This window comes from Salvia splendens, chromosome 10, assembly GCF_004379255.2.
Source record: "Salvia splendens isolate huo1 chromosome 10, SspV2, whole genome shotgun sequence".
Lineage (NCBI taxonomy): Eukaryota > Viridiplantae > Streptophyta > Magnoliopsida > Lamiales > Lamiaceae > Salvia > Salvia splendens.
The window spans coordinates 9,855,222-10,129,123 of NC_056041.1; the positions used below are offsets into that span (position 1 = coordinate 9,855,222).

General features: G+C 38.3%; 18 protein-coding genes, 5 long non-coding RNA genes, 2 other non-coding genes and 5 pseudogenes across 58 annotated transcripts; 14 read left to right on the forward strand and 16 right to left on the reverse strand.

The window, feature by feature from the left end:
• Positions 1–6,150: 6,150 nt before the first annotated feature.
• On the reverse strand, positions 6,151–7,543 carry LOC121750828 (LRR receptor-like serine/threonine-protein kinase RPK2). The gene is made up of 2 exons (XM_042145446.1): positions 7,172–7,543; positions 6,151–6,934 (listed from the first exon to the last, which is right to left on the reverse strand). Exon 2 carries the CDS (start codon positions 6,855–6,857, stop codon positions 6,363–6,365), a length of 495 nt encoding a protein of 164 aa, XP_042001380.1. The 5' UTR covers positions 6,858–6,934; positions 7,172–7,543; the 3' UTR covers positions 6,151–6,362.
• Positions 7,544–11,717: 4,174 nt separating this feature from the next.
• LOC121750827 (NAC domain-containing protein 87-like) lies at positions 11,718–13,753 on the forward strand. Its single transcript, XM_042145444.1, has 3 exons — positions 11,718–12,234; positions 12,623–12,903; positions 12,995–13,753. The coding sequence occupies exons 1-3, from the start codon at positions 12,018–12,020 to the stop codon at positions 13,472–13,474; spliced, it is 978 nt and encodes a 325-aa protein (XP_042001378.1). The 5' UTR covers positions 11,718–12,017; the 3' UTR covers positions 13,475–13,753.
• Positions 13,754–26,693: 12,940 nt separating this feature from the next.
• On the reverse strand, positions 26,694–29,295 carry LOC121752518 (transmembrane 9 superfamily member 11-like). The gene is made up of 2 exons (XM_042147638.1): positions 29,151–29,295; positions 26,694–28,952 (listed from the first exon to the last, which is right to left on the reverse strand). The coding sequence occupies exon 2, from the start codon at positions 28,866–28,868 to the stop codon at positions 26,892–26,894; it is 1,977 nt and encodes a 658-aa protein (XP_042003572.1). The 5' UTR covers positions 28,869–28,952; positions 29,151–29,295; the 3' UTR covers positions 26,694–26,891.
• Positions 29,296–36,117: 6,822 nt separating this feature from the next.
• On the reverse strand, positions 36,118–57,265 carry LOC121750453. 9 transcript variants are annotated; one of them, XR_006039867.1, is made up of 9 exons: positions 57,112–57,252; positions 56,962–57,033; positions 56,819–56,889; positions 55,635–55,699; positions 41,957–44,528; positions 38,342–39,233; positions 38,192–38,263; positions 38,049–38,119; positions 36,870–36,929 (listed from the first exon to the last, which is right to left on the reverse strand). XR_006039867.1 is itself a non-coding variant. In XM_042144991.1 (4 exons), the coding sequence occupies exons 1-4, from the start codon at positions 57,263–57,265 to the stop codon at positions 55,073–55,075; spliced, it is 354 nt and encodes a 117-aa protein (XP_042000925.1). In that variant the 3' UTR covers positions 54,888–55,072. The 9 variants fall into 9 exon arrangements, 1 of the variants encoding a protein (XP_042000925.1); XR_006039868.1 differs by lacking the exon at positions 36,870–36,929 and adding an exon at positions 40,869–40,928 and having other exon boundaries at positions 38,047–38,119; XR_006039869.1 differs by lacking the exon at positions 36,870–36,929 and adding an exon at positions 40,829–40,928 and having other exon boundaries at positions 38,047–38,119.
• On the forward strand, positions 37,744–38,754 carry LOC121750455. Of its 3 annotated transcripts, XR_006039880.1 has the most exons (3): positions 37,744–37,877; positions 37,977–38,067; positions 38,198–38,754. It is a non-coding gene; the product is annotated as an uncharacterized LOC121750455 (long non-coding RNA). The 3 variants fall into 3 exon arrangements; XR_006039878.1 differs by lacking the exon at positions 37,744–37,877 and having other exon boundaries at positions 37,927–38,067; XR_006039879.1 differs by lacking the exon at positions 37,744–37,877 and having other exon boundaries at positions 37,928–38,067; positions 38,202–38,754.
• Positions 56,203–57,524, forward strand: LOC121750454. 3 transcript variants are annotated; one of them, XR_006039877.1, is made up of 3 exons: positions 56,203–56,647; positions 56,747–56,837; positions 56,968–57,524. It is a non-coding gene; the product is annotated as an uncharacterized LOC121750454 (long non-coding RNA). The 3 variants fall into 3 exon arrangements; XR_006039875.1 differs by having other exon boundaries at positions 56,203–56,837; XR_006039876.1 differs by having other exon boundaries at positions 56,203–56,837; positions 56,972–57,524.
• A 1,982-nt stretch (positions 57,525–59,506) lies between these two features.
• Positions 59,507–69,152, forward strand: LOC121750324 (annotated as a pseudogene).
• Positions 69,153–74,718: 5,566 nt separating this feature from the next.
• Positions 74,719–78,213, forward strand: LOC121753204 (leucine-rich repeat receptor-like protein kinase TDR). Its single transcript, XM_042148410.1, has 2 exons — positions 74,719–77,506; positions 77,692–78,213. Exons 1-2 carry the CDS (start codon positions 74,935–74,937, stop codon positions 77,991–77,993), a joined length of 2,874 nt encoding a protein of 957 aa, XP_042004344.1. The 5' UTR covers positions 74,719–74,934; the 3' UTR covers positions 77,994–78,213.
• A 738-nt stretch (positions 78,214–78,951) lies between these two features.
• On the forward strand, positions 78,952–116,700 carry LOC121752081 (dicer-like protein 4). 4 transcript variants are annotated; one of them, XM_042146960.1, is made up of 25 exons: positions 78,954–79,202; positions 80,096–80,273; positions 95,420–95,530; positions 96,133–96,273; positions 96,377–96,449; positions 96,927–96,967; positions 97,793–97,933; positions 98,009–98,137; positions 99,201–99,336; positions 99,616–99,712; positions 100,964–101,150; positions 101,408–101,568; positions 101,653–101,859; positions 101,960–102,222; positions 102,304–102,578; positions 102,657–103,084; positions 103,821–103,915; positions 104,693–104,901; positions 105,067–105,276; positions 107,379–107,834; positions 107,937–108,206; positions 114,635–114,961; positions 115,438–115,768; positions 115,842–115,956; positions 116,256–116,700. In XM_042146960.1, exons 1-25 carry the CDS (start codon positions 79,069–79,071, stop codon positions 116,422–116,424), a joined length of 4,884 nt encoding a protein of 1,627 aa, XP_042002894.1. In that variant the 5' UTR covers positions 78,954–79,068; the 3' UTR covers positions 116,425–116,700. The 4 variants fall into 4 exon arrangements, with proteins under 4 accessions (XP_042002897.1, XP_042002896.1, XP_042002894.1 ...); XM_042146961.1 differs by having other exon boundaries at positions 104,696–104,901; XM_042146963.1 differs by lacking the exons at positions 115,438–115,768; positions 115,842–115,956; positions 116,256–116,700 and adding an exon at positions 114,185–114,236 and having other exon boundaries at positions 78,952–79,202; positions 114,635–114,757.
• A 976-nt stretch (positions 116,701–117,676) lies between these two features.
• LOC121753231 (DNA replication licensing factor MCM5-like) lies at positions 117,677–123,166 on the forward strand. Its single transcript, XM_042148442.1, has 18 exons — positions 117,677–118,203; positions 118,585–118,728; positions 118,842–119,021; positions 119,104–119,202; positions 119,288–119,424; positions 119,505–119,610; positions 119,716–119,850; positions 119,933–120,010; positions 120,205–120,309; positions 120,428–120,519; positions 120,615–120,747; positions 120,844–120,939; positions 121,172–121,263; positions 121,347–121,437; positions 122,057–122,166; positions 122,409–122,538; positions 122,613–122,714; positions 122,811–123,166. The coding sequence occupies exons 1-18, from the start codon at positions 117,916–117,918 to the stop codon at positions 122,892–122,894; spliced, it is 2,202 nt and encodes a 733-aa protein (XP_042004376.1). The 5' UTR covers positions 117,677–117,915; the 3' UTR covers positions 122,895–123,166.
• Positions 123,167–123,998: 832 nt separating this feature from the next.
• On the forward strand, positions 123,999–127,361 carry LOC121750365 (putative thiamine biosynthesis oxidoreductase ThiO). 2 transcript variants are annotated; one of them, XM_042144887.1, is made up of 9 exons: positions 123,999–124,163; positions 124,286–124,343; positions 124,787–124,895; positions 124,984–125,140; positions 125,562–125,613; positions 125,897–126,043; positions 126,122–126,233; positions 126,456–126,582; positions 126,706–127,361. In XM_042144887.1, the coding sequence occupies exons 1-9, from the start codon at positions 124,039–124,041 to the stop codon at positions 127,163–127,165; spliced, it is 1,347 nt and encodes a 448-aa protein (XP_042000821.1). In that variant the 5' UTR covers positions 123,999–124,038; the 3' UTR covers positions 127,166–127,361. The 2 variants fall into 2 exon arrangements, with proteins under 2 accessions (XP_042000821.1, XP_042000822.1); XM_042144888.1 differs by having other exon boundaries at positions 124,999–125,140.
• A 279-nt stretch (positions 127,362–127,640) lies between these two features.
• LOC121751559 lies at positions 127,641–131,396 on the reverse strand (annotated as a pseudogene).
• A 10,457-nt stretch (positions 131,397–141,853) lies between these two features.
• LOC121750131 (xylose isomerase-like) lies at positions 141,854–146,087 on the reverse strand. 4 transcript variants are annotated; one of them, XM_042144598.1, is made up of 21 exons: positions 145,976–146,087; positions 145,630–145,719; positions 145,450–145,554; positions 145,279–145,353; positions 145,056–145,185; positions 144,876–144,967; positions 144,647–144,697; positions 144,403–144,479; positions 144,260–144,314; positions 144,052–144,153; positions 143,860–143,911; positions 143,638–143,683; positions 143,507–143,562; positions 143,223–143,274; positions 143,035–143,114; positions 142,864–142,934; positions 142,725–142,765; positions 142,521–142,620; positions 142,364–142,435; positions 142,199–142,276; positions 141,854–142,115 (listed from the first exon to the last, which is right to left on the reverse strand). In XM_042144598.1, exons 2-21 carry the CDS (start codon positions 145,690–145,692, stop codon positions 142,080–142,082), a joined length of 1,434 nt encoding a protein of 477 aa, XP_042000532.1. In that variant the 5' UTR covers positions 145,693–145,719; positions 145,976–146,087; the 3' UTR covers positions 141,854–142,079. The 4 variants fall into 4 exon arrangements, with proteins under 4 accessions (XP_042000532.1, XP_042000534.1, XP_042000533.1 ...); XM_042144600.1 differs by having other exon boundaries at positions 145,911–146,078; XM_042144599.1 differs by having other exon boundaries at positions 145,904–146,078.
• A 7,401-nt stretch (positions 146,088–153,488) lies between these two features.
• LOC121752590 lies at positions 153,489–156,269 on the forward strand (annotated as a pseudogene).
• Positions 156,270–157,593: 1,324 nt separating this feature from the next.
• On the forward strand, positions 157,594–160,442 carry LOC121750703 (two-component response regulator ORR24-like). The gene is made up of 6 exons (XM_042145285.1): positions 157,594–157,862; positions 158,123–158,275; positions 158,343–158,729; positions 158,814–158,890; positions 159,139–160,050; positions 160,187–160,442. Exons 1-6 carry the CDS (start codon positions 157,751–157,753, stop codon positions 160,256–160,258), a joined length of 1,713 nt encoding a protein of 570 aa, XP_042001219.1. The 5' UTR covers positions 157,594–157,750; the 3' UTR covers positions 160,259–160,442.
• An 11-nt stretch (positions 160,443–160,453) lies between these two features.
• On the reverse strand, positions 160,454–163,976 carry LOC121750704. Its single transcript, XM_042145286.1, has 3 exons — positions 163,584–163,976; positions 162,252–162,275; positions 160,454–160,837 (listed from the first exon to the last, which is right to left on the reverse strand). Exons 1-3 carry the CDS (start codon positions 163,789–163,791, stop codon positions 160,542–160,544), a joined length of 528 nt encoding a protein of 175 aa, XP_042001220.1. The 5' UTR covers positions 163,792–163,976; the 3' UTR covers positions 160,454–160,541.
• Positions 163,977–166,571: 2,595 nt separating this feature from the next.
• LOC121751046 (VAMP-like protein YKT61) lies at positions 166,572–170,653 on the forward strand. Its single transcript, XM_042145756.1, has 6 exons — positions 166,572–166,926; positions 167,291–167,388; positions 167,497–167,601; positions 167,715–167,780; positions 168,720–168,806; positions 170,368–170,653. The coding sequence occupies exons 1-6, from the start codon at positions 166,731–166,733 to the stop codon at positions 170,416–170,418; spliced, it is 603 nt and encodes a 200-aa protein (XP_042001690.1). The 5' UTR covers positions 166,572–166,730; the 3' UTR covers positions 170,419–170,653.
• Positions 170,654–171,276: 623 nt separating this feature from the next.
• On the forward strand, positions 171,277–173,058 carry LOC121752591 (annotated as a pseudogene).
• Positions 172,948–174,544, reverse strand: LOC121751085 (temperature-induced lipocalin-1-like). The gene is made up of 2 exons (XM_042145798.1): positions 174,115–174,544; positions 172,948–173,272 (listed from the first exon to the last, which is right to left on the reverse strand). The coding sequence occupies exons 1-2, from the start codon at positions 174,484–174,486 to the stop codon at positions 173,087–173,089; spliced, it is 558 nt and encodes a 185-aa protein (XP_042001732.1). The 5' UTR covers positions 174,487–174,544; the 3' UTR covers positions 172,948–173,086.
• Positions 174,545–176,921: 2,377 nt separating this feature from the next.
• Positions 176,922–179,046, reverse strand: LOC121753350 (APO protein 4, mitochondrial-like). 2 transcript variants are annotated; one of them, XM_042148624.1, is made up of 2 exons: positions 178,683–179,046; positions 176,922–177,869 (listed from the first exon to the last, which is right to left on the reverse strand). In XM_042148624.1, the coding sequence occupies exons 1-2, from the start codon at positions 178,952–178,954 to the stop codon at positions 177,176–177,178; spliced, it is 966 nt and encodes a 321-aa protein (XP_042004558.1). In that variant the 5' UTR covers positions 178,955–179,046; the 3' UTR covers positions 176,922–177,175. The 2 variants fall into 2 exon arrangements, with proteins under 2 accessions (XP_042004558.1, XP_042004559.1); XM_042148625.1 differs by having other exon boundaries at positions 178,697–178,933.
• A 686-nt stretch (positions 179,047–179,732) lies between these two features.
• On the reverse strand, positions 179,733–182,250 carry LOC121752405 (mediator of RNA polymerase II transcription subunit 22b-like). Its single transcript, XM_042147466.1, has 4 exons — positions 181,976–182,250; positions 181,542–181,735; positions 180,478–180,543; positions 179,733–180,136 (listed from the first exon to the last, which is right to left on the reverse strand). Exons 2-4 carry the CDS (start codon positions 181,707–181,709, stop codon positions 179,906–179,908), a joined length of 465 nt encoding a protein of 154 aa, XP_042003400.1. The 5' UTR covers positions 181,710–181,735; positions 181,976–182,250; the 3' UTR covers positions 179,733–179,905.
• Positions 182,079–182,181, reverse strand: LOC121753449. The gene has a single exon (XR_006040426.1). It is a non-coding gene; the product is annotated as a U6 spliceosomal RNA (small nuclear RNA).
• A 1,564-nt stretch (positions 182,251–183,814) lies between the features above and the next one.
• Positions 183,815–186,119, reverse strand: LOC121750533. Its single transcript, XR_006039889.1, has 3 exons — positions 185,763–186,119; positions 184,933–185,021; positions 183,815–184,067 (listed from the first exon to the last, which is right to left on the reverse strand). It is a non-coding gene; the product is annotated as an uncharacterized LOC121750533 (long non-coding RNA).
• A 2,293-nt stretch (positions 186,120–188,412) lies between these two features.
• On the forward strand, positions 188,413–192,179 carry LOC121753064 (bHLH transcription factor RHL1-like). Of its 2 annotated transcripts, XM_042148218.1 has the most exons (7): positions 188,413–188,905; positions 188,993–189,085; positions 189,238–189,363; positions 189,559–189,624; positions 190,182–190,247; positions 190,370–190,438; positions 191,769–192,179. In XM_042148218.1, the coding sequence occupies exons 1-7, from the start codon at positions 188,567–188,569 to the stop codon at positions 191,952–191,954; spliced, it is 945 nt and encodes a 314-aa protein (XP_042004152.1). In that variant the 5' UTR covers positions 188,413–188,566; the 3' UTR covers positions 191,955–192,179. The 2 variants fall into 2 exon arrangements, with proteins under 2 accessions (XP_042004152.1, XP_042004153.1); XM_042148219.1 differs by lacking the exon at positions 190,182–190,247.
• A 1,872-nt stretch (positions 192,180–194,051) lies between these two features.
• LOC121753049 lies at positions 194,052–198,690 on the forward strand. The gene is made up of 4 exons (XR_006040337.1): positions 194,052–195,668; positions 195,806–195,847; positions 197,919–198,190; positions 198,314–198,690. It is a non-coding gene; the product is annotated as an uncharacterized LOC121753049 (long non-coding RNA).
• A 3,151-nt stretch (positions 198,691–201,841) lies between these two features.
• On the reverse strand, positions 201,842–211,288 carry LOC121751445. 13 transcript variants are annotated; one of them, XR_006040084.1, is made up of 5 exons: positions 210,410–211,288; positions 208,304–210,318; positions 208,169–208,212; positions 206,198–206,274; positions 201,842–204,851 (listed from the first exon to the last, which is right to left on the reverse strand). It is a non-coding gene; the product is annotated as an uncharacterized LOC121751445 (long non-coding RNA). The 13 variants fall into 13 exon arrangements; XR_006040083.1 differs by having other exon boundaries at positions 206,198–206,295; XR_006040087.1 differs by having other exon boundaries at positions 201,842–203,625; positions 203,709–203,800; positions 204,703–208,212.
• An 11,567-nt stretch (positions 211,289–222,855) lies between these two features.
• On the reverse strand, positions 222,856–225,608 carry LOC121751694 (bHLH transcription factor RHL1-like). Its single transcript, XM_042146495.1, has 7 exons — positions 225,117–225,608; positions 224,940–225,032; positions 224,679–224,816; positions 224,436–224,501; positions 223,768–223,833; positions 223,453–223,521; positions 222,856–223,287 (listed from the first exon to the last, which is right to left on the reverse strand). Exons 1-7 carry the CDS (start codon positions 225,492–225,494, stop codon positions 222,964–222,966), a joined length of 1,134 nt encoding a protein of 377 aa, XP_042002429.1. The 5' UTR covers positions 225,495–225,608; the 3' UTR covers positions 222,856–222,963.
• A 4,481-nt stretch (positions 225,609–230,089) lies between these two features.
• LOC121751693 (CBL-interacting serine/threonine-protein kinase 6-like) lies at positions 230,090–231,937 on the reverse strand. Its single transcript, XM_042146494.1, has one exon. The coding sequence runs from the start codon at positions 231,592–231,594 to the stop codon at positions 230,299–230,301; it is 1,296 nt and encodes a 431-aa protein (XP_042002428.1). The 5' UTR covers positions 231,595–231,937; the 3' UTR covers positions 230,090–230,298.
• Positions 231,938–247,190: 15,253 nt separating this feature from the next.
• On the reverse strand, positions 247,191–247,297 carry LOC121753464. Its single transcript, XR_006040438.1, has one exon. It is a non-coding gene; the product is annotated as a small nucleolar RNA R71 (small nucleolar RNA).
• An 8,774-nt stretch (positions 247,298–256,071) lies between these two features.
• Positions 256,072–260,666, reverse strand: LOC121751478 (annotated as a pseudogene).
• Positions 260,667–273,902: the final 13,236 nt, after the last annotated feature.

Consider the following 273,902-nt stretch of genomic DNA (forward strand, 5'->3'; position numbering starts at 1 on the left):
ATATTGAAACCGATTTAGAGGCCAAGAAAGGAATACAATATCATGATTTATGTGAGTTCAATACTTTTATCCCCAGTTAGATTTAGTTATACTATAATAAAAAGTTTAGGTCATCTGCAATGGGGCGGACGATGGCACGCCTGATGGCGCGCATCGTCCGCGCCCGCCATCGTCCGCCCCATTGCGGGTGTGTGACATAGGCCGCGGACGATCGTCGCGCCATATACTAAGGGCGCGGAGTATAGAACGGACGATGTCCATCGTCCGCGCCATCGTCCGCCCCATTGCGGCCTACGCGGACGATGGCCGCGGACGATAGGCCATCGGCCGCCCCACTGTGGGCTACGCGGACGATGGTCGCGGACGATGGCACGCGTTTTTTTATTTTCTATTTAAATCTCGTTTCTCATTCATTTGTAAATACGAACATATCGACTATCTATTTAATTCGCATTGTAATGTATTAATTTTTATTAAATGAAATGAAGTTTTTGAAATTCGTCTTTTAATTTATTAGTTTTTTTAAATTCGTATGGATTTTGTAAATATTAAAAAAATTATGATGTGGCACGACATAGGGCGCGCCTTAGGGCGCCCCACTGCAGGTGGGGAGGTAGGAGGATAAAACTGATGACGTGACGCGCCTTAGGACGCCCCACTGCTGATGCCCTTATCTTTCATTGCGTGTTCAAATTCTATTACTCCTCCCTTTCCTAACATCTAAAACATAAAAATAAATTTATAAAACTTACAAAACTACACATGATAATTAAAAGAAATCTCTATATCCCAATAAATTGAACTTCTCTTCTATTCAATTCACAAATTATCAGCATCTGGACAGACCAAAATTCAAATTTATCGATTACTTGTAAGTAATGATTTGGCAATTTGAGTGTTCAAGATAGCAACCCTCAAAGGATAAAGAAAAATGAAAATAATAAAGATGGAAGAATAGAGGATGGAATCTCTTCAAATAATACATGATATCATCAGTGGTCCTGTCTGTGACAAGAGAGCTTTTATTTAATTTTCTCTTGTTTTTGGTGGGAGTAGAGATGTGTGCAATGGAAACAAGTTTGGTAAAATTCATGTGGGGGACCATTTTTTTGGTGCAATGAATTTATTCCTATCTATCCATCCCTTTGTTCATTAACATTTAGCATTTATTTTTCTCCAACTAGATAATCCCTTTTCACCATTTCCACTACAACAAAAGAAGTATGCAACATGCATGTGAAGATGAGTTTATATTAATATGTAGTAAGTATGTTTCAAATTTGTTAATATTAGCTAGCTGTGTCACTAATGAAATTTTATATCTGTCACAATTTCATGAAACATCCCTTTGCTCCGACCATGAGTGTAGTACTACTCCATATGTAGCATTTTTAAATACTACAATTCTTTATTGGTGTTAATAATTTCCAAATTCTTTCTTAATTTAAAATCGCAATTCATTATTAAATTAAATTAACTTCATTTTGGTTGAATTTAACTGAACTGTGATTGTAGTACTAAAATTATTAGAGTGCATTTGATTTTGTTAAGATGTGAATATGGACGAATATATGAGTAGTAAATTGAGTACTTATGAGTAAATGAATATCAGGCAAATTGGTGGATAATTCTAAAAATATTTATAGCTTTCACATAATATTACTAGCTTAAGCATTTTATAAATGCATCGCTTTAATAATAAAATGCCCCATATTGAAAAAGGCTTCAACTCTACATATAATAATCTATAAATTATGTTACAGCTCTATGTACCTATGCCTTATAACATTATTTATTGGCACATCTGAAAACAATTCCTAGCTACAATGGTCCAACACAATTCCTTGCTAGTTGCTAGTTAGGACGTCATATTTTCATACTACAAAACAATTTCATATTAAAATCATAATCTTTGGGCGTTATTGCAAATTCGCCCCTAATTTTGAACTATTGCAACTAAAACCCACTTTTGAATTTGTAGCAAATTAGGCCTATCTATTATATAGCAATATTGGTTTAAACTTAAAGTATTCGAAATTAAGGGGTTGTGCATTGATTTGTATCAAAATTTAAAAGTTCATTAGTAATATTGTTGAAATCTGAAATAAAGAATAAGTCCTAAAAAGTAACTATTGTATGGAGTGCATGTTATGTGAATTAATACATCTTGTGATTACGATATTTTGGAATATAAAACTACCGTAAAACGGATAACTCCTTTAAATGGAATGTGCTGCATTATATCATATGATAAGATAGTCTGATACGACCCTACGTCGTATCCCGTTTTACCGGCGTCCTAACGAAGGATCGGCGGTAGCAAGAACCGGCTGTGCGCGGGAATTCCTCTCCGTCGGGCAGCGCGAGATCTTAGTAAAAGATAATTCTCAACTCGTCGTTGGGCAAAAGATTAATATTGTATTTCCTTGATTGCTTCAAATGATCACATTCTTCCCTATTTATAATACTAAATCCTAACTTATCGAACAAGAAATAAATATACGTAAAGATATGCAAAATCTTAATAAATCTAAACTAATTAAGTGAAGAATCGTATCAACTCTCCCCCGGTTAAAATCCACCTTGTCCTCAAGGTGGAAATTACGAAGCAACAACGGTAGTCGGTAGCAGAAGCTTTGGTGAGGCGTCTCCTCCTGGATCGAACACACGCCAAATAGGCAAACGTCTCCCGACATAGTAATCCTCATCAAAGTCCTGAACATTTGTGAAGACAACTGGTTTTGCCGGCATGTTTAGCCCGATGTTAACTGTCTTTGTGGCTAGCAAGCACTTCATAACTCCTCCATATGGCAGCTCCTTATCATCATCCGACAGCATATTCAAAGCATTCCAAAGAACATTGTCAATGTGCAGCTTCTCATCTTCATCTTCACCAGTCCCAAACTGCGGATCAACATCCCCGGCACCATAATACTCCTCACCAAATGTTTCACCTGGCATGGATTTATCGTTGTTTCCTCTAGACAATCCGGAATCATCACCACCATCCACATTTCCAGAATATGAAGAAATAATGTTCCGAAGTGCATTTTTTGTTATCTTTGCTTTTTCTTCAAAATTTTCACTTTTACTCCCATCCTTGTCAAAGGAATCGGACTCATTAGTAGAATTATCACCATCCACTTTAGGAATTTTTATTGATTCTTCATCATTGCCCTCTGATTCACTACTGCTACCATCATCTTCTTCCTCCAGAGATTTCACAATCTGCTTCCTCAGCTACTCCTGCTCTTGCGAATAACTCTTCAACTTATTATTCTCTCCATCATCCCCACTTCCATTCTCTCCAGCGTAACACAATAAACGTTGTTTGCATACATGACCTATCACCCATTTGTCGGGACAGTAATAGCACAGGCCCATCCGAGCCCGTTCCGCTTTCTCCGCCTGCGAAACCCGAACCATCAGGGGTCTCATCTGAACAGTCGGTCGGCCTGAACCTCCCTGGGTTTGAACCACAGCACCTGATGCCTGGGGCGGCTGCTGCCCGAGGGGGACTCCCGTCGGACCCCTACCGTCCCTGTTCTGCCAGGGGCGACGAGTCGCCGTCGGCTGCGGTGGCTGGTGCCAGCGGTCAGCCTGCGTATCTGCGAGCTCCAGTGCTAGAGCCATAGCAGCTGCCAAGGACGATGGTCTGTGCAGCTGCAGCCGCTCCTGCATGGCGGGTTTAAGGCCCGCGACGAACAATGTAAACAGATCTGATTCCGGCACCCCTTTCACCCGATTCATATATTTTTCGAACGTGTCATGGTACTCCAGTACCGTCCCTGTTTGTGTCAACTTTGCTATCAAGCCGTAGAAATTTCTGAAGCTTTGACAACGATCAAAATGGTGACGTACATCCTCCAGGAATTTCTGCCAAGTTACGAACTCGTTGTTCGCGCAATAATTGAAGACCCATTCAGATGCCGGCGGATCAAATAACATAACTGCATAGTGAAGACGTTGGGCATCGGGCATCATGACGTGATTAAAGTAGTATTGAACCCTGGCAATCCAATTTGTTGCCTCGCTCCCATCGAATCTGGGAGGCTTCATCGAAACCTGGTTCCTGTCAAACCCCGCCGCGGCTGGGTTATATCGTTGGGGGGGGTCCCAACACGACGGCGGCGCGTCTGACCGCTGATGCCACCCACCAAACGCGGGGCGGCCATATCGATTTCCTGGAGGTTCCCAGTCAGCGCTCCCGCTGAACCTGTCGGCGCGACGACCCCTCACGTCAGACTCCAATTCTTGAAAGCCGACACTAGGGTTTCTCGCGCGGTAACCCTTCTCCCCCGATTTCCTCCTTCTGAACTCCTCGTATTCCTCCTCGTCTGCCGCGTCGACCCCTAGAGAAGCTTCTCGCTCTCGCGACGCCACCGGCTCCAAACGATCAAAGCGGCGAGCCGCCGCCTCCTTCCATTGATCAAACCTTTCCATCTTGTCCAATATGCGATCAAGTTTCTCATTCATGGGATCATCGCGATGCGAATCTCCTTGTGGACGGCCCTCCAATTCGCCGTCATCGATCTCCTGGCGCTGGAAGATCTCGTTCCGTCGGATGTTGAAATTCGGCCGACGAGAAGCACCATTAGGGAAAGTATCCGGGCGATTAACGCCCCACACTGATTCACCGTTATTGTGGAAACGGCTCATGAGTTCACGGATGAAAGCACCAGATGATACGACCCTACGTCGTATCCCGTTTTACCGGCGTCCTAACGAAGGATCGGCGGTAGCAAGAACCGGCTGTGCGCGGGAATTCCTCTCCGTCGGGCAGCGCGAGATCTTAGTAAAAGATAATTCTCAACTCGTCGTTGGGCAAAAGATTAATATTGTATTTCCTTGATTGCTTCAAATGATCACATTCTTCCCTATTTATAATACTAAATCCTAACTTATCGAACAAGAAATAAATATACGTAAAGATATGCAAAATCTTAATAAATCTAAACTAATTAAGTGAAGAATCGTATTCATTTTCTTAAAACGTTCTACAATTATGACAAATGATATTATAATTAATCTAGTACGTTTTCTCCAACCTATCAAACTATTTTCACCATTTTCTATAATTAATCATTCATTAAGCCATGTCGGCTAATCTGTTTTTTTTAATAATAAATTTCACTACTCTCGCTGTTGTAAAAAATAAAATGAAATTTATTTTTATGTTGAATTGAATGGATCAAATGTTATTGGGCATACATCATAAATTTCTCTATACTAGGCTACGAAGCGGAGGAAACAAGCCCAAATATGTGTATTGTTCATATTGGAGATTTAATATCCCTTCACCTAATAACCTTCTGTGTTATTCAATAATTTTTATTTAATACTCCATCATTTTGATTCATAGAAAATATTTGCATAAATATAAAGTGATTTCACTATCTACGAAAAAATTGTCTACTGTGAATGGCATGAGTTTTAATAAATGTTTTGTGGACAGATTGAAAAGGACAAAAGAGGAGTAATTTTTTATGGATGGTGGAAGAAATAATTGGATTTAAAATAATAAAATATTTTATTTTATTTTTACAAATTAAGGGTGGAAATATGTCTAACATTATTGTTTAAAATAATAGTAGCCGAGAATTCAATATGTATGTACAGTTGAGAGTTAGTAACGACCCGTTATCAGTACATGAAGAGAATTAACCTAACTTTAAAAAAAATAACTTTATTCTAGAAGGTCTAAGAAATTAAACGAATAAAATAATTCACCTAAGGAGTAATGAAATTCAATGATAATGATAGATCACAGGGAATATCCAGTTTTAAATAGGTTTACATGTGGATAAAAAGGAGGAGGTAAAAGACTATGGGCTCGTTTGTTTTCTATGACGGTGTAACATATGTTACAAGATTGTAAACTCCAATCTCATGTTTAGGGTTGGAGTTAGTAATCACATACATTTGTTTGTTTGTACAGATACATATCCCACGTTTGTAAACACTCTGTTTGGTATGAGGTAGCCAAACTGTAGATACACACATGAATTCACGAATTTATCCTCATTAATTTTTCATAATTCTCAGATTGTCCTCATTCCCCATTATGAACAAATTTGTGTAATCTGAATTAGTCCATCTTAATGAAAAATGAAACATGAAACAAATTTCATCTTAATGAGTGCAGAAACATGAAACAAAGTTCATTTATTGATACACAACAGCAAAACGAGTGCTATATTTGGATTGGATTTGGATCAACACATGTCCATCAAAATCAGCAAGTTGTTCCACCAGTTTATGAATTCTACAAGTAAACTACAACAAATACAATCAATCCCATGAATGACAATATCTTGTGTGGCCTTTGTTTCATCAGGGAGTGTACCCTCGTACAAATTGTACTAATCAACAGGCAATGCCAGCTTCTCCATCGAATAACTACCACCTAAAATCGAAACATTTGGAAGAGGATTCCATGAGTTTGCCAATACAAGGATTGAAAGACTTGTACAGTTACTAATCTGAGGTGGAATCGGGCCCCCAAAATTGTTCCTCGAAACATCCATCACTTGAAGCTGACTCAACTGACCAAGCTCACTAGGAAGAACCTCCTCCAACAGATTAGAGTACAAGAGAAGGGTCTTTAGCCCACTGCATTTAGCAATTTCTCTTGGAATACCACCAGTCAAGTAATTCCCGGAGAGCTCCAAATGCTCCATCTTCCCACAATTATCACCAATCTCAACTGGAATAGATCCACTAAGCAGATTAAACGACAAGTGAAGCCCGCTTAAATCCATAAACCCGCCCACAAACCCCGGAATTGATCCATTCAACTGATTCCCAGCTAAACTCAGAACTTGAAGGCCCGTACAATTTGACAAAGAGCTCGGCATCCCTCCAAAGATTTTATTGAATCCCAAGTTAAGAACTTTCAATTTCCTCAACCCACTAAATTGAGAGGGCAAAGCACCTGAGATCAAATTCCCTTCAAGATCAAGCACTTGAAGCTTTCCCATACCCCAAATTTCAGCAGGAATTTCACCACTCAATTCATTAAAAGGCAGTGATAAAATCTTCAGTTCACTAAGCTTAGCAACAGCAGCAGACAATTTACCCAAAATTTTACGATTTCCACCCAAACAATTCCTCCTAATCACAAACCCATAGAGCGGAAACTGAGCAATTCGAGCACAAGATAAAGAATTACCTCCGCCGGTTATATTCAGCGCAGCGACCCGCGAACCCGGCCCGCACGAAACGCCGGCCCATGAGCAGTGATTCGGATTGTTGGAACCCCAGCTGCTAAGCACTCTGTAGGGGTCTGAAATTGAGGCCTTGAACTCGAGAAGTAAAGTAGATGGAGATGGAGTAAATCAAGGGGTATTCAAGTCAATTGGGTGAAATGCGAAAGCTTCAATGCGTTTCTTCATCCCTATCGCATGTTTCACCAGAGACAGAGTTATCTCTGTTTTGGCATCCCATATCTTCGCGTGAGTCGGGTTCTGGGATGGAAGAACCGGGTCAGGTAGATAGCTAACATGGCAACCAAACAAAGAAATTAGGGTAGATAGGGAGGCCTATCTATGCCTAACATGGGTAACAAACGGGCCCTAAAAGTAATATATTTAATTTGGCGGTTAAAGAGTTGGAGAGCAGTTATAGCTAGTAAGGCCACCCGCAACGCGTCACGTGGGTGGCCCGGAACCCGTGACGGCAGCGCTACGCGTTGCGGCGCCCCGCTCGTTCCCAGCTCGTCACCATCTCGTCACGAAACCCGTTCCGCCGGGACGTAACGCGGGACAGCTCGCCACGCGCCACGGCGATGTGGCGCGCTCCCAGGCAATGCGTGACGCCCACTCGCCGGCCCGCGAGTGGACGTCGTCACGCTAACGCAATAATTAATTTTTTAAAAAAATTGAATTAAATAAAAAAATTTAAAAAGTAAAACGGTAATGTTACCGTTTAAAAGAGCCGTTTTCAATTTTTTTTACTCTATAAATACTCCTAATTCAGCTTCATTTCACACATAACTACACATCTATTCTTCCAAATTCATCTCCATTTCCTCTCCAATTTTCATCTAACATCTAATCACAAAATGTCCGGCGACGGAAACTCCGGCGGTGGCAGCTCCGGAGCGTGGGATCTCAACGCGTTCGATGACTGGGGGAGCATGTACAACACATTGGGTGGTTCCGGTTCGTCGACGCCGGGCACCTAGGGTTCGGGCACGCCGGGGGTATCAACCACCCAATTTTGATGTTGATGCATACGCCCGTCCCTCCGACCCGTGGTATTTGCAGGGATTATCCCAGATTCGGGAGGATTACCCGGTTCAACCCACTCCGAAAGAAGGCCGAGGCGGGGAAGGAGGCTGAGGCGGGGGAGGCTCCAGGGCGGAGGCGGAGGAGGAGGATCTAGGCCGGCATCCGTACGGCCCCAAAGGTCACCAAGGAATCAACAACCTCGGAAGTGCTTCTAGGAAAAGGTCACCAAGGCCTACCACGAGATTAAGCCAAAAAAGACCCGTCGCCGCACATATAAGATGCTCCGCGCTCACTTTGACCGAGTCGACAGAGAGGTCAAACGATTCTGCGGCATCTACAAGAATGAAGCGGCTCAGTACCAAAGCGGAGCCACGGGAGCCGACATTCTGAGGTCGGCTTTGCGAGTCTACTACGAAGACACCGACAAACAATTCAAATATGCCGATGTTTGGGAGGTCGTCAGGGACGAGGAAAGGTGGGCCGGCGGTGTGCGGTCCCGCTCGGGCTCGACCTCGAAGCGCACGAAGCACACGGCGAGTGGCCAATACTCGTCTGGTGAGGGTGGTTCGGGCATCGGGCCACAAGAGTTTGCCTCGCAGGAGGAGGAGACCCCGCCAGACGATGCCGGGAGTTCCTCCCGTGGGCGCCGTCGGCCGCAAGGGAGAAATGCGGCGAAGGCGGCTAGAGGGAGGAGGGATCGAGCCGAATCAAGCCAGGCGGGCTCAGGCTCGGGCTTGGGGGGACCCTCGAACTCCCTTATGTCCATGTACATGACCGCCACAATGGCGGACACTTCCCGCTTTACGCCTACTCAATACGGAGCCTGGCTTAACGGAGTCCTGTTTATGGCGGCACAACTTGGTGTCCCGCCTCCAAGTGGTCTCAGGGCACATCCACCACCTTCGGAGGATGATTCGCCGGCGGAGTAGTTTTTTTTATTTTCTATAAAATTGTATTTTAAATTATGTCATTTTTATTTTTTTAGGATTTTAATTATGTCTTTTTTTATTTTTTTGAATTTTAAGTTGTATTTTTAATTTATGTTGTAATGTTATTTTATTATTAATGAAGTGTGTTTTTTATTAATTGAATTTGGCGGAAAAAAATGAAATTGAATGAATAGTAATTTAATGGACGGTTTAAGGGACGGTTAAGGGACGGATGGTTGCAGGTTCCGTCAACCCTCCGTCCCTTAGTTAAGGGATGGAGTAAAAAAGTACAGTGTGGTCTGCAAATAGTGTTTTAAGGGACGGTACAGTGACAACGTTCCGTCAACCCTCCGTCCCTTGGTTAAGGGATGGCCGCAAACTAGAATGCAAAGTACAATAATCCGTAATACTACTGGGACTTTCTATCGGTAACATCATAGAAATAAATAGTGATAATAATGGATGATATTAATTTTGATATAAAATTAATATAGTAAGATAGAAATAATACAATAAATTGTATTATTAAAATTAAAATAGATTTTTTTTTGGATATATCCAAATATAAAATAAAGAATATAGTTATAATCGAAGATAGTGGTAATTTATTGTATATATACAATAAGATTTAATTATTCATTTAATCATTATCATATATACGAGAGTTTATTTTATTATGTGATCATTTCATTTGATCAGAGTCATTGTTGAAGTATTAAATTAGTTGCCAAATAAGGTGGGATAATAAAACAAGCATGGTTGTAATTCCTTGGTGGAAAAAAAGTTTCAACCAAAACCTATGCAACAGAAACATTAAAATGTACTCATTTATAAAAAAATTGAAAATTCCATTGAATTATTGAAAAACTCTTATCTGGCAATGCCGATGATTCTGACATGTTCCTTGTTCTACTTAGCCAATCTAAACTTTTAAGACAAGCTATAAAAATAATTTTGAAATAAAACTTGATGCATTAAAGTTTTAAAAATCAATTTCTGATTATAAAACTTACAGCTGGGTTGAGTAGGGGTGACGTGTGGTGACGCCATGCGTGCCCCGGTTGAGTTCTAGGAAAACCATGATTGAAGCTTCTACAACTTCCTAAAAAGTCAAAACCTCAACTCATTGATTTGATTTAATATTTTTAATCAATTTATATATTCATTACAAAGTACTCTTAAATTTATATTTTAATATATAATTCTATTAAAAATTTTATATATACACTAATGCAATGCAATATGAGATCTGCAAAAATAATATTTGTCAATTAGCGATTTTGTATCATACAATTCGTCGTTAATTATATATACACTAACATTTTTCAGAACTGCATTCCTTCACCGTCCAAACATTTTTCTGTGTAATTAGATCTTTGTCAACAAACGATTTTGTTTGGTTATGGTTCTTCCCCTTTCATCAAGACTTTTAAAGTCAATGAGAAAATGGAATTTGTTCTTTCCAACGAAGTTGTTGATTTATATATCATCTAAGTACTCATTTTATTCAGAGTTGAAATAATATAATGAGTATCAGTTGATTAATTATTTGTCAGATCTGTTTAATTTGTTCAATTATCGGAATCCCTATATTTCCGTATCTTGAATTTGACTACCCTATTTTTAAAATTATTATACCATGGATAAATCATACTACTTAACTCCGTTCTGATCCGAATAAAATTTAATATGAAGGACTGAAATGTTATGAGTACTCCGTATTATTTAATTAATTCTAAAGGAGGCGAGGAAAATTCATAATTTGAGCATTAATTGCTAAGAATAGTTAATATTGTAAATTACATAGTCATTTCGAGGAAATGGTATGTCAAACAATGCAGTTTTCATTTCTTTGAAATGCAATTAATGAATTCATTGTAACAATGTTTTTATCCTAACAATAAAAAGTCATTTTTACATTAACTTGTAGGATTCGACATGGATTACATACAAAATATGAAATGCATAGCAAAATTTTGAATACCGTTGTACATGTGAATGATTCATGATTCCATCAAATTTCCGATTTATTTAATCAACATATTTATTGACCAAGACACATTCATGAAAAACAAAAATTCCAAGTGCACATACAATTACCAAATCAATATTACGGCCCCTCATAGAAATATGAATTTATTTAGTGCGCATCAAGTATAATGATTGCTGAGTTTATATGAATTCTAGAAAAAATAAAATAAGTAGTAGTAGTAGTAGTAGTATGATTTAGTAGATGCAATTAGCTACTTAATTACAAAATAATGTTGACCGTTATCACTTAAATCACATCCATTCATTTATTTAAATTCAGCATCAACAAATCCAGGCATTTTCCGCATTGCTCCGCGTTGGCGAAACGTGTATCGTCTCCCACACACCCCACCCCACCCCACCCCCTTATCTCGTCACCATCAGCATGATGTCAGCATCACCATCACCATTTACCTCAACTTGAACTACAAAGTCAATTAAAAAATAGTAAATTGAAAGATTCAAGAGTTGGTTATTTAGTAAGCTTAAATGCAAATAAACTTAGAGCAGAATACAATAATTTTGGACACATAATAATTTAATGAAAAGGTATAAACTGGTTTCGTCCTTTATTAGCAATATAATTCCATTCCCACCACTCTTTCGCTCTCATCTTCCTTGAAACTTCAACACCTCCCCTTGCAATCTTCCTCTATAAAACAAGCAGCCTCTATCCATTTCTCCTCTTTCTCATTTGCTACTCATCATTTTCGCCTCCTTTCCATTACAACACATAGTTTGTTGTACTACTTAGCTTCTACCTACTAATATATATAAAAAAATATACTTTTTCTTTTTTTCTTAAAAAAAATAGAGAGAGGCAAAAATGGAACTAGGGTTAGGTGGAGCAGGTCCATCAATGGTGAAGAGCAGTAAGGAAGAAGATGTGGAGTTAGTTGAGCTGCCTCCAGGCTTCAGATTCCACCCCACTGATGAAGAGATCATCACGCACTACCTCTTGCACAAGGTTCTCGACCGCCGCTTCGTCGCCAAGGCCATTGGAGAAGCCGATCTTAACAAGTGTGAACCATGGGATTTACCAAGTAATTCTTTTTTCTCTCTCTCTCTCTCTATATATAATTATTTCATGCATAGATATTTAATGATAATTAATTACCTCTTAATTATATTCTGATAAAATATATAGCTGTGTAGGAGTATTAATTAGATCAAGAAATTAAGCTAAGATGTACTAACAAATTATTTATGATCGATCATCTATTTCAGTGTAATAACCGAGACACGTAGCTTGTAAGAAAGAGATGATTGTAAACATCACGGAATTTGTATTTCGTGTAATATTCTTGTATTCTATCGTGACAAGGAACATTCCGATGTTAATACTCCATTTAATAGATCCAAGATATCTAAGTCACGTTTTCGAAAATTTGTTTTAATTATAATTAATTAGTGGTTTACCGATGATTGCAGAAAAGGCTAAAATGGGAGAAAAGGAATGGTTCTTCTTCTGCCAGCGAGACCGGAAGTATCCGACCGGAATGAGAACGAACCGGGCGACTAAGTCCGGTTACTGGAAGGCGACGGGTAAAGACAAGGAGATTCACCGAGGCAGAAACTGCCTGGTGGGAATGAAGAAAACTCTTGTTTTCTACAAAGGTAGAGCTCCAAAAGGAGAGAAGACTAATTGGGTGATGCACGAGTTTCGCCTCGAGGGCAACTTCTCCACCTACAACTTCTCTAGAGCCGCTAAGGTAGATAACTCATATATCTGACTTTAAAATATACGGTTTTTATCATGTTTTGCCTTATCATGATCTGATGGTTGCTTATGTGATTTGGTAGGAGGAGTTTGTGGTGTGCCGCGTGTTCCACAAGAACAGCGGGATTAGAAGGAGCCCGGGGGTGGAGCTAACGAGGATGGACTCGTTGGTGGATCATCTACTGGCGGCGGAGAGCCCCACGGGGCAGCTTCCGACGCTCACGGAATACAATGAGCAGGCTGATCAAAGGGTATTTTGGGAAAATCACAAGTTTCAGCAGCAATACGAACAGTTTTCAACTGCGCCGCAGTTTTACGCTCCCCAAAATGCCCTTCCAACGCCACCATCTATGCTTGGTTATGGAAATCAACCAAAAATGGAGCATTTCGACGCTTCGGTGATGAGTCGTTCACAGGATACCGGGCTTAGCACCGAAAACGCAGCGAATCACGAGATAACGTCGAAGAATGCAGCAGCGTTTAATGAGGATGATGAACAAGGGCTGGATGCTCTTGCTTTTAGCCCAGATATATCAGATATGGAGAACTTTTGGAGGTACTAGACCCGACCCGACCCGACTCGACCCTTCAACGCCGGTGTTTTAGTCATGCAAGAAGGTGCTTCATCGTGTACATACTTCTACTAGTTTTAATTAATGATCATGTTGTTGTTAGGATTGTTCCTTTTTTCATTTTAGGAAATAATATATTTCTATATACATAGGTAGCTCTGCTGATTATTTGCTATATTGCTAACACAGATTGTGAGCCATGTACAATATTTATATATGTCCTGATCATCATTCTTTTATTTTCAGTAATGAATTAACTCTTTGTTTCGACTTTTGTGTGTCTTCATTCATGCATGTGTGGTTGGGTTCTTTTCACGTTTGATTGCTTTTTGAAACATCAGTCCACAAATTACTACTACTACCATTAGCATTTACTAGAATCTAAATTGAAGGCCAAGTTTGCCAATTAAATTGCTATAGATGGTAAATTTTTTGACAGTCTTACACTTTTTTTAAATCCGAAAATTAAATTGTTAAAGATGAAGACTTCGCAATTATCTCATCTGTCTCATATCTGGCAAAATATGCGATAATAAGAGCATCCTGAGTGGTGCGGATGTCCCGGCGGACATCCCCGCGGACATCCCAAAAACACCTCCTACCACGTCATAAGGACATCCCACTGCACAGTGGCGGACATCCCCAAGGACATCCCGACGGACTTCCCACAATAATAAAAATTCACAAATTCACCAAATTAAACAATTTACGGAATTAAAATTTCGACACAAATACGGAGAAATTGCAACCACTTTATTTTAAAAAAACATACATAGTAAAAAAAAACATACATAATTATTAAAAAAAATTACATAGTTAAAAAAAACCGATGTCTCACTCCTCGGATTCCCCGCCGCCAGTACCCTCGTCGTCCCCGCCTGTAGTCCCCTCGTCGCCACTCTCCGCCATGTCTCCCAACCCCAAATCGCGCCGCATACTGTTGATGATATCCTTCAGCGACGACTTGTAATGGCGATCGATCGATGTCCGCCATTCAACTATTGCACGTAACAGGGTTTCATGTTGCGCGACGCGGGCGAGTGAGGGGAGCTCGGGATCGTTTTGGGTAGGAGCTACCGATTGGGCCTCGGCGGACCCGCTGGCGCTTCCACTTGCCATCCGGGCCGCAGAATTTTGCCCCACCGGGTGACGGCGGCGGGCCGACGATGAAGGTGTCGGGAACTCTGCCTCGGCGGGGGGGTCGTGGGAACCAGCACTGCTACTGTACTCCCCGGAGGAGCTGATCTTCGTCTGCTTCGGCCAGCCAGATTCAACACCCGCAGTAAACTTGGCCGAAGACTGCACCACAAGATACACCTCCCAATATTTGAATTCCCTGAAGCCCGCCGCAGCGTCTATGAACTGATGGTGAGACAGAAGCTTCACATCCTCGGCAGATATGCCGCTGGTTGCCGAGCGGAGATTGTTTGTGTAAATGCCGACAAATCGACTAAGCTGTCTCTTCAGCCGCTCCCACTGTTTCCGGCATTGCTCTCCGTTGTGAGGCTTCCCCCTGGCGGTTTGAATTGGAGGTAGCTTTGGCTAATGCGCCACCACATCCTGTCGATATGCTGGTTAGCCCCGATATATGAATCCTCCACTATACTGATCCACGCCTTCGCAAGCGCGATGCACTCCTCTGTGCTCCAGGAGGTCCTCTTTTTCCCGCTGGATCCCTCCCCCACCTCAGCGACCACCGCCTCACCATCGTACCCTGCCGCAGGCGAGGTAGTGCCCCGTCCCCTGCCCCTCCCCCTCCCCCTCATCCCTGTCGCCGTTGGTGCGTCTGTGGGAGAATCCCGGATCGGAGATAGCCCCAACTCCTCCATCGAGAATGTCTCGATGCCAGTGAACTGAGTCTCGAGAGGAGTACTCGGTGGATTTTCCTCCGACAGTAAATCCATATAGGGGCGATAGACATTGTCCACCGGTGATTGGGGGACCCCCTGCATACTCCCCCCGCAGCGACAGGCGAGACCTGCATCATCCTCGGCATCATCATCTCGGGCATCTGGGGCGGCATCATCTCGGGCATCTAGGGCGGCATCATCCCCGGCATTGGGGTCATTCCGGCACTCACCCCGGGCATTTGGGGCATCATCACATACCAAGGTGGGTACATGTTGTAGGACCCGGGCATCATCCCCACCTTCATTTGGGGTTGGGGCATCATCCCCGCCATTCCGGACATCGTGGCGAACATTGGGGTACTTCTGCCAACGGGAAAGATCAGTCCCTGTGACTCGCTCGTGGCGGGGGAATCACTATCGTGGTGCTCCATTTATCTTCGAAAGAAAAGTATTTAGAGATAGATACTCGTTAATACAAGTGGGGTGAATGAAATGAAATTCAACGAGCCGTATTTATAGAATTTTCAAAAAAAATAATAAAATAATCGGGACGTCCGCGCGGACGTCCGTGGGGTCAACGCAATGGCGGACGTCCGCAAGGATGTCGCCACGGACTTCCCGGGAACGCCGCGGAACTGCGGTGTCCGCAGCGGACGTCCGTATCCGCGTCACCTTTGCACAATGGCGGACGTCCCGCGCGGACGTCCGGCACGCCGGTTGGACGTCCGCCGGGACGGGCACCATTGCGGATGCTCTTAGGCAACTGATTTTACCACGTGGAAGTGTTATAAATATGTTAACTTATTTCTTTAGGGTGATACTAAGTTTATGTGGTACTGGTGTGCTTAAAATTGTCTAACACATCATCCCATATTTCGACTAAAAGGAGACATGAGGGATAATGGTGAAATTTTCATTCTTCATAATTTCATTTTAAAATTTTTAAAAATTGAGATTAACCAGAATTTTATCAATTTTCATGATTTATTTGGCATCTTAGTTTGAACTAAATGTATGTCTTATATATTGTTTCATGCTAGTGAAGAAGACAGTGAACCAAGTTAGAAACTTTCATTATATATATATTGGTCAACAATATTGTTAATCGTAAACAGCTGCCATTGTTTTCAAGGAAGTGGTTAGACATTAATTTCCAACTCTAGACTTTCTAATATAGTTATAAAATCAAATGGATTTAAGGTGGGCGACACATCGATCTATTCACATTTTAACGATGCCCGCAAGAGTTTTTTTTCTATTTCATTTGTACTTATTTAGAAAATTGATTAGTGAGATACTGAAAAAGTATGGTTCTATAAATAATTTTTAAGTCGAGATATTGAGTGTAGTGGTGGGTGGGAGCAGTTCCCATTCACATATATAGATTTTCCCATGCATCCCAAGTTATTTCCAACATTCTCACAATTATAATTTGAGACTTTTGAATTTCTTTCAATTTGAAATATAACTATTCTTACCTCCTACTTCTTACCATGTTTAAGAACTGATCTCATGCACAACACTATGAATTGCCTCTGTTTACTTCTTCTTAGCATAAAACGTACGCAAATTATGATGCTAGTATATTACACTTTAATTTATAGAACCTAATTAAAATTTCGCAAGCGTTAAATCCCTGGTTGGACATAAAGTTTTTCATATTTTAATGATAATTTTGTTGATTGCATTACTGTTTGAAACATAATTAATAAATGTTTTACATTATATAAAATTCAACTAAATTTTTTTATAAATGGAATTAGATATTTAAGATAATTCATTGGTTGCAACTTGCAACAAAGCATCGATGAAAATGAACTAGACTTCGTAATCGAGCCCATATATCACAGTGGCTCCAGGGAGAAAAACTCAAAATAAATGGACTTTTGGGTTTATTTTAAAGATAGGAGAAATTAATTAATTTGAGATATGGATGCCACTTGTCATCTCCAATCTTCTTGAATGTCTCGTTTAATTTACCTTTTTACCCAAAAAATGAATCTCTCATCTCTATGGTAAATCACGGTTTAATCACAATTTATTCTTTGAGGAAGTAATTTTGTACCCAATGCGCATAATGAGTCCCCACAATGGATAAAACTCTCACATTTCTTTTGGCGGGATTCGGACCTAAAACCTTGTACTCAATTACTTCATCAAACCGACGAATCCTCGTGCGAATTCAAAAATATGTAATAATCATTAATTCATTCAACAATCACAATCTACCAACATTATAACAAAAACAAAACCACAGTTTCTCAAAGATTGAGAACCAAAAAAATCACACATGTAAATTGACAAAAGGAATCAAGAAAAGCAACAAGTGATCGAGTAATTAAGAAGTATCTCTAGCTAGCTAGTTGATTAGTTAGATGCATTTGAAATGGATAATAAGGGCAATCAATTAATGCTCAAACATGCCTCAAGAGATTTCAACTGATTAGATTCTTGCGTAGAGTCTAATCATATTTATCTGTCCATCACAAATCAAGGGTGTTATTAGTGTTAATTACACTCTCAATAATCCAGGCTATCAGTAACATGCCATAACTTTATCATCAAACATTTCACAATTATTGGTCTCTGCTAGCACGCACACACTAGACTTTCAAAATTACAACATAATCTAAGAAATTAAATTAGCCAAGTTTAAACACAAAAGTGTGAAAGCGGAAAAGTTTAGCTGTTGGAATATTCCCAGTTTCCTTTATGAATCTGCAACTTAATTAGTTATCCTCTACATTTATGCATGTACGCCACCACAGTTGGACCACTGCTCTTACTAAGACTTTAATTTAGTAATTAAATTTTGTATAACCTTCTTCAAATTAATTCAAGAGAGAGAGAGAGAGCGATTGTATATGTGTATATGAATATATAAAAATGGTTATTAATTAATTAATTAATTAATGTGACATGTTAGAAGATTAATGCAAAGATCACGGAGGATTAATGCGAAGATCACGAGATCAATTACAATGATTCTTCTTCTAATTATAGCTAGGGCAAATCATATGTAAATCTTACCAAATGTAACATATCCTCTGCCTATTTTAGGCGTGTATCTCCCTCTTTGTGAATAGACAAGAATGAATAAGAACTCTCCCATCAACATGGTACCAGAGCAGAGGCTCAGAATATAGATTCATCATAGCCATATACCGTTTCTCGGCCAGAAGGCAGAGGACATCACCGAAACCTGAAAAATGTCAGAAGGAGACGACGTTAAAACCGGCGAACTCAAACTCAAGGCAAGCAAGAATGTTACAATAGCATTCAAGCTAAATGGAAGAAATTATCCACTGTGGTCTCGTCTAATGCGAGTTGCCATTGGAAGCAGACGGGCACTAAGGCACATCACGGGAGTGCCGGAACCCCCGAGACCAACCGATAAGGAGTATCTGGAGTGGGAGGAGACCGATTTAGTGGTCTTCTCCTGGATCGTGGACAATATGGAAGTCGAGATCGTCGGAGATTTCGCACATCATCAGAGTGCTAAGGCGATTTGGGAGAGCTTGGCCGTGACGTACCAAAGCACATCAGATTCGTACATGTTGTACGATTTAGAAGACAAAGCAAGTCGGATTGTTCAAGGAGACATGGATCTGGAAACCTATTGGAGAACCCTGCACGGAGTTTGGATCGAAATTGATCGATGCCAAACCAAAACAATCACCTGCTGTGACAAAGGAATCGGTGAGTACCGGAATATAATCAATACCCGAAGGCTTTACAAATTCTTGGCGGGACTGAATTCCCAATTCGAAGGAACAAGGAGGGATATCCTCAAGGAGAGTCCGATACCACCAGTAGACGTCGCGTACGGGTGGGTGAAACGGGAAGCCACCCGGCTAAAGATCATGCCGGCGACAAACCCGGACCCAACCGGCGCATCGAATGGAGTAGGCCTCGGATTTGGAGCCCGGAACACAAAATTTCCTCCTCAACCGGCGCAGCCCCGCCCCAGTCAGAACCTCGCCGCCACCAACTACCGCCGCGGAGCAGCCAAAACCGACAAGACGAAACTATGGTGCTCAAACTGTGGAATGAACAAGCACACTCGTGAAAACTGCTTCAAACTAATCGGTTTTCCAGAGTGGTGGGACGAAAACCAGAAGGGGAAGGCGAAGTTAGCCATTGGAACGGAGGAAATCAGCGGAACCGAGCCTGTCGCCCGTGGGCGAGTTGCCGACGGAGGAGCCACACGCGACGACGGCGGCAGACGAGGAGAGGAGATGGGGCGAGCGGCGTTCGCCGGTCGGGTCGGAGGAGAGGAAAGCGGCGGAACTACCGAAGGAGGTAATGGGCTAGGGTTTGATGAACCTAGCCCATATCATAACTTAAAACCTCATCCTCCAATTTTTCGTAAATTACAAATTGACCCCCGAATTGTGCAGCCTGTCCCCCATACTTTGATTAATCCCACAATGAACCCCATGCTATGTGATAATTTAGCTATTAGCCCCAATAGTTTTGAAATATTACATAACCTGCCTATTGCATGTGCGGTACAACATAAGTTTAGGACGAAAGATGATAGGTGGATTTTTGATTGTGGGGCAACCGATACTATGACTCATGATAGACAGGATTTTGTGAATTTTTGTGGGACTATGAAAAGTCAGATACAAACCGCAGATGGGGAATTTACGTCAGTAGAGGGGAGTGGAACAATTGAGATATCCCCAACGTTAAGATTGTCAAATTGTCTTTATGTTCCGAAACTGTCACATAAGCTGATGTCTATTAGTCACGTGACGAAGGAATTGAACTGTACATTACTGATGCATCCCAATTTCTGTGTATTACAGGATATCAGGACGAGGAGGATAATTGGGCGTGGCACTGAGCGTCAAGGCCTCTACTATGTTGACGAGATGGCTCACCAAGGCAGTGCCGCAATGCTGGCTCACGGATCTGCAACCCGAGACGCTTGGTTGTGGCACAGACGTTTAGGTCATCCATCTCTTGGTTATTTTAAACTACTTTTTCTGAATTTTTCGCATCTTAAGGATTTTGAGTGTGAATCATGTGTTTTGGCAAAGAGCCACAGACAATCGTTTAAATCTACTGAAACTCGTGTTAAGAGTCTTTTTTCACTAGTGCATGCTGATGTTTGGGGCCCTGCGCCCGTTACTGGTGATCATGGTTTTCGATATTTTTTATTATTTGTGGATGATTGTTCAAGAATGACGTGGGTATATTTTTTGAAAAACAAGTCGGAAGTTTATGAAAAATTTATCCTTTTTTACAAACTAATCGAGACCCAATTTCAGACAACTATAAAGGTCCTTAGGTCTGATAATGGGAGGGAGTTTGTTAATCGAGAAATGTCAAATTTTTTCGTGGATAAAGGGTTAGTTCACCAAACCTCGTGCCCATACACCCCTGAACAAAACGGAGTAGCCGAAAGGAAAAATAGGATCATTATGGAAATAACTCGTGCTTTGTTCTTTGACTCTAATGTTCCTAAATTTTTGTGGCCTGAAGCTGTTGCTACGTCTGTTTATTTGGTGAACCGTCTCCCTACAAAAATCTTAAAAATGAAAACCCCGTTGCAGCTTTTATCCTCTCTAGCCGATGTACCTGACCCTCTTACCCTACCCCTTAAAATTTTTGGGTGCTCGGTGTATGTTCATGTTCCCAAACACGAAAGAACAAAATTTTCCGCGTGCGCTATTAAGTGTGTTTTCTTGGGGTATGGAATAAATCAAAAGGGATATAGGTGCTTTGATCCATCGTCTAGGAAGATTATAACAACCATGAACTGTAATTTCTTGGAGTGTGAGTACTACTACACCAATCTTAGTGGTCAGGGGGAGAGTAGGACTTTTGATAGGACAAGTGGACCCCTAAATTGGTTTGTGTCATCACCAAGCGAATCTGCTGCGGAACCAACAGAGACAGTTAGTACTGCCGCCGAGACCGTCATGTCGCCGGCAGAGCCTCCTCAGTCACCCACACCTGATCATCCTCCTCCAGTGATATCTGAGGTAACCACCGAAACTGAGGTCAATAGTACAGATATTCCTAATGATACTGATGCAGAAGGAACGGAGAGTGCCGCAATTGATGGGGACACTGGACAGTACGTACTCCCAGACAGGAGCACAAGAGGTATTCCACCAAAAAGATACAGTCCCGAGCGTATATCAAAGAAGAGCAGATATTCAGTGGCGAATTTAGCAACGGCAAATCTGACCGAAATGGCAAAGGCCTTCATGGCAGCACTATATGAGGAGGAAGAGCTTCCTAGGACGGCCGAAGAGGCAATAAAAATTCCACATTGGAGAGAAGCAATGCTTGTCGAAATGAAGGCACTAATGAAGAATAAAACGTGGGAAGTGTGTATGAGGCCTGAGGGATCCAGACCAGTGGGGTGCCGCTGGGTATTCACAGTCAAGAGAAAACCCGATGGGTCGATTGATCGCTACAAAGCAAGACTAGTAGCAAAAGGTTATACTCAAACCTATGGAGTTGATTATGCGGAGACCTTCTCACCAGTAGCAAAAATGAACACTATCCGCGTACTATTCTCCATTGCAGCGACGAAGAACTGGCCACTACATCAGTTTGATGTAACTAATGTTTTCTTGCATGGAGAGCTGACTCGGCCAATCTATATGGAGGCCCCACCAGGATTCGATGGGGAATTCAAGGCAGGAGAAGTGTGTAAACTCAAGAAGACACTTTATGGTTTGAAGCAGTCACCAAGGGCATGGTTTGGACGATTCACGGAAGTAATGAAGAAGTATGGATACAAACAGAGTAATTCAGATCATACTTTGTTCCTAAAGAAGAGGAAAGGGAAGATTACCTGCCTAATTATATATGTGGACGATATGATCCTTACTGGGGATGATGAGGAAGAAATCGGGCAGCTAAGGAAGAATCTATTTGCGGAATTTGAGATGAAGGACTTGGGCCTACTGAAATATTTCCTAGGCATTGAAGTAATGCGATCCAAGAAGGGGATATTTATAAGCCAACGGAAGTATGTTTTGGACCTCTTGGCTGAGACAGGAATGCTAGACTGCAAGCCTGCAGAGACCCCAATGATGCAGAACCATGGCCTTCGACTGATTGGAGGAGCCGAACTCACTCACCAAACGAGATATCAATGACTAGTGGGTAAGCTTATCTATCTCTCGCATACTAGACCTGATATTGCGTATGCCGTGGGAGTAGTCAGTCAATTCATGCATAAACCACAAGTTGATCACTGGGAAGCAGCTTTGAGAATCGTACGCTATTTAAAGGGGACGGCAGGGCATGGGATCTTGTTCGAAAATCACGGGAACTTGAAGGTGCATGGGTTCACAGACGCAGATTGGGCAGGGAACCCAAATGATCGAAAATCCACTGCGGGGTATTTTACCTTTGTCGGGGGTAATTTGGTGACTTGGCGAAGCAAGAAGCAGAAGGTGGTAGCTTTATCAAGTGCAGAAGCAGAATTTCGTGGAATCAAAAGCGGAATAACAGAGATTCTATGGCTAAAGAAGCTGATGACAGAACTTGGCCTAATGCCAAAGGAACCGTGCAAGCTCTTTTGTGACAATAAAGCAGCGATCAGTATATCTGAAAATCCGGTGCAACACGATCGTACAAAGCATGTTGAAGTAGACCGACACTTCATCAAAGAGAATATAGAAGCAAAGGTTATAAACCTTCCATTTGTCCGTTCAAAGGACCAGCTGGCAGATATCCTTACGAAGGCTGTAGATGCGAGAAGTTTTAGTGAAGTATTGGGCAAGTTAAGAATGGGAAATCCCCTTACTTAACTTGAGGGGGAGTGTTAGAAGATTAATGCAAAGATCACGGAGGATTAATGCGAAGATCACGAGATCAATTACAATGATTCTTCTTCTAATTATAGCTAGGGCAAATCATATGTAAATCTTACCAAATGTAACATATCCTCTGCCTATTTTAGGCGTGTATCTCCCTCTTGTGAATAGACAAGAATGAATAAGAACTCTCCCATCAACATGACATAAGAGCTTGCTTGTTGAGTATTGAAAGCTAAGGTAGCCTATGGTTCATACTTGCACGCATGGTAACTATTACATGGAAATTGATGCTTCATTCAACCAAAAACATTATCTTTGTAAATGGCATATCCTAATCAAGATTCCCAATTTTTTGCATGGAAATATGGAGATTTAATGAAGTAACTCCTACTCTACCCCTTTATTTGCCTAAAATGCTCAATGCATGACGCTCTATCCTCTCTCTCTCATCACAAACATTTTTTTGTGTGATAAATAAATATTTTATGTATTATAAGTTAGATTGCAAAAAAGACTATAGTACGTAATAGAAACACTAGTTTAAGCCAGATAATGTAATTATAAATATTCGTCGAATTTCAACTTTGAGATTTTTTTTACTTCAAAATTATCCGCGTTACCATTAAATCATCCCAATAAAATTATTTTTTACTACTACTATTGAGAAGTTTCAAGAAATTAAAGTACATTAATGTTTTTATATAGACTGATAATTTGGCATTAAAATCGTATGCTACAGTCCAGTTTTATTTAATAAATTTTAATTCTTTTCATAATTTTCCAAAATTAAAATTCCACCAAAATTGGAATCGGATTTCGGTGAACTTGCAGTTACTAATGCTAGCATAGAAATTATAAACAAAATGATGCACAATGTTCACATTTATGATGGTCAAAAGTTAGATGTTGACGGCGACTTCTTGAATATTCATATTTCACTTTTTAGTACTCCTCCTACTTTATATCTATTTTTTTAGCATTCGTTTAACATTTAATTACCACTTCCTCCTCCTCCGTCCTATAAGAATATGCACTCTTTTCATTTTACTATATCCCACAAGAATATGCACTTTCCAATTTATGAGCTATTTTCTTCTCTAATGAGGTGAGATTTATTTCCCACTAACAATAATTTAATTATATTTTCTCTTCACCTCTCTCTTACTTCACCAATTTTGCATTAAAACTTATGCTAAACTTAAAGTGTATATTTTTTGGGACTGGGAGAGTATATGTTAGCACTGAAAATAATTAAAGTTTGAGAATCCTTCTATACTCTACGGAAAACCCACAATTTCAATTACCCATTTTATATTAAAAAATAAAACCACTATATTCAAACGATGTTAATCTATAAATTCAAACCAACTACTCTTCTGTAGCAGTTGACTTTTCGAATTATTTATGATATGTCATCTGATTTGCATATTTTATAAAATTGTTTTATTTCATTCAAAAAAGATTAAACTAAGATATCTTAAATTTAACTATGTACTATTGTGTAACAATGAGCTACAGTATATTTACATTGAGAATTAGTTCTGCCGACTATATCACAACCCCTCTTTTATATTCACATTTCCTTTGTTCATTTACAATTTTACTAGATCCATTATTAAATTTCCTTTGTTCATTTACAATTTTACTAGATCCATTAATTCGAAACTCGGAACAAGTTCTATCCAATAAAATAAACTCCTACTATGTCGAACTAGAATCAATGTAGGAGTAATATTTATATAGAATTAGTATCTACTAATATTATCTATGTACTAACATGTTAAATTATGTACTAACATGTTAAATGAAGAAACTAGGATCGGTAGTTTGATGAATATGTTTCTTGATTTCATTGTGTGCTAGGGTTACAATTCTTATAGATACAATCAATCATTGTGTGCTAGGGTTACAATTCTTATAGATACAATCAATCCTCCATATGGTAAGGAGATAATCTAGCTATGGTAAGAATCAATTTGTGATCAATTGTCTTAATTACATGATTTCTTTCCAATATGTACAAAGTTATCTTTATGTAACACATTTCATAGCTAAAGAATCAATTTGTGATCAATTGTCTTAATTACATGATTTCTTTCCAATATGTACAAAGTTATCTTTATGTAACACATGAAATATGTTTACATGTATAGTATAATTTTGTACATAAGTGAAGCTTGTGTTAATGTTGTATTGTGAAAACTAACGTCACGAAGAGAAAAATCTTGTGTTATAATATTTGCAAAAGGTTGGATGTGATGTGACCATTTATTTAATTTGGATTTATGTGGTGGTGGTACCACATAGTATATGATACTTGTCGTCAAATTGAACACCAACGACACTTGCTACAGTATCATATGTCCATGCAAATTATGAGTTGCTTCTTCAAACAAATCTTCTAAGCCACAACAACTATCCTTTAAACAAAATTTACTTTGGTTGTTGAAAACTTAATAAAAATCCTAGTATCACTTAATAATAATAACATACTCCTGCATTAGGAATTTTGAGATTACTGTAATGGATCGGAGCACTAAATATGCTACCTATTAATTAAATAAACCTTGCATATATGTAGAAACTCGAGTTTAGAATTGTCTCAAATTTGTCCTTTTACACTTTGAGCTGATTCTTGTTTATATGATACCAGCAGATGTGAGGTAAAGCATGGTTGTCTTTTAATCAGTAAAAAAAAGAGACTTGTATTATAGGCCTTAAAACATGCAGTTTCATCTATTGTATACTAAGATTAGTATACATGGGGACTGATCACAATGCAGAAAAGCTGTGCACTTCTAACACTCCAACAATCAAGGAATGAGAAGTTTGGAAAATTGAATGAGACAGTCAACATAAGGTACGATTTATCGGAACTGTTAATGTCTAATTAAGACACGAGCTTTAGGATCTAGTCGAATCATGAATGTAACAAGTTGAAAAGAGAGAACAGAATGTGATATGGAAAACAAACATCTGCTCCCAAATTCTCTTTTTGGAAATGCCACATTGTGCTCTGTTGTGAACCAGAGTGCATTATGAAGATTGACCATGAAACTGCCCATGTCTTGTCTTAATACAACAGATCTCTAATCTCTAATAGTGAAGTTGATTTTGAGGTATTTTCCAATGTTATGTGCCTAACTTTGTTACAAATTTTGTCATAACCTCTAAAGTGAATACTGCTCAACTTGACTTATATTTGGCAGAAACCAGTACAAAAAAGTGTCCCATAATGGCGTTTGGTTTCAAATCTCCTCTTAAACTTAAAAGGGGTAACTCCGTCTTTTGAGTCAAAATGGTATCGAAAACTCACATTGGGCTAAAAAACTTACCAGTACTATATATCTATGAAATGGATATTTTCACACATTTTATTCTAAAAGGTATTGGGGGAATTTAAATTTGATGAGACTAAAAACAGTATAGAAAAACATTGTGTTGTGAGATTTTAAGCACAGAACAGCATAATAATATCATAAAAAAACATCTATTCTCGAATTGTGACGAAGACAAATGAGGCATAGATCAATAATCCACACAGCCACAGAAATTGACAAGAAAACATATCAAAAGGCGAAAATTATACGTGTATAAAGGATAAAAAAAACTGCAAAGAGTAGTATAGTGGAGTATCTAATACCAAAAAATACCAAACTTCGTGGTGTTATTTTTGTGGATCAACATTCTCTACTTCATCAGAAAACAAGAAACTATAAGATAAACTTCAAAAGTTGTTTCCTGTTCACGAACACTCATCGCACCTCAGTCCAGCTTCACAGACGAAAACAGGTAATGCACGAACCAGAACGAGGAGAGGAAGCCGACTGTGCCCGTTGCAAGCATGATTGCAAACACCATGAAGAGTGAATAGCCCAGGTAGAGCGTTGCAGAGACGGGCCCGCTCAAACTCTTGAGGTCGAATATCAAATAGTTGATGGAGTAAAGGAAGATGTATATAGCGACTGAACCAGATGCAAAGAAAGATTTCCACCACCATTTCCAGTCCTCCACACAAAGATGCATGTAAGTAAGAACAAGCGACACCTCAGCACAAACCACCACCAAAAGCATGAGCACGACAAAGAGGAATCCGAAAACATAGTACACACGGCCCATCCAGAGGCTCGACATGATAAAGAAGAGCTCGATGAAGAGTGTGCCAAAGGGAAGGGTCCCGGCCCCAAGAACCAACAGCCATGATGGATACTTCTGTTGTGGGATTTCTCGAGGGATTTGGTTTGTTCGAACAGGGAATTCTATATGAGGCGCCTTTGCACCAAAGTAGCCGCCAACAAGGGTGAGGGGAACAGAGATACAGAACCACAGCAATATGAGGATGACATACAAAGAGAAAGGAATTGCTCCTGTGCTGTTACTACCCCACAATAAGAAATTCAAGAGGGTGAAAATCAGGAATGAAATGCCAGGGAAGAAACAGGAAACCTTCCACGAGACACCAATCCATCCCTTGTTATCCCCACAGAAGATCGTCCTCCATAAACGAACAGCTACGTACCCTGCTGCAATTCCAAGAACCATGTAGAAAAACAGCATGCCTGTAATGAGAGTCCCACGTGACGCTGGGGACATAAATCCGAGGGCAGCGAATAAAATTGTCACCGCAGCCATTCCAAGAATCTGGACCCCATTACCGACCATCACACACAGGAGAGCCGGATTAGAAGGGGCACGGAAGACATCAGCAACAACGAGCTTCCAACCCGACAACTCCTCATTCATCTGAGCTTGAGCTTCCTTGTCAAGCTCCTCATACTGGGTAAGATCCCGCCTAACAGTCCTCAAGAAGATCACAAGCACAATGCCGGCTAAGAAAGTGATCACCATGAGCGAATTCAGAATCGAAAACCAATGCACTTTAGCACCCTCCATCTTCAAATACGCATCCCACCTTGAAGGCCACTTGATGTCCTTCTCCACAAAAGAGACCTCATACGAAAAAGCAAGAGGCTCATTCTCCTTAATAGGCATGGCCACCGTGTTTGGATCACAGCTAATTGAAGCTGGGTACTTGTTATACATTTTCAAGTTCTTCACCGATTCCCCCTTATGCTGGAAACTACAAGCCACCACCTCAAACCCAACAACCATGTACCCTGGTGTGGCCGATCCCTGGTTACTCTCAGGCGGGATCATCTCAGCAGCATCCCCAGTGCCCATTACACGAGCCATATTATTCTCTTCGAACTTATGGACAAGTACTGTAAACTTCAGATGATTGAAGATATAGTACCCATCATCGACCTTAGCACCCACCGGGTAACCCGTCCACTTCAATACATACCCATCCTTGTTAGTGTACCTAATTGCTGGCAAGTTATCAAGAATCACATTGACCTGATACATCTCATCAATCCTCTTTTTCAAAAGCTTGAACTCGTGACCCGACAAAGGCTTTGTTTGGCAGAGGAAAATCTCGGTCTCATTAGTGTACATCTTGAACCTATAGGGCGAATTCTCAATCCTATCCCCCATGAGAAGCTCACCGAGATTCTCTGCACTATCCTTAATGCCCTCTTTGGGTTGACAGAATGGCAAACTATAATAGCTAAAGGGCATTTCAGTGTCAATTGAAGTCAAAGAATTCACTTTCACATTCAAGGAATCACCGACTTCATATTTGTGAGGGTAACTACCGGGTAGATAAAACCCTTCGCTCAACTGAGAAATCACTAACACGATAAGCAAGACAGACACCTTCAAACTGTGAAAAGATCCCATCTTTACCGTCACTGTCGTAGATCTGGACGGCCCAGATCAGGAAATCGACGATGATTTCCAAGAAAACACAGTATATTTCAAGATCTGCCGCAAGAATTCACAAATTTTAAGAGGTCTTATACAGAGAGAGTATTTCAGATCAAAATGAGTTCAAAAAAATTGCACAGAAGATAACCCAACTTGGAATTTTGAAACAGAACTTGTGACGGAAACATTCAAGAAAACATTTGAAATGAAGACAGACATGTATTTGAATATGAAATGATAGAGATCTAAACTGACCTTGGAGTAGAATCGGGATTGAAAACAGCTACATGAACATCGGCAGAGAACGTGTAGATGCCGAAATTTAGAGAAATAAGTTGACTGATGGAAAGCACGACTATCTATATATGTGCTGTGTTTTATTTAAGCGTCGGTGGCTGACGTCACATGCCATTTATGTGAGAGAGAGAGAGATGACAAATCGCAATTTTAATTGTTTCTTAATTATCAAGATTTAGGGAAGCCTAGGCGTTTGGCCAAAATTTGACTCCACAAAAATTTATCAATACTTTTAGTTCGACTCGTCTTGTTGAATAGATTGAAATTAATATAAGCATACGTAACATGAATTTTATAACTTTTTTAATAATTACATTGAAATTAAATTTTGGAATTTTCGCGGTCTTTTACTCTTATTTTAGATTAAAAATGTAAATTTCAAATGATTTATTTTCTTAAAAATATATGCTGCAATTATATTAGATTTTATAAAATTTTCTACATTGAATAATGATTGGTTTACTGTCTCAAAAAGATTTACCAATATTTTAATAAAATGTGAATCAATGGAGTATGTATTTTAATAAAATTTTAAATTTGATGATATTACTTATTTATATCCTATGGAGGTTCAAACATTTATATGGTTAGCAATGTGGTACATATCTTTTTGTGGCAAATCGACATTTACGTAAAGAATTTTCAGTTTGGGAGGAATGTCGTCATTTTCCCTCAAAAAATGTAAATGCAATCGTTTAATAGTAGAAAGTGAAGTTGGACGAATCCTGATTGATTTTATTATTAACTAATGCGATATTACATTAAGTTGGACCAAAAGAGTATATTTTAATAATTTTGATCTCTTTTTCGTGTAAGTCTCTCAGTTTTTCAGATTTTTCTTTGTAACGTTTCAACATTTTTCAATAAAGTCATATTGTCCTTGTAAGTGAAAATTTGTTCACTAATTAAGAATATAATAACTATTTTATCCTCGTAATCAAGCTGTATTTCATATACGAGCTCATTTTGTAGAATGTAAAACATAATTGTTTGATAGGATGTATTAATTGGTTTATATAGTTCTATAATTTAAATTCCTAAAACATTCTTATAATTTAGGTTGGTTTAAGTTGATGTGATTATAGTTAATTAATTAATTTACTATCATAAAACATTAATAAATACTAGATCATTATAATTTATGAGTATGATCTATCCTACCAAAGAATAGTTTGCAAAATCTCATCGATCAGTATAATATATATCGAGACGCTATAGAGTATATCTTTGGAACAAATAAGAATATTACACTCTAATGATGTAGCAACCAAATCGTGTAATGTAATGAAGTCAAAAGTTATTGTATGAAAAAATACCAAATAGTACATAGAAATAGAAAAATACCAACCAGTTTGTAATTAACTACAGACTATATAAGTTAGGAGAAGAAACATTTATGTATGTTAGAAGCAAGTGAAAAAGAAAGTTGACAATTGACATGTAATAGTAGTTTTATGTCAAAAATGTAGATTGTCTTTTAATCTAAACCAATTTATCGCTTTAGAAAAAGGACTGATACTGTTGGAATCGTGTTTGGTCTAATGACTTTGACTAATAATAAATGTTACAAGACATTTAATGTTGTAAAATTAAATGCAATAGCGTCGATCTACGTTCCGAGTAGATGACCGTAGTATATTCATTTTCTCAAATCCAATTCCCGGTGAGTGAGAAATAATATATTAAAGATGGTCACAATAAAACTAGAAATGAGTTATGAGAAAAACTAAGAGATTAATTAACTGAGTGTTAATTATCCCACGGGGATGATAAACTTCTTTGATAAAGTATTTAATAAGATGAATTATTATGTGCAATAATTATCGTGGAATAAGATGGGTGACAGAGCCCACATGCGCGCACACGCGCGAGCCGCGAGCCGTGCACCAGGCGCTGGCTGCCGTGTACCTTGTGCCTTGGATCTTGGCAATTGGTCTTTGGGTTGTGGTGCGGGTGGCTTTGGCGTTCTCGCGTGAGTGGATCAAGCTATATGGAGGATAATTGAACCGGATGGATCAGTTAGCAAATGTCGTTGCCACTTGATCAAGGCGATCTCGCTCTCGCCAGCCAACCAATGTAATTTATATAACTCTCGATTTGCACTACTTTAACAGTAAAGCGGTAAGTTCGGGGTCGATCCCACAGAGAAGCGAGTGTATCGAGTGTGTGCGTGGTGAATAGGGTTCGGCTGCTGCCACGCTTTAATTTTGGGAGTTTTAACTATTGAGTTTACACTAGGCACAAAGTAAATTATCTACTAGATCAAGTAAACGTCAGACTGAAAATAAGAACTCAACTAACTAATCATTCTACGGAAAACATGAAACACCTTGTCACTCAACATGATTAAACACTTGGTCAAAGATTAAAAAGCTGAACTGAACTTGAAAACAGTAAACACGAGAATGAAAACAAAACAACTCGATTTTATACTAAAAACTCATAACAGTACAGGGAACATGCGGAATGTAAAAAGATCGAAACTTTAGCTACAATGCGAGATTTAAACTAAGCTAACTCTTCGGAGAATAAAGCAAGTAAATTAATTGGAACTTCACACAATCCTCTATTTATAGGCACTTCACACAATCTCCAGCTGGATAACGATCTTGGCAGAGGATATTCGCTCACGCTGACTCAGTGATTGCTACGTGGAGTTCAACGAGCCGTATTTATAGAATTTTCGAAAAAAAATAAAATATGTGGAACGTCCGTGGAGTCAACGCAATGGCGGACGTCCGCAAGGACGTCGTGACGGACGTCCCGGGAACGCCGCGGAACTCCGGTGTCCGCAGCGTCCGTATCCGCATCACCGCTGCACAATAGCGGACATCCCGCGCGGAACTCCGGCACGCCGGCCGGACGTCAGCCGGGACGGGCGCCATTGTGGATCCTCTAACACCACTCTATAATAAGATACGTATACGTGGCAAAATTCAGACGATTAATTTAACATATTATTATTTTTTCTATTCTTTTATCATATGGTAGAGAACATTAACATATTTCCAGCCAACACACATTGACCGAGAATATTTTTAGTTTACTCATGACAATTATTGAAAAAGCGGAATTTACTATTCAGTACTCCTTCCGTCCGTGAATAGGAGTCTCGTTTTTTCATTTTAGTTCGTTCGTGAATATGAGTTTTTGTTCACTTTTACCATTAATGATAATATGGTCTTACATTCCACTAACTTATTTCCACTCACATTTCATTTAAAACTAGTATACACAAGTGAGACTCATATTCCACTAATTTTTTTTTACCAACTTTTTTAACATTTCTTAAAATCACCACGGAGGGAGTATTAGTCTTTCTTTTTAAGTCCATTCCATAAAAGTATGCACTTCTAAGTTGACATTAACGTCCAAATAATAACTCTTATCCTTTATTCTTTCGCCGAGTAATATTCACAGTTTTACTTATTTTTTGTTCAAAATATGTTAAATGAGTGTATAAATTAGTATGCATTTAGAGCATCTCCAGTGGGCGGACATCCCACTAGGACATCCACTAGGACATCCCAAAAACACCTCATGCCACGTCATTAGGACTTCCCATCCCACTGCCACGTCACTAGGACATCCCCTGCACAATCCGCCATTCCCATCGCCCTTCCCACTAGGACATCCCGCAATTAAAAAAAATCATACATTTACAAATAAAACAATTAACATTTACGGAAATAAAATTTGACCGAGAATACGAACGGGAAAAATTAACAACTTCATCGGAAATAAAATTCAACGAGCCGTATATATAGAGTTTTAAAAAAAAAATTTAAAAACGGGACGTCCGACTGGACGCCACAATGGCGGACGTCCACCCGCCCGTCGCGCCGACGTCCGAGGACACCCGACGTCCTCACGGGACATCCGTATCCGACCCTAAACGCCACAATGGCGGACGTCCCGGTCGCCCGTCGCGACGTCCGACCGGATGTCCGACCGGACGTCCGCCATTGGAGATGCTCTTATAGCTGTCAAGTTGAGGACGCCACGTCGACATATTCATAAGCATCAGCAGTGGCGCAGAATTCCCCGCATAATTCCCAAAAACATCTTCTGTCACGTCATACGGACTTTCCACTCACTGCCACGTCATAAGGACTTTCCACTGCACAGTGACGGACATTCCCAAGGACTTCCCACAATAAAAAAAAACCACAAATTCACAAATTAAACAATTTTCGGAATTAAACAATTTGCGGAATTAAAATTTCGACACAAATAAGAGAAAAAGATTCAATTTAAAAAAAGTACATTTCACTAAATTTAAAAAAAACATTTCAATAATTAAAAACTACATCAACGACCACCCCTCCGCTGTCATACTTCTTTAATAATATCGTTCTGGAGCCGAACATGGGCTTGTCTTTAGCGCATGTCGGCAAATGCACGGACTCGATCGACATCGTCATGGGGTATCCCCATGCGTACATTACTAGTGGCCACGCCGTGGCTTGGACCCGCAGCACCAACATCATCATTGGTCCAATCAGTCAGTGCTGGACCTTCATCTTCGATAATCATGTTGTGCATGATAATACATGCGTACATGATGTCGGCGATGCTGTCAACATACCACAGCCGTGTTGGACCCTTCACTGTCGCCCATCGAGCCTGGAGCACACCAAATGCCCGCTCCACATCTTTGCGCGCTGCCTCCTGGTGACCCGCGAAATATATCTTCTTTTCATCTGCTGGGCATCTGATCGTCTTCACACAGACGGCCCACTTGGGGTGTATATTTATTTGATTATTTCTGGTTATTAATTAATATATACTTGACAAACCGATAGAAATTGGTGACTTTTGCAAAGTTTTGGCACTATCCCCATTGAATCTTAAATGCTGTCAATTATACATCAGGACTTTCTGCCATTTACATTTTAAATATCCATGAAATTTTGATTATTTGATTGTGGCCATACATTGATAGATTAGTCAATTAATGTTGCTTCAATTGGCTCATTTAGTCCTCTAGTCACTAGAAAAAAAATTAATTGCTTTTGGAGGCCCAAATTGTGGACTCGGTACCAATATCATTCGATTCGATTCGATTCGATTCAAAGTTGGGAGGAGTCGTGCTCATTTCTATGTATTTATAAGTCCTAGAGTACCCTTCAAATATCAGATAATGGATAGATTGCCTGGCAATTCCAACTACACAAACAGTATCTAGTCTAGCAGAAACAATATCTAGTACCCTCCAATAATGTGTCATCTTTGTCTAACTATATAACGTGTTCATAATGCTCACCACTACTATTACTACTAAGTCTATCAGCTATTCCGGATATATAAAAGAAAATGTAGAGAGAAACTTGTTAAAACAAGTGGTGCGAATGAAATGCAGTTCGACGAGCCGTATATATAGAAAAATTTTAAAAAAATTTAATGCAATAAACGGGAATTTCGCGCGTACGTCCGTGGGAGTCAACGCAATGACGGACGTCCGCACGCCCGTCGCGACGGAATTCCGCTTAACGCCGCGGAACTGCGGTGTCCTCAGCGGAATTCCGTATCCGTGCATACCATGCACAATGGCGGACGTCCGCCGTGGAATTCCGGCACACCGGTCGGAATTCAGTCGGGATGGGCGTCATTGCTGATGCTCTAACGACAGCAATAACAGCTATTCGTCTGAAAACAATTACGCGTTTAGGACGTGTTTGATGGAATGGAAGAGAGAATAATGTAATGATTTTCTGGGTTTATTCCCATGTTTGATACTACAGCTTATTTCCCAAATAAATTTGAGTTTATTAAATTTAATAGAAAAAAATTAGAACAATCTTGTACAATAATTTGATTAGGGCATCCGCAGTGGTGCGAATGTTTCAGCGGAATTCCCCGCGGAATTCCCACTGCCACGTCATAAGGACTTCCCACTGTTCTGCCACGTCATAAGAACTTTCCACTGCTCTGCCACGTCATAAGAACTTCTCACTGCTCTGCCACGTCATAAGGACTTCCCACTGTACAGTGGCGGAATTCCCTTGCGGAATTTTCACATTAAAAAAATTCACAAATTCACAAATTAACCAATTTCCGGAAGTAAATAATTTACGGAATTAAAATTTCGACGCGAATACGGAGAAAACGAACACACTTTATTTTTAAAGAAAATATTGTGGTGCTCCATTGATGATTCAAAAGAAATGTATTTAGAGAGATAAATACTCGTTAAAACAAGTGGTGCGAATGAAATGAAGTTCAACGAGAAGTCTTTATAGAAAATAAAAAAAAAATTAAATGCAAAAATCGGAATCCCGTACGGAATTCCGTGACAGTCCACGCAATAGCGGACGTCAGGACGGAATTTCGTGCGGAATTCCGCGGAAGGGCGCGGACCTGCGACGGCCTAATGGCGGATGTCCGCCACGGAATTCCGCCAAATCCGTGGGAATTCCGCGTCGAAGTCCGCCATTGCGGATGCTCTTATACAAAAATTACATATGGTTGGATTATTCTTTTATTTATTAGATAGTTTACCAAAGCAGATTACGAAGATCCAACTTAGCGTCAAGCATATATCGCAATCGATTTTAAATTCTCTCAATTTTAATTTTATTTCGTTTGAGATACACATTAATTTTGATTTTATGTAGAAGAATTGAGATACATTAATCTTGTATTAATATATAAATTTTATCACGTAATTTTCTGACATTAGTTAAGATTTCATTTATTGACGATTGCGCGTGATTAAGATTTTGATTATCGAGATTAACTAAATTTGCGTGGAAATATATATCTTGGACTCCAAATCTTGACTTAAAATTACATGGTCCATATTTTCCTTGACATTTAGTGTCACGACCGCCCTTTAGTGTTAATAAATACGGGCGATCGTGATTAAAAGAATTAAATAGAAGGACGAAAAGAATTAGTGTTTCAACACAAGATGGACCAACAATTAATATCCAAATAAATAAGCAAGAGTTTAATATTATCCAACGAAATCTCAAGTATTCAATATCCAACAAATTTAAGTTTGCAAGCCCAATAAAGAATAAGTGCAATCAATATCACAGCGGAAACGACCAAGAGAAAGAATGACGTCATGTGTGAAGACACAACGACACTCAAGGTTCAAAGACATCAATTATATATTAAATTCACTTGCTCAATACCACCACATCCTCGTCGCCGCTCAACCTGCACATAGAGAAAACACATGCAGGGCTGAGTACTATAAGAATACTCAATTGGCTCATGCCGAAAACATTTTCAATAAAATTTGTAAATTTATCATGCCATACTTAAGTAACCGTCGGGGTTTAGCTTTAGAAAGGCCCGAGGCACTAAAATCATTTCCCATAGTAAAATTCGACTGATCAGTCATTTTCCCATAGACGTTCGCCATATCTGCCAATACATGACTTGGAATGTGGCCACAAACCAAGCCACTAGACCGGCCAGCCCGTAGCTAGCACACGATCTACCATAGGTGTACACTAGTCCAGGTAGGGTTTGCGGCCCCACGTGGACCCGAATTCGATTTATATAACAACGGCACATAGCCATACCAGATAGGCACGTAAAACACAAATCACGGCATGATAAAATCATTTTAAACCACCCTTATCTCTCCACGGTCATACGTAAAAGAGTTTAGTAAAATAAAAACCCACACATAGGGTAGGGTAGAAAAGAAGCCCACCTCGAGTGCTTATTCCAAAACTATTTTCTTTCCTTTGCGATCACGATTCCCTTGCGAGATATCACCTTTAGAATTAAAATAACACATAAATCAACACACTTTCAAATTAAGTAAATAAAATGCATGCACCCTAGTTTAAATCTTTTATCTCGTTTTCTCGAATTTTCGTTTATTCGGCGGCCGCCCAAGGCGTCGCGTGCAACGCCGGTCGGCCGCTTACGTCAATAATCGCTCCGATTGCTCCTCGTAATTTTCTTCAAAATGCAGATATTAATCCCAATATTTATTTAAGCTCGTAAAACTATTTATTTCGAACATAGGATAAAAATTATTAAACTTCCACATTATCCGGAAATTAGTTAAATAATTCCCCATAAGTAATTTATCGGCCCAAAACTTGATTCGTTCCCACCTTATGTCTTTAATTTAATTAATCAATACCCCACTAAAGAAGGCCCAAACCATTTAATTAAAATTCCAAGATTTAATTATTTCCTCCACTTTATCTTCAATTACAATTTTAAGCCCAACAATTAAACATTCTACCCACTTCTAATTAATGAGGCCCAAACTTAAAGAAAACAAAAGCCCAAGAATCCAAACTCCTTCCTTCACTCACGTAACACCCTCTCTCTCTCTCTACCCCCTTCTTCTTTCTCGACGGAAATCGCAGCAGATCGCCGCCTTGACCGCCTCCGCCGTCGGCCGCTGCTCTCGGCACGCCGTTCGCTCTGAGCCATCTCCAGCCGCTGCACCCGACGCCGTCGCTGCTGTTTCGCGCCGCTGCCGCTCGTCGCCGGAGTCCGCCGCTGCTGTCTCGCCGTCCAGCCGCCAGCCACTGCGGTCGTCGCTCCCGGCGTTCAGTCATCGCACATCCAACTCCGCTGGAGCCGTCGGGAGAGCGACGCCGCTGCTGTCAGCGACGCGTGCGTCGGTAATTTCCGCCATCCGTTGCTCCGATTCACCCCGAATCAGACCCGACGCCCCCAACACTCACTCGATTCTCCCCGCAAGTTAAGTTTCTCAAATTCGATTCCAGTTCATTAAAGTTCGCTCCTTTTATATTTTTTTCCAGTTCTCTTTGATTAATCGTTTAAGAGGTAAATTCACAGATTTATCGATGATAGCGTTTGACGTAAAGATGCAGCAGTTTCAAATCGAGATTGGTTGGAGGGGGTGTATACCTTCACTAATCTGAGACGGGTAAGCTGTAAATAATAGAGATTGTGACTTCTATCTTCCTTTCTCTTGGTTTCTGCTAGAAATATGTTCATATGTCAAAAAGGATTTATTTTGGAAGAGGATGATGGATTTTCTCTGAAATTACCTCTAGTCAGATTGGTAATGGAGACTAGCAGTGGATGGAAAAGAGTGTGTGGCTTGATTCTCTTTCTCGGTCCTGTTCAAGAAGTTCAATGCGTTTGGCGATTTGATTTAGAAGTAAAAACGTGTACAGTGATAGAGTTCGCAAGAATACCTTGAGTAGGAATTTGAAGAGAAGTTCTGTTTTGCTGCAGGGATGGGAAGAAAGAAACGAAGAGTGAAATCTGTATTATAGAGGAGTAGTAGATTTGGTGGAGAGATTGGAGAGATTTGGGGAGAGATTCATGAGAGAGAGACGGTTGCAGCATCGTGTGTTGGGGAGTGGGAGTTTCGGTTTCTTTCCTTTTTTTTCTCTTTCTGATTTACTTGAATTTATCTGGTATTTTATTTATAGGTTACGGGGAGGAACAATTCCATCACGGAGCAGGAAAATCTACGTAAAATCTTTAATTAAATCTTGAATTAAAGATATTTTATTTTAGTTGGTTTAGATTAATTCACAGCCCGTTGTATTTTATTTTAAATTGTGCAGTCCATTTATTTATCACGGACTGGACCTTTATTTAATTATTTATTTAATTTATCGAATCCAACACGGAATTGAATCCAATAATTATTCCTCACGGACAGGAATTATCTAAATTCGCATAATCGTTTATTTCACAAATCCCCAATTAACAACAATTAATTACCAACAATCAATTCACGGACTTCGCAGAGTTAATACCATTAAAACAAGTAATTTAGGTTCACAAATTAAGTTTAGAAAACGGGGCGTTGTAACACCCCTTACCCGGTAGGTAAACCCACTGAATAAGTGATGTCACGTTTCAGTATCGAAAAACCGTGCTAAAATTTTCCTTTTTCTTTTTAGCTTATAAACACAATTAAAATCTATTACATTTAAAAACTTAACATTTATCCAGCAGAAGGTTAAAGATTAAACTATTACACAACATGCCACAACTACTAAACCAAGTTGACCACCAGTGACTCACCAAAGATGCAAAGCTGCGTAACACCACTGACATAGTATCGACTCTAACCTGCAGGGGGGAAAAGAGGGGGAGTGAGCTCGAAAGCCCAGTAGCAATATCCAAACTACAGAATCCAACCCTCTCAGTTAAGACAAAAGTAACTATAATAACTACATTATTTCCTTTTTAATCTTTTGCTTGTTTTCATTTGAATTTCACAGATTTCCAAAATTACTTACAATCTCCTTATATCAAACTTATCTAATCTTTTGCTTGTTTTCATTTGAATTTCACGGATTTCCAAAATTACTTACAATCTCCTTATATCAAACTTATCTGTATTTTCGTCATACAATTTTTTTCATATATTCTTACTTATGTCTCTTCAGAGATTTCACAGATCATCATATATTAATTATTCTAACTTATGTCTCTTCAGAGATTTCACAGATTATCATATATTATTTCGTATCACATTTTTCTCCTTTTACCATTTATTTTCATATACAATTTTTCCGTGTTAATTACCCCGAGCGGGGACCGTTCAACATAATATATCATTTCCTCCGCGTGAAGACCAATCAACAATCATATCATATATCATATATCATATTTCACAAATCACATATCACATATCACAGATCATTGTTCCCAAGTCATCAGATATTATTATATATATCACCGATCACAGATCCTTATTCACAAGTTATCAGATATTATTTTATATATCACAGATCACAGATCCTTATTCAGAAGTCATTAGATATTATTTTATATATCACAGATTACATATTCTTATTCATAAGTCATCGGATATTATTTTATAATATCATATAGCACAGATTACATATTATAGATCCTTTTATTCAGAAGTCATCAGATATTATTTTATCTTATCATATATCACAGATTACAGATTACTGATCCTTTTATTCAGAAGTCATCAGATATTATTTTATCTTATCATATAGCCCCGATATCTGCTTGGTTTCAGGCAGGGTACACGGACCAGATCAGAAACAGAATCAGATACAGACGCGGATTTTGCCCTCGAGAGGACTCCGCACAGACCACCCATAGGGTGCATATCAGATAATCAGACCACCCATGAGGGTGCAGGCAGATAATCAGACCACCCATTAGGGTGCAGACAGATAATCAGACCACCCATTAGGGTGCAGATCAGACAGATCAGATAGGGGCCCATCAGATAACAGACGATCATCGCTTCCGTTATCCAGAAGACGAGTGATCACAGAGAATGCAGCGCTGCTGTCCTATGGCATGCCAATTGTACCCAACACACATGACCAAGCAAACGGGACGTTTTATTTCATATTTTTCTTTCAAATCTCTTTTTCACATTTATTACATTTCCAAATATCCCTTTAGATAATCATTCGTATCGAATTCATCATTTAGTATATACTTTTATAACCTTACATATTATTCTTTTGTGTTCATTTTATTCAAGGTCTACCTATCAGATAACTTCTTTTTCATATACATTCAGATATCTTTTCATAATCTATTCAGACATATTTCACATATCAAATCATAAGCATATATAAACACATTATTTAATTAACATCTCACATATAATCACATTATATCACACATCATCTCAACCGAGGGAATCAAAAACCATAGAGAGGATACGCTACCTCGCAGGCTTATGAATATAAGCCTAATTCACCTTCCTACCTTTCGCTATCTTCTAGGTCTATTCCTTTTGTGTCCAAAACGCACTATAGGCTCCTTCGCCTTTATGCATAGTATAAATAGCATATCAATTATTAACTCATATTTACTCATGATCATGTTTTCATCATTAAATCATCTAAATAAATTCATTTGATATATTAACTTAATATCCCCTTATTCTTTAACTTTCTAATATAACAACTGCACTTGTCTGATTCGTCATAAAACTTCTATATTCATTCGGAAGGATTTAGAGGTTTAATATAACATTTTTAAATACCCCATGAAGTCTAGTGTACAATGAAACAAGATTCACTCAAAAATTCTTAATGGTTTGAGAGATATCACCATTTCCCCACAGACTACCAAAATCTGACAATTTCTGGCAGCATTTTCTAAACAATTTTTATAAATGGTATTTGTACTCTTTAATTCATCACAAAATTCAGAGAACAACTAGATACCTTATAGTTAATACAGAAACTATTAAATCAAGTTTTCATCGACATTAAATGTCCTGAATATTTCGGATAATACATACTAAAATATGGCAATTTACCACAATTTTGACAGTTTCTGGCGGTATTGTCTTAACAATTTATACATACTGTAAATGAACTCCTAAAATCTCCATACAAATCAGGGGACCTCAAGACTCAATAGAGTTATTTTTAAAATTGTCAAACCAGAGTTTTCACCTTTCTAATAATGCTCAAGAATTAGGAACATGGGACTGAAAAACAGATGGCTTAATCCTCTTCATACTTTTATATCAAATTCTATTTCCATTCTTGTTTAATCATCTCACTAACCATATATCTTGTCTAGCTTAAACATTTAATCACCAAAACCATAACATCTAATGAGTATTTCTCACTCCTCAAGAAATCATTATGCTAGAGTTCAAGAGATTCCAAATAGTTTATCAAAGCATGTTTATCGACATCTAAACGTAACGTATCCGGCAAATTATCAAACATAAATTCACATACTAAATTATCCCCATTTTAACCAAAAATTTCAGATTTTATAACTTCATAAATACTAAATTTCAACATGTAAAAATAGTATAGATAGATAGGGCTTACTCGATTTATTAGGTTTTACGCTATCGGATCGACGTTTCGACGGAAAATTAGAGATGTTCTCACTTGGGACCTCACGGTTTCTCCTTCCCCATGGTGGACGTTTTTTTACTTAGAAAAATATGAGGAAGAAGAAGATAATTTTTATATTTAATGTAGTCTTCATCAATTATTTTATTATATGGAAATGGTTTTGCCATTTGGCACCTTTTTATTAAGCCACTTGTTATATAATTTGTCTAGAATTCTCTTTATATTTTCCCACTTAAAAAAATGAAGTCATCTCATGCCTAATACACTTAAAAAAAACGTCACTTTTAGTATAGGACATTTAATTAGTTTAATTCATTTAGAAAGACCATGTTGCCCTTCTATCACGTTTCCTATACGAGCACCGATTTAATTCTAATTTCTTGCTCAATCTTACTCACATTACACTTATTTTGATCTCTAGATTCCATATACATTATTTTTCAATGGAAATTCCTAATATTTCTCGGCAATTTCGCCGAAAAACTCTAATCGGCGACTTTTCTAAAAAAACGTACTAAAACTCATTAAAACTCAATTCTTTGCTCACATATCCTTTCTAACACTTATTTAAAACTTATATTTCAGTATTCCATGATTTATGGAATTATCAGAATTTATTTTGTTATTTGTTTTGAATTATTCGTCGGAAACCCTAATTTCGGCGATTTACAGCACCGGAAATTCACTTTTCCGTCTAAGGTGAGTTTTAGGGCATTACAATTCAACCCCCCTAAAAAGAATTTCGTCCTCGAAATTCCATCGGATTTGCTTACTCCTAGAAGCGTCATGGTTTCTCTTATGCCATTTCATGTCATTACGTCATTTCCTATTCGTAGCGTATCCTCATTTTTCCACATCAAGTCACAAAATTGCACTTATAATCACATAATCCAACTTTCACATATAATGCCACATAAGTTCATATTAAGATTATTGGTTCCATCATGTGACAGATTCATTAATACACATAAGCATACTTATCAAAACTATATCGCATACGTATTTAAATTTTATTATCCGACAGATTTTCGCATAAGTTCCATTAGTTTCTAACAAAAATTGGGCAGCATTTCCCTTAAAATGGAGCATGCTCAAAAACCAACATGATTCAAATTCAAACACAAATCATCCAGACAAATTAATCATCCACTGCAAAATTCCAATATCTCCCAAATAATCAACAACGATTCACATAAATGTCAAATACCACCTTCATTTTCAAATTCCATGTATTGGTCATCAATACATTTCACATTCTGCCAAACACACATATGATTCACTGGATTCCATACTTTCAAGCATAATACCCCTTTTTCCTCATATAGTTCAATTTCAAACTCATATATTTATTTCATTTAAAACTCACATTTTTAGACATATCATTTCATATATATTATAGCTCACTTAGAGCACCCATTTTCATTTTCCATTTCATATCTAAATCCTAATTTAAATTTCCATATTCACTTAGCTCGTCTTCGAGCGCACACATAATTCTTACGGAGTTCACATTTCTAATCAGATCACATTTTTTTATATCATGTACACTTACTTAGATTATATCTCTATCACATCACATCACATCATATTTCCTATTGCACAATTCCGAGCACACATATAATCCATACAGAATTCATACTTCCATTCACATCACATAGCTCGATATCGAGCACACATATAACCCATTCAAGGGCACACAAATTCAAATCATATCATTTATTTCTTATTCGTATAGTGCCCTATAGTTTCATACATTTTCATTTCAATGTTTATCATCGTATGCTTTCATATCATTCAATGTTTCCACATAATAGAACTTTCATTCCATATCTTATTGATATTATCGATTCGTATCATTATGTATTCACATTTGTCTTATCCTTTCAACTATTTCCATATAATCGTTACTAACATACTTATTTCGACATATTATCAAATAATATAATTGAGGCTAATCTCATTCTTTCATTAGGACACACTTTTTATAATTTTTTTTTTTCAGACACACCCTCCCTGCACTTTTTAAGTCTTTTACACACACTGACGCTACCGAGATTCGAGCTATATGGGGTGGCCAGTCCCATATAACATCTTTCTCGGTCACACGGGAAACTATGTCCCGTACTTTGTTAACTTCATTCCACTTCAGACCTAGGCAGCGGCATCGAGTCACCGGTACTAACAGACATTTATTCCTATGTGGCATGTTTCTACACACTTTATTAACTCACTTTTATACAGAACCACCTAAACCTAGGCTCTGATACCAAAACTTGTAACACCCCTTACCCGGTAGGTAAACCCACTGAATAAGTGATGTCACGTTTCAGTATCGAAAAACCGTGCTAAAATTTTCCTTTTTCTTTTTAGCTTATAAACACAATTAAAATCTATTACATTTAAAAACTTAACATTTATCCAGCAGAAGGTTAAAGATTAAACTATTACACAACATGCCACAACTACTAAACCAAGTTGACCACCAGTGACTCACCAAAGATGCAAAGCTGCGTAACACCACTGACATAGTATCGACTCTAACCTGCAGGGGGGAAAAGAGGGGGAGTGAGCTCGAAAGCCCAGTAGCAATATCCAAACTACAGAATCCAACCCTCTCAGTTAAGACAAAAGTAACTATAATAACTACATTATTTCCTTTTTAATCTTTTGCTTGTTTTCATTTGAATTTCACGGATTTCCAAAATTACTTACAATCTCCTTATATCAAACTTATCTAATCTTTTGCTTGTTTTCATTTGAATTTCACGGATTTCCAAAATTACTTACAATCTCCTTATATCAAACTTATCTGTATTTTCGTCATACAATTTTTTTCATATATTCTTACTTATGTCTCTTCAGAGATTTCACAGATCATCATATATTAATTATTCTAACTTATGTCTCTTCAGAGATTTCACAGATTATCATATATTATTTCGTATCACATTTTTCTCCTTTTACCATTTATTTTCATATACAATTTTTCCGTGTTAATTACCCCGAGCGGGGACCGTTCAACATAATATATCATTTCCTCCGCGTGAAGACCAATCAACAATCATATCATATATCATATATCATATTTCACAAATCACATATCACATATCACAGATCATTGTTCCCAAGTCATCAGATATTATTATATATATCACCGATCACAGATCCTTATTCACAAGTTATCAGATATTATTTTATATATCACAGATCACAGATCCTTATTCAGAAGTCATTAGATATTATTTTATATATCACAGATTACATATTCTTATTCATAAGTCATCGGATATTATTTTATAATATCATATAGCACAGATTACATATTATAGATCCTTTTATTCAGAAGTCATCAGATATTATTTTATCTTATCATATATCACAGATTACAGATTACTGATCCTTTTATTCAGAAGTCATCAGATATTATTTTATCTTATCATATAGCCCCGATATCTGCTTGGTTTCAGGCAGGGTACACGGACCAGATCAGAAACAGAATCAGATACAGACGCGGATTTTGCCCTCGAGAGGACTCCGCACAGACCACCCATAGGGTGCATATCAGATAATCAGACCACCCATGAGGGTGCAGGCAGATAATCAGACCACCCATTAGGGTGCAGACAGATAATCAGACCACCCATTAGGGTGCAGATCAGACAGATCAGATAGGGGCCCATCAGATAACAGACGATCATCGCTTCCGTTATCCAGAAGACGAGTGATCACAGAGAATGCAGCGCTGCTGTCCTATGGCATGCCAATTGTACCCAACACACATGACCAAGCAAACGGGACGTTTTATTTCATATTTTTCTTTCAAATCTCTTTTTCACATTTATTACATTTCCAAATATCCCTTTAGATAATCATTCGTATCGAATTCATCATTTAGTATATACTTTTATAACCTTACATATTATTCTTTTGTGTTCATTTTATTCAAGGTCTACCTATCAGATAACTTCTTTTTCATATACATTCAGATATCTTTTCATAATCTATTCAGACATATTTCACATATCAAATCATAAGCATATATAAACACATTATTTAATTAACATCTCACATATAATCACATTATATCACACATCATCTCAACCGAGGGAATCAAAAACCATAGAGAGGATACGCTACCTCGCAGGCTTATGAATATAAGCCTAATTCACCTTCCTACCTTTCGCTATCTTCTAGGTCTATTCCTTTTGTGTCCAAAACGCACTATAGGCTCCTTCGCCTTTATGCATAGTATAAATAGCATATCAATTATTAACTCATATTTACTCATGATCATGTTTTCATCATTAAATCATCTAAATAAATTCATTTGATATATTAACTTAATATCCCCTTATTCTTTAACTTTCTAATATAACAACTGCACTTGTCTGATTCGTCATAAAACTTCTATATTCATTCGGAAGGATTTAGAGGTTTAATATAACATTTTTAAATACCCCATGAAGTCTAGTGTACAATGAAACAAGATTCACTCAAAAATTCTTAATGGTTTGAGAGATATCACCATTTCCCCACAGACTACCAAAATCTGACAATTTCTGGCAGCATTTTCTAAACAATTTTTATAAATGGTATTTGTACTCTTTAATTCATCACAAAATTCAGAGAACAACTAGATACCTTATAGTTAATACAGAAACTATTAAATCAAGTTTTCATCGACATTAAATGTCCTGAATATTTCGGATAATACATACTAAAATATGGCAATTTACCACAATTTTGACAGTTTCTGGCGGTATTGTCTTAACAATTTATACATACTGTAAATGAACTCCTAAAATCTCCATACAAATCAGGGGACCTCAAGACTCAATAGAGTTATTTTTAAAATTGTCAAACCAGAGTTTTCACCTTTCTAATAATGCTCAAGAATTAGGAACATGGGACTGAAAAACAGATGGCTTAATCCTCTTCATACTTTTATATCAAATTCTATTTCCATTCTTGTTTAATCATCTCACTAACCATATATCTTGTCTAGCTTAAACATTTAATCACCAAAACCATAACATCTAATGAGTATTTCTCACTCCTCAAGAAATCATTATGCTAGAGTTCAAGAGATTCCAAATAGTTTATCAAAGCATGTTTATCGACATCTAAACGTAACGTATCCGGCAAATTATCAAACATAAATTCACATACTAAATTATCCCCATTTTAACCAAAAATTTCAGATTTTATAACTTCATAAATACTAAATTTCAACATGTAAAAATAGTATAGATAGATAGGGCTTACTCGATTTATTAGGTTTTACGCTATCGGATCGACGTTTCGACGGAAAATTAGAGATGTTCTCACTTGGGACCTCACGGTTTCTCCTTCCCCATGGTGGACGTTTTTTTACTTAGAAAAATATGAGGAAGAAGAAGATAATTTTTATATTTAATGTAGTCTTCATCAATTATTTTATTATATGGAAATGGTTTTGCCATTTGGCACCTTTTTATTAAGCCACTTGTTATATAATTTGTCTAGAATTCTCTTTATATTTTCCCACTTAAAAAAATGAAGTCATCTCATGCCTAATACACTTAAAAAAAACGTCACTTTTAGTATAGGACATTTAATTAGTTTAATTCATTTAGAAAGACCATGTTGCCCTTCTATCACGTTTCCTATACGAGCACCGATTTAATTCTAATTTCTTGCTCAATCTTACTCACATTACACTTATTTTGATCTCTAGATTCCATATACATTATTTTTCAATGGAAATTCCTAATATTTCTCGGCAATTTCGCCGAAAAACTCTAATCGGCGACTTTTCTAAAAAAACGTACTAAAACTCATTAAAACTCAATTCTTTGCTCACATATCCTTTCTAACACTTATTTAAAACTTATATTTCAGTATTCCATGATTTATGGAATTATCAGAATTTATTTTGTTATTTGTTTTGAATTATTCGTCGGAAACCCTAATTTCGGCGATTTACAGCACCGGAAATTCACTTTTCCGTCTAAGGTGAGTTTTAGGGCATTACAGGCGTTACATCCTATCAACCTTAGCAAAAATTTCGTCCCGAAATTTGTTACTCTCAAGTAAAGAGTTCGGGGTACAATTCTCTCATTTTATCCTCATTCTCCCACGTGGCTTCTTCAGGCCCATGATTTTCCCATAGTACTTTCACACAAGCGACATTTTTATTTCTCACAATTTGGATCTTTCGGTCCAAAATAGATTGGGGTCTCTCTTCGTAACTTAAGTCCGGATTCAACGCGACTTCCTCAAAACGGATCACGTGCTTCGGGTCGAACACGTATTTTCGTAACTGCGACACATGGAAAACGTTGTGAACATTTCCAAGGTTTGGTGGTAGCGCCAAACGGTATGCAACGGGGCCTACTCCTTCAAGAATTTCATAAGGCCCAATAAATCGCGGCTTCAGTTTGCCCTTGACGCCGAATCGTGTTATCCCTTTTGATGGGGATACCTTCAGGAAAACCTTGTCGCCAGCTTGGAATTGTAAATCTGTGCGTCGGACGTCCGCGTATGATTTTTGTCTATCTTGAGCTTCTTTTATCCTTTCCCGAATTTGCCGCACGATTCCCACCATCTCTTCAACTGCGTCAGGTCCAAGTATTCTTCTTTCGCCAACCTCGTCCCAGTAGAGCGGTGATCTACACTTTCTTCCGTATAATGCCTCATACGGCGCCATGTTTATCGTTGCCTGGAAGCTATTGTTGTAGGCGAACTCGATCAATGGTAGTGCTGCCTCCCAACTTCCTCCTCGGTCGAGTACCACGGCTCTCAACATATCTTCGAGAGTTTGGATCGTTCTTTCGGACTGTCCATCGGTTTGAGGGTGAAATGCTGTGCTGAAGTTCAATTTGGTTCCAAGCTCCTTCTGTAGACTTATCCAAAATCTTGAGGTGAATTTCGGGTCACGGTCGGACGTGATAGTCACTGGGACTCCATGCAATCGAACTATCTCCCTTATGTAAATTTGAGCCAGTTTATTGGACCCATAGCTTATGAGAATTGGTATGAAATGCGCACTCTTGGTAAGTCGATCTATAACTACCCAAATGGCGGTGTTCCCCCTTAAAGTCCTTGGCAAACCTGTCACGAAATCCATGGCGATGTGCTCCCATTTCCACTCGGGGATCTCTAGTGGTTGTAACTTCCCATACGATCGTTGATGTAGAATCTTCACTTGCTGACAGACTAAACATCTCTCGACGAATGACGCTATGTCCCTCTTCATACCATTCCACCAAAAGGACTTCTTCAGATCTTGATACATTTTCGTACTTCCCGGGTGAGCGGTGTAAGGTGTCTCATGAGCTTCACTCATCACCTCGTTTTTGAGCTCCTCATTATCCGGCATGCATAATCTTCCTTCGAAAGTAAGGGCATTGTCACCTTCTTCACTAAAGTTCCCAGACTCGCCAGTTCGCACCTCAATACGAATTTCCTCCAATTTCGCATCCATCCGTTGTGCTTCAATAATCCTCGACCTTAGATCCGGTTCAACAGTTAGGGTGGCAATTCGTGCATCCACTGTTTCAGGTGCCCTCACTACCTCCAGACGCATCTTGCCAAATTCGCGAATCAGACTTTCCTCTTTGGTGAGAAAAGTGGCCAGCTGGGAATGGTCCTTCCGGCTCAATGCATCTGCTACTACATTGGCTTTGCCTGGGTGATAATTGATGCCACAATCGTAGTCTTTCACCAACTCGAGCCATCTTCGTTGCCGCATGTTCAAATCCTTCTGCTCGAAGAAGTACTTCAAGCTTTTGTGATCCGTGAAGATCTCACATCGGACTCCGTAGAGATGATGTCTCCAAATCTTTAAAGCGTGCACTACCGCTGCTAGCTCCAAGTCGTGGGTTGGATAGTTCAACTCGTGTGGCCTCAATTGTCGTGACGCGTAGGCAATCACCTTGTTGTTTTGCATCAATACGCATCCAAGTCCCACCTTCGATGCGTCAGTGTATACCACGTAGTTCACTCCAGGCTCTGGCACCGCTAGAATCGGTGCACTAGTTAGCTTTTCCTTCAACAGCTGGAAACTTGCTTCACACTCTGGGGTCCAGTTGACTTTGACCCCCTTCTTGAGTTGTTGGGTCATGGGTCTCGCTATCTTCGAGAATCCCTCTATGAACCTTCGGTAGTATCCTGCTAGGCCTAGGAAACTCCGAATCTCGTTTGGTGTCGAGGGTGCTTTCCATTGCTGTACCGCCTCAACCTTGGCGGGGTCCACTCGGATTCCCTCTGCTGACACAATGTGACCAAGGAAGTTCACTTCCTTGAGCCAAAACTCGCACTTGCTGAATTTGGCATACAACTTCTCACTCCTCAACGTCTCCAAAGCGATTCGCAAGTGCTCCTCGTGTTCTTTCTCATTCCTCGAATAGACGAGTACATCATCTATGAATACCAAAACGAATTTATCCAAGTATGGGTGAAATACTCGGTTCATCAAATCCATGAACACTGCAGGTGCATTCGTCAATCCAAACGGCATCACCACAAACTCATAGTGGCCATATCTCGTGCGAAATGCAGTCTTTGGTATATCTTCTCGTCGAACTCTCAACTGATGGTATCCGGACCTTAAATCCATCTTCGAGAACACACCAGCTCCCCGAAGTTGATCAAATAGGTCATCTATTCTCGGCAGTGGATACTTGTTCTTAAGAGTCATCTTGTTCAATTCCCTGTAATCGATACACATTCTCATCGATCCATCCTTCTTCTTGACAAACAGCACAGGCGCGCCCCACGGTGAAACACTAGGTCTAATGAAACCCAATTCCATGAGCTCTTGCAGTTGTATCTTGAGTTCTTCCAACTCCTTTGGCGCCATTCGATATGGGGCCTTGGATACTGGTGCCGACCCTGGCTCTAGGTCGATAGTGAACTCCAATTGTCGATCTGGCGGTGGACCAGGTAACGCTTCAGGAAAGACATCGGGAAATTCTCGTACCACCGCGACATCCTCCACTTTCCTTTCCTCCTTCTCATCTCCTTGTAGGTAGACCAGATAGGCAGAACGCCCTTTTCTCAACATCCTTGTGGCTTGAAGTGCGGAGATGATAGACGTTTTTCGGTTCATCGTGATTCCGTGACACACGATTGGATCCTTTCCAGGGGCTTGTAACGATATTTGCCTCTCCTTACATCGAATCGTAGCAAAATTCGTAGTCAACCAGTCCATTCCTAAGATTACGTCGACATCCTTCATGGCCATGACTTGTAAGTCGTGCGCGACTAGCCTAAGTTCTCCCATAACAATTTCTACGTTCGAGCAAAACCGTGAAATCTCCACTACCCCTCCTACTGGTGAGGTCACCATCATCTTATGTTCAGAAGTAGTAACTGGCAAACTTAATGTGTCCACACATAGTTCTGATATGAAAGAATGCGATGCACCCGTATCAAACAACACAACAATAGGTGTATCGAGGAGTTTGCCCATACCTGCCAAATTCCCGTTCTCGTGACTCCCTTGCTCATTCTTGGGTTGTTTATAACTCAGCGCATACGCTCTGGCCTGGGAGGGAAGTCTTGGACGGTGAGGTTGTTGTGGTCGTGCAGGTTGATCTCGATTCATCCTTGGTTCCGCCAGTGGTGCCCTGGACTGCGGACGAAACCCCTGGTTGTTCTGCCTTGAACCCATGCCCACGTTCTTGCTCGGACACTCTCTAGAGAAGTGGCCATTTCCACCACAGTTGAAGCACTTGGTGGTATTCAGCATTCTGCACTCTCCGTGATGGTACTTGGAGCACACATTACATTGTGGGGGTCTAGGTCGAAAGTCGCTCCTCTGGCTAGTGAAATTCTGTCTACCTCCATACTGCGGTCGGCTTTGAGCCGGCTGGTACCTCTTGTTTTCATAGTGGGTCCTGTTCCCATCCCACTTTCTCTTCTCCCGGGAGTGGTGTGAGGGAGGTAAAGCCAGCGTAGCATTCTCCGTCACTCTCTCCTTGGGCATAGCTGCCTCAACGTCTAGTGCCAGGGACAATGCTTCCGCATATGTAAGTCTCCCACGGCTAGCTAATGCCATTCTTATCTCATGTCTCAACCCCTCACGGAACTTATCGGCCAGTTTCTCGTCTGTGTCAACCTGATCCGGCGCATACTGGGTCATATCGCAGAGTGTTCGATCATACTCAGTCACTGTCATGCGTCCTTGGGTTAAGTTGTAAAACTCAGTCGCCTTCGCCTTTCGGTAGCTCTTTGGCACGTACTTGTTGTAGATCGCTTCCTTGAAGTTCTCCCAGGTCATTCCATTCACTTGATCTCGTGGCGTGGTCTTCATCTTGGTATCCCACCAGAAGTCAGCTGACCCAGTCAACTGATAGGTCACACAAGCCATTCGCTCGGCATCGTTGCACATCAGAATTGTAAAAATGCGCTCCAATGCGCGTATCCAGCTCTCAGCCTTTTCCGGCTCTCCCATTCCATCGAAGACAGGTGGTTTCTGTTTCAAGAACAACTTCACAATTTCTCGGTCCACTTGAGGTGGAGGTGGTGGTGGTGGAGGTTGTGGGGTTGGTTGTGCCACACTCTCGACTTCCGTCGCCTGAGGTGTAGGCGGCCGGTTCGCATTCCTTATATTGCGTCTTGGCGGCATTCTGATTCATTACCAAACAAACGGGTTATTGTCACACTCTACTCAAATCTATCAATAGTCATGTTGAATAGTTGGAAAGATCATGTAATATTTCGCAAGTAGGGATCAAGGGACAATTGTACCACAAGACCAAAGATAGTTGTGTCATGGATAGAATAGGACCATTGGATCATGACGTGGCAAAATATTCGCACAACAGGATAGCAATAGACATTTTCACAATAGGATAACGAGAAACAATTTGCATCATGGCTAGCAAAGATGTTCGCACAACAGGATTGCGAAAGACATTTGTGCGATAGATTAAGGAGAACAATTGCATCATGAATTAGCAAAAGATTTTCGCACAATGGGATAATAAAAGACGTTTGCACAATAGAAATAAGGGAAACAATTGTATCTTGGATTAGCGAATGATGTTCCGTGAACGAGATAGCAAAAGGTGTCTGCACAACAGAATAACAAGGATGATTACATAGTAGGATATCAAGAACAATTGCACAATAGGTTATCAAAAGATAATGGCCCAACAAGGTAGCAAAAGTAGAAATTTCCATAATAAAATGTTGCCTCCAGGAGGTCTTAGTATCAATCATAACTAAAGAATGAAGAGCCCAAAAACATGGAAATAAGATGAATAATAGTCTAGCAAAACAATATGATATCAAAACATGAGTGAAACAAAACAATCTATCACATGACTATTGTTCCTAAATCTTTCCCTCCTCCTTCTCCTCTTCAGTTCCACCACTAATCTCCATATCCGGATTTTCCTCTTCCTCGAGGCGTTCCTCCTCTTCTTCAACGCGTACTGGTGAAGGGATCGTCGCGATTAGCTCCTCGACCTCCCTTTCTATTCTTGAAGGGGCTGAGGTACGCATCCCGAGCCTTGTCCTTTTTGGCACGCGCGAGACATGCGGCTCACTATCAGACCGAAACTTCCTTGCGTGTGCTTGCTCCGGCGAATGAATTTGTGGTGGTGGAGAACGTGGTGGTCCGTCAGCTGCCCTTATTAAGGCCGGAAACAGTACCTCCAGAAGGCCAGGTAAATCCCCTCGTGGTGTGTATTCGGGCAGGTTATACCACGTAAATGATTCCGCTGCCTGAGCGACCCACTGGCTCCAAGAGGGCGGTAGGGTATGAATGAGCTTTGTAATACCAGCATGGTGGGTGGCTCCCCCGAACGCATAGGCGTCCATCCATAAGTCCCAAAATTCAGCGACGTAACCCATGAGATCGCTTTTTCCATCCCATTCGTGTTCTCGGTACCTCTCAACGGGAAGGTTCCTATTCCTGGCATAACGATTTCGCATTTGGCAAAGTACGATCCGGCCATCTACATAGAAGGAAACCTCAACATCAAGTCAAAGATAGAAAAGAATATGAAAGATATATGGCTCAAAATGATGCTGAGAGTAGTAAGGAGATTCATATGGATGTGTATAAGATAGGGGTATGATGGTAGTAACACTCCAAGAACAAACTTATGCTCTTCAAGGTAAATGGTTCGCACTTTTGTATATCATCGTATTGTAGTCCATCGACTTCTATTTCGCATAGGCTACTCGTCTCGTATTTCGTACTTCTACGTTTATTTTCATCACAAAGTTATCTAGTACGTATTCTATAGGTACATTTGGTTACACGCAAGTAATTCATCGTCATAGGCATTGTATCTCATATTCTACGTCTTTGTGTCTTTCAAAATCAACATGTATCATACCCGACGTTTCACAACTCCCAAGACCACGTAAATCCCACCATATATTGATAAAATAATAATTGCCCCAAACAATCATAAAAGTTCGACAACCTTCGCATACTTTTTCATAACAACGATACAATTTCTCATGCTTGCCAATATTCACCATATTATGCTTCACAATCAAATAAGAGCAATCATATATCTCATTCCACCCTTTTTTTTGTATGTAAAATTTTCAAAATCACCGTATCGACTTCAATCTCCAAAATCATAATTTTCCATTGAAACCCTCAATATTCAATAATCCACTCCCATAGTCACCAAAATACTTTTACCTCTTTCTTCGCGGTTGGGCGTGACGAGTCGTGGTGTTGAGCCTTCAATGTTCATACCTTAGTCAATTAATACAAAGATAAATTTTTGACTCAAAAAGACTCTTGGGTCCAGAGCGGAAAGAAACTGAGGCTCTGATACCAAACTGTCACGACCGCCCTTTAGGGTTAATAAATACGGGCGATCGTGATTAAAAGAATTAAATAGAAGGACGAAAAGAATTAGTGTTTCAACACAAGATGGACCAACAATTAATATCCAAATAAATAAGCAAGAGTTTAATATTATCCAACGAAATCTCAAGTATTCAATATCCAACAAATTTAAGTTTGCAAGCCCAATAAAGAATAAGTGCAATCAATATCACAGCGGAAACGACCAAGAGAAAGAATGACGTCATGTGTGAAGACACAACGACACTCAAGGTTCAAAGACATCAATTATATATTAAATTCACTTGCTCAACACCACCACATCCTCGTCGCCGCTCAACCTGCACATAGAGAAAACACATGCAGGGCTGAGTACTATAAGAATACTCAATGGGCTCATGCCGAAAACATTTTCAATAAAATTTGTAAATTTATCATGCCATACTTAAGTAACCGTCGGGGTTTAGCTTTAGAAAGGCCCGAGGCACTAAAATCATTTCCCATAGTAAAATTCGACTGATCAGTCATTTTCCCATAGACGTTCGCCATATCTGCCAATACATGACTTGGAATGTGGCCACAAACCAAGCCACTAGACCGGCCAGCCCGTAGCTAGCACACGATCTACCATAGGTGTACACTAGTCCAGGTAGGGTTTGCGGCCCCACGTGGACCCGAATTCGATTTATATAACAACGGCACATAGCCATACCAGATAGGCACGTAAAACACAAATCACGGCATGATAAAATCATTTTAAACCACCCTTATCTCTCCACGGTCATACGTAAAAGAGTTTAGTAAAATAAAAACCCACACATAGGGTAGGGTAGAAAAGAAGCCCACCTCGAGTGCTTATTCCAAAACTATTTTCTTTCCTTTGCGATCACGATTCCCTTGCGAGATATCACCTTTAGAATTAAAATAACACATAAATCAACACACTTTCAAATTAAGTAAATAAAATGCATGCACCCTAGTTTAAATCTTTTATCTCGTTTTCTCGAATTTTCGTTTATTCGGCGGCCGCCCAAGGCGTCGCGTGCAACGCCGGTCGGCCGCTTACGTCAATAATCGCTCCGATTGCTCCTCGTAATTTTCTTCAAAATGCAGATATTAATCCCAATATTTATTTAAGCTCGTAAAACTATTTATTTCGAACATAGGATAAAAATTATTAAACTTCCACATTATCCGGAAATTAGTTAAATAATTCCCCATAAGTAATTTATCGGCCCAAAACTTGATTCGTTCCCACCTTATATCTTTAATTTAATTAATCAATACCCCACTAAAGAAGGCCCAAACCATTTAATTAAAAGTCCAAGATTTAATTATTTCCTCCACTTTATCTTCAATTACAATTTTAAGCCCAACAATTACACATTCTACCCACTTCTAATTAATGAGGCCCAAACTTAAAGAAAACAAAAGCCCAAGAATCCAAACTCCTTCCTTCACTCACGTAACACCCTCTCTCTCTCTCTACCCCCTTCTTCTTTCTCGACGGAAATCGCAGCAGATCGCCGCCTTGACCGCCTCCGCCGTCGGCCGCTGCTCTCGGCACGCCGTTCGCTCTGAGCCATCTCCAGCCGCTGCACCCGACGCCGTCGCTGCTGTTTCGCGCCGCTGCCGCTCGTCGCCGGAGTCCGCCGCTGCTGTCTCGCCGTCCAGCCGCCAGCCACTGCGGTCGTCGCTCCCGGCGTTCAGTCATCGCACATCCAACTCCGCTGGAGCCGTCGGGAGAGCGACGCCGCTGCTGTCAGCGACGCGTGCGTCGGTAATTTCCGCCATCCGTTGCTCCGATTCACCCCGAATCAGACCCGACGCCCCCAACACTCACTCGATTCTCCCCGCAAGTTAAGTTTCTCAGATTCGATTCCAGTTCATTAAAGTTCGCTCCTTTTATATTTTTTTCCAGTTCTCTTTGATTAATCGTTTAAGAGGTAAATTCACAGATTTATCGATGATAGCGTTTGACGTAAAGATGCAGCAGTTTCAAATCGAGATTGGTTGGAGGGGGTGTATACCTTCACTAATCTGAGACGGGTAAGCTGTAAATAATAGAGATTGTGACTTCTATCTTCCTTTCTCTTGGTTTCTGCTAGAAATATGTTCATATGTCAAAAAGGATTTATTTTGGAAGAGGATGATGGATTTTCTCTGAAATTACCTCTAGTCAGATTGGTAATGGAGACTAGCAGTGGATGGAAAAGAGTGTGTGGCTTGATTCTCTTTCTCGGTCCTGTTCAAGAAGTTCAATGCGTTTGGCGATTTGATTTAGAAGTAAAAACGTGTACAGTGATAGAGTTCGCAAGAATACCTTGAGTAGGAATTTGAAGAGAAGTTCTGTTTTGCTGCAGGGATGGGAAGAAAGAAACGAAGAGTGAAATCTGTATTATAGAGGAGTAGTAGATTTGGTGGAGAGATTGGAGAGATTTGGGGAGAGATTCATGAGAGAGAGACGGTTGCAGCATCGTGTGTTGGGGAGTGGGAGTTTCGGTTTCTTTCCTTTTTTTTCTCTTTCTGATTTACTTGAATTTATCTGGTATTTTATTTATAGGTTACGGGGAGGAACAATTCCATCACGGAGCAGGAAAATCTACGTAAAATCTTTAATTAAATCTTGAATTAAAGATATTTTATTTTAGTTGGTTTAGATTAATTCACAGCCCGTTGTATTTTATTTTAAATTGTGCAGTCCATTTATTTATCACGGACTGGACCTTTATTTAATTATTTATTTAATTTATCGAATCCAACACGGAATTGAATCCAATAATTATTCCTCACGGACAGGAATTATCTAAATTCGCATAATCGTTTATTTCACAAATCCCCAATTAACAACAATTAATTACCAACAATCAATTCACGGACTTCGCAGAGTTAATACCATTAAAACAAGTAATTTAGGTTCACAAATTAAGTTTAGAAAACGGGGCGTTACATTTAGGCTATCCACAATGGCGCCTAGCGCACCGCCTAGCCGAGCACCGGCGCTAGGCGGTCGCTAGGCGAACCATTGCAGCCTCCGAAAACCGCCGAGCGGTTTTTCGGAATTAAAAATCGCCTAGCGCTAGGCGGTCTCCGGGCGCTGGGCGATGCGCTGGGCGATCCGCTCGGCGCCATTGCAGCGTCGGGATCGCCCAGCGGTTCCCGGCGGTGCCGGGTTTGGGATCCAATATGCAGATGATGCCGGGGTGGGCACCCAATATGCAGATGATGTCCGGGGGAGTACCGGCGACGCAGGGGACGCCGGGGGAGTACCTGCGATGCAGGGGACGCCGGGGGGAGTACCGGCGACGCAGGTGACGCGGGGGAACGTCTATCGCCCCAGTTTTGATTTCAGCACTGCTTCGTCGCACACATCGACCCCAACGGATGCGCAGTTCACGCCGAACGGTTTTGATGAATTTTCGTTGGCGGATTTGGGGTTTGATAGTCTCGGAGTTCCGGAAACTCCCGTTCAAACGGGGGGAGCAGTGCAGGGTAGTGGCGCCCCAAAGAAGAAGGGCAAGGGAAAGAAGGTCGGGGAGTCGTCGCAGTCGGGTGGGGATGACCCCACGGCACGGAGAAGGTGGACGGACGAGGAGAACGTTGCCCTGTCAAGGGCGTGGGTGAGTGTTTGCGACGATCCTCTTGTTTCTAATAACCAGAGGATCGTCGACATGTGGGGCAAGGTAGTAGCAGCCTACCAGCGATTTTGCCCGGAGGGGAGGCCACACAACGGGGAGGATTGCCGGAAGGCGTGGAACTGAATCAGGGCTGCCGTCTCCCGATTTTCGGGTTTGTACGCCAACGCCCTCCGCATGCAGAGTAGTGGCCAAACGGAGGACGACTGCAGGAGGATAGCGGAGAAAGCCTTCCCCCAGCCCGGGTTGTATAAGGACTTCACATATTGGAACTGCTATCTTGTGCTGAACGACTCTGAGAAGTTCCGAGTAGGTGTCGATGCTGGCTGGCCGAAACGGCAACGATTGAACTATACCGGGGATTTCAGCGGCAGCAGCGGTGGTTCCCACGACCTCCCCGAGACGGACCAGGTGCTCCCCACCCCTCGTTCGTTCGGACGCCGACCTCGCCCTGTTGGGCAAAAGCGGGCGCAACGGGCGGCGAGAGGGGCCGCCGGGGGTTCCCAGGAAGTCCAGTCGGCATCCCCCTTTGACCGCCAGTCTACAGAGGATCTCAAGTACTTCCCTCGTCAACAAACGCGCCAGATGATGGTGAAGACGTTAGCCGAATGGCGAGCGGCGACGGACCCCCAGGAGAAGAGATTTCTCTTCACATTGCTCGAGAGCATAAATGACGATCTGCGTGGAGGCGGCAGCGGCGGTGGCAGCGGAGGCGGCGGTGACAGTGGCGACGGATCCGGCGGTGACGGTGGCGACGGCGACGGCGACGACGGAATCGAGGGAGCCACCGAGTGATTTTTTTTAAGTAATGTACTTTTTTAATGTAATTTTTATTATTAATGTACTTTTTTAAAATTTTAGTACTTTTTTTAATTTATTGTACTTTTTAAATTTTTTATATTTTTTTTAAAGTGAAATAGTATTATTTTTTCCCGTATATGTCTCGTAAATTAAAATTCCGTATATTGTGTTATTTAGTGATGTGGCTATTGATGTGGCTGGGCTATTTATGATATGGCTGGGCTATGGCTGGGCTATTTCTGATGTGACAGGAGGATTTTTAATATTGATGACGTGGTAGGAGGAGTTTGTGGCTGGGCTATTGCTGGGCTATTGCCACTGTGGATACCCTTATTAATCGTTACACCACGTCGGCAATTTCAATTCAGCAGGCAGCTCCATTGTCATTCTCTCTCTCTACAGTCTTCACAGCTACGACCCCTGCGGATCTCGATTCTCGGCAATGGCCTCAAGCCCAGCACTCGACAAGGTCGGAGGAGACGCTAGTGTGGCGGCGGAGTCAGGCTCCGAGGAGAAATCTCCACCGGCTAAAAATTCCGTGAAGCAGAACGGCTACGACACCACTATCAGAAGCCACAGCTCCGGCAGCGGCGACAGGTTTGAGTATTCCGGCTGGGTTTTTCATCTCGGTGTGAATAAAGTTGGGCGCGAGTATTGCCACTTCCGCTTTCTCACAATACGCGGCAAGTACTTGGAGATGTACAAACGCGATCCTCATGAGAATCCCGGCACTGTATGTTCCTCTCTCCGCGTTTCAGTTTCCGTGTGGTTTTTGAGGCGTTTTATTGAAATTTATGTTTTATTTTGAGCTGTGAGTATGATAGTATGGATGATCAATTGATCACTGAATTCTAGAGTTACGTTTTCTTAATTGAGTGTCACATACTTAGATTGGACTATGGGGTAGGCTTCCTTCTTCTCATCTTTGTAGTAATGATTGGTTTAATGGTTACGCTGGGTGTGTGTTGTCGATACTGATCTTGGAGTCACGCATCAATTGGTTACTGTTTTTTAAACGTTTTGATCAATATTATTTTCTGTTCGGTTATGCTTTTCGGTTTCTAGTTTATTCAATTGAGTTACTAAATTGTCTAAAGAAAAAGAGAGGCATGTCGTAGTATGAAGACGCCACTCTTAAATCTTTCATGCACTTCTTAGCATTGAGTGTGCTTATAGTTAGCCACTCTTTGATTAAGTGTGCTATAATTGGCACTCGTAAATCTTTCATGCACTTCTTAGCATTGAGCATGTTTTGTAATATTGGCCAAACTAGTTAACTAGGGGAGGGGGGAATGAAGATGCTCGTTTTTTCCCAAAAAATGGAATCACAAAAAGAGTACTAACTTAACTCAACTCGAGTTAGTCCACCTCATATTTGGATTGGAGCCATATATTTTCTTATCCCACATTGATCTAGGTGGACTTTCTCCAAAACTGAATCTACAAAGGATGAAATCCTTGCATATTCTTGTGTTGATAATTCTTAAATACCACTCCTTATTACGATGTATGCATCATGTCTCTGATGATTCACCCACAACTTATATGGAATAGATGAAATTAATTTCTGGAAGAAAAGTAATTTGATATCCAACAACTATGCCTATACATTTGTGTCAGAAACCTATTCGAAGGGGTGTCATAGGCCACACACTTATGGTAGAGGAATTGGGTCGACGGAAGGTGAACAATGTTGTAAGTCCTCTGCAATTTTCTTTCAATCTTCTTACATTTCAATTATAATTCTCAGAATTTTATATTTTGACTGTCTTGTGTCCTCGCATTTTATTATCCTTGTATTAGCGTATTATTCAAGTTACCCGTAACTTATATTGCTTAACAAAGATAAAGTTTGGTTTCTCTCTGAAATTTTTTTGCTCATTTTGTAGGATATGTATGCGCTAAGGTTCTACAATCGTTTGGACGAAGCCAAAAAGGGTGAAGTAAGTGATAAAATCATTATATGTGATCTTCTGATAGACTGTCCTTGTATGTGATTTCACTTGCGTTCAATTTTGATGTAATGCTATCTTGATTTCTAATCGTATATTCAAGTCAAGGTAACTAACCTATCTATTACTCTCAGTTAACAATGCACTTAACAACTGTGTGAAATTGTAGTTTCTGTATCTATTTTATATTCATCTCTGAATATAATTAATGCGTTTTTATAAAAACCTGAACAATGTCTCTTACATAGCAAAAAGTTGTTCTGGCTTTTCCTCTGTTTGATATGACATTTCGTTATGATTGAAGTTACCCAAGTTGATTCTTTTTTGCTGCAGATTGCTTGTACTACAGCTGGTGATGCCCGAAAATGGATGGAAGCATTTGATCACGCTAAACAAGTGGTATAAGAGAATGTGACAAAATATGACATTTATTATTTGGTTTTCCAAATAAAATATGTTTTGAATTTTCTTTTCTTCATTTGTCATTGATAACCAGATTGGGTTAGTACTTTATGGTTACATTTGTTCAGATAAGAACCTTATGTTCTTTGTATTTGGCTGGAAGTGTGTATAAAGTTCTGTTGTTCTGATAAGAACCAGATTGGGTTAGTACTTTATGGTTACATTTGAGGTTCTGGTTTTTGTAAGTTGATCTCATAGTTGCATTTTGTGCATGTGACAGCCTTCGGCTCATTATTCAATAGTTACATTCTTTTTCTCTTCTATTGATGTTTGATTCTGCAAAGAAAAAAGAATGTAGAAAAAAGAATGTATCTCTTTGCTCCTTCCTTATGGTTATATTTTTTTTTCTGCTAATTGAAGGTGGCAGTCAAAGAGGGACTTTGTCTTTTCAAGGCAATGGTTTCGCGGACAAGATGGAAAATACAGTAAGTATCTGTAATCTGTATTCTGCTTCCCTTTGCCAATATTAAGAATTTTAAATCATTCAGTTTCTCATGTGTCTGTACATTAATAATCCATTTTGTGTCTTGGACAAAATACATATTTCTTAATGCTGATGTTTTGAGGATTTTTAGAATGTTGTAGATGTTCCTTCCTGAGAAAAGAGTTAATAATTTTGTCAAAATTACTAAATTATAATGTAGTAGTATATCAAATTGATTATTGTGAAATTCTTGATTTGGCATTTGAGTGGTGTGATTGTTAATCCTTTTATTATTTGATGGCATGCAATTCTCCTGTATTTGTATAGGGCTCACTGTTACATCATTTTAACAGAAAATATAATACCCGTGTCCCCAGCCCTTTGAGCTTTTCGTCTGTCCATTTATGCTAGATAGCTGAAACAGACTATATGTGTGTTTTCTTCTGCTTTACTGTTTGTGTTTGTGTAGTTTAAGATTTAGTAGTTCTGTTAAAATAAAATATTGTGGATTAGTAATTTTCTGATTGTGAAGCCTATAAAATGAATTGTTTCCTGATACAAATAGTAAGGTAAACATTCAGATCAAGTTTCTAGAATGAGGTCTAAAACTGACGGTTCTTGTGATTGACAATATGATGTACATTTATTGGTGCAGCAATCCTGCAGTTTCCTTCTATACACAAGAACCGGCCTCCAAGATCTGGCTACGAGCGCACAAAAATTAACCGTAAGAAAAATTTTCTGCTGAACAGAAGCATTTTGTTTGAATTTGCATTTCCCACGTTGACTTGAAGTACAATGTTAAGAAGTTCGTAAAGCGTCAATAGTTTTTTTGGGTCTGAAAAAATTACAGTAACATTATTTTAAAAAAAATTGCTATTAATTTTTTATTAAAAGTTTCTCTTGAGGAGATATTCTGTACGTTTAAATCCAATTTACTCTCACCATCGTATAATCTGCCTTTACAAGCACATTCATTGGCCTAAATCCTTTCTTGGCTTATCCTCATGGGTTTTAGCATACATGAATTACATATTCTATTATTAGTTTATGTATTTCGTACATTCTCATTGTTCTTCTTGGCATAATGCTGTTCAAGTATTTTGTTGCTCACCGGTATTTTATATTTTAAGTTTTTAAAACGTAGATAATTCTTGACTCTTTTCTCTTGCCTTTTTCCATGTAGCTTCCACATGGGAGATGAGTGATTTAAGCACATCTTCCTCGGCAAATGGTGCGAGATGTCTCATCACACAAACACTAGAAATAAACCCCAAAGGTTGGTTCAAGTGGAGGAATAAGCACTGTCCGAAGTTTGAAAAGACTGTTCCTTATGCGTTACTAAGTCAAGTATCAGGTTTGTAATACTTTGAAGTCTAATCTACAAAGCTAGGAAGTATCTATTTGCCAAATGGGCAAGAAACAATGTGCTTAAACATTAATGAAGCATTCCTTTTATTCATAATAGTGCATAAACAAAAAATCGTGATATCTAACTATCAAAGTTTAAATTTATTAATCAATTGACGTCGTTTAGTGTCTATCTTTGATTCTTTATAGGGTTTTTTCTTTTTTTGTTCTAGAATAGAACTTAGATTCCGGGTTTGTGCTGACTTTTTTTTATTCCGCCTTTGGGAGAGACGCATGAGGGACATGCGTCGTTAATTTTTTATTTTTTTTCTTTATTTTTTTTGAAAGACGCATAAGCGTCATGCGTCACAGGCAAAGACACATAAGCGTCATGCGTCATGCGTCTTTCATTTTTTATTTTTATTTTTATTTTATTTTACTATTAAAAATAAATAAAATAAAAAAAATAAAAAAATGAAAGACGCATGACGCTTATGCGTCTTTGCCTTATGCGTCTCTCAAAAAAAATAAAGAAAAAAAATAAAAAAATTAACGACGCATGTCCCTCATGCGTCTCTATGAAAGACGCATCTCCGTCATGCGTTTCATTAAAAGGAGACGCATGAGGGTCATGCGTCTCTCCCAAAGGCGGAATAAAAAAAAAGTCCAGTACACTCGAGGAATGTTATCTGTGGTCTAGAACAAAAAAAGAAAAAACCCATTCTTTATATGCTTATTTTGGGAAAAACTATTGCTTTCCCTTAATTATGAAAACTTTGATCAGTTGTATTTTTTATTTCTAGCTCTATGATGTTATCCTAAACAAGTAAGCATAAATTCACATGCTATTAACATAATGATATATGGAGAAGTTTCCTTCAGTGAAATTCGATCAGAGTAAGAAATTAACCTGTCTAGATTTTTCATGAGAAATAGCATTATCATTATAATAGAACCTTTTCACTTGAACTTTAATGTATTTACTCTTTTTTTTAAGAATTCTTAGTTAGCTTATTTGAGGCTTCAGAATTCGTTTTAATTATAGCATTGTTTCTGCTAGGTATTATTACTCTTATTTTTTTATCTACTTAGAAGCTATGTTTCTTTGCTTCTGTGCTTCATGTTACTTCACTTAGGGTATGACATGACTGATAGTGACAGATGCAACACTGCTCAGCTGCTATTCACTTGATTTTTATAGATTGTACTCCCTCCGTCCCACAAGAGTATGCACTCTTTCCTTTTTAGTCCGTCCCACAAGAGTATGCACTTTCTAATTTTGGAAACTCTTTTCTCTCTAATGAGGTGGGACCCATTCTCACTTACAATACTTTAATTACTTTCTACCTCTCCCTTACTTTACCAATTGTGCATTAAAGTGCTCAATCAAAAGTGCATACTCTTATAGGACGGAGGGAGTATAACAGTTAACAGTTTGCCTTTTTGTCGTCATAAAATGTACTAATGGTCTCCAAACTGCTGAATAGAGCCTTGTACTTAACTGTGGCAGGCTATTGTTTTCTAAGCACATAATATGCGTATTCATGTTTCTTTTTCCTTTTCCTCAAGTGATTTGGGTGTCAAGTAATTCCTTTTTCTGTAATGTTATCATGATTTGTTTAGGTCTAAAGGAATATATTGGTGCAAACCCAGCACTTGGATCAGTGTTCTCCACCACAATAGTTCATTCCAAATCATCTGATCTTTCTGGATCCAACAGTGAATTTGAGGATGCAGAAGGAGCGGATGAGTTCTATGATGCAACTGATGATTCATCCTCTGATGACGACGACAATGAGAACGACAACAAAGAAGAAGTCAATAAGGTTTAGTTTGTTCAAAGGCAGTAAAAACTCGATGTCGCTCTCATAAACTTCACAAATTCTTTGTTTTTTTTGTTTTATGTCAGGACATGAAGACTAAACTGAGGAACATATCCTGGGCCATAGCAGGTCTATCAGCAAAAAGGGCTTCAGGTGTTTTTTCTACACGAAATCTCATTGGCGATCTACTACTTTTATCTAATATGTTACCACCATTAATAGGTTATTATGTAATAGTCATTCACATTATTCCGCAAACTATTAATTTGATCATCTGGTACAGTGCAAGAATCAAGTGTGTTGAATACACATGTATCTCCGATTAATCTCGATTCAGATGAGTTTCATGGGACCATGAGGAGAGAGAAGGATGAACTTGACAAGAATTGCTGGTCATCTCCTGATGGTTCTGGATTCATGATCAGGGGGAAGGCATACTTGAAAGATGGCATGAAGGTAGACACTTATTACAAGGACAGCTTCTGGTAGCGTTTTCCTTTTCCACAGTTTAAACCTAATATCTGTTTCATGGTTATTTTTTTTATCCATACTCGTTCAATAATGATGGCCGTTTCATTTTTCAAATGTTTTTGTTGCCCTGACGCCCTTCAGGTGAAAGGGGGAGAACCTCTTCTCAAGCTAGTAGCAGTTGACTGGTTCAAGGTGGAAAATTGTGCCTCAAAAGTTGCATTGCATCCTAAAAGCCTGGCTCTGGTAATGCTTAGCGTATGAGGTCACAAAAGCCTCAAAATGTGTCGATTCATAGTTAAATGTAACACTTTCCAGTAAATCTTTGTTGTCTATATGAATATTGTGTCAAGTCAGCTATTTCCCATTTGAAGAAGCTGTTAGTCCTAAAGATGAGTGCTGTGTATTGAAACTATGGGGTTTAAGTAACATGATCTGATAAACACAATCCTCTGAATCAACCCTGGTGAGAAATCTTATGAGAGAGAGAGACAGATGGAGGGTATAATCATCTGTTCCAAAAAAGTACATTCTATGAGAAAGAGATTTTCTGATTCTTCAACTGTTCAAAAAAAAGTTTTATTATTCTATTTATTAGAAATGAGCCACTCACCCCTTAAAAGCCATTATAAGGGGAGGGTTATCCATACTTATATAGATGAGCTAGGATCATCATCAAGTCGATATGGGACAAGATTTAAAAGTTTTAACACGCCACCTCACGTGTGGGCCGGAATGACACATCGGACTTCCATCACGTGGGTAGGCAAGAGAAGAGATAAAGAGATAAAATCCATCATCGACTTGGGCCCGCTCTGATACCATATTAGAAATGGGCCACTCACCCCTTAAAAGGCCTTTATAAGGGGGAGGGTTATCCATACTTATAGATGAGCTAGGATCATCACCAAGTCGATGTGAGACAAGATTTTAAGAGTTTTAACACTATTAATAATAATGAGAGCACTTCTTCATCTGGCACACTAATAGCATGCCATAGTTAAATTCTCAAAGCATGTAGGATCTTAATAGTTATAAGTTATAACACATGAATTTTAAAATGTAAGAGATAATTTCTGCCCCCCCCCCCTCTTCCGAGACGTCTAAAAGTGGACCGTTTCTCAATTTGAATATTTTTCCCTAAATACCCCTGTTAAAACCTATAAAGTTTTGTGTAATAACGTCACTGTCCGGTGTATTTAAAGGTTATAGCATGAAAGTAAACATAACTTTCACAAAAGTGTGTTAGGACAAACTAGAATAAGAGGGTTCAGGTCCACTGTGGCACGGCCTTTAAAAAATTTATGTTTATTTGCCCATTAAAAAGAGGGTTTAGGAATAATGATGTCCATTTTATGGTTTTCTTTTGTTGTATCTGTACTCTCTTATCATATCACAGTGCCAATATTGGAGTCTTTGCCAGGAAGTTACTGGTTTAATGAAGTGCTATGTTTCTCTCTATTTGGTCTGATGTCATGGTGGAGTGTTATTCTTCTCTCTGTTTGCTCTGATGTCATGAAGTCTTGTCGTTTCTTTCAGTTTGCTCTTCCAGTGATCATAATATTGCTTTATGTCCCTTAGTATAACATTTTTCTTCTTTTTTTACAAAAAAATAAATTTGTCTGATGTCATTACTAATTGCAGAGTGCGGCAGGGAAAAAGCTTCCATTCATCTTCATTATCAATCTTGAGGTGTGTCTATCTGGCTACTGTAGCCTCCCCTTTCAAAGTTCTCCGTATTAGTTTTTTAGTTGTATATTCATCTGGGAGGTTATACGTAATGTTCTCAACAAGTTTTTCTTTTTCTTTTTTTTTTTACTTTGTTTTGGTTTTAATGTCTAGAAACAAGAATTCATATGCTTAAAAAGGGCCAACTTACCAAGAGAACGACTATTTTTTGCATAAAGTTTAAATATGAAGTGATTTAACTTGATGGAAATCAGACAAAGTTATGTTTGACTACCTGATTAAATAATCAGCTCTGAAACGTGTGTATTTAGAGTTGAAGAAAGCATAAATATCTTTTTGTTCTTGGAATATTTAGTCCAGAGCTTTCAGACCAGGAAACTTTATAATGGTCTAACTTGGAGTATATTTTATTCTATCTTCCTTTTTCTAGGAATATTTGAATTCAGAGCATTTCAAATGAGAAATTTATGTTTTAACTGTATCAGGTGCCAGCTAGACCGAACTATAGTCTTGTTCTCTATTATGCTGCAGACAGGCCTGTAATCAAGAGCTCACTCTTGGGAAAAATTTATTGATGGCACTGACATTTATCGTGATTCAAGATTCAAACTTATTCCAAGCATTACTGAGGTAGCAATCTTTTCGTCTCTCAACTATAGGTAACTTCTATAGCTCTAAGCTCACAATTCTTATTGCTGTTAACCACAGGGGTACTGGATGGTAAAACGTGCTGTCGGAACAAAAGCTTGCATTCTTGGAAAAGCAGTCACGTGCAATTACCTTAGGCAAGACAACTTTCTCGAGGTTAGATCCTAGTTTTAATTGTTCCGCGAACAATTTGGCGTGTGGATCTCTTTGTAGATTTCTCTGCTTACGTTTTCTGTGTGGGTTCGCAATGAGTACTTCATTGAGAATGAATGCTTAAAATAATGCCTAAGGGGTGTAAACACATGGCATGCCTGTTGGAAAATAAACGTTTCCACTTTGATTTGTCTGACGTCAGTCTAGCATCCATGCACATTTATTCTTTTTAACTTCCCTTAGTATAGCTGGTGTAGATCTTTGGCTCTCTCACGGATTGGAGTATGAATTTATACTTTTTTGCTGCAGATTGATGTGGATATTGGTTCGTCGTCTGTAGCCAGGGGCGTAATCAGTCTCGTTCTTGGATATGTTACAAGCATTGTCGTTGATCTTGCCATAGTTATTGAGGTGTGTATACTTTTTCTTCACCTTATCCTGATGCTTTACCATTTCTACTAAATTAATATGCAGTTCAGTCAATAACAATGTTAGATGGTGTTCCTTCTGAGAAATGCAATCTAACTTCTAATCTCTAATCACCATAGTTTTTTTTCTTCTTCTGTACATTGAAGAGCTTTTGTCTGATAAATTTAGACATTGGGATTTTATTTATAACTGGCATATTATCCCCAGTTATTGCTTTTCTATTGAGAACATGCATATTAATTGTGACGTTTTCCCTATCATTCCAGGCAAAAGAAGAGGCAGAACTGCCCGAATTCATTCTTGGAACTGTTAGGCTAAACCGTGTACAGCTTGATACTGCTGTCGACTTAGATCAGTGATCGCTTAATGAATCCAATCTTTGTTGCCAACATGGTTCACTTGTTACAGCAGGACTGCTTATGAATGTATAGAGACAACCTCCAAAGTTTACATATTTTTTCATGAGACAGCACCATCTCTGTCTACTTTGATTTCAAACATTTGGTGCATAGTGCACATTTTATTTGGTATACGAGGTAATGTGAAGCTGATTTTGGTGTTCTTCTTCAAAGGTTTATTCATTAGTAGTATGCCAAGTCAGCGTGCGTGCACACACAGAGCAGGTCGATTTCACAATGATGTGGTCCATAAAGAAATTTTCTTTGATGGGCCAATGATTTGTAAAGAAAAGTGATTAGGTATTGTTTGATACTAATATAGAATTACAATCGAGGTTGCTTTTGAATTTGAATGGCATTGGAGTGTGGTTAGATTTGCATAATTTTTTATTTTTATTTAGGTGGGGGAAGATTGAATCCAGATTCATAACCTTGTCATTCACTCTTACAAAGACACCAAGTTTATTCTTAACAAGTATGTTTAACAATCGCAGCCAGTAGTATTCAAATAATCTTAACAATATTAAATAATATATTCGAATGATCATGTAAAATCTATTAATTAATATACATCTGTTAACCGTTAATTCGGGATTTATGGACCATTTTTCTGCCAGATAAACAGGATAACTTCAGTAGAATCCAATAATATTTGTTTTCATTAATAAATATTATCATACCAATCAAAATGAATTGGCTACATCGCAAACGATCTTCTTTTTCTGTTCTTTTTGACCAATTTGATTTGATCTAGAGACTATTTGTTCAATTATACTAGTACTTGTTTATTAATTTTAATGGAGTATATGTTAGTGGAGCAAGTAAAAAGTACATTTTGAGGTAATAATTGCATTAAAGAATTTAAATATTGCACTTAATTTGTCTACTATTTTGCTCTTTTTCCCTCGTCATTATTTCCACTAGCAATACTTTGGGTACTATTATTACCATTATCATACTATTGTTATTAAGGAAGATTATCAATTAATCTATGATTGACTGTTGATTTTCTTGCTTCATGATTGAGTATATGTCTCATTTGTTTCTGTGCCATTACTAAATTTCCTATATTAGCGGCACCTGTAAAGACCAATTTGCCCCACTATGTCTCCAATTTGGCAACTCTTATCTTCAACGGCACTCTACATTGTTGTATGGTTTATTTTTATTATTTTTTAATGTTATTTTCTTAAAAACACTTCATTTTTTTTTACTGTTTTAGATTTTTTAAATAATAAATCAATTGATTCAGTTTCACGCACGAACCTGATAATAATGGAACGACTACTATTTCTAAAATAAGATGAAACATAGAAATTCAGTTTCTTTGTTCCTTTGTCTATCGACATGAACATAAATAGTAGTGTTGGGTAATGGGTTGGGTACTTGGGTTGTTTTTTGTTTCTATTTTCTAACGTTACTAATTAATGAAGAAATGGAGCACAATGATTTAAACTATATGATGATTAATCAAAACGGATATGTTTATGGTATTACCCTTTTGACAGTAGTCAATAAAAAGGACTATTAACTCTTGCTTTTGGTTCGTTAAAAGTCGTGTCATCACTCCTTATTTGCGAGTGGATTTCGTTTTCAATTTTACAAATCCCGAATGCATGCACTGTAAAGTTTAATCTAAGTTTTCTACTACAGTTACCAGTGGCAGATACAGATGGGGAGCTTAAGAGCATCCACAACCGTGCTCTTGCCAGCGGCACGGTTGTGGGTCCGGTCCCACTTTTTCTGCCTGCTCTCTGACAAGAGCACAACACCCACAGCTATGCTCTTCCGCAAGGACGAACACAATTCAATTTAAAATTCAATTAAACAAAAACATTTCCATAATATGAAAATTCATTAAAAAAACCGAAATAACATTACAAATTATAAATATTTAAAAAGACATAATTAAAAGCCTAAAATTAAAAATTACATAATTAAAATCCTAAAAATTAAAAAAACCATTACTCGTTGCCGAATAATATTACAAATTATAAAAATAATAAAAATTACATAATTAAACTTCTAAAAAATAAAAATTACATAATTAGACTCCTAAAAATTTAAAATTACATAATTAAAATCCTAAAATTTGAGATTGAGAAAGTTGTTTGGTATAGTGTCATTTTTTTGTGTTTGAAATGAGAGTATTTATAGATGAAAGTATGAATTTTGGGGTAAAAATAATGAAAAAAATAAATTAAAAGTGTGCAAAAATTGGATATATTTTATTAGAAAGTGGGAAAATATTTTTTTTTATTAATTTTGAATTTTTCAGAATTTTTCGATTTTTTTAAAAAAATAATAAAAAATGATAAATCAACGGGCCAATCAGAGCATGCCACGTCGCCGCCCCGTGCTCTTGCCGCTGGCACGGCCATGCTCTTAGCTAAGAGCACGTTCGTGCCAGCGGCAAGAGCGCAGCGGCGGCGGAGCGCGTCCTTGCCAGCGGCACGGACGGACGAGCACACTCCCTCCACCGTTGGGAATGCTCTAAGCCCCCTCCCAAGAAGATTTTTTTTTTTTTATTACTTCATAATATTTGTAAATTTCCGAAACGCTATCTTCAGCCCTTCCCTTCCCAAATGAATGTTAATACAGTCTAGATTATCGAAAGTTGACTGATAAAAAGAGCTGAATTGATCTGAAAAAAATTTGCAGACGAAATACGAAAGCAATGGCTGCCGTGGCCGTGGGGTACTTGGGAAGAAGAAGAAGAAGACTCACTTATAAGGAGTATACTAATAATATAGAAGCTTTTCTAAAAGTTGAACTTTGAAAAATGTGCTACCAAATAAATTGCTACTAACTCTATCTCACGTTATTAGGAGTCCCATTTAATATAAATACGAGTTTTATGAAATATGAATAAAAAGTTGAAATGAGTTGAATAAGTTAGTTAACTATGAATACCACTTATATATATTAGTTTTATTATAAAATGTGAGAAATGTGAGTGGAATAAGTTGGTGGAATGTGAGACCTATTTTTTATTTATGGTAAAAAAGAAATGTGACTATTATTATGGGACAGACCAAAATAGCAAAATGTAACTCTTATCGTGGGACGAAGATAATAATTCAATAAACAAATATCCATTAATGATAAATAAATTTAACAATTCATTGCAACATCGTTTGAAATTACACTATAACGCCCAATTTTTTAAAATTTTATTTTATCAAACAATTTGATTTTTATTCATTTTTCATCTATAAATACAATTTTAAACAATCACAATTTGTTACCACAAGGTGAGCCGCTCAATTTGGAGAAGTTCTAAATTGGCACGCTTATGTTCGTGAATAACAATCTCATGGTCATCTCCTACAACATCTCATCAAATAAATTTAGTCATATATAGCTCATCCAAAGTATTTTAATTTCAAGTTAATATTATCTCTATTAATGTTATTTTAAACATTTAAATTACGATTTTCAAGATTTAATTAATATAAATTTATTTATTTATTTTCGCCTAATAGAAATATTCAATCGAAAAACATTTAAAACGAAGAAATAAAAATAAGTACCAGTATGAGTTTAAAGTTGTTGAGATATGTTTAGTGATTTAATATTTAAAAAAAAAATTAACTTCATATATCCTATATGAAGTAGGAAATTATAAAATATACAATTGATGTTAAGAGGAGTAGGAAATTATAAATAAACTCTTATAGCAAGGAGGAAATTACAGCTGAATAAACTCCTATAGCAAGGAGGAGATGTTAAGAGGAAATTACAACTGATGTTAAGAGGAGTAGGAAATTAAAATTACAACTGATGTTAAGAATACTCGAACTCGGCACCTCATATAATAATGTTTAAGATCCTTGTCTAGTAGGACAAAGGCTTTGGACTTGTTTTTAGTGATTTAATATTGAAATCGAATTGATTGCTAAGTAACATCTAGTTTTTCTCGTGATTACTACATTGAGAAATTTAATAACCAACTTTAGAAAAGCTGCATTTATTTCGGAAAAAGCTGGTGTGCTGATTTGGGATTAGATTAATGCAACAACTCTGACATCTTTTATAAAGAAAACTTTGTCATTACTAGCTCCATTATTTTCTAGATGTTTTGAGGTTTGAGATTTCATGGAGTTTTCCCCAGAATTAACGTGGGATTTTGGCAGCTTCTCTAAATTGTCCTTTTTATAATCATAAAAAAACATTAGAAGACGCAAGTTCGATTACATTTAAATGAAAATTTAGTTGGGATTTAATATCTAGGCTTCTGGCAAGTGGTTATCATTTTCATTGCAAGAATTCAAAGTATGGAAATTTTATGAATTAAGTACTATGTAAATCCCAAGACAAAATAATTTTAGTAGAAATTATCCCAAAAATAAAGATGGGGACAATAAAACAAATAATTTACTGGGTGCAGTTCACGGGGGTACGACTGGGAAACCTTGTGAACAAATTTATTGTCTAATAAATATTTGCAGAAGCTTTCTTAAATTGCTTCTGAAATCTGAACAAACTTGTCTTGATGTATTCCATGCCATACCCGCACCTATTTATTATGTCATGCACATTCAACAACAAACTAGGAAAAAAGAATTTTTTTTAAAAAAAATTTGCTTGATTTTTTTTTATGTTAGACCAAATTGCATATAGGATTGTAATTATATAAACATATAATACATATATCATTAATAATTTATGAACGGCATATTTTTATTCTAGGACGACACACTATAACGGAAAGAAAAGCGAGTGTCGAAATAAATATTGATTGTGACAATGCAATTGAATTAAAGAAGCAAATGTCCACATCTTAAAAAAATCCAACATTCAACACAAATACAATAAAAACTAAACTTACAATTAGTAACTAGACATTTTGAGATTACTTCGTACTTTGCCCATTTGACTAAATACAGTTTAACGACATTGATTTTGAAAAGATAAACTATACCAAAATCGAGGTTTAAATTTCATCATGCTCATTGAGTTTTGGAAAATTAAATTACGTTATTGACTTTAAAGTTTCTGAAAATTAAAACGCGGTCCCTGAATTTGTAACTCTTTATCGCTAATATCCGTAATAATGAGAAACCTTTTGTGTTTTTTTTCCTTCGGTGCTAATAGTATAAAAATGGAAAAGAATCAATATATAAAAGTAAGAAACTTGAAATGACAAAAGAGGAGTGAAAAATAAAGTGGGATGAGGTTATAGATTATACTAATATATGAAATTGTGTGAAAATAATAGTTTAGTTTTGGTGAAGATCATTGCATGTATGTATGGTAGCCATTATTGAAATTGTATTTTCTCAAGGCTTCAAAGGCACAAAAGCTATAAAGCAACTAGAAAGATTACTTCTTTTTATCATTATACTCTTCTTTTTTTACCCATCCACTGCTGCTTTCTTTCAATTTGATCACCAGAGTCCCTAATCCCACCGTTTTCTACTAATTATAAGGCTTTTTCATTGGCCTTTGATGCTATAATCAAGAAAATTGAGGGGTTGATTGTCAAATAAATCACCACTTTTGACCATTCTACAATTTCAGAAATCACAAGATTATGATTGGAATTTTTTCCCACTGTTAAAAATAAATAAAAAATGACAAGAAAAGAAAAGGAGATGCCACTGAGATAAGAAGAATGCTTATTCATTCTTTGTTTGATAATGCCAAACATGGATCTGATTAATTAACATCACCCTCTGGCCCCTCTTGCTCCATAAAGCAATCCAATTATCTTTCCATTTCAACTAATCAATCTTACTGTGTTTGTTTCTCTCTCTCACTCCCTCTCCATCAATCCTTCTTTCTTGTTTCTCCAGTCCCCATGCACCTGCATTCTCACACACACTCTCATGATATAAGGTGACACACCCAACAATCCCTCTCTCTCTAGCTCACTCACTCACCACTACCATCTTTCTTCTGCAAATGAGAGATGCAAGTTCCAATGGAGATTCTCCACCTAATTCTGCTTACTCCATTGATGTTGTTGTTGATGCAGCCACTTCTTGCAGAAGATGATCCTCTCTCCTACGCCCTCTTAAACTTGAAATACGAAATTCTTGATCACTCCAACGCCTTGAGTGACTGGTCTCTGCCCTCTCAACCCCACCCCTCCCCCCAAATCCACGCCTGCTCATGGACTGGGATCAAATGCAACCACAACTCCACCAAAATCACAGCTTTAGACCTCTCGATGAAGAATCTAGGCGGCTCTCTCTCCGGGAAGCAGTTCAATCTCTTCGTCGATCTCGTCGATCTCAACCTCAGCCACAACTCATTCTCGGGCAAACTCCCACCTGGGATCTTCGACCTCAAAGGCCTCACTTCGTTAGACATAAGCAGGAACAATTTCTCTGGTGTTTTCCCACCTGGGATTTCTAATCTTACCAATCTTGTTGTTCTTGATGCCTTCAGCAACAGCTTCTCTGGGGCCCTCCCCCGAGATGTTGCAAGCCTTGATTCCCTCGAAATCTTGAATTTTGCAGGGAGTTATTTCAGTGGGCCGATACCATCAGAGTATGGCTCCTTCAAATCGATCCAATTCATTCATTTAGCTGGGAATTTTCTAAATGGAAACATACCTCCTGAGCTGGGGAAGCTCAAGACGGTTTCACATATGGAGATTGGTTACAATTTATATGAAGGTGGGATTCCATGGCAGTTTGGGAATATGAGTGAGCTCACCTATCTTGACATTGCAGATTGCAAACTCTCAGGCCCCATCCCATCCCAACTCAGCAACCTCACCAAGCTTGAATCCCTTTTCCTTTTTAGGAATACGCTGAGTGGTAAGATTGCATGGGAGCTCAGCAGAATCTGGAACCTCAAAAGCTTGGATCTTTCAGACAATCTGCTTTCTGGGCCGATCCCAGACAGTTTTTCTGAGCTGAAAAACCTCAAATTGCTGAGCTTGATGTATAATGAGCTGTCTGGCTCTGTCTCTGATGGCATTGCTAAGCTTCCACAGCTTGATACTCTCCTAATATGGAGCAATTACTTCACTGGCTCACTGCCTGAGGATTTAGGCAGGTTTTCAAAGCTGCAACATGTCGATGTTTCGACTAATTTGTTTGTGGGAAACATTCCTGCTGGTATCTGTGCTGGAGGGGAGCTGGCGAAGCTGATTCTGTTTACGAATAATTTCACCGGAGGGTTGTCTCCTTCTCTCACAAATTGTTCGTCCCTAGTTCGCCTTCGACTTGAAGACAACCGGTTTTCAGGTGAAATCTCTCTGCACTTTGGGAATTTTCCTGATGTTTCATATGTGGACTTGTCAAGGAATATGTTTGTAGGAGGTCTTCCATCTGATATTGATCAAGCTTTAAAGCTTGAGTATTTCAATGTGTCTGGTAATCCACATCTAGGAGGCGTAGTTCCGATGAATTTATGGTCCTTGCCTAATTTGCAGAACTTTTCCATGGTTTCCTGTGGTGTGTCTGGGAATATCCCTCCATTTGAAGGGTGTAAATCTGTTGTTGTCATTGAATTGGGAATGAATAATTTATCTGGAAATGTTCAAGAAAGTGTGTCTAATTGTAAGCAGCTCGTGGTTATGGATTTAGCTAGCAATAATTTGAGTGGCTCAATAGCTATGGAGCTTGCTAATCTCCCTGCTCTCACCATATTAGACCTATCACACAATGCTTTAACTGGCTCAATCCCAGCCAAATTTGGGGTATCTTCGAGTTTACGGCTTCTTAACGTGTCCTATAATGATATCTCGGGTGCAATCCCTTCCAATAAGACGTTCAAGATGATGGATGAGAGCGCGTTTGTTGGCAATCTGAAGCTCTGTGGGGCGCCCCTGAGACCGTGCCCTAGTGGGAATGGGATCTCGAACGGGCTCCAGCTTGGGAGCAGGAGAGCTCAGAAGCTGGCTTGGGTTCTCATATTATGTGCAGTGACGGCTTTGTTCATCATGGCTGCAGTTTTCGGGATAGTTTACTTGAGAAGAGGGAGTAAAGGGCAGTGGAAAGTGGTTGCTTTTGATGGGCTTCCTCAGTTCACAGCAAGTGATGTTTTGAGGAGCTTTAACTGCGTTGAAGCCACGGCTTTGCCAGACTCAATCTGCAAAGTGGTTCTGCCCACGGGGATCACTGTCTCAGCTAAGAAGATTGAGTGGGAGGCGAAGGAGATGAAGGAGATGTTGCAGTTTTTTACTAGGATTGGTGATACAAGGCATGCGAGTTTGACAAGATTGCTTGGGATCTGCTACAACAATCAGCTTGCTTATTTGTTGTATGACTATATGCCTAATGGAAACCTAGCCGAGAAGATTGGGATGAGCAGAGATTGGGAGGCCAAGTGCAGGATTATTCATGGAGTTGCAAAGGCTTTATGCTTCCTTCATCACGACTGCTTTCCTGCTATCCCGCATGGGAATCTAAAGGCGAGGAACGTGCTTCTTGATGAAAACATGGAGCCCCGTTTGTCCGAGTTTGGACTCAGTTCAATAGTTGAATCAGTAGAAAATCCCCTACCAGCAAAGATTAGAAAAGAGACAGGTATATATATTGCTTTTTTCTGCAATAAAATGCAGCATTTCAAATGCACTTTATTTGCTTATATAGTTCCACTTTTGCTGGTGGTTTATTTATTTCATATCTGTTTCAATGTTCATTGACATTGAACAAAGCATATCTGCTTATTGTTAATACTTTGAGTGTGTAAAAACATGTTTGCAATGCAGGTGGTTTCATAACATCGATAAGGGACGAACTGGACATGGATGTGTACAACTTTGGGGAGCTGATTCTCGAGGTCTTAACAAATGGGAAAGTGGGGAATGCATCACAGAGCCTTCAAAGGGAGGATCTGATGAGGCGAGTTGGAGATGACAACGGCATTGTTCCCTCCTCATCGTTGCACGAGGCAATGAAGTCGGTCGTTGAAGTTGCGCTTCTCTGCACGAGGAGTATCCCATCTCATAGGCCTACTATGCAAGATGCAATCAAGCTCTTGCCAGGGTCAAACACCAGAGGGCGTCACTAGGTTTCGCCATTTTCAGTCTTCGACTTGTAAATAGAGTTGATTTCTGCTGTTTTTGGCTGTGTTGATAATTGCTGCTTCTGGTTGTGTCAAGAACATATTGCTGTTGTAATGTAGAGAGTCTAAGGGTTTTCTTTTCACTTTGTAAAATTTTTGGCTGTTTTTTGGTGTTCGATTTTTAATGGATTGTCTCATGTGAGATGAGGAATGATGGTTTTCTGCAGTGTCTTGATGCCGCATAATTAGATCTAAATTGTGTGATATATGTGACATGCATATGCAACTCTTAAGTTCATACAGTGAAATTATTCACAATTGATATTAAAAATATTTTCACTTCTTTTCAATTTTTCGTTCGGTTTCTTGAACTTTGTCATGTAGTGAAAATTCACATTCGATTTTCTTCATTGTGAGAAATAATTTTATGTGATATTTAGCCAAATGTTTCACTCAATATTGTTTAACGACAATTGTTTTCTTTTGCAAAACAATAAATAAAAAAAGTATGATTCTGTTGATTTGAGCTTATGGTTTTGAAGATGTTATGGTTGTGCACATCATGCGAAAAAAATATTTTTGGGATAGAAAAAACGTACGAAAAATACAAAAAAAAGTGACATATTTGTGCGGATGGCACGAGTGAAAATTAAAAAAAAATGTGAATGATTGGAGAATAATAGAGAGAGAAGGGTGATTAGTGAAAACTGAAAAAGGATAGACAGAAGAAATAGTACCGCAAAGTGACAGTGGTATTAAAGTGTACGTGAGAATCAATTTGAGTATATTGTTTGTTGCAGCATGTGACCCAACCATACAATAATTGATTCAAATTACTGAATTTACACTTACCTTTTGAGTTTTGAGTATAATATAAGGATTACACAAAAGTGGATATCTGAATTATTTTTCCAATAAAATAAAAGGAAAATAATATTGCTTAATATCGAAATTAACTTCGAATGAAAGGAAAGTACTTATTGGGCAGGAAAGTAGAAGACGACTGACACAGGTCTTCAAAGCGCCAACGCTTGCTTTTCTGTAAATTTCTTCTCTCGCCTGTCACCCGCAGGTCAATTTCATGGACGCCGGCGATTCCTTCTCCGCTGAGGTGAACGGGATATCGGAGCGGCTTATGTCTCTACCGATCGACGGCGACGAGGAACAACAGATTCCAGTGAAGTCGGAGAAAGACCCGAGAAAGATCGCTAGGAAGTGTGTCTTCTCATTTTACTTTTCAGCTTCTGTTTTGCTGATCGGCGCGGTTTTTTTAATCATGCAACTGCATTTTGTTTTTGTTTATGTTTTTCTGTAATTTCACTTCATTGCTTGTTTAGGTGATGAATATTTGCTATTTTGCGGTGAGTTAAATGTTTTATTGTTTCGATTGTGACACTTGGTTGAGTTGCATTGTGAATATGAATTGTATCGTATGCGAGAGTTCAAAGCTCTTCAGGAATGAATTTCTTCGCTGAAGGCAATTACGACTCTAATGACTTCTTCATATCTACTTTCCTGCATCAGTTCATTTTCTTAAAACCTCACTATTTCAACCAACACTTGTTTAGTTAAGCACTGTATAAGAAAACCCTGCCTAAAGAGAGCTTGCTTTTATATCTTCATTATGTTGTTCTGTAATTTTACTGGTTGTACAGGTGATAATTTTTGTTATTTTCTGGTGAATGAATTTTTTTATCTGTTTCGATTGGGGAACTTGTTTAAGTTACATTGGGAATGGAGATGCGCACAACCCCTGGATACCGCTTTAAAATCTGGTTGATATGAAATAGGCTTAACTATCACATATGCTAGCTCTCCGAGAATGAATGACTTCCTAGAACTCAACTATGACTTTTTTGAATTCTGCATATCTACATTCCTGCATCATTTCATGTTCTCATAACATTCATGATTTTAACCAACTTTTGTTTTGTTAAGAATGTAGTAATAAAATGCTGCCTGTATGGAGCTTGCTACTGTATCTTGGATTATGTTTATTTTTTAAATGTCCATTCTGTTTTATCACTGATCTCCTGATAGTTTATAATTCTGATGAATTTGTGACCCTAAATATTTAGCATATTACTAACTTCACTATTTTCTCTCAGGTACCAGTTAGACCTCTGTAAAAAGGCATTGGAGGAGAATGTAGTAATATATCTGGAAACAGGTTGTGGGAAAACTCATATTGCGGTTCTACTTATATATGAGATGGGACACCTTATTAAGAAACCTCAGAAGAACATATGCATTTTTCTTGCTCCTACAGTTGCTTTGGTTCAGCAGGTTCCTTCTCTTTCCGACTTTTCTTTGCCTTGTTTTCTACTTTTTGTCCCTTTTTTGAAAGCACAAGAACTGCGACAAAACTACTGGTATCAACTAATGTGCCCAGTGATACAATTTTAATCTATTGTAGAGCCTGCTGATGTGTATTTTTCGAGCTTTTATATCAATGGATTAATATCACACAAGTTAATTAAATTAGCTCTAAAATTACAACTTTCTGCAAGAGTACAGATGTAGTTGTAGTAAAAGAGTGTCGAACCACATGGAGGCGTAGGTTATTTAATTTGAGAAAGATAAAATAAAGAGATGATAAAACAAACAAAGATAAATAAAATACTAAACTAGAAAAATAGGATAAGAAGAAATCATTGCTCCTATATGTCTTGGGCATACGAATTGGGATACTTCGATGGATTACTACGATCAAGACTATGCTTAAGAGGACGAAGTTTGTTTTACGCTCCCTATCCGCTGAACACTTCAAGGGAATTGTATACCTAGGATAAGCTGAACACGTCTCCAAGGTTCTACTCACTAACCTATCACCCCTGCTAGGTCGCGCAGTAGGCTTTAGTTTAGCTTCTATAAATGTCAAACACGATAATTAGCTCATTTTAACTTAATGCCCACGCGGAAGCGCAGCAGACACTAAACCAAATTTATAGATGAAAACTATCGATCCACTCGAGATTATCTCCCTGAACAAGAATTAAATCTCGAGTTCCCTGCATATGAGTACGACCAAAATCTATGCTAAAGAGGCAATAGAATAATGGCTACAAAGTTCTACCTATCTAGACGTCTCAAGATTAGTAGAAAAATTAAACAATTCATAAACAAGAATCACACGTAAATCAAACCATAATAATCATCAAAGTATCCAACAATTCACCCTACAACATATTCGGAGCAACGAAGGAAATCTAGCCAAACATACTAAAATGAATTACACCAAAAGAACCGTGAACCGTGAACTCCGTGGTGTTCTCCAACTCTAGATGATGGATGATCTCCTCCGGGATGGAGTATGGATCCTCCCTTCCTCTTCTTCCTTCTCCTCTTTTCTTCCTCAGCAGTCGTCCCCCCTTTTCTCCCGTCCTCTTCCTTATTTAATTGCTCAAAACTCCCGAGAGAAAACTGCCAAAATGCAGTTACAGCACCAAACGCCCGACCGGGCAGAATTAAAAGAGAAATTCGCCCGACCGGGCGAATAATCTGTACTCCTCATGCGTAATGACAATTGCCCGACCGGGCGTTTTTGAATCTTGGAATCGCCCGACCGAGCGAAGAATCTGACCTCCGCATGCATGCCTTCCTTCTTCTTCCTTCATTCTTTTCACCATCCGAGCTTCGTTCCTACACCATAAACATACTTTTGCGAGCATCAAACTATATAAATCATGTAAAGTTAGGGGAATAAAAATGTATAATTTGATTCACATCAAATACCCCCAAACTTATTTGCTTGCTCGTCCTCGGGCAAGATCATATAAAACACAACACTTTGAAGCTCAACTCACAAAAGTTTTTTTTCAAAAGTTTTCAAAAGAGTGAATCACGTAGAGACATGAATGACACAGTCTAAACCCCCAACAATTCCAATCAAGATTTCCCACTCTCATGAACCATCACTCATCAACTTAGAACTTCAAGTCAAGGTGCATTTCAAAGTAAGTCCAAACATGTGATCATACAACTCAAACCGTCATCATTGACTCGTCAAGCATTACTTACCACATAGACTCGCGGATTTCAAATCAAACTTCACTAACTCTACTAAGTTATTTACAAAGCATCCACAAGCATCAACAATAAGGTTCAAGGTCTTAATTCAAGGTTGTAATGGGGCTAAGGATGAGGTAGGATAAATATGGATAGTGAGCTCAAAGGCTACACATTTGAGTGCCAAATTCTTCCCTCCTACAACTCCCTTCCAAAGATCGAACAACAAGATTTTACAACCAAACTCACTCCCCCAAACTTGAGATCTATTCCAGACGAGATTACACAAACAAACATAGAAGCTCTATCTTTATTTCATCAAACTTTTTCTTTTTTTTTAGATAAGACCTCGACTTTTGCAAATTTGGAGGTCGTCTTTTTCTTCTTTTTTTCTAAGAACTTCATTCTTTTCACATTACATCAAGTCTAAATATGTCTACTCTTTACATTTCACCACCCAACACTCAAAACTCAACCAACAAAGCTCAAACATGTTTTTAGCACCCAAATAGTAGCAAGGTCTATTGATGAGGCTAAAATGAGGCTTATTTAAGTAGCTAAGTGATTGGCTAAGTGTTTACACAAATGATAGGAAATTAAGCTCAAAGTGGCTTCTAGGGGATCATGTATAGGACTAGGCATGTGATCATTTGGCCATGGAGTTCATCCTAGTGCCTTATCCTCCCGTATCATTGACACAAATGAATACAAGCGGTTCACTCGATAAAGCAAATCAATCCAAGATAATCTCCACAAGACATGTAATTTTCATACTCTCCTCAACTCAAGAAATCGATTATAATCACAACATGCTCTTTCAAATAAATCATGCACAAATTCCATCCATCCTAAGCTTCAAAGATCAAGTAAAATCAAGCAAGATTTCCCAACCAGAAAGCCGAAGATCTAGCATGCACCCGTCAATTACATGATTCAAAACACTTTAGCATATAATACACCTAATAAACATGCATCATGCATAAAAAATCAGTCAACTTCAAACAACCCCCCAAACTTGAATGCTTCATTGTCCTCAATGCAAGCAAGGAAGAACATAAAAAGTAAAGGGAAAGAATACTCCCCCAAACTTGGCATGATATCCATAGTGCATTCGGGTGGGAGGGCGGGTGTATTTTCCTTTGTAGGTGTGCTTCCTCATAAGCTCGAATGTGAATCCTTTCTCCACGTTGCTCCTACAAAAAGAAAAATTAAAACAACAAAAAGAAAACAAAATACTCAATTCATAAAAATACATTGAAGGAAAGAATTGAGCGAACAAAACCCTCGATTTATTAAGAGAAAATAAAGAAAACTAAAAACTCATTGGGTTGCCTCCCAACTAGCGCCTTTGTTTAAAGTCGTTGGCTCGACTTAGCCTTCTAGCTACAACTCTGAAACAAAAAATAAAATGTTAGAAAACTATACAAAAATAAAAAAAACAAAAAGAATCCTAATTAAATAACCAGTTGCCTCCCCGGCAACGACGCCAAAACCTAATGTGTATTTTTCGAGCTTTTATATCAATGGATTAATATCACACAAGTTAATTAAATTAGCTCTAAAATTACAACTTTCTGCAAGAGTACAGATGTAGTTGTAGTAAAAGAGTGTCGAACCACAGGGAGGCGTAGGTTATTTAATTTGAGAAAGATAAAATAAAGAGATGATAAAACAAACAAAGATAAATAAAATACTAAACTAGAAAAATAGGATAAGAAGAAATCATTGCTCCTATATGTCTTGGGCATACGAATTGGGATACTTCGATGGATTACTACGATCAAGACTATGCTTAAGAGGATGAAGTTTGTTTTACGCTCCCTATCCGCTGAACACTTCAAGGGAATTGTATACCTAGGATAAGCTGAACACGTCTCCAAGGTTCTACTCACTAACCTATCACCCCTGCTAGGTCGCGCAGTAGGCTTTAGTTTAGCTTCTATAAATGTCAAACACGATAATTAGCTCATTTTAACTTAATGCCCACGCGGAAGCGCAGCAGACACTAAACCAAATTTATAGATGAAAACTATCGATCCACTCGAGATTATCTCCCTGAACAAGAATCAAATCTCGAGTTCCCTGCATATGAGTACGACCAAAATCTATGCTAAAGAGGCAATAGAATAATGGCTACAAAGTTCTACCTATCTAGACGTCTCAAGATTAGTAGAAAAATTAAACAATTCATAAACAAGAATCACACGTAAATCAAACCATAATAATCATCAAAGTATCCAACAATTCACCCTACAACATATTCTGAGCAACGAAGGAAATCTAGCCAAACATACTAAAATGAATTACACCAAAAGAACCGTGAACCGTGAACTCCGTGGTGTTCTCCAACTCTAGATGATGGATGATCTCCTCCGGGATGGAGTATGGATCCTCCCTTCCTCTTCTTCCTTCTCCTCTTTTCTTCCTCAGCAGTCGTCCCCCCTTTTCTCCCGTCCTCTTCCTTATTTAATTGCTCAAAACTCCCGAGAGAAAACTGCCAAAATGCAGTTACAGCACCAAACGCCCGACCGGGCAGAATTAAAAGAGAAATTCGCCCGACCGGGCGAATAATCTGTACTCCTCATGCGTAATGACAATTGCCCGACCGGGCGTTTTTGAATCTTGGAATCGCCCGACCGAGCGAAGAATCTGACCTCCGCATGCATGCCTTCCTTCTTCTTCCTTCATTCTTTTCACCATCCGAGCTTCGTTCCTACACCATAAACATACTTTTGCGAGCATCAAACTATATAAATCATGTAAAGTTAGGGGAATAAAAATGTATAATTTGATTCACATCAAATACCCCCAAACTTATTTGCTTGCTCGTCCTCGGGCAAGATCATATAAAACACAACACTTTGAAGCTCAACTCACAAAAGTTTTTTTTCAAAAGTTTTCAAAAGAGTGAATCACGTAGAGACATGAATGACACAGTCTAAACCCCCAACAATTCCAATCAAGATTTCCCACTCTCATGAACCATCACTCATCAACTTAGAACTTCAAGTCAAGGTGCATTTCAAAGTAAGTCCAAACATGTGATCATACAACTCAAACCGTCATCATTGACTCGTCAAGCATTACTTACCACATAGACTCGCGGATTTCAAATCAAACTTCACTAACTCTACTAAGTTATTTACAAAGCATCCACAAGCATCAACAATAAGGTTCAAGGTCTTAATTCAAGGTTGTAATGGGGCTAAGGATGAGGTAGGATAAATATGGATAGTGAGCTCAAAGGCTACACATTTGAGTGCCAAATTCTTCCCTCCTACAACTCCCTTCCAAAGATCGAACAACAAGATTTTACAACCAAACTCACTCCCCCAAACTTGAGATCTATTCCAGACGAGATTACACAAACAAACATAGAAGCTCTATCTTTATTTCATCAAACTTTTTCTTTTTTTTTTAGATAAGACCTCGACTTTTGCAAATTTGGAGGTCGTCTTTTTCTTCTTTTTTTCTAAGAACTTCATTCTTTTCACATTACATCAAGTCTAAATATGTCTACTCTTTACATTTCACCACCCAACACTCAAAACTCAACCAACAAAGCTCAAACATGTTTTTAGCACCCAAATAGTAGCAAGGTCTATTGATGAGGCTAAAATGAGGCTTATTTAAGTAGCTAAGTGATTGGCTAAGTGTTTACACAAATGATAGGAAATTAAGCTCAAAGTGGCTTCTAGGGGATCATGTATAGGACTAGGCATGTGATCATTTGGCCATGGAGTTCATCCTAGTGCCTTATCCTCCCGTATCATTGACACAAATGAATACAAGCGGTTCACTCGATAAAGCAAATCAATCCAAGATAATCTCCACAAGACATGTAATTTTCATACTCTCCTCAACTCAAGAAATCGATTATAATCACAACATGCTCTTTCAAATAAATCATGCACAAATTCCATCCATCCTAAGCTTCAAAGATCAAGTAAAATCAAGCAAGATTTCCCAACCAGAAAGCCGAAGATCTAGCATGCACCCGTCAATTACATGATTCAAAACACTTTAGCATATAATACACCTAATAAACATGCATCATGCATAAAAAATCAGTCAACTTCAAACAACCCCCCAAACTTGAATGCTTCATTGTCCTCAATGCAAGCAAGGAAGAACATAAAAAGTAAAGGGAAAGAATACTCCCCCAAACTTGGCATGATATCCATAGTGCATTCGGGTGGGAGGGCGGGTGTATTTTCCTTTGTAGGTGTGCTTCCTCATAAGCTCGAATGTGAATCCTTTCTCCACGTTGCTCCTACAAAAAGAAAAATTAAAACAACAAAAAGAAAACAAAATACTCAATTCATAAAAATACATTGAAGGAAAGAATTGAGCGAACAAAACCCTCGATTTATTAAGAGAAAATAAAGAAAACTAAAAACTCATTGGGTTGCCTCCCAACTAGCGCCTTTGTTTAAAGTCGTTGGCTCGACTTAGCCTTCTAGCTACAACTCTGAAACAAAAAAATAAAATGTTAGAAAACTATACAAAAATAAAAAAAACAAAAAGAATCCTAATTAAATAACCAGTTGCCTCCCCGGCAACGACGCCAAAACCTAATGTGTATTTTCGAGCTTTTATATCAATGGATTAATATCACACAAGTTAATTAAATTAGCTCTAAAATTACAACTTTCTGCAAGAGTACAGATGTAGTTGTAGTAAAAGAGTGTCGAACCACAGGGAGGCGTAGGTTATTTAATTTGAGAAAGATAAAATAAAGAGATGATAAAACAAACAAAGATAAATAAAATACTAAACTAGAAAAATAGGATAAGAAGAAATCATTGCTCCTATATGTCTTGGGCATACGAATTGGGATACTTCGATGGATTACTACGATCAAGACTATGCTTAAGAGGATGAAGTTTGTTTTACGCTCCCTATCCGCTGAACACTTCAAGGGAATTGTATACCTAGGATAAGCTGAACACGTCTCCAAGGTTCTACTCACTAACCTATCACCCCTGCTAGGTCGCGCAGTAGGCTTTAGTTTAGCTTCTATAAATGTCAAACACGATAATTAGCTCATTTTAACTTAATGCCCACGCGGAAGCGCAGCAGACACTAAACCAAATTTATAGATGAAAACTATCGATCCACTCGAGATTATCTCCCTGAACAAGAATCAAATCTCGAGTTCCCTGCATATGAGTACGACCAAAATCTATGCTAAAGAGGCAATAGAATAATGGCTACAAAGTTCTACCTATCTAGACGTCTCAAGATTAGTAGAAAAATTAAACAATTCATAAACAAGAATCACACGTAAATCAAACCATAATAATCATCAAAGTATCCAACAATTCACCCTACAACATATTCGGAGCAACGAAGGAAATCTAGCCAAACATACTAAAATGAATTACACCAAAAGAACCGTGAACCGTGAACTCCGTGGTGTTCTCCAACTCTAGATGATGGATGATCTCCTCCGGGATGGAGTATGGATCCTCCCTTCCTCTTCTTCCTTCTCCTCTTTTCTTCCTCAGCAGTCGTCCCCCCTTTTCTCCCGTCCTCTTCCTTATTTAATTGCTCAAAACTCCCGAGAGAAAACTGCCAAAATGCAGTTACAGCACCAAACGCCCGACCGGGCAGAATTAAAAGAGAAATTCGCCCGACCGGGCGAATAATCTGTACTCCTCATGCGTAATGACAATTGCCCGACCGGGCGTTTTTGAATCTTGGAATCGCCCGACCGAGCGAAGAATCTGACCTCCGCATGCATGCCTTCCTTCTTCTTCCTTCATTCTTTTCACCATCCGAGCTTCGTTCCTACACCATAAACATACTTTTGCGAGCATCAAACTATATAAATCATGTAAAGTTAGGGGAATAAAAATGTATAATTTGATTCACATCAAATACCCCCAAACTTATTTGCTTGCTCGTCCTCGGGCAAGATCATATAAAACACAACACTTTGAAGCTCAACTCACAAAAGTTTTTTTTCAAAAGTTTTCAAAAGAGTGAATCACGTAGAGACATGAATGACACAGTCTAAACCCCCAACAATTCCAATCAAGATTTCCCACTCTCATGAACCATCACTCATCAACTTAGAACTTCAAGTCAAGGTGCATTTCAAAGTAAGTCCAAACATGTGATCATACAACTCAAACCGTCATCATTGACTCGTCAAGCATTACTTACCACATAGACTCGCGGATTTCAAATCAAACTTCACTAACTCTACTAAGTTATTTACAAAGCATCCACAAGCATCAACAATAAGGTTCAAGGTCTTAATTCAAGGTTGTAATGGGGCTAAGGATGAGGTAGGATAAATATGGATAGTGAGCTCAAAGGCTACACATTTGAGTGCCAAATTCTTCCCTCCTACAACTCCCTTCCAAAGATCGAACAACAAGATTTTACAACCAAACTCACTCCCCCAAACTTGAGATCTATTCCAGACGAGATTACACAAACAAACATAGAAGCTCTATCTTTATTTCATCAAACTTTTTCTTTTTTTTTAGATAAGACCTCGACTTTTGCAAATTTGGAGGTCGTCTTTTTCTTCTTTTTTTCTAAGAACTTCATTCTTTTCACATTACATCAAGTCTAAATATGTCTACTCTTTACATTTCACCACCCAACACTCAAAACTCAACCAACAAAGCTCAAACATGTTTTTAGCACCCAAATAGTAGCAAGGTCTATTGATGAGGCTAAAATGAGGCTTATTTAAGTAGCTAAGTGATTGGCTAAGTGTTTACACAAATGATAGGAAATTAAGCTCAAAGTGGCTTCTAGGGGATCATGTATAGGACTAGGCATGTGATCATTTGGCCATGGAGTTCATCCTAGTGCCTTATCCTCCCGTATCATTGACACAAATGAATACAAGCGGTTCACTCGATAAAGCAAATCAATCCAAGATAATCTCCACAAGACATGTAATTTTCATACTCTCCTCAACTCAAGAAATCGATTATAATCACAACATGCTCTTTCAAATAAATCATGCACAAATTCCATCCATCCTAAGCTTCAAAGATCAAGTAAAATCAAGCAAGATTTCCCAACCAGAAAGCCGAAGATCTAGCATGCACCCGTCAATTACATGATTCAAAACACTTTAGCATATAATACACCTAATAAACATGCATCATGCATAAAAAATCAGTCAACTTCAAACAACCCCCCAAACTTGAATGCTTCATTGTCCTCAATGCAAGCAAGGAAGAACATAAAAAGTAAAGGGAAAGAATACTCCCCCAAACTTGGCATGATATCCATAGTGCATTCGGGTGGGAGGGCGGGTGTATTTTCCTTTGTAGGTGTGCTTCCTCATAAGCTCGAATGTGAATCCTTTCTCCACGTTGCTCCTACAAAAAGAAAAATTAAAACAACAAAAAGAAAACAAAATACTCAATTCATAAAAATACATTGAAGGAAAGAATTGAGCGAACAAAACCCTCGATTTATTAAGAGAAAATAAAGAAAACTAAAAACTCATTGGGTTGCCTCCCAACTAGCGCCTTTGTTTAAAGTCGTTGGCTCGACTTAGCCTTCTAGCTACAACTCTGAAACAAAAAAATAAAATGTTAGAAAACTATACAAAAATAAAAAAAAACAAAAAGAATCCTAATTAAATAACCAGTTGCCTCCCCGGCAACGACGCCAAAACCTAATGTGTATTTTTCGAGCTTTTATATCAATGGATTAATATCACACAAGTTAATTAAATTAGCTCTAAAATTACAACTTTCTGCAAGAGTACAGATGTAGTTGTAGTAAAAGAGTGTCGAACCACAGGGAGGCGTAGGTTATTTAATTTGAGAAAGATAAAATAAAGAGATGATAAAACAAACAAAGATAAATAAAATACTAAACTAGAAAAATAGGATAAGAAGAAATCATTGCTCCTATATGTCTTGGGCATACGAATTGGGATACTTCGATGGATTACTACGATCAAGACTATGCTTAAGAGGATGAAGTTTGTTTTACGCTCCCTATCCGCTGAACACTTCAAGGGAATTGTATACCTAGGATAAGCTGAACACGTCTCCAAGGTTCTACTCACTAACCTATCACCCCTGCTAGGTCGCGCAGTAGGCTTTAGTTTAGCTTCTATAAATGTCAAACACGATAATTAGCTCATTTTAACTTAATGCCCACGCGGAAGCGCAGCAGACACTAAACCAAATTTATAGATGAAAACTATCGATCCACTCGAGATTATCTCCCTGAACAAGAATCAAATCTCGAGTTCCCTGCATATGAGTACGACCAAAATCTATGCTAAAGAGGCAATAGAATAATGGCTACAAAGTTCTACCTATCTAGACGTCTCAAGATTAGTAGAAAAATTAAACAATTCATAAACAAGAATCACACGTAAATCAAACCATAATAATCATCAAAGTATCCAACAATTCACCCTACAACATATTCGGAGCAACGAAGGAAATCTAGCCAAACATACTAAAATGAATTACACCAAAAGAACCGTGAACCGTGAACTCCGTGGTGTTCTCCAACTCTAGATGATGGATGATCTCCTCCGGGATGGAGTATGGATCCTCCCTTCCTCTTCTTCCTTCTCCTCTTTTCTTCCTCAGCAGTCGTCCCCCCTTTTCTCCCGTCCTCTTCCTTATTTAATTGCTCAAAACTCCCGAGAGAAAACTGCCAAAATGCAGTTACAGCACCAAACGCCCGACCGGGCAGAATTAAAAGAGAAATTCGCCCGACCGGGCGAATAATCTGTACTCCTCATGCGTAATGACAATTGCCCGACCGGGCGTTTTTGAATCTTGGAATCGCCCGACCGAGCGAAGAATCTGACCTCCGCATGCATGCCTTCCTTCTTCTTCCTTCATTCTTTTCACCATCCGAGCTTCGTTCCTACACCATAAACATACTTTTGCGAGCATCAAACTATATAAATCATGTAAAGTTAGGGGAATAAAAATGTATAATTTGATTCACATCAAATACCCCCAAACTTATTTGCTTGCTCGTCCTCGGGCAAGATCATATAAAACACAACACTTTGAAGCTCAACTCACAAAAGTTTTTTTTCAAAAGTTTTCAAAAGAGTGAATCACGTAGAGACATGAATGACACAGTCTAAACCCCCAACAATTCCAATCAAGATTTCCCACTCTCATGAACCATCACTCATCAACTTAGAACTTCAAGTCAAGGTGCATTTCAAAGTAAGTCCAAACATGTGATCATACAACTCAAACCGTCATCATTGACTCGTCAAGCATTACTTACCACATAGACTCGCGGATTTCAAATCAAACTTCACTAACTCTACTAAGTTATTTACAAAGCATCCACAAGCATCAACAATAAGGTTCAAGGTCTTAATTCAAGGTTGTAATGGGGCTAAGGATGAGGTAGGATAAATATGGATAGTGAGCTCAAAGGCTACACATTTGAGTGCCAAATTCTTCCCTCCTACAACTCCCTTCCAAAGATCGAACAACAAGATTTTACAACCAAACTCACTCCCCCAAACTTGAGATCTATTCCAGACGAGATTACACAAACAAACATAGAAGCTCTATCTTTATTTCATCAAACTTTTTCTTTTTTTTAGATAAGACCTCGACTTTTGCAAATTTGGAGGTCGTCTTTTTCTTCTTTTTTTCTAAGAACTTCATTCTTTTCACATTACATCAAGTCTAAATATGTCTACTCTTTACATTTCACCACCCAACACTCAAAACTCAACCAACAAAGCTCAAACATGTTTTTAGCACCCAAATAGTAGCAAGGTCTATTGATGAGGCTAAAATGAGGCTTATTTAAGTAGCTAAGTGATTGGCTAAGTGTTTACACAAATGATAGGAAATTAAGCTCAAAGTGGCTTCTAGGGGATCATGTATAGGACTAGGCATGTGATCATTTGGCCATGGAGTTCATCCTAGTGCCTTATCCTCCCGTATCATTGACACAAATGAATACAAGCGGTTCACTCGATAAAGCAAATCAATCCAAGATAATCTCCACAAGACATGTAATTTTCATACTCTCCTCAACTCAAGAAATCGATTATAATCACAACATGCTCTTTCAAATAAATCATGCACAAATTCCATCCATCCTAAGCTTCAAAGATCAAGTAAAATCAAGCAAGATTTCCCAACCAGAAAGCCGAAGATCTAGCATGCACCCGTCAATTACATGATTCAAAACACTTTAGCATATAATACACCTAATAAACATGCATCATGCATAAAAAATCAGTCAACTTCAAACAACCCCCCAAACTTGAATGCTTCATTGTCCTCAATGCAAGCAAGGAAGAACATAAAAAGTAAAGGGAAAGAATACTCCCCCAAACTTGGCATGATATCCATAGTGCATTCGGGTGGGAGGGCGGGTGTATTTTCCTTTGTAGGTGTGCTTCCTCATAAGCTCGAATGTGAATCCTTTCTCCACGTTGCTCCTACAAAAAGAAAAATTAAAACAACAAAAAGAAAACAAAATACTCAATTCATAAAAATACATTGAAGGAAAGAATTGAGCGAACAAAACCCTCGATTTATTAAGAGAAAATAAAGAAAACTAAAAACTCATTGGGTTGCCTCCCAACTAGCGCCTTTGTTTAAAGTCGTTGGCTCGACTTAGCCTTCTAGCTACAACTCTGAAACAAAAAAATAAAATGTTAGAAAACTATACAAAAATAAAAAAAAACAAAAAGAATCCTAATTAAATAACCAGTTGCCTCCCCGGCAACGACGCCAAAACCTAATGTGTATTTTTCGAGCTTTTATATCAATGGATTAATATCACACAAGTTAATTAAATTAGCTCTAAAATTACAACTTTCTGCAAGAGTACAGATGTAGTTGTAGTAAAAGAGTGTCGAACCACAGGGAGGCGTAGGTTATTTAATTTGAGAAAGATAAAATAAAGAGATGATAAAACAAACAAAGATAAATAAAATACTAAACTAGAAAAATAGGATAAGAAGAAATCATTGCTCCTATATGTCTTGGGCATACGAATTGGGATACTTCGATGGATTACTACGATCAAGACTATGCTTAAGAGGATGAAGTTTGTTTTACGCTCCCTATCCGCTGAACACTTCAAGGGAATTGTATACCTAGGATAAGCTGAACACGTCTCCAAGGTTCTACTCACTAACCTATCACCCCTGCTAGGTCGCGCAGTAGGCTTTAGTTTAGCTTCTATAAATGTCAAACACGATAATTAGCTCATTTTAACTTAATGCCCACGCGGAAGCGCAGCAGACACTAAACCAAATTTATAGATGAAAACTATCGATCCACTCGAGATTATCTCCCTGAACAAGAATCAAATCTCGAGTTCCCTGCATATGAGTACGACCAAAATCTATGCTAAAGAGGCAATAGAATAATGGCTACAAAGTTCTACCTATCTAGACGTCTCAAGATTAGTAGAAAAATTAAACAATTCATAAACAAGAATCACACGTAAATCAAACCATAATAATCATCAAAGTATCCAACAATTCACCCTACAACATATTCGGAGCAACGAAGGAAATCTAGCCAAACATACTAAAATGAATTACACCAAAAGAATCGTGAACCGTGAACTCCGTGGTGTTCTCCAACTCTAGATGATGGATGATCTCCTCCGGGATGGAGTATGGATCCTCCCTTCCTCTTCTTCCTTCTCCTCTTTTCTTCCTCAGCAGTCGTCCCCCCTTTTCTCCCGTCCTCTTCCTTATTTAATTGCTCAAAACTCCCGAGAGAAAACTGCCAAAATGCAGTTACAGCACCAAACGCCCGACCGGGCAGAATTAAAAGAGAAATTCGCCCGACCGGGCGAATAATCTGTACTCCTCATGCGTAATGACAATTGCCCGACCGGGCGTTTTTGAATCTTGGAATCGCCCGACCGAGCGAAGAATCTGACCTCCGCATGCATGCCTTCCTTCTTCTTCCTTCATTCTTTTCACCATCCGAGCTTCGTTCCTACACCATAAACATACTTTTGCGAGCATCAAACTATATAAATCATGTAAAGTTAGGGGAATAAAAATGTATAATTTGATTCACATCACCTGCCCGTTCAAAATCTGTAAATAACTCTTTTTACCTAAGCCTTTCAGGAAAATGTTGTCCTTCTCCCATGTAAGCTTGAGACACCTTAGAATCCAATATACTTCTTTCATGTTTTCCTAGTATGGTTGTTTGTGAACTGACTTGACACATTTACTGCAAACAATGTTAAATCTTGTATTGGAGAAGGTAGCATGGTTTTCTTACTAGCCTTTGATAACAAATTTCATCTACAAGCCTACTGATCCTTTTTGTACCGTGCTTTACTGCTAATTCCACTGGAGTTTCAACACATTTATACCGTAGTATTCCAGTTGATTTGAGAGATCCACCGCTTATTTTCTTTGAGAGACAATGATGCCTTCGCTTTTCAGGGATAACCAGTAAATATATAGGATTCCGTATTGTTTTTTTTTTTTGCTGCAAAATCCTTAGCTTTGAGTTGCATCAATTAATAATCTCCACAGTGAGTTACCTTATAAATGAATGTTGCCTGCTTGCACATGTTTTACAAGAGGGATACTTATTGAAAGAGAGTCCAATTTGCCTGGAATTGATTATATTTGTATTTCTTTATAATTCAGGAAACTAAACCAAATATTTCAATCCATATAAGGACTGAAGTTTGCTGACCTTTTTAGTCTTTGTTGGGGATTCAGTTTTGGGGTGAATAACTATGTTGGTATAACCCATAAGATCACTATTGAAATGTGCTTTTATGACATTTAACTGGTAAAGAGACGAATCCAGGTTAGATGTTAACGGACACGAACAATGTCGAGCTTTACTCTAATGCAAATGTTTCTTTGTAATCAATCCTATACACTTCAGTAAACCCCTTAGTCATGCGACAAGCTTTATCCCTTCCCTCTCTTCCATTTGCTTTGTGTTCGCCCACAAGGATCCATTTACAACCAGCAACTTGTTTTCGATACGACTATGAGCTCCCTTGCCTTACTCTTGTCTAGCGAACTAATTTCTTCCAGAATGGCTACCTTGCATTTTAAGTATTATCATAGCTTCTTGAGAATGAACCTGAATCTGGTCAAGATTATTGATCAAAGCCTTATTTGGTGAGAGCCTCTATAGGGAACACCGTTACACATTTTTCAATCAACAAACTTATTCAGATTATTAATATTAAAAAAGTTAGAGGTTTAAATATCCCTCTTTTATATTGAATATATTGTAATAACCTCGTAGAACAGTTAAGTACTGGACCTGCATTCATGTTTGCATTTAGCATGTCAGAATAAAGTCATTACTGTACTATTTCTTTCCTTTATTAAATATTACAATTATTATTATTATTATTATTATTATTATTATTATTATTTTCATGCTAGTTAGAATTACATTTGGTTTCTCCTGTGGATCTAACAGCAAGCAAAGGTCATTGCAAATTCTATTGACTTCAAAGTTGGGATCTATTGTGGAAGCTCAGCTCAGGTAAAGAGTCCCCATTACTGGAAGAAGGAAGTTGAGGAGAATGAGGTTGGTGTAAATTTTTATTATGAAGTTTTAAGAACAGAGAGCATTATTTCTCAGATTGGCGCACATCAGTCTTCTATTTGAACTATATCAGTGTTTACATTAGTATTAAAGAAATTTGTTTCTTATAAAGGGTGACGATATTTCTCAGTTAACATTTACTGAAGTTCAATTTTCTTTTGATTCCCCTTAATAGTACGTTCTCGTGATTTGACAACTGTGTAATTAGATAGTATTTTTTAACCTATCTGAAATTTCAAACTCTAGATATCTCATCTCTCCAGTAGGTGGTGAATGTACAGTGATCTTGTTTTAATGGGAGTGGATTGCTTGCATAATATTTTAGGAATGATCCGAAATGTAGTTAATGTCTCACTATTGGCATCCAAGACCAGTGAATTAAGGGATTTCTTTGTCAGTAGCATCATAGAGCTGGAGTCCTATCCACTGCATTTGTTTTTCCTTGTGAAAACTTGTCCGTTTGATGTAGTTATGCTGATTTACTACTAATATATCCACTGGCTGTTTAGTGCTGTTGAGCAGGGTTGCTAGCTGTAGGGAACTCCAATGATATCTTAGTTTATACCGATTTTTCTACCATGCAGGTCCTAGTTATGACCCCACAGATACTTCTGCACAATTTGTCTCACTGCTTTATCAAGATTGAGGTGATTGCTCTTCTAATATTTGATGAGTGCCATTATGCGCAACTTGATAGCAATCATCCTTATTCTGAAATTATGAAGGTACTATATTGAATTCACAAATTATTCTGGACTTCAGTACACATAGTGTCGAATTATATATTGCCTGATTCTTGAATTGAGGGTTTTCATGAAAATGCTGTAGATCTTCTACAAAACAGATGTCGTGAAACTTCCTCGTATTTGTGGCATGACTGCATCTCCAAAATCAGGAAAAGGTAACTGAATTGTGTCATTAATACATCTTCATTGCATATTATTTTCCACATGTTCTGCGGACTACATGCAATCCTGGTGATTCACATTTTTATCATTATCTTCTTGAGAAACGGGGATGCAAACCAAATGGAATGATACTGTAATTTCGGTTACCTTTTCAAACCATCCCTGAAGAAAACATATCTGGTTAATACATTTTTTTCTCAACTGATTCTTCTTTGTTTTGTTCCTTTTGTTCTGTTGTCACTTCGTCCTTCTGAATCTGGTTTGATGAACAACTCATAGCAGCCATTTATATTTTCTATCATGACCCACTGGGTTTGAATCTCCGTGTAATACCTTTGTTTCCAAATGAAGTATTTGTTCATGACAAACTGCTGAATTTTTTATGGCTTTTTTCACCTGGAGGAGTTTGTTTATACTCTTAATTGACTCATTAATGTTTTGAGTTTTGACATGAATTCATGCTCTTTTAGGTGGCTCAATAGATGGTCTTGAGGCATTGCTGCGAGCAAAGGTGTGTTTTTTAGGATAAAAATGTTCATATTCAATACTTCTTAGTTTAATTTTACTAAAACGTTTGTTACAAATAGTACAATTACACAAGGCAAATAATTAGAGGAGACTTCAAACTACCCTTTAAAAATTACTCTCTCCGTCCCATAAAAATATGGGCTTTTGATATGGCACGGGAATTAAGACAAAATTGGTAAAGTAAGACAGAGGAGGAGAAGGGTAGTTAAAGTAGTGTTAGTGGGATCCCCACCATTATTAGTGTTTTAAATTTTAATGGTGGTAATATGGGTAGTAAATTGGGATAACTTTCCATGAATGGAAATGCCCATATTTTTATGGGACGGACGAAAATGGAAAGTGCACATTTATTTATGGGACAAAGGGAGTATAATTTTTTTCCTTTTGAGTATGGCCTTGCCCCACTATTGATGTGGTAAATTCACACGGGTAAAAATTGGTTATCTCACAATTATGTTAAACTTTATCTGGTTCCAGTATCTAATTTTGTCCATCCGTAATCCGTTTCTGTTAGAGTCAAGGAACCATAATAGAATGACAGAAAAGTAAATGGCTCAGGTGGTTCTGTCGGAATGAGTCAAATAAGGTTCTACATAAAGTAAGCTAATAACATGATTTTAAGTGTTTTTGGATTTAGGCTTTTGGGGATTCAAGAAAGGGTATAAAACTATAAATTGGAAAATTTTGTAGTTTGCTCTCAAGCTTTGCACAAATATTACAATTCCAGTGTCCCCACTCAAACCAGCAAAAAATCGGAAGAACATCCTCTCTCAAATATTGATCACCTATCCTTTTCTTTGTTTCTTAGGTTTATACTGTTGAAGACAAGGATGAGCTGGAAAAATTTGTCACATCCCCCAAAGTGAATGTGTATTATTATAGTTCGGAGGATGGCATGTCTTTGCCTCACATTATTTACGCTAGGAAACTTGAGGAGATAAAGAATCAGGTATTGCAAGGTAACAATGTAGTTTGTAAAATTTATTCCATAAGACTATTAAACTAATATTATTTGTCATAACAGTCTATGTCAGCACTTCGAATAAATTCACTTGATCAGAGTACTCTGATGAGCACCAAAAAGCAGCTTCAAAAGCTGCATTGCAATTTGATCTTTTGTCTAGAAAACCTTGGACTTTGGGGAGCATTACAGGTAAAGATCACAATTTTAATCACCCGGTACCTTTTAAACAGTCATATATGGTGCTTGGATTTGATTTATTAAATAGTAATCCCTCCGTCCCAGCCTAAGCGAGATGTTTCATTTTCGCACGTGGTTTGGAAAAACGATAATAAATATTTAAAGTGGAGAGAAAGTAAAGGAAGAGAGCTCTCTTACTATCTCTCCACTTTCACTATTTATTATCATTTTTCCAAAACACTTGAGAAAATGAAATGTCTCGCTTAGGCTAGGACAGAGGGAGTAGTGCTGATATGCCCATTTAGGTAACTGCTGAATGATGATATGATTTTCCTAATTAATACATTTGAGTTACATTCATACTGTACTTTGAAGTCTGAACAGTCTGCTGGCCCCTCCATCAAATTCTCATAGAGCAAATGGTCGTCATGGAGAGAACTCATACATTCACACATATTTTCACTATTTCAGTCAGTCTGGCTTTTGTGACATTGAAGATTGTCAGTTAGGTTTTGGTGCACGAGTATTTTTATTTTCATTTTCTTTCTTTTTACGTACCTGTAAAATTTATCAATACACTGGGATTCACGCTTGGGTTGCCATATTTTAATCCTTAGCTCTCATGTGAGGACTCATTATTTGATGACAATACATATTTGTCTTACGCCACTGCTTTCTAGACTGCACCTCATATTTCGCTGCACGAATTAAATTTCACACCGACTTTCGGCGGAAGTCTACTTTTTGACTTCCGAAGGATTACTTTGCAAAATAACGAAAAAATATGTTTATCTAACGAATGCACCCCAGTGAGGGAAGTGGTTTGTAGTTGGTCTATACATCTCAAACAATGTCTGCATCAGTTCTTTTTTTTTTGTAGTTCTAATATGTTATTTGAGGGCTTGGGTTGTTGTAAACCCCAACATATCTTAGGACTTAAGTTCTAGAACAATGGATACTGCAATCCACCTTGTTTTTCTTACTTCTTCAGCCTGAGACCCCTACTTCAAGGGTGTTACTTAGAGTTTCCATTGAGAGGTTGCTCATCTCTAATTTACTCCTGCATTTGTCAAAGGCCAGCCATATTTTCCTGAAGGGTGATCATTTTGAGAACACCGAGGTTGTGGAAGAAGAGAGTTCAAGTGAAAGTAACTTGTGCAATAAATATTTGCATCAGGTTGTATCAGTTCTTGCTTCTGATTGCACTGGAGGTATATCAATATTCCAAAATATTATTATTGATTCCATTAATTATGTTTTATGTCTGCTCCTCTAAGTTGACAGATGTATATGCAGTTGTTCCCTTTTCCCTAATGACTTACCAGTATAAATTGTTTACCTTATATTATATGGTTTGCATTATCTGGTTATGTATTTGCTTCACTAGGAAGGCAGATTAATATACTCCCTTTTATTACTCCTCCTATTTAGTTCCCTTTTGTGATTTGTTTACTTTGAATGCCAGAAATAATATCCTATTATGCATGCAGATGGTAAGGAAGCTGATCTGTCCACTGTTGAAGTTTTGAAAGAGCCTTACTTCTCAAAAAAGCTCTTACGGCTTATTGGAATATTATCCAGCTTTAGGTTGGTATTTGCTTGCTCTTATGTTTTTAGACAATCATTTTCAACCAGATTTTTTTCTTTGGAAATGCATTTGACTTATTTAAATGGTAGATGTCTCATTGTTATTATCGTGGAACTTGATAATGTCTATCAGGAGGCCTACCCTTTAAGACAAAGTTGGCACTTGACAACTGACGTATAGCCGTGAAGTAATTGCTTCGAATCTCTTTTCATGGCTTCTCTGTAATTTAGTATGCAAAGCACAAAGGATTTGTGTCATCTCCTGGTAAAACAGGCTCCATGAGTAATAATGACCCCAATAATCTTTATAATTGCATATTTCCATGAAAGTCGCACTATAATGCCATATCACCACTTGTCGTTAAAATGCTTCTCCTAGAATGTCTACGATTCTCCATGTAATTTGAGCCTTAAACTTGTGTTTGTTTCCTAATATAAAAACAGCCAGACCAATTAATTGTTTATGTTCTTTTTGGAAGCTTAGTTTTTTGGTCTCATCTTCTATCAATATTGAGGTATAGGGCTTTAAATAATGGAGTGATCCTTTTTGTTTCAAGAGTTACTAGGCCAGCTTTGATGTTTATGTATGCCTTTCATAGTACACCTATGTTTACTGTCATAATAAACTGTTATTAAAGAAATTATGCAGACACCTTATCACAAATTTGTAGTCTTGAAATATTTTGAGATAATATGTTCTTAAGTTTTGCGACGTGCTTTGGGTATTATTACACAATTTTCATAGTACATGTTATTGCAGTATGAGTAATTTGATAATTTAACCTGTCTAATGAGTTAATATGGATGAAAACGTATTGTCTAGGACCATAAGCTAACACACTTAATGTGTAGGACCAAATAAGTTTTTTATGCACATGTACAGGACCAATTTTTGACTTTAAAATGTGGTTGATTGTTATTTTTTGACGGAATTGTTAAATATGGACCAAAACATATTGTTTATGACCAGGAGCTAACACACTTAATGTGTAGGACCAAAAAGAGCAAATGTACGGGACCAATTTTGGACTTTAGTCTATTTCTTAATGAGTTCAACTGCAGTATCAATCTTTCTGACTTTTCTCTGTCTTCCTGATTCCTAGTTCCTGCCATCTTTTTTCTCTGGACTTTAAAGTAACACGATACTCTGTTTTTTTATGTTGGTAATTGCAACATTGAATTCAAGGACCACACCATGGTGGACTTGAATGTGACGCCATAGATATGACAAAGCCTGTTTTTTCTTAACAGGTTGCAGCCCAATATGAAATGCATTATATTTGTTAATAGAATTGTTACTGCAAGATCCCTCTCACATATTCTTCGAAACTTGAAGTTCTTATCAGCTTGGAAGTGTGGTTTCCTTGTGGGAGTGCACGTTGGACTTGTATCACGTAAAAACACAAATATCATTCTTGATAAGTTCCGATCTGGAGAGGTACTTATGATTATAATGACATGCCCCTCTCTTTTGCTTTTTGTATCTTCTGTGTGTAATATTTTGTATCTTCCTTTAGTAATGGGATCATGGGGTTATAAAGATTGAAATGACTGTTTGCTTGTCTTCTGCCTGTATTTCCCTCTTCAGTATATTGTGATCTAGTTTCTATAACTCTTTATTCCTTGTTCTTATAGCCAAACTTTGGTTGAAGCTGTAATAACATAATAGTTCTTGTTATTAAATTATATTGGCAGCTAAATCTATTAGTTGCAACAAAAGTGGGCGAAGAGGGACTTGATATACAGACATGTTGCCTTGTAATACGTTTTGATCTTCCAGAAACAGTTGCAAGTTTTATCCAGTCTAGAGGTCGTGCACGTATGCCCCAGTCTGAATATGCATTTTTGGTGGACAGGTGCTTCTTTTAGAGCTTGATTAAGACACATTTTAGTTTTATTCAGTGAGTAAAATCAAATTTCTAAAACTCTCCACTATGCAGGGGCAACCTGAAGGAACTCGGGTTGATCGAACACTTTAAAAAGGATGAAGCACTGATGAATGAAGAAATTTCATTGAGAAAATCTAGTAATCTGATAACTAGTTTTGAAGAGAGAACCTATAAAGTGGATACTACTGGGGCAACGATTAGTTCTATAATGAGCATCTCATTGCTGCACCACTATTGTTCAAAACTGCCTCATGATGAGTATGATCTTACTCTCTTGTTATTTTGTCTACCATCTGAACAGAAGTCATAGCTATTATCCCTTATTTCCAAATTTTTTTGCTGATGATATCTGTATTAGGTACTTTCAACCAAAACCCCAGTTTTTCTACTTTGATGATATAGATGGAATGGTTTGCACCATAATTCTCCCAGCCAATGCTCCAATTCATCAAATTGTAAGTTCACCTCAATCTTCCACGGATGCAGCTAAGAAAGATGCCTGTTTGAGAGCATGCAAGGCTCTACATGAAATTGGAGCACTGACTGATTACCTCTTGCCTGAGCAAGATGATAAACATGAGGAATTGACTGAAGACTTATCTGATTCTGGTGGCAGCAGTGGTTGGTGGATTATATACAAATAAGTTTCAGATTCCTTATACCAACTATAAGGTTCATATTTAGTTTTTTCATTTACTGCAGAAGAGGATTCACGAGCCGAATTACATGAGATGCTTGTTCCAGCTGCCCTTAGGAAACCATGGACAGAACCTCAGAGCTCAACTTGCTTTAGTTGTTACTACATTGATATTTGTCCTACCCCAGCAGATAGAGATTACAGAAGGTTTGGTCTTTTCATGAAGGATCCCCTCCCAGAAGGGGCTGGACAAATGAAGGTTGAACTTTGTTTGGCTCGTGGTAGAATGGTGAGGTCACAGCTTATTCCATACGGAGTTACTAGATTTCATAAAGATGAGGTAGTCTTCTTTCTTTATATACAAATAAGTGATGATATTGAGTAGTTCATGCCGGGCTAAATTATTTGTATTATACAGATTGCCGCAGCTGAAATGGTGCAGAAAATGTTTCTCCAAATTATTCTTGACAGGCATAAATTTGTGTCTGAATATGTGTCACTAAAAAATGATGATGTCTATAACTCAAGCTCGGCAACATTCTACCTATTGCTTCCTCTTGAACCGATAAAACATGGCAGCATCTCTGTGGACTGGGCACTAATTAAGAGATGTTTGTCATCTCCAATTTTCAAACTTTCACGTCTTGATGTGGGTGATCAAACTTCTCAAAGTAGCAAGTACTTGCATCTTTCCAATGGTCACTTTAGCTCAGACGATGTTGTGAATAGTTTGGTGTATGTCCCATGCAATCGTAAATTTTTCTTTATTTCTGCTGTTTACTGGGAGAAGAATGGATATAGCTTACATGGTGCATCAAAGGACCATGTGCAGCACTATAAGGAGAAGTAAGTTATTTCCTGTCTTGTTTCCGATTAGTTACAGTAATTTCTCCTAGTTTGTTTATGAAGACTTGGTGTCAGGTAAATGCTAGTATCTTGTTTGATTAAAATTCCAGTTGCACCCAAATTCTAGCTTATATATCAGACTGAGAAAAATAATGATTAGTCCAAACTCAATTTTGTTCTACATAGTTCACCATATCAACAGTAGGAATGTGACCCCTTTAGATCCTTCTAGAGGTGATTGTCTTTAACTTATTCAATTACATTTCAGTGTATCCAACTTTAAAAAACATCATCTATTTTATTTCTTCGTAAATGGTTTAAGAAATTGTGCAAAAATCTCATCGCAAGTGTATTTTAGTAACTTAGTGGCAGGCAGCTATAGTCATCTGTAAATAATTTCCATTTACTATGTCAACTTTCGTCACAACTGGGTGATCAAATATAGAGTAGAGGCTTGAGATTGATGAATTACTATGAAACCATATTCTATTAATTAGGACTCTGTCGAGGGTTTGCATGCACACATTCTCATGCTATCCATAGATTGATTTCCACATGCTTGAAGATAACTGAGCATAGTTAGATGATTTTTTCCTGGTCATCTCAATGCTTTTTCTTGTTTGTGATTCTAGATCTCTATTTTGGGACGTAACATGGTTGAACTGTTGCATGATCTATGTGCTCTGAGTGTTCTTTAATTTTCTGATAATGTAACTGGTCAACTTTTACTTTATAGGTTTGATATTCATCTTGCATACCCCGATCAACCTGTTTTGAAAGCCAAACAACTTTTTCTCTTGGAGAATTTATTGAGAAAGAAAAAACTTACAGGTATATTTCATTTATATATATCTAATTCATTGTTATGTACCCTGAATTGAGTTAAGCCCCATTAAGAAATAAAATATATTTGCATTTTAGTTGTGTTGGCATGTTTTCCTGAGTTTGAATATGTTAGTTGACTTATGACTGTTACTGGGTGGGAGTACATCAAATTTTTGTGTTCTTTCATTGTATTATATTTTTCTTCTCTAGGGTCAATATGTTTATGGTATTGTGGGGAGTTCTAAAGTGTATATAGTATACTGACAAAAGCAGAAGAGTCTTAGAAGCCAAAAGGTGGGAAAGTTAACTTGCATTCCTGCTTGTCTGAGTAGCTTTCTACAGCATGTGATTTCTCATGCTTGTTCTGATTATGATTCAATCTCATATCATAGCCTTAAGGATCGGTGAATTGCGTAACTGTATGGTTTGATTTCTGTACTGAAGGACATTTATGATAGCTTGACTTAGAGCTTTGTTTGATTTCTGTACTAGAAGTAGAACTAGGCTGTGCTGGTAGCTTTCTTATATATGTAAATATATCTCTATACAAATAAGCTACATCACTATTATATGTTAAGAAGATACATCCTTAAGAGATGATCAATCTGCTAAAGCTTTGGTAAAAAGTATACGACAGTCATGTGTGCGCCTCATTTATATGTTTCCATTAATTGTTGATGTTTTTTCATTCACATTTCTGCATTGACTTCTTTGTTTTTTGCCTCTTTACCTTTGTCTACTTATATATTGAACATGTTGAATCATTTGCTCACTTAATTTCAGAAGAATGGCGAGAAAAGGAGGAACACTCTTTTGAATTGCCTCCTGAGATTTGTCAGTTGAAAGTTATTGGTTTCTCTAAAGATATTGGGAGTTCATTGTCTCTGTTACCATCAATCATGCACCGGCTTGAAAGCTTACTTGTGGCCATTGAGTTGAAGGAAAAATTAGCTGAATCTTTCCCAGAGGGAGCTGAAGTTACCACTGCTCGTGTAAGGATTCACAGGATTAATTAATTGTATCATTGAACCATGTTGACCGTGTATTTACATTCTTACCCTTATACAGTTAAATTTATTTTCATGCATCACATCCAGTTTCCCTGAAACACATACTTATATTTCAGATGTGCTAATAATTCTTTAAAACTGGTTCAGGTTCTTGAAGCACTCACAACAGAGAAATGCTCTGAAAGCTTTTCTCTTGAAAGACTTGAAGTGCTTGGAGATGCATTTCTTAAGTTTGCGGTTGGCAGATGTCTATTCCTTAAGCATGATGCTTTAGATGAAGGGCAACTAACTAGAAGACGTTCCAACATCGTGAACAATTCTAATCTACTCAAGCTTGCAACGGCGAAGAAGTTACAGGTAACTGATATAGAAGAGTATCCATTTTAAGCTCGCACAATTATTGGCCAGTCAAATTAATCAATATTACTGAATCTGCAAGTTAACAAAAAATAACCAGTCAAAGCCATCATAGTAGGAAGAACTAGTGAGAACTGGCGAAAACCAAGATTTGGCAGAACCGCTTTAATCATTTAGAAAATCGGAAGACTCATGCATGAAATCTGTAAAACTCCTGTACTTGAAGAACCACCAATGAAATATTATAGAAGAGGTGGTGGGATACAATCTACTTGTTTATGCTTTTGTGTTCCAGAGCAATTCAAATTAAAAGATGTTGCTGGAGTTGGTGTGCTGTATGGTGGGGGCAGACTGAGGGAGTGGGGTTGAAGAAGGGGAGGAAAGGAGGTGTTTCTGTGTGGTGAACTTAAAAAGAGCTTTCAGGGTGAAAATCACTAATATGTAAATAATATGAAAAATAGCATCCTGAAACATACCTAAAATGCTGAAATTTGCGTTGGGTTTGTGAATTTTTTTTAGATGAAATACAAAATATAAAATGATAGGAAGAGATGATGCTATGTGTTTCAAGGCATGGAGAGATGCGAGTTACAAACACGTCTTTCCTAAAGTGCACGCACGGTCCATGCGCTTCACGGCAAGGGTCATGCGTCGCGTCTGAATTTTTGGCAGCAAAGCTTGGCTAGATACGTGAGTCCAATTCGCGTCTTACGCTAAGACACGACTAAGGCTCACGTCTTCACTCTAGATGCGAGTTACAAACTCGTCTACCCAGATTTAAAAAGAAGTCCGATTTTGGGTACCTTTTTCTACTTCTACCCATATTGAGAAGGAAAAAAAAACTGTTGTTACTGTGGGTACAAGGACTTGCCGAGAAATCCTAAATCATATAAGATGAATCTGGAAGTAGAAACAGTTGAACTTGGAGAGTATGGTTTTTCTGAAGTTATTTATTGGTTTTTGGATATTTATCTGCCTTAGTGTGTTAGTATGTTAAGCTCAAACAGGTCTGTGAGCCTAAGCAATAAAGTCATTCGTTTAGTTAGGTTTCATGCATAACCTTAGGTTAATAGCTAAGGCATGTGTAGTATGACTGACCATGTCATATTTCTTTCCTTGAGTTTCTGATTAAAGCGTGCATGATTGATATGCTAGTCTATATGAAACATGAAAAATGGTGATGACTGATATAATTGAAGTAAAAAAAGGTAAATCAAAGAGTTATTTCCGTCACTTGTGTAATCCTACAGTCACTACTGTAATCCTACAGTGGTTTATTCCCTGAAAAAACCATATAGTACTAGATACCAATACACCCAGACAACAAGATAAAACAATAGGTCGTGTTGACTAAGGATATAGAGTTCTTTTATATGATTAACGTATATATGTATGGTTAATTGGAAGAATAAGGAAAGATCAGAAAATCACGTATGGAAACACCCAATTTTCAAATCATGGCACAAAACACTGAGAACTACCCCGTCTGTCCGAGAGAAAGTTTCCCTTTGGTGGCACTGGTTTTTGGAATTGTTAGATGAGTTTTAATTATTATTTAGTGGCTTTTCATGAAAGTATTATGTTCTTCAAAGTAGCAGTTTCTGATATTGAAAGAAATATTATAGTTTAATACTCCCTCCTTCTCAATCTAGTTGATGCATTTCTTTTGGGCACTGGATTTTGAAATTGATGTTTAAAGGATAAATTAAGAGAGAATAAAGTATGAAAGGGAATAAAGTAAGAGAGAATAAAGGAAACGAAGAGAGATGATAAAGTTTTTGCCAAAAAAGGAAATGAAGCAAGTACCTTGGAACAACCCAAAATGGAATATGTATCAAGTAGCTTGGGATGGAGGGAGTATAAAGTATTTTTGTTGGGAATCATTTGATAAAACCCAAAACTCTTTGGTGAGTAGCCTGTATGACATTGTTGAATGACCTTCAAAGTGTTAATACTTTGACTGTTAAAAGGGGTTAATTGTTTTAAGTAGCCATCACAATTTCATTAATGTGTCCTGATCATGTTCAAATTACAATTTCAATAAATTTTCAAGAATTTTCTTTATGCTGAATACATTTTTGCATTTTAAAATACAACTCCAGGTCTACATTCGAGATCAATCATTTGAGCCCGACAAATTCTATGCATTTGGTCGTCCGTGCCCTTTAAATTGCACAAAGGAAACTCAGGAGCACATTCACTCAGATTATAGCAAGAACAATGACAAAAATTCTGGAGTTAGATGCAACAAATGTCATCACTGGTTATACAACAAGACAATTGCTGATGCTCTTGAGGCACTTACAGGAGCTTTTATAGTAGATAGTGGGTTTAAATCAGCAACTGCATTTCTTAAGTGGGTTGGTGTAGAAGTAGATTTTACTCTCCCAAAAATTGATAATATCTGCTCTGCCAGTGAGTCATTTCTTCCTCTTTCGAGTGAGATTGATGTTAAAGCCCTTGAAAATCTGGTAGGTTACAAATTTTCCCATAAGGGTTTGCTCATTCAGGCATTTGTTCATCCATCTTTCAACAATCTTTTGGGAGGTTGCTACCAGGTACTACCGATGTCCACTCCACTGTCAATGCCAGTAAAGTGTTAATGTTTCATTTATGTTTCAATCTTTGGTGCTAATACATATTGCATTTACTTCAACCAGAGACTTGAGTTCCTTGGAGATGCCGTCTTGGATTATTTGATCACTTCCTATCTGTATTCTGTCTATCCAAGCTTAAAACCTGGCCATTTAACAGATTTGAGATCAGCATGCGTGAACAACACTTCATTTGCTGATGTAGCTGGAAAATGGTCCTTTCACAAATATATGATTTGTGATTCTAGTGTTCTCCGAGAAGCAATAGACAAATACGTTAACACTGGTAAATCAGGAACGGAGAAAGAGCATATAGAAGAGAAAGCATGTCCAAAGGTGTACATTCCTTCTGTTTGTGGTTTTTTTTTATCCTTATGCCTGCAGAATAAGAAACTATTATAGCTTTATGTTGGGATTCAATACGCACAAGACTTTCACACACTCAGGTGAATCACACACACACTCACAGTTGTATGATAACTCACAATGCAGAAGAACACACACTCACACTTAGAGTATCGAAGATGGTAATCTTGGAGAGAAAACTTGAAAACTCTTTATTGATTTTCACTACTAACTACGTACATGGTTTTGAGCTATTTAAAGCTCTACAATCAAGTAGCAACTGCTACTAACTAACTACAAGAAGAATCAAGAAAGCAAGAAGAATAACTGCTACATCTCGGCTAACTAACTGCTGCACCAACGGCTAGTTTCTCTAGGCCGAACTTCCTTCTCGGTTCAAGACCGAACTGTTGCTTCTTCTTTTTCGGCTCAAGACGAACTCTATTCTTGACTCAAGACCGAACTTTCTTTTCGGCTCACAACCGAGCACTCTCTTCGGCTCACAACCGAGCTCCCTTCTCGGTTCACAAACCGAACTCCTTTGCTTCTCGGCTCAAGACCAACTGTCTTCTCGGCTCAAAGCCGAACTCAAAGCCGAGCTTCCTTCTTCTTCTGCTAGTTCTTCCAAGCTAGTTCCAGCTCGGTAAGCCGAGCTTACCGAACTCCTTTCTGGCCGAGCTTCTTCCAACTGAAATGAGCACTCCATTATTACAATTCTCCACCTGAGGGCTCATCTCAGTTCTTGCACAAACATTGATCAACTTCTTGCAATGATCAAACTTGTCTCTACTTAGAGATTTAGTTAGCATATCTGCCGGATTGTGCAAGGTGTTAATCTTAACCACCTTCACCCTTCCCCTTTCAATCTCATCTCTAATAAAGTGCAACTTTATGTCTATATGCTTGCTCCTTTCATGGAAACCCGGATGTTTAGCCAAGCATATAGCTGAGCTGCTGTCACAATGAATCACCATTGTTTCTTGGTCAAAACCAAAATCAGAAATTACTCCCTGGATCCAAAAGCTCTCCTGTACAGCTGCAGTGAGAGCTATATACTCTGATTCTGTAGTTGAGAGAGCAACTACACTCTGCAGACCTGATTTCCAACTGATCACAGTTCCAAACATGGTGAACAAATAACCTGTTTGAGACTTTCTGGTGTCCAGATTTGCAGCATAGTCTGCATCACAATACCCCTGCACAACCTCCTCAGATCCACCTTCCCAGCCATTGAACACAATCCCCCAGTCCTTAGTTGACTTCATGTACCTCAATATCCATTTAAGAGCATTCCAATGCTCCTTCCCCGGGTCTGCCATGTATCTGCTAGTCACTGAGATAGCATGAGCAAGATCTGGTCTTGTACAAATCATAGTGTACATGATACTCCCAACAACACTAGCATAAGGGATAGCCTCCATCTCATCAGCCTCTTGCTTAGTTTTAGGAGCTTGTTCCTTTGATAATCTGAAACTCTGGGACAAGGGTGTTGAGGCAGGTTTAGCATTCTCCATTCTGAATCTCTGCATAACTTTGTCAATATAATCAGTTTGCAGCATCCACAGCTTCTTGCAGCCTCTATCTCTCTGAATATGTATGCCTAGGATCTTCCTTGACTCTCCTAGATCCTTCATTTCAAAGCTCGACTTCAGATCTTGTTTAACTTTCTGAATTTCTGTCATAGAAGGACCTGCAAGTAGCATATCATCCACATAGAGTAATAGGTAGGCAATGGGAGTCCTGCCTGCCTTCTTGATGTAAATACAATCATCATATTCTGACTTGGAGAAGCCAATCTTCTTCATCTGTGCATCAAACTTCTTATTCCACTGTCTAGGACTTTGCTTAAGTCCATAAAGACTTTTCTGTAGCAAGCACACCTTGCCTTCTTCTCCAGTCTTCACATAGCCCTCTGGCTGTTCCATAAAGATAGTCTCCTCTAGATCCCCATTGAGGAAGGCTGTCTTCACATCAAGCTGTTGTAGCTCCCAGTCTAGCTGGTTCACAACTGCCAACAAGATCCTAATCGAAGTGTGCTTAACAACTGGAGCAAATACTTCATTGAAATCAATTCCTTCTTGCTGTGTGAAGCCCCTAGCCACCAGCCTTGCCTTGAATCTGATTCTATCTTTATCAGTGGTCTCAATCTTTTTCTTAAACAACCACTTACAACTGATCAGCCTCCTTTCTTTTCCATCTGTAGTCAGTCTGGATTTATCCACCAAAATCCATGTTTTGTTCTTGAGTAAAGATTCCATTTCCTCATTCATGGCTTCAATCCACCTTTCTCTGTCTTTACTCTTCATGGCTTCTTTATATGTGAGAGGATCTGCAATATCAATGCCCTCAGCAGCACAAAGTGCATAGTAGACCACATCAGAAAACCTTTCAGGTGGTCTTGTATTTCTTCTGCCTCTATCTCTTGCTATCTGGTACTCTCTGGCAGAATCTGCTGTAGGCTCATCAATTTTTCTACCTCGAGCTAGAGCACCATCATCCTCTGGTTCAGACTCACTTTCTGAGTCAGAGGCTTCACCTGCTCCTTGGCAAAGTCCCACTGGCTCCACCTTGAGGAAATCACTCTCAACTTCATTGGAGTCCAGCTTCCTTTTTAAGTATGGCATCTGATCCTCCAAGAACACAACATCCCTACTCACCACCACCTTCTGCCTACCAGGCTCAATGCACCAGAGCCTATACTCCTTAACACCCCTCTGATACCCCAGCAATATGCATTTTAGAGCCCTAGCCTCAAGCTTACTTTGCCTAGCATGAGCATAGGCTGCACACCCAAACACCTTGTATTTTGAGTAGTCACTATGGGCTCCATACCACATGTAATCAGGAGTCTCAGACTTAAGGGCAGTAGATGGACACTTATTTATGAGATAGGCTGCTGTATACACAGCCTCTCCCCAAAATCTGTTGCTCAGACCAGAACTGAGTAACAAGCACCTTACTCTCTCTAGGATAGTCCTATTCATCCTCTCCACAACACCATTTTGCTGGGGGTTACCAGGAACAGTGCGGTGCCTCTTCATACCCTTCTCTTTGCAAAACAGATCAAACTCAGTAGACAAGAATTCCAAGCCATTGTCAGTTCTTAGGCATTTAACACTCCTTCCCTTCTCTAGCTCCACCTCTTTACACCATATCTTGAATTTTGTGAATGTCTCTGATTTTTCTTTCAGTATATACACCCACAGTTTCCTAGTGTAGTCATCAATAATAGCAAGGTAGTATTTCCCACCACCAATTGAGCTTACAGGTGAAGGGCCCCAGAGATCACTATGTATGTAGTCTAATGGGGCTGTAGAAGAGTGAATACCTGTAGGATAGGGTGCCTTCTTTGCTTTTCCAAGTATACACTGCTCACAGGGGTCCATCTTGTTGAAATCTCCAGAGATCAGGCCCTTCTTGATGAGTTCTTTCAAGCTTCCTTCTGCTGGATGGCCCAATCTCTTGTGCCATAGCATTATGGAATCATCTGACACTGCATTGCTTTCTCCATCAACAGCCTTAGCCTTCAGATAATAGAGAATGTGCTCTCTGTCAGCCTCCATCATCACTGCATTCCCAGATTTCACAAGCATCTTTCCCTGACTCATCAATATGGTGAACCCTTTCTCCTCCAGCATTCCCAATGAGATGAGATTTCTTTTCACTTCCGGAATATACCTCACCCCAGTTAGGATCTTTATAGAGCCATCTTGCAAACTTAGCTTCACTTTCCCTATCCCTTTGATCTGACACACATGGTTATTTCCAAGAACTACAGTCCCTGATGCTTCCTGAAGATCATGAAACCAAGATTTGTTGGGGCACATATGGAAGCTGCACCCTGAGTCCATTATCCACCTGTGACTGATCCCATTATCACTTACATTCATGAGTTGAGCAGGGGGATCAGTACTCTCTACACAATCAGAAGTGTTGTGGCCCTCAGAGGCTAGTTTTCTCTTCCAGGCATGGCAGTCCTTCTTCAAGTGCCCTGGTTTCTTGCACCAAAAACATGCTCTGGTTTCCTTCTGAGCATCAGAACTTGAGGGTTTAGAGCCCTCAAACTTTTTCTTGAAGTTCTGCTTTTTGAACTTCTTCACATTCAAGGCCTCTGCAGCTTGAACATTGGAGCTTGCAGAGCTTCTGCTGGTAGTCTTCTGGAGTTCCTTAGCCATCAAGGCCGAGTAGACTTCTGCATAGGTGATAGGCTTATCTCTGCCATAGATAATTGCATCACTCAACTGGTCATACGAGCTAGGCAAGGCATTCAATGTAAGAATGGCCTTGTCTTCATCTGAAATTTTAACATCCACAGAGCCCAGATCATCAATGATCTTATTGAACTCCTCCAACTGCTCTATGATAGATTTTTCACCAGAAAAACTATAGGCATAGAGCCTCTTCTTGAGATACAGCCGGTTAGCCAAAGATTTTGCCAGGTAAACTTCATCTAACCTGTTCAAGATCTCCACCGCAGTCTTGGCTTCTTGAACTTCCCTCAAGACCTTATCCCCAAGGCACAGAATCACTGCAGAATGTGCCTTGAGCTGCATCTCCTCCATCTTTGCCTGAGCTTTATCATCAAGCATTGGAGCCTTTCCTTTCTCTTCTGTATTTGCAAGAACTGCGGCCAAGCCTTGTTGAATCAAGACCGCCTTCATCTTCATCTTCCACAGGCTATAATCATTCTTGCCTGTGAACTTTTCTGCATCAAGCCTTGCTGCCATCTCTGAAACCGTTTGATCCTCTGCAAATCAGCTTCAATATCCCCTTCCCACAGACGGCGCCACTTGTTGGGATTCAATACGCACAAGACTTTCACACACTCAGGTGAATCACACACACACTCACAGTTGTATGATAACTCACAATGCAGAAGAACACACACTCACACTTAGAGTATCGAAGATGGTAATCTTGGAGAGAAAACTTGAAAACTCTTTATTGATTTTCACTACTAACTACGTACATGGTTTTGAGCTATTTAAAGCTCTACAATCAAGTAGCAACTGCTACTAACTAACTACAAGAAGAATCAAGAAAGCAAGAAGAATAACTGCTACATCTCGGCTAACTAACTGCTGCACCAACGGCTAGTTTCTCTAGGCCGAACTTCCTTCTCGGTTCAAGACCGAACTGTTGCTTCTTCTTTTTCGGCTCAAGACGAACTCTATTCTTGACTCAAGACCGAACTTTCTTTTCGGCTCACAACCGAGCACTCTCTTCGGCTCACAACCGAGCTCCCTTCTCGGTTCACAAACCGAACTCCTTTGCTTCTCGGCTCAAGACCAACTGTCTTCTCGGCTCAAAGCCGAACTCAAAGCCGAGCTTCCTTCTTCTTCTGCTAGTTCTTCCAAGCTAGTTCCAGCTCGGTAAGCCGAGCTTACCGAACTCCTTTCTGGCCGAGCTTCTTCCAACTGAAATGAGCACTCCATTATTACACTTTATGCATGCTTTCCACTATTCTGTAATCCTCTTGTTCCTTAGCTGTGTCTGAATAGCTGTTGTTCATTCTTAATAGATCTGTAGTTCCTTGGAGAAAAGCTGTAATCATGAGTATCTGTAAGATAAGGTGAAAGATGATGGGCTAAAGTATGCAGATAAACATTTTTCTATATTAATATGGAGCTGGGTATATAATGCGTACTACAATGTTCAATCACCGATCTATTTCTCTCTAATCAGGGGAGCTTAGTTAGCAAATAAGACAGTATTGCCACTGACTAGTGAGCTGAGTAGGTCTTTCTGGATTGGAAGAAATAGAAGAATCATTAAGCATAGGTAGGAATGTTTAGAAATTGTCTGGGGTAAGGTTAATTTGGGGTTAGCATTGTGGGTTTTCAAAACAGAGTCTAACTTGACTTTGAGGGTTTTGCTTCTATCTGTTGTTCCTTAGCAGTGCCTCATATGCTGAGAGTCACTTGTTCAATATTTTAATCAGTTACTTTACTTGTTACCATTCATAAAAGGGCCGTATCTTCTACGAGTTGTGTTGAAAAGCTCCATGACATCATCTGGATGGTAATTCTCAAACTGTTATTTTCTCAAATTTGTAGCATGCATATCTGTAAGAAATTTCTTAAGTATAAGTCTCACAATGTGTGATGTATGTGAAATGGTGTGACACCCTCTCACATTACTTTGTGAACTGAGCCAATAAGTAGCATGGTGAGAAATTGAGAATCTCCAAACTTTAGATTGTGGAATCATTTGCAACGTATGGAAAACTACTGAAATAGCTGCTACTTAAACGAAGAAGAAAAAAAATTGTTATATTATCTTTCTATACCATAATCTTCAATATTATTTTATGGATTCAATTGGTATAGTGGTTGTTTTCTTATGAAACTTTACATATCCTTGTATTTATTGAAGAAACAAAAACTGATTTGGTTGTGCCTTAATTGGTAATTCTTCAGGCCCTTGGCGACTTAGTGGAGTCTTTTACAGGTGCCCTATTTCTTGACACAGGGTTCAATTTGGAACTCGTCTGGAAGACGATGCTCTTCTTGCTGGACCCTATTGTTAGTATTTCGAAGCTGGAATGCAATCCTCTGAGAGAAATTTATGAACTTTCCCAATCCTATAACTGGGACCTGCAGTTTTCTTCATCAAAGAAAGACAACAAATTTAGAGTTGAAGCTAAAGTGGATGATAAAAATGTTTCTGCCTCAGCTTTGGCTATCAACATCAGTGGAAAAGCTGCCAAAAGAGTGGCTGCAAGACAGTTATTTGAATCTTTGAAGGTAATCAATCTTTTTGATTTTTTTTTAAAACAAATCTAGTTGCTTTTTCTTCTGCTTTCCCTTAATACGTGATTTGTTTCTGTAATACTATGTTATATGGAGTATTTTCCAAGGACTAAGGGATGGCATTATAGGCCTCACTTTTAGGCTTTAGCAGATCTAAAATGAGAAATTAGCTGTGCACAAATCGGACTGGCTGAAATCTCTGATTATATGGTAATGTCTTTTAGACCAGCACAGAGCTGTGACCGTAAGCTGATATCAGATAAATGGCAGTATGATATGTCTACAGTTATTCATCTTAGATGACAGGATGATAGTTCAATAGTTATGCATCTTAGGAGATTCAGATCTTCGATGACTTCAACTTGTGTACCTCGGATAAAAGTAGATTTCAAAAATTCATTCTACACAAGGTGTAACAATATAACGTTCTGATTATTGCCCCTTTATTCTTTCCTGTTTTTATCTTGCAGGCTCAAGGTTACAAGACAAAGTCACCATCACTGAAGGAAGTTCTTACGAAGAGTGAGGTGAGGGCAGCCAAATTGATTGGATATGATGAGACACCCTCTACTGGAACTGCTAAATCTGGTGGCGTAGAAGATTTTGGTAGTGATGATGTTGCACAAGATTATGAAGTTAGGAATATATCAACTCTGAAGCCCAAGCCCATTTCCAGACCTATAGAGCTTCTTTCGCATTGCAAGTCTCCAGAAGTCTGTGTTACACAACCCCCAAGCAGTAGTTTCCGAAGTGATCTCCCTGCTGCCAAACTAAGTAATGGCTCAAACTCGAATGGAAAAGGTACCAACATGTGAGATTTATGAAGTTCTATTTCTGATCATGTCACGTTCTTACTCAAAATTAATTCTGTTAGGTGCTCCCACCAATGTATGTGCAAAATCACGTCTATATGAATTATGTACTGCTAACTGCTGGAGACCACCTGTCTTTGAGTGCTGCCAAGACATCGGACCAAGTCCCTTGAAGGAGTAAGTTGTTACAATGTTCTGTCTCTGTACTTAAAACTATTAACTTCCTTTTTGTGTGAAAGATGCTATCCCATATTAGATTATTTGTTCGATTGTGTTATTAAAAAGATGGGTGTGAATCACTAATATACAACTTTTAGCCTTTTCTACTGCTTCTCTGTGTTGTGTTTGAGGCATCCTTCAACTGCAACTATCGTTTGTTTCAAATGAACTCCATTACTTCACGTTTGTAGTGTGTTCAACCTCACCTCCTTTCTGTTGCTTCGAAGAGTATCTCAGCATATTCTCAATTTTTGCAGATTCTGTTTCAAGGTCATGTTGGAAATCGAAGAGTTGCCAAATGAGTCATTCGAGTTCTATGGGGAACTCCAGGCCAGGAAGAAGGATGCGGCCGAGACAGCAGCAGATGCTGCACTGTGGTACTTGGAAAATGAAGGGTATACATGGGGTAGAAATCGTGACAAGTGAAACGGGAAACATGAATAATGTAGTTTCCAAACTATCTTGAGGTTGCATCCATATATAGATGTATAAATGTACATACGTACATATTAGGATGCACACATTATCTACCCAAGCAATGAACATGCTATGCATTACATAATTCATTGTTTTGGTTAACAGTTCAGCTTTGTTGCTGCACTTGATTAAACCTACAGCTTTATTTCTAGGAAAATTGCATTCGACTGGAATGGTGTTACAATTTTTTACTGATCCCTGAAATGTGAATTTCAGTTTCTGATATATGGAGTCGACTTCTGCTATAATTTTATGAAATACTATGAATGAAAAATTGCATTTGACAGCATTTGAATTGCAAAATTGGAATGGCCTAGGATTCAGATGTGATTACTATTACATATTGATTGTAATTTATATAATCAAATATCCATTTACGAATAAACTTAGATCTGTTAGTAATGATGGGTACTACAGATGAAAAAATTTCAGTAAACACAATCAAAATTTAGCAGTATGATAAAAGCATGCAAACGAATAACAGCAAATTCATGAATGAACCAAACTCGTCATTAATGTTAGGCACTATACGAAATGGCAGAAAATAAGAACTAATATCATAGGCACTGCTGTCAATTCGGAAGCCAAACTAGAGAAAGAAAACAGAGATAATCCAAAATTTCAAACTTGTTATCTTAATAAAAAACACTATTGTCTCGGGAGATAGGTTTCAGTTTACAAATGAAGCAAAAAAACCTAAAACCCATTAACACAAAGCATCCAAAAAAAAATTCCCAAGCAGCATCTCAGAACCCTAGCTTGGTACGGCGCCAATGCCTGCGCTTCGCGTTGTACCTACAAAAAACAAGATCACTCTGAATTCCCCCAAAAAATAATTTATTCTAAAAGTAACTGAAAAGTAGCAAAAGCAAAATACCTGATGGTGTTGTCCGTGCGCATACGGATCCAGTAAGGAATTGGCCTATTTTGCCTCTGCTTCTTCGCCAGCTTCTTCTTAATCATGAACGTCTTGTGCGACGGCTGTTCACAATTTCGTTCGGTTATTTACACATGATGGAAAAAAGATCAACAGAATATCGCACAAAAAATACAAACACACAGAAATCATGGGCGAGAAACAGAGAGGGGTTACCATTTTCGTTAGCTGTGGAAAAAGCTAAGCCTCTGGCTTTAGATGTTTAAAAACCCTAGAGAGAAATGAGGGATTTTGTTTAAATATTATAGTTGTGGGCTATTAAATTATAGCCCATTGAACTAAGACCTATTGAGTTGAGGAACTGTGGGCTTTTCTTTGTGGCCCATTTAACCTTAGCTTTGCACCACACGTTGTCGTCACATGTTCCATTCTTTCCCGCCATTTCATTCCCGCCAAAAAATACCCATCTTCCCACCCTCAAACCCTCGCCTTCTGCTCACAACCGCGCATTCTCCCAGTTAGTAGAGAGAGAGAGTGAAAGTGAGAGAGAGAGAGAGAGTGAGATGTCTGGTTGGGACGAGGGTGGAGTATACTACAGCGATCAAGCGCAATTTCCCCATGGCGGCGGCGACCAGGCGGACACCGCCAACCGCCACCAAGCGCTCCAGAAATTCAAGGAATTCATAAGAAATTTCCAGCACAAGAGCCAGCCCAACGTCTTCCCATACAGAGAGGCCCTCTTGTCCAACCCCAAATTCCTGCTTGTCGATCTCGCCGACCTCATCTCCTACGATCCCGACCAAATCCTTCCCCAATTGCTTCGACAGAATCCCGCCGACTATCTCCCACTGGTAAGCACATTTATGCTATTCGTCCTCTTCTTCTTCCACCTAATCCTTGGATTCTGATATCCCTTTTAATTTCAACTAATATGCACGTATGAATAGCATCGGCATTTTGCCTCCCTAAGGCAGTATTTCAAGCATACGTTTATGCATACAAGGCATTTCCCATTTTAATCTACTTAAATGACATTGAGTTTCAGTATGTCTCAATTAAACATTCAATAAACTGGATAACAATTTGCATCAATCAAAGAGAAATGTGAAACTTTGATTCCTCTTATTGCATGATAGCATCAACTTTAAAATTCGGACAATGCATCTGCATATAAACTTAGATATGTGGACTGACTTATTCAACTCTCTTTTGCTATTTGGAAAACAAACCAGTTTGAAAATGCAGCAGCAGAGGTTCTGGCAGGTCTCAGAGCTAGGGTTCAAGGAGATACTGGAGAAATGGAGGAGCCGGTGCCAGGGGAAGTTCAAGTGCTCTTGAAGTCAGAACAGGATCCTGTATCAATGCGATCGTTGGGGGTTAGTTAATCACCTCACGCCACCTTTATGTTTTATGTTGCATTCACATTCATGCTACCTTGTTTAGAGTGTGCATTGTACTGATTCTTTTATCCTGGCGAAAATGTGTGCAGGCACAGTATATTTCAAAACTAGTAAAGATTTCTGGGATTGTTATAGCTGCCTCAAGGACTAAGGCAAAGGCTACATATGTGACACTATTATGTAAGAATTGCAAGAATGTGAAGCTTGTTCCATGTCGTCCAGGGCTTGGTGGAGCAATTGTCCCGCGGTCTTGTGATCATGCCCCTCAGGTATTTCTCCAACATTTTCTGGGTGTTAGTCTTTGGATTAGTAACATTGTAATTGCATTCTAATGCCTTCCACTTTTTTTAGGCTGGAGAAGAGCCATGCCCAATTGATCCTTGGCTCGTGGTTCCTGATAAAAGCAAGTATGTAGATCAACAGACGCTAAAGTTGCAGGAGAATCCTGAGGTGAATAATTACTTCAGGGACTAATAAGATGTTTCCAAAAGTTTTATTCCTGTGGTACTCACGTCTTCTACTCTTGAAATTTAAGGATGTCCCCACTGGAGAATTACCAAGGAACATGCTTCTATCTGTAGATCGCCATCTTGTGCAAACAATTGTTCCTGGAACAAGACTAACGATCATGGGGATATACAGTGTCTTTCAAGCTGCCAACTCATCAGCTTCGTAAGAATTCACTAATATGATTTGAGAATTTAAGTAACCTGGTCGACTGTTAATCAATGTATTTTGAATTGTTTGAGCAGTCATAAAGGAGCAGTAGCAGTTAGGCAGCCCTATATTCGTGTTGTTGGATTAGAGGAAACTTCTGAGGCTAATTCTCGAGGGCCTACCAACTTCACCAGAGATGAGGTAATTGCCTGGGGTTTTCATCTATAAGATACTAAATCTCAACCTTGAATGTAAACTTGTTTCAACATTGACAATGGTATGGTGTCATGCTAACTCTTTCTTCAGATTGAAGAATTCAAAAAATTTGCATCAGAATCTAATGCATATGAAGAAATATGCTCCAAGATTGCCCCGTCAATATTTGGCCATGCAGACGTGAAAAAGGCAGTTGCCTGCCTTTTGTTTGGAGGTTCAAGAAAGGTATATTAGCTTGTTTTTATTTCTCCTATTAGTTTTAGTTTATTTGTTTAATTACTATTAAAGACTACCTTTGAAAATGCAGACTTTGCCTGATGGTGTAAGATTAAGAGGTGATATTAATGTGCTGCTCTTAGGAGATCCATCCACAGCCAAGTCACAGGTTGGTCTAGATTCCTTATAGTGAGAAATGTACTATGTTACAATTGCATGTTGTGCTTGATCATTAGCCCTGTGCAAACTTACCTATTTCTGTTTTGAATAATGTTGAGATCTAAAAGATAAAAAAAAGTATCTTCGTTGCTTCAAATAAAGCGGTATAAAATGTTTTCGGAGTTTTGTCGTATCCCATTGTAGTTTCTCAAGTTTGTTGAGAAGACTGCTCCAATAGCTGTTTATACTTCTGGAAAAGGCTCATCTGCTGCTGGTCTGACTGCTTCTGTAATTCGAGATAATAGCACAGTGAGTTTTGAGCTCCTAATCATTATGCAGAGCATAGCTATATTTCCTCTTTACTGTTTTTTTAAAAATTATCATGCAATTTGAAGCATTTTGTCATGGTTCTGCCTCTTTAATACAGAGGGAGTTTTATCTAGAAGGAGGTGCCATGGTCCTAGCAGATGGAGGAGTTGTTTGCATAGATGAATTTGATAAAATGAGATCAGAAGACAGGTGATTGCACTGTGATTTGGTTGACCTTAGAATCAGATACTTGTTCCGTGGTTCCACTTACCAGTAGAGAGCTCAAACTATTGATATCTGTTTAGGGTTGCTATTCATGAAGCTATGGAACAGCAAACTATATCCATTGCTAAAGCAGGAATAACAACAGTACTCAACTCAAGGACCTCTGTGCTTGCTGCGGCCAATCCTCCGTCTGGGCGTTACGATGACCTTAAAGTTAGTTTGTGTGGATTGTTCGTTTATTCTTTCATCATTTCCATTTTAGTTCTTGTGATGTAATTGGTGAAACTAACAGATTTCCTTATTTTTCAGACTGCTCAAGACAACATTGATTTGCAGACAACAATTCTATCAAGATTTGATTTAATTTTTATTGTTAAAGATATCAGAATGTATGCACAGGACAAGGTACAAAATTGCTGATCAACTTAGTCAGCATTCAACTTGAAAAAATTTATCATGCATGGATATATATGCTCATACATGTGATTTCTGAAATATATAAAGAAAACGCAAGGAACTTACAGATATATTTACTGAATATCAAGGTGGATTGTTACTAAGAATGTTAAACCAAAGGTCAGTCTGATAAAGGCAAATGAAATAATGCTATGCTTTAACGGATGTTATACCTTTGCAGAATATTGCCAGCCACATCATCAAAATTCATGCATCAGCTGATGGAACCACTAGCGACACAAGGACTATCAAAGAAGACAACTGGCTGAAAAGGTTTTAATCAAGATCCTTTATATCTAGCTTGACGTTTTCTTTTGTGATATTCATCATCTGAAGTTTCTAAATTTCTTATGCAGGTATATAAACTATTGTCGGACTGAATGCCGTCCTCGCCTTTCAGAGTCTGCAGCATCCAGATTGCAGGAGAGCTACGTAAAAATCAGACAGGTAGGTGACATACTGGTCTTAAATCTTAAAGATGCAAACATATTCTATTATTAGCCATTGTAATAATATTATTTTAGGAAATAGGAAGAGTACGAAATCTATGTACTTTAATAGGTTCACAACATTAATGAAAATGATATATCGGATATTAAGTTTTGATACCATGCTGATCCCAACCTACTCATACAAATTTGAGATATGGCCTTAGTTGAATTAAATCTATGATGGTGGGACACCATTAAACTCTTGGTGTTTGTTGCAAAACCATAATCATGTCTAGGGCTAATTCTGTTTCTTATTAGATCACTGATAATCTTGTCAAGTGTGTTCATTGGTTTTTCCTAAACAACTTTTTTGGTCTGACAATCAGCTTATGTGTTCCTTTTAAATTTGGTGATATTTAACTTCTATTAAAAAATGTCTACCTCAAGATTCTTCTTCCTTTTTGTTCCTTTTCCCTATAGTACAACTGTTCCATTAGGTTTCACTGTTTCTGCAAATCTATTAATGACTCATGATTGGTTTTCGGCCTGTTTTAGGTACTTTGATGGCTATGCAAAATTGCAAATAGTTCAAACAATGTTGTATAAATTTCTCTTGCTGTACGTTTTCATTGCAGGATATGAGAAAGCAAGCAAATGAAACTGGTGAGGCTACTGTGATACCAATTACAGTAAGGCAGTTGGAGGCTATAGTGAGGTTAAGTGAAGCACTTGCAAAAATGACTCTGTAAGTTGACGCTCTACTTCATGCTTCACGTTGTTCTGCATAATCATAATCTGTAGTTGCAATTGGTAATTATATATTGCTACAACATTCAGCATATACCAAGTATACAAAGATGATAAATCAATGTTTGCTATAGATGTATTTGGTGTTATTGCAACTGTAACATAGTATTATTATTATATGAATGTATACAATAGAGTAGAATTAAAACAGCTGTTGCTGAATCTTCTCTGTGACGCTAGGTCTCACGTTGCGAATGATAACCACGTCCTAGAAGCCATCAGGCTATTCAACAACTCTACAATGGATGCTGCACGTTCTGGGTTAAATCAACATATAAACCTTACTCCTGAGATGGCAAATGAGATAAAGGTAAGATACAATTTGCCTTGCCCTAATCTTATCCATCTTCAACACCACCTTGCTAAACTCTTTTGAAATGGCAGCAAGCGGAAACCCAGATCAAGAGACGGATGGGGATTGGAAGCCATATTTCAGAGAGGCGGCTCATCGACGAGCTTTCTAGAATGGGATTGAATGAATCCATTGTAGGGTCAAGAGCCATTATACTAACTACAATAAGTTTAGTAAATGGCATATGATATATCTGACATCTTCTTGAACATGGTGTGTGCTTGTTACAGGTTAGAAGAGCGTTACTGATTATGCATCAAAGAGAAGAAGTGGAATACAAACGAGAAAGACGAGTAATTGTCAGAAAAGCTTGAAGTCATAGCAAGGTAGAACTGAACTCCTGCAGCTCAATCTTGCATTGTAGAAGAATGTTTGTTGTAAGATGCAGAGAATGAATGTCTCACCATGAGATTTGTCTTATCAATTTATTTGAGCTCTGTATCTCTTCAACGAAGGGTATAAATCGATATGGTTTACTACTTTCGCAAGGACATAAAACTTAGCGAGTTCGATCTCTAAATGTTATGAATATATCAGACTCTATTCATGATACAATATCATGTGCCTATTAATATGTGGAGTCAAATTCGATTTTTTTGGCATTTTCCAATATTTTAAAAATTAATTAATTCGTTTGAATTGAAATTGTATTGCAAATCTATCACAGACCACGGTGAGTGCAAATTAATGTATCCACGATCAACAATACCACATGAAAAGAGAGAATTAATCATAACTAACTTGTATAAAATTACCATTTATATTACCTTCATTACTGAAAATTGATATATTTAGTTAAGTTACCGTATATAATTATTGAGAAATGTTAATCAAATTCACAATACCTGCAATAATCAATCTTTAAAAAAATTAACCAGTAAACACATTCAAGAACTCAAAACCATTAATTTTCAATTAAATTCACGTCCATAGACAAACAATGACGCGCTTCCCATTTCATTGTGGCACAAATTAACATTGTGAATGTGACAATACCTCATTTAAAATAAATGAATAATTTAATTATAATTACCATCTTCATTAAATATAAATTTATTGTATTTAGTGATGGTAGTACTAATTAACTTAACAATACTACCAATAATAATCTATCTAAAAATTTTCTATTTAAAGATCATACCAATCCTCGTTGACGTATCGAACATCCTTTGAATACGAGCATGACTGTTTTAAGGGCTGTCCGAACTTGCACATTTCTCTAATTGTAATAGATTAGGACTTTGATAAATTTGTATAATAGTATTTTAGTGGATTTCGGAGATGTGCCGAACATTAAAAAAAAACTATTCTAAAAAAACAAATTTATTAAAGAAAAAATATACGAGTATAATGAGAAATGTTGGCGGTTGTGGCCAGACCCATTAAGGAAGGGCGGATCCGGATCACCTTCGTTTTAGTAGAGTTGAGTATTGATATTTAATAGCCTAACCAGCGAAGATGGGAGCGCAAAACCAAGGTATTTTGTCCTTCAATTGGAAATGGCGGAAAACAACAGTAATTTCAACACCCATCACTTCATTGTATGTGCGTTGCTCTTCGACTGTATCCCCACGACCCCTCAGGTGAACCCCTCCCCCCACTTTCTCTCTGTATGAGTATTAAAAATAGGTCCTTTGTTTGTTCATTAAGTTTGCCGAGTGAGGTCTCTTTTCCTAATCTGCTGTTGTTTTTGGTTAATCTGCAGATACGCAGTTCTTGGCGCTGGCTTTGCTGGCTTATCCGTGGCTTGGAATTTGCTTCGAGTACTCTCTCTCTTTTGAATTTTTGTATACTTTATCTGGTGGTGTTGCTTGTCATTCAAATGAAATTTTTTTCTCAAAGTTCAAAATTTGAATTTGTATTGGAACTTCAAGTCTTCAAGACTAAGTGCTAGAAGAAAAGGAGGGATCTTGGAAGAGTAAATTAAAGAGAATAAAGAATGAAGTGTTTAATCATGATTTCAACAACCTTTTTTTTTCTTATGAAATGCTATATGGGGCAAATTTAGCTTGAGGATATCACTAGGACTAGGATTATAGGAGATAAAATGAAGCACTACAATTAGAACTAGAACAAAAGATAACCATTTCCTCTGTGTTATCTTAGATTTCAAACGCTTGTTATTTGCTGCAATGCTTTGCATGTGGTATTAAAGATTTTAAAATTCTTTGTTAATGCATTAATTGCTGGAAGTGTGTATTTGCAGCATGGTTCCAAGGACTCCCATCTTTCTGTTGATATTTATGATGAAGCTGGCGTTGGCGGAGGTGCATCTGGGATTGCTGGTGGGCTTCTTCATCCATACTCGCCTAAAGGTCCATATTTTCTTTGAGTCAGTCTTCGGTTCTTTACTGTATTGGCACCTAAATGGTTAAATGCTTTAAATGTTATTTTGCTGAGCAGTTCACCGTTTTGCAGTCAAGCTTCTTTGGCACGGTGCAGAGTGCTGGGAAGAAAGTTTGAGTCTCTTAAATATTGCTGAACAAGCACTTCTTAATCTAGTAAATCAGGGAAAAGGTGAAATTGTGGAAGATGGCGACTCTGTTATAGTTAGGAGAAGGTTTGTTCCTTGTCATGTGTTTTCTTTCATGTTTAAATAAGTAATTTGGAGCATGTTGGTGATCTTTTGTGTTAGATATCATTCAATGTTTATAACTATTACAGTGTAGACCTAAGTTGGAAGGTATAGTTACTAGTTTATATTCCAACATGTTAACCATTTTCAGCAATCCTCTCGTAGGTCAGGTTTTTTTGGTGTTTAATCATGGTTTTCTTCTTCTGGTAATTTTGTTTTGTAAAGTTTTGTTCTTTCTTTTCATATTTCTCCCTCTTCTTATACCTTGTGATTGCATGTTCTAGATCTATAGTGGTGCATGTGGTTGTTCTACTTTAAGACTTTTCACTACATTGTACACCATTGCCATTTAGTTTACATTAAGAATTGCTTTGCTCTCGAACTGACACTCACCTGTGTGGTGTAGGGGGATCTTGAGGCCAGCTGTCAATATAAAGAGCATGAATATAATGTCAGAGGTAAGACTTTTGCCAAATCGAATGGGTGTCTGGCTAGGCGTATTTAAAACTATAAACTCCTATATTATTGAAGAAGCTAATGGAGTTTATATGATGTTTGAACCTATCATAGCCTTCAGATTAATTAGAGTACTGAGATTAGTACATCATCAATGACAATTTTGTAATATTGTATCATCTTTAGCGTGTTTTCAAACTTATAAGCTCAGCTAAACACCTTCTAACTGTGAAACGTTTAGTTTGATTTCTCTCTGATGCATATTTATTTTGTTTTCATGAGTAGAATGCTCAGAACTATCTTGCCAATTGCAGACTAGAACTCATCCATGAGGATGCTGCTCAAAAGCTTGTCCCAAATTTATCGCTACCACTGGGCGTGGCGTTTTACATGCCTGAAGCTCTGAATGTTGACTCTCAACGTTACCTCACGGTTAGAAAAAAAGAGCAAAAGTGAAGTGTTTGGATTCTGTTCAACATGGTTTTTAAGACTCGTATCTTTCATCTCTAGGGTCTTTACCTAGCATGTGAAAATCTCGCTAATGGTGTGTCAACCTTGGGCGATATGAACAAAGAATTAAATTTTTACCAGAAATCCATCCCATCTCTGCTCGAACTTTCTGGTAAATATTTCTATATTTTCTCTCATAACTTCATGAATTATTATCTAACAACGTTGCTTATTATTTTCTTGCTAATGAATGTATGGAATAATCTCATAACTACATACACTAAGATTATAAGCTTTTGAGTGACTGAGTTAATGGTGTTTCTTGAAGTCTTTTTCGCTTGTATTGATCCGGTTGACCCTCAATAGTAATAAGATCTGATTGCATATTATTCAGGGGACTACGATGCAGTGATTATCTGCTTTGGAGCCCGGGCAGCATTTCTTCCGGAGCTTTCTGGAAAACTGCCTCTGAGAGCCTGTAGAGGCATCATTGCTAAGCTGCAACTTCCTGATGATATGAGGTACGTTTAATGCTACCCATTCGTTGGCTTATTTCAAGAATAAACTTGGATGAAAGCTTCAGGCATTAATAATATTTTAAACTTCATAAATCCGTATTAAAACTAATGGCCTGTTCATTGCAGGGAAGAGTATCCACAGCACAGTCCCTCAATTCTGTCAGATGCCTGGCTTGCTGTCCATGGAGCTCGACACATGGATTTGGGATCGACATGGGACTGGGAATCAAGGAATTACTCGAGGGGTGTTACAGCTGATGAAGCTTCTGAGGCAGTTAAATTGCTTCTCCCAAAAGCATGTTCGGTGTATCCAGCCATAAAAAAGTGGGACGTAACTGGAACTGTTGGAGGGCTGAGGGGGATGCCACCTGTCACTGCCAACGGATCACTTCCTCTTCTGGGTTGCATAGATAAGTACATTGATAGAAGCCGTTCCTGCAAATACTGGTTGTTTACTGGCCTTGGAGCGAGGGGTCTGCTCTACCATGGTTGGCTTGGAAAACTGTTGGTTCGAGCCGTGCTTTCCTGCAACGAGGATTTGCTTCCTTTGGAGTTAACCTCATGGAAGCACAAAATGCACCAATAACAATGTATGAAGAAGGATCGATGAAAATACTGAGAGGGTGTTCCCACAAAATCAAGAACTGGACCAAGTAGACTAGCTAGTGTTATGGAGATGTCTTTCCATTAACTTGTTGTAGTATTATTTTTTGTTCATTCCAGTGTTTATTTCTTGTTGTAATAATATATTTTGAGTTATAATAGTAATTGATTTAATATCATACATGCTTTTTGTGTTGACGTCTACTCTACTGGTGTCGTTTAGAGATGTTTTTCCAGTAGTGTTTGTAGAAGATTGAATTAATTTTACTTTTTGGTTCAATCCAGTGTTTATTTTTGTTGTAACAATCTATTCTCAAATTTAATACTAATATTAAGGATCGTGACAAAAACACATGTGAATGATGGAGAAAACTTACATACAAACAGATTCCAAAATAAAAATGTTCTATATAGCAATTATCATCTGGTCTTTGAGAATCACATTTTCCTCTAAACTACAACCATCATCGACATCATCCAAAACTTAAACCTTTTGTCATTGAAAAAGTATGGTTTTCTTACCAGTTGTTGAATATCCAAATGGACAGTCCATTCCATCGCATCATCGGCAATTCAAAATTAGGTTTCATCTCCCAATACATTGGTTTGGGGGGGCAGCAAATCGAGAGGGAAATTTTTGGGTTTGGGTATCAACCTTGTGATCAAATACAGAGCGAATGATGAATTTGAGTATGTCAAGAGGGAAATAGGTGACAATGCTGTACACCCAAATAGCTCCGCCCCATCCCCATCCCCATCCTATCCCTTTCATCCTTGCAAACTCCCAATTCGCATATACCGCCACCCACCTAGCCAACTGATCACAATCCACCTATTTTATTTAATCTCAAAATATTTTACAATCCACAAACTAAAATGTGAGTGCTCACCAACGCGGTCATGAGCAGGAGCCCAGGTCGTTCCATGAACGACCAGCTTCGCGATCTGGTGACGAAGATGAGAGCCTGACTAACAATGCTCACTTGCAAGTAGAGCGCAGCAGCCGTCAGCTCCTCCCTCTGATCGACCTAACACCGAAAATATCCTACAAAACACCACCACACATTCAGACCATCAATAACTTCTTCTGGCTTGGCCCCTGCAATGCACATACTCTTGGTTGCAAACTCATCCCACATTAGAGAATGAGATAAAGCAGACTTTGTCCAAAGTAGACAATATCAGACTAATGTATCCTATCAAATACCGAGAAGAAGTTAGTGTGAGCAGCAAGGTGGAAGAAGAGGACGGACATGGCAGCCATATACGTCACGCCGGTCGCGAAGATCTCATTCAGCTTCCACGAGTCCGGCACGGGCGAAGGCTTCACTCTGTCTTTGGAGATGGTCATGATGGTGCCGTCGTTTAAGAGGGCGATGATGAGGACCATTAACGGAGAGAAGTCGAATTTCCAGATGAGAGCAATGAGCACGAATCCAAGGACGATGCGGATTGTGATCGACACCGCATAGATGGTGTAGTTTTTCATCCTCTGGAAAATGGCGCGGCTTGTCAGCACGGCGCTCACGATCACGCTCAGCCCCGGCTCCGTCAACACGATGTCGGACGCGCCGCGCGCAGCGTCCGCTACGGCGATGCCTATATCCGCCTTCTTCAGCGCCGGCGCGTCGTTCACGCCGTCTCCGGTCATGCCGCATATGTGATTTCTCTCTTGCAGCCTCTTCACGATCTCGTACTTGTGCTCTACATGTACAAATATGGATTTTAATATTCCAAAAGATGGTGTTAATTGAAGAATTGAAATACCGGGAAAGACTCCGGCAAAACCGTCTGCTTTTTCAATGAGCTCGTCAACGGACATTGAGGAGTCGCCTTGGGTTTGACCAAGTAGGGAAGAAGAAGGATACATGCTGGTGCCCATGCCAAGGCGACGGCCTGTCTCCTTGCCGATGGCTAGCTGATCGCCGGTTATCATCTTCACGCTGACGCCAAGTTGAATAGCTCTTTTGATCGTCTCCAAGCTCCACCCTTGCCCTCTTTCGTCTTTTCCGGCACACACTGAAAATCACTCAATTTATTACATATATGGTGTGATGCAAACCACGTCCCATATCGGAAAATAGGTAAAATTGCAAGCAATATTGAATACTCCCAAACTCAAGTAGTATAAGGCCTTTTGGAAGATGTCATACTAATATGAGTTTGGATATGCATCAATGGACCCTCACAACATATAACCATATCAATAGCTCACCTGCCGTGCAACCGCGATTCGCAAAATTTTCGATGATCGTTTGAGCCATGTTCAACTCTTCTCCATTGAGTCCACATAATTCAATAATCTAGTAATAATTTCAATATAAGCAATTTGTCTTTACAAAAAAAATGAGTTAAAAATATAAATATACACTACATGTCATGAAATTGAGGATTAGTTGGTGTTTACTTGGTCGGGAGCACCTTTGGTAGAGCGTTGCCAATTCCCATTGGAATCATAATAGGTGATGGTTGTCCGTTTCTCCACAGGGTTGAAAGGCAAGAAATGCACCTCCGTGATCCCCGCCCTCGCCTCTTTGGGATCTTTGAGCATGTTAACAATGGAGGCATCACCAAGTCGGCTGGAAAGACCTCGATCAGATTTTTATCAACGGTGAGCTTGTTGAGAGTGAGAGTTCCCGTTTTGTCGCTGCAGAGCACGTCCATTCCGGCCATCTCCTCGATCGCAGTCATCCTTTTCGTGATGGCCCCCTGCTCAGAGAGCCGGTGGGATCCGATTGCCATCGTCACTGATAAAACGGTTGGCATGGCGATGGGAATCCCACCGATCAAGAGCACCAACAGATTGTCGATTCCTTGCCTATACGCTCTCTTTTGAATAGGGTACATCACTATGATCTCGATCAGCATTCCCACGGCAATCGACCAGATGCAGAAGTTTCCAATCGAAGTCAACACCTTTGAAGCTTTGTTATGAAGTAGTAGTGGTGCTGCACCAAAGGCATTCTCCCATGCTCCTTTTATAGGCAAAATGGTTGAAGAGAAAGTCCACAATGTGTGCTCCAAAAATATCACGTACACACTCACAAATCTCCACATATATGACTTGCATTATTTCAGCAAGAAATAAGGAGCCATAATCTTCAGAAGACAAAGCTGCTATGCCCAAGTCAAAGAGGTAAGGCTAAGCATTTAAGGCATAGCAACCCTACACTGTTGGAAATGTCCCACATTGTTGGTGTTGTCAACGAGATGTGCTGCTTTTCCGAAGAAGGAGTTGATGCCGGTGGCGATAACGACGGCATCGATTTCGCCTTGCTTGCAGGTGGACCCGGAGTAGACCTGATCCCTGGGATTTTTGGTGACGGGCATGGATTCACCGGTGAGAGCTGACTGATCAATCTTGAGAGGGTCGCCTTCCAAGAGACGGGCGTCGGCCGGGATGATATCGCCAAGCTTGACACAGATCAAGTCTCTCGGAACTATGAATGGATGCCTCCTCCTCACTCCATTTTCCATCTCTTAAAACCTTTTTAATCACCATAAATTATGCAATATAAATATTTTTGTCCTGTCATGTAAAATTATGCATTATACTCATGTTTTACTAATTTTGTATTAAAGCTTGTGTTATTTAAAAGTTTCTGTTTTAAAGGACCGAGGGATGTTAAGTGATGCAACAAAATAGTGTCCTGTACCTTGGTTTTTGGAGCAAGGGCAGCTGCAGCGTATCCGGCGTTATTTTCTTCGATGAAACTAATGGTCGAGTTGATAATTAGCAGCACCGTGATGCCGACGAAATCCTGCCAATCTGGAGGTTTGCCCTGTAGAGATTATTCATCCAGTTTCAAATAAATTAGCAAGCAAATGAGCAATAATCTAATAGTATTATAAAAGCATACTCCAAAAAAGATAGTAGTAATTTGTTTGGATTGATTACCCCTCCATGTGCCAACATAAGCACACTCCATAACCCATGAAAGAGGATTCCACATAAATCCCAAAAACTTGAGAAGTTTGCTTTCATTCTTCTCCTCGAGTTTATTGGCGCCAAAAGCTTCAAGCCTCTTTGCAGCTTCTGCCGACGTTAAACCCTCCCTCGAACATTTTAAATGCGCGAAAACTTCTTCAACGGGGATTTTCTCCTGTTTTTGATGTCACGAGTTGAAATCTTATTTTAAATTAAATAAATTATAAGTGTGGAGATTGCTTACAAGGTCCACATCTTTAATCTTAATGGCGTCCATGGATATTAATTCCAAATAATTTGTAGATTATTCTTGAAGGAAACAAGGAGAACGTCGGCGGTCGGGGAAGAAAGATCAAGAGCATTCAAACTCTTCTCTCTTGTCTTCCCTGCAAAAGGTAAAGGTTGTGATCACACGAAGGGATTAATGATGTATGTGTATGTCCCTGCCTCCCATGCAAAATATAACCTCAAGAGAGAGGAACAAATTATAGATGAGAGGGAGACTCTAGCGCTACTTCCCTCTTTGCTTCTCACATCTTCTTTTATATATGCCTTCTTTCAACTCTTGGTTTATCTCCGCTCCTTCCAACCAAAGAGATCCCACCATTTTCATCTAATTTTAATACACAACTTTTGGCATTTACTAAAGTGTCCTTTTATTCAATTGTTAATATATGAAATAATTAGCTTTTGTGAGACAGTATTAGTATTCGGATCCATTTGCATATTTATAATTTGGACAACATATATAGCTCATGGATATTGTTACTTCGGGTTATTTAGGTGATTAATGAAAAAATTGTTTCAAAAAAATGTCAACAATTTTAGATGCGAAGATCCAACAGTAGTAGTACTAGTAGTATATTATAGTGTTATCTATATTGGGCTGTTTTCTCCCCCTTTTTCATTAAACTTCAACTCTCAATCATTTTTAACGGCCCATAGTAAAGTGGGCCAAAAGTACTCAGCCCATAAGTATAGTGTGCTTACATATTTAGACGAAATCCCTATTTCAAATCTAGGGTTCTATTCCATCTCAAACCAGAGACTTTCGTCCAGTGTTGAACATCGTCAGGCGAAAATGGTGACCACTCTCTCTCGTCCATATGTGTTTTGTATAGAGTAGATAGTTTGTTGATCTATTTTCGATTATATGAAAATAACTGAACGAAATTGTGAACAGCCGTCGCACAAGACGTTCATGATTAAGAAGAAGCTGGCGAAGAAGCAGAGGCAAAATAGGCCAATTCCTTACTGGATCCGTATGCGCACGGACAACACCATCAGGTATTTTGCTTTTGCTACTTTTCAGTTACTTTTAGAATGAATTATTTTTTGGGGAAATTCAGAGTGATCTTGTTTTCTGTAGGTACAACGCGAAGCGCAGGCATTGGCGCCGTACCAAGCTAGGGTTTTGAGATGCTGCTTGGGAATTTTTTTTGGATGCTTTGTATTAATGGGTTTTAGTTTTTTTTTGCTTCAGTTGTAGACTGAAACCTATCTCCCGAGACAATAGTGTTTTTATTTTATTAAGATAATAAGTTTGAAATTTTGGATTATCTCTGTTTTCTCTATCTATTTTGGCTTTCCTATTGATGGGCAATGTTTGTGGTATTAATTGTTGTTTTGTGCTATCAATGTTGTGTTTTTTCCTTGTCTCACAAATCTGCAAGAGATGCAGAAAATGGTGTATCCTGCATTGTATGAATTGATAAAGTACTAGGCTGGTACACACGCACCATAGAAAAACTAATTAGAGAATTTGTTGAATGATATGCTCTTTATGATTTGCATGTTCATCGTTTTTAACATAGTGCGTTTGTTACTACTAATTATTTTGGTTGTAAAATTTAAGATAGACCATCACTAGGCATGCATAAACCGACCCGGCCCGCCGGTTAACCGCTGGTTCGGGCCCGCCGGTTCATGAACCGGAACCGGGCCCGAAACCGGCGGTTTGAACCGGCAGGCGGGTTGAAGGGTCGAAAGGGCCGGTTCAGGTTCGTGAATATCTCGACCCTTGAACCGGCGGTTCAAAACTGGCGGTTCGGCGGTTCGAACCGCCGGTTCAAAGGGTCGAACAGTGTTTCGTAGGTTAGGGGTTCGTAGGGGTTGAGGATAGCCGTTGGAATCGGCGGTTTGCGGGGTAAACCGCCGGTTTGTCGGGGTAAACCGGCGGTTCGGGAGCCGGTTTCCGCCGGTTCCGGCCACTTTTCAGAGGCTAGATCGTAGGGTCAGTGATTAGGCCTGCAAAACCGGTCGTAAACCGCCGGTTTTCGGTCAGAAACCGGCGGTTTACGGCAGATTTCAAAATTTCAAATTTTTTTTTCATCCAATTTTACTCCAATTTTACTCCTATAAATACTCCCACTTCTCCTTCATTATTCCTTGCCTCATTCCTTGAATTTTCGAAATTTCATTCTCAATCTCCATTTCTCTATTCTCTCCTCATTCTCTCTAATTGCGCAAGTTTAATTCTACACTTTCTACTCACTAGTCACTACTATATTTGTTGTGCTCATAATTTACCACTTCTTTTATACGTCTTAATACATATTTCATTCCAAGTCCATATTACTTTTCATTTATCAATATATTCAATATGTCTTCTTCTCGTGATGATCGGGGCAAGGGAATAGCCCAAGATCAAAGCACTACGCGTCCCTCAAAATCTCGACGACCTAGTCGTCGAGATGTTATGGAAGAGGTTTCCCGATTGGCAGCCGAACGCATGCAAGTAAGTAATGAAAAATTTGTTTTCCAATTCACATGCACAAAATTTCATTAAATTTTTTTTGCGTTCATACTTTTAACTTCTACGTACATAATATTTGTAGATGGTTAAGAGTATATATATAATACACTTATACGTTTAAGAACTTCAACGTCGTTTCTTGTCATTTGTAATTAGTTCTTCACTAGTAGTCTCATTTGTATTTAAATTTTGTTTAACACTTCAAGACCGCCATATGTTTTCAATTTGTAATTGTTGTAACTTGTAACGTGTAATTTGTAAACATGCAATTTCAATAAAATTGCAACTTTAGCCGTATTTTTTTCAATTTTATTTACTCACATTGCATACAAAAATAAACTTGAAAAGTGTAATGTAATTTGATTAAAATTGAAAAGTTGAGAAATGCAAAAAAAAAAAAATCGTGGAACCGGCGAACCGGCCCGGAACCGGCTGTTCAAGCCGAAAACCGGCGGTTTTGAACCGCCGGGTAACCCGCCGGTTTTTTGAACCTGAACCGGAACCGTCCGAAGCTAGGCGGGCCGGTTCAGGTTCGTGAATATCTCGACCCTTGAACCGCCGGTTCGGGCCCGGAACCGGCGGTTTACGACCCTTGTGCATGCCTAGACCATCACTCATGGTATCGATCATCGACTCTGTTTTTTATTTTTAGGCTGATTTGCCTCTCCAGGATATGTGCTAAATCTCTATTTTACATACTTGTTTTTTTTTGTTTGAGGCGTAGAATCCAATTTGTTTCTTTCTTCAAATATCTACCAATATAATCAGTAGTAAGGACTAAGGAGTGTACTTTTACTAGTGAGTGAAAAGGCAAAATATAAACCATGGAAGAAAAATAACTGGAAACGATACCATGTTTATGTTATTCCAACTTTAGTATACACGAATTTAGTAGCTTAAAATAATTACCTGGTAAATATTGTTTTGCTTCTTTCAAGAATTTCCCTTTCATCAAACAGGCTTCATAATCATGACATTAATTTTGTATCAAATTGGTTGTACTATACTAGTAATACATTACATGAATGTGTAATTTAAAATGTCTCATTTTCCTTCTATTTTGTGTGCCATATGTGTAGAAATTTTTGTCAAAATTTATTGTCCCACATCGGTGGGCATTAGGGAGTTTGGGGGAGTGGCTGCCTATAAAAGGAGCTCACCCCCCATTTTGTAAAATATCCCAAATTGTACTCTTCTCCATTTAAATATATAAGTGGGCTCTGCAGAGGGTGCTCGGAGACGTAGGCAATTTGGCCGAACTCCGTTATCAAAGTTCCGGGTGTGTTCTTTCTTTATTATCTATTTTGTTCCGCATTTATTTCTGGGTTTATTTTCTGTAGTAGTATTGTATTCAATATTATTTGCGGGTTTGGTAGTAGTGTTTTGTACGGTTCTTTTGTGTGTTTTTATATTGTGATAAATACACCGTCTGATAAATTCTGTTAGGAATCTGGTATTTAAGAGGGACAGTGTCCTCACCAGTCTTTCCAAAGAATTTATTTGGAGAAGTAATTTTATCGAGTAGACCCCATTGGGTTAACTCTGAAATTACTGAATCGGTTCATTTCACTATTTGAGAGAAAATTACCCGGTTTTCTCAACAAGTGGTATCAGAGCCAAGGTTCGTCCTTGGTTCTATTTGTTTGTAATATTGAATACTTTATTTTGAGTCTGTAATGGCGGGTAATGATCAAGAAAACAAGGCTAGTTCTTCGTCATCGTGGTCGAGGTTTCCACTGTCAAATATGAAATTGACGGTGGAGATATTTGACGGTACTGGCCATTTTGGTATGTGGCAGGGGGAGGTTCTAGACTCTCTTTTCCAGCAGGGTCTTGACATTGCCATTGAAGAAAAGAAACCAGAAGATATAGATGATAAAGATTGGAGTACCATAAATCGGTTAGCTTGTGGAACAATTCGGTCGTGTCTGTCCAGGGAGCAGAAGTATGCTGTCAAGAATGAGACTTCTGCATATAGATTGTGGAAGACACTGGAGGACAAATTTCTGAAGAAGAGTGGTCAGAATAAGCTCCTTATGAAGAAAAGGTTGTTCCGATTTGAATACCGATCAGGTACCACTATGAATGAACACATTACTTTGTTTAACCAATTAGTAGCAGACCTGCTAAATTTAGATGTGAAATTTGAGGATGAGGATCTGGCATTGATGTTGTTGTCGTCTCTACCTAATGAATTTGAACATCTGGAGACCACATTACTCCACGGTAAAGAGAATGTGTCTTTAGATACTGTATGTTCTGCTTTGTATAGTCATGAATTGCGAAAGGCAGATAAAATGAAAGGCAAAGCAGTTACATATGAAGCATTAGTGGCAAGAGGTCGTCAACAAGGCCGATCAAAGGAGAGAAGAGGAAGGTCCAAATCGAAAAGGCGAGTTGCCAAAGATGAGTGTGCTTTCTGTTATGAGAAAGGACATTGGAAGAAAGACTGCCCAAAGTTGAAGAAGAAAGAAAAGGCTTCGCAAGATGCAAATGTTGCTGAATGCAAAAATGATGCGGAGTCAGATTGTTCTTTGACAGTTTCACCTTCAACATCGCATCCAGACGAGTGGATATTGGATTCAGGTTGCACCTATCATATGTGTCCCATCAGGGAGTGGTTCTTTGATTTCGAAGAACTCAATGGCGGACTTGTTTACATGGGGAATGACAGTCCATGTAAGACAGCCGGGATAGGCTCAATCAAGCTACGGAATCAGGATGGATCCACCAGAATTTTGAAGGATGTGCGGTACGTGCCCCAGTTGAAGAAGAATCTCATCTCATTGGGGGCCTTAGAATCTAAAGGCCTAGTTGTGATGATGCGAGATGGAATTCTTAAAGCAACTTCAGGAGCATTGGTGATGTTGAAAGGCGTGAGAAAGAACAATTTGTATTACTACCAAGGTAGTACAGTTGTTGGGACAGTAGCAACTGCAACTTCGAGTAATAAGAAGGATGCAGAGGCGACGAAGCTTTGGCATTTGCGATTGGGACATGCTGGTGAGAGATCATTGCAAATTCTCGCTAAGCAAGGATTATTGAAAGGTACGAAGTCTTGCAAATTAGAGTTTTGCGAGCATTGTGTTCTGGGAAAACAGCGAAGAGTGAAATTTGGCACTGCAATCCATAATACGAAGGGAATTCTGGATTACGTGCACTCAGATGTGTGGGGACCTGCCAAGACTCCGTCACTTGGAGGTAGACACTATTTTGTCACTTTTGTAGATGATTTTTCCAGGAGAGTTTGTGTAACGACCCGGAAAATCGTTACCTACACGAAAGAATAAACCACGTATCAAATACACTTTCGACAACAAATCGAGACGAAAAGTTGGATAAGAACCGCGTCACATCAGGCACGTTTTCCAAGTGGATAAGAACCACGTCGCATCAGACACGTTTTTCAACACCGCATTAATTACGCGTCACATCGAAACGAAAAGACGTGATTTTTTGTCTTTTATGAAAATTTTTCTATAAATACAACGTCCCTCCATTTCATTTCTTTTACTTCTACGAACGAATCGAGAATCCGAGAGAGAGAAGAGAGAGGGAGAATCCGAGAGAGAGAGAGAGCGCCGCCGGAGGCGGCGACGGTGGACGGCGGCGCTGAGGATGGCTGGAGGCGGCGACGGTGGACGGCGGCGCTGAGGATGGCTGGACGGCGACAGCAGCGTCCTCCCGGCTTCGCGTCTCCCGGCTGCGAAAGCAGCGGCGCTGCGTTTTGATCGAGGTGGGCTTTCTAGTTACCGTACAGTTTTTACGAGAAGTTTTTACGTGGGCTTTCTAGTTACCGTACAGTTTTTTTAACGAGAAGTTTTTACGTGGGCTTTCGAAGCATCATGTTATATGTGATCAAAGTGAAAGTGATGTTACGTGAAATATGTGTTGATATATCGAGTGATTTGTGATTTGCTCGACTTGTTTATGTGATATGAGATGATGCTCGATCTTGACTGAGAAAAATGATTTATGTCTCAAAAAAACGTTTTGAGGAAAATAAAGTTGAAAAGGTTATGTCAAGCCATATTTTGTTTTGGAACTATGCCTATCTGACTGCAACGATGAATGAAATAGATTGATGGGAGACCGTGGGAGGTAACCACTTCCCAGGCACTTGAATGTTAAGATATGATGAATGATGAAAGGAAAGATGAATGATGAATGGATTGATGAATGAACAAGAGATAGTGAAATCGGGTTTCTCAGATACGGCATATGTTCCAGGAAAATAGATCGAAAGATCGCTTTTGAAAAAGGAAAAGAAAAATGTTTAGTGTTCTCGGACTTTTCCTAAAATCCCGAGTTCACTCAAAGAGTGGCTTGACAAAATCTATTTTTATAAAATATATTTTGGCACGTGTCCACTGAGTACACCAAGTACTCAGCCCTGCATGTTTTCTCTATGTGCAGGTTGAGCGGTGACGAGCGCGGTGGGTGTTGAGCATGAAAGTGAAGAAGATTGTAAATAAAACTTTCTGAATATATTATGTCTTCATACATAATAGTATTCTACTCTCGAATGCTTCCGCCAAGTAATGTTGAGATAATTTTATCTCGAGTTGCTGATTGTTGAAAAGACACTATGATTTTATTCGAGCTTTTCCCATTTGTTTGGAGCTAAAGTCGAGTTTGCACTCTGTGTATCATACACTCTGATATATATTATTCTTTTAAGCTAATTGAGTCTTTCTTATGAACTGTTATCCTTAAATGTTATTCTTAAATGTTTGTCCCTTGGTCACGATCGCCTCGTTTGTAACACCCCTGGGGTGGGCGGGCGTGACAGTTTGGGTGTACACTATGAAGAGCAAAAATGAAGTCCTTGGGATTTTTCTGAAATGGAAAGCTCAAGTTGAAAATCAGATGGGGAGAAAGATCAAGGTTCTCCGATCAGACAACGGTGGAGAATACAAGAGTGATCCTTTCCAAGATGTATGCCAGGAGTGTGGCATAGTTCGGCACTTCACAGTGAGAAATACACCACAACAGAATGGAGTGTCAGAGCGTATGAATCGAACACTAGTGGAGAAAGTTCGTTGTATGCTGTCTAATGTTGGGCTAGACAGAAAATTTTGGGCTGAGGCCATCACATATGCTCAACACATTGTCAATCGTTTGCCATGTTCTGCCATTGATGGCAAGACTCCTTTAGAGGTATGGTCCGGTAAACCAGCAACTGATTATGATTCTTTGCGTATTTTTGGTTCTATTGCATATTATCATGTGACTGAATCAAAGTTGGATCCACGTGCAAAGAAGGCTTTGTTTATGGGTTTCAGTGCTGGTGTTAAAGGATATCGGTTATGGTGTTTGGAGTCTAAGAAGACGATTGTAAGTAGGGATGTTACCTTTGATGAATCTTCCATGTTGAATAAGGTAAATCCAAATAGTAGTGATACTTCGCAGCAGGTGGAGTATACACCTAAGCAGGTGGAGTTCGAAGAAGCAGTTGTGATCCCAACTACGAACACCACAAATGACTCTCCTATGGAAGAAGAAGAGTCAGATGATGAAGAGGTTCCACCCCAAGAACCTTCGCAGCAATCAGAGCCAATTGCAGTCAGGCGAACGAGGCGGGAAAATAAGAAACCTGCTCGATTTGCGGATATGGTAGCATATGCGCTTCCAGTTGTTGATGATGTTCCATGTATCTTTTCGAAAGCTATTGAAAGTTCAGAAAGCGGTGGTTGGAAAGGTGCTTTGGAAGAAGAGATGCAATCTCTTCAGAAGAACAAGACATGGAAGCTGATGCCATTGCCGGAAGGCAGGAAGGCAATTGGATGTAAATGGGTTTTTGCAAAGAAAGAGGGATTTCCTGACAGAAATGATGTTCGCTACAAAGCAAGATTGGTAGCTAAAGGCTACGCCCAGAAGGAGGGAATTGATTACAATGAGGTATTTTCTCCTGTTGTTAAACATTCCTCCATTAGAATTTTGTAAGCTTTGGTAGCGCAGTTGAATTTGGAGCTAGCTCAACTTGATGTGAAGACCGCGTTTTTACACGGTGATCTGAAGGAGGAAATCTATATGACCCAACCGGAGGGATTCAAGGTTGCTGGTAAAGAAAATTGGGTTTGCAAGTTGAACAAATCGTTGTACGGATTGAAGCAGTCTTCAAGACAGTGGTACAAACGGTTTGACAAGTTTATGAAGGATCAGATGTACACAAGAAGCAAATACGACCACTGTGTGTATTTGCGCAGACTTCAAGATGGTTCCTACATCTACCTACTCTTATACGTTGATGATATGCTGATAGCATCAAAGAGCCAAGTTGAAATTGACAGATTGAAGGCTCAGTTGAGTCAAGAGTTCGAGATGAAGGATTTGAGGAAAGCCAAGAAGATTCTCGGTATGGAGATTACAAGGGATAGAGAGGGAGGCAAGCTTTGGCTGACACAGAAGCAGTATTTGACCAAAGTACTACAGCGTTTTGGTATAAATGATGATTCCAAACCTGTAAGTACCCCACTTGCTCCTCATTTGAAACTTAGTTCTCAGTTATCTCCAAATACGGAAGATGAGCGAGAATATATGGCGAAGGTTCCCTATGCTAACGCAGTTGGAAGCTTGATGTATGCAATGGTGTGTACAAGACCAGACATTTCACAGGCCGTTGGTACTGTGAGCAGATACATGCATGATCCAGGCAAGGGTCATTGGCAAGCTGTGAAATGGATTCTGCGGTATATCAAAGATACTGTAGATATTGGTTTGTTGTTTGAGCAGGATAAATCACTTGGTCATTTTGCAGTTGGATATTGTGATTCCGACTATGCTGGTGATTTGGATAAGCGAAGATCTACTACTGGCTATTTGTTCACTTTAGCGAGTGCGCCAGTTAGTTGGAAGTCTACCTTGCAGTCAACGGTAGCTTTGTCTACGACAGAGGCAGAGTACATGGCCATTACTGAAGCTGTGAAGGAGGCGATTTGGCTTCATGGGTTGCTGAAAGAATTGGGTGTTGGTCAGAAACAACTTGAAGTATATTCTGACAGCCAGAGTGCTATTCATTTAGCAAAGAATCAGGTCTTTCATGCAAGGACGAAGCACATTGATGTTCGCTATCATTTTGTGCGGGAAATTCTCGAAGAAGAGGAAATTATCATCCGAAAGGTTCCGACTTTGGAGAATCCTGCAGATATGTTGACCAAGGTGGTGACGAGGGCCAAGTTTGAACATTGTTTGGACTTGGTTAATATTCTGCGATTTGGAGCTGGCGCTTGACTGCGCCAATATGAAAGCACCGCGAGTCGTCTGTTTGGGTGGAGAAGATTTGTGTTTGGTGGGATTTGAAATTTTGCCAAGGTGGAGATTTGTAGAAAATTTTGTCAAAATTTCTTGTCCCACATCGGTGGGCATTAGGGAGTTTGGGGGAGTGGCTGCCTATAAAAGGAGCTCACCCCCCATTTTGTAAAATATCCCAAATTGTACTCTTCTCCATTTAAATATATAAGTGGGCTCTGCAGAGGGTGCTCGGAGACGTAGGCAATTTGGCCGAACTCCGTTATCAAAGTTCCGGGTGTGTTCTTTCTTTATTATCTATTTTGTTCCGCATTTATTTCTGGGTTTATTTTCTGTAGTAGTATTGTATTCAATATTATTTGCGGGTTTGGTAGTAGTGTTTTGTACGGTTCTTTTGGGTGTTTTTATATTGTGATAAACACACCGACTGATAAATTCTGTTAGGAATCTGGTATTTAAGAGGGACAGTGTCCTCACCAGTCTTTCCAAAGAACTTATTTGGAGAAGTAATTTTATCGAGTAGACCCCATTGGGTTAACTCTGAAATTACTGAATCGGTTCATTTCACTATTTGAGAGAAAATTACCCGGTTTTCTCAACAATATGCTATTTCTGACTATACACATGCGACAGAATGTCACTGTATAACTAAATAACTTTCTCCTTAGTAACCATGTCAAAAAGGCATTTAAAATAGAAAGAAAGATGTAAAAGTATTTAGGTTTAACAATAGAAAATACTGTTAGAGATTGTTGAAATTAATTTTAATTCAAAGGATAAGCGTAATGCTATTGTGTCATCGTTGCTCTCATCGTATGTTGTGCGTTTCTAAAATCATGGAGTGCTAATGTACTTGAGTTCATTAAAGCGATTTTACCATTGAGTTACATCAAATCCAAACGAATATAACATTAAAAATCTGAACTTCAAATCCAAACGAAATATCGCGAGAAATGGTCGACCCTATATTGCAGACTGGAATATCATCTCCGCCAACTCCTGCAACCACCATTCCCAAACATATCTTTAGAAACTTAACAAAATGCATTCCACAAATGGAATTAATGTACAATTGCAGTTACCTGCTTAGCAGAACCAACTTTGGGCTCTCCCCATTGTATAGTCTTCTTCTCAAGTAAATCAAAATCAGCCTTTCCAGCCTGTTTGCATTATTCAATCATCCACCATAGGATGGAAAAATACCAAAAATAGACGAAAAAAGAGTAGTTTGGGACAGTGAAACTTGCCTCGATCTGGGCTCCCAATTCTGTGTCAAAACTTTCATACCTCTTGCGAACTAGTTCCTCTAACAAACCACCCTGCACGAGTACATGGACAGGGCATTTTTTGACGTGAGAATGAAGGCTTGGAGAAAGAAGCTATGTAGAATGAAGAGATCACTACCTCAATTAGCTTGGCAGCATTTCGAAGCCCACGTGCAATGGTATCCATACCCGCGATATGAGCAATGAAGATATCCTCGACATCTGTGCTCTCTCTCCGCCTATAAATACATCAACATAATACAGATCAATATAGTTTTCTTTTTTGAAGATATATTGGATTTTCAATCTGCAACCAAATGTAGGCAAAGAAAAGAAAACTTACAATTTTGCATCAAAATTAAACCCACCAGGTGCCAACCCTCCCTGTGATGCATAAATAAAACAAAAAAACATTGTTTATTAGATTTATATACTTCTAATACTTCTTTCATTGTGCATGAAAAACTACTTAATACACATACATTTTTAATAACGGAGAGCATAACTAGTGTTGCTTCTCCAACATCCATCATAAACTGGTCGGTATCCCAACCTGCACAACACGGCCTCACTCATATTATTAACTGATGACATAGAACAAAATGCATCAACATCAGTGTGGTAGACTTAGCAGAAAAGTCTAATAAACATACCAACTTGGGGGTCACCGGAGTTTGCATCAATATTACCCAATATGCCATTGATTCGAGCAGTCTCAATCTCATGATGGCAGCTGCAGTGTACAAGTTGGTGTCAGGTATACTAAATTCACTCATGTCTGAATGGTGACAAAACAATTTATGTCATCAAAATACGAGTTCTGAAACAGAACACAGCATACCTGTGACCTGAGAGAGTTGCGTGGTTGCACTCAATGTTCAGCTTAAATTCACCTGCATAGAATTTAAGGAAAATAATAAATGCAAAGGACATGTTTTGCTGGATCAGAACAATGCCACAATAAATCCATTTAACTCCACTCAACTAAAAACTTTGCTTTCTAATGTCAATCTTGTTAAAACCCATTTTTATTTCTGCGAAACCCTGAAGATAGAAGATAGTTTTGGTATACATACCCCATAAAAGACATGCATATATTTAAACAGCATAAAGGACAACTTTTACCTATCAATCCATATTTACGGAGGAAGTTAGCTGATGTTGCAGCATCCCAATCATACCTGGCAAGATTGAGATATGTCATATAAGCTGAATAGTGTTATGTATATAGTATGTACCCGTTGACAGAAACATACTGGTGTTTTGTAGGCTCCTGGGGTTTAGGCTCAATGAGTAACGTTCCTAAAAATGATTGTCAACAACAGCAATCAGATTAGTGTTGCAGTTAATGGTTCGATTTTTCTGGTAAAGCACAAGTTAAGAATGAGGTCAAGTTGGAGCTACCATTAACAAGTCATATTAATGTTGCAACTCAGAAATAAATGTCAGTGTTTACACAAAGTAACATATAAAAATACCATTGAATCCAATTTTCTTCTTGTAGGCAACAGCTGCTTCAAAAAAACGTGCCTGCAATAAAATGACAACTGGGTGATTAATAACCTTGGCAAAAAAAATTAAAAGCAAAACAGCGAAGGCACACAAATAGAAATCTACGTGAAATGATTCAGATATAGGAATGAAAAGATAACATAGCATAATAATCACACCATGTGATTGAGCTCTCTTTCCATATCTGTGTTCAAAAGAGATTGATAGCCTTCACGACCACCCCAGAAGACATAATTTTCTCCACCTAGATAATGTGTAACCTATAGGCACAAAATGGAATGTCAAACATAATGCTAAATAAGGGATCTCGAGCATAACTCTATATTATGTATTAATTGGTTGTGACCAAGTGATTCAACCACCAACCTCGATTGCCTTTTTGACCTGTGCTGCCGAGTATGCATATACTCCAAGTTCAGGACTGCATAACCAAAAGGTCAGAATATTAGGCAGGCAGTGAACATTCAATAATGAGTCATCAAATAGAACAAACATATACAGTCGTGTACCTAGTTGCAGCTCCATGCATGTATCTTGGATGGAAGAACAACTGAGCTGTACCCCACAAAGGACGAATCCTTGTGCCCTAGTGTTTACAGAGAGCAATGTTGGAAGAAAGTATCTATGAGCCACTTAACAAAGTTTGTACTCAATAAAAAGCTTCAAATGGTTTAGAGAGAAAATTGTGATGATCTCAAACGCTATTGCTTTGTTATTATCTTTTGAAGGGCAGTACCAGTAACGTAAAGCTACCTGAAGTTCTTTGGCAAGAGAAACCACTTCATCCAAGTTAGCATTAGATTCCTACAAGATCACAAACAAATATAAGCAAGCTCAAATATTTGAAATTTTAAGTTTGCATCAGATTAATGAAATAACTTTCAAACAAAAGAGCTATGATTTTCTACTCTATTTTATTGTCTTCAAAGGGAGAAAGATATCAGTGTATCAGATTAACTGAATTTATGCACCAACAACTAACCTCAATCGTTTTACCCTCTGGGGCGATATCCCTGTCGTGGAAGCACCATCTATCAAGTCCAAGCTTATCAAGGAACTCGAAGTTTGCCCTCACTGAACAATCAAATTCCAACAACATCATATTTAAATAAATTAATTAAAAATCAAAATAAGAATTAAATATTTGCAGCTTAAACCATACTTCTTCTCTTTGCCATTGCCAAAGAATTAGTTCCATCTTCCCAAGGCCACATCTTTGTGGGTGCACCAAACGGATCACCACCTGTCCCACGAAACGTATGCCAAAATGCAATGCTGAACCTCAACCAATCCTAGGTCAAATTAAGAATTTTAGGTTCCAAAACAAATCCTCTACAAACAAGATTGCTGAAAAGCATTTAACATAACCACAATGTAACTCTCACCTTCATCTTTTTCCCAAGAATTTCCTCTTCGACATTATACCATTTGTAGGCGAGAGGATTCTTACTGGTAGGACCCTACATTAGCAAAGGATAACCATGATCACCATATTCATCACATGACCATTTACCAAATTCCAGTAACTATTATTGGGAAAAGAAACAAATTTTTACCTCGTACTTAATTTTTGTGATGCCTGGGAAGAAGTCCCCTTCCCATTCACCAGAACCACAATCACTTGAAACATCAGCAGGGCAAGTCGGCGGCGGCGCAGCCGTCTGCACTCATATTCATTCATTTCGTAACTAATCGTATTGGAAAATTGTTACAGACTGTAAAAAGACAAACTTTACCGCTGTATAAGAGACCACCACAATTAGGGACAATAGCAACAACAAGAACTTGACGCTCTTCATTTTCAATTCGCATAAAACAGAATAATACTGCAATCAACAGAATCGGAATTAGAAAAAATTGAAAACAAAGAAACATGCAATTATTTTAGTGACAAAAGATTAGTTCTTGATTGTTAAGATGAATTTGTAAAGCCCCCAAATCTTCCGAAATCCCTTTGACTCAACAATCTTTTCAGCTTCTAATCAAAACCAAAACAGACCTTTCACCTACAGCTTACTTTTACAGATCCCAAAACAAACACATGCACTGAGACAGAAAGAGAAGACACTCTAGCTCTTTGACCTGGGTTACCGATAACACAGAAAATTGAGGAAATACTTAAGGATAATCTGGGTTGTTGAGTTTGGGTAGCAGAGCGATTTTATAGTAGGATGAGTGAATTCTTTGGGTTAGTTTTGCCCCTAAATTTAAGACTGATTTTGCTGCATTTGGAGAATGATTACAGGGGTGTATTAGTAATTGACAGGCATTATTAAAACCTTTCCTTGTACATTCGTGCATATTCAGATGGATTTAAATCATATGACTAATTATCTAATCATTGCCTTATCCGTTATAATACACTTCATTTTTTATAATCTTTGATTTGATCTATTTTTATAGTCAGTTATGATTTGAGTTGGTTTATTCAAATATCTTTCTAAATACCATATGATATTATAAATATATGTAAAATGTTTTATTAGAGTAAAAAATGAAGAATTAGTAGTAATATTATCTTATTTAATGTTTTTCACAAGAGTGAAAAACCAATTTTTTAAGGGGTGTTCGGTTGACAAGATTAAATCTCAAGATTAAATATGTAGGGGAAATTACATCATACATACAAAAAGTTTCCTCAATGTTTCAATTTTGTACAAAAAAATTTTAAGTTAACATAAATCATACAAAATGTTTGACAAAGTTTCAGTTTAATATATTCTGTTACATTCTCATTAACACCGTTAAATTTTCTCAATACTATCGTCCTACTGCATTCTATTCTATATGCTCAGCCGCTCTCCCCCTCCAGGCCACCACCTGCAATTTCCATAAAAACATGAGGTATTATTCAAGGAAAAGTTAGCATACATCAATTTTCTATGGCTATTTCTCTATACTCAGTCTCTCTCCACCACATCTCCGCCGTCGATTCCCCTGCTGCAGACCCCTTCAAGAGTCAAATTTCATCCACAATGCGTCAAGAGCCCCCACCATCAAGAATCACCACTTCCAGTATTCCTCCTCCCGCAATCCCTCACGACCCAGACGAAATCAAGCTCCGCAGCGTCGAGGCCAAATGCAATCTTCTCCAGCTGAGCCGTACTAAACTTGGTCGTGCTCCCAAAACACACATACACCACAGAACTTCGTCATTCTTTCTTCCTCTCTCTCACCATCAACATTATAATGCAGAGCAAAAGAAGGCTTATGTTCCTAGCCATTCTCCCTCCTGTAATGATCAGCCTAGTCGGGCTCGAGTTCGCAGATGCTTTCACCACGACGCAGTAGCTTCTCACATCCGCCTCCATCATTTCCTGCATCCTCTTGTGGAAATCGTCGGCATCCTCGTTTCTGCCAAAATTTCTGTTCCACATATGAAAAGAAAATGCCTTGCCTTCTGAATATTTTTAATATCATTTACTATCATATGAATAAACAAGCTTGTGTGATATAAAATGGAGTATAAAGTAGGATGATAGATTTGAAAAAAAAAATTAGAAAAAAATGTAACTATGATAATGAGAATGTAACATAATGTATTAAATTGAAACTTTGTCAAACATTTTGTATGATTTATGTTAACTTAAAACTTTTTGTACTAAATTGAAACATTGCGAATTTTTTTTGTATGCATTGTGTAATTTTCCCTAAATATGTATCATATTTGGTTCATAAGATTGAACCCTATAACTTAATTCTACCTAGATGAATAGTCTCACGATAATTAGTCATAGCCTCTCTCCTCCAATTAAAATAATCATAAACTTAATCCTAAATAGATAATCTCATGATATTAGTACACCCGAACACGGCACCTTTAGTTTTATTTACTCTCTCTCCAAAGTATTTCTTCGAATTAAGTATCAGAGTCTTTTGCCGACATATGACAGTCTCATGATATTTGCTCCGAGTTAATAGAAATTGGACTGCAAATCGGCCATTATTTGAGTATTAATTGACTGATATCTTGTACAGGCATGATCTTCAATATTCAACCACAAAAATTGAAGAGATTTTGACCGATCCTTTGTTGAGCTGAATATTCTTGTCAAACAAATTAAACTACCAAACCAAAACAGCAGATTAACAAGTTGAAGAACTTTGCCTTAAACAAGAATCTATTCAGAGTAAGACGCACACACCTTTTGTTGAAAAAACCGGGTAATTTTCTCTCAAATAGTGAAATGAACCGATTCAGTAATTTCAGAGTTAACCCAATTGGGTCTACTCGATAAAATTACTTCTCCAAATAAATTCTTTGGAAAGACTGGCGAGGACACTGTCCCTCTTAAATACCAGATTCCTAACAGAATTTATCAGTCGGTGTATTTATCACAATATAAAACACCCAAAAGAACCGTACAAAACACTACTACCAAACCCGCAAATAATATTGAATACAATATCCCAACAAAAAATAAAGCCAGAAATAAATGCGGAACAAAATAAATAATAAAGAAAGAACACACCCGAAACTTTGATAACGGAGTTCGGCCAAATTGCCTACGTCTCCGAGCACCCTCTGCAGAGCCCGCTTATATATAGACGGAGAAGAGAATACAAATTTGGGATAGATTACAAAATGGGGGTGAGCTCCTTTTATAGGAAGCCACACCCCCAAACTATCTACTCCCCACCGATGTGGGATGGCAATAATTTTGCCAAATTTCAACAATTCTCCACCTTGGCAAAATTTCAAGTTCCACCGAACACGAATCTTCTCCATCTAAACAAACGACTCACGGTGCCTCCATATTGGCGCAGTCAAGCGCCAGCTCCAAATCGCAGAATATTGACCAAGTCTAAACAATGTTCAAACTTGGCTCTTGTCACCACCTTGATCAACATATCTGCAGGATTCTCCAAAGTCGGAACCTTTCTGATGACAATTTCCTCTTCTTCGAGAATTTCCCGCACAAAATGATAGCGAACATCAATGTGCTTCGTCCTTGCATGAAAGACCTGATTCTTTGCTAAATGAATAGCACTCTGGCTGTCAGAATATAATTCAAGTTGTTTCTGACCAACACCCAATTCTTTCAGCAACCCGTGAAGCCAAATCGCATCCTTCACAGCTTCAGTAATGGCCATGTACTCTGCCTCTGTCGTAGACAAAGCTACCGTTGACTGCAAGGTAGACTTCCAACTAATTGGCGCACTCGCTAAAGTGAACAAATAGCCCGTAGTAGATCTTCGCTTATCCAAATCACCAGCATAGTCGGAATCACAATATCCAACTGCAAAATGACCAAGTGATTTATCCTGCTCAAACAACAAACCAATATCTACAGTATCTTTGATATACCGCAGGATCCATTTCACAGCTTGCCAATGACCCCTGCCTGGATCATGCATGTATCTGCTCACAGTACCAACGGCCTGTGAAATGTCTGGTCTTGTACACACCATTGCATACATCAAGCTTCCAACTGCGTTAGCATAGGGAACATTCGCCATATATTCTCGCTCATCTTCCGTATTTGGAGATAACTGAGAACTAAGTTTCAAATGAGGAGCAAGTGGAGTACTTACAGATTTGGAATCATCATTCACCCCAAAACGCTGTAGTACTTTGGTCAAATACTGCTTCTGTGTCAGCCAAAGCTTGCCTCCTTCTCTATCTCTTGTTATCTCCATGCCGAGAATCTTCTTGGCTTCCCCCAAATCCTTCATCTCGAACTCTTTACTCAACTGAGCCTTCAATCTGTCAATTTCAACTTGGCTCTTTGATGCTATCAGCATATCATCAACGTATAAGAGTAGGTAGATGTAGGAACCATCTTGAAGTCTGCGCAAATACACACAGTGGTCGTATTTGCTTCTTGTGTACATCTGATCCTTCATAAATTTGTCAAACCGTTTGTACCACTGTCTTGAAGACTGCTTCAATCCGTACAACGATTTGTTCAACTTGCAAACCCAATTTTCTTTACCAGCAACCTTGAATCCCTCCGGTTGGGTCATATAGATTTCCTCCTTAAGATCACCGTGTAAAAACGCGGTCTTCACATCAAGTTGAGCTAGCTCCAAATTCAACTGCGCTACCAAAGCCAACAAAATTCTAATGGAGGAATGTTTAACAACAGGAGAAAATACCTCATTGTAATCAATTCCCTCATTCTGGGCGTAGCCTTTAGCTACCAATCTTGTTTTGTAGCGAACATCATCTTTGTCAGGAAATCCCTCTTTCTTTGCAAAAACCCATTTACATCCAATTGCCTTCCTGCCTTTCGGCAATGGCATCAGCTTCCACGTCTTGTTCTTCTGAAGAGATTGCATCTCTTCTTCCAAAGCACCTTTCCAACCATCGCTTTCTGAACATTCAATAGCTTTCGAAAAGATACATGGAACATCATCAACAACTGGAAGCGCATATGCTACCATATCCGCAAATCGAGCAGGTATCTTATTTTCCCGCCTCGTTCGCTTGACTGCAATTGGCTCTGATTGCTGCGAAGGTTCTTGGGGTGGAACCTCTTCATCATCTGACTCTTCTTCTTCCGTAGGAGAGTCATTTGTGGTGTTCGTAGTTGGGATCACAACTGCTTCTTCGAACTCCACCGGCTTCGGTGTATACTCCACTTGCTGCGAAGTATCACTACTATTTGGATTTACCTTATTCAACAGGGAAGATTCATCTAAGGTAACATCCCTACTTACAATCGTCTTCTTAGACTCCAAACACCATAACCGATATCCTTTAACACCAGCACTGAAACCCATAAACAAAGCCTTCTTTGCACGTGGATCCAACTTTGATTTAGTCACATGATAATATGCAATAGAACCAAAAATATGCAAAGAATCATAATTAGTTGCAGGTTTACCGGACCATACCTCTAAAGGAGTCTTGCCATCAATGGCAGAACATGGCAAACGATTGACAATGTGTTGAGCGTATGTGATGGCCTCAGCCCAAAATTTTCTGTCTAGCCCAGCATTAGACAGCATACAACGAACTTTCTCCACTAGTGTTCGATTCATACGCTCTGACACTCCATTCTGCTGTGGTGTATTTCTCACTGTGAAGTGCCGAACTATGCCACACTCCTGGCATACATCTTGAAAAGGATCACTCTTGTATTCTCCACCGTTGTCTGATCGGAGAACCTTGATCTTCCTCCCCATCTGATTTTCAACTTGAGCTTTCCATTTCAGAAAAATCCCAAGGACTTCATTTTTGCTCTTCATAGTGTACACCCAAACTCTCCTGGAAAAATCATCAACAAAAGTGACAAAATAGTGTCTACCTCCAAGTGACGGAGTCTTGGCAGGTCCCCACACATCTGAGTGCATGTAATCCAGAATTCCCTTCGTATTATGGATTGCAGTGCCAAATTTCACTCTTCGATGTTTTCCCAGAACACAATGCTCGCAAAACTCTAATTTGCAAGACTTCGTACCTTTCAATAATCCTTGCTTGGCGAGAATTTGCAATGATCTCTCACCAGCATGTCCCAATCGCAAATGCCAAAGCTTCGTCGCCTCTGCATCCTTCTTATTACTCGAAGTTGCAGTTGCTACTGTCCCAACAACTGTACTACCTTGGTAGTAATACAAATTGTTCTTCCTCACACCTTTCAACATCACCAATGCTCCTGAAGTTGCTTTAAGAATTCCATCTCGCATCATCACAACTAGGCCTTTAGATTCTAGGGCCCCCAATGAGATGAGATTCTTCTTCAACTGGGGCACATACCGCACATCCTTCAAAATTCTAGTGGATCCATCCTGATTCCGTAGCTTGATTGAGCCTATCCCGGCTGTCTTACATGGACTGTCATTCCCCATGTAAACAAGTCCGCCATTGAGTTCTTCGAAATCAAAGAACCACTCCCTGATGGGACACATATGATAGGTGCAACCTGAATCCAATATCCACTCGTCTGGATGTGATGTTGAAGGTGAAACCGTCAAAGAACAATCTGACTCCGCATCATTTTTGCATTCAGCAACATTTGCATCTTGCGAAGCCTTTTCTTTCTTCTTCAACTTTGGGCAGTCTTTCTTCCAATGTCCTTTCTCATAACAGAAAGCACACTCATCTTTGGCAACTCGCCTTTTTGATTTGGACCTTCCTCTTCTCTCCTTTGATCGGCCTTGTTGACGACCTCTTGCCACTAATGCTTCATCTGTAACTGCTTTGCCTTTCATTTTATCTGCCTTTCGCAATTCATGACTATACAAAGCAGAACATACAGTATCTAAAGACACATTCTCTTTACCGTGGAGTAATGTGGTCTCCAGATGTTCAAATTCATCAGGTAGAGACGACAACAACATCAATGCCAGATCCTCATCCTCAAATTTCACATCTAAATTTAACAGGTCTGCTACTAATTGGTTAAATAAAGTAATGTGTTCATTCATAGTGGTACCTGATCGGTATTCAAATCGAAACAACCTTTTCTTCATAAGGAGCTTATTCTGACCACTCTTCTTCAGAAATTTGTCCTCCAGTGTCTTCCACAATCTATGTGCAGAAGTCTCATTCTTGACAGCATACTTCTGCTCCCTGGATAGACACGACCGAATTTTTCCACAAGCTAACCGATTTATGGTACTCCAATCTTTATCATCTATATCTTCTGGTTTCTTTTCTTCAATGGCAATGTCAAGACCTTGCTGGAAAAGAGAGTCTAGAACCTCCCCCTGCCACATACCAAAATGGCCAGTACCGTCAAATATCTCCACCGTCAATTTCATATTTGACAGTGGAAACCTCGACCACGATGACGAAGAACTAGCCTTGTTTTCTTGATCATTACCCACCATTACAGACTCAAAATAAAGTATTCAATATTACAAACAAATAGAACCAAGGACGAACCTTGGGTCTGATACCACTTGTTGAGAAAACCGGGTAATTTTCTCTCAAATAGTGAAATGAACCGATTCAGTAATTTCAGAGTTAACCCAATTGGGTCTACTCGATAAAATTACTTCTCCAAATAAATTCTTTGGAAAGACTGGCGAGGACACTGTCCCTCTTAAATACCAGATTCCTAACAGAATTTATCAGTCGGTGTATTTATAACAATATAAAACACCCAAAAGAACCGTACAAAACACTACTACCAAACCCGCAAATAATATTGAATACAATATCCCAACAGAAAATAAAGCCAGAAATAAATGCGGAACAAAATAAATAATAAAGAAAGAACACACCCGAAACTTTGATAACGGAGTTCGGCCAAATTGCCTACGTCTCCGAGCACCTCTGCAGAGCCCGCTTATATATAGACGGAGAAGAGAATACAAATTTGGGATAGATTACAAAATGGGGGGTGAGCTCCTTTTATAGGAAGCCACACCCCCAAACTATCTACTCCCCACCGATGTGGGATGGCAATAATTTTGCCAAATTTCAACACCTTTGTGTTCTTGTGAATGTCCTCACAGACATAAAAAATATAAACATACATCAATCATGCTAAGAATCAACGTACCGTTTACACTACAGAATCTCTATATATACAACCATAGTTACTTACTTCCTGTGGTATTGGTATCATAGTTCCAACAACACAAACTAGAATATGGCTTATCAGAAAATTCTCACTTCTCATCATCACATCTTCGCCTATGGATGGACGCCTTCACCTCCAACGACGATCAATGGATGGACGCCTTCACCTCCACCCCTAAATCCAAGGCCATCCTCTCCATAGGCGGAGCAGGGGCCGACCCCACCACCTTCTCCGCCATGGCCAGCTCCTCCGCCTTCATCCAGTCCTCCATCACCGCCGCACGCCACCACGGCTTTGACTGCCTCGACCTCCACTGGGAATTCCCCACCAACTCCCTAGACATGTCGAACCTCGCACTCCTCCTCAAAGATTGGCGATCCGTTCTAAACCAAGAGTCCCTCGCCACGGCCCAGCCGAGGCTACTACTCTCCTGACCTGTCGTACCCCGGGCCACGCGCCTATCCCGGGGATGCCATCAGGATGAAACAGAGATATTACTACCTCCAATGCCCCATTAGAATTCTCGTATTGCCATTTTCGTCCAATCCTTCTTAGAAGTCATATTTTATATTCTACTACTATTTTTGGTGAGTGATCACGTATGCCACTGACATTTTTCTAATCCTTTCATTTAATCGAACAATTTCTTAAAACTCGCGCCAATTAAAAATAGGAGAAATAGACATTTCTCATTTTCTCCTCTCTCAAAATCACCAGCTTTCTTTCCTCCTGCTTTCTCTATTCTAATAATTTCTTTGATACAGTATATAATAATCCCAAATTAATACGTTTCTAAGGTATGTGGACATTTTAAGTCCAACGTGCTTGGACTACCACGGCGGGTGGGAGCCAAATGCGACGGCGGCGCACGCGCTGCTGTATGATAATAAAAGCAACGTGAGCACTAGCTACGGCGTTGGCGGCGTGGAAGAGGGGCGGGGTGGGATCGAAGCAGATAGTGATGGGGATGCCGGCGTATGGGCGGACGTGGATGCTAAAGGATCCGGATCAGCACGGGATCAGGGCGCCGGCCGTCGGAGCGGGCCAGGGCGGCGGGGTGTTGGCAGTTGCGGATCCAGGATTTGTCATCTGGGGATACGAGTAGTATGATAAATAATTACATAATACTAAAAAAATAGTAGAAAATAGTAGTAAAATAATATTTGAAATATTATTCAATTTTGAAATCGTGTATTTTAAAATAAAAAACCAAAAACTATACATAACATCTAATTTATTTTTCTACGAGTCTTCATTTCCTCAAAGCGATTGGCTCTATCATCATCAGAGACTTGTAGAAACATTTCTTTCTCAATGAAAGTCACCAAACAATCATCAGGTTGATCACCATTTCTATTTCACAACTTATTCTTGCAAACGTCATTTCAGAAAATACTCTCTCTACACTTGCAGTAGCAACCTGAATCAAAATCAACTTGATAAGCAAAAAGACAAAGGGGTAAGCCACATCCCTCTTTGTTTCAACAAGCTTCGTTGAAAGAGCACTAAAATCTTGCAAATTTTGAAAGTCATTATCTCTTCTCGTATCCTCCATAAATATATCAAGTTGGCAATCAAGAGACCTCAAATCAATGCTTGAAAAATTGGAAGGATAAAAAGTTGCAAGTTTGAGTACACTTTCTTTGTCAAAAGAAGAGAAGCTCATCTCTAGGACTGAAGCAAGCTTATATTCTGATTTATTTCCTTAAATGATTCTTCCTTCAATATTCATAACTATCTTTTAGAAATTTTTGTAAAATACATTACTAATAAAATTATATATAATAATAATAGTAGTAAAAATGAAAAAAAATTGGGGGTACCATTGTCCCCCCTTGTTTTGAATTCCCTCCGCCACTGAGTGTTGGTTTATTCGGCGGTCGTGGAGTTCAATGCTGAGAATAATGTGACGGTGGTTTTTGACAACGCGACTGTGTCTACGTATTCATATGCTGGAACGAATTGGGTTGGATACGATGATGCTACTTCGATAGCGGCTAAGAGCATCCACAGCGGTGAGCAGGGTTCGTCCGTCCGTGCCACTGGCAAGGACACCCCTGTCCGCCGCTGCGCTCTTGCCGCTGGCACGAACATGTTCTTAGCTAAGAGCACGTCCGTGCCAGCGAGCAGGGCGACGTGGCACATTTCTATTGACCGCTGACATTTTCTTTTTCTTTTTTATTTTTTAAAAATCGAAAAATAATACCAAAAATTTTAAAAAAATATTTTCGGATTCCCAAAAATATACAGATTTTATTACCATTTTTATGAATTTTTTTTTGAAATTTTTAAAAAAAATTTAATCCCAAAATCATCTATAAATACACACATTCATCATCCATTTGGGTGAAATTCGGCCACGAGTAGTGGGTTTTTTTTAATTTTAAGACTTTAATTATGTAATTTTTAATTTTTAGGGTTTAAATTATGTAAATTTTAATTTTTAAGACTTTAATTGTGAAATTTTTAATTTTTAGGATTTTAATTATGTAATTTTTAATTTTTTAGTAATTAGTAATAGTATTTTGGTTATTTTTAATGCATTTTAATATTGTGAAAATGTTTTTATTTAAATTGAATAATAGAATGGTGGGACCCTTGAGCATGTCCTTGCGGAAGAGCACAGATGTGGGTGTTGTGCTCTTGCCTAAGAGCAGGGAGTAAAAGTGGGTCCGGGCCCACATCCGTGCTCGTTGGCAAGAGCACGGATGTGGATGCTCTAAGGTCAAGTTTGCTAAGGCTCAGAGACTTGGAGGCTATTTCTTTTGGGCACTTGGTGATGATAGCAACTGGACTCTTGCTAAGACATGTATAATGGTTTATCAGATTTTTAATTTAAATCATGTTTGGAGTAATGGTCGTAATGCTAGAAATTGTTTTCTGTATTGCAGCTTCCATGACATGGGACAATGGAAATTGAAGTTTTTTTTTTGTTTTTCATGTGTGTATCTGTATTTTCGAGTTGTACACTTTCATTATTTCTTCTTCATGTAATATAGCAGTGTGTTTAGTTATGAGTTGTAGTATAAAAATTTGATGGTCCTTTTGCAAACCATTGTGATTTGCTTATGTTGTTTGTTGGAGTGAGAGCTATGAGTTGAATAAGAAGTGAACATATATATCTAATTTTTCATCGCGATTACATAAATACAGTAAATAAAACAAACTTAAAATCGTTTAATGCTATACTAGTATCAAACTTAAAATCGTTTAATGCTATACTAGTATAAAATTGGAGCTAAAAAGTAAAAAAGTACGAAAGTTTATACATATGCATAGTTATATTTGATATATTAATCACCAAAATGGTAATAAAGCACAAACATGGTCAATTTTTTTTCCTGTTCTGAATTATCAAATTTTAATGCTATTAAAATATATTTTAATCATCACATGGTAACAAGGCGAAAATAATTCTAGTGTTTCAATTTATGTTAGTATGGGAACAAAAAAAAGTTCTATTACAAAATAAAATAATATAGCCATTGAAATAAAGTGGCTGAAAAATGAAAACAAATCAGTACTCTGCATAGTGAAAATGAGCCACGTTATAAAAAATTTAGATTTTAATTTTTCGATAAGAAAATTCACATGTTTACAATTGTGAATGATTTCACAGTAGTACCTTTTTGAATCTTAAAATCAGTTAGTAGAAACAATATTAGTGTCAGTGAGTCTTGAATTCATCATACCCTTCCAACTGAAATATAAAAAAGAAGATTAAGAGATTTTGTTTTAAATTTGGTTATAGATATCATTATTAATAACCTTTCCTTTTTCAAAATAGGGTAGTTTTGCAGTGCTGAAAGATGCCAATGATTTTCAGAAAAGGAAAACGGGTAATATAATAAGCATTCAAGTTACAAAAAAAATTTAAAGATTCAGAATAACTAGATGGAGGCACCCACCCTCAATTGGAAAAAACCATAAATAGCCGTAACAAATTACCATATGTCATAAACAACCATTTTTAGGTGCAGTCGTGCAGGGAAGAAATATGACTAAGGAAACCATTAAATTACGAAAAAGAGCAAAATTTTGCCTAATTTAACTTTGAGACCCAGGCCCATGAACACATACGCAAATCCAACGGTCAAGATCTTAAGTCGTATATCTCCGCTATAAATACTCGTTAGAGTGTGTATCAATATTCTCTAACAAATCACTGAGTTGAGAGACAGAGAGGAGACAGGATTTAAGAGAGACAAATTCTCTACACACGGACAGGCACACGCTGTGTAATTCGAAGTCAATGCTTCACATGACATTAAAAGAAGCTCTTTTTCCTATTGGATTTTGCCGGGAGTTTTAAAGCAACTAACTTTGTGTGTTGAAGATTTGATTTACAGACTCTGATTTGAAATTGTTGAGTTGTGCAAAAATGACTGTTATTGACGAGAACTTCCCGGCGGGGATGCGTGTTCTTGCTGTTGATGATGACCCAACTTGCTTGAAGCTATTGGATACTTTACTCAAAAAATGCGGCTATAATGGTTTGTTTTTCTTGAAAAGTTTGAATTCTGATTTGTTACTTGATTGCCTATGGGTATTTGGTTTGCGAATTCACGTTTTCAGTTATGTTGTTTTGTCAGTGTTCCTGAATTCTGTTGTTTGATGAATTCTTTTTTCTAAGATAAAATTAGTCATAGCAACCAAACGGCCCCTTAATATTTTGATTCTTTTGGTTCATGTGCATGTCAGCTTTTATGAATTACTACTAACTGCTGAATCCACTGTTTTCATGAATCCACAGTGACTACAGCGAGCCAGGCGAGGGTTGCGTGGGAGATGATCAGTGAAAACAACGACAGATTCGACTTGGTGATTAGTGATGTGTACATGCCCGACATGGATGGCTTTAAGCTTTTGGAACTTGTTGGTCTTAAATTGGATATACCGGTTATCAGTAAGTGCACCTCAAGCATATTCTGTTAGTTCAGCTTGTAACTTGTTCTGATGCTATGTCGTTGCAGTGTTGTCGGCAGATGGTGATCCCGAGCTCGTACTTAAAGGGGTTAACAATGGCGCTTGTGACTATTTGGTGAAACCTATTCGGATTGAAGAGCTGAGTAACATTTGGCAGCATGTAGTACGGAGAATGAAGTGCAACCCTAAGAACCTGAATGATCAAACCAGAGCTCATCAGGCAATTGGAGAAGGTCATGGTTCATCATCGGCAGGAAATACTGACCAAAATGAAAAATGTAATAGAATGAAAAAGGATGATGAAGATGTGTACGATGGTGATGGTAATGATGATGAAGACGAAGACAATGTGCCACGCAAGAAACGCCGTGTTACCTGGACTAAAGAGCTTCACATGAAGTTTCTCCAAACAATTAGTGTGTTGGGAATTGAAAGTGAGATCTTCTAACTTACTTTCTGGTATCCACAAATTTCTCCTTTTGATATTGCACTTCCTAACGTCTAATTTGTCATTGCAGGGGCCGTTCCCAAAAAAATACTGAACTTGATGAACGTCGAAGGCATTACCCGCGAAAATGTGGCGAGCCATCTCCAGGTAATAATCTTTCTCGACATATGTTTTCGTTTGCCTATGAAAGTATTTGTATTCTTGAAAATTACATTTAACTATTCAGGCTGTTAGTGGGCTCATCAACTATGGAATAGCCTCCTATTTTAGACAATTCATTTGCTCTATCTTATGCATTTTAAAGTTTCCAAAATCATACCAGTGATAGATGCAAAGAAAATTATATTCTCTTTTAATAGTAATTCTTGTTAATTTTATTACATATTGTCCTGCAGAAGTATAGGCATTACCTGAAAAAAATTAATAATCCTGCAACCGAACAAGTCGTCATGAATATGGGTTCATTGGATGGTTTTGGAGATTTTCAAAGTTTTAGTGGAGCAAGACCAACTAATGTTGCATTATCACATTGCGCGGGTGGCATGCTCGGTCGAGTAAACAGTCCTGGTAATGTGAATATTCATAACTTTACTCCTTCCACTCTAGTCCAGCCAAGTCAAGCTCAAAACGTGAGCAACTCCATCGATTCAGTTGTTGCAACACAGCAAGGGCAATGGAGTTCAGCTGTAACGGCTGTAAGCAGCTTGGTGAGTGGTCCCATGAATAATCCGCAGATGCTGCATGGAAACGCACAGCAACCTCTGAGTAGTGGAGGGTTTATTCATCAGTCGGCTTCCTTCAATAGTGGTGTTTCTTATCCCACTGGTGTGAATTGGCAGAAAAGAGTCGAGGCATCTGAAATGCAGCACCCAAATCCTCTGCTTTCTGCTGAGCCTTTTCACAGTCAGTTGCCTCTTAATGTTTTCAGTGATAATAACTCTTCAGGGACTTATGTACAGAACAACCCTATTGCTCTTTCTTCTGGCTTGGGCTTACCGCCCTTTGAAGTTTCGAGAGAAATGCAGTGTCAGGTAGGGTCGATGGGCGATGTGCAGAATGTGGCCCAATGTTGGGCAGAACAAGGGCAGGGTAGCGGGGTCTTGAACCAGAAGATGGATATGTATACTGGTGGCGGATCAAGTGTTGGTGCTTCAGCTCTTGTGCAGCAGAATGGAAATCTGGCAACAGAATCCACATCAAGTTCTAACGAGGACTTGCTCTTCTCCGAGCAGCCAAAGTTACTGCCAGGATATACTCCTCAAGGCTATGATCCGCTGGACGAACTGGTGAATGTTATGCTCAAGCCGGTAGACAATCATGAATGATTTGCTTAATTTTTTGTATCACACTTCCTAGTGATGGGATCTGCACTATCATAGGTTATCATTAGTTTGTGCTATACATATATGTTACTAATATATATCATGTTTTCTTGATTTGTAGCAACAAGATGAAGCTGTGCCAGATGATGAGCTTGCGTTTGCTAATCACTCGTTTGGGGCAGGCACACAGTAGGAGCTCTCTTCAAGGCTTTATCTATATTCAAAATTATCATTTTTCTGATCGATCTCCCTTTTAGCGAAGCTTTACTGTTAGATTTTTTTTTCTTGCAACTCGCAAGTTACAATGAGCTTGGAGAAACTTGGATTTTGTTTAGTTTAGAATTTTTGATTAAAAGTTTCAAAATTTTGTTGTTAGACACTTGAAATCTTAGCTGCAGCAGAATTTTGAGATTTCTGCAAACTTTAAAACATTGTACAGTACCTAAACAATTCATTACAGAGCATCATTGCTACAGTTATTCCCAACCAAGAAGTTTAGCTCTTCGTTCCCACAAGGCTGTTATCTTCTTCTCCCGAGTAAGTAGCAGGGCAGCTCGTTCGCGGGCTCCCTCACAGGTTTCTGTGGCAACATTGCATTTCTCAGCTTCCTTGCGATATTCAGAAGCCGACTTCCTTGCTTCTCTCAAAGTGATGTTCATGTGTTGCGATTGTTGTTTGCCTACAGCATCATGCAATCTTAGCTCCTCGGATAATAAGTCCACATATTGCTTCTCCATCTCTTCCTTGAGATCAGGATCATCTTTTCCACAATCTGCCAAACCACCATGATATCTTCATGCTAACTAAATTCACAAAAAAATGTTCACTAAGGCTGCGTTTGGAACACAGAATTGGAATTCAAATTCTATGAAATTGAATTGGATGGATTCTAATTCAATTCCAAATCTTATGTTTGGTAAATGAAGTAATTGATATGGAATTGAATTTGAAGAATTTATGCATACACACTATATACAAAATACACTCTCACTCACATTACACAAAATACACACACTACACAAATTACGCACACTTCACACACTACACGCATTTCACACATTTCACACACTACACACATTTCACACACTTCACGCACTACACACACTTCACACACTACGCATTTCCCACATAACACACATTTCTCACACTTCAACATTTCACATATTTCAAGCATCCAATTTTTGAATTTTTTTAGTTTTTAGATTTTTTTTATCCGAACGAACCGTATCGAAAAATTAAAATTTTCAAAAAGTACACACACTGCACACACACCATACACACAATTCACACTCTACACAAAATACACACACTACACGCTTTGCATACACTATAAACAAAATACACATTGTTCACGCACTATACCAAAAAAAAATACTTCACACATTGCCCACTCTACACACATTCTACGCATAAAATAAACATACTACATGCACTATACATAAAGTATACATACTACACTCATTACACACAAAACACACACTACACACATTTTACACAAAACATACACACACTATATATAAAATAACACACTATACACGCACACTATTCACAAACTGAAATTCAAATTTGGTTCAGTTTTTTAGGTATTTGGTTAGTTCAGTTTAATTTTTTGAAAATTTTAATTTTTTGAGTTGGTTCGGTTCGGATCGAAAAAAATCCAAAAACAAAAAAAATCCAAAAATTGAATGCTTGAAATGCGTGTAGTGTGTAGTGTGTGAAATGTGTGTAGTGTGTGAAGTGTGTGTAGTGTGAAATGTGTGTAGTGTGTGTATGCGTGTAGTGTGTGAAATGTGCAGTGCATGAAATATGTGAAATGTGTGTAGTGTGTGAAGTGTGTGTAGTGCGCGAAATGTGTGTAGTGCGCGAAGTGTGTGAAGTGCGTGAAGTGTGTGAAATGTGTGTAGTGTGTGAAATGTGTGTTGTGGATATATAGTGAATTTATCTAATTTTATGACTATTTGGAATTCAAAATTTCTACTTCTGATATGGAATTCAAATGGTGGAATTGGAAGATTTGGAATTGAATTATTTTTGTGGTGCCAAATATTGGATTTGGAATTGAAGGCTCCAATCCCAATTCCAATTCCATTTCCATTTCCATTTCCATTTCCATTTCCATTTCCATTTCCATTTCCATTTCCATGGTCCCAAACACACCCTAAGGGAAATTTAGTCCAATACTTTACCTTTAACAAAGAGGTGAGCCAAGCCTGCAAAGACCACAAAAAACGCACAAGTTAATAAAAATTCAAAAAAAGGGTCAGTAAAAGTGAGTTTCTAAGCTACAAATGTTTGTGACTCTACGTTTTAAGAGTCAAGCATACATAATCTAGGAATATGAAGATGAAGAGAAATCTAAAGTACCCAAAAGAACAAATAACTTGTACTAGTTAATAACGGAAGAAATAGCTTGTTGGTAAAGATCGCCTAACTCAACGCTTCATTTTCATCTTCCTTCACTAGTGTATTTCATTCTCGTGTGCCACTTCTCTCTTCCCTCTTGTTGATATGACAAGGGAAAGGGAAGACATGCTCAAGGGAAGTCAGGAGGCAATAAGAAATACACAATTAGAACAAAACAAATGCCACTAAAAATTGGTGTACACTTGATAGCAATATTGCAGACAAATATCACCTGGGATTTTCCTCTTAAAATTATCCGTCAAAAACTACGAATTATCATTACAAGAGAATAAAACACTGAGAAAATAAGTTGTAAAGGCCTTAGGAGCAATTGGAAAGGTGGAAGCAACCTAGGATCTTGTCCCCCTCATTGTATCCCGGCATCTAACACAATATATTTTCACTCTTCCCTCATAGTTTGTAGTATTTGTACTATACTACATTATGGCTTGGAAAAGTTACTGTATAGGTAGCTCAGGCAGCAACTCGGTTCAGGAATAAGAATGTCTTAAACATGCTCCAAAATGCAAAATTACTAAATAATCTTATTTCTAGAGAAAAGAGCTTCACAGTTTGTCAATTGGCATAACCTCTTAACTTCATGGAGCCATACACTAACACACAACTTGGAGTAAAATACAATGACAGCAAGCACATGTACACGCACACTGTGCAATGGAATTTAGCACGACAGGAGATTAGTCTGGTCCATCTTGATTGTTATGGAGTAATACTTATAGGAATAAGAAAGCAGATGTAATTTAGATAAACATAAACATAATCTCGTGTACATTGAGACCAAATACAGTGCTTCAAAATTTTCCATTGGCATTATATGCTTACATTTTTCCCAATAGGATCAGTAGTTGCAATCGAAAGGAGTATCAACTTAACCTTTATTCCATTTCTATAAAAAAAACAGCTTTGAGTAAACAGAGCTCAAGATGAAAAAGGGGGAAAAAAACAAAGAGGCAAATAATGCTGAAACACGCAGAGCTGAATTCATAGTAAAAAGCAGTAGAAACATTATCAAGACTTCAATTTTATCAAATCGCAGAAAAGACTAATGAAATGGAGAGACTTTAAAAAAGAAGCAGAAGGAAAGAATGGCGAACCAGGAGAAATCTGTGAGAGCGATTGAGGTGGGGAGCAACGGCAAATGCATTCAGCGCAAGAAGCTGAAATCCCCTTGGAGTTGAAACCCTTCTTCACTTTGAAAAAGAGAGGTGGCCCACAAACGAAGAGCGATAACACCACAGCAAGAATCACCAAAGTCCATTTCACTGTTCTCCCTCCACCCATCTCTCCCTCTCTCAAGCACATACACTCTTCCAGCTCTTTACTCTTTCTTTAATATGGTGATGCAGTCGGGTAGTTGATGATAGTTGCTACCGTCTGATGCGGAATTAAACGATGAATCAATCTTCTTTTATTTTGCCATTTTTTTAATTTTAATTATGCAGTGAAATAAAGCAAGAAGTGATGCCAGCCCAACAATGTATGTCTGAATGTCAGCGACTGTCCTCTTTTCAATGTTGCTTCTTCTTTTTTTTTCTTAATTTCATGTTTTTAATTCCACTCGATCCCAATTATTTTACGCTTCACGTGCTCTACTTACCCCTTCCGCCCTTTCCTCTTTAGTCTTCAGAGCACCCACAACGGTGCTCTTGCCAGCTAGCACGGTTGTGGACACAGCTTCACTTTTTCTACATACTCTTCGGTAAGAGCACAACACCCACAGCGGTGCTCTTCCGCAAAGACGATCACAATTCAATTTAAAATTCAATTTAAAATTCAATTAAATAAAAACATTTCCATAATATTAAAATTCATTAAATGACCGAAATAATATTACAAATTACAAATAAAATAAAAAAGACATTATTAAAATCCTAAAAATTAAAAATTACATAATCAAAATCCTAAAAATTAAAAATTACATAATTAAATTAGTAAAATTTAAAAAAACCACTACTCGTTGCCGAATTTCGCCCACATGTGTTTGATTAAGTCTTCTTGTAGCTCAATGTGGGTTCGGGTATCGCGCATTGTGTGCCTTGTTTCGAGCCTCTCCCCCACCGTCGTATGCCGACCTCGGCGTGGAGGAGACCTCGCGGTTAAGCTTCCGGCTTAATCCTCGTCGTAGAAGCTAGCCACCTTCGGTCCTTCGTCGGCTATAATCATGTTGTGTAAGATAATACACGTGTACATGATGTCGGCGCTATTATTCACGTACCAGAGCCGAGCCGGGGCCTTCACAATGTTGAATCGGGCTTGAAGGACCCCAAAGGCTCTTTCGACGTCTTTCCGAGCGGACTCTTGACGCTGCGCAAAAAGAACTCGTCTCGGGTCTTGCGGGTTGCTGAGCGTCTTCACGAAAGTCGACCACCTTGGGTAGATACCATCGGCGAGATATTAACCCATGTGGTATGTATTTCCGTTAATGGTGAAGTCGATCGTCGGTGCTACATCATTCATCACATCATTGAAGAGTGGTGAAGAATAGAGCACGTTCAAATCGTTGTTGGATCCGGCAACGCCGAAATATGCATGCCAAATCCATAGGCGGTAGTCGGCGACCGCCTCAAGGATAAGTGTTGGGCCGCTGCCTTTGTGACCGCTTAAGTGTTGCCCCCTCCAAGCAGTCGGGCAATTCTTCCATCTCCAATGCATGCAGTCAATGCTGCCAAGCATTCCGGGAAAGCCATGGACTGATTCGTGAAGACGAAGCAACCGTTGACAATTATCGGTGGTGGGTACCCGAAGGAATTCATCACTGAAAGTTGTACGAACGCCTTCGCAAAAAATTTTTAGACAAATGATTCCAGTGGACTCACCGACATGCAAATACTCGTCGAAGAGGTCGGCCGTTTGCCCAGTAGCGAGTTGTCGGATGGCACACGTACACTTCTGCAACGGCGTGATACTTTGCCGGCCGGCTGCATCTGGACTTGTTTGGAAGAATTCAACACGTGCGGACAATGTGTTGACAATTCGCATAAACAAGCGCTTTGACATGCGAAAACGACGTCTGAAGTAATCTGCTGGAAACCGTGGCTAGTCGGCAACGAGCCTTTCGTGGGCTCCCTCCCGGTCACGATGGATGTAGCGGCGAGTTGATCTAGTTCGTTGAGGAGGAGGAGCGGGGGTATTCGCCGCGACATATGCTTCATAAGCGGCACGATGTTATTCGTAGTATTTTTGTTCTTCGCGCTCCGCTTCCGCCATAAGATGGGTGAAATCCATTTGAGGTTTTGAGTGAGAGATGAAGGTGAAGATAAGTTGTATGAAAATTATGAATGAGAGATGATTTGATGTGATAAATGGATGATGAATGTGTGTATTTATAGATGATTTTGGGGGGGGGAAATCAAAAAAATCAAGAAAAACGGGCAAAAAACGGCCGTATTTTTGGGATTTGAAAAATATTTTTTTTATCAGTTTTTATAATTAAATACCGAATTTTTAAAAAATAAAAAATAAAAATATTCAAAGGCAACGGCTATGCCGTTGCCCAATCGTAGCACGTCACGTCAGCTGCTCGTTGGCACGGACGTGCTCGATGCATGAAGCAGCGCTGTGCCAGCGGCGCGAGCGCAGCAGCGGACGACCTCTTCCGTGCCGCTGGCACGGACGGACGACATTCGTCCATCGTTGTAAATGCTCTCACTGGTATTCAATCATACTTTTCCAGAATTAATGGCTCAGATTGTCTGAATTATAAAATATTAGTCCATTTTAGAATAGGAGTCTTGACTAACAGATTTTAAAAATATAAGGAAAGAGAGCGACAAAATTAATGAAATATTAGTCTTATACTAGTACTATGACTATTAAAGTTTATTTTGCTAAACTTTTTAGTTATATGAGTATGTCATTTTGATAATTAAATTTACAGTCTTTAATATTAAGAAAAATTAAATTGCGCTGTAAAAATATAAAATATTTTAAAGTGGAGAAAAAGTATGTGTAACAGAAATTTTACATCTTTTTCTTTTTAATATTTCTAGAATATAATTTATTTCAATTAAGGAATACTATTGTGAAATCAATAATAGTAGTAGTAGTAGTTGTAATTACTACTATAAAGCATTAGTAGAAAATAGAAATGCAATGTGAAGAGCATCAGATCCCCCATCAAAACTTCTTTAATTCCAAGCGATAACAGAATAAAGAATTTTAAATTTTTATTAGACCAAATTTGGGTTTCTCGCCTTCCTTAACGAGTAACGTAGTGTGTCGCAGAGAGAGAGGGAGAGAGAATGGTGAAGATTACGGCGCTGATGGTACTGAAATGCACCCCGGAGGGTGCGGATCCGATTATATTGGTAAACGCCACGGATCTAAGCAGCTTCGGATTTTTCCAACGCCACAGCGTGAAGGAGTTCATTATTTTTGTGGGTCGGACCGTAGCTAAACGGACGCCGCCCGGACAACGCCAATCGGTGCAGCATGAAGGTCGGTCTCAAGCGATTCTTGAGGTTTTATCATCAATTTGTTGATTTGTTAGTTTTTGGTTCGATTTGTCTAGGGATTATGCGGGTTTTGGTGATTTGAGGGGCTTTGCGCTTTGTTTAGATTATACTATTATTTTGGTGTGTATTGTTTCCGCTGGTTTTATTGGTTATTATTCCCTGACGTTTGTTTTCGAATTGCTGGTTTATGTTTTTGTCTCTCTCTGTTGTTGATTACTGATAAATTAATTTGATGTGTATGCTGTGCGCTGAACATTTAGTTGCTTGTTTATTCAATTTGTTATGCAAGGTAGTCTATGAATAGCCAAAAACAATTACTAACATCTTCTTTAATTGTTATTTATCAGAATACAAGGTTCATTCTTATAATCGAAACGGCTTGTGTGTATTGGGGTTTATGGATGACCACTATCCGGTCCGAAGTGCTTTTTCACTGCTCAACCAGGTATCCATAATCTACTTGGCTCATGCTACAGTGAAAATGTTTTGAATTTGCAAGGAAAAAGACCTTTTGCATAGTATGAAGTTGAATGAACTTTTGATTATTTGGCAGGTCTTCGATGAATATCTAAAGAACTTCGGTGATTCATGGCAAACTGTTCAAGCGGATAACAGTCAAGAATGGCCTTATCTAAGCGAGGCACTTACCAAATTTCAGGTATGCTAGTCTTTGATGGAAATCAACAGTTGCAATTTTTCTCAGTGAACATTGTTTTCTTTTTCTCTCCATGTATTGCAGTTTACTAATTTAGTACCCCTGTGACTGTTCAGGATCCTGCTGAGGCGGACAAGCTGTTAAGAATCCAGCGGGAGTTGGATGAAACTAAAATTATTCTTGTAAGTAATCTCTTATAACTTTTTTTTGAGTTACAACTTACAACTCACACACACCACGCTTACAATGCATTGGTTAGAGGGGAAGCATCTGTTAGGAGTAAAGGCTGAATTCCAACTCAATCAATAGAACACTGATTAAGGAAATAAGATCTCAATTTATTGATAAAAAGGACAGAAAGAAAGAAGCAAATAGAATAACAATCCTCACGAAGGAGGCCACGATAATCCTCCGCAGAGGCCTACGGCTACCGCCGTCCTATTTCTGATCTCTCCAAAAGATACGCTGCTCTCATTCTTAAGTTCTATTTATAATAATCTATAACCCTAAAATATTAAACCAGATCCTAACTAATTAAATAAATCTAATCAAATCCTAACTAATTAATAATTAAGAGTAAAGCGTTAATCTCCTTCTCTATCATTCTGCCGCTGCTTTCTCTAACCCGTTAATCTCATTCTCTATCATTCTGACGCTGCCCACCAAATCCTCCACATCAGCTGGCCCAGCTACTTCCCTATTTCCACTCCTCCAATCCGTATCAGCATCTTTCCAACTGAGCTGCTATTTGTCATCAATCTCTTCTAACTCTGCTAACTTCTCAAAATTCTAACTACGTAGGTGTGTTTTTTCTCACACTTGTTTTTTCATTTATGCTCCTCATCATTTGAGGTTTTAAATTTACATTTCTCATTATCGTGTGATATATTGAAGATTAGAAGATTTTACTATGTAGTTACTTGAAGCCTGTGCGGGGACTACACTGCACGGGCTACTCTAGCATGTGTCTAAAAGAATTGCAGCAAACAATGTACTAAGAATTTTCGTAATGCTAGACACTGTTGGTTTAATTAAGCTTCCAAACTCTTTGTAGTATTTTCACCTGATCCTTTATCTTAACCTTTTTATAATGATATAATTGTATTTGGCTTTTGTCTCAGCACAAAACTATTGATAGTGTGCTAGAACGAGGTGAGAAGCTCGATAGCTTGGTTGAGAAGAGTTCAGATCTCAGTGCAGCTTCTCAGGTTTGTTTTTTGTTTGATAATTTAGTGCCTCTAAAATAAATCTCCAAGAGCAAATGGTCTCTTATTTCCCTGACATACTCGAATCATGAACCATAAATCTGTTGTATGTGTTCTACAGTGCATATGATTCCACACAATCTACACTGAGAGCACCCTTTCATCCTTATTTGATTTCTTAGGAAATATTTTAATAAATTGAAAAAAGAAAAAACATTTATCTTTCCCCCCTGAAGAAATCGATATCGTGAGTACTTTTATTTGATTAATGAGTGTAGTTGCATGTTTTATTATTGTTATATTGTATCCTTGGCTTTAGGGATGACAATGGGGAGGTCTGGGTTGGGATTGGATTTTCCCAAGAACCACTCAGCCAGGGAAACATGTGGGCCAGCTCAGCAGCTCCCGTCTTGCATTGATGATAGTGGAAGAAAATTGAGAAAACAAAACATTAATATGTCCATATATTTAGTGACTTTAAAGTGGGAAGAAGAGGAATATGTAGGGGAACAAAACCAATGGCAAGGATGAGGAGGGCTCACAGTGTCTGTTACTAGCATCTGGAGTGGTGGGTGTGTCCATGGGTGAAAGTGCAGAATTTGGGCAGACATAGCTGCTGAGACTCTCAGAAAATGTAATGACAGAAGAGTCACAGTGAAATGTATCATGTATAGACATTAGAGAAGTGGTGACATGATGAAGGGAAGGGAAGTGGTTGGATCGTGTCTAGAATGGATAATATATGTATTAAAAAGATTAAAATATGTGGAATAATAAGTCTACTAAAATTCACTAACCCCAGATCTGTTTTGTACCCGTTTGACTAGAGTCATACCCTTCTAGGGACCTGTCTGACCGAGTTGAGACTCTAGACCCACCTCGACCTCGGCCTTTTTCTGGTTTTTATTTTTAATCCGTCCCATTGACATCCCACCTGACTTATCTTTGATCTCAAATGGTATTGAAAATTCTATTAGTTGCACTGTATCAAATATCGAATAAGTTTAGCAGTGGTTGAATTTTTTCCTATGATGTTGTCATCATGGTTACTGGTGATGAGCATAAGCATGAATACTCTTAGTGGGTACTTTTCATGATTATTAAAGATAGATTGGGTATTTTTATCCTCATTAGTGAATTTCTCCAATTCTACATTTTCACTGAGATATGAATCAAACAAAATAAACTCAATTGATTGAAATTATCAAGATCCCTTGGGATATCCCCAAAACTCCAATCCTTCAAAGTTTAAAGTAAACTAGGGATTAGTTTATCCAAATTTATATACCTAAGGTAATCTTCAAAAGTACATGACCCCTTAAAAGCCCAAATGAAGTTAAGCTGGTTTTGCTCCTCCGGCTTTCACTTTCTTAGAGTTTAAAATTTTTGACTAAATCAGTTACGTTTTTATTCTTTGGTATAGATGTGGTAGATGATTGTGGTTTTCCTTAATGATATGCTTAATGTAGTTAGAAGTTATTTTCTTGGACTTGTTGTGTCAAGAATTGATAAATGTGAAGTTCTTTTTTTGCTGATCATTCTGATGCAACTTATTTTGAAACAGATGTTTTATAAGCAAGCGAAGAAGACCAATCAATGTTGTACTGTACTGTAAATGCATCAGAAAGAAGGGGATTGATGATCTCATGCTACGTGGCTAAGTTGTGTTGATGAATTGATAAAATGTGGAAGTGTCAGTGTTTATATTGCTTGTATACTGTTGTGAGCCTCAAATCTTTGGTTGCTCCTCTCTGTTATCACGTTATTTAAAGGTTATAATCAGTGTACGTAATATCACAATGCGACATTGGTGTTCATTTATATAGCTATAATCATCTTACTTTTGTTAATTGATATTGCAGTGGATATGGTATATAAAAAAGTTAATTGCTATGAGTTGGAGGGTACTTATGTTACCAGTAATCAATTGCATATATGTTAATTGTTTTTTGAAGCGCATGTGTCCTTGTTTAAAGTCTCACGTGGGCACATGATACTGCTCCCGAAAATTCCCCATTTTGCCCTTGATGGCAACTGCATTTTAAAATGCCCCAAACAAACAATTGGAAGAGTTGAGCTTGTGAATTTCATATAGAGTCGCAATGAAATTGTTTCGGTTGAGTGCACGAGGTAGTTAATGCACTCTTAAGTTGTATTCTTATACATTGGTATGTTGACTATAGAGTTTGTTAAGAATTTTACATTCAGTTATATTTTCAACTATGAAAATATAAAAGTTACCTAATTCGATTATCATAGTACAACTAGCATTGTAGTATTTATGTTGGTAGTCGGTGGTGATAACCAATCACAATTTGTCAATCGCAAAATACTTTTTAAATGTAAACTCGTACAAATCTTGTCTTGCTCCTCTTCCTTCTCCTACTACAAATACTGGCTAATCAGATTTCACATGTTCAAACCATCTCCTTCATTCAATTCTTGTGTAATTAAGTCGTGTGGGTGGCAAGAAATGCATACACACGTGCTAGTATTCCCATTCCCTGCGCAGGGCCACATGATACCGCTCAACTCGCCAGCTCCGGCGTCACCGTCACCGTCACCGTCGTCGCCCACCCCATCTCCATCTCCGCCCTCTCCCTTCCCTTCCCGCCGCACCCCGCCGGAGTCGAGAATCTCTTCCAACTCCCTCCCGACTGTTAAAATTCATAATTCTTGTCCCACATCGACTTGGTAACGATCCTAGCTCACCTATATAAGTGTGGATAACCCTCTCCCTTATGAGGCCTTTTAAGGGGTGAGTGGCCCATTTCTAATATGGTATCAGAGCGGGCCCAAGTCGATGATGGATTATATCTCTTTATCTCTTCTCTTGCCTACCCACGTGATGGAAGTCCGATGTGTCATTCCGGCCCACACGTGAGGGGGCGTGTTAAAATTCATAATTCTTGTCCCACATCGACTTGGTAACGATCCTAGCTCACCTATATAAGTGTGGATAACCCTCCCCCTTATGAGGCCTTTTAAGGGGTGAGTGGCCCATTTCTAATACCGACGCCTTCCGCTTCATGCTCCACGCGCTCGGCGAGCTCCACGATCCTCTCCTCCGCTGGTTCCGCAGCCACCCCTCCCCGCCCACTGCCATCATCTCCGACCTCTTTCTCGGGTGGACCCACCACCTCGCCTCCCAGCTCAGCATCCTCCGCTACGTCTTCTCCCCCTGCGGCGCTCTCGCCATTTCCATCATCAATTCACTTTGGTGTGAGATGCCAACGAGGAGAAACCGCGACGACGACGAAGACGAAATCATTCAGTTTCCGAAGATTACAAATTCCTCGTTTTACCCTTGGTGGCAGCTGAGCCCTCTTTATCAGAGCTACGTGGAGGGAGACCTAGTTTTGGAATTCATTAAAGATTCCTTCCGCGCTAATACCCGTTAGTGATGGACTGATTTTGAATACGTTTAGCGAGTTGGAGGGTGTTTATTTGGACTATTTGGCTAAGGAGTTGGGCCACAATCGGATATGGCCCATTGGGCCACTTTTGCCTCCGATTGAGATTGGGGCAGTCGGCCGGGGCGGGTCGAGTTCGGTACCCATTTCTAAAATTTCCGCATGGCTCGACACGTGTCAAGATCGAACAGTTGTGTTCATATGTTTGAAGCCAAACTTTATTGAGTAACAAGCAATTGGAGGAGTTATGCTTGGAGTTAAGAGAAAAGTGGTGTGAAATTTATACTAGTGGTCAAGGATAAAATAGAGTGTGATTATGGAGTGCTTCCTTCCTACAGGATTTGAGGACCGAGTTGTGGGGAGAGGGGTTGTGATCAGGGGATGGGCTCTACAGGTTGTGATATTGAGACACGAAGCCATGGGTGCCTACTTCACGCAACGTGGGTGGAACTCGACACTGGAAAGTATCACTGCTAGAGTGCCGATGATGGCATGGCCTATGGGAGCCGACCAATTTGTCAACGCGACATTAATAGAGAACGAACTCAACATTGGGGTTCGGGTCTTTGAAGGCGACAGAGCCATGCTTGGTGCCGATGAGCTAGCACAACATCTACTCGAAGCTACATCGCACAAGTGGACAGAGAGAAGGGCTCGAAGCTACAGCTGCACAAGATGCCACCACTAGTGGTGGAAGTTCATTCAACAATTTGGATCATTTTGTAAGCCACTTATCAAAATAACATTGTACTATGTCACATAAAAACTCTTAGCAAGTACTTACATTATGCACAAGGGGAAGGGGGAAATAACAAGAGATAATAATAATATGAATACATAGTCTTCCTGTTCAACATACTATCTTATATCCTATTTCCCAAAGATGGATTTAATCCACCAGAAGCCTTTAGTGTCTTGAGGCGCATTCTCAGCTTCCGGTGGGTTATCAGAGTGAGTAGTTTTGTGGAGCTTGCTCACATCGTATCCTTCCCCTTTAGCCTTCTCCACCAGCATATTGTATGTCTCCTCATCAATATGAGCCTTCCTGCTCAGAATCTGCAACACACCCACCATTCATTATTCACTAATCTTTTACTCAAACATCAATCCCCACACTACTAATTTTTAGGAATATTGGTCTAGAAAAACATAAAATTTAGGTAAATATTTTTCATGAGCTTTTAATGCGCACTTACAACTTTTTATAAGTGTGCAATTTTTCCCAACCCAATCCAAATAGAACTTTTTTTCAACAAATTACTACTACGTGGCTAGCGGTGAAATTTACTCGGCTCTAGTCTGAATTATACATGAAACAACATAGCTTCAACACCCTTTAATCTTGAATTCATGGTTAACCATAGCCTAATAGGATAATCTATGCCTAGTAAATCTGTCAAATTTTGAAGAATGCCCGCGGCAAGAAATTAGCATTAATCTTAAAGTTTGCGAGTTTTAGACCACTTACAGAGTATGTGAGCAATAAGTTTATAGATTTTAAGGCCAATATCGCTATATTACAACTTCTCTTCTTCCACAACAAAAATTGATCTCAATCCAGTACAAAATTATAAATTGAACAAGTCGAGGAACTCACTAATGATCCAATCGCATATTTTGTTACAAACTGTCTTGTATATTTCCAAGAGACCCAAATTCCAAATCCATCTTATTAGACAATTACTCCTATAACCTAAGTAGTATTATTTTATTCTATACCCAATCCTTAATAGCTAGGAATATTCCTAGCTTTTAATCCATCCAACGATTAATAAACAAGACCAACAAATTTTGCATTGTGTTGCTTCACACCAGATTCCATCCACACACGAGCACAATATGATTAAACAGAAACAAAAATTCACAGAAAAATCAAAGATAAAGAGAAGAAGAAATACCCATAAATAACTCCGGGAGGGCTGGCCAACGACAGCATACTGATAATCAGGATCGATGTAAAGCACCCAATAATCACCAGTGACGGGAATGATAGGCAGAAAGGGGGGGATGTAGAATTTGACTTTGAGCTTAGCCTCATCGCTGTTGGAATCGGCTTTATAGGCGGTGCCTTCGATGTAGCCCCTCTTCCCACCCGTCCACGTCTCGTTGAGCACGTGAACCGTGCCGTCGGAGTTGAGGGTGTAGGTGGCGCGTGTGTCGACGCCGCTTTTCGGCTGGAATCTCGACGGGAACGATGCGATCTCGTACCATCTCCCCATGTATTTCTCGATGTCCAGCCCCTTCACTACTTGCATCTCTTTCGTCGCCATTGTTGCTGATATTTGTTTGGAGTGAGTGTATTTTGCTTGTGTGTGTATGGGTTTTGTGATTTTGGGGAAGGAGTATATATTTTGTTGATAGGGTTTTTGGAAGAGGACGTGGAGCGTTGAGAGCCTTGTGATTATACTCAATGAAGATTCTTGAATAATTGAGAACCTACTCAAATATTTTCCTGATAATGTGAATTAAATTTCTTTGATTTGAAAGGAATTTGAATTTAAGGAATGTCTTGTGGACAAAGTCTTCAATCTCTTCGCTCATAAGCATTGCACAATCAATTCAAATTTGGATAATGGTCCAAAAAATATAACACCAATTTTGAAAGGGACTGGAAAAATATGTAAAATTTTAGTGTGTAGTAGTAGTTATTTCTTATAAAATTGAATTTTGCTGAAATCGTAATTAGGGTGGCGAAATATGGTCTAAGGTGGCATGTCGGGATGATGATTAAATCAAAACAAGTACTAGTATCATTTAGTTAAAAAATAATCTAAAAGTTTCAAATTATACATGAAAATCATGTCGGGATGATGATTAAATCAAAACAAGTACTAGTATCATTTAGTTAAAAAACAATCTAAAAGTTTCAAATTATACATGAAAATAATTGATGTGTATTAATAGAGCTTTTAAGTCAATGGAAATTTGACACTCAAGTTTAAAATAATAACTCTAAAACTACAACTTAATTGCAAGAATACAACTGTAGTTGTAATACTTAGGGTGTCGAACCACAGGGAGGCGTACAGTTATCTAATTCGAAAGCAAGTAAATTTTGAAATTTTTGGATTGAGAAACTAAATTGAAGCAAAAACAAGTTAAGAAATAAAACGATAGCACAAAATCAAGAGATTGAGAACATTGCTCCTAATATGCTCCAGATGTGAATTAACTTAATGGATCAGTTAATCTATGGATTAAAGATTAATCTAATGAAAGTTGTAATAAAATCGTTCATTCTACTCACAATGAACATGTTCATAGATGCTTGAATTTAACCTTGCTGAACACTAAGATCAAATTCGTACTCCTCGGATTATCACTCCAATGGAAGCATGCTAAGCTCTAACCCAACTAAGTTCCAACGTACATGATTCATTTACAAAATTAATTGAATATTCCTACGGAAGCGTGGTAAATATCCAACAGTTATTGTAACGACATGTAAATTAACTTATCCAAGATTCATATGCTGAACACGATACAAATCCCAAACTCTTTATCTACGTTTCCACCTTTTAACCAAGTTAAAGAGATATTGGCTAAAAGACATGATTGAATAATAAATCAGGCTGGAATTATAATTCAATGTAAAAAGCACCGTTGAAAAAGATCATATATTAATATTAATCCATAGAATTCACAAGTAATTCACATCTTTCACAAATTAGAGCAACGTAAGAGTTTTGTTACACATCCACAAACAATAAAGAAGAACAATAGAACCCATGAAATTGATGTGTAGATGGTAGCAAATCTCCTCGGGATGATGGAAGTTGAGTGATTGGACCTCCAATCTTCTTCCCCACTTCCTCCTCTTTCTCTGGTAATTTTTCTAGTTCAAGGGTGTCTCAATATGCCCCCAAAACCACTCCAAAACCTATTTGAAAACTGAAATTCGGCAATTTCCGAGAAAAACCCCCGACCCGGCCGAAAACGGTGCCAAACCGGGCGTACAAAAACGCCCGGGTCGGGCGTTTCCGTCGAGTTCGCACTGCTGCGCAACCTTCATCAAATGGCAATAACTTCTTCATCCGTGCTCCGATTGAGGCGTAAAAGGTACCTACGCGAAGATATTTCAAAGACGAAGATAATGGTGGTAAGATAAAAGAATTTAGACATCATCTTGATAGGCAAAGGACAGTTTGAATCAGACCCCAGGTTTGTCTCATGTCTTCACTCCACATGTACATCTATATATCTATCAAGTAATAAATAATCATCAAACTTTAATGATTAATTAATAGGTTATTTTAATATAAAAAAAATATTAGAAATCTTGGAGTAGAATTAGCATTATTTGATTTACATCAATAATTAATGATCAAAATGATATTACTGATTTAAATTAGTACTAGTAATATAATTGGCTACGGCATAAATGATTTAAATTTGCCATAGTAATTGATTAAAGAAATGGCTACGCACTAAAAATTCTTGTAGGTAATTTTTAACACATTCAAAATGGATGGTAAAGTCCTAAATTAATTTAATTGTGTATTTTTTTTATCAGCCCTTTTGAAAATAATAAGCATTTGAAATTAATTATTTACGACATTTAATTCCATTTTTATAGCTGATCAATTTGTTCGAATAAATTATTTGATGCAAGAAAAATGGAGGATCAGAGGGTGTTTCATGTTTTGTGTTGTAGACTTGTAGCTAATCTTCTTTGTGGGGAAATGGGTTTTAAATACAACAGGTATATAGAAATTTTTGTATTACTGTATACAAAATCTGTTGTTGATTTCAACGCAAGCACTCTTGATGTTTTGCAGAAAATCGCTGGATTTAACAGAGAGGATAAACCAACTACCATTGGGGTAAAAAAATCCTAATTTCTACTCTAAACCCTCATTCTTCTCTTCTAAGTTCTAACCCTTGAATCAACAAACTGTTTGAAATCACACCAATCAATCAACCACCATATCAGAGAGGCCACGGTAGTTGAATATAAGATCACAAAGACGATTCACGGGGAGCAGTAAATCCATGAACTTTCATCATGCAGAAGTATTTAGATGGGACCAATGCACCGGCCTTACTGCACAGATCAACAACAGCAGGCGCGTGACCATAATACTTGCGACCCTGATCAACGAGCACACGTGTATCCTGGTGGCGCCTAGACCAAACCACGTTAGACGGAACTAAGTCCTCCACCAACGCCCTCTTCCAGCAATGAGAACTCTCGTCCTTCAACACCCCACATGCTCGAGCTCTGTGCCACGATGGCCCAACCTGCACTTCCTTACAGAACTTGCACACTCTCGCCGGATGCACACACAGCAACTTGTGGACTCCAGACCGAAGCTCCTCCCATGCAGTCATGGTTTGTCGGGCTATCAGTTTCAGGCCATAATCTGGAAATGGTGGAGTAATCAGACTAGATGAAGTACTTCGGTCGTTGACATCCACTCCAACCTGCAGGCAGAGCTCCACAACTGCAGGAATGTATTGATGATCAAATCTTTCATGGTGTTTGTTGACATCTGGGAATATCTTCTGCAGATGGAGAACCTCTACAGGGACTATAACATCGTTTATGCTTGCTTTTACCCATTCGTGTAACTTATTATTTGAACGATGCCGGTAGCCATGACATGTTCGAATCAAATGACCACTTTCGCCAATATAAACTTCCGGGCAATATCTGCCACAAGAAAATATAAGAATGAACAACCTCTAAGACGAATTATACTGCATTGGAGAAGTAAATTGATTTTAACACAGATTCAATAGAAACAATTTCTTCCACTGCTCGTCAATCAATCTCTATGTTCAATACTAAAACAATATACCAGAAGAACATGGCTTGACATGAGCTGAAAAATGTATTCTTGTTCAACAAATAGAAGTTTAGAGCTAAACCTTCACATGTCAAATTATGCAACCGATTCTCCAACAAGTAGAAACACAAACAAACTGAACTCAACACACTGATTAGAATCCATCCTTAGACTAATTGGTTTTAAAATATTGTGCTCTAGGGAGCAATGCGAAATGCTATAAATGCAATTAATCCACAACGTTTGTTCATTCGCATCAATACAAGTAACAGAGACAGCAAAATATGGCAGCAGATGCATGTAACCGGACAACACCAAACAAGTTCATTTTCAAAGTAAGCTTAAGGATCAGTTTATCTTAACTAGAAAAACAACAATTTAGTCATAAAAATCATTTTATGCACTTTGCTGTCATCCAACATAATCAATCTAATCTTATTTGTCAATAGAAATATTGAAAGAGATAGCTTACAGCTGCAGAATTTTAGCATATTTTATCCATCTAGAATGACCAATTTGATTCATCAATAATCAGAAGTCACAATTAAATCTCCCAAAAGACCAATTAAAGTTGGCGCATAAACCAAGAATGAAGGAGAAAAGACGCGCAAAAATGTTCCTCAACGAGCTGCAAATTCACTTGTATTTTAATAAAAGAAGATGGGTGATATAAGTACTTGCAAACCCAGACCGGAATGTGGCGAATGAGGATTGATACGCCGTCGTAAAGAGCGTTTCGTGCTCGGAGGACTTCACGCGCCTCCAGAAGCGTGGGTTTGACTTTGAGGCGATCATCCTTGGCTTGCGCGATTCGCTTCATTATCAAAGGCCGCAGTTTCTCCAGATTCACGCCCACACGCGATTTTGAGCTGTAATTTCTAAGCCCTTTTACAATTTCTTGGAGAATTAGGGCTTTATATCGCCATAGTCTAAGATTGCCGTAGCTCATCTCAATCCCAGAATCACAAATTGGACATACGGTCTCAAACTCTCAATGATCAACTACCCCCCGCCTTCGATTCAATTCTGCAAATAATTCATAGAAAACCACATAGATTTTCAGAAAAATTTAGGATGTAAGCATATATAGTCGTGCTCAAACCGGGCCAACCCACTCGAAATGGGTGTGAAATTAAGGCCCAAATCAGAGTCCGGTCCATATTTTAGTTGCAAATTTTAAAAATTCCTTGTTTGTATTGAAATTGAAGAAATAGTATGTGGATTTTGTAGAAAATGATTGTAAATAAATTGTGATAGAAATAGTATTAGTATCATAATTTGTGGTTGAGTGATGTGATTGCTAGAAGGATTAAAAATGCTCTTATTCTTTGGGGTGAATGGTAAAAAAATTTGTTCATTCTTTAATAGATCGAAAGGAAGTGGCTGGGTTTATTCTATTGGAATTGATAGAATCACACATAACCTAACTGTGAGACATTTGACGATATTTATGCAATGCATTGTTTGCCCAAGGACCAGTGTTGAAGCATGCTTGAATAGTTGAATATATGGGAAGTGAAACGAGGCGATTTCACGTAACAACTTAGTTTGCATCCTACAACCAAGTGGTTTAATAGTTTGAGCTTTGTATAGCATAAGTTTGATTGCATAATCTTTCAATTCCTTGGGTTGTATATTCAGCCATGCATTGGTATTTCTCCATGTATTGAAAAGAATGTTCATATGATTATAAGAACTTTTAGTAGAAAATATATTTTAGAATGAAATTCGGCCAATCAATTATACAATGCTTGAATATACGGGAATGCAAATCTTACATGTAGAAGAAGTTACTGACAAATATCAGATCACTTGCACCAAAAATAAAGCTAGGATTCATTGTATACAATAAAAGTGCTACAACCAAATTCTCATACAACTAACAATTCGAGTACTTGTTTCAAGGTTGAGGCGTTCTAATCGTGGAAGAATAGTAATGGTGCTCGAGCTCCTTCAGGCTAGCAGCTGTCTCTTCTCCAATTCTAGTCAATGTGCTATTTGTATCTTCCGTCAGCTTATTGAACTCATCAGTTCTTTGGTCAACGTGATCGTTAAGAGACGCAAATCCGGAGAAAACTGCTGTCTGTTTCAGCTCGGACACCAGCTTCAGCAGAGAATCAGCAGCTTGAACCTGACATTTGTGTCCCCAATTAGTCAAGCATAGAGCAATCGGAAGAGAGAATAAAGGGTGAGGAATTGATAGCGATATTCAATATGGCACTGTATACTCAATGACGTTTCATGGAAGAACTAAAAAATGACCGAATAGATATACTGTAAAAGACTATCAGTGCCTGGAAGATCTTGTTCATTTGGGTTTTGGTATGTAGCTACGTATCACTGCACTACAGTTACAGCATTTCTTAAAAATTTCAGTTCACAAAGAGACATGGTGCTCATACCAGTTGGCATGCTCTAGCATTTTAGTAGAAGAGCAATGGAAAGAAGAAAGAATCTAACAATATCCCTTACCATTCTGGCAGCGCGCATCTCCATCATGAAAGATTCTTGGGAGTTTCGCACTGGTGGATCATTAACCTGAAGTGTATGTATTTCCATCACATGTGCATTCATCGCAAAAGCTAATTTGTAGCCAAATCAAATTCTCAAACTTCAAATGTAGGAGTATTCGAGAAAGAGGGATGGCAAAAATCTAAAAAGACTTATAAAAGGGATAACGTTATGGAGTTAGTCGTCTACATAACCTCTTTTTAAAGTGTATGTAAGGAACTTAATAAGTGTTAACAAAACTATATTTCCATTTTCTTTAAACAGAATCAAAGGTTCTTAAATTTTTAAATTATTTTCTTTCCAGGACTGAACTATAACTTCACCCTTTTTTTGCCTATTTACTGGTTCATCAACACACTAAACTCGATTTTTTATTTAAGTGGTAAAATGAAAAACAAATGATTCATCATAAACTAGATATGTGTTCCAGAAGATCTACCAACTTTACCAATCCATTTATGTTGATACTCCATAGTAAATTGGTTATCTATATTGATAAGAAGAAAACACTAATAGACGTAAGAACCTGAGTTCACAAGAATCTGCAGCACAGTGAAATGCACCCACCTAGTAGACCAGCTAAATTGGCAGTGATACACCGGTAAATGATCATACTGTTTATCCAAATATCTAGGCGGTGCATTAAGTTTACCAGACACGAAATCTTCAACACCAATAACAATAATAACAAGAATCAACTCTGCAGCGATACACCAGTCAATTATCATACTGTCCATCTGGTTAACAAAATACTTTAGGATCATCACCGTTTTGAATGGAAAGCAAATTAATCTAAATCTAGCATCTAGAATCAAATTTCTGCTCACTGTTTCACTACTTAACTGATCCCAACTCTCTACAAAGGGAAATACTCCTATTGGAAACATTAAGCTGCAAAAGCTTAGAAGGATAAACATACAAAACGAATTAGAATTCAAAGTTGAAATATGCTATTTTCCTATGACAAAGAGAAAAGCATACAAACACAGACATATCCATGAGTAGAGATATTAGAGGAAGCATACCCGAGCTACATTAACCAGGAATCCAAAATTATCGACGAGACCTCCAACGTCTGTATCCACCCTTTGCAAAAGGGTTTTCTGCTTCTGCGCCGCTGCAGCTGCGGCAGCAGCAGTCGGCCCAGCAGCGCCGCCAGCTCCACCTCCCATCCCCCCTCCTCCTTTGTTCATTTTCAACAACTAAAAACGCAATTAACCTGTACAAGCAAAGCAGAATCACAAAATTGGATGCATAAACGATTCAATAGCCAAGTAGTAGTCCAACACCGCATCAAATTTTCATAAAAGCACAAAAATACAAAACCCAAATCTTCACACTGGGGCTGGATTCAAGCATTAAAAGAATATAATTCGTCGCTTACGTAACACACAAAATATTACATGTTCGAAGAAACACAAAATTGAAAGCCCGTTAAGAAATTGGAGTGAGCAAATACCGTTAGGGTTTCAAAAATTTGGGGAGATGTTGAATCGCTGCGAGTGATCGTTTCTTCCAGATTTTGATGTTAGGGCAAAAAATAAATCCGAAAATAATAAAAAAAAAATTTGGACCATTTCTCGATTTATGCGTGTCATCCTTGCGCAGGGGCCATGCTAATCTTCTCTGTATCGTTCCAATTTTATCGGATGTCCCCGAAAGGACGACTCCTCCTGCTGCTTTTCCACCTATAAAACTCAACTGAAGCTTGTGAGAGGTCGATGTGGGAAGAATGGATGTTATGCTGTGTACAGTGTTGGGCTTTGAGCTAACTCTTGGCCCATCAAATTTAATTCTACACCAAAAATTTAAAATTGTATGCTGTCCACATAAATATTGCTCTATTTCAGCTCAACTTATAAACGTAATTCTTTTAAATTCAATATTCTTGAGTATACTCCCTCCGTCAATGAAATATTGTCTAGTTTTACCATTTCAGTCCGTCCGTAAAATATTGTCCACTTTACTTTTTTTTTCCACTTTTGGTAAATGGACACGATTTCCACTAACTCATTACACTCACCTTCTATTATAAAAAAACTAATATATAAATGTGAGCCTACATTCCACTAACTTTTTTCACTCACTTTTCTTTACATTTCTTTAAATCCGTGTCGAGCAACATTTTGTGTACGGAGGGAGTACATTATAAACTAGTTTACAGCCACCTAATGTTGTGGTTGATTCATCTACTTTGGTGTTCGTGTTTGTAAATACTCCATCCGTCCCAGTTTAAGAATCACATTTTGCCATTTAAGTCCATTCCAGTTTAAGAGTCACATTTAGAATCTACCATATTTGGACATAAAATTTAACCTCATTATTCATCAAATGTACACTCAAATGTCATTATTTCCATAAAAATAAAACAAAACAAAATTCTAAACATACAAAAAGTCAAAAGTGTCTCACTTTCCACTACTTCACTTCAATTATTACACACTCCAACAATCAATACCTCACTTCATTTATTACACACTCCACTAATTTCTTAAAATCCATGTCATAACTAAATCTTACTCTTAAATTGGGACGGAGGGAGTATATTGTATGTAATGATACTTTTCAAAAAAAAGATATACTTACAATTTTTTTCATTATTTATGACAGTGTTTTTAAATTTTTTTCATTATTTACTCGTGAATTAGTGTTCTTAGTATTTTAATAAGTTCTAGATAATAACTGATCATATTGTACTTGTTTATTGATGAACGAATTTAAATACAGTATATGTTTTATCACTTCATGAAATTAATTAAATTTTGCTATATCAATTCACGAGTAACCCAGATTTGCGGAAAATTGCATTCCATCAAACCAAAAGGTATTTGAAATTGAAGACTCTAATTTTAATTCTACACTTTGAATTCCATGTACCAATTATAGAAAATGAGAAAAAAATGGGAATTAATAAACAGTTTAAGAGTTTTTATAACGATTTGAATTCCAACGGGTGGGAATTGGAAATGAAGTTATAGTACGTATGAAAGTAACTGTTATGCTACATCCCTCATTTCATTTTGACGCACGTTTAATAATTTTTATTTTGATTTATATATTTAGTTTGATTCTAAGTAAAAATTATTATTAAAAAATGTAATTTTACAAAATTCATAAAAATCAAAGCTACTACCTCCGTCCCATAACAAGAGTTATATTTTGCCATTTTGATCTGTAACACCCCTTACTCGGTTAGTTTTAACCGAATAAGTGACGTTACCTTTCGGTACGATAGATAAACAAAACCTGGTTTTTTTTTTCTCTCTTTTCTGCAACCACTCAACATACAACACTATCATAAAAGAAACTAAACCTGATAACACAACTGTTTACTACTGTACATAACAAAACAACATTAACCTGTTTCGATAGATATTTATACAACTTCACTAGCAAAAAGAAGGTTATAACCTTACATTTCCAACTAACTACAAACAACCAAAAATTAGCCTAAGCATGCCACGTGAGAACTCCAACTTTACCAGCAAAAAGGGAGGGTAGTGACTTGACACGTGCTGCTGCCAACTAGCGAGCTCACTCGCTTCTATACTCTGCAAGAGGGAGAAGAAAGGGGGGGTGAGCTTCGAAAAGCTCGTAGTGTAATCGCATTCCAGAATAAAATCTCTAAAACTTCAATCCATATCACTATCTCAAGTAAACACTTATTACCTGGAATGTCGTACAACTCATATTCAATTTACATCGGCATCAATATACAAATTCAACACAATATTACCAAATATTATCCTTACTAAAAGTTTGAATCAGTTAAGATCACATATATCACTTGCAAATAATCAACACATTCATCATGTACAACAACATGATATAAACAAAGGATCCTGTCAGCAGTCACTTTCCTTCGTCAACATAATTATACTATAAGAAACATAACTATTTAAAGAATTCAAAGCACAACCATATTATTTCAAAAATAGAAAGTCACATTCAGCCCCCAAGTTATGCTTAGTGATGGACACGGGTACACGGACACTATCTGTAGCCCTATGAGGGCGTCTATCATGTAAGTCCGTATCGGACACTGTAATCTTCCAAATGGCCTATGCAAGACAACTGTCATATATTACCCATATAGGGTACATTTCAACAATCGATATATCATATAGATCATCGCTTCGGTTGTCCAGAAGACGAGTGATCAACATGTGTGCAGTACTGCTGTCCTATGGCATGCCAACTATACCCTGTGATTCACTCAAGCAATGGGGCATAACGCAACTATTTCACATCAACTTTCACATTATTCAACACATATAGCTATTTACATCACTTGGAAGTATACAAAATCCACACAATCATTTTTAAGTTCTATGGCATAAGCATACGAATCACACAACCAAATAGTAACATTTATCGAAGTTAAAGGAATTAAATTCTAGAACACGCGTACACTACCTGTACACGTCAAAAAAAACGCTATTACTGGCTTAGTCAACCAGGGAGGTGCTCCTTTCCCTTATTGCTTGTGCTTGCACCGTGTTCACCTAGGTTTAAAATAGCCACATATACACTTCATAAATAAACACTTAAAGCACAAATATGTAAGCCAAAATATCACATCTATCTATCTCCCTTTTAGCATAAAAACCTTTATTCTCAACTTTTAAAGCTTTAGAAAAATATTGACTGCATTACATCAACTTCATATAATAAACTGACTTAGCTCGGAGATAACTAGGGGTCGAGCCCTACACCAAAATAAACCTCTAGATGTCTATTTTAATTACAAAAAAGGTTTTCCTCAAAATTCCAAGGAATTAGGGAGTTATGAACGTTTTACTACAACCTGCCAGTTTGTGACAGATTCTGGCGACGGTTTAGCATGAATTTTTAAAAATATCAAACGTTGACGAAACGATCTGAAATTTTGCAGAAATCATCCCAAGACCTGATAGTATGCATAAAAAATTTTAGAACATAAATTCTAACATGTTAAAGGGGCCGAAACTGATCAGTACAGTAGCCTCAGAACAGTCTACAAACAAGCTATTTCTCCAACAAAAGAACTCCCAAAACAAATCAGATTTTTCCTATCACTTTCATGCTTAAATATTATATCCTACTTCCAATTGCATAGTTCAATAGCCAAATTACACCAAAGCATCAAACAACAAAATTCCCAAATCTATGAACCCTAATTTTCGACCAAACAACAAGATTCACATCAAAATAACATCACTACTATACTTAGAAATATGATTGAAGAGGTTATGGAGGAAGCTAACCTCTAAATTCAACAATTTTTCAAAGATTAGTGGAAGTGGGTTTGCAACCTAAGCTCCAAAATTGAGGGGAAGAATGGGGAATTGAGAGCTTGGACTGATGGAGTGTATTACATGTTTCACGGTGGAGCGGCCGGAGGATTCGCGGTAGCTGATCGGAGGGAGTAGAGGGCTATTGAAAATTTACACAGAGATGAAGTTGGCATGGGCAGATGGAGAACGAAAAAAAAGAGAGAGAGAAGAAAGAAGAGGATGGGTATTATTTTTCCTATTTTCCTTTCCTTATTTTTTTCCTAATTCTCCACATGACACGTTTTTTTCCTACTAACTTACTCATCAACTTCATATTCTTTTTCTTTCTTCTTTTTCTTTATTTCATTCTTTTTCCTAAATTTTCAAAAAAAATCCTATATTTATCTCTTCTATTTCTAACAAAAACATATGCAAATAAAACCACTAACTAAACTATAAATTCTAATCTCTAATTCCTAATTCTTCTAAGGTTGGGATATTACATGATCCGTCCCACAATAAGACTTCACTTTTACTAAGGATGTCTCATATTCCACCGACTTATTTCACTCACACTTTATTATAAAACTAATACATATATGTGTGACCTTATTCCACTAACTTATTCAATCCACTTTTCTTTACATATTTTAAAACCCGTACCATAACTAAATAGGACTTCTATTGCGGGATGGAAGAATATTTTACAAATTAATTGATTTATTATTTTCAGAGAGATATTATAAATTGTGATAAATGAATATATAAAATTAATTAATTGGCCAACAAGTAAACGGGCCGTGAATATACTCTATAAAACTTGTTAGGCCCACTTTGATTCCAAATCAGGCCACCTAACTCAAGTTCGTAAGAGCATCCCCATCTGTATTATTGCCAAAGAGTATGGATGTGGGTCCGGACCTACTTTTATAATTTTTTACTCTCTGCTATTAGGCAAGAGCACAACACCTACATCCATGCTCTTCCGCAAGGACATGCTCAAGGGTCCCACTATTCTATTATTCAATTTAAATAAAAACATTTTCACAATATTAAAATGCATTAAAAATACTCGGAATACTATTACAAATTACAAAAAATAAAAAATTACATAATTAAAATCCTAAACAATAAAAAATACATAATTAAAGGCTAAAAAATATCCCCGTGGAAGACTATTCCTCTGGCCCTATCCCCAATTTTCTTCGGAGACCCCGTATCATTGCCAAATGTGAATCAAGTTGCTCGGGGGTCATATTTGACCTATCGACCAAATTGGGTTGGGCCAAAAAAGTCCACAACGAGTTGGTGGGGGGTTGAGGTGACACAAAGGGAGCGGGGGCGGATGGAGTCGCGGCGCAATGGTGGTTGGCCGTCGCCTTCTTCCTTCCTTGCGGCAGGTGTTGGAAACTGCTCGGGATGCCGTCGGGGCTATCCAAGTTAGCTCCGGCAAGCTGGCTAGCCACCTCATCCTCGCCGGCGTCGAATAGGGATACCGACCTCGACCATTTGCTGGAGGAGCTGGAGGAGGATGATAGCCTCCCCTATACTTCGGATGCACACACACCTCCTGCCAAGCGCTGAGGTACTTGAACGGTTTGTAATTTAGGGATTGGTAGGTCGCCAAGGCGGCACTGATGATGTCGAGTTCACTCCTGTCGCTCCCTGCCGACCGCTCTTCCTGGAGGTAATACCCCTTGAACTTTTGGATTTCTTCGTTGGCTTTGAATATGACATTACACACCATACTCTCATTGCGCTCGATGGTTCCAGCCGGGCCGTTTTCATTGTACCGGCGAAAGAGGCGCCACCAAAACCTATCCCCGCTTTGGTTCGTGCCTATCTCCGGATCTTCGGAGATAATCAAATAGGCTTTGAATAAGTGATCCATCTCCGCCGGAGTGTAGGGGTGCGGACACCACGAGGGGTGGGAGTAGGATTAGGAGTAGGAAGAGGAGGAGTTTGAGAGCCGCCACTCCCTCCCGATCTAGGTTCGGGTGCCCACCCGTATCACCCATCGAGGGCATCTTGGTCGTCCACCGGATAAGGCCGGTAGCCACCCGGAACTTGAGAACCTTGGGTTTGAGGAGGGGCCGAAAATTGCTTTTCCGGACTAGGGAATGGTTGTTAGCCGAATCATTTGTGGTTTCAACAGCAGGAGTCGAAGGGGTGATCGCTGGAGCCGGACATTTTTTTTGTAAGAGTGAAAGATTGAGAATTGATAAGAGAATATGACATAATTTAGATGAGAATTGTGTAGTGTGGAATGAAATTTTTGGTGTGAAAGTGAAGGTATTTATAGATGAAAATGTGAATTTTGGTGGAAAAAATTGAAAAATAAGTTAAAAGTTGAGAGAAAATGGATATAATTTATTAGAAAGTGGGAAAATATTTTTATTTATTTAAAATTAATTTTTTAAATTAAATTCGTTTTTTTTTAAAATAAAAAATGTCAACGGCTTTACCATTGGCCAATCAGAACGCGCCACGTCAGCCTGCTCAGCGGCACGAACATGCTCGATGCATCAAGCTGCGCCGTGCTAGCGGCAAGAGCACAAGGCGAGCAGCACATGGCCGCCCTAGCGGCACGGACACCGTCCGTCCGGATGAGCTGCGTTGCGGATGCTTTAAGGGTGATGTATCTCATATTTGCACAAAACAAAACATTCCCGAATTCCCAAACCCAAACTTGATACTCTGCTCCTTGTCTCCACTCTCGCTGACTTCTCTCTCACTAACTACAATCCCCACTGAGATTCCGCCGATTGACTTCCTACACCGGCGAATTCTCCGCCATGAACAACCTTAACTCACTCTTGAACCAGCAGCAAATGTCATCTCTCCACGACGACTCCCAATTCGATCCGCCCCCGTCGCACGACGACTTCCTCCAGCAAATGCTATCCATGAATACCCCCGCCGCCGCCTTCCCCTGGGCCGACGACCAGCATCACCAGATCAGCGGCGCCGCCGCTAGAGCGATGATGCTCCAGCAGCAGTTACTCCTCTCCCGCAGCCTCACCGACGCCAACGATCTCCGCTCCCCCACGGAAGCCGGCAACGGCTTCTTCCCCCTTCCACGAGGCGATCGCGACGACGTCGTTGACGACCACTCCTTCAAGACTGATATCGCGGTCGGCTTTATGTTTTTTTTTTAATTATTTATGAAATATACGCGTCGTTGACAAAATTGATGCTGATTAATTTATTAATTGATGCAGGAAAATGATGCCTCCATTCAAGCTCTCTTCAATGGCTTCACTGGCTCCCTAGGTCAAACTACAAATCAGGATCAGCATTTCACTCACTCTCAGGTTTGGCCTACAATTTCCTTTTGCAGTCTCCTCTTCCTAATAATTATGCAAAATTGGCAACTGATCTAATCCAATTTTATCATTTTCTCAGATCCTATTTCCCCCCTTAATTAATACTACTAATATAAATTACTAACGTGGAGTAATTACAGGCTGATAGTTTTGGTGCCTCGGCGTCTGCGGCGGCGCCAAGCCAACCGTCGGCGACTGGGCAGCCTCGGCAGCGGGTGAGGGCCAGGCGAGGGCAGGCCACCGACCCTCACAGTATAGCCGAAAGGGTGAGTGTTTGTTGTAGGTACTTTTTTTAAAAAATTCATTTTCTTTTGGATTATTATTGTTGTCGTTATTATAATAAAAAAAATAGTACTATAATCAATGGTGATTATTATTATTATTAAATGTGTTCTGGTATTTGTTGAGCGAATATTTGGTTTTGATTTTTCCTGCTTTCCGGTGAAACCAAATATGGGCAGTTGAGGAGGGAGCGAATTGCGGAGAGAATGAAGGCTTTACAGGAGCTTGTACCCAATGCTAACCGGGTAATACTTTCTACACACCTCATTTTTCTTTTTTATTTGAAACCAAATATTTATCTTGCACGACTCAATTTTCGAATTCCATTTCATTATAGGGACTTAGATCGACTAAGCAACATATATAAATGTAAAAGTAAATAAATATTTTACTTCATACCAATGTATGTGGAAGAAACTTCGTGTGGCGAGCGATAGCTTTTAACAAGAACCCTTTATTTTTTTAATTTTCAAAAATTCTTTTTACTCTCAAGAAGACTCTAATCTGGTTAAATCAATCCAGCGGCACGTGCTGTTTTGTGAATGATTAGCACAGAAGTCACATGTGGCACGTGTCGATTGAAGAAAGTGTTTAGGGTTTAGAGTTGTTAATAATTAATCACTTTTATAATGATGGGGCTTATGATTTAATAAGCCTCGGGATATGGGAGGAAGGAATTATTAATTGGATAAATAATTCTTTGGAATATTGGGTAGGAAGATTTTTGAATAATTTATGAGATGATAATCTTTGGTACACTGAAAGATTAGCTTTATTAATACTCCACATTATTGGTTGACAGACGGACAAAGCCTCAATGTTGGATGAGATCATCGACTATGTCAAATTTTTACGCCTCCAAGTCAAAGTCATCTCCTCTCTCTCTCAATCTACAAATTACTTTTTTTGATTATGAGTATAAATTTTTAATTTCAAGACTTATTTTATTAATGAATATAGATGTATTTAACCGAGTGTAATTACGTGTAGGTACTGAGTACGAGCAGATTAGGCGGTGTTGGAGCTGTCGCCCCATTAATTGGTGATGCATCCTCTCAGGTAATGTAAAATACATTTATTTGGCTATTGCATTTTTTAGTTAAACGCAATATACTATACAAATTAGAGATAAACATGAATTAGTTGAAACGAAAAGTGATTAGGTAATGGTCTTATTCTGGAGAATATGGCGAAAGGGCTATTTAATAAAAGTATATACTCCTACTTATTTAAATAGTTATGTCGTCATATAGGCTAAAAGTTTATCATGAGTTGGACGAATTAAATGAAATTGCGTTATTGTAATTAGTAACTATGACAATAAAAGAAGTTGCGTGTCTTAGGCTAGAAGTTGTAATCTTTTGAAAATGGAAAAGAGCATTATATAAAGCAAAAAAAGCAGATGTAGCCATAGAAAATCTGAAAATCCCCATCTTCCAAAATTATGAAGTGAAAACCCCACGTGTTAAGAAAAATTCCGCACACAATCTCATTAATAAATGATTAATATTTTTATGTTTTTCTTACACTTGATTAGTTGAACAAAAGGTGAACTTTTGAGATTGTTTTTCACTCCTTTTGTTGTAAATTATGACAAGCTTAGTATAAAATCATTACATTTCTTAAAAGCTAGTACTAGGTTTTATAATTCATGGAAAACTTTATTACCATTCTACTTATATTTTAGTTTAGAAATGTCAATTTCATTACAAGTGAGTGTTATTTTGGAGGTGTTTCTACTTACCTTTAAGCTATACTTTCTCTTGCATTGTCATCTTACTAATTTACCTTTCAAAAAAATGAAGAAACCCAACCCCACGAGTGGTTGTTGTCCGAACCGTACGTATAAAAATTAATTTCAATTATATCCATATCCATATCTATATCTTCAACCAGAAAACAACAAAACCAAAAGGAAGCACGCGTGCCACTTTTCAGATACCACCTCATATTCTCACCCCCCTTTAAACGCCTTTTTTATTCATACCAAAACCCCTTTCTCCCCACTTTGGAGTCACAAATCTGACCCAATTTTATCTTCAAATATTACTCCCTATTTTTGCTCACTTAACTATTTACATCCTGAATTTGCACGAAACCTCATATGAATTCCACCAAATATTAGGTCCACTTGTTGAACTTCCTGATTTTATTTTCTTTAATTTTTACAAGGAATCCAACACATAATCATTACCCCATCAACATACATTCATTTTACAATAGATGTTCGTAATTTGGAAATAGACCTGTATATATATATATATAGATGAAAGTTGCCTTGAGATTTAAGCTACATATGTCAATAAGCATAACCTAATAGGAGTAATAGATATTAAAGTACTTGCCTAGAAAGATGCACACGCTAAAAGTTTGGTGGTGATGACTGCAGGGAAAGAAGGATAACGGAGGCGACATTGCTGAAAAGGAAGGAATGGCGACGGCAGAGCAGAAGGTGGCGAAGCTTCTAGAGGAGGACATGGGTTCTGCCATGCAGTATCTTCAAGGAAAGGGTCTTTGCCTCATGCCCATTTCTCTCGCCACCTCCATTTCCTCCTCCACCCAAACCTCTACTTAACCATTCTGCCCTCATTTGTGGAGGAGAACCTGCCTCAAATATGCTACTTTCCTTTCCAAATCGTAATTGAGTTGTCGTATTTTTATTTCTTCGATTACTTACCTTTTGAAGCCTAACTTCATTAAAGATTAGTTAGTAGTTCCGAATATGTTTTGGGTTGGACTAAATTTCATAATCTGCTAACGAACCGTGACATTTTAACTCAAATATAATTTCTTTACTATATGTAGAAATTGTTTGAAGTAGTATTATCCTTCTTTGAAATAGCTACTCGAGTGGGCCTGTCTGTAATTCACAGTACAGAGTGGGATGGCCCATTTTCATAGACGGAACGTGGTGGCTGCCTACATTATATAAAAATCTATCCATCACGTGTCTTTCAATCTCATTGACTTTCCTAATTTCTAGTAACATTTTTTTGTTTATTTTTGGCTAATAATTCCATCTTGTGCAACTCACATGATCACATCGACTATAAAAAATCATCAAACCGCAGTGGAACGAAATGAAATCCCACGGTCCATTATAACTTCTTTTTTTTTGTGCTTCACATCTTGTAACATAGTATTTCTAACTTGAAAATACATAAAATGCGTTAAATTTTCAGCGTTTTTTTATAAAATGTTTCGCTACATAAATTCAATGACTGAAAGCTGATTTATCACACCAAACTACCAGAGATTTGAGGTGAACTTTTTAGTAAAAAAGAGATTGATAGTGCTGTATGTCTCCATTTTTAGCGTAGTCCAGAAAATGCCCCTAATTTTAGCACATCACAACTTTTAATTTTATTAATATAAAATCTCCAACTTTCAAACTTTCTCATAACATGTCTCTCTAATAATTCTAATGACGATAGGCTTATTTATTGTTGTTGGAGTCTAAGGTGAAATTTTTGTGAAAATGGAGTGTGTTTTTCACCAAAACTGTTTCTTAAAAAAATGTGAACAGGTGGTTGTTTATCTTTTCCAAGTGCTGGATATTGTTGAATCAATGAAAAAAAAATAGTACAATCCTGCTATAATTTATTTCTACATCTGCCACTATTTCCAAGTTGAAATTTTTTTTTTATTGTTTTCTTTAGTTTTAAATTATAAAATCTTTTACTTTAAACTAGGGGAAGAAAACAAATACTAATAGCTATATGCACTGGTGCTAATTTTCACGTGTTTGTGATTGGAGTCATTTATGATTATGATTTACTCCATATTTTATGCAACATGATTTTAACTAGGGTCAGATACATGGTGGGATTACGTCGTGCGGCCCAGTTAGCCCGAGACCCTAATGGCAAATTTGCCTCGTTGAATTCCAATCGATTTTAAATTAGATGTCGCCTACATCAAAAGATGGGCATTAAAATAAATTTTACTCCACTACTATCCATCAACAATGTACAACTTAGTTAAATTGCACATAACTAATTGAAATCACTTTACCATTACATGAATTTGAAATATAAATTAATGTACACAATAAGAATTTATATAATGGATATGACATAAAAAAAATAAAAATCGTATAAATTACTTATAACACAATTTGATATATATGAGACATAGAAAAACAATCACAATTTAACATGTTATAATGTTTTAAAAAATCAAAACATTAGACTCATATTCATATAACATAACGTAAAAAAATCATCTCTAAATTAAGGATAATTTAACTTAATCTTTTGAATTTTTAGGACGCTTTCATTTGCTTCCTCTTATTTTAGTTAAAACACAAATTAGCATCCTTAAAAAATGTATTTAATAGTTTTTTTCGTTGTAGTGTTAACACCATCATTTTCCGTCAAACTCATCAGAGTGACATTCTTGTTATTTTTAATTTTTTTACAACTATCGTTTTATAATTATGTATATATTCATTAGTCCAAATTTGTTTTTATTTGTCATAAAAAAGTGGTAGTAGTAGTTGAAATAGCAATTGTTAGAGAAAATGTATATTTCCTGATTAGAGCAAAGCAAGGCCAAGCGTGTCAGAGGTGTCCGAATTTTGGTGCGCTACAATTCATCGACCTGAAAATATCGACACGCAACTACAAAAACAATCAAGTGGTGGGGATGCAAAGTCACATGCCCTCGTCACTCTCTCCCTCTCTCACCCACACATTGCCTCAAACTCAACGACCATAAATATGTTAACAGCTCTCAATTCACAGAGCATGCAAAGACAAACCAGAGAGAGAAGAGATCTATCGTGATGATAGCCGTAAATATTACATTTCTGAAAAGTTGAAAGTACATTGTGTATGATTGTTGACTATCCAATCACCTCCACCCTCCACAAAACCCTAATAATAATTGTTTCCGACATTATTGTTTTTCTCAGATCTATATGCTCGTGAGTTCAAAATTGGTGTGTGTGGTGCAGTGAGGAGATTGGGGAAGGAGATTGCAGAGTCATGACAGAAGAGAGTGAGCACACGCAGGCATTTCTATAATCAGTTTATATGTTTGTTTAGCCGTGTGCTCACTTCTCTTTCTGTCATATAACTTTCCACCTCCCACCTTTTTCCATCATTACTACTTTCACTGCACCCTCTATTTCAAGATTGCTCTCTCTGTCTGTGCTTATTCATAAATCAAAGAGATAATTATTAAGGGAAATAGGCACCTCATCAAGTGAGATTTTTCATTTTTTGTTATTTTTAGAAGAACATTTAATTTTCGCTAATTGAATATGAAAGTTTGAATCTTGAAACCCTCTTAGCTCTATCTCATGTAAATTGTCTTCTCAAGTTATCTTTTTTTTGTATAATTCATGTGGAAGCAAATTTCATTGATGTAGTTGTGACTTAGATTACAAATTGAAAGTAAAAGTTTGAATCTTGATGAAGCCCTCTTAGGTCTATCTAGTGTATACCGTTTCTTCAAATTATCTTTTCACAGTTGTTTAGTTCTCTCTTTTATGTTGGAGGAAATTTCTTATCATATGTATCAGATCACTAAATGAAAATAAATTGTAAATCTTGAAACCCTTTTAGATCCCTCTATGACTCTATGTATATGTTTCTTCAAATTATCTTTTATGACAAATTATTTTTGTATGTTTATGTGGAAGAAAATGAAATTAAAAGCATGAATGTTCCTTTTTTATTATTATTAGGAAGGTCTTGCATCTTAATACAAGTAGCAGTATATAATTATAGTAGGATAGAGGTTATGCAGTGATTAGATTGCTATTTCATTTAAAAAAAAAGTTCTACTCAGAGGCGTGACTTTTGATGTTGTCATTGTTGGAGTTGAAGATTTGGTAAGGTACGCCTGGCCACTGTTCTGAAATAACGGCAAAGTATTTGTTGGTTTCATTTGAGCCATACTCTTTATCCTCAATAAAATACTATTATCAACAAAAAAATTAACATTTATACCATACCCAAATTCAAATGAATTCTTGAAAGCAAAATCTGGACTTTTTTCGCTTTTAGATTAAAAAAAATTGATTCTTTTGTATCTTTGCCTCTAAAGAAAATATTGGATTTGTGATTACATTACCATATTTTATGTGATTTGTTCGTTCCAACCAAATTGGTTTTCTGGGTTTGTTTCTCTCTTGTAATTGGTTATGGTAACCTCTCTTTTCCTATGAAGCTTGGATGCAGCTCAGAAAAATAAGAGGTTTTTTTTTGTGTTTCATATGTGAAGCTGATGCGCATAGAATTATATATGGGTGTCATCAAGAATGAAAATTTTCCATATACAGGTTAGGAATATTGGATCTTTTTATTATATTCTGTTTATTTATTTTGTTTCCTTTCTGGAAGAATCCCCTCTAATAGATTTGGTTAGTTCCGTTTCCATATTTTTCACTTACTTTCTTGCAATCAATTTCTTGGACAGCCCTTGCTACTTGTTGCGGGAGGCTGAAACTTGATTTCCCAGGTATTCTATTTTCATGTTAATTTTATTGCTATTTGTCACAGACTATTCGAGATTTGTAGGAAGCAAGTGATGCTGCTGAAAAAAGAAACTCTCGAATGTTAATTGCTAAGTTTGAGTTTGTTTTATGTAAACTAATCTGATTTTAAAGCTCTACTTTGGGTGTGTTACTGAATTTTACTTGTGTTACTGAACTATCTTTTTGTCTTTATTATTCTGGTATTTTAGTGCATGTTCTTTAATGATAGATTTGGAACACAATTATGTTTGTTGTAGATATGCTTAATCGTTATATAAAGATATCTATGTATAGGTTGAATTGTGGTTCAGAACCTATTGAGAGAAACTGCTGATGGATAATGTTTCTTATGGATATATATTCAAATTTTATACACTATTAGGATGCATTGATCAATTTTTGTGTTGCTAGATAAGTTCCCTTATTTAAAGAATTGAAAAAAAAAGAGATTACCTAATGTTGGCTTTTGTTGTAACTGGAACGTCCTTGATAAAGGCTTCCATGAATTTGTGTATGTGTGTGGAGGATACCTAAAGATATACTGTGTCATAAATCAAATCTTGATGGCCATTGTTTATTACAACATCTTTCTTTTTCAGCATCTAATTTTGTTGATGTTTTCACGGCCGTATTTTATAACATATGAAGAATTTTTGCTTGTCACGAGTTTTGGAAAAATTGTTTTCAAAGGTTGGCATAGTTCTCTGAACTATGTATTTAAGAGCGAATCACATTATCACTCTTGGTCTTCTTATTATCCACCAGCTATCAGGTTTCATCAATATGCATCACCTCCAAGATATACTCTTTTATAAGCAGAAAAGAACATATCAACTGAATAAACGAGTATGTAACAATTGTACATGGCACTCATATTTACAGTAGCTTTCTGTCGAAAACTTGGTGTGTGCCTTGTTGCCGTCACTGGCTCACTTAACTTAAGTATTGTTATTCTTCTTCTTTCTCTTTGCATGAGCTAGTGTTAAGAAGGTAATACAATCTCTTAACTTATGTACTGTCACTTATATTATCATTTGATCTACGGAATTATGGATGCGTCATGCATCTAAGGAAAAGATTGAAGTAGTACGAGTATAAATTTTCTTTTAAGACTGTTAGGCTTATTATTGTTGCAGTCTCGGGCAGGTCTCACTGAGTTATTTTGACTTTCTTTCAGTTCTTTACGGAGTTAGGGAAGGGCGCGGAGTTGGAGTTGACGGGGCTTGTTGTGAGGGGTGTTTTATTGTTTTTGTTGGAAGTATGATTCTAGAAAAATCTCTTGCTTGGGAAAATTAAAGCATTCTAGCATCTTGTGTTTCCTTAAGTATCTTTGAACTGCATAGAACCCAAATTCAATATGCTAATAATTGACCGATGTTTTGAATGGATTGAACCTGAACCTGTTTCCATATCTCTTCTTTTTGTCTATCCTCTTTGAACTATATATGTTTGAATTTAAAAACTATAATTATCCATATTCGTTTAGCATTTATTAGGAGATGTTCAACGGTCCACTAAGACCACGCTCTATGTTAAGAGGCCTAGTCGGCATACATTTTTGATGGACTAATTAATGGAGTATTTTTGTTCATCGATATCCAAGCTAGGCATGATTTTGGGTTTCGTTTAGTGGGAGGCCCTCATCATCTTTTCTCTACTTTACATATAAGGATAACACTATTACTAGTACATAATGTCTTACTATGTTTTATGTCTGATTTCATTTGCCTTTAATTTCATCAAGTTAACAAAATAATGTAACAAAAGATTCTCCAGTTTGAAATATGCTGCATTTTGATGTCTCACTTATTACTTCCATACTTGATCTCTCAACTTGTTTACATTTTATCATCTAATTTGGGTTAATTATTCTCTCACCTCCACATAGGTTTCTCATGCTTGGCTTATTTAGTGGATCCATTTTTTTTTTAAATTGATTGACTCCTTGTACAATGCCAAATACTGTTATTTATATATATGAAAGGAAAATTGTGGTTGATTGACTCTCTGCCTTTGGTGTTATGATCATCTTATTGATTCTAATATCAAGTTCAGTGTGAGGCTTTACTGAATAGATTATGATGGAAGAAGCAAGCGGTCGGTGCTACCAAAAATCTGTTTGGTGAAATCTCTGATTCCACCCGCAGCAGTGTTTCAAAAAGGAATCAGTAATCGGTGTGGCATCCTTGCACGACCCAATGGCCTCTAGGTTCAAGTTTCTCTTCGAGAAGGAGCTCACGCCTAGCGACGTTGGCAAGCTCAATTGGCTTGTCATTCCCAAGAAGTTTGCTGTGAAGTAGTACTTCCCTAAAATCCTTCCATGTCAGGTAGGGAAATCTATAACGTTCATGATATCGAGCTTCTTTTCTTAGATCGTTCTATGCAATCTTGGAAGATTCGATATTGTTATTAGCCAAAGCTTTGTGTTAAGAAAGGGTTAATTGGAACAGGTTTGCGATCAAGGGATGGGATTATTTATCTTCTTACGAAGAGAAATATTGTACTCGGTATACTAGAAGCAGTGTACGAGCGGGGCGGGCTCGTCGTTGATGGAGATGAAGGCAGTAGATGTCATTGAGAGAATGGATACTGACAATGTACAAGTGAAGAAAAATGTGCCTTCTCTTTGGTGTAAGGGTAAGGGCCTTGAACTATTCGGCGTCGAAATTGTGTAGTCGACAGCAAAGTTGGTTAAGTTGCCTTTTTCATTCTTATTATTTTCCTAATTGCAATTATGCAGCATGCGTTATATATTTTCATTTAGAAGAAAGGCTTGATTGTAAGACTCCATTGGTCAACGAAAAGTTTAATTATGAAAACAATGAAATCATTGTTTTCATCGCTTGATTTGGGGAAATTTTTCAATGCAATTAAGAATGTTAATTTGTAGTATTTGTAAATATATGATCTAACGCTTTAAAAAAAAAGTTTTATTGTTACTGTCTCCATTAAAATTAGAGAATATAAATAGAAGCTTCTTAAAAAGTAAAAGATTAATTAGTCCTAAATTTTAATTATTTTTTAAAAATATTCAAGGCAAATCTATATTTTTTATCATTCAAAGATTAAACAAACTTAAAATTATTCAAAATCTTCGACCAAGGAGGAAACCCTGAAGTTTAAGACAACTCAAAGATAAGTTGAAGTCAAGAATTAGCAAGCTCACGAGACCGTATGGAAAATTACCGAATACAAAATCCAAAAAATTAATTCCGACGATCATTTGAATTTAAAATATTTTAAAAAATAAAACAATCAATTCACATTTTGGGTGTATATCTTCGTGAACATCAACATATTCATGTAGTACGTTAAAGGTTAGTTTACACTTAACATAGTCAATTTGCGAAATCGAAGATGTCGATTACCTAATTTGTGTGATTAGGTCAACTCCTGCATCATAGTAGTATTATGCAGTTAATATTCTGGTTTTTGAAGTAAGAGTTGTAAGGCGATGAACTTTCAGAATGGTTTGGTTTTTCCCGTAAACTTTAAATGTTGCATGAAAAGTCATGAACTTTATCGGAATGTGTAAATTTCCCATCTGACCCGACCCGGGAGATTTCCGACACAAACTTATCCTACGTGGCGCGCCGGAGGCGTGGCTTGGCAAATGACAAATTTAGGGTTCAATTCAAATTGTGGAATACTACTTTTATGCTAAATTCGATTTGTATGTTGAATTCAATTTGTATGTTTTCATTTGTGCTACTTGTATGTTTGTGATAAGTCCATGTCAAAGATTGCACAGATAGAAGATAATAATCAGAATTATTGCCAAAACACGCAACCGGCGCGCCACGTAGGATAAGTAATTACGTCGGAGATCTATCGGGTCGGGTCGGGTCGGATTGGAAATTTACACAGTCTGATAAAGTTCATGACTTTTCATGCAACATTTAAAGTTCACGAGAAAAACCAAACTATATTGAAAGTTTACGACTTTACAAGCAATTTGCCCCTGAAGTAAATCAAAACTCAGTGGCGAATTACAAAGATAAATCAATTACTTGAATCATAAATATTTTACAAGAACGTAAATAACTATATATGGTTTAAGTGAAGGGGCTCTTTGAACTCTATGGAAACGAAATTTTAAAACGAAAGATGCAGTTAAAACAAACCACTGTGACCAAATTATAATTTTATACTACCATAAATGAAATGGGATTAAATGATTAAATCATATAAAAGCTCAAGTCAACCTATTAATAAAAGTTCAAGGACCTAATATTATAAAAACACATTAGGTCAATAAGCCTTCATTTAACCCGGTATAGGTTAGGCCACAGGCCAATAGATTTTATGTCCGACCAAAATGATAAAAACCCATCCGATCCGACAGAATGTCTCAGGCTTGGTTGGGCTTCATTTTTCCAACCCGATTTCAAGTAAAAGCCTCGCTAGAAACTGATAGCCGATAAGCCTGGTACCAGACAGTCGTAGCCAGTCATTCGCCACCATTGGTATATGGACAATTTGTGGTGACATCCCATATATTGTATGATCTGGTAGATGGTCCATGTAATAGAAACAATTGAGAGAAACCAATACCAAACAACTAAAGAGATGTAGAAACTAACAAGACATAACTAATCAACACATAAATAATCCAACCAAGCTGCTCTAGTGGCTTGGGAGTTGATATCAGGGAGCTTTCACTTCCTAGGAGGTCGCAGGTTCGAATCCTAGGAAGTGCAGATTTGGGGATTAATTTCTCCTTGGGCCTGTGGGCCCAGAATGACAACGAAGCGCACCTACGGGGTAAGACGCTTCACCTCCAACTGTTAGGTCGGGGGTCCGAGTCACATCGGAGGGTAGATGGGGAACCATCGTCGATCCTCCTTAAAAAAGAAAAAAAAAAAAAAAAAAAACTAATCAACACATAGATAAGCAAAAAAAACTCAATTCATAAATATATGGAAGAAGTTTACAGATCGTAGCGTATAAAGCAGAATTGTTCTCTTAAGCAAAACATTGGTTCTGAGTAACCATGGATGAGGAAAATATGAAGGTATCTTCTTTAACATTTTTGTCACAAACCTTTTAGTTGTTGCACCTCGTTGCATGATACACATCTCCCAGTGGGCTTTTTTTAGACTAAGTTAAATTGGTCAGATACTATCATATGTCAATATGTATCATAAGAGAATTACTAAAATTGCAATTTTTGCATTGATTTGTAAATGTAACTAATTTTCTGAATCTTCAGCAAAGAACCAAAAAAGATTCATATTAAAAACATTCCTCATAATGTTGCAATACATTTCAGAAAAACTTGCAGTTCACTGAAGTTGTTACACATATCAAATGTATATCAAACGTCTAATCAGTTAGACCAATGGTTACTTTCTTATTTAATTTGGTCACTCTATCATTAAGTCGAGAATGCTCACATTAAGGACGCGCCCTTGTCATGAGACAGTCATTCTTGACTTAGTAAGAATATCACTCGCACTCTTGTCAAAACATAATGTCATTATTTGAATCATGCCATTTGATAGTCATTCTTCACATCAAATTTTCTCTATCATCTTCTTCACAACCACTTCCTGCTTCCATCTCTAATCACTAACTTGTGTTATAATAATCTAGTTTATTTATAGCTATAATTATTTTTCTCTTTTATTCACTCGTCTTTATATTGGTTATAAATCTAAGAGTTATGTGGCCAACATACAGTGCAACACATGTATTCATAGCTCCAACTTAGATTTTGGTTATAAGAAGCAAATCTACATCCAATTCCACTAAGCCACGCATTCTTGTGGCATAACATCACATACTTGTTGGATCAGTATAGCTTCAGTGTTATATGGACACATGTTTGCGCATCCTGTATGTTTTACAACGATGTCATAATCGACCATAGAACAATATACAGAGTACATAGTATTATTTGCATTACAGATTGCAACAATTGCATCCCCAATAGAACTTGTTAAAAGAACTACTCAAAAGAACTTAAGTACACTAAGTATGAGAATGAATCTTTGGACAACATTAATATATCTTGTTAAAAGAAACTTAAGTACTGTACTACAAATAGATACATAGGATTACAACTACTCAAAACAAAACTTCTAATGAACAAAGATTGCAACAATTGCATCCCCAATAGATTCATAACATTTCAAGTTTGCTACAAGTATAGTCGTGACTCAACTTGATACATGCATGAAGTTCATAGTAATGGAGAGTAGAGAGCTATGTAGCTAAAGGCAAGGTATGAAAGAAATTCACTACATTATGCCGTTGTTGGCGGCCATGTCCAGCCAAACAAACTGAAATAACTAGGAACATGCTTATGACAGTTGAGGAATTATTCCTGTGAACATAAACTTGCCTTGTATCACAGATGTAAGCTTCGACATGTGAATGTAATTCTAGATATGGTTCTGATTTCTTGTATATTATGCACATATCAAAACAAAGAACCCTTGTTCAAATATTCAAAACAAAAGCCATGCACTTTGAAACAAGACAACTCGTGAATGATTTTGGAATTTATATGGACAAAAACCAAACCAAATAAGCATATTAGTTAGAACGGGTAGAGCTTTCCTATACTGTAATAAAACAACATTAGTAAGAACGGGTAGAGCTTTCCTATACTTAATAAAACAACATCGACTATATGATCTTTACACAACTATCGCCCAAGAGAAAAATGAAGTTTAAAGAAGATTTCATCATGTAATGCCAGGTGTATATGAATATAAACCAAGATACAAAAATGTCCTCAAATTATTTGTTTACAATTGAAACATTTCATCGCCAAATAACGTTCTTGGAACAAGGGATTGCCACCCTTGATTAGAAAACCCTACCTCAAAGTCTCAAATTCAAAACCATGCATATTATTCACAAGATGGGCAGGGTTATATTGATTAGAATCATGGTTAACTGAGTTTCTACAACAGACCGAAAACGGACATCCTCTATTACCTTTCAATACAAACCATGAAGGGGGAAAGCATAAGGTAGGCAAGCAATTCAATACATGCCATTAGGCTTAGAATTCCATTCTTATTATGTCTCCTGTAACCCATATGTAAGGTGAATCCACAAGTAAAATATAAAAATAAATAAAGACATCCAATCTAATAAACTAGAGCATAACTTGCATAAAGGATAAATAATTTGAACTTTCAATAGCCACTAAGTCAGTCTCCATTTGCTAGGTGTTATATCAGCTACGTAGCACTAGCAAGTTCCAGACAAGCAACTTTCCCCGAATAACTGGCAACTTTCCCCGAATAACTAGCTGACATTCCCTCCTTCACATTTGTAACTTGGGCTTTTGTAACAAAAGCAACCAGGTGTTTTGTTGTCACATAATTTTTTAATCGAGTTTTCTTTAAAACTTATACCAGTAGATTATACAAATAAGTCACAATGTTCAAATGAACTAAGACTGCATCAACTTCCCAAAAATAAAGTGTAATATCTTATTGAGTATGTATTTTTATCTTAAGAAGATAATTAATAAGCTCCTTGCATCTGTTTTTGAGAGTTCAAAACTTATTTTCTAAAGCATGGAACTTTTAAGGTTATAACAACTTAAACATCTTATAGAATAATTTAAGGTGCTAATGAATTTGCAGATACCTTTTAATTCAGTACATTGTGATCATCATTGTTCCCAATCATGGATGATTTCTTACGGAGTATAGTTTTGACGTTTGAGTAATAGAAATTATATTTCTCAATACTCTACTTCTTTCCAATGTATAAATCAAGTCCCAGTGAAGTTTATAACCTGAAAAATAACATCTATTCAAATGAAATTATATATTAGTTCACATAAAATGTCAATCACAATCATCCACAGGGAATACTCACGTGTGAACAAGGTCTCAAGCCTATTCTGAGACAAGTTTCAACTTTTTTCCCTAGATTAGTTATACAATCATTGCATGAGACTAGAAGTGCACCTACATAAGGAAAGAATAGCATAGGGTACAATGTTAGAGAGTTAGAGGGTCTATCAAAATTCATTCAAAGACATGTGGAATTGAAATGTGCAATTTTTGATTTAAAAGGAGTCTTATTGTACCCTAAATAAATTCTACTTGTAAGGTCATGCAAAATGTTGTCACTAATATTGTTCCTTCCCACAACACTTTTTTTACCCCATTTCATATTTAAGAAACAACACCCACAACCCATCATCATCATCATCAATTTCTTTAACTACTCATGGCCTGGGTACCATCTTTTTTATTTTATATCCATTACTTATTTCAATTTATTATGTTATCTAATTAAATTAATTTTTCAATTTAAATAAAATATGATATTCATTAAAAAAATAAAAATTACATAACTAAAATTCTAATTAAGCTGAAAATTACATAATTAAAATCCTAATAAAGCCAAAAAATTACTACTTAAACTTAATCTATATGGAGTACATTTGCATCAAAGAAAATAAAACAAACTTCAATTCTGATCCCAATTAATTAAAAGGAAATGAAAAATGATTTAATGAAATAAAAAATAAGAAAAAGGTGAAGAAAACAACAAAAAACTTAATCTATATGGAGTACATTTGCATCAAAGAAAATAAAACAATCTTCAATTCTGATACCAATTAATTAAAAGGAAATGAAAAATGATTTAATGAAATAAAAAATAAGAAAAAGGTGAAGCAAACAACAAAAAAATAAAAAGAAAACCAAAATAAAACAAAAAAATTAAGCAGAATTAAGAAATGAGGGTGGCGACTTCAACACCATAAAGCCACTCCCACCACTAGGCCAACCATTAAATTTGTGATTTTAAATGTCGAAAATCTAATAAAGATATCAGAAATCAATGGGCGCTGTCACTTAACTTTTTGCTTGAAAGAGTAACGCCAGTCTTGCCAACCCACCCGAGTGGGTTCCTTCCCCATCTCGTCCCGCGTGGACATGATAAACATCCACCTTTGTGGATACTCTAAGCCACGTGCCAAAGTTACAGAGGGATAGCATCTATGTCTAACTGAGACCAGTTTACCAAACGAAAAGCAACATAAGAATTTTAATTTCGTAGTAATAATGTGGGCAGTAGGATGCTGATAAGTTATAAAGTCAGGGCAGCTAACCTTCTTTAGTTAACAAACTTTATTGGTACACATAATTCTCAGTTAATATTGCTTTTTCCTGTATATTTGTAGCCCCATCTACAGTACCGTTTTAACTATCCCCCTTAAGAAACCTAGATTCAACTCTTTCTCCACCTTTTGTTCTACATCAACACTCAAAATGACAAATACATGTATAAACTTGTTTATCTTTCTTAACTAAACCTGGTTTTCACTATCTCTCTTAAGAACTAGTTTCAGGTTTCTGTTATAAATTCATAAGAAAAAAGTTTTATTAACATTGGAGAGTATATACGAGGCAACAAAGTTCTTGCTATTGCAAGAATAATTATGTGATGCCAAAGCCGGACTAGACATTAATTTTCTCTCCTGTTTTCCTGTTTTTTACTTGTTCTTTATGAACCTCAATATAAAGTTTCACCAGAAATTGTTATCCTGACAATAAAACTAAATACATCTAACTTATGATGAACTTCTTAAGTCCATTTCGAAGGACATCATGGGTTAAACTGATCCTTTTCGATTCATAAAAGTATAAAGATCTCAAAAAGATCCGCTCCAAGAAAAGTGAAGTCCATTTCATAGGACACCATGGGTTAATTTCACATTGTTTAGAACTAAGTTCAATTGATACCTACTTGAAAAGATGAGCAACTGAGAAAGTTTATCTCTAGAATTTAACATAGACAGTCATAAAACACTGGCCATTTAAGAATAATATTAGAGGGTAATACTCAATAAGTAAGGATGACGAAAAAATGGGATGAAATGGAAAGCTCATATTGGTTTCTAACAAAACATCTTATGGTAAATGGAAAGCTCATATTGAAATCATTGCAACGTCCATGACCGCATATACACTAATCAAGTGCACAATGCAATGAATGTTGTAGGATCTTTCCATCTTTTATACAGAATATTTCATGATCACCTTAATTCAACATCTAGGAAGACTTCAAGTAATTAGAGGGCTTGAAAGGGCATTTCGACACATTCCTTGTTTCATGGTTAACAATTGTGTTAGCATTTAGCCAGGGCAATAAATTGTTCTCGTCAGTAAATCTACCGAAACAAATAATATTCGTAAATTATGAATCTACCAGGTGCAGCTAGCATGCTCATCACATCAGATACAGTTATGTGTCAGGATATCCACAGAGTAGGTCTACGGTGCATGGATACTTCTCATATTGAAAAAGGAATGCACTTGAATTTGAATATTAAGAAACACACATACATATACCTCACTCATCCATCTTTTCCAGTCCATAACCTGATATGAGATCTTCATCGGCCTTAGGCAGTTCGTGGATGAGATCCCTTACAAATCAAGGAGAAAAGCTAATATGATGTTAGGGGAAAACTGAAACTTGTAACAATACCAAAGTTACTTATAATGATAATAGCAGGTTCCAGGCCAGAAAATTAGATAATAGTCAAGGCTCACCAACATATGGTCTATCGAATCAGTGCGAACTAAACACATATAACATGTTGCACACAGAGTATTAAATAAAAAATTTTAAACTGATAGTGGAGCCTATATTCTTGTCAATTGTTAAACTCGAATCTATATTATACAAATTTATTGCCTGAAGTCATGATGATATAATGGATTTGAATATTATCACCCCCATTTTGAAATATATTTGCAAGGGCTTTTACCAGAACAATCAACTTAATATGAAGTCATTGGACTGCTCAACCATCACACATATGGCATATGGTATCATTCAGTTGATAATAAACTAAGAGATCGTCATCACACATGGGCTTTCAAGATTTCATCAAGCCTTCAAAACCTAAATTAGCTGTTATTACTGGTAAATATCATGAGCAGTCACCATATCAAAAACAAGTTTGAATACTTTTCATCAATTAGATTCAATAGTCATCTGCAAGTTTTGAGAGACTGACTATTATCTATGACCATGCTTTGGTAGACAAATAAAACCAAAAAGATACAAATCCTGTTTTAGTGGCAATATCAAGGCAAGACTAGAGCTAGCACACAATTTCAACATCACATTCGAGCAAATTTTGTATGAATAAAATCCCTAAACAGTACTATTTCTTCCTTATTTCTTCAACGAATCTAATTTTATTTTTCAGTAAGGAAACCCTTTATAAGTAGTTACCATGTTTACATATATTAATATTAATAAGAGTAAAACCAAAGAATTGCAGAAATAATATTACACTAATCAATAGGATGGTGCATACCTATTTCTCCATTTTAATGAACATACATAACAATTGATATAATACAAACTTTTGAGTAGGACAATGTTTTGAAATTTGCTATCACTAAAGCAATATCATAGACAGTATCCTTAATAGTCGTCTAGTCCCCCCCCCCCAATCTTTTCTTTTTGGAAAGCACCGTAGCGAAGTGGAACTACTTACTACCCCCCTGTCCCAAGTTACTTGAGTCGTATTCCATTTTGGGTTATCTCAAGTTATTTGAGCCATTTCTCTTTTTAGCTAAAAACAAAAATCTAATCACACTTACTTTATTCATTCCTTTACTTCACACTCTCTTCCCTCTCTTACTTATTTAACTCACTAAACACAACTTTTTTAAATCTCGTGACGAAAAGAAATGCCTCAAGTAACGTGGGACGGAGGGAATACTTAAATACTAACTAGAATAGTTTTAATGGTTAAAGTTGGCATTGCACTCAAATTTCTACAATTGAGTTGAGCCAACAAAGTATTGATTGAAGTTCCTAAGAGTTGGAGTTTCATTTGTATTTTGGAAAACATTCATGTTATATTAGTTTACTAATCTCATAAGTTCATCTCATTTCTAGATGGTTGTACAAACAAAGGCACAGTCATCGAATGCTATGTCTATGTCCAAATTGAGAAATTCATTTTTGAGGCAATCAGGATGGTTTTGACTGTCATGCTTAAAGTTTTCAGAACTATATTAATGAATACATCAATCTCTTCTGATGTCAATTCAAGAAGAGAACGAGAATTCAAATAGTAAGAAGTAAAGATCTCCAATTTAAGTTTTTTAAGGCATAGATTTTAAGTATTTGACATAGCTTAGCCACTATCAAAGATTAACAGCAAACAAGGTCGACTATATGCTCAGAAACTCACAAGCTAATGGACACAATCCCAGAGCTAACCCATAGTAACAAAATATCTCAAGTCGAGTTCCAATAAATCATATATAAAAAAGTGATATCAAGAAACTACATACCTGAGGATCCGGAACTAATCACGAGAATCAATTAACACATAGGCCTATAGCAACGCAAATTGTGAGTTGACTTAATTGTGATGTATGATTGAGTAAAGCTTTGGTAAAAAATAAAACATTATTTTCGATTCATACCTAAATCTGAAAACATAATTAAGGACAACGAACTCCATGATTCTCACTCTTATCACAGCCAAATCCAACAAAGAAACACAAACAAGATGGTTAATCACATAAAATATAACCGAATTAATATCTTTATTCCAGCAAGAACAAGATAGAAACAAACGATCCTCGCACTCAAAAGTGGATTTGAATCAGGAAATCACTGTTTAACTATGATAAATACTGAGAAAAGCGCAATAAAAACCAATACTTATCTATATGACCCTATAGATTAAATATACCGAAACAGAAAAAAAGAAATTAAACCATATAATCACAACTCCCGAAAAAGAAGATGAGCACAAACTGGGGTTCGTCATTTTGATGATGTACATTGATCGCAAAGGGTGATGTGTCTTGGGCAGGTGTATAAGATAGGGCAAATGATGTGTGTGTGAAGGGTGGAAGAAGGGGGAGAGAGAGGCGGTGGAGAGAGAAGCTGACAGAATAGAAGTGAGCACAAGTTGATAATAAACTAAGAGATCGTCATCACACATGGGCTTTCAAGATTTCATCAAGCCTTCAAAACCTAAATTAGCTGTTATTACTGGTAAATATCATGAGCAGTCACCATATCAAAAACAAGTTTGAATACTTTTCATCAATTAGATTCAATAGTCATCTGCAAGTTTTGAGAGACTGACTATTATCTATGACCATGCTTTGGTAGACAAATAAAACCAAAAAGATACAAATCCTGTTTTAGTGGCAATATCAAGGCAAGACTAGAGCTAGCACACAATTTCAACATCACATTCGAGCAAATTTTGTATGAATAAAATCCCTAAACAGTACTATTTCTTCCTTATTTCTTCAACGAATCTAATTTTATTTTTCAGTAAGGAAACCCTTTATAAGTAGTTACCATGTTTACATATATTAATATTAATAAGAGTAAAACCAAAGAATTGCAGAAATAATATTACACTAATCAATAGGATGGTGCATACCTATTTCTCCATTTTAATGAACATACATAACAATTGATATAATACAAACTTTTGAGTAGGACAATGTTTTGAAATTTGCTATCACTAAAGCAATATCATAGACAGTATCCTTAATAGTCGTCTAGTCCCCCCCCCCCAATCTTTTCTTTTTGGAAAGCACCGTAGCGAAGTGGAACTACTTACTACCCCCCTGTCCCAAGTTACTTGAGTCGTATTCCATTTTGGGTTATCTCAAGTTATTTGAGCCATTTCTCTTTTTAGCTAAAAACAAAAATCTAATCACACTTACTTTATTCATTCCTTTACTTCACACTCTCTTCCCTCTCTTACTTATTTAACTCACTAAACACAACTTTTTTAAATATCGTGACGAAAAGAAATGCCTCAAGTAACGTGGGACGGAGGGAATACTTAAATACTAACTAGAATAGTTTTAATGGTTAAAGTTGGCATTGCACTCAAATTTCTACAATTGAGTTGAGCCAACAAAGTATTGATTGAAGTTCCTAAGAGTTGGAGTTTCATTTGTATTTTGGAAAACATTCATGTTATATTAGTTTACTAATCTCATAAGTTCATCTCATTTCTAGATGGTTGTACAAACAAAGGCACAGTCATCGAATGCTATGTCTATGTCCAAATTGAGAAATTCATTTTTGAGGCAATCAGGATGGTTTTGACTGTCATGCTTAAAGTTTTCAGAACTATATTAATGAATACATCAATCTCTTCTGATGTCAATTCAAGAAGAGAACGAGAATTCAAATAGTAAGAAGTAAAGATCTCCAATTTAAGTTTTTTAAGGCATAGATTTTAAGTATTTGACATAGCTTAGCCACTATCAAAGATTAACAGCAAACAAGGTCGACTATATGCTCAGAAACTCACAAGCTAATGGACACAATCCCAGAGCTAACCCATAGTAACAAAATATCTCAAGTCGAGTTCCAATAAATCATATATAAAAAAGTGATATCAAGAAACTACATACCTGAGGATCCGGAACTAATCACGAGAATCAATTAACACATAGGCCTATAGCAACGCAAATTGTGAGTTGACTTAATTGTGATGTATGATTGAGTAAAGCTTTGGTAAAAAATAAAACATTATTTTCGATTCATACCTAAATCTGAAAACATAATTAAGGACAACGAACTCCATGATTCTCACTCTTATCACAGCCAAATCCAACAAAGAAACACAAACAAGATGGTTAATCACATAAAATATAACCGAATTAATATCTTTATTCCAGCAAGAACAAGATAGAAACAAACGATCCTCGCACTCAAAAGTGGATTTGAATCAGGAAATCACTGTTTAACTATGATAAATACTGAGAAAAGCGCAATAAAAACCAATACTTATCTATATGACCCTATAGATTAAATATACCGAAACAGAAAAAAAGAAATTAAACCATATAATCACAACTCCCGAAAAAGAAGATGAGCACAAACTGGGGTTCGTCATTTTGATGATGTACATTGATCGCAAAGGGTGATGTGTCTTGGGCAGGTGTATAAGATAGGGCAAATGATGTGTGTGTGAAGGGTGGAAGAAGGGGGAGAGAGAGGCGGTGGAGAGAGAAGCTGACAGAATAGAAGTGAGCACACGCATCGACAAAGGTATAACTCTCTATACAATTGCCTGCGTGTGCCCGCTCTCTTCTGTCAAATAGTCCATTCTCTTCCCCCCCTCTTTCGCCCCAAAACACACATAATTTTTTCCGATCAAGATCAGACCTGAAAACCAGCTGCTGCAGAGGTCAATTAGGGTTTCCTCGATTTTTTCCAGTGAGTGAATTCCCAACAGAGCCAGCCCCTCCTACTTATAGTAACACCTTTGGTTTCATTCATGCAATACATCAAACAGTTGCTGCCCGTACCAACACTCCTACACGCCACCGTGCCAATCTCCATACAAAAGAGGAAACAATAAACATCAAAATTGTGCAAATTTGTGCGACGCCCCACCACTAGTGCTAACTTCTTCCTCACAGTCAATTGAATTCAACCAATGCTATCGAAAAAGACACTGTTGAGAGGACTTTTCTTTGTTTCGGTGTGGTGACGTGGCTGAATAAGGAGCGTTGGTTTTAGTAGTAATGGCGGGTCATTTCTGTCCTTTGAGGATAATAAACTTTGGGAGTTGTTCCACTCATTAAAGTACCATCTACTTTTGGGATTAATCCATCCATATTAGTACGTTCCCAGACATAAAACTAAATTCAAAATCTACTTAATTAGAAAATACTAAAATCATGGAGTACTACTAAAAATAAATGAATTGTTTGATAATCCAATTGTACTTACTATCGATGAGATGTAATATCTCCAGACACAACTAAATTCAAAATCTACTTGATTAGAAAAGACTAAAATCATAGTACTAATAAAAATAAATGAATTGTTTGATAATCCAGTTGTACTTATTATCTATGAGATGTAATATGACTATCTTGTCCTAATTTATAAAGACCACTAATTTAATACTTACATTAATTATAATTTCAATTAAATTAATTTACATGTGAAGATATATTTAAATTGATGACGACTCAATTTGGTGCTTCTATTTGAGAACTGTGTCACTATGATATGGTTATAGACTTATAGGGCCACATAATTTCTCATAAGAGCATCTTTTGTTGACGAGGCTCAAATCGAAGTGGGACGACGGGTTGTTGGAAATTTACGGAGCATGCAATGCAGTTGCGCTCATGGAGACTATCCAGGGCGGCAGCATTGCGATAACCTATAAGACTGACTGAAGAATGATCCTTGGTTTTTGGGCTTTAGTTTTTATCGATGTATACCATAAGGATAAGGGGTCGTTGGATAGCTATGTTACGTCTAGATAAAAGGAGTAATCAGGGTTTATTTGTGTATTTGGTAGCTGTTGGAATCGTGTTTGGTCAATGGACTTTGACCAATAATAAATGTGACGAGACATTTAATTTTATAAAATTAAATGCAATAGCGACGATCTACTTTCGGAGTAGATGACCGTGATATATTCATTTTCTCCAAACCGATTCCCGGTGAGTGAGAAATTATAAATTAAAGTTTGTCACAATTGTGAGCTATAAAGGAGTTATGAGATAAAACCAAGGGATTAATTAAAAGAGTTAATTATCCCACATTGATGGAGAGAACCTTATTAAACATGTATTAAATAAGATGAATTATTATGTGTAATAATTATAGTGGACTAAGATGGGCAATAGAGTCCACGCGTGCACGCTACCCCGTCACGATCCGCGAGCCGTACTCAGTGCACCGTGTCCCGTGACCCATGCCTGGTGCCCCGTCTGTCGGGTGCCATGTGTCAAACGGTCCACGATAGACCCCGACGCATAGCGCATGCCAAAAGGTCCACGACGGATCCCGACGTATAGCGGGTCCCAAACCGTCCACGATGGACCCCGACGCATAGCGGGTGACAAAAGGTCCCCGATGGACCCCGACGGATCGTGTGCCAAAAGGACTACGATGAATCTCGTCGTGTAGCGTGTCTAGATGCATCATGTCTCTCCAGCTCCCCTAACGACTTGTAACCTCCGGCAGTTACAGTCAATCCATTATGACACACATAATAGCTGTTGACTCCATCAATGCCCAATGGGTGGACTTGGCCTATAAATAGGTAGTCCCTCCATGCATTGCATACGACACACAACCACAAGCAAACTTAGCATATCATTTGCATAGTTCTCTCTCTCTTTGCATAGTCTTCCGTCGAAGCTCTGCCTTTGCCATCATCTAGTTCAAGCAAACTTAGCATATCATTTGCATAGCTCTCTCTCTCTCTGCATAGTCTTCCGTCGAAGCTCTGCCCTCGCCATCATCTAGTTCGTCGGAGCTTGTTCTGTTTGCGGTGCTGCAACGAACAAGATGAAGCCGTTTTATCTTTGGGGAAGACACGCCAATCTGAGAGAACTACCGGGGTATATCTCATCTTGCGGAAAGAGGACTCCTCGACTCGGCTTACATCTTTACGGTTTATTGTTTCGAATTCTTCTTTGTAATTTTAATTCAGTTTATTTCTGTTTAATTTCTCCATTCTTCATTGGGTTGTTGATGTGAATCAAATTGTACATTTTTATTCCCCTAACTTTACATGATTTATATAGTTTGATGCTTGCAAAAGTATGTTTTGTGGTGTAGGAAGAGGAATAAATGGTGAAACAAGGAATGAAGCTCGGATGGTGAAAAAGTTGTGTAAAATTTTCAAGTTGACAGACCGGGCAGAAAGTGCTCAAAATGAGGCACCCGGCCGGGTGTATTTTATGCCTAATAATTCCACCCGGCCGGGTATGATGTTCAACCTACGAAAATTCCAGCAACTCCTAAAAAATGGCCACCCGGCCGGGTGAATTTTATGCCTAATAATTATACCCGGCCGGGTGAGGCGTTTTCAACTGCATTTTAGCAGTTCTCGGCAGTTTTGAAAAAAGGGAAAAGGTAGAGAAGAAAAGGGGAAGAGACAGAGAGAGTTGACGGAAGTGACGTGAAGGATTGGGAAAAAGAAAAGAAAGAGGAGAGAGGTGGCAGAGTAGGTGACGTGAATTGAGCATTAATTATTCAACAAAGAATTGAGGAAAAGTGGTTGACTTGGGCGGCTAATTCAAAGAAGTTTCTGCCATTATTCCGACGCTCCGTCTCCGAATCCCAATTCCACTCAACGAGAGCATGCTCCCTACGGTTTTTATTGCAAATTTCACCATGTTTCTAGGTTAAGCTCTCTATGTTGCTCCGAGTTGTAATCTAGGCTTTGTATGGATGTTTTTACACCCATGAACTCACATGTTTGTGTCCAACAATGTGCTTAATATTTTTCACTATGTTTTTGGCTAATAACGTAGTGATGTTAATTCCTCTGCTATTGTCTCTTTAACATAGTTTAGGAATGATTGATTGTTGGATTGCTATCGAATTAGAATTGTTCAGAGGATAATTTGATAGTGGATTAAGTAGGAGATTATAGTAGAGGATCTTTTACTCCCGCGCTTCCGCAGGAGTTTAATATCTTGGAAAATTAATTCATGGAACAAGTGTTCAGCTGACTGTGAATTATACGTCACAAACATGTTCAGTGTACGTGATTAGGTTGATGTTTTAATCCCTTCTTATGTTTCATTATTAAAGGTGTAGAACAATACAAGCCCAGTGAGCAACTTGGAGTGGCATATTTTCCCGTTCGAATAGTCTTCCTTTAGTTAACTTGTAGCTTTATTTTGTCGATAACTTTTGGAAATCAAAATCTTCAAAACAAAATACTTTCTTTTATGTGTTTTCTTAATTTTGTAGTTAACTAATCTTTACCTTCCCTGTGGATCGACACTCGAAGTATTACAATCGACAATGTATTCTTGCAGTATTGCTGTAATATTAGAGTTTATTAAATAGACTTGTGTGATAATACACTTGATAATTGAACTCGAAAATTACACATCAGTTGTATTACGTCCGGTTAGTCTATCTTTGTATCACAGTCAATCTAAAACCAACAGTAGCTACGTTAACAATCTGCGTAGCCAGTGTTTGGTATCCGGCCCGCACAAAGCCCACTGAAAAATCTATACTTCAGTCACATTTGTAACTACCCATTTACCCATGTTACATATCTATTATACCTAGTTAATTTTAGTAAAATACATTTTTACCCATCCATTTTTAGTTAAATATAATAGTATTTATAAAATTACAAATAAAATTATTGGTATAATTAGAAGTTAAACATAAGCGTACTTAAAATAATAAAAAACGATTAAAACAATTTACATAACATATCACAAATTTTAAAAAAAAATATTTTAAAATATTAAAATTTCTATATTAGTCTAAACAATATATTATATAAAGTTGGGTGACGTGTTTTTTTACCATGCCTTATAAAAGATAATAGAATATTAAATTGTAATATATGTAATAATTATTTATATTGCACTATAAATATTTTTAATTATATTTTCGATCGCACGAGTTCGGCTTTTTGGATATGTTATTGGAGAGAGTGTGCCATAGAAGAGAGAGCAATTATTCTTCAAGGATAGTCTTAGAAGACACACTAGGCTGCATTTTGTGTGAGAGAAGTGATATCTTTAAGATTTGTGTTCAATACGTAGTCCTACTAAATTTTAATTCATCAGTCTCATTAAGTGTCTACTTTCTTTTTGGCATGAGTTCAAATAATTATAAATGAGAATGGGTTGAAAAAGTTAGTTAAATATAACTATATAAGTACATCTTTAGTAATAAAATGTGTTTGGAAGGAGTTAGTGTAATGTTAGATCTAATTATCATTTACAGTAAAATTGAAAGTGGATATTTAGTGGGGGAAGAACAGAAATGACAAAAGTAAACACTTAATAGGGACGGGGGAGTATTGTTTATTATATTTGAGAAGTCTGTATCGGAAAAGAAGGAGATATGTTAATGTTTTTACTTTTTTAGTAAATCTAATGGATTTATGAAGTAGTGATGTTTTTTGGAGGATTCGAATAGGTTGGATTCACCTAATTGTTGGATATTTTAGTGTAATTGGATTAACTTGATTGATCAATATGGTCATAATAAGATATCAAATAAGTTGGAAGTACGGAGTGCACACTTATTTGAATTCGTTATGATTAGACGGGGGTTCGGGGGCAGCGCCCCCGAGTAGCGGGGTCCAAGGGGCGGCAGCCCCTGGCTGGGGTTGAGCTGTTAAAAACAATTGTGATATTGAAAGGATGCAACGTTTCACTTTCAAACTCCTTTTATTGATCATCTTCTGGTTCGAAAATGGAATCATAGAATCAACATACGATATACTTCAAAACCTGAATTGTATCCGATCAAATATTGGTAGAACTGCCAATTTGATTTGATCTGAAATTGTTTTCACGCCTTTCAGGATATCCAAATTGTTCACGTTTGATAATATCTCACTAACATTAATTTCGACGTATATAGTCATCATGCCAATGTCTCAATATATATACCCAGAAAAATTCGGTTTTAACATAAAAATCCAAACTGAACTGAAATTACTAGTTTGATTCGATGTTCGAGTGTGGTTGATTTTGCACATCTTTAATTACAACAAATAATTCGCAAGGAGATGGATTGTGAAAGATGAAGTATGAAGATAAGTATTCATGCGTGAGATGGAAAGGATGTGAAACTTTGGCTAGCATGAAGTGTGAAGATGCAGACTCAACATCTAGCTGGCAGAGTAACTAGGTATCTAGTCAGCATTGAGTGTGATTAAGTTAGTCAGGAATTAGTTAGGTGTGGAGCCTGCTTCACTAAATATCTTGTTATGTTAGGCGATTGTATAAATAGGGATCTTAGGTGACTTTGTATTTTGATTGAAGTTTTATCAATAAAATTCCCTTTTCTTATCTCTCAATCCTGATTGTTGAATGGATCGTATGAATCCTATTTTGAGATTTTCTACATGGTATCAGTAGAAGATTGATCATCTATTGCTTCCGCTTGTTTCCTTCTTCATTTTCGCGATGAATTGCAACGGTCGTGGTGGTAATGCGGCTCCAATTCCTCCGATGGAAGATAGTTCGAGTCCATATTATCTTTATCCAAGCGATAATCCAAGTTCTCAGCTGGTTCCTCATGTTCTAACTGGCTCCAATTACATAAATTGGAGTAGATCGATCACCACAGCTCTTTTGGCGAAGAATAAACTCGCGTTCGTCAACGGTGTTCTTCTTCGGCCGGCCGATGATGATCTATTGTTTCCGGCGTGGCTTTGATGCAATAATATGGTGGTATCGTGGCTTCGGAACTCAATTTCAGCTCAGATCTGCTCGAGTATCATGTATATCGACAACGCACATGAGATCTGGTCCGATCTACGCGATTGTTTTTCTCAGCTTGACACAGCTCGAGCCTATCAGTTGCGACAGAGAATTATGTCTCTCTCGCAGGGGCAGGATGATATTAACACCTATTTCACCAATATGAGGATACTTTGGGATGAGTATAGGCACTCTCAGCCAATTGCTTGGTGTGTTTGTGGCACATGTCGATGTAACAGTACCTCTAAGCGGCATACCTACCAGGAAGAGGAGTGTAGCATGCAATTTTTGATCGGCCTCAACTCGAGTTTATCTCAGATCCGGTCAAGCATTTTGTCTATGATTCCTACACCTCATTTATCCAAGGTTTTCTCTCTTGTTTTGCAGGAAGAAAGACAACGCACAATTGATGGCAATGCATCCACTGCATCTCTTATTACTCCTTCAATGAGTGAGCAGTTGTATTATGCTAATGCTGCTCAATCATACAATAGAAACAGGTTGTGTTCTCATTATGGCAAGACTAATTATACTTGGCTAAATGTTTTGCACTTCATGGATTCCCCTCGAGTTTTGGCAAGGGAAAAGGAAAATTTAATGCTAAGGATAACAATTTTTTCAAATCTGTGAATTTTGTGGAGGATAGCTTTGATGATTCATGTGATAAGACTGCTCTCTCCCCTGGTGTTGTTGTGCCATCTCCTGAGCAGTGCCAACAACTTATTCACCTTCTGCAGACTCAACTTGCTTCTACTGCCACTCTCTCTTCACCAACAACTCCTGTATCTCCATCAAACTTTTCTGCCCCACTAAATATTTCTCCATCCACAAACTGTACTTTCTTCACAGGTACTATCTCTTTTATTCCTTTTGTGGTTCAGTGACTGCATCAAATCCTTTTTTGCTTCTAGACACAGGAGCCACTCAACATGTTTGTTGTGATTTATCCATGTTCAACACCTATTCAGCCATTAAAAATGCTTTTGTACATTTTCCCAATGGTGCAACTGCCTCAGTTACACACATTGGATCTATCACCTTAAACTCTTCTATAACTCTCATATGTGTTCCCAGCTTGCTTCACTTTTAATCTCATCTCCATCAGTTCCCTAACTTCCTCACTTCCATGTACTGTGGTTTTCACTCATAATCTTTTGAAATTCAGGGAGTTTCTCAGGCAACTGTGATTGGGAGGGGTAGCTGAATAGGCAATCTATACACCCCTGAGATTTCTGATCCAGAAGAGAATAAAGGTTCTGCTATTCCTTCTTCTTTTACAGCTTCTTATGTAATTCCTTGTGCTAATCTTGTTACTAGTATTGATGTATGGCACAAAAGGTTAGGACATTTATCCTATAACAAATTGAAATCCATGTGAGATGTTCTTCATTTCACAAATAAAACCACTTCTCTGTGTGAGATTTGCCCGCTTGCAAAGCAGAAACACTTGTCTTTCCTAAGATCAGATAGATCTTGTCCACTGTGACACCTGGGGACCTTTCACTCCTTCCACTAATTAAGGTTTCAAATATTTCCTCACCATAGTGGATGACTGCTCTAGATTTGTTTGGACCTTTTTGATGCAAAACAAATCTGATGCTGGGGTAATTCTTTCTCAAATTTTTAACACATTTCTTACTCAGTTTGGGAAGAAAATTAAAGCCATTCAATGTGATAATGCTCCTGAGTTCAATATCCCTTCCCTATATGCTTCTTTTGGTACTGTCATACAACACTCATGTGTTTAGACTCCTCAACAAAATGCCCGGGTAGAAAGAAAACACCAACACCTATTAAATGTTGCTAGGAGTCTGTTGTTTCAATCTTTCTTGCCTATCCATTTTTGGGGGGGACTGCATTTTTAGTGCCTCTTATCTCATAAACAGAATTCCTTCATCTGTTCTACCAAACAACTCAACTCTTTTTCAAGTTCTTTTCCAGAAAGCACCATCATACTCATATTTAAAAATGATAGGATGCCTTTGTTATGCCTCAACTTTACAAAGAGGCATAGACAAATTTTCTCCTAGAGCAACTAAGTGCATTCTGTTGGGATATCCCTCAGATTTCAAGGGGTATAAGCTACTGGATTTGCAGACTACTGTGATATTTCATGAATATGTTTTCCTTCTCTCACACTTAACTCTATCTCGTTTCCCAAATTCTCCAGAAATACCAGACACACAGCCCAATCTGTCATTTTCACCTACTGATGTTTCATTATACAATAATAGCTCCCATTCATCCACATCCAGCTCAGAAAATAATAACTCTGCCCCCATCACTTCTAGAACTGGAAGAACCATAAAACCACCATCTCATCTCACTGATTTCATTTGCAATTCTGTGAGTTCTACTTCTCTTTCCTACTTTAACCTATCCAAAATCTCTCATGAATATCTCAAATATATAGTTCTAATGTCTGCCATCTATGAGCCTGCCACATGCAACCAAGCCTCACAATATCCTGAGTGGCAGCAAGCAATGCAAGATGAGCTATCTGCTTTTTCCAGAATTGAAACTTGGTTTGTCACTGTCTTGCCCCTGGAAAAAATACCTATTGATTGTAAATGGGTCTACAAAGTGAAATATAACCCTGATGCATCAGTTGATAGGTATAAAGCAAGGCTTGTGGCCAAGGGCATCACTCAGTTGGAAGGTGTAGATTTTCTAGACACGTTTTCTCCTGTTGCTAAGCTAACTACATTTAAGCTTTTGTTAGCTCTTGCTGCAATAAAGGAATGGTCATTATCTCACCTTGATATCAATAACGTCTTCCTTTATGGAGATTTGGATGAGGATATATATATGACTCTTCCACCAGGTTACAAAGTTGACTGGCAGACTGTTGAAGGGGCAACTTCTTAATCAACACTGGTTTGTAAATTAAAGAAGTCTCTCTCTGACTTAAAACAAGCATCTAGGCAATGATACTTAAAGTTTTCAAAAGTCTTGAAAGGATTTGATCTGCAACAGTTTGCATCAGATCATTTATTCTTTTTCAAGAATGATCACACTGGATTCTTTGGTATCGTTGTGTATTTGATGACATCCTGGTGGCCACAACTGATCCAGAAATGACAGAGAACTTCAAGATTTTTCTATTTCGGCACTTCAAATTCAAAGATTTGGGAGTTCCTAAGTATTTTCTTGGAGTTGAAATAGCAAGAAATAAGAAAGGAATCTTAATCTCTCAAAGGAAGTATATCATAGATTTGTTGAGAGATACTGGAATGTTAGGGTGCAAGCCTTCTGCAGTGCCTATGGATCCTCTAAAGAAGTTGAGAATAGATTCATGAAAACCTATGGAGGATGCATCAAAATACAGTAGATTAATTGACAGACTGCTATACTTGTGCATCACCAAACCTGATGTAACCTTTGTTGTTCATAAATTGAGTCAATATGTGGCTAATCCTACTGATGAACATTGGGAAGCTGCAGAAAGGATTTTGAGATACTTAAAAGGATCTCCAGGCCACGACTTATTTTACTCGAGCAGTTGTAAACTCAATCTTAGCATCTTTTCTGATGCAGATTGGGCATCATGTCAAGACACAAGAAAATCAATGACAGGCTATTGTTTATACCTTGGGAGTTCTTTGATATCTTGGAAGGCCAAAAAGCAGAACACCATATTTGGATCATCAGCAGAGGCTGAGTATAGGGCAATGGCACAAGCTACCTGTGAAGTAGTGTGGTCAGTGGCCCTTCTTGCTGATTTCAGAATCAAAGTAGAGAAAGTTGTACCCCTATATTGTGATAATCAGTCAGCCATATACATCTGCTACAATCCAGTTTTCCATGAAAGGACTAAACTTATTGAGATAGATTGCGACACTGTGAGAGAAAGGTTCTTGGAGGGGGTGATCAAGCCTTTGCATATCAGAAATATTCTACAAGTGGTTGACATCTTTACTAAGCCCTTAGGACCAATGGCTTTTCATTCTATACTCAGCAAGATGAATTTTGAGAGCCTATACAATCCATCTTGAAAGGGCATGTGGAAGATGAAGAATGAAGATAAGTATTTATGCGTGAGATGGAAAGGATGTGAAGCTTTGGCTAGCATGAAGTGTGAAGATGCTGACTCAACATCCAGCCCGCAGAGTGACTAGGTATCTAGTTAGCATTGAGTGTGATCAAGTTAGTCAGGAACTAGTTAGGTGTGGAGCTTGCTTCACTAAATATCTTGTTATGTTAGGCGATTGTATAAATAGGGATCTTAGGTGACTTTGTATTTTGATTGAAGTTTTATCAATTTCCCTTTTCTTCTCACTCAATCCTAATTGTTGAATGTATCGTATGAATCCTACTTTGAGATTTTCCACATGGATATAATTGATCGTTAGATGTAGAGCTTACGTATTATATATTCTCGTTTCCTATTTTCTTTGATGTCTCGTCTCATATATAGAATCGATTAATTTAAAATATTTAATTTCACCAAATGGTTGAATAAATCATGCTACCAACTTGTGATTCTACGTTGACACAAAAGATAATGCCACTGTAACAAATAACACCTATATAATGAAGAGTCTTGAATTTTATTTTCTAGGTTCCATAAAATATTTCTCCCAAACATTCTTTTACGAGTGTTTGGTGTCTGTCTATGGTTGAATTTGTCTACTAGACGTGCCTCCAAGTACCAAGTTGGAGGATCCGAATTTTCTAAAACTTTTGACTTCTTACTTTTATTTCTTTTGAAATTTGAGGATTGAGCGTCATTTTGTTCAAGGAATAAAAGTTGTTAGATCATAACTTATTGATGTGTATTATATACGCCAATTTTATATTATACACATGATATGCAAGTATAAGAAAATGCATATATAAAATGATGTATAAACACTATAACAAATCCATTTATAAAGATACAAAAATAGAGATGCAATTACTTGAGTTGAAAATTTTAAAAATTTACTAAAATTTATGGTACAAAAGAATATCCTTAAGTTGAGAATACAATTGTCAATTATATTTTAATAAGTATACCATTTTTGTGGACGCTTCACACTAAGAATGAGAATATTTTTTTGAAGCTAATTAGGTGAGGTATTTACCATTTTTTAGTGAGAACAGAATCAATTTGGCAATGTAAATTTACATGGAAATAGGCAAACTAAGTGACTTTTCTAAAGAGGTAAATTTAAAATTAACTAATAAGAAATAGGAAAATGGCGCCCGATTTTAAAAATGGGATGTACATTGTGTCTGTTTGGATAAAGAATTTAAAGTCGGATATCATTATTCTTAATTTATACTCCATATGTTGTACCTTCGTGACTTGGGCAAGGATCCTTGTACATAGCAGGGTTGTGCTTTATGCATACACACAATAATTTTTAAAAAAAAGAATAAAAGAATAATAAAAAAACAATACCTGTGTTTGGTTCTTTGAAAGATGCATTTCAAGGCACAACGCAAAGCAGGGGATCCTGGCCTTGTGAGTTACTATATGATTCGGGTTTTTTTTCACTTTTCACTTTTTTTCTTTTTTTATTTGTTTAAGATGTCATTCATTCAGAGACTGGTCGTTGACGCGCGTATTTAATGTGTCACTAAACCCACAATCTTGATTTTCCAATTTTAAAATTTGTAATTTTTGCTATTCATTTATAAATTCACTATAATATGTTAGAGATAAAGAGGCGAGACAAGATGGACAAACACTAAAACAACGTAAGTACCATATTATTTCGGAATTTCCACAATTCATTCGAAACTAATAGTACTACAAATTTGGGAAAAACAAAATGCGGTTGAAAGGGAAAAAAAAGATTATTTCATTAGTTAGAACATGCAAACTTGGTTTACATTTTAAAAGTTACGCAGTTACAACAAATACTTAAATCCACATGCATTGATCATCACTCCAACTTAGGAGCAGCAATGGCTTCCTGAAGGGACATCTTTCTGCCGATGGTAGTAGCTGATGATTGGACGGTCATAACCGAAGTGCTAGGCGATGAAGGCCCGCCTCCACCAGCCTCTCCGTTGTGCGGGGGGTTACGGGAGTGTGACGTGGCAGTGGAAATGGCAGTGGCAAGCGAAATCGGCATTAGGCACAGCCCCTTGCCTTGAAGGTATTGCATGGCGGAGCCCATGTCCTCTTCCAGCAGCTTCGCCACCTGCTGTTCCGTCGCCGCCATCCCCTCCTTATTGCTGTTGTTTGAAGCCGCCGGCTGCCTCCCCTGCGCGCACACACACATAAATACAACTTTTATGAATTAAATCTTCTATTTTGATCAACATTAAACCTCATTTATAAAATGATAATGCCATGTGACAAGAAAATAGTACTACATATTGAAAATATAATCTTGAAAAATAAAATACGAAGAAGGCATGATTATTACCTCTGGTGACTTGTCTGGGGCTAAAGGAGCCACAGCTGCAGCACCCCCTAATCTGCTCATGCTAAGAACCTGTACATTTCCACATAATTAAATATGAATAATAATAACTTTTGATTGAATAATAAGAGATTTTTTTTAAAAAAAAATTACTCCATGCTACAGCTCATACTACTGTCTTATTAATATACTACAACCCATACAATTTGTCAACCCAAAACAGATTTAATTAATATATTTAACAAACAAATCTAGATGTGTGAAAGTATATATTAATGAATTACATATATCTATTTATAGAGGGAGAGAAAGAGATACTTTGACTTGGAGCTGGAGGAATTTGACATAATCAATTATCTCATCCAGCATTGAGGCCTTGTCTGTCTGTCATTCAAAGAAGCACCAAATCATTAGCTTAATCTCTCCAAATCTCATATGATTACCTTTCAAACCCTAATATTTTATAAATAATTATCAATCCAACTAGCATCATTATAATTTAATCAACAGTACTAGTATTATACCAAACAGGAGTAGATTGTAATATATACCAAACAAATAATCTTATAGTTAATTATTAACCAATAATTTTAGATGGTATATACATTGTATAATTACAGATGTGTAAAATCTATACAAATAAAATTACATGCAAATCAGTATACATTCTACATTTGAACACGTTCCGCAAGATATTCACTTTGATTTATATTCCAAAGGTTCATTAAATAGCACGTGGCTCTGCAATTTGATTACCAAAAATGCAAAAAATTCCTCTTTGTTATTAACAAGAATTTAAAATATATTCGTGATTTAAGGAGCTCAAGACGAAGCTTCATCGATTCTGCATGAGAAATGAGTGCTACTACTTCCCTTTCCTCTAAATTATTAACAGTGATTAACATGATCAGTTAATTAGCTTAATTATCATATAATTACATAATTAAGGATTGACGTTATTAGAAATCATAAAGTCAGGGTATCACCTTATTAGCATTGGGTACAAGCTCCTGCAAAGACTTCATCCTCTCCGCAATTCTCTCTCTTCTTAACTGCATATTAACCATTTCACCCACGTAAGGAAAAAAAATACTAAATAAATATAAATTAAATATTCTCCCAACAATGAGAAGAAAACAAAGGCAAAGAAATGACATCACAATGAAATCAATATGGAGAAGAGACAAAAAAGAAGCTGCTTCTGTAGTGTATAGTAAAATGATTCGTACTCTTTCAGCGATGCTGTGAGGATCGGTAGCCTGTCCTCTCCTTGCTCTGACCTTCTGCTTCGACCGCCCCGCCGCCCCGTCTCCACTCGTCGCTGCCGCGGCCCCACTGAGACTCTGAGACTGTTGCAAACCTCCTCCCTTCGGAAATATTAAAAAAAAAACAATCAGTATTCTTTTCAAAATTCGTTCCGGAGAAGTTCTAATTTCATGAGCAAACAATTTATTAGTGATTTATGAATAGGCATGAAATTGGGGGAAAACCTGAAGGTGGTGAAATTGCTGAGATTGATTGGAATTTTGACCAGGCAATCCAGTGAAGACGTTGAATAGGCCTTTAATTGATGCATCATTTGCCTGAATTTATTTCACATTGATTCGAATTAAATTATTGGCACAAAAAAAGTGAAATTAAAAAAGGAAAAAGGAGAAACGGCAGACCGGATTAGCGGAATTGGGAGACGAGGAGTCAACGACGTCGTTGTGGTCATGCATCGGCGCGGAGAAGCCTCTGGAGAGCAGCAACTGCTGCTGGAGCATCAATGCCTTGGCGGCGGCGCCGCTGATCTGCTGGTGCCTCATCCGCATCGCCGCCGAATGATCCTCGGAATTCCCCGGCGGCGGGTGGTCGTCGGCCCAAGGGAAGGAGGAAGGGGTGGGAGGCACGGAGGAGAGCATCTGTTCGAGAAAGTCCTCGTGCGACGAGGTCGGCTCGAAATTGAAAGGCTGCAGCATTTCGTGGAGGAATAGGTGCTGATTCATCACTGAGTTGATGCTGTTCAACCCAGGGGATTCTGGTTCTCTGCTGGGTTCCCTCATCGCAGGTTGATTTTGCAGTTGAAAGGAAACTGCAATTGAAAGTGAGTTGCAGAGGCGAGATCTTTATGGAGCAGTCGTTTTCTGAATTGAGGAGAAATATATTAAGCCACGGGAAATGAGTATTAATCATATGAATAATCTTTCTCGAATAACATCTATATATAGAAATACAGCCAGCTACACCAAACTTTTGTTTAATACTCCTACTAGAATATCTATAAATTAATTTGTTGATATTTAATTTATCTAAATTTTAATTTTATAAAATTAAATCTAAAATTATATATGAGCGTATTATAATGCAACATTCGCAACGATGTGATTGTGGATGTTTTAAGCACGTCGTTGTAGATCACCACGTGACACCCAAATCCATTGTATGTTTAAGCATGTTTGTTGTGAAGACAATCAATTGTAACCGCAACATAGTAATTTTTATTCTTGTTTTTTAGAATGAACTAATATAACATAGTCCCTACACAATTGAGATCTCACATTTGAAATACTTACATTCTGTTTTCATATGTTTTTACTACTTTTCCATTCGTTTATGTTGTTTCTCGTTTCTAACCGCTAGCAGTCCCGTCGAATTGAGACATCAGCTAAACAACAAGAAATATGTCAAAAAATGCATTGTGATGTTTAAATGTGTACTCTATCTATTTCGAATAAACATATATACTCGTGTAAACTTATCAAATCTTGGTATATGGTAGGTTAATAATTCAATTTAAAATATGGATCACTAAGAAACTTTAAAATAAGACATTGTTGTATGGTGCGTTTGATATTTTGGAATTAAGGGTATACGGAGTATATGAATTGGAAAGAGCATTCAAATTTAAATTTATCGTTCATTTGTTCATTTTGTTTGATACAATTGAATTTGGAATTGAATTATATAGTTAGAGTAAATATTTGGATTTTGAAGAATTCAGGAATTAGACTATGGTCGGTATTATGAAGTATTCAACACGCGATTTGCTTAAATATATTACTCCTATGTAGAGTGTTAGTTAGATAAATACGTATTTGTCAATAAATTATCATTAATATAGTACCATGGTTGATTTGATTAAAGTACACATCGAGTTGGCAAGCGTGAATTTGTGACTTATTTGCAAGTTCGAATTTTACAACCCTACTTACTTATTGTCAAGTAGTGTGATTTTCATGAGAACCTATAACGCATGTGTGAATGTTCACTTCACTATTTTCCCTTTTTCTGTAATTAACTTATTCGAAGGAAATGACTACATACTGATTTTTAAACCTACTTATTTCTTTATACCAATGCCTCAAATTAAATAAGAGATTAAGTTACTACATAGGTTAGTCCTAGAAAACGACATTTATATTGTTGTTTAGTCCTCAAACCTAATGGATTGAGCTAATTTTAATGGGCCTAACCTGTGGCCCAATCTACAAAGTTGTGAAAGTGACGTCTGGAATCTTAATTATATAATGTCATGTTAATATAATCTTAATTAAGGAGTTCGCTCCAAATAAAAGTATAAAACTATTGGGTTACGACTTACGAATCTTTTGAGAAATAATGATTTTAATATTGTGAACTGGGCCTTCGCTCTAGGCCCAATGCATTAGCGCCGTTAACCTTTTCTTGTATTCCAGTTTTGATACTAATAAATTTGTACATTGGGATATACTAAAGTAAAGTATTTAGATTCATTGTAGTACCTCTTTATAAAAAATAAAAATAAAAATTGGGGAACATGCAAAATACATTGTTTAATGAAGGTTGTCCTTTTGAAGAATATCATCATCGTCAACCTTTTTCTTTTATCGAAGGAATTTTGTGTCAACATGTTTGTCTCATTTACGTCAGATAATATAATAGTATTATTTTATTTTATTTAAAAGGAATAAAGCCTTGATAACATCATTTTCTGTACTTGACCATCTTAATTACAATGTTTTAATGCAATAATTGAGATGTGTCGACCATCCACCGTTCCCTATTATATTTTGTAAAATATAATGTTTTTTTTTTGTCAATTGTATACTGAAGTTGTCATAGCGGTTGATATCGACATGACAATTATTTTAACTACTCCTTTTTCATGCATATCTATAACTAAAATATATATAACTAAACTAACAAATAAACTATATGCATATCTATAATCGTTGTACATTCAAATTTAATCCAAATTAATCACCTCTATTAATCCGTAAGAAATTGACATCAAAATTGTTGTTAAGCACATTTATTCAAATTGACATCAAATTGACAAAATTGTTGTTAATGGATACGAATTATGCATTAGAGTATATGTACAGTATGTCAAATAACAAAATTAACTCTTCCTTCTCCAAATTGAAAAAGAAAAAGAGACTAGAAATAATTATCTTCGATAATTACCCGTCAACAATAATTATCTTCTCGACATGTCCTAGAAATAACACTTTATTACTTAAAATGAGACTTTTATCCAAAATAATCAATATGCCTACTTTCGCTTTATTACTTAAACTGAGACTTTAATCCAAGATCACCCATAATTTCGTTATAAGTTCTCATCACTTGTTACTTATGAAGGATCAATTTGACAATATACGAACCTATTGTCTCAAACTTATAGATCAAAGTATGAGTTGTAAAGCACTAAGATGTTTTACTTCTTTTGATAAGGATGTGTTATATGTTAGGAAGTTCAAACTATTTCCCAATACAATCATATACTCCCTCCGTCTTATCACAAGTGATAAATTTTTTTTGGGCACGAGATTTAAGAAAATGATATGTGTTGAGTTAAAGTAGAGAGAATAAAGTATGAGAGGGGAAAAAGTAAGAGAGATAAAGAGAGGATAAAGTATGAAAGAGATAATAAAGTAAAAGAGAAGGAATAAAGTATGAGAGTGTTAATGTTTTGTTTTTTTGTTAAAAAGGAAAATTGATCACTTGTAATGGAACACCCCAAAATGAAAAGTTGATCATATGTGGTGTTATGGAGGGAGTATCTTTATCATCATTAATAATAGATATGAGGTGTCTCAATGTTATTCATTTTCAACTCACAATGAATAAAAAAGGTATGCCCCAACCTCTCCTTTCTGATTGATGTTTATGTTGTCAAGTTTAGGAGAAACAATTTCATTAAATATTGCGTTTGTTTTGAGTGACTTATAGTAAATTTATGAAAGGGGAAAACATGGGACTTGAGAAACATAACTACCACGGATACAGAAATTATATAATGCTATAAAATAATCATCCATATAAAGTATATGTGTTACTTCTACTAAATCAAATACTATGATTTTTAACAAAAAGGCGCAATTACGCAATCATCCAAAAACTAAGAAAAATATTACTAAGTGTTTGCATACGATACGCCGGTGTGAGAGCTCTAGCAAACAATATAGGAGTACAATACCAATAGAGAATTTAGTCAAGAATTTAGAAAACTAAAATATATTTCAGTCATGCATCAAGATTATATTTCTAAAATGATATCAAGAATTCCTAAAATATTATGTGTACTGAATTAATTTGGTAGTAATATTTACTTGATATTAAGAATAATGAATTATCCAAGAATGGCACATATAATTTGACAGGAACTATGGACATCATTGCAAGAAATTTTATAGGAAAAAAAACAATATCTTTTGACATCACTTACCTCGAAAAGGAAAATTTTCAGAAAAAAACAATATCCTTTTAATTAGTTCTATAAGTGGACATGCGATCAAACACATGATGTTCATCCACTTACCCAATTAAAATAGAGACAACCCCTTACCCCTCTATCATCATTTTTATTTTCCATGTCATATGCAACTCAGTAATTGCTTTATTATAACATCCTAATTTATTTGGGCGATTATGGCGCATCCCACCACTTGCAATTCGGTGAGAAATTTACAAACGATATTTATTTATAACTTTATTCAAAAACTAGCGTCACCTTCGTGATGAAAAATAAAATTCAATTGAGCATCACTTATGTAAAGCTAACAATATTAATGATCATATATACCCGAGAGGCTTAGTTTAACTAGACACAAATTCATAATGTAATCGACTGACAAGATTGATAAAACAATTTACCTTGAAGTTTGATGATGATTCGTATTTCGTAACCATTTAATTAGATAATTATTTATCACCTTACTGTTAAGTTAATTTACTTAATCACTCTTCAATTCGTAGAAGTACAAAATTCCAAAATTATCTTCATTACAATTATAGTTGTTTTGTTTGTCCTTAGTTTTTGCATTAAAACACAAAACTAAATAATTTGAATAACTCTATCCTTCGTCTGTACATTCTAGCATATGGATCGTGTCTGTTTTATCGAGAGTTAGGAATAAGACTTTAATCTTATGAATGGATAGAAGATTGAATTGACCCAGAATGTTTAAAATCGAATTGAACTAGATTAATTTTGTCAAATAAAATATTAATTTAAACTTAAATTAGTATTCCCTTAGTACATTTCTTTTTCACACTTGTTGCATGAATGGTGATTTGTTTGATAGATGGATGAATAGATGAGTGTTACAAATAGGAGGAATAGATGAATGTTGCAGAAAAGCGCACTTGAATAAAGATTTGTTTGAGAGATGGATGAATTCAACCGTACATAATCACAGATTATAAGAGAGAAATAGATAGGTAAATACATTAATGAACAAGGAAAACCGATCCTCAATAGTAGTAGCAGAAAACAATCTGAATAATTGATCAAATCAATTCAATTCAGATGCTTCCCAATCAAATCTAAATCTCAAATCCAATAAACACACATACACAATATTTTATTGAATTAACAACAATTCAAGCAGGAACGAAATTCCCAGTCCACACAATATCCTTGAGCGCCGGTCTCAGCTCTTTGCTGCAGAACTGGTTGTACTCCAACGTATCACCGCTCGACTTCTTCACCTCCACCACCACAACCGACGGCGCAACCGAGAATATATCCGCCGCAATCCCCAGCTTCCCCTTCCTCCCGCTCTCCAGTCCCTGCAGCCTCACGCACGAATCGCTCTTCTTCACGCTGAAATTCCTCGTCTTCCCCACCTCCTCCAGCTTCGATATCACGTTGCTCGCAGACGTCGTCGTCGCGAACCTCATCTCCTCCTTCTCCGCCCTCCTCTTCTCCTCGAACAGCGGCGACAGGTCGAATCCTTCCGATAGAGATATGATGTGGAAAGCGTTCAGCGTTTGCGCTTCCTTTCCTTTCCCCAAACTTACCTCATCCTCCGCGGCAAAATCCTGTTCCTCCTTAGATCTGATCATTTTTATCGAGGATTTTTTGAACCACGATGAATCTATGATTTTCGCGATGCTGATCCTGCTTGAAGGATTAGGATCAAGCATCTTCGTGATCAGCTTCCTCGCTTCCGGCGAGAACCACGGCGGGCACTTGAAATCGCCCCGGTAAATCCGGCGATACATCGCCACGATGTTGTCGTCCTGGAACGGGAGATAGCCAGCTAGCAACACGTATAAAATGACGCCGCACGACCAGATGTCGGCCTTAGCGCCGTCGTAGCCTTTCTTCCCGATGACCTCCGGCGCGACGTACGCCGGCGTGCCGCAGGTGGTGTGGAGCAGGCCGTCCTGGCGGAGGTGGTCGGAGAAGGCGCTGAGGCCGAAATCGGTGACCTTCAGATTGCCTTCCTCGTCGAGGAGGAGATTCTCCGGCTTGAGGTCGCGGTGGTAGACGCCGCGGCTGTGGCAGAAGTCAATGGCGGAGATCAGCTGCTGGAAGTATCCCCGCGCTACCTCCTCCTTGAGGCGTCCGCGAGAGATCTTAGCGAAGAGCTCTCCGCCGCGGACGTACTCCATGGCGAAGTAGATCTTCGATTTGCTGGCCATCACCTCGTGGAGCTCGACGATGTTCGGGTGGTGCATCATCTTCATGACGGAGATCTCGCGCTTCACCTGATCCATCATCCCGACCTTGATAACCTTCTCCTTCCCCACGACCTTCATCGCCACACTCCGCCCCGACTGCATGTGCCGCGCGTGGTACACCTTCGCGAACGTGCCGTGGCCGAGGAGGCGGCCGAGATCGTACTTGCCGTGGAGCACGCCGCCGCGCTTCTCTTCCGCCGCAATCGTCATTTTTTAGAAAACTAGAGGATTTATATACTTACTAGACTAGACTGCTAAAGGAAACAAATAGAAGCTCTTAACTAGTTGTGGTGCTGCTGCTGTTTCACCCGTCTTCGACGTGTTTGCGGTGGCAGTTACGGCCGCTGGTGAGCGGTTTCTTGGCCCTTCCGCCGCCTAATTGGGGGTTAGAAACCGGCGATCTTATCATCTCTCTGCATTCCCTGGTAGGGTTTCCTCACCAATTTTACCAGATTAAATTGGGGGAGAGGAGAGGAGAGGTAATTTGTTTTATTGGGCTTTCTTTTTTCTTTCACGATTCGAGGATTTTCAGTTTTTCTAAGCTCTCTATATATCAGATGGAACTAGTGAATTTATAGACTGGTTGGAGGGTGGAATCGTCAATTTAGTGATTTTAATCGGACGGCTGGAATTGGCTGCAGCAGTAGCGTGTCGAAATCGTAGCAGTGAAAGTGATGCAACTCATCATTTGGCGGGATCTGAATAATTGACGACTCACGTGCGTCGCACATGCTCAACTGAAACTGTCTGCGCTTCGGTATTTATTTTCCATTTTACCATTGTTGGGCAAATTGCATTTATTAGTATATTCATTTCTGGAAAGCTAATTCTGTGGGTACCATGCGTTAATTTCCGCTTTTTGAGTGCTCTATTGGGGCAATAATACATTGATTCTATACATGTATATTGTGCTGTATATTACTTACTATAAAATTTCAACTTAATAATAATTGTAAGAAATATTCTACTGTATTTCTTTTTTTTCTATGTGAAATTGTAATTAATTGAACACGCAATTTGACAGTATCCAGACCACAATGCCTATTGTCAATTAAGTCAGCCAAATCATTCAAATTTGTGGCATTACCATATGTGAAGATTATGGATGAAGCAGTTATTTCCCATGGTTGAACATATATTATTATAGATCATTGATTATTATAAACAACATAATGTCTAAAACTCAATAATAAATTAGTATGAGACTAATTCTTTTTAACATCAATCGTTTGACCTCCATGCCAACATATAACAATTGATGTTTGAGGCCAAATATCACATGCTTAAACTTATCATAGCGTAAACTTTAAATTGAAATTGGAATTAAAAAATAAAATACTTTATTGCTGTTGAATTTTGTCAATTTATACAAAAGTACTCATAATGGATGTTGAATATTGTCATTTTATACAAAAAGTAGCTATAACTTATGGGTTCTATCCCATTGTGTAGGATAGGATATATACATGATACGATAGAAGTGTAGTAATTTTCAATGGCTGAGAAGTAAATTGACATGCCAAAAATTTCATGAATAATTATATGAAAAAATAAAAAAAATGTAATAGTAGGAGTATGTGTTTAGACTAACACCGTCTAAAACTAATAAAAATACGGTATCCGAAAACAATTACGAAGATTCGGGTATATTATGGAATATACTTTTTGAATTTTTGATTCTCTAATAGTAGTAAAAGGGGTTTGTTATTTTCTCTTTTCGGAGAAGACAGTTGAGTGGGCCCCAGCCCCCCTCAAATGAAATCACCTTCACCAGATGCTGCCTATCCCCACGTACAATATTATCATGTTTCTGCCCTAGGGGCGTAGCGCAGTTAGCAACGAAGGGGCACATCTTGCTGCAAATCTCACTGCTATCGTGTAGCTGCTTCCATCTCGAATCTCACTGCTGTCGTGTAGTTGCTTCCATCTCTCAGGCACAAGTGTGAGACCTTGGGAGATGGGCTTTTGGCAGCCAGTGGATTAAGGCATCCTCTTAACGGGCTACTGCGTACCATGATTGAACCCCTCACATAATGTCGGGCGGGAGTGTGGGACATCTCCTTAACGGGCTACTGCGTACCCTGATTGAACCCCCTCACATAATGTCGGACCGAAGTATGGGGGCCGTCAAGGCGACGAAATCGTCTTCTTTTTTTTTTCCTAAAATGTTTCTTATCACTATTTCACTTTTTATGAAAAAACTTTTAAACTGCTACTGTATTATTAGCTATACAACTTACCCTTTCTCTGTATCTTCTGCCACCGAATCAATTTCCAACTTGCGTCGACTTGTAATTTCAATATATAATAAAAATGTTCAAAATTACGATTAATAGAAATTTAGTTGCAATTTGCTCTAATTGACTTAATAAATTGGTAGAGGTGTGCCCATCCAGGCCGCAGAGATTCTATTCAGCTGTGACGGCCCACCCAACCCACATGATAACAACGATAGCCTAACTCGTTTAACCAATAATATGCACCCACTTTCAATTTCATTAAACTGATTGCCCTTTTTTTAATTTTTCTGCAAATAAATTTTCATTAAAGTGCTAATATTTTCCTTAATATTGTGTATTAGTTAGTGCGGTTTGTTTTGCAACAAATTGGTTTTCTTCTAATTTTGGTTTTGGTGGGTCGATTCATATATGGCATGCTAATAATTGCTGCTTTAATTGAGCTTTAATTTATAGTCCAATTCAACCTGCAAGAACTAATTAGCTTTCAATACATAAGAATAGTACGTTCTCCAATCCAATTTAATTTATCACCTTGTTCTCTATAAATTTCTAGCATCAATGGACGACTATCTAAAAAAATCAAGACAATACGTAAATACCTAATACTCCCTCCGTATTTAAAAATATAAACATTTAAAACGACACTGGTTTAATGCACAATTGGTAAGTAAGTGAGAAAAATTGGTAAAGTAAGAGAGAAGAAAAGAAAAATGAGTAAAGCAAGAGAGAGGAAGAGAAAAAGTAGTGAAAGTGGAGTTAGTGGATTGTTGAGTCCATATCCTAAAATAGAAAAATCCTAAAATTTTTATTTTCAAGAAAGGGCCCAAATTGAAAATCCAAAATGGAAATAGTTGCTATTTTTTAAAAAGGGAGGATATGATTCATTATATACCACCTTAAAACTAAACACTTATTAACCATTATTGAGCTGAGAGAATAATATTTTATAATGATGTCCTAATACGATATTTCATTCACATAAAGACAAAGTATGCATGTGTGATGTATATATGAAATCAATTAATTAAAATACGATGATTGTTATTTAATTGTGTAATTTAGTTTTTAGTAAGAGTGCGAGAGCATGTTAGGAAATTTCCCTTTAAGTTCTTAATTTGAAAACATGAAATCCCATTCAAATTTGGTGTTTATTATAATTTTACTATATACTCCATAATTTTTTAGCATAAAACCTTAATTAATAAAATAAATGGTATTTTATTAAAATTTGGTGCTTTGAATATGCAAGTCAACATTTGCCGACTGGAGATAATATTCCTTGTATTTTCTAGTTGACCGTAACTAGCCTATCAAGTGTGCCTATAAATTAATTAGATCATCTTATTTTTGGATTGACTTGATTCACATCCATAAAATTTACAAAGTGAAACTTATAAATTGATATGAATAGTTCGATAAATATAGATGATTATGATTAAAAGTTAAAACCAGGAGAAAATCGAATTGCAGAAATTGATAACGTTAGCAAATTAATTTGATCTGATACTAGCTTGTGAAAAATACCAAAGTAGAAGCATTAGAATAATCAACATTATTATTTCTCTTATAAAATGAAAAAAAAAGACTTCGAATAATCAGTTAGTTTATGTGGCCTTCAACGAACAACAAAAATTATTTTGTCAAATAAAAAACTGATATTTCGATTTATGCAAAATTTCATAGTACTAGATAATTTAAAACCGTGACATGCATCTGCAATCTCAACGACATTTTCATTTGTACGGGGATGCTCATTAAACCTTCTTTTGTTCTAATTGGATATTTAAGACTTAAGAGCCTAACTAAACAAAGTTAGATATTACGACGGCACAGCATTTTAATCGTTATATGTCACTTGATTTTAGTCTGTATTTATGAAATAATTAAATACACTAGAAAGGTTTATCGACAAACATTCATCAGTTAATACTTAGTGAATAGTGTTACCGACGGAGTTTCGAGGAATTCTATTTGTGCGGTACTCCATCCGTCATATTTTGATCCGACACGGTTTTGAAGAAGTGTGGTGGAAAGTGAATTGAAAAGTTAGTGGATAGTGAGTTCTACTTTTATGCATTATAAAATATGAGTGAGAATGAGTTAGTGGAATATGGGGTCCATTACCAACAATGGTAAAAAAATGAAATGTGACAAATTTTGTGGGACGAACAGAAATAAAAAAAAAATGTGACGAAATTTAAGGGGCGAAGAGAGTATAATTTAACAGAACTAGAATAAATGTTACGTGCGACTACCAATTATAACAGTTGCTTATATTTTCCTCATTTTACAACTTGATGACTTGACTAAAATCTGTGGCAAGGAACAATATTGAATTTCTTGAGTGTCTTGTCTTTCTATAGAATAATCAATTATTAATAATCAAAACTAAAGGAGTATTCAAATTAGATACTTTTGTACAGCACAACATCTAATTATTAAGGTAAACTACCCACCAAATGAATTTTCAAAAAAGAAAAGGAATTTGAAGTATATATGTCTGACACGTAACCATAATAATTTGGGCACATATTTAAATCACCTTAGTTTAATAGTACTCCTAGTAGTTAGTTAATTAATTAATAGTACTATCATGTTCTTGTTCGTGAACCTTAATTAAAGCACGTGGCAAATTGAACACTAAAAAAACAATTAAAGCCACGCGTGCCAAATTATGTTGCCAAAAGCCAATCGTATTGAACAATTGATCGATTCAATTATTTATTATAATTAATTTGACTAAATATATAACAACTGGCTATATTCATAAATTGTCAAAAGTAATACTTCACTATTTAATTAGCCCTGATTCTTATTGAGCCACCTCTAAGTTAATCATATTAAGCTGTGTAAATATAACTGATTTTAAAAAAATATCGTTTGTTTTAGAGCATTTAATGGACAGGCAAGATGAAGTGTTGTTTCTTCCTTTCGATAACTTACATAGACAAATCAAACCATAGTAGTTCATTGAACGTATCAACATCCTACTAAAAATTAAATTATACTCACCCTTTTATTTATAATCCTAGTTACTACTAGTTTATTTTTTGTTGATCATAGCTGTTTCGAACCAAGGTTTGCGGATTAGAAATTAAGGCCGAAAAGTCTCCCAGCAGGTGGTGGAGTTCGAACCCGTGATCTTAAGGTCATCACACAACTCCGCGCCCTGCAACTACTAGTTTATAATCCTAGTTATATTCATTATCACTGATTAAAATTAGTAGATTCTAACTAAAAATAACAATACTAGTATCCATTGATATCGATTGCAAATAACTTGAAGTTTTTTCCAAAGTATAGTTAGAGAGGAGAAGAGGACAAAATAAAAGAGAGATGAACCAAGAATTTCACATGGGATTGCCAATCTGATTTGATTGTCCAACAATGATGCACACCCATCAAAATCCTCATTTTCATTTTTACGTGCTTCAATTTTGTTTTGCGTATTGCTTACATTAGCAGGTTATTCTCTAATTTTATTTTAACTTTTTTTTTCCTTTGATATTTCATAAATTATGTAATTACCTAAAATCACAAAGTTAACAATGTACCCAATCTGGAATGCATGATGATTTTGCTCACAGAAAATAGGAGACATTCACTCACAAATATTCTCCTTATGTTATTACATGATAGTATCTCGGATTTGATAGTGTTATTGAGCTGTTGGTTTTGTGACCACGGAAACTACATGTGCAGTTACAAACCAGAAAAAAAAAAAGAAAAAAAAATTCAAAGCTCTGCAAACATCCAATTCTATGGCGACATTGACATCTCAGAGATACTAATATCGAAAATATTAAAATAATTTTTATGCCCTGGGTTAAGTTAATGGTCTGGTATTGGGTAATCATACAGTAGTATTTTATATCATCATGACATAGAATTAATTTCGGTTGGAGAATCACATCTGCTGTTTGTCTGATCATAGCTTTGCGGTTGATCTTTGGCATGATGTTAATTCTTCTCATAATTAAACTCTACGAAATTACGGCTTGATTAACAGAATATATATATATACATATTATTGAATTATTTAGATCAGTTGGTGTATTCAATCAGATGTGTATCTACACCTATATGCATAACAAAGACGTCCCATCTATTACTAATTGGGGGTTTAATCAAATGAATTGATCTTTGAAGGAATATTGTATAGATTCATGTGTCTCAATTATATAGGCTGATTTGATTTTTCACAAGGATTACAAAAATTACTATTAATGAATAAAGTTTTTAATATTTCTGCATTATTTGAAGAGTAAAACTCATGATTATTTTAATGATAAAACAAGTAGTAAGTACTTGTTTTACGTTCGAAATAAAAATAGGAAGATTATTGAAACTCAATTACTGATGAAAGTTTCTCAATTAACCACTACAAGAGAAAATTTAATCAGACAGAGTACTAAAAATAGGAAGAAATTTAAATATTGTAATTATTTAATGAGATTTATTATTGAAATTACAGTTAGGCCAAAAATAGAGTTTTGGGGTGGAATTATTTGAAGCTGGATGTTTAACTGTTGTCAGAATAAATCCATCAGATTCTGTTTAGTTTCACTATTTTATCAAATTATTGAGAGAATATGCCATTTTCTAATTATAGTGTCAAGAATGGGGGAATCTACTCTGCCTCTCCTCTCCAGACTCCACGCCATCCCTAAATATAAAACCAGTTATATATTTATTATTAAGACGGTCCATTAAAAAAATTATAATCCAATATTATATTACCTTGGTGCATGATCTGTATTTATTTAGTGAATGTCTGTGCTTTTTGGCCTGCACCAAGAGTAGAGGAAACCAATAATTCATTGATTAATAAATACAACAAATCAAGGATGAAGGAGACCGAAATTTGATTACAACATACAATGCCGTAATCAAAACCCATTAATTGATTCTGTCATGCTATATAAAAAAGAATTCCAAAAGTTTAATTAGAAAAACAGTGAAACAAAAGGACCCTATATTTTATTTTTAATTTATTTTTTTAGTAGTATATTTAGGGGGCTTCAATTAGTGCAGTATGAAAATATTTTAAATTTGGTAGAGACGAACTTATGATTAAGATTCCATTACAATTGAGGTGGTGACAATACCTTCCCCAGAAAAAAACACCACATCTACATTATTTATTACAACATAGGAGTACAATGGTTCTGTGCCAATTATTTGTGTACATGATGAAATAGTATGTCTGTGTGTCAGGTGTGTATGCATTCAGAAATTCATAATGCTATAACACAGCTGAAAAATAAAAGTTTGTAGGGTAAATCTTTCTTATGTTGGTATGTCCCTCGCCATGCCCTTCCCCTTTGCCACATCATCATTTCCGTTTTTATTTTTCTGCCATGGACCACAAACTCCTACTTTGAGAGGTCCTCTTCCCTCGCCTCTCACATTAATTTACATACACTATTCGTTGTTTTATTTGTAAAGCTGAAATACGAGGGAACAATATATAATGTCAACTCACTTCTATATATATATATATATATAAAAGCAAATCCTAGAAATTGAAAAATTAAACTTCTAAAAAAATAAAAAAAAAATTGAAGAAGTTTGTCTATGCTGGATAAGGTAGGTGGGTGACCAAACTTCCTCGATCATGTATTCTTGGATGCGGGCATGGACTTATTCTTTGCGCATAGAATCATGGCATGGCGGGATACTAACTCTCTAAATTATGGAGGCATAGCTTGAGTTGGGGACGCGCATTTGTGCCAAAAAAAATTAAATGTATTTCAAGTCCATGTATATGGCAATAGAGATCGCAATACGATATTTACCTCAGTCCTAAGCATTTCTTGAATTGCAAGTGTTAAATGTATATCTGATCTCAATCCAAACTCTAGCAAAAGATAACAAGAAAAAATAAACTACATGCCAAATAACCAAAAGGCAAAAGCTAAACCTCATCAACCTACTCACTTCAATGGATAAAGTTAGAGTATCTGCTATGTCGGATTTCCAGGTGGACGCCCGACCGGCGTGCTGGATGTCCGCGCGGAACGTCCGCCATTAAACGTGGGAGGGGCGGATGCGGACGTCCACTGCGGACACCGCATATCCACGGCCTTCCAGCGACGTCCGCCATTGCAGTGCCACGACGGACGTCCCGATTTTTTAATTTTTTTTTAAAAAAACTCTATATATACGACTCGTTGAACTTCATTTCATTCGCACCACTTGTTTTAACGAGTTTCTCACTCTACACTTTCATTTATTTTGAAGATAAATGGAGCACCACGATAGTGATTCCCCCACCACCGGCGAGTCACAAACGCTGACGTTTCCCGTTAGAGTTGGGGAAACGCCGGTGGAAGTGCACCGATGTCCGGGATGATGCCCGGAATGACGCTGATGATGCTCCAACTCCAAATGGCGGGGATGATGCATGGGCACTACAATATGTACCCCATTTGGTGTGCAGGGATGGGTGGGATGATGCTCCAAATGCCCGGGATGAGTGCCGCGATGACTGGGGCGGTGCCCCAAATGCCTGGGATGGGTGGGATGATGTCCCAAATGCCCGGGATGATCCAGGGCATGCCTGCCGCTGCCGGGGAGGGGGGGAGCAGGCAGGGGGTCCCCCAATCATCTGGGGACAATGTCTATCGTTCCTACATGGATTTATTGTCGAGTGATTCCCCCCAGAGTACTCTTCTGGAGACTCAGTTCACCGACAACGAGACTTTCTCTTTGGAGGAGTTGGGACTATCTCCGGTCAGGGAGTCTCCCACTGAGATGCAACCGGCGACAGGGAGGACGCGGAAGCAGGGGAGAGGGAAGGGCAAGGGCAACGACACTAACTCGTCCTCGCGTGCGGGGAACGAGGGTGGGGCGGGTGCCAAGGGGGTGGGGGAGGAAGCCGGCGGGAGAAAGAGGACCATCTGGAGCATTGGGAAGTGTGTCGCGCTGACGAAGGCCTGGGTCGGTGTAGTCGAGGATCCCTACATCGGGGCTAACCAGCACATCGACATAATGTGATGGCGCATTAGCCAAAACTACCTCCAATTCAAACTGCCTGGTGGGAAGCCTCAGGATGGAGAGCAATGCCGGAAACAGTGGGAGCGACTGAGGAGACAGCTCAACCGATTTGCCGGCATCTACCAAAACAACCTCCGCACGGCAACCAGCGGCATGTCCGCCGATGATGTGAAGCTTCTGTCTCACCAGTACTACCCCGACAATCAGTTGGGTTTCGGAGAATTCAAATATTGGGAGGTCTATCTTGTGGTGCAGACTTCCGCTAAGTTTAGTGCGGGTGTTGAAGCTGGCTGGTCGAAGCGGACGAAGATCAACGACTCCGGGGTGTACAGCAGCAGTGCCGGTTCCCACAAACTCCCTGACGCCGGATGGCTAGGGGAAGCGCCAGCGGGTTCCCCGATCGATCCCAAGCTCCCCACACTCTCCCGCATGCAACTCGCCCGCATGCAGCAGCATCAGAGCCGGCTAGACACCATGGACAAGTGGTATGCAGCGACTGACCCCTTATACAGGTTGATGCTAAAGGATGTCTTCGACGGGACTGGGGGCGCGGATGAGGAGGAGTGAGACCAGGGTTGGATCGGTACGGTATACCGTACCGAAATGGGCATACCGCATACCATACCGAAAAGTATGGTATGAGAAAACACGATACCGTACCGTGCCGATTTTTTTGATATACCAAAAATTCGGTATATGAAAATATGAAAACCGTTACCGTACCGACATTTCGGTATACCGTAACGTGTTGCGGTATATCGCAAATCATACCTATTTGATATATAAAAATATAAAATATTGAAAATAACATTTGAAAATATAAAATATTATAATATTATAAATGATAAATATGTTAAATATATATAATTATTAACGGTATATACCGCAAAATTACGGTATATACCGTAACTTTGCGGTATATACTGTTTATTTTTCGGTATATGTCGTAATTGCGGTATAATGCGGTATACCGCTGTATATACAAAATTCATACATTTGTCGTACATAAATCTGTCGGTAAGGTATCATACCGTACCGAAAAGTGCAGCATACCTAAAATTCGGTATTTTTCGGTACGGTAAGTGCGGTATTTCGATATTTCGGAATATTTTGCCAGCCCTAAGTGAGACGGGGGCCGCATTTGTCGAAGCTTAAAGTTGTTTTTTTAACTATGTATTTTTTTAATAATTATGTATGTTTTTTGTTTTAAATAAAGTAGTTGCATTTTCTCCATTTTCGTGTCGAAATTTTAATTCCGTAAATTGTTTAATTTGGTGAATTTGTGAATTTTTATTATTGTGGATGTCGGTCGGGATGTCCACCATTGCGCAATGGGATGTCCTTATGACGTGACAGTGCAGTGGGATGTCCTTATGACGTGACAGTGCAGTGAGATGTTCTTATGACGTGTCAGAAGGTGTTTTTGGGAAGTCCGTCGGGATGTCCGCTGGGACATTCGCACCATTGTTGATGCTCTTAATAAGTCGAGAAAATAAATGCTACCCAATAAAAATATATTTCTATCCCAAGTTCTGAACCACCAAGTCACACGGCTCTTTTTTTATTTGTTACAATCCGATATTGCAACTCAAATATATTATTATAATATTAAAGCTCACATGTAGCAATTAGATAAAACACAATATCTTGAACATATCATTAACACTTAAATCAATACCGAATAAAATCATGACACATATGCAAACATATGCATCAATGGATTAATGTCTCACGTGAATTGCATAATAAATTAAATTATAGAAAATGACATTTTCCACTACATTGAACACTAGTTGACGAAGAACTATGGTAGAACGTAGAAGCATGTGTGATAGGTACGCTTTAGTCTTTGTCTATTATCAATCTATATATGCAGTTACGTGGGATGCATCAGTGCCCTAGAACCAAGTACTATATTTGAAAATGAAATATAATATGTGGTTCAAATTCTATTATATTTATAAATGTCAGTTGAATTGTAACTTATGTAATTAAGGTTGAACATCAATGAAACAATGATTCAATATTACAAGAAACTGAGAAAGCTAAGCAAGATTTTTATGGTCTCACCAATATAAAAGGCAGAACATTCCATATGTATATTTATATATATGGATGAAATATCATGAAAACTATATTTTTCATGATTACGTGACAACAATGAATTACACATATAAATTTAATGAACTCGCCCTAAGAGTAATTGCATTTAAAAAATATTTATCGTCCCTCATAAGCGCTGCATTTGTTGAGCATGGAGATGCATTCATATTAGATTTTTCAAAATCAAAAAATTGGAGATGATTCTTCATTCTTTATGTCATTCATGCCCGCATGGGTCGGGTCTCGGGTTTGACCCGCGCATGCAACGAGGGAACACTCTAATACGTACTTTTCTTATGAATCGGGAGATTACTATAAATATTGAACCTTGAAGATCTTTTTTTTGCCTCTTAACTGTAGATGGATATTTATCGGGACTGTATTTATAATATTGAAATTGTTATTATTGTGCCGAAGTGAAATAATACAGGCAACTCATAGTTTCCAGTTCGTTTTGTTTGAAAAAGTATGACCACCCAGATTTTTATATCTTATCTTGTTCACTTTACTTTTGATAAAAAGATAAGATTTTATCAAAATTTTGAATATATTCCAACATCTAATTAAGTGCAAGACGTATCACATATACAAAGAGCTTTTCTTGCTATAGTGTCTTTATCGATCTACTTCTTTCAACTTAGACATGAAAGTTAAATTCTATATCACCCTTTGGAAGGCGTGTTAGAAGACAAGGTTTACTTAAAATTACAATATTCATAAGATTTTAAAATGTTGTTATTATTAGCATCATACTATTTGATTTTATTTTTTGTAATTGTAGCTTTATTACTAATTGCATTATTAGGACAAAATGAAGAACTTGAGAACAGTGTGAGACCAAAAGAGGCAATAATATACTGATGTTATGACTGTTGTGAATGTCACCAATATTGATACATAGGAGTACTCCATTTTGTTAATTCGAAAACTTATTGTTTTCCAAATGTACTGCTACAAAAAATCGGGACACCCTCACCCTCCCAATATGTTAGGAAATGAAGTAATTTTTTATTTTGGGATGATTTTTTTTATTTGGGAAAAAGAGTAGGGACATGTGTAAGGAAATACTTGGTTCTACTTGAATACAATAAATCAAGTAAATGCATGCTTTTTCTATAAATAGAAGCAAAGAACATGCATCCAATAATGTATCCTATCTATACACAATTTTAACTTTTATCATAAAATTTCTTTTATATCACATCATGGAATAAATTACTACAATAATGATCTCAAGAATTGATTATTGTTGGACTGACATTTCAAATGTAGCCAATATATCAATCGGATGTACCATGCCTTTGTAGGTTTACGTGTCAATAATTAAATCGTGTTGTTGTGATGTCTATTACTTACCGTTAGAGTATCCACTATGGTGCGGACGCGGCGATAGCCGCGTGTAGGGCAGTTGGTGGGCAGGTTATAGTGCGGAAGTTGTCCGCCCATGGGTTGGACGCGGATTGGGGGCGAGGCGACGACGGACGACGGATAGGCGGGCTTGGGGCGAGGACGCGCCGGGGAGGAATTAGCCGCGCCTATAGGCGCGGTGACCATAGTGTTGGACATCCGCCGCGGCCAACACATTTTCGATTTTTTTTCGTTGTATAATTTTACCCGTTTGCAATACAACGAATATTCGGCCCTAATTACCTCGTTTTCTAATTATTTACACTGCGATTATTTTAATTATACCTAAATGAAACTAAAAATATTTTAAAATGAAAATTGATTATAAAATTTGGGGGCTATTGCAAGTGTCCACCATAGTGGCGGAAATAGAATTTTGGGGCTGTGGACAACTAAACTGGGCTATGGACAAAAACTGGGGGGTGTCCGCCTTATAGTGGACACCCTTACCGTCCTGCCTAAGATGATACTTCCTCCGTCTCTTAAAATTCGTCACCATTTGACCTGATACATGTTTTAAGAAATGTAATAGAAAGTGGGTTGAAAAGGTTGAATGTAAGTACTCCCTCCGTCCCTCATTAATCATCCACTTTTGTCATTTTCGTTCGTTCCCCATTAATAATCCACTTTCACTTTTTACTATAAATGGTACGTAGTAACGCAAACTTCATATTTCATTAACTCATTACACTCACATTTTATTATAAAACTAATAAATAAAAGTGAGACTCATATTTCATTAACTTTTTTCAACTCACTTTCTTTTATTATATTTTTTAAAACTCGTGCCGGAATTAAAGTGGACAATTTTTTAGGGGACCAAGGGAGTATTAAAATAGAACGAAAAATAAGACATTTTGATGCGAAGCATATTTCTTATATTTTTCCCCCTAAACTACACACTTTCCATGTACTTGTCACTCATCAAAGTGTATTTGTAGGGAAGTTTAGGAGAGTGAAAGCTGGAAGTTCGCAGGTGAAATGGGCAAAGCATGAGAACGCCCGGTCGGGCGATTCTGAGCTTCAAAACGCCCGGTCGGGCGTTACGCATAAGGATTCCAGAAAGTTCGCCCGGTCGGGCGGTTAGTGACGACACAAAACGCCCGGTCGGGCGTTTCACCGCGATACCCCTAGAAGCCTTTCGCCCGGTCGGGCGTTTCGTTCGTTAAATTCGCCCGGTCGGGCGTATTTGCCGAGTAACTTCTAAATGGCAGTTATTTCAGAAAAGGAGGGGATAAGTTAGAGGAAAGAAGAGGAGAAAGGGGACGAATTTGACAGAGAAAAAAAAGACAGAACGGAGAAGAAGGAAGAAGAGAAGAGAAGGAGGAAAATCTACCCGACACTCCGACGATTCGACTCCACCATCCAATTCTACTCCGAAAGAGCATGCCTTCTACGGTTTTAATCAGTGAATTTATCATGTATCAAGGCTAGGCTCATTTGTTGCTCCAAGTTGTGAATTAGACTCGTTAGAATGCTTCTACACTTTTGAACTCATGTTTGATATCATTGATTGTGTTTAATGCGTAATTCTATTACTTTAGAGGCATCTTTTGTGATAGATATCTAATCCTTGTTTATTGTCTCTTTAACATGGACATGGATGGATTAATCAATTGTTATGCTATCAAATTAAAATTGTTCAGAGGATAATTTGATAGTGGATTAGGTAAGCTCGTATAGTAGATGATGTTAGATTCCCGCGCTTCCGCAGGAGTTGAATGCCTTCGAAAATTAATTCATGGAACAAGTGTTCAGCTGACTGTGAATTATACGTCGCAAACATGTTCAGTGCAAGCGATTAGGTTGATAAGTTAATCCCAATTTTGTGTGTGATAAATGTGTAGAATGATTCGAGTCTAAGGAGCAACTTGGAGTGACCTGTTTTTCTCGTGTTTAAAATCCTTGCGTAGTTAGTTTGTTAACTTAGTGTCATTAATCATCAAAACCAAAAATCGAACCTTTTTATGCTTTGTTTAGTGTTAAGTTTTAATAATCATTCCCTTCCCTGTGGATCGACACCTAAAATACTACACACGAAGCTGTATTCTTGCAGTTAGTGATAATATTTGGGTAATTAATTTGAACTTGCGTGCGAAATTGATCTGTTTTACAAACCAGTATTATCCACATCAAGTTTTGGCGCCGTTGCCGGGGAAGGCAATCGATTATTTAGCTTATAGTTTTTGTTTGTTTTTATTTTGTTTGATTTTTCTTTTTGAGTTTTATAGGTACATTGTTCGTGTTCTACGGTGTGATAGCCATCTACCACGTCCGGACTTGAAGACGAAGGAGTGTATTATTTTAGGTAATTTTTAGCTAACTCTTAGTTTAGTTTTAGGTAGTTTTGTTTGCACTCTAGCACACACTTTTTATAGTACTTACCCCGAAGTTGTCGAGAGGTCTCGCTTTCGGTAATAGGAAATATTTTGTGCTTGTGCTTGGTGTATTTTCTGTTGTGTAGGTATTAAAAAAAAAAAAAAAAAAAAGAAAGAAAAGTGAATGCACACACGATCACAGGGTACACCACCGTTTGGATTACTCTGTTATCAAAGAAGAAGGGTTAGAGGTACTTCAGTTGAGATCTTTCCGGACTATCCGAGTCCAATCAGAAATAACCGGCTTTTTGGTGAAGAAAGGGAGGATAGACAAGAGTCAGACGGTGAATCAATGGCTGAGAACAATGAGATTCCACCACCTGTGGTGAGGTTTGGCGACACTCTGAGATCGGGAATTGAGTACCCAGGGGAGTGTGCCTACGCAAATGACAACGTCAACATTCCACCTCACTACATCAGTTTGGTGAATGGAGGAAATCTTTTTCATGGACGGGATGATGAAGATCCGGTGAGCCATTTGAATGCCTTCTACGAGCTGACAAACTCTCATAGACCTCCAAATGTGGAGCATCATCGAATTAAGAGGGCCCTATTTCCGTTCTCATTGAGGGAGAAAGCAAGAGGGTGGTATGACTCATTACCGGGTTACAACATAGCAACATTCCAAGAGCTGAAGACATTGTTTCTTTTGGAATATAACTCCCCAATGAAGATCGAGAAGTTGAGAGAGGAGATCACATCTTTCCGACAGAAATATGACGAGTCTTTTGCAGAAGCTTGGAAGAGATTCACGGAAATGATAAGGAAATGCCCAAGTCATGGACTAGCTCCGGGGCATGACCTTTTGAAATTCTACAAGGGACTCAACAGTGAAGGCACGGGACTAGTCACTGCAGGTTCAAATGGGAACCTAGATGATTTAACTCACGATGAGGTTAGAGCCTTGTTTCAAAGGTTGGCCAATAATCAAAGGAATTGGCATAATCCAAGAAGAGCAGCTGAGAAGGTAGGAGATACATTTGGTGCTACCAAAGATGCAGAAAGAGTGACAGCCATTGAGGCTCAATTGGCGGACATAAGCACTCAAATGTCATCAATGACAAAGGCAGTTAAGTCTCTTCAATTGACTCCTCAACCCCAAGCTGTGACTGTGATGAGATGTGGATTGTGTCAAGGAGGGCATCATACTGATCAGTGCCCAAGTCTTCAAGGACCTCCCGTGGAGGATGTGAACTATATTGGCAACAATCGCCAAGGGTTCAATCAAGGCAACCAATACAACAATCAGCAAAATTGGAGGCCTCAACAAGCAAGTTGGAATCAAGCCGGTCCTAGCAACAACTCGGGTAACCAATGGAGGAACAATACTCAACCCCCGGGTTATGAGAAGAAGCCATCAGTCGAAGATCAGTTGGGGCAGATTCTCTCTTTCATGACTAAGAGTCAAAAGGAGAACGAAAATTTCAAGGAAAGGACGGTGGAAAAGTTTGGGCAGATGGATGCGACAATGAGGAATCTTGAGACGCAGATAGGGCAGCTTGCCACGGCATCACACACGAGGATTCCTAACACCATCCCGAGCAATACCGTACCTAATCCTAGAGGCAATGAACAGTGTAAGGCAGTGGTCTTGAGAAGTGGTCGTGAGTTGGATTCGACACCATCAATGGACGGCCAAGGTACTTCCGGCATCTCACACGCAGGGGCGGATGAGATGTTAGGCTTGCATTCCTCGCACGCAGGGGCGGACGAGGCATGTAAGGGAAGTCCCGCGTTGGTGCAGGGTGCCCAACATGGTCAAGAACAGGCTGCATCCGGCAGCAAGGAAAATGGTGTAGAAGCCGAGTTAAGTGAGAAGTTTTTGGCAGAAAAGAAGGGAAAGCAGAAAGTAGAGATGGGATCAAATGGACAGCTGATGACAAGTCCGGCATTAGACCCGAAAAGCAAGTTCAACTTCCCTGATCACATTCCTCCTCCACCATATCCACCGAAGAGGAAGAAGAGAGCTCCAAAGGAGAAAAGCTTCGAGTGGATGATGAACGTGATTCGAAAAGTGAATGTGGATGTATCGTTGGTGGACCTCTTCACTAATTTCCCCAAGTTCTCCAAGTTCTTTAAGGACATGATGGCAAATAAGGAGAAACTTCAAGATGAGGGGATAGTGGCATTGAGCATGAATTGCTCACAATTGATTTCGGGAATGATGCCAATGAAGAAGAGGGATCCCGGAAGTTGTGTGATTCCTTGTGAGATCGGGAATACAATCTTCACAAAATGCCTATTAGATCAAGGATCGGGGATCTCACTTATGGCTTTGAAAACTGCTAGAGCCATTGGATTAGAGAAGAGGATGGAACCCATCGACATTGCTCTACAATTGGCTGATCACTCCATTGTGAAGCCCACTGGAATAGTAGAGGATGTCTTGGTCAAGGTAGACAAATTCATCATCCCTGTTGATTTCATAGTCTTGGACATGCCCGAGGACAAAGAGGTACCAATTTTGTTTGGTAGACCGTTTCTTGCCACGGGAGATGTGTTGCTAGGAGCAAAGGACAACTCAGTCACGTTTAGAATTAATGGTGAGCAAGTGACCATTAATGTGGAGAAAGCGATGAAGCATCCTAGTGATGCAAAAGCGTGCTTTAGAGTTGATGTCCTCGACAAGTGTATCTTTGACAAGATGCGTTGCTCGGCAAGTATAGAAGGAAGCGTTTATGATAAGGGGAGCTTGGAAAGAGACTTTGGTTCGACAATTAAAGTTGATTTTGATTTTGATGAAAGTGAGGATGCTCAAATTGATCAACCAAGTCTCGAGAATGAATGTGTGGTGGATAGTTTCGTGGCGGATGTACAGCCTTCAATTGAAGTACCACCAAAGCTAGAATTGAAGCCACTCCCGACAAATCTGAAATACGCATTCCTTGGTGAGGATGAATCTTTACCGGTTGTGATATCGGCGATGTTGAATGATGAAGAAGAATTAAAGTTGATAGAGCTACTGAAGTCACACAAGAAAGCTCTAGGTTGGTCCATAGCCGATATCAAAGGGATTAGCCCCGCAATATGCATGCATAAAATCTTGATGGAAGATGGAGCTAAGCCGGTAAGGGAGAGACAAAGAAGGTTGAACCCACTCATGCAAGAAGTGGTGGAAAAAGAGGTGAAAAAATTGTTGAAATTTGGGATGATCTATCCCATTTCCGATAGTGAGTGGGTCAGCCCGGTGCAATGTGTACCGAAGAAAGGAGGAATAACCGTGACCGTCAATGAAAAGAATGAAGTCTTAGCAACTCGATTGGTAAACTCATGGAGAGTTTGCATGGACTATAGAAGATTGAACAAGGCGACAAGAAAAGATCACTTTCCGTTGCCATTTCTCGATCAGTTGCTAGATAGAATTGCGGGTTATTCTCATTATTGCTTCTTGGATGGATACTCGGGGTATAATCAGATTGCAATTGCCCCGGAAGATCAAGAAAAGACGACATTCACATGTCCTATTGGTACGTATGCCTTCCGCCGGATGCCTTTTGGGTTGTGCAATGCACCGGCTACATTCCAACGTTGCATGATGGCAATTTTTTCCGATATGAATGAAGACATTATGGAGATCTTCATGGATGATTTCTCCGTCTTTGGATCCTCATTTGATCTTTGCTTAGAAAATTTGAGACGGGTCTTACAAAGATGTGAAGAATCGAATCTCGTGCTCAATTGGGAAAAATGTCAATTCATGGTCAAAGAAGGCATAGTGTTGGGACACAAGGTGTCGGAGTTGGGATTGGAGATGGATAAGGCTAAGATTGATGTGATTTCGAAGTTACCTCCCCCAACAAATGTGAAGGGCATCCGTAGTTTCCTTGGTCATGCAGGATTCTACCGAAGATTTATAAAAGATTTTTCAAAGATTGCAAAGCCACTTTGCAACTTACTTGAGAAGGATGCCAAGTTCGTCTTTGATGATAAATGCCTTGAGGCATTTGAACAGTTGAAGAAAAAGCTAGTCGAAGCCCCTATTATTATCACACCGGATTGGTCGAAGCCATTTGAATTGATGTGTGATGCTTCGGACTATGCTGTGGGGGCCGTTTTAGGCCAAAGGAGAGATAAGGTCCTACATGCCGTCTACTATGCTAGTAAAGTACTCAATGAAGCTCAATTGAATTACACCACGACGGAGAAGGAAATGCTAGCAGTAGTGTATGCCTTTGAGAAGTTTCGTGCATACTTACTTGGCACGAAGGTGGTAGTGTTCACGGACCATTCAGCTATCAAATATTTGATGAATAAGAAAGATGCAAAGCCTCGGTTGGTGAGATGGATCCTCTTATTACAAGAGTTTGATGTAGAAATTAAAGACAAAAAGGGGACCGAGAATTTGGTAGCTGATCATTTGTCTAGACTAGAGGGATTGGAAGAGACGGAAGATGAGAGAAAGAAAAGGATAAATGAGAAATTTCCCGACGAGCAAGTGTTGCAAGTGGAGGCTCGGGAAACATATGTGCCGTGGTTTGCCAATTTGGCAAACTACCTTGTCACGGGCATTATACCAGAAGGGTTGTCATCTAACCAAAAGAAGAAGTTTTTGAGTGACACCCGCACATATGTTTGGGAAGATCCGTTTCTCTTCCGGATTTGTAGTGATGGAGTGATTCGAAGGTGCGTTGGAGAGCATGAGCACCTTCAGATTTTGTCTGCATGCCATGATTCGTTGTATGGCGGCCACTTTGGAGCACGACGAACTGCTTTTAAAGTGCTTCAGTCCGGATTCTTTTGGCCATCGATCTTCAAGGATGCAAAAGCCTATGTCGAGAGATGTGACAGTTGCCAAAGAACCGGCAATATCTCGTGGAGAAATGAAATGCCGATGAATAACATTCACGAGGTAGAACTCTTTGATGTTTGGGGAATAGACTTCATGGGACCGTTTCCCAAGTCTAATGGGCAACAGTACATTCTTGTAGCTGTTGATTATGTGTCCAAATGGGTAGAGGCAGTGGCCTCGGCAACCAATGATGCCAAAGTGGTATTGAAATTTATCAAAAATTACATCTTTAACCGCTTTGGGACACCGCGAGCTATAATCAGTGATGGAGGAACTCATTTTTGCAATAAGTTATTTGATAACCTCCTAGGAAAGTATGGTGTCCAACACAAGGTTGCTACCCCTTATCATCCCCAAACAAGTGGTCAAGTTGAAGTCTCCAATCGTGAGATTAAGCGGGTGCTAGAGAAAGTGGTAAGGCCATCTCGGAAGGATTGGGCTCAAAAGCTAGATGATGCTTTGTGGGCCTATCGAACGGCGTATAAGACCCCGATTGGAACTTCACCATACAAATTGGTATTTGGGAAGGCTTGCCATTTGCCGGTAGAGCTTGAGCATAAAGCTTTTTGGGCTTTGCAAAAGCTTAATTTGGATTATGATGCTGCAGCCGAGAAGAGGATGTGCGATATGAATGAGATGGATGAGTTTAGGCTTCATGCATATGAGAGCGTTGATCTCTACAAAGAGCGTGCTAAGAGGGTACATGATGCAGCCATTAAGCCTCGTCAATTCCATGAGGGACAACTGGTCCTTTTGTACAACTCTCGGCTTAGACTGTTTCCGGGCAAGCTCAAGTCAAGATGGTGGGGTCCCTATGTGGTGCACAAGGTATACCCCTATGGTGCTGTGGATGTTCGGGATCAGAAGAATGGTAGCATTTGGAAGGTGAATGGCCAACGCTTGAAGGCCTATGTTGGAGTTGAAAGTGGCACGGAGACAGAAGAGGTGGTCACACTAGAGAATCCGAAAGTGTAGACCAAAGATGAAGAAGGTCGAGCCAACGACTATAAACAAAGGCGCTGATTGGGAGGCAACCCAAGTTTTTATCTTTCTTTTATCTTTTGGTTTCATATGTTGGAGGTTTTGTTTGCTCAATTCTTTCCTCCAACATTTATTTTGAATTGAGTGTTTTTTTTTTGTAGTTTTTGTTCTTTTTGTAGGAGCAACTGGGAGTTAGGATTGGAGCTTAGGAGGAAGCACACCTGCAAAGGATTTTTACACCCACCCTCCCACCCGAACGCACTATGGACGTCATGCCAAGTTTGGGGGAGTTTCCTTTCCCTTTACTTTATTTGTCTTTTTTGCATGCATTGAGGACAATGACGCATTCAAGTTTGGGGGGGTTATGAATGATTTGTGATGTTTGTTTTTGGGTGTTTTGCTTCATAAAGATGTTTTGAATCTATGTAGTTGACGGATGCATGCTTTATCTTCGGCTTTCTGGTTAGGAAATCTTGCTTGATCTTACTTGATCTTTGAAGCTTAGGATGAATGGAATGGGTGCATGAATTTATTTGAAAGAGCATGTTGTGATTACATCCGATTTCTTAAGTTGAGGAGAGTATGAAAATCGCATGACTTGTGGAAATTATTTTGGATTGATTTGCTTTATCGAGTGAAGTGCTTGCGTTCGTTTGTGTTAACGATTTGGGAGGATAAGGCACTAGGATGAACTCCATGGCCAAATGATCACATGCCTAGTCCATCAAATGATCCCCTAGAAGCCACCTTGAGCTTAATTTCTTATTCTTTGTGTAAACACTTAGCCAAACACTTAGCCACTGAAATAAGCCTAATTTTAGCCTCATCGATAGACCTTGCTACTATTTGGGTGCTAAATACAAGTTGAGCTTTGTGGTTTGAGTTTGAGTGTGGGTGGTGAATTGTAAAGAGTAGACATTTCTAGACTTGATAGAAGGTGAAAAGAATGAAGTTCTAAGAAAAAAAAAAAAACAAGAAAAAGAAAAAGACGACCTCCAAATTCACAAAAGTCGAGGTCTTTACAAAAACAAAAAAAAAAAAAAAAAAAAAAAAGGAATAAGTTGATGAAATAAAGATAGAGCTTCTATGTTTGTTTGTGTAATCTCGTCTGGAATAGATCTCAAGTTTGGGGGAGTGTGGGTTTGGTTGTAATTTTTCGTTGGTTAATCTTTGGAAGGAAGTTGTAGGAGGGAAGATTTTGGCACTCAAATGTGTAGCCTTTGAGCTCACTATCCATACTTATCCTACCTCGTCCCTAGCCCCATTACAACCTTGAAATAAGACCTTGGACCTTATCGTTGATGCTTGTGGATGTTGTGTAAAGAACTTGGTAGAGTTAAAGAGGTTCGATTTGAAATCTGTGAGTCTATGTGGTTAGTAGTGCTTGATGAGTCGATGATGACGGTTTGAGTTGTTTGATCGTATGCTCGGACTTACTTTGAAGTGCACCTTAACTTGACGTTCTAGGGGGATGAGTGATTGTTCTTGAGAGTGGGAAATCTTGATTGGAAATGTTGGGGGTTTAGATTTTGTCACTCACGTCCCTACATGATTCTTTGTGATGAAAATCTTTGCGGGTTAGATTTGGTTGAGTCTTGGTGCTGAAAATGTATCTTGCTCGGGGCGAGCAAGAGCTTAAGTTTGGGGGTATTTGATGCGAAGCATATTTCTTATATTTTTCCCCCTAAACTACACACTTTCCATGTACTTGTCACTCATCAAAGTGTATTTGTAGGGAAGTTTAGGAGAGTGAAAGCTGGAAGTTCGCAGGTGAAATGGGCAAAGCATGAGAACGCCCGGTCGGGCGATTCTGAGCTTCAAAACGCCCGGTCGGGCGTTACGCATAAGGATTCCAGAAAGTTCGCCCGGTCGGGCGGTTAGTGACGACACAAAACGCCCGGTCGGGCGTTTCACCGCGATACCCCTAGAAGCCTTTCGCCCGGTCGGGCGTTTCGTTCGTTAAATTCGCCCGGTCGGGCGTATTTGCCGAGTAACTTCTAAATGGCAGTTATTTCAGAAAAGGAGGGGATAAGTTAGAGGAAAGAAGAGGAGAAAGGGGACGAATTTGACAGAGAAAAAAAAGACAGAACGGAGAAGAAGGAAGAAGAGAAGAGAAGGAGGAAAATCTACCCGACACTCCGACGATTCGACTCCACCATCCAATTCTACTCCGAAAGAGCATGCCTTCTACGGTTTTAATCAGTGAATTTATCATGTATCAAGGCTAGGCTCATTTGTTGCTCCAAGTTGTGAATTAGACTCGTTAGAATGCTTCTACACTTTTGAACTCATGTTTGATATCATTGATTGTGTTTAATGCGTAATTCTATTACTTTAGAGGCATCTTTTGTGATAGATATCTAATCCTTGTTTATTGTCTCTTTAACATGGACATGGATGGATTAATCAATTGTTATGCTATCAAATTAAAATTGTTCAGAGGATAATTTGATAGTGGATTAGGTAAGCTCGTATAGTAGATGATGTTAGATTCCCGCGCTTCCGCAGGAGTTGAATGCCTTCGAAAATTAATTCATGGAACAAGTGTTCAGCTGACTGTGAATTATACGTCGCAAACATGTTCAGTGCAAGCGATTAGGTTGATAAGTTAATCCCAATTTTGTGTGTGATAAATGTGTAGAATGATTCGAGTCTAAGGAGCAACTTGGAGTGACCTGTTTTTCTCGTGTTTAAAATCCTTGCGTAGTTAGTTTGTTAACTTAGTGTCATTAATCATCAAAACCAAAAATCGAACCTTTTTATGCTTTGTTTAGTGTTAAGTTTTAATAATCATTCCCTTCCCTGTGGATCGACACCTAAAATACTACACACGAAGCTGTATTCTTGCAGTTAGTGATAATATTTGGGTAATTAATTTGAACTTGCGTGCGAAATTGATCTGTTTTACAAACCAGTATTATCCACATCACATTTTAATTTAAGAGAGAAAATAGTTAACTGTATTAACTGGAGAGAGAATTTTTAAAAATAAATATATCATCTTATTCATTATAGATTTAAAAAAGAAAATGTATATTTTAGTAGTGACAAAGGATACTAGTTTAGTAGCAATATTAATAGAATGAGAATATTCATGAGTTTAGTTTGGAAAGTAAGACAATGAATTTAAATATTTTGTGCTGTTGAAATTACGGTGTACCCTGTACTCAATAATACTAATAACATCTGTTTTTCGCAATGATTATCAATTAGAAGTAGTCATCTTATATTCTTATTCCAAAATCATAAGACTTTATTAGCTGTGAGTGAGACAAATACTCCACCGCAGGTCCTTTTTTTATCATGCATATATCATTATAGTCATCAATTTAGAACATTAAACAATAAATTAGTCATTGGTGTACGATGGTTATATACTTATATTTGAAGAAGCCGAAAATTGTGAAGGATCAATAGGGATTAGAAATTTTCATCCAGAAAACATCCCAATTTCCATTTATCTTCTGCATTTCTAAAATTATAATGATGCAGTTAATGTCTCAATGAGTCGATTACAGATTCTATTCCATTAATCTTCAGCATTCCATGAAATAAAAAGTTTAGTAGCCAACCTTTTTTAACTCGTCTCAAATCCATAGTTGGATCTATTGGTTCAGCCATTAAAAAATCACAGCCTGTAAATAGTAAGTACTAGTGTACTAAATTGTAATATCCCAGAGGGAAAAAACAACTCAATTGCATTCAACAAACATAGGCCCTGGCAATTTGAAAGCCAAATTGCTGATTTAGTTTAGCCCCTTTCAACTGGTTACTATAGACAAAGGCCAGATTCGAATCAATTGATATCTATGGATGTACAAAATCTTGAGGCAAAGGCCAGGATTGAATCCCTATCGTGTCATTACAAAATCTTCACCAACTATTTGCTAATGTAAATCAAAATGAGTTTCAAACCTTTGCCCTTTGAACACTAGCTCGGTCTATTCTGTGACTTATGTTAGAAAACTAAGCATAGGTTAGATATGGAGTAATCTATTGCTTGCCCCTTGTAGGACTGACAGGGAACTTTTCTTCGGGCTGCTTTCTCCACAAAATGTTGGAAGCTTCGATCCACCCTGGATTGACCAAAAACTTGTTCTCCCTCGCGGCCCAGCGCGATTTATCTGTCCCGGCATCCCCAGACACCACGTGTGTGACAGAGTGATCAACTTCAGTTGAGCAAATAGCTCCCAGTTGCTCTGCCATTCTCCACAAGTGGTGGTGCTCAGCGGTGAAGTTGACTGGGATAACACGGGTGAAAACTATTTTGCAATCCTTCAAAACTTCTTTCCTAACAGTTTTAAGCACCTGCAAGTAGAAAATCCATGAAATATGATAATCTCAAGTATCGGGCAGAAAATCTGAAAGTCAAAAGGTAGGAGGAACTTAAAAGATAACTAGACTATTACTCAAGGCTACAATACTAGAGGAAGATGTGAACAAAATAATTTGGATTGCAACAATGTATACATATCAGCTCTGTCCTCACTTCAGCTACTTTATGTGCCAAACTGCATTCCATTCATTTATAAATATTAACGTGGATATGATCAGAATTACTAATAAATAAGCTTGGTTAATATTGATAAAACAGACTCGGCTTACTTGAACTGATGCCCTAAAAGGACCCATTCTACTCTCCTGTAATTGGTTGTTGTATTTGCACATATGGTGAAAATCCTACATGTAAAATGTAGAAAGAATAGAGCCCTTTCAGGCATTCAACCAAGAGTTACCTGTCTCACATCTCGGTCCTCTAGATTATCCTTGCATTCCTGAAAGAAAACGATAATTAACAGATGCAGCTAAAACAAACCAGCTATAAGTTAAACTTAGTTAATAATTAGGGAGAGAGAAGAAACAATACCTTGTCAAAGAACAAACTGTGTGCTTGCTGAAGCACCTTCAACACAGTGGCAAGAGCCCCATCGGTCTCACTTTCATCAGTTTTTAGCAGAGAAAGTGATTTATGGCTAAAGCCAAAGTTCTTACAACTTGAGGCAAAAAAGTGATATCTATCCATCAATATCAAATTCTCCTTATTCTCTTTCCAAACCTAAAAAACAAATTATGGAAATCTATTAATCATGTGCTAGCAAACAACAAATTTGACGTGAATTCAAGAAGTTGCTTCAAGATTAAAATTATACTACTCCAGGCATTAATATTAATATCTTATTCTTAGTTGATATCTAACTACAAGCATTTTATAACTGCAGGCTAAAATGACAGTCCCAGAATTCAAGTTACGAACCGCTTCTGTGTCGTCAAGGATTAGGACTGTGCTTTCTCGACCCAAAACAATATCAAGACCCTTTTGAAACTTCTGAGTGCAATCACCTTGTGCAATTATTCTGGAATGAAAGTATTTATTTCCAGGATCAAGTAGATCTGCCATTTCCAGAGCATAGGGACGTTCACCCATGGTATATATATACATTTCAAACAGTTTACTAGCTTCTTCCAAGAAAGTGTGTACGTAAGGCCTCAACTTAGTCATCATGTGCATCCTGTCAAGTCTGAACAGGCTGGTCTTCAAGGTATCTAATATTCTAAAACTGTGAGGCAAGGAAATAGAACATAGGACAGGTCTTAAAACTGAAACAAGAACTAAAATCCAGCTCCCGCCATAAAAGTAAGAGCATTCAGATAGGCAGAACAGTAAAACAATTTCACCTATCACAACAATGCTAGATTACCAGACCAGATAACAAAGAAAATCTTAAAAGGAAAATACCTGGCAGAGAATCTCTTTGGTTGTTTAAATATGCTTCTTCCTCTGTAATATCAGTTAGCCGAGATGAATTGAGTAGCGTGTGATCTAAATCTAGGACCAAATATAGCTTCTTTCTATTGAAGAGTAAATCCTTGAAATCTTTGTCACGTAATCGAGTCATCTCATCATTAGCAAGCCTCAGATTCTGCATGGGGAATAATTTACATCATAAGATTTAATCTTACAATTGCAATCTTATATATTTGCAGCTGTTGAAGAATTCGGTGACAAGATAGGGAAGTTTAAGTTCATCAAAAAGAATGTAGGCAAACATTGATAAGACCACTAACGCCATTCATGTCAAAATAAGAAGCAAAAAATATAGCTAAGATGTAAGAAAACCTTATCTATGTATTTCAGTGCAACGCCAGAATCATCATCTGCTCGCAAGCCACATTTCATACACATGCCAGCAAAAAAAACCAGGATGTGTACAGATTTCCTCCTCAGACGATGACACTGCACAGAAGATTCACAATGAAGACTATGAAAATATCAGGGAGACAAGAGAGTTCAAACTGTAATGTTGGTAGGTGCAAACGAGTTAAATACAAAAAATCAGAGTGGAAATGCAATGAAAGGAAGAAGTAAAATGGAGGATAAAAGGGATTGCCCCAAGGGATACAAATGAAGTAACCAATGCCATTTTTAATTTTTAAAAATAAGTTATCACAATCACACTATCCAACATAACTCATATTCAAATTACAAGTCCAGTAATGTTTTTCTTACATACACAAATAATAATCAAGTTATTTTGTGTCATCCATGTGATGAGGAGATTAATGATAACAAGCACATGAATTTCATCAGATAATGAAAGTGGGTGAATTTATGCTACTTTCATAAAAGAGAACCAAATAATAAGAAAGCATTTTCTGCTGGAGACATAGAACAATGACAAAGAGAATCAAGCACCTATTACAACCAATTTCTATTTTCATGTTCTCCCCTTTCATTAGTCAGGTGGATTTCTACTAATTTTTAGTCTTTCAAATCATTTTACATACACAAGTAAAGTGACCAAAGAATAAAAGAATCTCAATGAATAATGACCAAGCTGCCTATATTTTCCGAGGTTGCACCTTGAGATGAGGAGCTCTGTGGATTTACTATGCCTGGGTTTAACTCCACCTTCTGCCTTTTAACCCTGCAATAATGAGATCATGTGGTGATGGTGATGGTGATGATTATGTAACATTATTTACAAACTATAGCATAATAATCAAAAGTAGGACTGGCAGCATAAACACACCACTCAAAAATATTCCCTAGAAAAAGGCAAAAGAAATGGTACTCTTGTGGTTGTTTTGCAAGTTTAGAGACTACAATTAAATTATTTGCAGATGACTTCAAGACAAGTCTCCACCAGTATGAGGACAAGATAATTAAACACACCTCTCATGATCCAAGTCAAAGTCACCTATGTCATCGTTTTCTTCAGCACCACTCTCCTCTTCTTCCGCACCTTCTACAGAATCACCTGATGAATTAGAAGCAGCATCCAGCTCTGCCTCAAGAATCGCTGCATAGTCGTCGCTGCTTGAAGAGTGTACGGGCGAGTCTTCAGCTAAACTCATCTGTCAGAACATCCAGCAAATTCGTGACTAACAACTTTGTCCTAACATTCTCTCTTTTAAACATGTTACAGCACACATACAGTGACTTGGTTTCACGAATGGCTCCATCAATTTTATAGAAACTGAACATTCATCCTATAAAACAACTATCTCAAAAATCAGCCGAACACATTTTAGTGATTCTCCAAGAGCATGACTTACATTATTCCAACTTATGCAACTTACAGTACCCTAAGATCAACTTTAACAGTTCACGTTTCACCACGTCTCAATTTTATCAACAGTTAAGGAAAAAACAAATTATAAGCAGAAAAAACTAGTGTCAAAAGGCAGAGGAGAAGAGAATGTGAACTAGTACTATTCTATACAAGTTCTTACAATCTGATTTCTTTCAGCACATACTGTGACTGAGTTTCACGAAGAGCTCTATCAAAAGTAACAATAATATATGGAGTACATTTGTATTATTGGCTTCCAATTATCTCCTACAAAAAATTCTACGCTAGAACTATAAATCACATATGCTTTATATCATGGTTTTTGTTAAACATATTCAAACAATTAGGTTATACTCTTCAACTTCCAAACTGTTCGAAACAATTTTAAGCATTCCAATAACCAGAAATTGCTATAAACTGCATGCTTTTTTCCAGCTACACATACATTATGGTATACCAATAGATTCAAATTTACACTAAAACACACACACGAAGAAATTGCAGTCGGTATTACCGTATGCTTCGGAAGTTTAAGAGTGCAGCTCGGACAGTGATGCGACCATGCGAGTATGGAGAAGAAGAATCTGCAATTGCTTTAGAAATTTTAGCTTGTTATGGAAGGGGAAATGATCAGATCGTGGGAAGGATTGCCAGAGGATATGAAGGGGCTGAATGCGTGTATATATAGAGAGAGAGAGCTTGCGGGGCGGGCCAACCATGGCCCGGAAACCAGCCCGAGAATAAATGATAATTTGAATTCTCAGAATTGACACAATAATCAAAATCAAACACAATGCTAAAACTGTAATCCCACGGAAATCACTTTTAATTTTTGAGAACAATAAATATATAACTCGACATTAGTTAATGCCCAAACAAAAAAAACATCTACTAACCTAACCGCCTAAGCTGTGGATGAGAGAAGCGAGGAGCAGCGATGAGGATGAATATTCTAGAATCGAGCTTTAAACTATGCCTAGTTCCTGGTTTCCTAGCCAGCCTAGCCCAGGCGGTGGTCGGCGAGGTGGCTGGTGGTGGAGGCTGTAATACCCGAAAATTTGTGGAATTTTATTCTTTTAATTAAGGATGAAATTTTCTTTATGTTTTTGTGTTTAAAATATGGTGTGGAAAATATTTTGTGTTTTTTTAATTGTTGTGGATGTGGTATTTTCTACCTAGGCAAATTAAAATGTAATTAAATAATTAATTAAGCCATGTTTTTAAAAATCCTAATTAAAATTAAATCTCTCTCTCTCTGTTTCTCTCCCCCTCCCCACTACTTTCTCAACCTCCCCACTCCCTCTTAACCGATACATCATCCCCTTTCCAATCTCTCCCCACATCGGTTTTTCTCTTTTCTCTCTTGCAATTGCTCTCAACACCGGTAAGCTCCCTCTCTCCTTCTCCCTCTCGGTTCTCATCTTTTTCATTCACTCCCTCTCATCATCGTCTTGGATTCCTCAAGGTGATACCCCCTTCGTCGTGAATCGGAGTCGTAAGAGGAAGTAAAGCTTTTTCACTACGTTGAACTATCCGGGAAAGGTAACACAAGGCCTCAACTCTCGTTTAATTCGAAAAACATGCATGTAGGACGTTTTTGGATGGGTTAGATGTTGAATAGGATTTGTGGCTATGTGCTTGTGTTGAACATGTTTTCGGTGATAACTGACAGTGGGTTCCGACCCCGTTTTGACTGAGCAAACGATCTCCTTTTGGTACGATTTTTTAGCCGTATAAACTTGGATGTGTCTTCTGTGTGGTGTGTAAATTTCAGCTTCTTTGGAGGTCGTATGATTTTATTATGATTTCTGCAAGTAAACTGCGCAGTTCTGCGTGTTGTGTGTTTTTGGGAGATGTTTTCATGTGCAATGGTTGGGTTTCTGAGTGTTGTGCTTTTGTGATGTATGTGGGTGTGTTTGGCCAAGAGATGGCTCGGAGGAATCAGTGTTTGGTTCGAGGGTTTCGTGTGTGTTGGCCGAGAGTTGTAGGGTTCAGCCTAGGGCAGATTTGTGGAGAGTCTGGAAGGGATGATCCCAGGTGTCTGGGTGTGTTTTGGGACCGAGAATGTGTGGTGTGAATGTTGTATAGGGTTTGAGAATCGGAAGTTGGAGGAAAGTGAGTGTGCACGGAACGAGCCAGGCGGCCGAGGTGCCGAGCAGGCGGCCGAGGTGCCGAGCAGGCGGCCGAGGTGCCGAGCCAGCGGCCGAGGTGCCGAGCAGGCGGCCGAGATGCCGAGCCAGCGGCCGAGGTGCCGAGCAGGCGGCTGAGGTGCCGAGCCAGCGGCCGAGCAGGCGGCCGAGATGCCGAGCCAGCGGCCGAGGTGCCGAGCAGGCGGCCGAGGTGCCGAGCCAGCGGCCGAGGTGCCGAACAGGTGGCCGAGGTGCCGAGCCACCGGCCGAGACACCGAGCCATGTCGAGACGCCGATCCTTTTTCCGAGTTTTTCCGAACCTTTTCCGAGCCAAGTGAGCCGTTTGCACAGTAAGGGTATGCCAGGACTTGGAGTGCTGTGTTCGTGTGTCGTGTGCGCGTTTTGGGTACGTCGTTTGCATGCGGGGTGTGTTTCGAACGTGTGACTTTGTGTGTTTGTTTTGTAACATGTTGTTAAGTGTATGTACGTGTAACGTGCTAGATATTGAAGTCGTCCACGTAGGAATCATGCATTGTCGTTTAAAGTCTCGTCTCTTCTGACTCTAATCATGATACAATTTATCTTTCAAAAGGGTGATCTTTTACGAGGAAAGTGTGGTTGAAGGGAACCTTTTTAAAAGCTAAGCAATCGAGGTGGGCTTTTCTACCCTACTTTTACGTGGGTTGTTTTTAATACGGACTCTGTTCCGGAATTGTTTATGGAGGTGAACTGTTTGTCTTGCCAAATGTTTTGATTTGAAACCTATCTGAAGTGGTTTACCACATATGTTTAATCGAATTCGGGTCTGTTGGGCTGCGAACCCTCAGGCTAGTGTACACGAGACTGGGTGCCATCTGAGAGCAAGTTGGCCGGTCTAGTGACCTGGGGTGTGGCCACGCCCCTTGTCACCGTTGGGATCAGATAGTGTATGATTGAGGGAATAAGGGTGGCAATATCGGAAAATGACTGCGCAGTCGAATTTATGAAAATATATTTTTGTGTACTTGGGTTATTTTCTTACACTTAAAACCCCAAGGTTACACTGTTATGGCATGACAAACTATGATTTTGGCGTGTGTCCACTGAGTGCAATAAGTACTCAGCCCTGCATGTTGTTTTCTTAATGTGCAGGTTGAGCGGCGATGGGGATGACGGATGTTGAGCAGTGAAAGCCAAATGAGTGTTTTACTTGGTCTTTTGGATGGTGTCGTGTCGTCATACCCGACATCATCTGTCTTTGGGTCTTTTCCGCTGCTTTGTAATCCGATACAATGTTTTATTTAACTCTGTTTACATTAACTCTAGAAATGTCGCTACAGTATCTGGTTTTAAAATGAATTTCCTTTTATCAAATGTCTTTGGGTCAAATATTCCTGTTTTTCCCCTTTCTTCCCCGCTTCTTTATTCCTCCCCTAGTCGCGGTCCACCGTACTTCCTATCCTTAGGAAATGCGGGCGTGACAGAGTGGTATCAGAGCCTAGGTTTTTCTTTCTGCTCTGGACCTAAGAGTCTCTTCTGTCTTGATTTAGTTTGTATCCCTGTGTCAAAATAAATAATTGACTAAGTTTTCAAGAGTGTCATTGGCTCAACATCCGACTCATCGCACTCAACCTGAAATGAGGTAATGAAAATTTCGAAATTTTGGAAAGTATATGGAAGTGGAGGAAATTGTGATTTTGGTGTTGAAAATGTTTTATGTAAAGTTTAAGTAAATGTTGAGACATGTGGAAGGGTACAAAGTGATGTGGAAAAGTTGGAAATTATTTGAGTTATGAACTGTTATGGTGTTATGAACTGTTGATGTATGATGAATTTATATGAAAGCATGTGGCTGATGTGTGATGATATGATGACGTGAATGTAGATGTGAGCTTTTATGGGAGAATGTGTTGGCCTTTTGAATGTTTGAACTTAGACGTGATAGGATTTCACTAGTGCTTTTTGGACCTATAGTAGATAAGAACGTTTGGCCTTTGAACACCAGCGGGTTTGGGTTAGAACAGCGATACGTGCATACACATATCTCTTTCTCTCCTTCGGTTATGCACTCTGTTTTTTTTATACGCGAGGCGGTTGTTTCTGTTTTTCTATAGATGGCGCGTATGTTCCGAACCCCGCGACGGAGTGATCGCGATAGACTTAGGGCACAGAGGGTGCTCAGGGATTATAGAGTGTACCGGAAGAAGGATCACGTACCGTTGATCGAGTTCGTGGCACATTTCGACACCCTCTGGAGGGCAGCTCAGGAGTTCGGAGTGACAGAGCATGACGGCATTGAGAAGCTAATAGATTTGCTTCCCGATAGCTGGAAGGAGTGGGCCGAAAGAACGGCGAGGAGGTACACGTGGCATGAGCCCGCTACCGACGACATGGTGGGTGACATGGCTGGCTTTCGGAAAGCCGTGTATTGTGCACTGGTGGACTCTCGAGAGGAACAGCCCCCACAGGAGGTGGAAGAGAGGGTCGTGTATCAGGACAAGTATGTGAGCATGTACGAGGGTGAACAAGGGTATGAAGATGTTTATGAGGAGGCTCTGCCAGGGAACTCCGAGGAGGACGACGACGAAGACCCGGAGGAAGGGCCTATGGATGAGGATGATAGAGTCGTAGTCTAGAATTAGAATAGTTCGTTGTCTTTTCAGTTTTTGCTTTCAGTACGATCTACTCTTGGGAACAATGTTGGCCTTCTTTCTTTTAATGAGAATTTTGATTTTGATTTATATCCTATGTGTTGCATCTTATACTACATGAAGGTTTTATAAGAAAATTTTGAGAAAGTGGTAATTTTGGATGAGAATTGTAGTAACACTTTTTGGATATTGAATCAGAATGCCGCCAAGACGTGCACGCCAACCACGACAAGGACCCAACGTGGAGGCACCACCTCCACCACCACCGCCACCACCACCTCCACCCCCGCCTCAGCAGGAAAGATTCATAGTTACGTTCTCCAGGCAGAATCCCCCAAAATTCGATGGACAAGGAGATCCATCAAAAGCCGAAGAGTGGATACGCAGCCTCGAACGTATTTTCAGGGTTATGGAGTGCACAGATCAGGAGCGCATTGCTTGCGCCACCTTTCAACTATCGGGTGATGCCGATTATTGGTGGGAGACGCGGCAAAGGACTATGAATCCTGCACGCCTGGAAGCGCTAACATGGGAGGAGTTTAAGGTGGAGATTGACAACAAGTATGTCCCAAAGACGTACAGACGGGCCAAGGTGGTAGAATTCCACACGCTAAGCCAAGGCCGAATGACTGTGACCGAGTATGACCGAGCCCTCGCGCAGATGGCACGATATGCGCCCGAGTTGATGGACACCGATGAGAAATGGGCGGTGAAGTTCTGGGCCGGGCTCAGAGATGAGATAAAGGCCGCATTGGCCTGTCGAGGAGAACTCTCCTACTCGGAGATCTTGACTTGTGCACTGGACGTGGAAGATGCACTCCCTAAACCAAGAGTTGTGGCGACAACAAACGCGACACCTCTACAAGCTCAGCCAGGTCATCAAGAGAAGAGGAGGTGGGATGGTGATCAAACTCAGTATGGTGGCAAGAGGCCACAACACATGAGGAACGCACCCTACAATGGCGGAAGACAGAATACCTTTCAACCGAGGGCAAATTTCCCGCCGAGGAACCCTCAATGTGGGAGATGCTTCAAGTATCACACCGGGGAGTGTCGAGACCCTAGGTGCTTCAACTGTGGTGGGAGTGGCCACTACATCCGAAATTGCCCAAACAAGCACATGGGAACGGGAACGAGACAGAACCAGCTAGGTTTCCGTCCACAATCCCAGGCACTACCTGCACCTCCACCGCAACAACGCCGCCAAGGATTACCATCGCAAGCAAGGGCCTACGCCTTGAGGGGGAAGCAGCCGGCAAACGGGAAAGAAACCTTTGGGCAAGGAAACTTGGCAGGTATGGGCACACTTCTCAATATGCCTATAGTTGTCTTGTTTGATACGGGTGCGTCGCATTCCTTTATATCAACGTCTTGTGTGGATACTTTGGAATTACCTACTGTTAAGACCGAACCCACTATGAGTGTGACCTCACCGGTAGGCGGGACTATAGATATATCCCGATCTTGTGCATGTGTGAACTTTGGAATAGGTGAACTCAGTTTAGTGGCTTATAATTTGCAAGTAATGACGATGGGTAGCGTAGACATAATCTTGGGTATGGATTGGTTAGCGGAGAACCACGTTACCCTTCATTGTAGAGATAGGGAAATCTCGTTTGAAACCCCCGGAAAAGAGCCGACGAAGTTTCACGGAATCCCAATGAGCCGACGCAAGTCCATTATCTCTGCGCTGCAAGCCACTACAATGATTAGGAAGGGATGTCCAGCGTACCTTGTTTATTTGAATGGGGAGGAGAAGAAAGACAGGAAGATAGAAGATGTGGCGATAGTGAGTGAATATCCCGATGTCTTCCCCGATGCACTGCCGGGACCCCCACCCGACAGGCAGGTAGAATTCACGATCGATCTGGAGCCCGGATCGGCACCAATATCCAAAGCACCTTATAGAATGGCGCCAAAAGAGTTGGAGGAGCTTAAGGTGCAACTGCAAGAGCTACTGGAATTGGGATTCATTAGACCTAGCGTGTCACCATGGGGAGCACCAGTGTTGTTTGTAAAGAAGAAGGATGGAACGATGAGGATGTGCATCGACTATCGGGAGCTAAACAAACTAACGCTGAAGAACAAGTATCCACTACCAAGGATAGACGACTTGTTTGACCAACTTCGAGGGGCAGGAGTCTTCTCTAAGATGGATTTGAGGTCTGGGTACCATCAGCTGAGGGTTCGGCGAGAAGATGTACCCAAGACAGCTTTTCGAACAAGATATGGTCATTATGAGTTCGTTGTAATGCCTTTTGGACTGACGAACGCCCCGGCAGTGTTCATGGACCTTATGAACCGCGTGTTCCATCCATTTCTGGATCGGTTTGTCCTGGTTTTCATCGATGACGTGCTTGTTTACTCAAAGAACGAGGAGGAGCACAAAGAGCACTTGAGAACCGTCCTAGCAACTCTAAGGGACGAGAAACTATATGCCAAGTTCAGTAAATGCGAGTTTTGGCTCAAGGAAGTAAATTTTCTTGGACATGTAGTAACTTCAGATGGAATTCGTGTAGATCCGGCCAAGGTGGAAGCAGTGCAGGAGTGGAAGTCACCTTCTACGCAAAATGAAATCCGAAGCTTTTTAGGACTGGCGGGCTATTATCGAAGATTCATCGAGGGATTCTCGAAGATAGCAAGGCCAATGACGCAACAACTGAAAAAGGGAGTCAAGATGATTTGGACGCCAGAATGTGAGGCGAGCTTTCAGTTGTTGAAGGAGAAATTGACCACCGCACCAATCCTAGCTGTGCCGGAGCCAGAGACTGACTATGCGGTATATACGGACGCGTCGAAGGTGGGACTAGGATGTGTGCTTATGCAGAAGGGGAAAGTGATTGCATATGCATCGAGACAATTGAAGCCCCATGAACTGAATTATCCGACGCATGACTTGGAACTGGCAGCTGTGGTGCATGCTTTGAAAATCTGGAGACACCATCTCTATGGAGTCCGTTGTGAGATATACACGGACCATAAGAGTCTAAAGTACTTCTTTGAGCAAAAGGAGCTGAATATGCGCCAACGTAGGTGGCTCGAGTTGGTGAAGGACTACGATTGTGGTATAAATTACCATCCGGGAAAAGCAAACGTAGTGGCCGACGCTCTTAGTAGGAAGTCTCAATCTCAGCTGGCCACCTTTCTTACTATCGAGGAGAGTATAATCCGAGAGTTCAGTAAGATGCGCTTGGAAGTGGTGAGAATGCCCGAGACTGTGGAAGGGATAGTAGCCACGTTGGTGATGGAACCCGACTTAAGAGCCAGAATTGTGGAAGCTCAACGGCGAGATACGCTACTAGAAAGGTTTCGCTCAGAAGTGAGGACGGGTGAACCCGGAAGTTTCTGTGAGGCAGCGGATAACGGTCTCACCTACAAGGGAAGGTTGTGTGTGCCCAAGGATGAAGGCTTGAGGATGGAAATCATGAGAGAAGCACATGAAACCCCATACGCTGCCCATCCAGGGAGCACCAAAATGTATCAAGACTTGAAAAGACAGTTTTGGTGGAACGGTATGAAAAAACATGTTGCGGCATTTGTGGAGAGATGCCTGGCATGTCAACAAGTAAAGGCGCTACACCAACGGCCCTATGGGAAATTGCAACCCCTCGAGATTCCGGAATGGAAGTGGGAACATATCGCAATGGACTTTGTGATAGGACTGCCAAAATCCCAGCGAGGGAACACGGTGATTTGGGTGATTATAGATCGTCTCACCAAATCTGCCCATTTTGTGCCGGTTCGTGCCACTTATGGATCCGAGCAGTTGGCTAAGGTATATGTACGGGAAATTATACGCTTGCATGGAGTTCCAGCGACAATCACATCTGATCGTGATGCTAAATTCACTTCTAGATTTTGGACAAGCCTGCAGCGCGAGTTGGGGACTAAGTTGAATTTCAGTACAGCTTTCCACCCACAAACCGACGGGCAGTCGGAGAGAACAATTCAAGCCTTAGAGGATATGCTGCGAGCCGTGGTGCTAGATCGAGGCGTAGGTTGGGAAGAAGTGTTGCCCTTGGTAGAGTTCGCGTACAACAATAGTTACCAGGCGACTATCAAGATGGCCCCATATGAGGCATTGTATGGAAAGAAGTGTAGGTCGCCACTTTATTGGGATGAAGTGGGTGAGAGAAGAATTCTCGGACCAGACTCTGTAGAAGAGATGATAGAGATTGTCCGACAAATCCGTGGGAGGATCAAGGAGGCACAGGATCGACAGAAATCTTATGCGGATGTTCGAAGGACCGATTTACAATTCGAGGTCGGAGAAAAGGTCTTTCTGAAAGTTTCCCCTTCTAAGGGAATAACTCGTTTTGGAGTGAAAGGAAAGCTTAGACCCCGATTCATCGGTCCATACGAGATTTTGGATAGAGTCGGCATGGTGGCATACAGATTGGCCCTACCACCAAGCTTTGGAAATGTGCACAACGTCTTCCATGTGTCACAATTGAGGAAGTACGTGTTTGACCCCACACACATAGTTCACCAAGAAGAGATGATGGTCCTAAATCCCGATCTAAGCTATGAGGAGAAGCCCGAGGCCATTTTGGATCGAAGAGTGCAAGAATTGAGGAATAAGTCAATTGCTTCGGTGAAAGTACGGTGGAGGAATCATGGAACCGAAGAGGCAACATGGGAATCAGAAGATAAGATGAGAGAGAAGTTTCCAGAACTGTTTGAGTAATCTAACAAATTTCGGGACGAAATTTTTGTTAAGGTGGGAGGAATGTAATACCCGAAAATTTGTGGAATTTTATTCTTTTAATTAAGGATGAAATTTTCTTTATGTTTTTGTGTTTAAAATATGGTGTGGAAAATATTTTGTGTTTTTTTGATTGTTGTGGATGTGGTATTTTCTACCTAGGCAAATTAAAATGTAATTAAATAATTAATTAAGCCATGTTTTTAAAAATCCTAATTAAAATTAAATCTCTCTCTCTCTCTCTCTCTCTCTCTCTCTCTCTCGGTTTCTCTCCCCCTCCCCACTACTTTCTCAACCTCCCCACTCCCTCTTAACCGATACATCATCCCCTTTCCAATCTCTCCCCACATCGGTTTTTCTCTTTTCTCTCTTGCAATTGCTCTCAACACCGGTAAGCTCCCTCTCTCCTTCTCCCTCTCGGTTCTCATCTTTTTCATTCACTCCCTCTCATCATCGTCTTGGATTCCTCAAGGTGATACCCCCTTCGTCGTGAATCGGAGTCGTAAGAGGAAGTAAAACTTTTTCACTACGTTGAACTATCCGGGAAAGGTAACACAAGGCCTCAACTCTCGTTTAATTCGAAAAACATGCATGTAGGACGTTTTTGGATGGGTTAGATGTTGAATAGGATTTGTGGCTATGTGCTTGTGTTGAACATGTTTTCGGTGATAACTGACAGTGGGTTCCGACCCCGTTTTGACTGAGCAAACGATCTCCTTTTGGTACGATTTTTTTTTAGCTGTATAAACTTTGGTGTGTCTTCTGTGTGGTGTGTAAATTTCAGCTTCTTTGGAGGTCGTATGTTTTTATTATGATTTCTGCAAGTAAACTGCGCAGTTCTGCGTGTTGTGTGTTTTTGGGAGATGTTTTCATGTGCAATGGTTGGGTTTCTGAGTGTTGTGCTTTTGTGATGTATGTGGGTGTGTTTGGCCAAGAGATGGCTCGGAGGAATCAGTGTTTGGTTCGAGGGTTTCGTGTGTGTTGGCCGAGAGTTGTAGGGTTCAGCCTAGGGCAGATTTGTGGAGAGTCTGGAAGGGATGATCCCAGGTGTCTGGGTGTGTTTTGGGACCGAGAATGTGTGGTGTGAATGTTGTATAGGGTTTGAGAATCGGAAGTTGGAGGAAAGTGAGTGTGCACGGAACGAGCCAGGCGGCCGAGGTGCCGAGCCAGCGGCCGAGGTGCCGAGCAGGCGGCCGAGGTGCCGAGCAGGCGGCCGAGATGCCGAGCCAGCGGCCGAGGTGCCGAGCCAGCGGCCGAGGTGCCGAGCAGGCGGCCGAGATGCCGAGCCAGCGGCCGAGGTGCCGAGCAGGCGGCTGAGGTGCCGAGCCAGCGGCCGAGCAGGCGGCCGAGATGCCGAGCCAGCGGCCGAGGTGCCGAGCCAGCGGCCGAGGTGCCGAGCCACCGGCCGAGACACCGAGCCATGTCGAGACGCCGATCCTTTTTCCGAGTTTTTCCGAACCTTTTCCGAGCCAAGTGAGCCGTTTGCACAGTAAGGGTATGCCAGGACTTGGAGTGCTGTGTTCGTGTGTCGTGTGCGCGTTTTGGGTACGTCGTTTGCATGCGGGGTGTGTTTCGAACGTGTGACTTTGTGTGTTTGTTTTGTAACATGTTGTTAAGTGTATGTACATGTAACGTGCTAGATATTGAAGTCGTCCACGTAGGAATCATGCATTGTCGTTTAAAGTCTCGTCTCTTCTGACTCTAATCATGATACAATTTATCTTTCAAAAGGGTGATCTTTTACGAGGAAAGTGTGGTTGAAGGGAACCTTTTTAAAAGCTAAGCAATCGAGGTGGGCTTTTCTACCCTACTTTTACGTGGGTTGTTTTTAATACGGACTCTGTTCCGGAATTGTTTATGGAGGTGAACTGTTTGTCTTGCCAAATGTTTTGATTTGAAACCTATCTGAAGTGGTTTACCACATATGTTTAATCGAATTCGGGTCTGTTGGGCTGCGAACCCTCAGGCTAGTGTACACGAGACTGGGTGCCATCTGAGAGCAAGTTGGCCGGTCTAGTGACCTGGGGTGTGGCCACGCCCCTTGTCACCGTTGGGATCAGATAGTGTATGATTGAGGGAATAAGGGTGGCAATATCGGAAAATGACTGCGCAGTCGAATTTATGAAAATATATTTTTGTGTACTTGGGTTATTTTCTTACACTTAAAACCCCAAGGTTACACTGTTATGGCATGACAAACTATGATTTTGGCGTGTGTCCACTGAGTGCAATAAGTACTCAGCCCTGCATGTTGTTTTCTTAATGTGCAGGTTGAGCGGCGATGGGGATGACGGATGTTGAGCAGTGAAAGCCAAATGAGTGTTTTACTTGGTCTTTTGGATGGTGTCGTGTCGTCATACCCGACATCATCTGTCTTTGGGTCTTTTCCGCTGCTTTGTAATCCGATACAATGTTTTATTTAACTCTGTTTACATTAACTCTAGAAATGTCGCTACAGTATCTGGTTTTAAAATGAATTTCCTTTTATCAAATGTCTTTGGGTCAAATATTCCTGTTTTTCCCCTTTCTTCCCCGCTTCTTTATTCCTCCCCTAGTCGCGGTCCACCGTACTTCCTATCCTTAGGAAATGCGGGCGTGACAGAGGCGGTCTAGGTATTGGCCGGATGGGAAAGGGATTTTTCTGTTTTTCTTTTAAAAATATCATAGGATTAGGCTGGCTAGGTATTTATGATACTCCCTTTTTCCTATTTTAAAAGATATTTTTATATACATATTATATTGTTAACTCAGTACTTAATTACTAATTATAATTAAATAATAGTCATATTTAAATTAAGAGTCTAGATCATCAATCTCGAGGTTAATACAATGAACAAAAAAAGTCAGGTATTAAGATCAATTTATAACAAATTAGTTGTAACTAACTTTTGAAAAATATCACATAACTTTAAAACGCATATAACTTTCTCGATTTAAATTTTGCGCAACATATATCAAATTAAAGATAATTTCATAAGAATTCTAACGAGATCTCACTTGCATATGTTCCGATATCAAAAATTGAAAAAAATTACAAAAATTTTCAATTTTTTCGTATATTAACAAATGTCAATATAGTATATAAAATATGTCAATATAATGCATGTAGAATGTCATTCTTAAAGCAAACATAAGCAATGTGTTGACATTCTCAAAGCATTGTGTTGATATTTTCAAAACACTATATTGACATTTTCATCCAAAACCCTAATTTGGTAGTTTTTTTTTATCTTTTTCGATTTAATTAATAAAAGCGAAAATTACACGTGGCAAATTTTAAACCACTAGATTTCTAAAATCCTATAGTCTTAAATTAGTTGTAGTTAGCAACTAGAGAGTGATTTAGCAATTGATCACTCCCCTCTTGACGAAAAGGTAAAATTTTATACTCCATATTATATACTCCATTTTTCTTATTTTCATAAAAAATCATTCTCAAATAAGGAAGATATTTGAGAATTTATTATACCTTAATGTTTTGGAATGCATTTTATACTATTTTTTAATTTTTAAATATAAATTACCTTTTTTATATATAATTTTTTTTAGAATTTGTTACTTTGAAATGTATACTTTTCTTTTTGAGAAGATAAATAAATATTTTTTTTTAGAATTTGTTACTTTTTGAAATGTATACTTTTTTTAGAAGATAAATAAATAATCTATACCTTTTTTACATTGGAGATGCTCTTACAATATTAGTAATGTGTTTGAAGGGCGGAAAGAAAAGGAAGAAAGTAAAAATTATCATGTTCTTTTTATGTCAGCGTATGGAGTAATTTAAAATTAATAAAATTGGAGAGACAGAGAGAGAAATATTTCCTAAAACTAGGGCTGACAATTTTTTACTCGACGCGTTAATCCAACACAAATCTGCACGAAAACAATGGGTTTGGGTAAAGCCTTATTAGGTTGACCCGTTAAGAACCCGAAAAATTCAGGTTGGGTACGGATAACCCATTAAGAAATAATATTAGTATTATTTTCATTATTTTTATTATTTATAAAAAAATAATGCTTTACAAATTTCTTGTAAACCAAGATTAAATCCTGGAAAATGGCTTTTTATCATATAAATCAAGTTTAAAATTTGGTTTAATCGTGTATCAAGTTTTAATCGTGTAATATCGTGTTCGGGTCATTATCGTGTCGTGTCAACCCATATTATATCATGTCGTTAACGGGTTCGTGTCAGGTTCGGATCGTGTTCGGGTTTGAGGGTAGCAGGTCGGGTTCGTATTCAGATTGACATTTTCCTTAACATGTCGGGTTCGGGTTAGGCCTTATTAGATTGGGTCGTTATCAGGTTGACCCGATAACGACCTAATCCGCACGATTTGTCACCCCTACCTAAAACTCAAATTTATCAAAGTAGTACTATGAGATATCTATCGAGGACGAGAGTGGAATAATGGATTATTTCAATTTCAATTTGTGTGAGTTTCGGTACATATGTTCGATTTGATCAATGTTTGGTTTGAATTGGTGTTGGCTGAATTTGGTTTGCAAAGATCGAATTGAAATGATGATGATGTCTATACAAGACTATCACCAGTTCATCCAAATTTTTTGTTTCGATATTT

Bases quoted from the DNA above. Each gene is read 5' to 3' on its own strand.
- LOC121750828 (XM_042145446.1), bottom strand. From the start codon at position 6,857: ATGCCGAGCTCTTTGTCAAATTGTACGGGCCTTCAAGTTCTGAGTTTA.
- LOC121750827 (XM_042145444.1), top strand. From the start codon at position 12,018: ATGGAACTAGGGTTAGGTGGAGCAGGTCCATCAATGGTGAAGAGCAGT. The intron at 12,235-12,622 runs GTAATTCTTTTT...CGATGATTGCAG, and splicing joins TGAACCATGGGATTTACCAA to AAAAGGCTAAAATGGGAGAA. The intron at 12,904-12,994 runs GTAGATAACTCA...GTGATTTGGTAG, and splicing joins ACTTCTCTAGAGCCGCTAAG to GAGGAGTTTGTGGTGTGCCG.
- LOC121752518 (XM_042147638.1), bottom strand. From the start codon at position 28,868: ATGGGATCTTTTCACAGTTTGAAGGTGTCTGTCTTGCTTATCGTGTTA.
- LOC121750453 (XM_042144991.1), bottom strand. From the start codon at position 57,265: ATGCTGCAACCGTCTCTCTCTCATGAATCTCTCCCCAAATCTCTCCAA. The intron at 56,890-56,961 runs GTAATTTCAGAG...TATTTCTAGCAG, and splicing joins CATTACCAATCTGACTAGAG to AAACCAAGAGAAAGGAAGAT. The intron at 55,130-56,818 runs GTATACACCCCC...CTCTATGTGCAG, and splicing joins CCCGTCTCAGATTAGTGAAG to GTTGAGCGGCGACGAGGATG.
- LOC121753204 (XM_042148410.1), top strand. From the start codon at position 74,935: ATGCAAGTTCCAATGGAGATTCTCCACCTAATTCTGCTTACTCCATTG. The intron at 77,507-77,691 runs GTATATATATTG...TTTGCAATGCAG, and splicing joins AAAGATTAGAAAAGAGACAG to GTGGTTTCATAACATCGATA.
- LOC121752081 (XM_042146960.1), top strand. From the start codon at position 79,069: ATGGACGCCGGCGATTCCTTCTCCGCTGAGGTGAACGGGATATCGGAG. The intron at 99,337-99,615 runs GTATATCAATAT...TTATGCATGCAG, and splicing joins TGCTTCTGATTGCACTGGAG to ATGGTAAGGAAGCTGATCTG. The intron at 105,277-107,378 runs GTAACTGATATA...ATACAACTCCAG, and splicing joins CAACGGCGAAGAAGTTACAG to GTCTACATTCGAGATCAATC.
- LOC121753231 (XM_042148442.1), top strand. From the start codon at position 117,916: ATGTCTGGTTGGGACGAGGGTGGAGTATACTACAGCGATCAAGCGCAA. The intron at 119,851-119,932 runs GTATATTAGCTT...TTGAAAATGCAG, and splicing joins TGTTTGGAGGTTCAAGAAAG to ACTTTGCCTGATGGTGTAAG. The intron at 121,438-122,056 runs GTAGGTGACATA...TTTTCATTGCAG, and splicing joins GCTACGTAAAAATCAGACAG to GATATGAGAAAGCAAGCAAA.
- LOC121750365 (XM_042144887.1), top strand. From the start codon at position 124,039: ATGGGAGCGCAAAACCAAGGTATTTTGTCCTTCAATTGGAAATGGCGG. The intron at 124,164-124,285 runs GTGAACCCCTCC...GTTAATCTGCAG, and splicing joins GTATCCCCACGACCCCTCAG to ATACGCAGTTCTTGGCGCTG. The intron at 124,344-124,786 runs GTACTCTCTCTC...GTGTATTTGCAG, and splicing joins TGGCTTGGAATTTGCTTCGA to CATGGTTCCAAGGACTCCCA.
- LOC121750131 (XM_042144598.1), bottom strand. From the start codon at position 145,692: ATGAAGAGCGTCAAGTTCTTGTTGTTGCTATTGTCCCTAATTGTGGTG. The intron at 145,186-145,278 runs GTGAGAGTTACA...AATTTGACCTAG, and splicing joins TTCTTGGGAAAAAGATGAAG to GATTGGTTGAGGTTCAGCAT. The intron at 142,436-142,520 runs GTAGTGATCTCT...GTACTCGTGCAG, and splicing joins ATGCTGCCAAGCTAATTGAG to GGTGGTTTGTTAGAGGAACT.
- LOC121750703 (XM_042145285.1), top strand. From the start codon at position 157,751: ATGACTGTTATTGACGAGAACTTCCCGGCGGGGATGCGTGTTCTTGCT. The intron at 158,276-158,342 runs GTAAGTGCACCT...ATGTCGTTGCAG, and splicing joins ATTGGATATACCGGTTATCA to TGTTGTCGGCAGATGGTGAT. The intron at 158,730-158,813 runs GTGAGATCTTCT...TTGTCATTGCAG, and splicing joins TAGTGTGTTGGGAATTGAAA to GGGCCGTTCCCAAAAAAATA.
- LOC121750704 (XM_042145286.1), bottom strand. From the start codon at position 163,791: ATGTGCTTGAGAGAGGGAGAGATGGGTGGAGGGAGAACAGTGAAATGG. The intron at 162,276-163,583 runs GTTCGCCATTCT...TGGTCTTTGCAG, and splicing joins GCTCTCACAGATTTCTCCTG to GCTTGGCTCACCTCTTTGTT. The intron at 160,838-162,251 runs GTAAAGTATTGG...GTGGTTTGGCAG, and splicing joins GGCTCACCTCTTTGTTAAAG to ATTGTGGAAAAGATGATCCT.
- LOC121751046 (XM_042145756.1), top strand. From the start codon at position 166,731: ATGGTGAAGATTACGGCGCTGATGGTACTGAAATGCACCCCGGAGGGT. The intron at 166,927-167,290 runs GTCGGTCTCAAG...GTTATTTATCAG, and splicing joins CCAATCGGTGCAGCATGAAG to AATACAAGGTTCATTCTTAT. The intron at 168,807-170,367 runs GTTTGTTTTTTG...ATTTTGAAACAG, and splicing joins ATCTCAGTGCAGCTTCTCAG to ATGTTTTATAAGCAAGCGAA.
- LOC121751085 (XM_042145798.1), bottom strand. From the start codon at position 174,486: ATGGCGACGAAAGAGATGCAAGTAGTGAAGGGGCTGGACATCGAGAAA. The intron at 173,273-174,114 runs GTATTTCTTCTT...GGTGTGTTGCAG, and splicing joins CCTCCCGGAGTTATTTATGG to ATTCTGAGCAGGAAGGCTCA.
- LOC121753350 (XM_042148624.1), bottom strand. From the start codon at position 178,954: ATGAGCTACGGCAATCTTAGACTATGGCGATATAAAGCCCTAATTCTC. The intron at 177,870-178,682 runs GTACTTATATCA...TTCTTGTGGCAG, and splicing joins ATTCCGGTCTGGGTTTGCAA to ATATTGCCCGGAAGTTTATA.
- LOC121752405 (XM_042147466.1), bottom strand. From the start codon at position 181,709: ATGAACAAAGGAGGAGGGGGGATGGGAGGTGGAGCTGGCGGCGCTGCT. The intron at 180,544-181,541 runs GTATGCTTCCTC...CATACACTTCAG, and splicing joins TCCTGGTTAATGTAGCTCGG to GTTAATGATCCACCAGTGCG. The intron at 180,137-180,477 runs GTAAGGGATATT...CACAAATGTCAG, and splicing joins AGATGCGCGCTGCCAGAATG to GTTCAAGCTGCTGATTCTCT.
- LOC121753064 (XM_042148218.1), top strand. From the start codon at position 188,567: ATGAACAACCTTAACTCACTCTTGAACCAGCAGCAAATGTCATCTCTC. The intron at 189,086-189,237 runs GTTTGGCCTACA...GAGTAATTACAG, and splicing joins AGCATTTCACTCACTCTCAG to GCTGATAGTTTTGGTGCCTC. The intron at 189,364-189,558 runs GTGAGTGTTTGT...AAATATGGGCAG, and splicing joins CTCACAGTATAGCCGAAAGG to TTGAGGAGGGAGCGAATTGC.
- LOC121751694 (XM_042146495.1), bottom strand. From the start codon at position 225,494: ATGAGGGAACCCAGCAGAGAACCAGAATCCCCTGGGTTGAACAGCATC. The intron at 224,817-224,939 runs GTTTTCCCCCAA...ATATTTCCGAAG, and splicing joins AGCAATTTCACCACCTTCAG to GGAGGAGGTTTGCAACAGTC. The intron at 224,502-224,678 runs GTACGAATCATT...GTTAATATGCAG, and splicing joins CTCACAGCATCGCTGAAAGA to TTAAGAAGAGAGAGAATTGC.
- LOC121751693 (XM_042146494.1), bottom strand. From the start codon at position 231,594: ATGACGATTGCGGCGGAAGAGAAGCGCGGCGGCGTGCTCCACGGCAAG.